Source organism: Agelaius phoeniceus, chromosome 6 (assembly GCF_051311805.1).
Source record: "Agelaius phoeniceus isolate bAgePho1 chromosome 6, bAgePho1.hap1, whole genome shotgun sequence".
In the NCBI taxonomy this organism is placed as follows: Eukaryota; Metazoa; Chordata; class Aves; order Passeriformes; family Icteridae; genus Agelaius; species Agelaius phoeniceus.
In genome coordinates, this window is record NC_135270.1 from 17,018,460 (window position 1) to 17,288,235 (window position 269,776).

The following is a 269,776-nucleotide window of genomic DNA, read 5'->3' on the forward strand; positions in this document are numbered from 1 at the left end:
CACTCACCATGGATTTACATGCCAGCAGAATGACAGAAAAGGATAAGTTGCTGGTCACTGCCAGAAATGCCACAATTTTGTCTACAGAGTGCAGCTTGTAGACATGAATAACCTCACAAGACCCCTGGAAGAGAAGCTGGGATTATGGGTTGCTGGCAAAACTGAGGAGGTGTAAGGGAGGATGGGATCATGGAAAGCTTCCAGGAATGCCTAGTGCATGTGTACGGCATGGTTAGGAACAGTTCCTGCCTGGAATTCGAGTGCAGGCTATTATTTATACTCTCAAGCTCTGCCAGTGCATGGTGCCTGCAACATTAGAGCTAGAACTCAAGCCCTGGGCAAGTTGGAGGCTTTCATTCACATCTGCAAGATGCAACAAGACTCCTTTGGAGTCTGAAGGCAAATGAGGCTGGGAAATAAAATAGCCCAAGTCCTTCAAAAGTTCCACCTTACAGTTTAGCGTCCTTCCCAACTTGGCCAGGTATCTTCAGGTTGGAAAAGGAACGACTGGGAGGTACATGAGAGAGGTTTCTGAGCTTGTGAGTGGCCTGGGAGCAGGGATGGGTCAAGCTTTGCTGTCCCTTCCTATACAAGAACAGGCAGCATTACAGGAAGTTGGTAGGAGTCAGGCTGAAAAACAAACAGAAGGAGATGGCTCTTCATGCAACAGGCAGTAGATCTGTGAATCTTCTTACCAAAGGATGTTGTGGATATGAGGAGCTTGCATGGTTTCAAGGAAAGTTCACAAAAGAGAAATCCTCTGAGAGTTACTAAATACATAGAAACTCTATCTGGCTCAGGAAGTTCCTGAGCTGAAAATAGTTGCAGTCTGGGACAACACTGAGGGGAAGTATTGTATATGCTTGCCCTTGTTCTTACTCTCCCTAGGCTTCCACTCACGGGCTTTGTTGGGGTCTGGATGTTAGGTTAGGCAGACCTTTAGTCTGACCCAGTGGAGCTGTTTTTATGTCCTTATGTAACTTCACATACAGACAAGATGGGTTCTTGCATGGTTCCTTCCCAAAGCTCAGCACCTTCCAGCACCCTCACCCACTGTTCACTGTGCACACCTTTTCCAGGCTGCATTTGACTGAGCAGCTGAAGATCCTGACTGCTGCCAGACAGATTTCTGGAACACCTTAAGGTTTGTATGTCTGAAATGTGCTCACTCTAGGGGTTTGATGATATCAAATGTTTGGCAATAATATCAATGTTGGTCATTGCTACCTCTCTCACCTCCATGATACCCTGTTTGTTCCCATCTCAAAGCAAAGAGTTTCAAAACTATTCTGAACTCAACTGTTTGTTTGCAGAGAATTATAATTCTGCTCTGGTCACCACTTGGTACCGAGTTTGGCTATGGAAATGGAGTCCTTATTGACATCTGTGTTAAAAAGCTGCCAAGACATGTAAATCTGCACATATCTCAGATGAACTGCTTTGGGACTTTATTCATCCTACTTGGGATATGTTTTAAAGGCTTTATTTGTAGCAATAACAGTCAGAGCCTTTCTCACCCCTCTCTTCACTGAAAAACAGTATTTGAAAGATGAGTCTTTGAATAACAACCAAGTGGCCTTGTTAGCCTTCCCTTCACCTCTTCTCAGCTGCTCTCCTGTCCTGGGTCTCTCACTATGGCTTTGAGAAACGGCTGTAAACTAAAAGCAAGAAGAACAGCAGTTAGCTCTGAAGGGGAATTAGGAAAAAAATGGTCTGGAAAAAAGAAAGAACACGAGAAAATATATATACCTGTAGCTTGCTGATCCTCTTCTCTCTCCCAGGCTGTTAGAGGGAGAAGCATGCATAGCTAGAGCAAGAACTGTCTTCTGAGATGAATACATGAAGATTTTTGGGATTTCATAGCAAGCCATCTGTTGTGGAAACAAAAGCCCTAGCTCTCTTGCAGTTCAAAACTTGCTGGGGTCGATGATGTCCAAGTATCAGCATGTTTGCAGCACTGCAGGGATTACTTGATGCAGAGTTACGGTCCTAACTTTGCCATCCTTTTTGTCACACCAACTGTGGATCCCCACTGAGGAAGTTTCAAAATTAGCCCAGCACTACTTGGAGATCTCCAAAAGTGGACTACTGTTGCAATGGGTGTAGTGGCACTCTTGCCTCAGGTGACAGTCACATTATTGATACTCTCATTACTTTTCGCTGCTGCTCCAATAATGGCAGAAGCTATTCGTAGCAGCTTGGACCCTAAAGTTTAAAAAAAAAAAAAACATACAAAAACCAACCGCTTTGTGAGCCATTTCCACAACAATGACTTGTAGCAGGGAGGAAAGAGAGTAGGCCAAAACATGTAGCCCTCTTCACCAAATAAGGACCCTTGTGAGGGCAGGCGCCAAGGACTGCAAGGCTTAGGAAGGACAGGGAGGGCTTTGGAGTGGAAGAGTGAATCAGCATGGCCATCAGGTCACACCCACATGAATAATACCCCTCACTTCCCTTGAATTGTACATTGTAATAAGGACCTAGCTGCCTTTTTTTGGTATTCCAGCATCTGCCTGAGAAGAGTCACTTGTGAAATTAGGTTTCCTGTACCTTAATAGATTAATTTAGTTTAAACTAAAAATGAGGGCACGTGTACTGTCGGGAGTCAAGAGGCCTCAAATGACATACGTCTCCCTTTTAATACTATTCTTTTTTTGGTGTGTGTGCTCTGTGAATCTAAACATTGAATAAAATGTGTTTTCTTGAAAATTCCTTGCAAATTTTAGAAGTTTACAACTACTAGGAATCTCACTTGTGCAAGTGCCATGTGCAAGCATCTGCAAAACCAAAAATGATCATGTTGCCAGTGCTCAGTGTCTTGGGGCCCTGTGGAGGCACTTCCATACCAATAGGGAAATATTAACTCCTTCTCTTGTTGTCCTTGAAGTTTTCTGTCTTAACAGCTGTGCTTGCCCATAACACATCAGCTCACCTGCCTTCCTTCTGAGCATCTGAAGGAGAATCCCTGGCTTGTTTTACTCTTCCAGTGTGCCTCAAGGCAGGAGAGATGCAGAGTCTGTATCTTAACTACTGTGGGATATTACAGCAGGGACAGGACTGGGCTGCCATTAGAGAATCACAAAAACCTCATGCTAAAATGTGATGTTTTCCTTCAGAGGCCCATAACAGGTTTCCCCTCTCACAGAGGGAACATCAATGGGAATTTCCCCGGTGACTGTGAGTACACCATCTTTATCTGAAAGTAACTCAAGATAAATTTTTCCATGGAAAAGTTTTCCCTGTGAACTAACAAAGGCTGTTAAGTGTCTTGGACAGTCCTGGCTGAACTTTCTTACACTTTTAAGTTCTGTGCTGCTAAAATAAGCATTTGCAGTTTTGCCACAAGATTAGCTCTGTCCCCTTAGTGTCAAAGACATATTACTGGCAGGAGACTGCTGTGCCCAGTTAGAAATGAATATATACTACTGCTCGCTTTGCTCAGAGAATACCAGCTTTTCAGACAAGATACAGTGAGAAAAGGATGGAAGAAAAGTTGTATAGATATTAGGGTTGCTGTGTGCAGAGTAAATAGACCATGTCAAAATCTTCTTCAGGTCCAGATGCCTTATTGCTCTCCCATCTTACAAGAAAGCAGTTTAAAAAAAAATTAAGTCAAAATTGGTGCCACCTCTGATTCATGGACAAAAGCCTCTGGCATGAGGCCTTTCTGGAGTTTCCATGCCTCTAAAGATCCAAGATAGTCTGATGGTACCCTCAAATACCAGAACGAATCAAAAGGCATGTCATAACCCATAACCCATTTTATGCCATCTTCTTTTTTCACCTGTAAATCCCTGCCACATCCAGCAACATCCCAGCATGATATGTTTGGGAGTGGACAGAAAGCTTGATTATCCCACCCACTCTCTATTTTGGGAGGTGGCACTGGCTAACTCACTGGGTTTATGGCACAGGTGTTTTTTTCTGCATTAGTTCTCCGGTTGCAGCCATAAAAACTGACATTAGGCCACTCTTTTTATAACCAGAGCCACTTGTCACCCAGTCCCCCTACTGAAGCCAACAGCAGAACACCAAGTGCAGGAGCATCCCAAGTCATCTCTCAGGGCCATGTCAGCTGGCTACACACCAGCAGTACTTCCTGAGATGGAGCAAACACAAACCCAATTTTTAATGAAGTGTGATTTCACCTTGTTAAGAAATGCACCTTCCCCAACACTGCCATGTTGTATCAATGTACTGCTTCACCCAGTGGTAATGACAGCTAAGAAGTGGCAGCTCTTGTGCTGCTTGTGGCTTTTGCTGGCCAGAGTTTGCTCCCATGGTTTCCTCGCCTCTGGCCAATATGTTTCTGCGGTCACCCACAGGCTCAGCTGCTGAGCCCACAGGGGCAAGGGCCCTCCACATCTGGAAGCCCTGACCAGACCAAGCTCTGGGGCCACAGCAGGAGCCACCACACTCTTTGCCACCACCTCCTCCTCCCAGCCAGCTGGAAGGAGACGAGAATTTCCATCTCTCTTGTCCTTCTTCCGTCTTAAAGTGGAATTTTAAGGAACTGTGTCAAGTCAACAGTCTGGGACAAAGACAAAAAAAAAAACACCAACAAAAAAAAGCACATCCAGGAACACCCTGGAATTTCCTAGTGATTGCTGATAGCAGATGAAAGCCGCTGAAGAACAGCATCGATGATTACAATGATTAATGTTTCTTTCCATGTGAATACTACCGAAAGAGGACAGATTGTGTGCCTTGAGAGAGCAGCATTCCTTTGTCTTGCTCATCTGCCCCTTGCAAAGACCTTTATCTGTTTTTCAAATCCAAAAATGGCTCATAAGAAAATAAGTCCTCCCAGCCTCACAGGTTGTGTCATTATTCTAAGTCTGTCCTCGGAAGGTTGGTCAAAATTAAACCGACAATACTTCAGGTCTTTCCCCTCCCATTTATTCCTCTCTCTGCTAAGGGGACCCCATTTTAATCATTATTTAGGAAAAGACAGCTGCTTCCTGTTTGTATCATTAATTTATTTTGTTTCCTGAAGGGAAGCTTCGGTGAAAAGAATCTTTGGATGGCTGGAACGTCTTACAAAATATCACTGGCTGCACGGGCCAAGGTTAAATACAATAGCTAGGTTTATTTTTAAATGATTATTATTTTTCTAAATCCATGCCAAAGCAGAGACTAAAATTCTAGCACACATAACTAAGCTTTTACAGTAAATTCTGCCTTTCCTACAAAACTCCCCAGAAGGGAGACAGACATTCTTAGTTACAACAAAAGCTAAAACACCAATTTCCCTCCAACTATTATGAAAACCAAGGCCGGAGGGAGATGAGGTGTGGTTCCCTTTCTCCAGTTTCTCAAAACCTCATGCTCTGGTGAATTTGATATGCTGAAATCATTCCTGGCCATCATGATAGCCTTCCACAATGAGATGAGTGGCTCGGTGTGCAGTAAATGTTATTTATGCCAATTTTAACAAGGTTTTCAACACTGTCTCCTATAACATCCTTACAGCAAACTGATGGAATATGGATGACATAAATGGATAGTGAGGTGGCTTGAAATCTGGCTGGAGTTACAGAAACAGAGCACACGGCTGTGGTGCCATTCAGAGGGACTTCAGGAGGCTGGAGGTATGGATCAACAGGAATCTCACAATGTTTAAAGGGGAATGGGATGTCCTGAATATGGAGAAGGATAACCTCAGACAGAAGTACGGGCTGGGAGATGATCAGCAAGCTGGAAAACAGCTCTGCAGAAAAAGACCTTAATGTCCTGGTGTACAACAAGCTGAATGTCAACCAGCAACATGGCCTCATGGCAAAGATGCCAAAAACATCCTAGGCTTCGTTATAATGAGCATTGCCAGCAGGTCCAGGAAGGTGCTCCAACCCTGGAGAGCTGTGTCCAGCTCTGGGAGTCTCAGTACAAAACATGGATGTGCTGGAACAAGCCCAGCAAAGAGCCCTAAAGATGATTAAGGGACTGCAACATCTTTTGTGGGGGAGGGACTGTGAGAGCTGTGTCTGCTGAGCCCAGAGAAGAGAAAGCTCGGGGGGATCTTATCACTGTGTATAAATATCTGATGGGGGAGGAAAGGTGGAGGCAGATTTTTCCCAGTGATGCCCAGTGGCAGGATAAGAGGTCATGGGCACAAGCTCTTCTAGACTGACAGTGAGACAGAAGTCATACCACCAACACCATCCTTGACTACGTGGGGAGCTGTGAGCTCTACTTTGCACCAAGTCAGGTCTGTTGCAGCATTTGTGGAGGCTGTTAACACTGTTCTAAGCCCTCCACCCAGCCCCATTCACCCTCTCACTGTTTTGGCCTCATCCCTTCCATTTGTTTTAGCTGAGAGGCGCCCACTGGCCCCGGAAGCCCCTCTGCTGTCCAGTCTTCCTGCTGGGAGGAATTATTTGGCACCAGCACTATAGATCTTTTCACAAGACCAAAGATTATGGGAGGTTTTATTTAATGCACATGAAGTAACCTCTTGCCCCCTGCCCTGTTTTTTCTGGTTTCCTTTCTTACGCTTGGTTCTCTCCTTCACTAGGAGCTTTCACATGCCAAGCTGCTTTGATGGAAACCACTACTTGAGAAAGAAAAAGTGCATAAGATTTTTTTTCTACTCCCTCTTTCTATATTGAGTGTAGCTTAAAATTGAATAATGAGCATTTGTTTTCTTAGAGGAGTATTTAACACTGCAAATCCAGCCATGAAAGGCAGAATATGATAAGATATACTCCAAAGAATGGTGTTGAAAACACTTAATAACAAACAGGAGAAGGTTTTGTATACAGGGGAAGCTACACTTTATTCCTTGCACATCAAGTGACTAAAATCACTGACGATTTACTGCACCCTTCCCTGGCTAAATAACTTCATCTTGAAGTGAACACTTAGTTTGGCAAAGTTAAAAGCTACTGAAAAGCAACCTTTTAGGAAAAGTACCAGATAACTTTTGGTGTAAGCTAGGATTGCTGACAGCAAGCCAGTGCAGGATTTCCAGCAGAAAGTGATTGCTGCACATGGGCTTGCGTAGAGGAAGAAAGGTGGAATGAGCAATGTGCTGGAGAAGGCACATCCTCCCACGCCACAGAAACGTGGCACCCTTGGGCTGCACATGACGAGCAGCATGAATGAATGAGTGCTGCAACCGCACACAGATTTAACTTCTGTCACATCACAGGATTTCTTCCCCCAGGAAAGAAATAATATTACAATGTGCATTAATGAGCATTCTGTGCAGGCAAGAACCAATGTTTACAATTGTGACTGAGTTTGAGATTCGTCCCCCCAGGACTAACTGCAACAACTTGTGATGGTTCCCAGCGTTGTCTGGACCCTGGTTAACACACACAATGCTGCTACAGCATTTCCCAACTGCGCCCATGTCCAAGGCTGGGCTCCCCACTCCACTGCTACAGCTGCCTGAGGCACAGCCCTGGAATTATAAAAGACTTGAGCTTTATTTTTTCTCCAGGAGATGGGTGGGAGACTTTTGATGGTACTATTTCCTGCTGGATGGACAGAATTTAGAAGAAAAATAAAACTTTAACCTCTTCACTCAACTATAGTGAGAAGACAATCTCACCATTGGGCAAGGTTTATTCTGCTGGGAAGCTCAGGCTATTCCCATGCTGGGTATAACACAAGGTCAACAGCAGCAGTCTCCAGGAATATTAATCTTTCACCCCTCAGACTGTGCCACGGGTAATTAATCACTTGATTGCATAACTTCTTGTAAGACAGGAAAAATAAGCTGCCTTTGCCAGCTTTTTGGACAAGCTATTTCACATACATTTGAACTTTCTTCCAGTACTTGTTGGGTTTTGATTGCAATGAATGAATTCCATCCAAAGCCTTTCCCAGCCGTGGAAGAGCCAGACAGCATGGAGGCGCACAGGGTCCCAGTGCAGCACTGGGGAGTGGGTCGCTGTGCTGTTTTCAGGGGACCTGTCTGGCCTCCCAATGGGTGGGGAAAGGCACAGCATCCAGCAGAGCAGCTCAGCCCAGGGGGAACAGCAGAGCACCAAGTTACCCTGCATTTTACATCTGTATGCAATTGAAAGCAGGATCTCGCCGAGTTGCTGCTGACCCCAGAGAGCTGCAACTTGTTTAAGAGCAAGGAAATCGTGGAGTTTAATCCTAGAAAGTGAAGTTGTGTTTTGCTACGATCACCTGGGACAAACCACTATGATAGGTCCAGCTGCAGGAGATCTTCAGGCCCTGGAAATCATGTAAGGCTGTGAGGGGTGTTGAGCCAAGTGCATTGCTGGAGTGGTTGAATATCAGCAAATCCCATCTCCCCAACATGCTGCAGGACTCTATCTGCCTTTCTACAGCTTTATTAAATGGCTGTGAGAAACCTAGGTTTTCTTTAAAAACATTTTATATGAGGTGGTAATGAAATGGGAAAGAGTGATCCAAGTCTCTCTCATGCCTCATGCTCACAAGGACCACCCCCATAAACCAGCCTGCTTCTAACCCTAAGCCTCTAATACTGGGTGAAGGTGAAGGCATTCCTGACTGCCTCAGTACTGGGGCACCCTTCAGCAGCTCTGAGCATTTCACCACCCCACTGCTGCCTCCCAAAGGGGATGGTGGCCATCCTTTGGCTCTTTGGATTGCCCCTGTTAAATATTTGGTGAAGCTTCCCACTTTAACCATCTGAGTAGCTCAGAAAGTTTTCTTCCTGTACTGCCTTGACTTAATGGTGATACATGGTGACATGGAAACAGTAATGAGTTAAGTGTTCTCCTAAGTCTTAAAGTGGAGGGTTCTCAGTCACACACTCAAAAAATATTTAGTGGCCACAAGAACCAGAACTAGATGAGACTGATGGATGCAAGCAGTATTCCTTAACAGGTCCTGGAAAAGCATTCAGGAAGCTTGGTTTGAAAGTGTTCCTGTAAAGATCACTTTGTCCTTTGGCTCTAGGCAGCCCTTTGGCACAACCTGAGAAAATTTTCCTGTATGAAGTGTTTTGAGATCCTTGCGGGAAAGATGCTAATAAAGTGGGTGCCTTAGATATGGCTATGCAAGGCTACTATTGCTCCAAGTGCTGCAGGTGACACATGGGGAACTGGCACAGTGAAATGCCATTTTCCAAAGCCACAATGGGAACAAGAGAGTAGAGCAGAAATCCCATGCCCATGCAGTCACACTGCAGATGCTGCCATAGAGGGTCATGCTTGCAGCTCCTCTGCTTAACCTAAGGCTCCCCAAAGGAGGAAGAGAGCAGCTCCTCACTTGATCAGGGTGCCAGAGACCTCCAAGAAACACCCTACAGCTCTTTAGCTGGTTGCTCTGCCTTGTGCTTCATGGAGCAAAACACTCTCTGAAGCAATCTGAGATGAGAGCTGTGATATATTCCCGGCCACGCACAGTAACTTTTGCTCCTCACTGTGCAATGTGTGGCCACCAGCAGGTCACGCTCCATCTGGCCACACTTAAAGGGCTATCAAGAATAGGTCACCCACATGAATTTCCTCCAGCTCTGATGTTGCACCAATGTAATGACATGACACTGCTGAATTACAGACAAATTAAAGCCAAGGCCAGGCGCAGCTATTCCCCAGGTACCTTTCACATGAATAAACAAGATAAAGTCTGGGAGGAAAAGCACAGGAAATGGTTCTATTTACAGCATGATCACACATCTTCCAAAAGCAACTGAGCCAGCTGGACAACTTACTATCTTGAACCACTCTCCTGCTGCAGGATGCTGCCCCTTCAGATCGGTTGGCAAGGAACTGAAAGCAGCTCAGAAAGCAACCGCCCAGGCAGTTCACACATCAAAAAGGATAATAACTTCCAAAAGGCAACGGTGAGATGCAGGTGAGGACAGAACAGAGGGGCTGATGCCTTCAGCCAAATGCTAAGTAACACAGCAGGCAACTAGATGATTTTGAGACAGCAGCAAAAGAACCAGTAGGAACAAGTTCACCCAAATATATCATGGCTCATGGACCATGAAGCATTCCAGTTTCCGTCTGTGGAAACCTTTCTGCCAGCTCAGTTTCCTGGAAGGAGAATCTGCTTTAACCAAGGTTTAGCTACTCTCATGACAAGCAATGCAGAACCAGCTTAGGGAAGAACTTAAGATGTTCAAAGTAACTGCAAAACCCCTCAAGAAATAATATTTCATATTCACTTGCTAAGTGCAAGAAAACCTTACCCATTGTCTTCCTCACTCTCTCCACTACTAACAGAGGAAAAGAGGAACAGCATCGTCTGATCAGCTGGAGAGGATCACCTTATCATGACCAGCGACAGAGGCTTTGGGATAATATGACATAGATGGGTACAGATAATTTTTAATTTACATTAAAAGTAATGGAGTACCCAAGCTGAGCAAACCAATAATTGTGTTTTCTTAAGCAAAATTCAAATAGACAGCTGAAAGTGAGGTCACTGGTCACTGCTGAGTGGCATACTTATATTGAGTCTTGACCAGTGGTGGACAAAGCTGCTTTTCAGCAAAGTGTCCACCAACACCAGGCCCCTCTGCCTCTTCTCCAAGAGGCTGAATATCAGAGTCCCATGATCTGGGTTTGAAGTAATTGCTACCATCAGGAGCAACTACTTTTCTGATAGCTGATTGCAAATCAAACACTCCATTCTGATAAAATAAAGGCTAAATCACCCTGGATTTTGCACATGTGTGCAACAGTGTTTGGATGTGTGAGTGTAGGCAGGAATTATTGAGGGCAGCAAGGAAAGCTTCAGGTTGTATAATATCTGTGTCTGTGAGTTAACATGAGACTGCTGCTGCCTCTTGCATTTCAAATTTTCCTGAGCAACTTTGTAAAGCGTTGGTGGGGTAGAGGAAGATTTTGCTTTTCTCATTTACAGGACAGCTCAGCCAACGAGGCAACTGAATCAGTGGCTTTGGTGGGGCACTTGCTGCCCATAGCAGTGTCCCAGAAACAAAAATATCTGTGGAGTCCTTTTTGGGTGCGAGAAGAGAGACCTGTGAGTGTAATGCTTGTGGCTAAAGTAGATGATGCAGTGCTGATTTTACTGATTTTTTTTTTTCTTCATTCACCTCTCCCCTCCAAGATGGTTGCAAAGAAATTCCAAACTCCTTGCTGAAAATGTTAAGGCCCATGGGGAGCAGGGAGGTGATCAAGACAGCCAGCGTGGCTTCTCCAAGGGGAACTCCTGCCTGACCAACAGAGTGGCCTTCTATGATGGAGGGACTGGACAAGAAAAGGGATACAGGTGTCATTTATCTGGGTTTCTGGTAAAGCCTTTGACACGGTCCCCCTCAACATCCTTCTCTTTACACTGGAGAGAGATGGATTTGATGAGTGGACTGTTAGATGGATAAGAAGATGATTCTATGGTCCCATCAATGGCTCAGGGTCCCAATGGATTCAGTGGCAAGTAATGTCCCTGAGGGGTCTCTATGGGGAGAAGGGTAATTTAAAATCTTCATTAATGACACAGGTGAAGGGATCGTGCTCTGGGATGCATGAAGAGAATCATGGCCAGAAGGGTGAGGCAGGTGATTTTTGCCCTCTGCTCTGGTGAGACCCCACCTGCAGTGCTGCATCCAGCTCTGGCATCCCCAGCACAGGAAAGAACTTGGACTTATTGGAACAAATCCAAAGGGAGGCCACCAAATTTATTAGAGGGATGGAGCATCTCTCTTATGAGGAAAGGCTGAGAAAATTTGGGTTGTTCAACCTGAAAAGGAGAAGGCTTCAGGTTGAATAATTTCAGCCTTCCAGTACCTGAAGGGAGCCTACAGGAAAGATGGAAAGGAACTTTCTAGAAGAGAATGTAGAGACAGGACAAGGGGCAATGGCTTCAAACTTAAAGAGAGTAGGTTTACATTAGATATTAGCAAAAAATTGTTTACTTGGGGATGGTGAAACACTGGAACAGGTTGCACAGAGAAGTTATGGAGAAGTTGTTGATGGGACTTCACTTCCAGCCCCATCTCTAGAGGTGTTTAGGGCCAGGTTGTATGGATTCCAACCACCCTGCTCCAGTGGAAGGAGTCCCTGTCCACAGCAGGGGGGTTTGGAATTAGATGATTTTTAAGGTCTCTTCCAAACAAAACCATACCACGATTCTATTATTCCCTAGGTTATTAATGTCTAAATACCTGCAAAACATTTTCATTGCTACCTGTTTACTAGGGAATGGAGAAGAAACATCTCAATACTGTTTCCAACTCAGACAAGATGACAGACAAGATGAAGATGGGTAACCCCTTTTCAGGACAGTGTTTCAGCTGGGTCTTCAGATGGTATTTGCCTTCTATGGTAATTTGTTTGCTTTGTTTGACCTTCTAACAGGTACTTTTTCCCACTCCTCCTGGAATTCTGGCATTTTTGTGAAAGATTTGACATACAAACTAAGGGGGATGTGAAGATTCCTCAGCTACTAGACTGCTGTAACTAGACCGCATGGCATTGTAAAAGTTTTTCTCTCCCATGGATTGCACTGAGTGGAGAAGTGTGTTATGTGGCTGGCCAGCAAAACCTTCAAAAGAGTGAATGTCCCCATCAAATAGACATGCAGATAATTTGAAAGAACTAAATAAATTGGTCCTTCAGCAAGACCTTCAGGGTGTTACTATACCAGCAAAAGGGTGTTCAGGTCATGATTGTCACTACTAGCTTCCTTTTTTAGGCAAAACTTACCACTAGCAGAGGTAATTCATGAAGGTAGAAGATTTCCACAAACAAATACATCTTTCCAGGGATGCAATAATTATTTTACTACCTACATATTCTAGACCAGACAGTTAAAAATAGTTAAAAAGAAACCCTCAAGGAACTTTGCTCAAAATGAGCCATTTGCTGTGAAGACATCAATATACTGGGCTGGATGGGTGAGCTGTGGACTTGGCTGCAGAAATTCAATAACCAAGAAGAAACAACATTTTGATTGGGAAATGTTGAAGTCACACGATTGGTTGGAGACACTATCCCTCACGTTTTTCTGCTAGGTACCATTAACCCTGTCACTCTTCACATCCTGATCCATGCCCATTTGAACTGGAGGCCCGGTCTGCAAGCTGAATGGAACATAGCTGTGCAGCAGCAGGAGGGATTGGCCAGGGTGCAGTGTCCTCTGTTAGCTTGGCCATGTGGTCCTAGTTTACACGTCTCAGGGTCTTTATGTGACTCCACTGGCTTTAGAAAAACATATTCCGAAAAAGAAAATGTATTTAGCCCACCAGTATGACCTTTACAGTGCAGCTGCTTCCAATCTCCACTGCTTGCTGCTCACTAAAGGGCTCTAGAATGAAAAGAAACCAACACCTGTTTCTTGCCCCAGAGCTTTGGATGTTTGTAAGACAAAGTTTGTCACAAAACTGTGATGGTGCCAATCAAGGGAGATCTAGTTGTAACCCTGGCATGTGTTCCCACTGTAATATCCCTCACCACACCAGGGTGTGGTGCCTTTGCTTTCAGCCATTCATGTGCCAGGAAAAATTGAGGTAAGAAGAGTAAAAATAAGCATTAAACATAGGACAATTGTTGTCATTGCATTTTAGCAACTTCACTCCCCTGCTGCTGTGGAGATGGCACATGGAGGAGACTTGGACTGTCCCACAGCCAGTTTTGGATCATTTTGTAGATGGATGTATTTTCTATAGATTGACACCCATGTTTTTTCAAGGAGAGAGTTTCTGTTTGCCAAAATGCTTCTGCAGCCTGTGCAGACCATCCCATCCACCCCAGTGCTCACATATGTGCTCACACTGCTACTCAAAGCACCTTGCAGACAGCACAGCTCCCGTAGCACCAGGGAGAGCTTGGTGTGACAGGCTCCCAAACATGAAAACCAATCTGAGCAGCCTGCCTGACAGAAATTGGTCTTTGGCACAAATGTCTATGGGTTGTCCTATTCAGTCAGCCATCCTACCATTCTCTGGCTATCAGAGCACAATCAGTGTATCTGTAGCCACTGCAAGAAAAAAGAAACTCTGAATTCTTTTTGGCAACTGCAAGGAGCTGGAGTGGCCAGCAAAAGACGAACTCTCCACTAGGTCAGCTGTATTTTTTTTTCTTTTTGTAAACCACGTGTTAAAAACGCTTTCCCGCCCAAGGAGACTTCATACGAGGGAAAAGTAAAGCTAAGTTACAACTTCTTAAAAATAGGACACGGCATTTTATATTTTCTTCACTCCCCCAGTACTGTGCAGAGCCATCCCACCCACATGAAACTGTTGTCTGATTCACTCTCATGTCTCACTTGGAGAGAGGCTTTCCACCAACGGGGGCACCTGGTCAAGAACATGACATTCAGGGTGGTGCTGCCTCCTTACACTTCAAATAGTTTCAATCAGCTTTATATCTATGACTAGAGAGACCTTTGCATACACATAAGCATTACCAAAGGGAGAGACATGTTGTCACATCCTTGCAGCAAGTAGAGAGATCAGATCTTCTGGAAAATTAGTCTTCTTGGGCCAAGCTGACTCAGCGGCTCAAACAATCAGACTTCTCTTCTGTATTGGTTCGTTTGCAGTGTGACGCTCCTCAGGCAGCAAGTTACCCTCTGCTATTCTGGGAACACACATTTGACCTCTGTTACAGGGGTTTATTGTCAACATATGTCCACTGGGAGCCTCAGCAACTTCTCCCATTGTCTATTGTCTTATGAACAGGCTTATAAAAGCGCTGCAGCAAAGTCAATAATGCACCAAAGTGGAAATTGCTGGTAACTCAAAAGCTTAACTTTCAACTTCTGTGTCTTGCAGTGCTAGGAGAGGCAAGCCAAGGGGAAGGAACGTGCAGCTTGCTTTTCTTGATGTCCCTTTGCCTTCACACTTGATTGTGTCATGATGCAGAGCTGCCATGCTGCTGCAGGGTTGCTTGGTGCATGGCAAGGAGGAGTTCACTGATACCAAAAGCATTGTGTGAAGTGAGGTTCTTGGTCTTCAATGGCTTCAAGGGGAAAAACTGGAAAAAGAAAAAGAGGAAAGCTGGTGGCAAAGAAGCTTTTCTGGCTGACTGTAAAGTGAAGTGTAATTTCTTCTTTACTAAAACTCCCAGTGTGTGGCTGAGCTATTGTAGTAAGTATTGTAGAAAAATTTGTATTTTTGCAGTTAACAACAGTGAAGTCACTCAATTTAATGCATGAGTGAAACAAACCCTTGGGAGCATGGTCACCCAAGGGAAGGCAATATCCCACGAGACAGTTTAGTCATTTGCAGTTTCATAATACTCAAACCCCAAACTTTGATATGCAAAGGCAAAATCCCCTCTGATTTTTGAGATGGCCCCACCACTTCCAATTTGCTGCTGTGGCCAAGCAAAAGACATGCACAGGCATTTTGGGAAACAGAACCAAATTCTTCCCCCACACCAAGCAGCATCTGAGCAAGACACAGCTTCCCTCTTTTCCTGGGCCACCAGCTCTGACAGAGAGAGCAGTAAAGGACAAAATGGAAAAACCAAAGACTTTCACATTAGTGTTGCTGCCAGAGGCATCCAACTGTTCACTCTGGTCACAGTGAAGGGGACACTACATCCCTCAAAAGCCAAAAGTTCTATGGCCATACACCAGCTGGTGGGACATGCTGTGCTGTTAATCACTAATGCTCAACCATGGGCAAAGGAAAGCTATCAGTACAACCAGGGCTACACAAGCATGAGAAGAGTAGAATAGTAATTAAAAAAAAAATTAAAATCACTTAACAAAGAGGAAAATAGAGCAGTAACATGAAAGAGACAGACAAGACATTGTGGACTCCATTGGACACCCCTGTTGCACCTCTTCCCACATGTCACTAAAGGTGGTGAGGTCAAGGAAGAGTTTTGAGTCTTTATATTTTTAATGCACTTTCACTGTGTCCTCTCCAGTGCCCCAGAGCTGTTTACTGCCCATGGTGATGCCTTTTTCACCAGGAAAGCAAAGGGTCCCATCCCAACCGAGAACATTTAAAAGTTGCTCAAGTGTCTGCAAAGGTTATGCTGTCCCATTTTCTGAAGGCAAAGCAGTTTTATCTGGAAAAGGAAGAAAAACATTTAACAGCAGCAACAGCAGCAACAAAAACTGAACAACCATGGTGTTTGTTTACAAGAGCACATTCATTGGTGTCTGGGGGTTGACTCAGTCCAAAATGAAAAGGGGTGGCACCAGGCAAGATCTGCTGACAAACAAGTCCACCTACCACCATGAGGTGGTCCAAGGGCTGGCTTTCCTCACCTTGCCAGGCAGCCCTAGCCTTCTCCCTCAAGGGACCTTCCCTTCCCTGAAACACTGTGGAAAGATGGCTTTGGGGTACTGATGGGTGAGCAGCTGCCACCCTTCACTGTGTAGTCCCTGCAAGGCAGAGAAAGGTCTTGGCATGAAAATCTGGGGTCCATGTCTGCTTGGGCAACCCTGCGGAGGAAATGGGAAGGTCTCACACCCACATCTGCTTTGTCCTGCAGGGCTGTGTCCCTCCTTGGGTCCTTGCATTCTTGACTACATGAAGGATACCTTAGCTTGTCTTGCTTGGCACAGGGGGGAGAGCAGAAACTCCCACAAGAACGCCAGATATCATCCCACTCAATCTGCAGCCATCTCACCAACCACAACTGTGTAGGCAAGACAGGAAGGTTGCGTTTGAGCTGCTCTGGTGCACAACACATCATCAGATCATGAAGCCTGATTCAGTGATCAAAAGGACACAGTAAAGCCATCAGGATATGTACTAAGATTGGTATAACATATGTAAAAGGAAGGCTAAAGTAAAGTAAAAGTCTCAGAAATAGCATCTGTGATTCACTGGCCATTCCAATTCAAGTTGTAAAGTACAACTCACCCAGCAGATGCACATCCAAAACACCTCCAAAAGATTAACAGTCATGCACTTTCTGAAGTGTCATTTTTAGCTGTGATTAATATCTGAATTTTGGAATTATTAATACTATATTGCTTCTCAACAGCAGAGTCAACTTCCTTAAATTAAGCAAATGTAGATTTGCTCTGAGCTCTGAAAAGAAATACTTTTAAAGGGGCAGAGCCTCATTGCTGAAAAAAAAAATCAAATAAAAGATTCAACTCTCTAGAGCCATCAGCATCTTCATACCTCATTGTACATACAAAGAGGAAGGAGTCCATTTCCTCCCTAAACTCAGGCAGTGGGAGCATACTTTGCTTATATGCTGTCCTTTAGAAAAATGTTTTCTCCACATCCAGCCCAAAAGAACCTGTGTCCATGTCATGATGCAGGTGAGGAGGAGGGCTTTTGGAGGGGAGATACTGCCTGGTTTCAGGACTACCTCCCTCTTCATGACCACCATATCACCTTCCAGTAAATGGGTATCCAGCTTTCGTTCTACAACTGCATTACTCAGCTCATCATCTTTCAGCTCTGATTTCACTTCTCCTTAAAAGTACTTTGCTATTAAGCATGGAAGTAAAGCAGCTGTTTGGACCCTAAAGCTTAAAAACCTCAGGAGTCACAAATCTTCCATTTATGCCTTTCTTATGTGGTCCAGACACATTTTTCAGGCTTGTAGCATCGTCTGAACCCTATTTTCCTTCATTTTGCCTCTGAAATTGGCACCGAAGTCTGTTTGCACTATGTAATCAAAAGGTATATTTGTTGCCGCAGCACTACATCTCACATGGAAAATGGTCTCTCTCATTTCTTCCCCCTGTAATTCTCAGAGTGGCTTGGCACTGTCAGGGACAGGTGCTTGGGAAATGCTGATATATGGCAATTTTATGTTATTGCATGAAGCTGAAACTTGTTTGCAATACTGATATAACAGAGGACTACTACCCTGCTTCACCTATATTTTGAATTTATTAACAGCATGTAGGCTGGGAACGTGAATAGCTGGCAAACCTGCATCCTCTAGCATCTGTAGAAAGACATGATGGATTGGAAACCCCTTATTCCATTAAGAAATGATTTCAGAAATCCAGAGCACAAGTGGCAAGTGCTGATTGGCTATCGGCGATGTCAGACACATGTCAATAACATTACTTAATGGGTTTTCCTTGTCTTTATTCATAAGTTCCATTTCATGCAGCCATTGCCCCAAAGGGTAATTATGACACTTTTTGGGTGGCTTTGCTCTTTTGGCCTTTGGCCTCATGCCTCAGAAAACCACCCAGGGTATCCAATCTCATAGAAAGTCTTTGTGGCCAGTTGTGCTTTCTGGAGTAAGTACTTTTTTCTTTTTTTTTCCCCTAACTTAAATAAGCCATGTAAATGCTTCAAAATATCCTTAGTTTCCATCAGTCCTATGACATCATTGCCCACCCCAAAGGAAGAGCTACGCCCCACACCTCTGGCCAGCTGAGGAAAACACCACTGGTAGGATGCTCATTTTTCTTGGAGTGGAATAACACATACAAGACCATGTTCTACGTGAAAGGACATTTTGGAGCAACTGTTTTACTTAACATTGTATATTTACACAGTTCTCATGTAAATATGTCTTCAAACATATGACGCAGTTGGGAGCCTCAGAGCTGATATTTACCTGTTTTAATATATCTTGGGATATATTTGGGCTTGGATATTTTTTGAAGATGAGTGACAAGACTCTTTACCCATGCACTTTCAGTTTGCTTCAAATTTGAAGTTGATTTTTATACCATATTATAACCATATTTATTTAAGTTTCCCACATTCTGTCAAAATCTGTTTACACAAAGAACATTTGTTTTCACTACTGCTTGTGAGGAATGAGTATAATAAGTGCCAAGGGATTTTAAGAAGTTGAGAGAATTAGTGTTTGGAAACAATACATTCAGCTATTTCTTAGGGGAAGATTCATGGAGCACAGACACATTCTCCACTAAATCTATCAGAATGAAGTAGTTCTCATGGAGACAAAGCATATCCAGTCTCCTCAAGTTTCAAACATATTATAAAATAGGGAGTTTCTGAAAAAAATTAACAGATATTTTTCTTTTTCTTTTTTTTCTTTCCAGAAAAGAAAAAAACAACATAAAGTAGGTTAAGGTAATTTTGCTTGTTGAAGTTGAAATCTGGAGTCTGGCACTGAAAGGTGGTGCCCATTGCTATCCAACAGCATCCTTTTCCACTTACATTTCTTCACCATAATGTGTACTGAAATAAGAGTTATGACCAAATTATTTGTCAGAGGTTGTTTGTCGTAGCTTTAATGCACCGCTGTAAATTTCAGCAGGTACTGGACTGGGTAATTCTGGTTTTAGGACTATAATAAAGAATATTTTAGCCTATCAAATGCAGCTTGCATGTAGGGATTTGCTTCAGCATTTCTGTATCTCAGAGGCTCATGTTGCAAAATATCAGGGATAATTCTGAAGCTTCGATTTGCAAATAAGGAAAGATAAAAATGAGGGATCCATCTATACCATATTTTGTAGTATTATTTAGAAAATGAACAGAGCAGCTGCTTATAAGGCAATCCTGGTCTCATTTGCTACTGAGATGCAGATTGAGTAATGGCCCCCCAAAAATCAGCATTAGCATTATCAGTTACAAATGCTGACACTTTATCAAAATTCATGTAATTTGATTTTAGACATTATACTACCCTTCATATTTCAAATATTCCTAGGAGATTTCCTCTGCTATCTGGAAAATAATGAAGTGTGTAATGAGTTATTCCCTTCTTGACTGTGTCCTAACAAGCTAGAAACATGGGGGTATTTTCATTGAGGCATTAAAAAAAAAAAAAGGGAAAAAAAAAAGAAAAAAAAAAAAGAAAAAGAAAACAAGACAAGCCCCTTTTACCAAGCCTTTGATTACAGATTTACTTGGATGCAAATACACAGCTGAACTGATGTATTTAAGGTATGCATGAATACCAGACAATACCCCATTTTCTGTACTCTCTGTGGAGGTCTTTAAACACAACTATAATATAGTTTGATTCATTTCCATGCCTTCTGTCGGAGACATCTCAGTTATTTTGTCTTTTAAAGTCCCTAAGCACCAACCACCCAAAAGCTGTTTCTGGAGGTTTGTTGTTAGAGGGTAAGCTGGAATATATTTATGATCCACTTAGTTTCCCTGTCGCCTTAAACCTGGCCGTCCATCATGAGCTGACAATGTTTTCCTGCAGAAAAAGCTTTGTGGCAATTCAAATTTTCTTTACTGCTCAATAGCAAATGGTTTATTTACTTACCAAAAGCCCTGCAGCCCTCTCCTGCTCTGCAGAACACTAATTCATACCACCCCACCAGTGCCGGGTTCTCCCACCAAAAAAGCTTTCACTGCACTGATCATGAAGCACAAGAACTTGCAGGAGACAGGCAGTGCCTCCCAAAGAAAGCGCCTGCAGAAAAGTAAATTGTTATCTTTTATCCCTGGCCTTTCTTGGTTAGAGAAGAGATGTGCCTTTCCTCCACCTTTTCCCAGAACAGCCTCCAAACACCAATTCTTGCTGTCAGTCTTAACCCCATGGAAAAATAGAAGTCGTTCCCACTAGGCAGCCTGCAGTTACACAGATATTACTAGGGAACTTCACAATGTAAGATAGCAACAAGAGTCCTCAGCTGTCCAGAGAAAGTGACCAGAGAGAGGGCCAAGTCCAAAGATCTTCCCATTTGAGATATCTTATGATGCTGGACATCATATTAAATACTCAGTGATCACTGCTGTTAATGGAGGACTGTTTCTCTCTGTGCTCAAGACTTGGCCTCTCTCCTAATCAACTTTCCTGAGGCAATAAATTGGCAACAGTGCATGTGTCTCATATTCTCTCATATTTTTCATAGAGAAGAGCATGGAAATTTGAAGGGTTCCTCCCTTGAGTTGCAGGGTAAGATGCCAAGTAGATCCTGCTAATGCCTTCACCAGGATGTCTAGGGAAGCTTGGCAATGAGCTTGCTTGTGCTGTCCTTATCCTGGCATTAGGTCTGCAGCTTATTTGCTTTTCCTTTCTGGAAACCATCTCCTAAGAGGCCTGGGCAGGTATCTTTGATGCTTTTTCCACCACATATTCAGCACAAGACCCATGAGGCAGGAAGCCTTTTGAGATTACAGATGGTGCACAGAAAAATAATGCAACTTGTGTGAAGTGTCAACTGAATTGGAACTTGCTGAGTCCCAAAAGCGACCACCAACCCGTGGAAAGCCAGTGGAGAGCCCCATCACTTAAGCCAAGTCACACAACATATTTGTCTCATGACTAGATTGACATGATCCAAATTCAGCGATGTTTTTTCCAGGCCGCAAGCTGGTGAAAAGCAAATATAATTGTTCTATGAACAGCCTCCTGCATTTGTTTAGGGTTTGTCATTTCCACGGGCCTCTAATTAATAAATGAGTACACAGGAATATTCACGTAACATTAATGGCCAGGGGGTATTTCACGGAAGATTTGAAGTGACTGGTCACAGGAAAATCATGTGAAGTCTTTCCATGGGTTAAGCAATGAGCCTGCTGGCTCCATGAGGTGACTCTGGTTTGTTTTGCTACCTTGGGCTTGAAACGAACAGCTGTGCTTAACCACAACAGCCGCAGGAATAAAGCTGGGCAGATGCTGCATCCCTGGCTCAGGGATCACACTGCATGAGGTAGCATTAGGGAAGGCTCCCACCACCCTCTCCAAACTCCACGCACACATCCCTGCCCTCCCTGATAGCCACAGCCCCCTCTCAGCTGCTGTTTATTTTTCCTAGATTTTATAGTGTAAAAGCTATAGAATAAATAGCTCATGTGGGGGGAAAGCAAAGCACCAAGCTAAAATAGGAAAAGTAGTCTCAACGAGGAGAGGAGAGAGGCAGATTCCTGCAGCTAATAATTCCCTGCATGGCCTAGAATAAGCTAAATCAGGACTGTTGGGAGGCGTCCCCAGGGATCTGTGCTGCCTGGCTCTCCAGATGAAGAGCTTGTCTGGCTGGGCAGATCCCATCCATCACTTCATTAAAGGACGAGACCCCACACTGCCAGGGATCCTGCATTCACAAAGGGAAAGAGATTTGGGAAATCCTCTGGTGATTGTTGAACCTTTTGGCACCTGTTTCACTGAAGACTTCGGGATCTTTGGCAACCTGAACCAGGGCAGCCGCAGCAGAAATGTAAATCTGTACATCTCCCGGACTCAGCATCCCCACCCCTACCTGCCACTTTTCATCAGCTGCAACCCTGCCCCCCAAGCCATCTGTTCCTGCAGGGCCAATCCTGGCTGTAATCCCTTGGGCTGCTCAGGTAGTAAGTGAAACAACAGTGCCGGAGGCAGCAAGGCGGATGCCAGGGGGAGAGCACGCTGTGATTGGGGCAGGTCACGACTCTGGTGTTCCTCGAAATTGGAGGCAGCCACACCTCTTCCCGCATGCGGCTGGACCCCGGGGCAGGCAGCGCACCGCTTCCTGTTATTAGAAAACCTCAGGATGCTCTCGCACGAGGAGAGCTCGTTAGCAAGTGAGTCAGGAGAAAAGGAAAGAGCACTGCCCCATGGAGCCCCAGCCGTGGGCAGCGCGCTGGAGCTGCCCAACTCACCCCCTTATGGGCTCATGCCCCAGGAGCAGAGAGGAAGAGTGAGCATGGGCACACAGCACTGGAACCACCACGGCTCAGTGTGGCAAGTATCTATCTTCATGCATCCATCTAAAATTCCCAAGAATAACAGGAAATACAGCCGATAATTTTCTGTTTCGCTTGCTTTGGGGCGAGCCCACATCCCACAAGGCCTGGAGCCAAGGAGCCCCACAGAGCCTTGGGGCGGGCGACATTCAGATGAGATAATCATCCACTCTTGAGTCGTGAGAGAAGAAAATAATAATGATAATTAAAAAAGCAAGCAGCCACCATGGCAAACAAAAGCAGGGAGGACAAGCACACTCTCGGCAGCCACAGGGAGGGACAACTGCAGGCCTGTCCCCGCTGGAAGGGACCGGGCAGGCAGGAAGCACCTCGGCTGCTGCCGTGCTCGTCGAGCGCTCGCTGTGCTCGCTTCTCCCCGCGGCCACGCATTATCATCATTTATTCATTCCATGACCTTGAAATCCCTCTCCCCAACCAGAAAAACAACGAATCCCTGTCAGAAAAGTGGGCTCTACAAAAAGGAGGGAAAAAGAAAAAAAAAAAAATAAAATCACGCAACCTCCCATGTTGCTTGTATTAGGTCAGATGGGAGAACTTATTTAATTAGTGACTTTTATAGGGCTTTATTTTTCGATGCCCAGTGGAATAGTTAAGATTGGTAATAAGAAAGAAGTCTGGTCCCGTGCCAGCCCTCCTAAGACAATGGTGCAGGGAGGAAAGAGCTGAGCAATATATTTGAATGTTTTCAATGCCTTGGGTATTTGGTGGTTTTTTTTAAACTTTATTTTTCAGTGCCATATTCTAAAACCATTTGAAGGGTGTACATGGAGGGGAGGGGAAGGAAATTGTTCAGGGCAGCCCGAGGGGAGGATAACAATGAATAATGGAACAAACCCAGGGAAACTGCTTCTTGCTCTGGTTTCTCCAGGGCAGGGGAATTTTCCCCTGAATGAGACCCACTCCAGCACAGAAAGACGATGGCTGGCAGGTGGCCAAGCACCAGATTTTTGTTGTATATGGAGATGGATGGGTCAGGTGCAAAATAATGATGGATAACTAGGAGAAAGGAGTGGAAGATGAGTGCAATTTGCTGCTCTGTTCATGCTACTGTCCCTACCCACAACCTGTTTCTACTGCTCATCCCCATCCCAAGAAAATACTGCGGGCTTTTTCCTCCCATGCTTGCCATTGAAGGAATAGGGAAGGAGGGTTCAGCTTTACAAATTTTCCATCAAAGGGCTATGCTTTTCTCAGCCTGTGGGAAAAGCTGACAATGCCAGGGAATGGGGCACCTTCTCCAACAGGCCTGGCCCATGCACCACACAACCCGAGCAGCTCAAGGCCACTCTCCGGGGTTGAATTGCAGCACATAGAGTATAAGCCAAAGCAGATGTTGTGTTACAGATTTCATGGTAGTAGTCTTTTGCTCTCTTTGGGCCCAGAAGCTGTGCCACCCACTCACCTCCCACTGATAGGGGAACTTCCAGAGGCTGACGGCAAAGCTCTTCAATGCCAAGCGTTTGAAGGACATTCATAGGCCACCATCTAAGACAGTAGCCTCACCAGTGGCCAAAAAGCCCCATGCAGCCTAGTTGCTCAGTAGCCAAACTTTGGGAGGGCAGTCAGCCTGTTTCCTGACAGCAAGAAGAATAATGTAAGAGCGTTCAATAAATTCCTAGCAAGCGCAACCAAAAAAAAGGCAAAAAAAAAGAAAAAAAAAATTAAAGCCCTGTTGAGCTTTGTCCTTTGCAAAATGAAAAATACGGTTGTTTTGCTCCATGGGAGGAACAGCGGAATCAGCTTTAAAATCGACAGCATATTTGGCCAGATTCCACAGCCCTTTTGGCTTCAGCTTCCTTCCAATAGTCATCTCCCTGCCAATTTGGAGTGCTCAGGACACAGCCACACACCTGATGATACGCTGAGTAATGGCCTTGGCTTGCAGCTATCTGGTCCATGCAGCAGGGAAGTGGGAGGGTGGGTAATCATCAGAGGCCTTCATCTGAGCAGCCGTGGCTTCTACATGTCTGCAGCTCCCTGGTGTGAGGGCCAGTGCTGCATCACACCACAAGGGATGTAACTGATGGTACCTGAAGGGTGTGTGGTGGTCCCCAGGGTTCAGCACGGGACTGGTGGCAGAGAAACAAGCTCAAATCATGTATGGCTCTACCAGCATTGTGCAACTTCAAAGTAAAGCAAAATAGACATTCTGGCACCTAAAATTTGGGTGAATTCTCACTGTAGAGATGGTGTTTGGAGGGCACTCCTGCTGAGTGCCAGCTGAAGCATCCAGGCTCCCAGCACCCAGCCTGCCTTTTGCTGGTGTTCTGCAAACCCTCATCTTCTCCTACCTATCTCTCCCTCCATCCTAACCCACAGCAGCACCATTGTGAAGCAGCACCGTCCATGCCATCTCCTGGTCCACAGGGAAAGGATTTTCTCAGGAGAAACATGGGAATGTCAGGAGCACTGCACTGCAGCAGCAGCTGAGAGGCCAGAAGGGCCCTTGCGCAATGGCAGAAACTTTAGGAGCACGTCCTGGTATCTATATGGTTATTTGTATCAGTGCTGACAAGAAGGAGTTTCAGCACTGCAGCTTGGGTGACAATATTTCTTTCCTCGCTGTTCCTGCTTTGACATCAGTGAGAGAGTAGGGGCTCCACAAGGGCATTGTAAGATAGAAAAGACAATTTTAAAAAGTTAGAAATGGGAAAGGACATGTCATAAAAGTCATTATTAAGCCTTCCCTTCAGTCCCTCAACATTTTTCACAGGGATAAATGTTCCCTCTGCAAAAAGAAATTTGGAAAATTTCCACCTATTCTACTGGCTGCATCCATGAGAGTATTTCTGCCTCTGGCAATAGATTCTGCTCAAGTCTCACTATGCCGATGAGACATACGGCTCCGACGTATGGCTCCAGTATATTTCTTGAGCGAGGAGGGCTGGTGTGAGCAATACAGCAGGAGGTGCTACAAATAGGCAGAAAGTTTTGCAAAAACATGGAGTGGGAAGAGTGTGCTCTTGCAGCTAAAACCTGTGCTTTCTACATCTAATGGAAACAGTCCTCTGCTTCCAAAATTGCACAAAGCCGGCAGCTAAAATAACTTCTTTTTGACCTTTTTATCTTCTCCGATCTCTCTGAGCCTTGCCATTCTCCTCTTGCTGTCCCCAGCCACCTGCCTTTGTCATTAGCAATAATCAGCAGCAATAAATAGGAGACATTTCATTGCTGAGGAAGCAGCCTGAGATATTTTGGGCCAAGCCATCCGGGCTTGAGCTCACAGACCCCACTAGCCAGCAGGAAAAGACACAGCTAGTCACCTTGCTTCCTATTGTGGAGTTACAAGTTCTGCTGTGAGCAATGTGCCCACACACAGCAGCTGAGAGGGCTGGGTCCCAGCTGGAAGTTGTCTGGGCTGGAGAGGAATTACCACCCGGCAGGGGTTTCTGCAAAAGCAAAGGAAAGAAGGCAGAAAAAACCTCCAGGGGCAGCACGGCTGGAAGCAAAACCCAAATACAATGCATCTCTGGTGGGACTAGTGAAGGAAAGAGAGGAGATCTCTGTTGTGGGATGGACTGAAAGGTCTGTGCAGGTCCATGCAGGACTTGCAGAAGAGGCTACCTCTTGTTGCTTGTCAGGGTCTGAAATGATGTGACTGAGAGGGGATAGGACCCCAGACTGGGGAGGATGGATCATCAGGGCAGGGGGATGGAGGTGCTCTTTCAGGTGCCCAGCTCTAAAGATCTATCTGCAGAGGCAGATACCTTTAAGGCTCTGGGTCTCACGTGCTTCAGTCACATTTTAAAAATAGGACAGGAGGCTTCCACATCACTTAGGTATTTTGGAAAATTTTACTCAGCCTTTCTACAGCTCCTGTCAATCCTTCTCAGTGTGGTGCCGAGATGCATTCATGGCACATATACAAATAGCACACTTTCCTGGCCCCTCTCAGCCATGGCTGGAGCCACCTTGAAGGAGCTAATAGTTGGATTTAATGATCTTTAAGGTCTTTCCAATCTTAATTGTTCTTTGATTCTGTGACTTCCCCTCCTCTCCTCACCTAGAAATGTTGGGGGGAGGAGATGCCTCTGGCTCTCCTGGCAGCAGTGCCCCCCTGTCCTTGTGGTGTCAAACAAGACACCAAAAAGCATAACACCACAGTAACCAGAACAAAGGCCATCTCAACAAGGAGATGCTTTTACCTCCAGGGCAGAAGTGATGTCCGGATTCAACTTCCTCCTTGTTTCCAGGGACTTTGCCACCATGGGAGAAGCTGACCCAACACAGAGCCTCTGAGGTCTCTGACGCAAGCCAGTGGAAAGATGACAGCACATGACATTTGCAGATCCCTTCACCTGCCCTGCAGTCACTGCTGGACAAAAATATTATCAATAGAGAAGCAGATCAGGGTAAGGACACTGCCTGGTATGCTGCCCATTATAGGAGCTAGCAGTGGGGAAGGATGTTTCCTATTTGGGCTCTTTCAGATTGGAAAACTCTACAAAGTTCATCTCAGACAGTCTGATGCTAGGGACTGTTTGTTCCCGGTTTTGGCAAGGTCGTGAATGATGCATGAGTAACAACATCCCCAAATTAGTGTATTATGCTGTACCAGGTTAGAAAGCATTCTCTAGCTCTGTTTTTCCTCTGCATGTGTGTGTATTTCTCTTTAAAGGAGAAAGGAAAGAACTGAAAACATTGCAGTTGTGTTTTTGTTGGTTGGGGCACTGATGAACCCTGTTCCGATTGGGCTCGTTATGAATCACTGGAGAGCCATATCCACACCAAACAGTGCTGCAGCCAACCTGATGTCTGCTTGGCAGTCGTACTGAGCAAAAGCTTCCTAATTATTGGGTTTTTGCTGTCTGAATCCTAGTGGAATAAAGAGAAATGAACAAACTACCTCTGAATTTAGGAGACTGGGTGCATAGGAGGGTGAGCATGTGTGCACCTCCATACGTGCACATGTACTAATGCACACATGGTTTGCTTTGACTCTTGGGATAAAGGCAAAACCTTTCTCCCTGATTTATTTGCCTTTGTCTATCTAACTCCCTTTCCTCCCTTCCCTGGCTGATTTTGTTTGGGGCATTTGCAACATGCCCACTTCATCCTGACCATCAGGAGTGGAGTTTTCCTTACTGTGTCCACAAAGGATATCACCCTTCCTCCTGTGGCACATCCCCCCAGGGCTGCTGTACCCAAGAGCTGCTCTGCCACTCCCCAGCCACCACCTCTGCCCATTCTTTGGGGAGGGAGTCTTCAACCACATGGCACCAGCACCTGTCCTCTGCCCCAAGCATTTCTCCCACTCCCACAGAAGCGCTGACACCCTCCCTGAAATCCTGGGTTTAGCCCCTTCTCCTCTGACTCATGCTCTTTCCAGAAAGGGATGCCTTGAAATCCCCCTCTGTTGCAGTGTGAAGCAACATCCTGTTTTAGCTATCCCAGTCTCCCAGGTGTGCCAACCTCTCCCTTCCCCTCCCCCTTGGCCCCTTGCCAACTGCTGTCCATCAATCCCAACATTCCAGCAAGGGCATCATCTGGTTGGTCAAGTTCCAAAGATGCTTCCCAGCCCTGTCATTGGTCATTGGCCAGTCTAGGTGTCATTGTCCCCTGAGACTGCCCCCCTCCCACCTGGTTGGTGGCACACCTACCCCTTCCCTGCCCCCTTTCCCCAGGCTTAAAAAGACACGTGACCATGGGGTCGGGATTCTGTTGGAGCTGTTACCAAGATTCAGAGATCTTGGACCATGGAATAAAACTCTGGATTAACCCTCTAGCAGAATCCGTCTCCTTTTCCTCTTCACCATTGCCTAAAGCCTTTCCAGTTGAGGTAAAAACTGAATTCCTGCTTGCCTGGACTTGTTCCAAATGCCAGCTGCAACATACAGCCAGCCAGGGGCGTCTCTGAGGTGAAAACACCACAGCTGCCACCTCTGGTCAAGCAGCAAGGGCCAGAAGAGCCCAGGCACGCTCCACCCGCTAATATTGGGATCATATTCCAATACCCCTCCTTTTCCCCCTTTCCTCCAGGGCTTGTGGGAGCCACCGGAAAGGTGCCACTGGAGGATGCTGAGCCTCAGCTCTGGCCAGCACCACCACTGCTCTTTCCCACAGGACCCTCTTGGCAAGGGGGAGGTCCCTGGCGTCAAAGGCCGCGGAGCAGAGCGACACCGGGATCTCGGACCGGTGTGGTAAGAGAGAGCTCTCTCCCACTGGGTAACCCGGCAGCAACTGCTATTTCAGTAAACATATCATTTTGTGCTCAGTAAACACACATTCCAGAGGAATGCTCTCATTGTTTTTTTGCTCTGTAATGCATTAATGAAGAAATAAAGTTTAGGTTGTGTAATGGTGACAGCTTGAAGTCATTTTGCCTAGTGTTATTTCTCAGCAAAGGCTCAGCTCTCCCTGGAATGGGAGAAAGAAAAGACAACCAGATTTCACTTCAAATTCACCAGCATGTGCAAAAAAACAATCAAAAAACAACAGCAATTAACTCACTTCCACATGCCCCAATAAAACTACCTCTCTCACTCACTCCGAGCTTTGTCATGTATGGGGTTGTTTATGGAGGAGACAATACAAAGTGGGTTTATACAAGGCTCTTGTTTTAATTTTTGTTTTATATCCACTGGAACCCTCAAGTAGTGAATTCATTTCCTGATATAGTAAACATTTCTGATGGCCAGGATTCCTTCTCTTTTCCCAAATGAACACAAACCCCTGGTCTAACTCACCAGCAGTGCAGTCTATACAAACAGACCCATCAGCTAAATTTTCAAAGAATGCATCTTAAGCACACAGCTAGGAAAATAAACAAACAGCAACACCTTCATGAGAGCCCAGCAGTCCCTGCTGCAAGTGGGAAGCTTTTCTTCCCCAAAATTGCTTGAGCCCTCAACTGCATCTGGAAAAACCATCAGATTTTTCCCATTACTACAGAAAACAACCTCATCCTTGTAGCTGCACACCAATGGGTGCTGGCTCAGTGCTACATGATCTCCACAGCCCCTCTGATTTGTGACCCTATTTGCACTATGCAAATGTCTTCTGACAGCTCTCTTTTCCTGTCATTAAAACAAACAATGGCCCCTGAAACCAAAAAGGAAATCAGTAACAGGCAAAACTCTTTTTCTCTCTTTTTCTTTGCTTTTTTTTTTTCTTTTTAATAATTTTTTCTGGGTCTGGGACTAACTGTTAGTAATTATCCTGAAATATTCACAAACCTTTTCTTCTTCCAAACTGTTTTACTCATCCCAGTGGCCAGCCCAGCATGTCTAATATAATTGCACTTCCAAAAGACCTAAAATGAAAAAACCCAAAACAATGATCAACCAGGTAGAAAAAACACCTCCTGTCTTTCTTTAGGTTTATGTATCTCTATATTCGTACACGCATGGAAAAAAATAATTATATTACTAATTTGAGAAGCATTAAAAATAGATCCTAGTGTATGAAGTAATGAGAAATAAGAAGGTATTTAGGACTGGGGGAGGAGGTTCTCAGGGAAGAAGACACACCTTTCTCTTTAGTCATCTCTCTATTTTCCAGAGTATCTATCCTGTCCTACACTCCACATCCAGCCCCAAAATGTTTATTGTTGATGGCCATGCCCTGCCAATAGCAGGTAGAGGACACCTGATTCCACTCCTCACAGATGTTCTGCTTTTGATTTCAGTGGGAAAAGCCTACATTCAGAGACTTCAGCATAGTTACATACTCCTGGGATTTGTTTCTTTGTCTTTTAAATAATACGATATACATAATCCTAAACTGGGCCAGTTTCCCACCCCATCACACAAGCTTTGTGCCTGTAGGGCTCAGCTGAAGTCAATGGTGTTAATGTTGACATAAAATCATAGTGACCAAGTGGGAAATTAGGCCCGTAATACTTGATTGTCTTTTGCAAAAATTTTCTAAATGGTCTTAATGGTTTTGTTTGTGGTATGTGTTGCTCACTCCTGATTGTACTTCTGCCAAGTTGTACTTTTAACTATAAACACTGGCCTCTCAGAAATTTTGAAGTAAAGCAAACCAGAAAAGATGTTCAAAATAATGTTACAACCTAATTTAGTTTATCCCTTGGTAATTTCATTTGTAGATAATGACCAATGCAAACAAAACAGAACCCAAGCCCTTCCAGCCTTGCAATTGCTTTCACATGTGGGCACACCAGTTACAGCCAGCATATGGTTAAGTCTCTGTCTGCATCAGAACAAGTGTTTGGAAGATGGGGGGCAATTTGAGGTGACACCAGCCTTGGATCTCTGCTTGTAGGTGCCACCTATTGAACATTAGCCAATCTGCCCACCTTGGTGAGCCCACCCGGTCAGATCTTCATTTTTTCTGCAATCCCCATCCTTAATTCTTCCAGTATCAATCAATCTACTCCACATGTCAATCCCAGAGGAAATATAGCTGGGTGACTGCTTGCCAAATTCAATTAACCATGCAATTGTAGTCCTGTCTCCTGGCCCTGTTCCAGTAAGATATTTGCATGCTCTCTTGATTTTAATCTCATGATCTGCTCCAAGTAAACCTTGTTGAGTTTAGGCCGCTGTTTGCAAAGGCTACAGGAACTTTACAGATGTGTTTGACATGCCATTATTACGTGAATGGTTTCTTTGGCCGTTTCTCAGTCTTTGGGCTGGTTGTAAACTATGCTGCCTGACTGCAGTTCAACTATTTGTTGTTGCCTTTTTTTTTTTTTTTTGCTAATTTTCATTTGTACTCTTCTTGATGAGTTTCTGCGTGTGTCCCTGTTTATCTCCGTCATGTGGCAGAGCTCCTCTGCTTTGATTCAAGGAGTCTGGAACCCACAAGCAGCAATCAAAACCAGTTATGCAAACCCCTCACTGCACAGATTTGCACAAGTGTTTGTCCCACAGCTCACATTTACACAAGTATCTCCAACATATCCCCGTCCTCTGAATATTTGAGCAAGTGTTGTTGTACCTGCCTGAGCGCTTGACAGAAGCAATCACTTGGAGAATCACTGCCGGTGCCAAAATAAACTCATGGTTTTTATTTGAGGGAGGACTTGTAAATAGTATTTTTCTAGCATTCACCCATTTCTAAGTGGAACTCCCTGCGTGATGAATGCTGTTTACAGCGCAGCTCTGTTGTGAAACAGGGAAAAAAAAAGCAGATTCTTGCACTTGCTGGCAGCACGCCAATGCAGTGGAGGAAGATACATCCCCTCCTGCTGTCACTCCATTTCTTGCCCCATTTCTTGCTCTGCTTCACACTCAAAGCCCACATGGATACACAGGATTTTCATGCTCTGGGAATGGCAAATTTTAAGAAAGATGAATGGGGAAGTCCTAATCTGGGTGGAGAAATTTTGACATTTTCTCTACAAGCCTGGCCCTGTTTTCACCACTCAAAGAGGCCTTAAAGGAAATACGTGGTACACCCTGCAAGGAATGATGAGCCAAGGCAAAGACAGGGAAAGCTCCTCCCTAAATAGGGGAAATGCAGGTATCAGATGAATTTCTGAAAAGCATCTCTTCCTAAGTCAGCAATGGAGCTGCAGTAACAGGAGGGGCTCAGGAGAGGGTCAGGACCTGGTGCAGCACAGGAGGAAAGCAGGCCAGAGAGCCAGAAGCCCCATCTCCCCCACTTTGTCTCTCCAGGTAATTGTGGATTCTTCTACACACCCCAAGAAACCCACACTTTGCAGTGATGAAATCACACATTTCTCCCACAAGTAAAAATTTTCCTCTCTGCTTTTTCCCATTTTTACTGTGTTTACAGTGAAAGGGAAGTCTCTTTGCAGATGGAGCGTAGGAATGGGAGAGTTGTATGTCTCTGCAAGAGCCACATAGTCCTTCTGAAATCCTGCACTTTCAACCATTCAAGACCTGCTGTTTTTCTCTCCATGCCATCCTCAGGGAGGAGGAAAAAAAAACATCTGGAAGGTACTGGTGGCTCCAGGGTGGCTTGGAAAGCTAAAAGATATGAAGGATTACACAGAAATGCAAGCTCAATTAAGGCCAACACTGAAATCGAGAGCAACTCTGGCAGTGTGAATGGCATTACTCCATGTTTCTGAGACTTGAAGCTGCTTTTGGTCCAAGGTCTGATCACTCCCCCCTGCTCCCTCCATCAGTTCTCATGTCTTAAATGAGAGCTGGGTGCAAGTGTCTTTTCCTCCATGGAGTCCACTGGTCCCCAGGCTGGAAAGTAGTTGCCAGCTTTAGAGACACTTTAACCCTCTTTTTCCATTTGAGGTATGTCCTCTCTTCACCCACACTTCTTTGCTTTGTTTTTGGTTTTCTTCATTCCCATTTTTAAAGCTGATTACTTCCCTTGCTGCATTAACTGTTCACCTGTTCCTCTGACTGAGGAATGGCTTAAACACTCTTTTGACATGGTCCCTTGAAAATGGGTTGCACGGCTGCGGTCAATGAACATAGCGTGGGAAAAACGCATTAATACTTTCACCAGTAACACTGAGGACGGCTATAAATAAACCCTTCATTACAGTATTTATATATTATTACATCATATAGCCACTTAAACCAGAGAGCAATTGCAAGTGTTGAATAATGTAAGGACAATGGCCTGTGCATTAGTTCCACTGTCATTGGCATTATGTGTTTCCTGGTGACATCGCCGCGCTCTTTGCTTCACCCAGCGTTGCGTGACATTGGTGGTGACGTTAGAGCATCAACGGGCCCTCTGCAAATGACAGACAGCACTTTGCACGACACATGTAGCCCGGTATTATATAATAAGGGTGCTTCACTGGAGAATTTTGGCAGCACATGCTCTTTTTCTGAGCGTTTCATTCAAACCAAGTGTCAGTTTCTCGAAGGTTTTCTTTAAAGCAATGGGTCCGTGCTGCAAGGGCCCAGAACCCTCCATGCATGAAGGAGGGAGATTTGCCTCACAGTGATCAACCATGCATCTTGGGAATCACCCCATGTTGTGCTGATGAGACCTGTTGGTTCCCAGGTGGGTCCTGCCTGCTCTGCTGCCTTCTCCAGCTAGAGCCAGAGGCATAGCCAAGAGAGATGGTGAGGGCAGGAAACTGGAGATGCTCAAGTCTGGCAAGAAGGAATTTCAGTGGTGATACTCACACTCATATCATCTGAATCCAGTTAGGGGGTATACAGAAGATTTCCTCCCAGAATGAATCAGATTACTTAGGTGTGTTTTCAAATCACACAGATGTATCATAATTCTTCTGAGATTTATTGTTGCTGTTGTTGCTGCTCTTCTTCATTTTTCTTCCTTTTGTTGCTGCTCTTCTTCCTTTTTCAAAACACTTTTTGGGGTGGGTGGACACATGGTTGGTGTGACTGTCCTTAGACCATGGCTGAGTAAGCTTTCTTGCTGAGTATGGATTTCAGTTTCCCCAGTTTTGATATGCTTCCCCTTAAGGAAGCCCAGCAAAACAAAACCCCTTTCTCTTGGCTTGAATGTCTCGCTGCTGGTTTTTGTGGCAGGGATGCTCATCTCAATTACACTGTGGTCAGCAGCATTCAGTGCCTCACTGATCCTCACTTGTCAAACAAGCTCCTGTGTGGCACAGAAGACTGTGCAGAGTCTGAAGGATCTCCACCACAGTACTTGGAAGGGGCTGCTTCCAGAAGAAGTCATTTCAGATGTTGAGAAATCTCATCTCCAAACCTTGTCCTCACATGACATATGACCAATTTCTGCACAAAGATCTGCAGTTGACTTTTATTACAGCTCTGATTTAGCTGCTTCTTTGATTTATCACAACAATGCACATTCAATATCTTTCTTCTGATGTGGAGGCCAGAAGTATAACTCTACTCATATGTTTGTATTCTCGGGACTTTGGATTTTGCAGATTCAGAAACTCATTCATAGAATCACAGGATTTAAGGCCAGAAGGAACCATGAGAACATCTGGTATGACTTCCTATATTTCAGAGCCATTTAGTTGCAGTCAATTAGCCTAGTACCGAGCCCAGTAGCTTTGCTGCATCTTCCAGAAAAACATCCAGCTTTGGACATACCAATATATGGGAATATGAACACATCAGAAGTTGGAGACTCATCAAATTACTTGATTTCGAAGCTCACATTAATTTAAAAATGTGCTTCGTTTCTAATCCGCTTTTGTTTGGCTTCACACGTAGACATCAGCTTTACACTTTTCTCTGCTTCATAACTGAGTGGCATTGCATGGCACCCTACATTCTTCAAAGCCTGGAGTTGGGTTTTTTTAATCCTGGCACCTGGACAAAAAGTTGATCTATTTGTGAGTCAACTTTACTGCAGTTTTAGCTATTTAAAAACTTTTTGCACTGTTGTTTGCATTATCATTTGTCCTTAACTAATACAGAAAAAATTCACTGGGGATATTAAGAAAATATTTTTCAAAATACTTTCATTTAGAGAAATGAAGAGAAATTGAACTTGCTGATGTAAAAACCAGACAGACATTTCTTGCTGAAACAAGGGCTCTGACCAGCCTTGCCAAAGAACTTCTGAGCACTTCACCCATGTCTCTGCACAGATGTGTTGTATATTACTACACTCTCCCCATCCCCTTTAGACATGGAGATGGAGATAGATCTGTGTTTCGCACCATCAAGGTATATTTTCCATCTTTGAAACTATTTTCGCAGCCTTATTCTACATCCTTTCTATTTTTCAGCAGCTATACCATTCACTGGAATTCCTGATCCTGAAGAGCTTGATCATGGCAGTAGCTTGTCCTTCTGGCTATTTATCAAGGACATACTTTTCTCACCATTGCAAATTTACACCAGAAGCTTTTAAGTTTTGCTTCCTTCCCCCTTCTGAGAGGTCAGAAATTTTAATGATATACAAATGGCCTTCTGATAGAGGCTCATTTCAATTTTCATTTTCTGAACTTTATGACTTTCTGCACTCCATTCAAGTGTCTTTGGTTTTCATTAGTTTTAGGGTACTCAATAAATAGCAGTGGAAGAACTGGGAAGCATCAGATACTTGTCTCACATGGATTTCTCCATCTTTTGCAGTACAAGAAATTCAAGAAAGCTGCTGTTTGGGCTGAGGAATGCAATAGCTGGACACTGGCAGAGAGAAATGCCAGTGGAATGTGGGTACCACCTATCCACTGTGTTGCTAATATTGTAGGTTTTACCTCTGGGCCTGAAGAGCCACGTCATCTGTGTGGCTGGAAGTCATGCTCTGAACTTGTTTTGGAGAGCTGGTGGGTGATTCTAGAGACTTACAGCTAAGGAATGTGGCTATGTCTCACACAGCACTGTTTCAAAGCATCCAGGCTGGAGTTGTTGGCCCCCCAGGAACCACAGAGTGTGGAAGGGGGAGAAAATCATTAATATTAATAGCACCAGCCTTGGAGGAGCACCCCAGGGCTCCATCAGTGAGGACAATGCCAGCATGCAAGGTGGACAGCAAAGTAGAACACTGTCCCTTTGCTCAAGGACAACCGTGAGACAGATGTACCTGAACACACAGTTACTGCACCTTTTGAGGGCTTCTGGAAATGAGCTATCACTTCTGTGGGGTCATTTTGGCAATGAGGATATCCAAAAGACTATGAAAAATGAGACTTTCTCTGAAACAACATTTTTACTGGTAGGAGGAGAGCATTTGGATGGAGGCACCCTGGTTGTTTGTAAAAACTAGAAGAATGTAAAGTCTGTCGCAAAGCCTGTCAATTCTGGAAGATTCTGACTTCCTTCTTTCTGGGTTTTCACACTGTTCCATCATTTATGAAATAGTTACACATCCCATGCTGCTGATATATGACCCCCCCCATGGATTTTGCCAGTTTTGCTGGGAAGGAGATGAAGTCCAAAAGAAAATTAGAGGAGCTGAAGGACTGAGCCACAGAGGAAGCCTCTGGTAAAGGCAGGAGTTATCCTGCTTTCCTTTAGCCACACTTACTCTCTCTTTGAGTCTTGCAACAGCCATGGTAGACAACAGCAAGCTGGCCAGAGTAGTGACCACACTCCTGTAGATCTCCAAATATCAAAAGCATTTTGGTGTGGGTGTGCAGGCTCAGCCTCTCCTTCACTAAAAAAAAAAAAAAAAAAAAAGAGCAAAAAAGGAAAAAGGTATAACACTGCTGTGAGGGAGCCAAAGGTGATTCTTCCTTTTTTTCTTGGCCCTCTTGCTATTTCTGTGGAAACCCAGCAGTATTGTTTCCAGAAGGCTTGGTCTCTGTCACCCAAGTGTTTGGCATGTTTGGGGACACCCTTACTACTTCCCTTTCCTCCCCTGCAGAAGAGTCCAACTCAGCTTTGACCACAAAGCCCAGGAGGCCTTGGAGTTTGTCTGAAACAAAAGAAAAAGATTGCGAAAGGCAGTGGTGTCAAATAATGGTTCCATTTAGTAGGAATTTTGCTCCCCTTGCATTCCCAGGCAGCACCTGCTGTGTGAGGCTCTTGGCCAGCTCCTCTGAGCCTCTGTGGTAAAACAAACAAAAACAGCAGGGAAAAAAATTCCTCTTTATAACGCCTGTTATCCTCAGGCTACCTTCCAACGCTGCCTTGCCTCCCCATGTTGATTGTACTCTCCAGGGAAACAGGCTACTATGGGGCCAGAAAGCCTTGTGCAAATGGGCAGTTGAGCAACGGAGGAAGAGACCCTGTCTTATTGAAAACAAGACTGTTTTCCTTCTTTTCCTTCATGTCTAAATGCAGAAGGGTCCTGATTGTTGTCCCTGCCAAGAGAAAAAAGAAAAAAAAAAAAGAAAAAAGGAAAACACCCTGACATGTTATTACTTCCATAGCAAAAGCAATTTGGAATTATCCTGTTATCCTGCATTAGTGGAAAATAGGGCTGGGAAGGGATGGGTATCCTGGCTGGAGGGGCAGGGGATCATATCTTTGTAGATGTTTATAGTCCCCTGTTCAGCCCTTTCTGTCCACTATTCCTTCTTACATGTCTTAGCATTCCAAGGCTCTTCAGAAGTTGCTTTCTGTTTCCAAGCATGGTGGAACTGGCTGTGCTGGAGTTTATCCATGTTTGTCTGGGGACTGGCACAAATGGCCCACCTGCCTTTTACCTGCTCAGCCTTCAGCTCTGCCACACCACCAGTGTTTCTGGTGGAGGCTTGTGCAACCTTCAGGAACCAGGTTAATCTCTCACAAGAGTTTGAGGACACCTTTCTCACCTCACACTTCCCCTGCAATCCCCGCTTGCTCTGCACATGCTCAATTGAGGAAGGAAAAAGACATTAACCTTAGTTTTGATCCTACCTTAAAGCAACGTCTCGCAGATAAGCTAAATAGCCCTGGGACAGAGTTTCACAGGCTGCTGTGATCCCCTGGCTGGACCCTAGGAGTTGTAGGCATCACTTCAATTTGTGTAGCAGAAAGCTTACATCTCTCATTAACACTGAAATTTCCATGAGTGCCACTGCTGAAGAAAGTCCCAAGCCACCTGCCACAGTCCAGTGCTCATGCTCACAGAGGCAAACATCCTATCCCTAGAGCGTGTCCCCAGCACTGGGGTCTTCACTAAACAGCCCTCTCCTGGTTGTGATTCCTTCTCCTGACCCCTTTCCTCCCTCTATACCCCTAAAGCCAAGCACAGCACATCGGCTTTTCCCAGTGACTTTGGGATTTCAGGCCAGAGTTAGCAGTGAACCGGCCAGAATGGTGCAAGGAGCCTGGATAATTACTGCTGGAATTGTGCTGCATAGGCCCCGTGTAACAAACTTGCCTCAAATAACCCAGCTTGAATGTCAGAGTCCGTGCCGCATTGTGTTTCACATTGTGGCTGTGGGAGCGCTTCCCCAGCAGGAATCAGGGTAACAAATCCCTTGCTCTCGCAGGAGGGCCCCATAAAATGAATGATTCTGGATCTCACGCTCCTGAGGAGGTCTTGGTTACTCCAGCAGTTGCCGCTCATAGCGGGAGCGACCACGGGGGACAGAATGAGGGAAGGGTGGTTTGGCAAGCTTTGCTGTATCATCAGCCCAGTGTCAGAGCAGGAAGGAGCACCAGGGCTCTGCTCTCCCCTCCAATCCATACTTTTGCATAGATGTTAAATTAAAAAGAAACTAAAAAAAAAAAAAAAAAAACAAAACAACAGAGAGAGGATAAACCCTGAGGCTTAGATTTAATCAAATGTATCTGCTTGAAATCCTGCACGGCTGCTGGTGCAGGAGGCTCCCAGTTTCTGTCAGCTCAGACTTACCTGCAAGCAGCACCAACGTCAGTACGTTTATGGGGTGGCAAAAAATGAGACATGCTTGCTCCATGAGCACCATGCCAAACCCCCCTGCTCCCTCTTGGAGCAGCTTATGGCATCCCCTCTGCCAAGTCCTGTGGCTCAACACCCAGCACAGTTGCCTCTCCATCCACATCAGAAACCTGAACTCCCCCACTTCTCCTTGGGAGAGGGAGTTCAGTTCCCTGAACTATCTCCAGTCTCTTCTTATCTTGCTTTCCTTGTCAGCCAGTGAACTGTGAAGTGACAGCAGAGAAAAAAATGAACTCTGACCTCATTTTTCCCCCCTACAATTAGCCAGAACTGTGCCTTTTATATTTTTTTTCCTCCCCATTTTTTAAATGATTAATAAGACAACTTGGTCCTTAGCTTCTGCAGTGAGGCGAGTGTGCTGACAAAGCACTGCGATGCCTCTTCCAGGTCACCCGGCAGCAGGCCATGCCTTTATGAAAACATAAAAATTGGAGGGACTATTTGAAGAATTTGGAGACTGAGACACAGGAATTTCACCCTTCAGACCCTGGCAACTGCATGTCTGTGGTGGTCTCTGAGCCCCAGCGACTGCCATGGAAAGGAGTAACTGCTTAACCACAACCTGCAAGCTGTGAAAAGCAGACTTTTTTCTTCTTATTATGTTTCCTTTAAACATGCAGCCACTGCCCTTTACCTGTTTCATGTGGTGATGGCCTCAGGCTGTGCAGCAAGATGGATGCAGTGGCAGAACGCAGATCTGTAAATACTATCAGTGGCAATGCACAGGGAGATCCTCACTCCTGCTCACTCTGCCCCTGAGCATCGCTCTTCCATGTGTGCTCATCTGTCTCTTGAGTTTCCAAAGCTCCTGTTGCAGTGGGGAGTAGGGAATTAAGGCCAGGTGGAGTTTATTCTTTTAGATCATCTTTCCTATTTTTGTGCCTTCTTCATGCCACCTGTTACATTTGGAGACAGAAAAAGCCTCTGTGCACTCCCAGGCACTGCCAGGGTAGGAAGAACTCATCCCAGAAGGATGCTTCAGAGGGGGCAGGCTGGCAGGGGAAGGACCTTCACCAGCACAGGCATAAATGGACAAAGCACTGGAGAGCAGCACGGGGGGGAGAACAATTCTGCACTGGCCTCTGGTTGATGGATTAACAACTGGATTGGCTTTCTCCCTTAACAGCAGGTAGTGCCTGCCCTCCAGTCCTGTCAACTGGAAAGCATCACTTAAGGAGCTGCTTTCCACACCACTCCCAGCAGACCTCTCTGTATCGCTGGGGCTTGAGAAAACCAATGACAGGCCAATACATGCAATACATTCAAGACATTTTAAAAGCAGACGAGCGTTCCAGTGGAGTCTGTCAAGCTGCAGGGCTACGGCCAAAGGGGTAGTGGGGTAAGAGGTTTTTTGAAGGCATCCTTGGCATGTTAGAGAAACAATTTGCTCTTAGCTATATCTGTGGAGTGGCATGTAGCACAAACGCTGTGATTGCTGTCCTATCATGATGTCCTTGTGTACCAGCTGTGGGTCACTCAGCGGGAAGAGAAGGCTGTGCTCTTGGCCGAGGGACAGCAGGGGAACTGCCAGGAGAACTCTGGGCAGAGTGGAAGGCAGTGGGTGACCATGGAGTCTCCTCAAGAGCCACAAATGCAATGGCAAGCCCTTCATTACACCTTTTGATACCATCCAGAGGGTAAAATGGATTTCAAAGCTGTAGCACATGCCTGAAAGAGATGCATTCTGGAATCAAGGCTCTTGTGGTTCCACCTAAAGATGATCTGCCCCATAGGCATTTGGTGGCCTTGGTTTTGTCTGTTCCATCCCTGGCTTCTGGGTGACAGGGCCTGCGTTAGCCCCCACAGCCTCTCTCCACCTTTCTGCCCTTGGTGCTAACCAGCTCCAAAGTGGAGTGTTTCCCTGCCCTTCCCAGGAGGCCTCCCTGGCTCTTTCAACCTTTCTCACAAGAGCTGTTATCTGTCCAGATGTGTGCAAGGGGGAGGACTCCAAGAGAAGCCTTCTTCATTACCTCCAACAAACATTCCCTTTTCTTTGGCAGATGCTTCCCACTCCTCCCACTGTGCAGCTGGGACAGGGAGAAGATGTCAATATTTATGGGGCTGGTAGATATGGTCTTCAGTGTGGCCATGGAAAATGAACAAAAACAGTTGCTGTCCCTGGACAAGCTCTCTGAACCGTCAGAGATGTTCTGCTAGTTCATGTATGCCCCTTAATAAGCAAAAACTCCCATACAATTGTTTAGCAAATGCTAGATTCTAGTCATCATTGTGAGCTTTTTTACTGTAGTACCTCCCAGAAGCGAGTCCGATTGGGCTCCTGTCACGCTATGCAATCTTCAAGCTGCCAGGGAGGCTGAATTCCTTTCTCTAGGAGTTGACAGTCCAAATAAACAAGGCAGACAAAGGAGAGGAGGGGAAACAGAAGCTCAGGGGAGGTGAAGTGAGTTGTCCAAGGTCATGCAGCAGGTCAGTGCCAAAGCTGGGAGCAGAACCCACGCTGCCAGCTCTTGCTCTCAGTCCTATCTCCCGGGGGAAGACTGGGCCAAAGTAATTTATGAGACAAAGAACTTCTATCGCATCCCTCCTGGCACCATGAAGTTCTTCAGCTTGTGCAAATAAAGCGCAGCCAGATAAAGAGGCAGCTGGGCACTAGTTATATTTTGGTTTGCTAGGTCTTTGTTTCTTCAAATGTTAGGAAAATTCTTTACCAGCTAAAATGATCATCTGGGTGGAAGTATCAGGGTCAAGGAGGAACATTGCTCTGGGGCACTGACCTGCAGATGTGGATGGTGGAGGTCAGGGTTGGATGGTATCTGCTGGAAGAGAAGTGCTGACCCCCACCTCCTAATCCAGCATGGCTCAGAGATGAGATGCCCTTCTGCTGCATACTGGCACTGACACTGCAGTGGAGGTGCCAACAAACAACCTGGGCAGGAGGGAGAAGGGGGAAAGATAAATCAGTTGAGATAAAGAAACAGCTGGGCTCCATCATCATTTTCCTATGGAGTGAGATGAGGTTTCTATGAGGTAACTTCTGTGAGGGCAACCAGGCAATGGACCTGGAAACTTATCTGGTTTCAGATCATGGTGGGGGTGATGTGACTGCTGCCTGCAGGGAGATGATAATCTTGGAACTCACCTCTCCCTGTCTCCTCTGAGAAGTAGGAAAAAAAAAACCAACAAGGAAGCAAAGCAGCCACCTTAAGGACTCACGTGTTCTTTGCCTGAGGCAGAGCTGTGGAATCTAGTGCTCTCTCAGTCCCACTGGAGGCATCACTACTTGCATGCCCCATAATTGATCTTTCATCTCCTCAGGAAACAGAGAGTCCTGCTGTACACAGCATCCATCCAGATGCATGTACTTCACCATCAAAATGGTATCAGCCAGCTCTGCCTTTAAGCAACAACTCTGGGTGGTTTGTCTTTATGCTGTTGTGGTAGGGAAGGAGGGCTGGAGGCTGGACTAGGACATCTGAAATGTGTATGGGGGGGCTGTCAAGCTCAGACTCAAGCCCTGAAGTCCCTGTGTCCCCTGTGCTATGAAGCAATAATCTGCTTGAAACTAAACTCCCTTTCATCCTGGCAGTGTCGTCCTACAGGGAGCTCAATTCTGAGAAGTGCTGAGGCACCATGGGTTTGGGAAGCTGAAGTAGTGACCATTCTTGCTTTTGCAGTTGGTTAAATGATCTTTCATTAACCGATGTTAAGCATCAGAATGTTCACTGCCACTTCCCTCTTGCCCCTCAATTACTTTTCTTGCAGTGCAAGGTGGGCCTTATCTCAGTGGCAGGGCTAGGCAGGTGGAAGCTGCTCAAGCCATCCTAACTGGCTGAAATGCCACTGGCTGATTTTTTTAACTGTCTGCAAAAGGTTCATTATCTCCTGCATAATGTTTTGTTGCTCAGATGCTTGAGTGATGTAAGGACAATGCAGCAGCCATGCACTGGGTGGTCCTGATGCCCTCATACCTCCCTCAGCCCATTCAAGGCTCAGTAAATTCTCAGGACAAGACAAGGACCACAGCAGCATCTGCAGGAGCATGTGGTAGTAGATCAGCACTGGAATAGGAAAGACAGTTCAAGAGAAAATATTGGATGTCTTTGCATGGAAGAGCACTCTTATCAGCCCATCTTCCCAGCATGCTGTTCTGTGAACCAGGCTGTCTGTCAGATAAAAGAACAAGAAGAAGGAAAAAGAAAAGAAAAAGAAAGCACAGAGCTATTTATGTAGCATGACAGTTTAGCAATGGACTCCTAGAAAGGCTCAGTATTGTCCCTGAGGTCAGGTTATTGAGTGCCACATCTGACAGAGGGGTGTCACAGCTGTCCAACATCACCTCACCTCCAGTAGAGCTCATCACAAAACCTCTGCGTGCTGCCAAATCCAGACAGAGAAAGCTGGCAGGATCTGCTCATTCCATCCTCCATCAGGCTCTGCAGTAGTGACGTCAGTGTGGTCATGCAATGAAAAATGCTGTCCCTTTGATGTCAGTGCCACCAAACCCAGCAGAGAGATTTCTGACTGAGCACTTGTGAATGAGAGCACTTGAAGCTGCTGGCCTGGATGTTTGTTTGAATCTTGCCCAAGTGGGTTTTTGGCCTGTAAATGAGCAGTTAACCAGGATCAGAAAGACTGGTTAATCAGCAGGGTCAGAAATTAATCTAAAACAACATTCCTAGGGGTATTTTGGTGCCTCTACCTCCAGTCAAATCCCTAAGAGGGCAGAGGAATGTGAAAGTTGAAAAAAAATGTTGAAACAACTTTTCAAACTCAACTGAAGAGTCAAGTTAAGTTTGGTTCAAGTCTGAGACAAAGGTTGGGTATGGGTCTTCATCTATCAGAGGAGGTTCATCCCTGGTTCAAACAGAATGTCGTGGCCACTGGGCAGGGGTTGGAAGTGAGGAAGTAAGAAATTAAGGTGGTAGATTTGGCTTAATCCTTATTGAACATCTGGTTGCAAGAGGAAAAATACGTGGTCTAGCAGATCTGCCCCTCTCCACAGTTTCAGTTTGGTGGGAGGCCAAGACATCAGTGAATGAGCAGGGGCATGAGTTACCTGCTATAGCCCCGTGGCCAGGGAAAGCCCCCATGACTCCAGCTGTGCCATGCATGGGCAGCCACAGGGCACCCAGAATCACAAGGCCAGCACAGCTTCAACCCCTCCCTGCAAGAAGGGCAAGAGTCCAAGGCCAAAGGGCTGCTGTGACATTTGAGGTGCTCTAGAAAGTTCATGGTCACCCACTTGTCATGCTGACAAATCATCAATCCTCTGTGCTGCCACCAGTTTCTTGTGTGACTTTGGACAAGTTAGTCAGATCTCATTCTTTTAAGAAGTCCTCAGGACACCATGGAGATAAATAAGCAGAAAACTGAAGCTCTCTGATACTGTGGAGATAAAGGAAAAATAACACCTAAGTACAAAGGATGGAAGCTAGGCACAATACGCATTCACCAATCTCAAGGCAAGGTTAAGAGCTCTGCTCATTCATGCATTTCTGAGTTCCAATAAATGTCCCTTAACAGGAAAGCAAGTGACACTTATAGGTAACCTGAGGTGCCATTTAATTGGGTGTCTTGTAAAATACAAGTAGGCCTTTGGTGTTGGTTTCCCTCCACGCTTCACTCTTCCTCCCACTTGAAAGAGTTTGAATTGGCCAGAAACAGCAAACAATGACACAGAGAGTGTTTAACCATTAATAAGGTTAATAGGTTAGGGACAATGGTTAGGGAAGTAGCTAAATACACTAGTTATAGCTAACCAGCTGTCTTCTTGTCTCTGTCTTATTGAGCTTGGGTTGGGTTTTTTTGTAAGCTGGCCCTGGTTAAAGTCTTTTCAGGAGTTAATGAGCCAGAGGAGAATCATCTTCCCCATGGGCATGTTTCAAGCCAATGGTTCTTGCAGGTTTTCTTGGCTATTGTATGCAGGAGCACGGCTGTGGTCAGGGTGGTAATGCTGGCTCTCTGCTGAAGGGCTGCACAGCTGGGCACAGCCCTGCCTCTTCTCTCAGCCTGGCCTCAAGCCCTGCCTTAGATCTTGGCCAAACTCACTGGTGCTTGGGCAAAGGAAACGTCTGGCCCAGTGCATCATCAGCTTCAGCTGTCAGCAGAAAGAGACATTTCAGGCTACTGTAATGCACATCCAGCTGCATGGCTGAACTCATCTGAGGGCTGCTGGGGACACAGGCACACTGCAGCCTCTCCTGCCATCCTTCTCCTCCACCTGGCTCAGTCCCTCCTGGGAGAAGGACTCCAAGTACTCACGGCTGATCCTTTGGCTGCCTGGCTGTGGCTGCAGGGGAAGGAGGACAGCCAGCAGAACTGCTCACAGCAGAACCATCCCTGGGACTTCCCTCATTTCTCAAAGAAACCAGCTCAGAAACATCCCAGGGTCCATACAGTAAAACTCAGCACTAAAGCCTGGAGCCTGGGTTTGCTCTTCAGCCATCTGTTTAGGAACGGCAGCCTATTAGTAAAAGGAAAATAAATAAGGTACTCTGAGGTGTTTCTGGATTGTATATGTGTTGATAGTTACATAACAACAAGAGAAGAGAGACTGTTGAATAAATTGATTAAAAAAAAAAGAAAAAGAGTTGCAATATCTACATTTGTCAAAGAGCAGGGGTAGGGACAGTGAAGAGGAGCTGAGCAACCTTTTTTGGGTTGGCACAAGAAATTAGCATTTGGGGAGGGGTCAAAGTCTGTGGTCCGAGAAGTGACTTTAACCAGCTGGAGTCTACTGCCTCCCTGCCCCTTGAGTAACAAGCAAGCAGCTTTGAAGACTGATAAAAACAAGTTTTCACTAAAGTCAGCACTCCCAAGCTCAGGCAAAGCTAAAAGAGGGAAGTTCAGGCCAGTTTTTGCTTCTCCCACCAGCCAGGCCACCAGCTGAATCCTGACCTCAGCATGTTTTTGGCAGGTGACAGTTTAAAACCAGGAAGGACAAGAACAGGAATATGAATGAACCAAATGCACCAAGAATCACCTAAATTCTCCTCTCCAATGTGAACTGAAACCCATAATCAACCATTTCAGAAATTCCAGCAGAGCTCAGAGCTCTGACATGGTCCATATAGTTTAGAAAATTAAATAAACATCCTGACTTCTGAATTGCATAGAAGAATGGAAGCTATCTCACTTCTTGCTCAGATACCGATGTGAGACTTGCAGTATTGCCAGGTAAGGGGGAAAAGCTACCTTGATTTAACCTAGAAGCAGTGTTCAACCTGGAAAAAGCAGGAATCATTCAAAGGAACTATATCTGGGAGGCAAAGTAGTTTTGATGAGGCCCCCTTTATGATTCTGACCTGCCATGAGGGATGCTTCAGGTACCAACCCAAACCAGTTGCTATGAGAACTGTTTTCCAAACTCTTGAAAATTTTGTTCTCAGCTTTTCTGTGAGCACCTCAGATCTGATCCTACTCTTGCCAGTGTTGCTGGACAGAGTTGTTTCCTAATGAAGTGATGGAATTTGGGAAGCTGTGCATAAAATGCAAAGGGGCTGCAAACTGGGCTGAGAAAGAAGAATGAGCAAGCCATGTTACACAGATGGACTGGTAGCTCTGTTTTCTCAGAGCTTCACATAAAACACTAAGATACCTTCAAAACCTAGAAAAGAACACAGATGATTTATTAATAGGGTCTCAGGGTCCTTTTACTCCATGTTCTCTATATTCATAATACTCTTACTGAACATAAAATATTTTTGGTGCAGGATTTCCCAGAGTTAAAACCACTGACAAGGGACTATTTGCATTAACTGACACTGAAATCTTTTTTTCTCCCCCCCCCCTGACAGTTTTATTTTGGACAAAGTGGTATTTTTCAAGTTAAAAACCTGAAACTCTTTCAAAGGAAAACTCCTGATAGCATTGAAGAATGAGCACGTAAAAGGACCCCGTAGCCTGCACACTGAATTAACCTGACCCTCTGGCATCCACTGGCTTCCTGGCAAGCCTTGGCAGGTGGCTCCCTCTCCCACACCAGTGGAAACTTTCACTTGCTCTCGCTGTACTTTGGGACGGAGAGAGGGAGCCGGGGAATGTGCTGGAATCCATCTTCCCCCAAACCACAATGTTTGCTGATGCCGTTTGGTTCTATCTGATAAAACACAAGCGGCGAGACCCGCTCCACTCTCTTCCTCCCTCTGACGGAGGAATGAGCTCAGCATGCCCCGGCGTCCCAGCCAAATCCCGCGGGGGTCATGTAATCGCATTCCTGCTCCGTCTGCCTCAGTTACCCCACTTGGACATGTTATGTCTCCGTGTTTCCTGTTGTGGCATCCTCGGCATTCCCCAGCACACTCCCAGGCGCATTGCTGCTCCGCGCGCGTCACGGGCCAGGACGCGCTGCTGGCACACACGCAGCTGGCAGAGGCAGCAGGGGCATTCCTGGGACAGACAGGTAAAAGCTCCTCCAGGCCTATTCTGAACCCAGGACTTTGCAGTCATGGCATATCTGGGCACACGAACGTGTTTGACTCTTGCCTTGGCACCATGCTGACAGAAGGAGACCATGGGGGAGTCGGGATTTAGTGCTGATTTTTGGGGATCAATGGGATCAGCCAAGAGGGCATTCATGCCCTCATGCAGTTTGCTATTGGAAGTTTAGGGAGTGTTTTAGAAAGAGCACAAAACTCATGAGTGCTGAAAGCTGTTGTAAAAACACCTCCTAATGAGCAAATTAACAGCAGATTCCCAGATCTCATCAACCAGGGTTCTGCATGAGACCCAAAATGATGGGAAAATCTATTTTAAGAATGTTTAGGGAACTTCTCAGGACGTGATAATTTAATTTTTTTTTTAGTGTGCTGAATATAATATTTTGTGCACTGCTCCAAGTACAGCCTCTGTTCAGTACCCAGTGCCTGTGCAGACACACGAGGTGGTGAAATATGGTGAGTAGGGGTCTCTGAGGAAGTGTGAGAGAGGAAACTCACTGTGGAAGCATCCACTTTCAGCCAATATCACTGTCTTGCTTCACAGGTGAAAATATATTAAATACAAACCCCTTGATTTTCAAGGTCCAACTGATCTGTATTCTTGTCCATTTAACTATGTGGCTGAATGAGTGAGCAATTCATGAGTGATTGGGGTAAGAGATGGGAAACAGTGAAAATAAGGACAGAGTACAAAGAATACCATCAATAATGTGATGTCATTGCCTGTCTTGCAGAAAAAGTCACATAGATAAAATCAGTTTTTACTGACTTGCAAAGTATCAAATATTATTTTCCATTAGAACTTAAAAATGTCCTCAGGTCTGTCTGCAAAATATTCATGAATTGTTGGCTTTTTACTTGCCTGGTTGCATCCTGTCCTGGGGTCACATCCTTCAGGCAGATATGGCTGTGTTTGTGCATGGGTTGGCTGTTTCCTCATCCCATCCCCACGTAGGGCTCTGGTCCTGTTTTTGTGCTCCTGGTCCTGTTTTGGTGCTGCACAGATGATGGGAGCTGTAGTGACTTTAGCCTGGAAACAGGCAGGAGTGTGTTGTGTTGCAGCTGCTGTGATGCCCCCTCTGTTGTCTTCCATCATGGAAAATCTGACAAATGAATTTAAAAAGGGGGAAAACAGTCAAATGGAGTGGATAGAGGAGGTCTGGCTTAAACAAGGAAGATGCAGCTCAACCCTACTTACCATGGACACGCCTGAGGGTAGCCAGGGACAGACACATGAAAATCACAATAAATATTGGACAGAAAGAAGACATCATTGTTTGGCTCCTTCCCTCCCATCCTGCTCCTGTTTGTACAGTCCCCATAATGACACATGTATCTTGGCCTGCTGGACCTTAGACTCGGGTGTATGTGTGTTTTGGGCACTGAGTTCAGAGCCCAAAATTAGAAAGAGGATTAAAAGAAAACACTTTTCCAACACCACTTAGCTGGAATGAAAGCATTTCTGCTACGTCTGGCTGGCAAGAGCACCCACTGGGTCCCAGCCCCACTGCACAGGCATACAGCCAGTCCCTCCTCACCCAGGACAGCAATAAATTATTGCTTGTGTGGCAGAGCAGGGACCCAGTCCCACCACGCACACTGGAAGAAGCAAACCCCAGCCCTACTACTGCCCATGCAGAGCAGCTGGAAGTATAAAAGCAAGCTAGAGGCAGGCAGAATTACCTGTTTCCAAAACCACTGTAAGATGCTCAGCCTCAGGAATGTGCAAGCTTTAACAGTCTCAGAGCTGGAAAGTGCTGGAGGAGAAAGGCTTACCTGGGCTGTGGGCTTGCCAGTCCCACAGCACTGCCCCAGCAAACCCTGCCATACAGTGAGAGCTGGCAACAGGGAACCTCACAGTGGGTGAGGAGGGTCTTTGGGAGGCTGGGGGACCTGGGAGAAGCTTCTGACTAGCTGCCAGGCATAAAGAGTAGCAGAAGTTATTGCTCAGAACTTAATTTGTACCTTGAAAGTGTTCTGGTGTCCAAGCTGATCATCAGTCAGTGAAAAGCTGTGCCAAAAGCTGAACCAGAAAGGGGGACTTTGGTAGGAAGGAAAAATCAAAAACAAATCTGTCCCTTCTCTCCTGAAGGTGCAGGTGAGAAGCTGCTAAAGGGCTCAAGTAGCAGTGTAGCTATTGCGGAGATCGACTGGACCCAGCAGTGTGATGAGGCAGGGACCATCTCCTGCCCCATCTCCTCAACCTGCACACTCCCAGCAGATGGCTGAGGCTGAGCACACATGCAGATGGAGAAGGCTGTGAGAACTACATGGATTTTGCTGACTTGGGCTCCAGCAGCTCTGGTTTTCCTCATCTGAAACCTTGAGAAAACAGATTGCCCCACAGTTGTATTGCATGAGTAGCACTGGAATAATCAGTGTGGAGTTTTGTGGAAGGGGAGGGAGACGTAGGCACAACATAATCTGATATTTGTTTGATATATTCCTTTGATATCGCCAGTGATTATAAATCTTGCAAGATACTGTAATGGCCTAATTAGCCTTACCACAGGAGTCTTTGAAAATAACACTGCAGGGGTGATGTCAGCTTTACTTTAAACTTAAATGTATACTGAATATCTGTGGCATGAACAGAAGCACCAGGACACCAAAAAGGCAATATCAAGCCCTCACAGGTTAGGGAGTTAGGGCTTTGAGATGTATGTTGCATGTCTCTCATTTCAAGTTGCCAAGTGCAAGACATGAGGGATTGGATGTGTGAAGGTTGTCGGCCTTTGGGACTGGACCTGGGGCCAGCCAGAGCCATGCTGAATATGCATAAAGAGCTACAAAAAAAGCTATTCAGGAAAACTGAAATATATATCGTTCTTGCTAGGTAACACAGGGAGTGGTTACACTTTGCTGATAATCCCTTGGTGCCTTATTTCCCTCACTCTGAAATTAGGATGATGGTTTGCTCTTATCTCACAGGTAAGCCACAAAGATACATTCATTAAAGTCTGCATAATATTTATAAAGGATGCAGACACCAGGATGAGACCCTCACAGAAAGACCCAGAAACTAAAGCCTAAGTTAAGACAATATTTTCTAAGTGGGAGACATCCATCTTGTGACAATGTTTAGTTACAGTGACTTTTATCTCTGCAATGCCAGTCAAGCACTAAATCATTGCATTTGATGGATGCTGGGGCAGCACGGCCGCAATTGCTCATTGTCAGGCTGATTCAAAGGTCACAGCTTTGCTAAGCTTTGGATCAAAATCCAAAACAGTCCCTATCACGTCCCTCAGGTTTGAAAGAACAATAAATTTACTAATTTAACTTTAGTGTTGGGTGGGAGCTGGTGCCACCTTTATCTGTTTCTCCTGAGAAAATAAACCCAGCATCACCATCCCCAAAGGATCACCATGATGCTGCAACATGCTGTTAACCTTCACAGCACAAGACAAAGGCTCTGGGGGGAGGTGAAGGAGGGCAGGATTTTGTGGGATGACTCAAAGTCTCTGCAACACCTCCCTTGATGAATGGCTTTGTGGAAGTGGCTGTGTGCCCCTGAGCTTTGTGAGGGTGATGGTGCTTGAGAATCAGACTCTGGATGCCCACTGGAGCCTGCCACAGCTGTGGCTCAGTGGCAAGGACACTGTTACTGAAATGACATAATAAAAAGGGATCACTCTTTTGGGGTGATCACTGTAGAGGGGAATCACCCACTATTGTGGCTCACTCTTAATCTTTTAAAAACAAGTATACATTGTCCAGCATTATAACTAGATGGTTTCAAAAAAGATGCAAGAAGTAGGCACAGATAAACCATCTCTGATTCTAGCTTTTAATACCGAAATACCTTTTTAAAAATTTACTTACCTAACAGGTGCTACTATGAGGTTGTTGGCACCACTGTTGCCTAAACACACACACCCCCCATTTCCTTTTAATCTGGATGCATTCTTGGAGGAGCCCAAGGGGATCACTGAACCACATAACACACCCAGATTGGAGATGGACAGAGGGGGTGAGAATGAAGCCAGAGGAGGAGTGGATAGGATGAGGGTGATGAGAGACTGATGCCTTTGAGAAGGTTCAATTCTGGCAGAAATGGAGGAAGCACTGTGGACTTTATTCTCTGTCTGCAGGAACATCAACATTGAAATCTCTGCTTGGATCTGGATTTGTTGACACAAAATCCACTGCCCAAATGTGGGGGGTTGGAAACAGTTTACCTGTTACATTGCCAGTGCTGTCTCAGGAACACAACTCCACGGGCTGGAGCAGTTGTAGTATATCTGTCTCTTATCTAGTGTGTAACCTCCTGGACTGAAGACATAATGTACTGTCTATCCTTTCTGTGATAAAAATAAAGCATATAAAACACACACATATACACACAGTCCTAGGCCAAAAATTCCCTTAGGGGAACATACTGTGACTAGATAAGAAGGTACTAGCTGGCACGTAGCTACCTCTTTGCTTCCTAGCTGGGACACTCAGGGAAGGGTGGAGTTGGTTTTGGTGTGGGGCCACAGGAGAAGGGGGAGAGAGATGTCATGGGATGGATAGGAAGATAAAGGAAGAGCCATGGAAAAAGCCAGCTCAAGGAAAAAGAAATCAAAAGCACACTGGACTTACTCCAGGTTTTCATAACCTCTCCAGCCAGCTGTAAAATCTGAGAATTTTTGGGCCATAGACAGCAAGCCCATGTCCTGAGGGACTGAACAGGAGGTCTTTGGGGCTCAGAGCATCAACTTTTATATGAGATAAAAACTGGCAAACCTCCTGGAGACTGGAAATGCTTCTGGAAAACTCCTGGAGAGTTGGCATGTGTATCATGCATGACACTGGATGTGGCTGGTGCTCTACACGCTGCACCCCCTGAAGGTCAGCTTGGGAGCAATCTGGTCTCTTCTGAGGGCTCATTTTTTCCATCTCTCCCCTGCTACTGGTTCTCTTCAGCAGATCTAGTAAATTTGAGGGCAATATCTTCTTCTAAATGACTGGCATCACCTCCTGGGCTCATGGGGAGGCTCTGCTGCCAGGTCCTGAGAGCTGTGTCCAGCCCATCAGAGGCTGGTGGGATTTGGGAAACACAGAAGAAAAGAGAGCTTTAAAGGAAAGGTGGAAGTGAAAGAGAAGGGAAACCAGAGGCTCAGCATGTTTATGAAACAAACCTTGCTGGAGATCCCAAGCCCAGCTCAGCATCCAAGGTCACCAAACTCAAACCCACTGCTCAGTTTTTCACTCACTCTGGGTTCTCTGTGAAGATCCATAGCAATATAATGGATGAAGGAGAATTACAGTCATAATCAATCCTTATCACCAGTGTTTACACAGTGCTTTAAAACTGTCAGAACCACACCAGTGCTTCCCTTCCTGTCAACAACTTCTGCTGGCTCCACAGCTTGGCAACCAGCAAGGCAGAGGCAGCTCCCACATCGTACTTTTCCCTTCCTCAACATCTCTTGTCCTCAAGCACCTTCAGGGAAAGCAATTTTTAGAAATCCAGCATCCGGATGAGATTTTTGGTTTATCTTTCTTTTGGACAAGGTGATAGCCTAGGCTGTAACCTTCTTCTGCCTTGACTCTCCCTGCATGGGAAGGGCAGTTGTGCTGGTACCCTGCCAAGGATGCATTTTACAGGTGTCTGCTGGCTGGAGGATGCCAGCAGCCCAAAAGATCACCAGTCGTGGGCAGGGCTCTTTGGAAACATTTTCACAACTAACTGGCTTAGATAGTGGAGTAAAACATGCATTTCCCAAAAGAGGGCATCTCATTTTCACTTTGATGGATGGGCTCAAGTGTTGAGTCAGAATGAAAAGATAATATTTGTGGAAAGCCCACATACTTCAGAAGAACTTAAGCCTTCTTTTTCCTTTGGTCTCTTTGTAGTATTTTTAAGAAAAAGTTAACTCAAATTTTAAGAACTGTGCTAGGATGGAATAAGAAAACATTTGGTTCTGAAAATGTCAATATTACATATTTGGACATTTTCTGTGTTTGTTTTCTTAAAACAAACAAAACAAAACATTGAAATTTATACTGGCTTTGCTAAAAATGTCAGTTCCATCAAAACGACATTTTGCAATGAGAAACTGGTTTATGCTTCCCCCCCTTTTTTGCTGACTGCTTGCACTTTCTTCAGAAAAAGTGTCCGTCTGGGTTTTACTGGGAACAAACACTTTGTGTGCATCCAGGGGCGTTTGCACGTGCAAAAACGCCTTTGGTTGTTGGTGCCTGCATGGCAATGCACACACCAGGAAAAGGGTCTGCTCATGGAGCCTTCACCTGCAACTTGCTTGGACTGAGTGAAGAATTGAGCTGTGGCTGGCTCATGAAATAAATTCAAGCATCCTCTGCCTCAGCTGTGTGGACCAGCCTTCCCGGGAGGGAGACACAGCCCTTTATTCCTGTGCTGCCAGGTCCAGCACTGGTGCCAGCCCGGCCCTGCTGCTGCCCTGCAGGAAAGCCACCTGGCCTGTACACCCCTGGGCAGGGCCAAGGCTGGCCCTGGGCACTGCAGCAGGAGGCTGTGAGAAAGGACAGCCCGGGAGCCATCACAAACACAGGTTGCACTGTGAGCACCAGTCAGTCTGCAGAGCGTTTGAGTCAGTGAGGCGTACTTCCCATGGGAACTCTTAGTCCTGGCTAACTTCAGGCAGGACCAATTAGAGCAGGGAGTAAATACACTTAGCATGCTCAGGAAAATACATCTAAAGCTGTTTATACACATTCCTTTGGACCAGTCAGCAACAAAAATGTCCTTACAGCTGTTTCCTCCTTCCTTTCTTCGCTCTCTCTCTCTCTCTCTGTGCCGCTTCAAAAATAAAGCTCGCTGGCCTCACCTAACCCTTGCTGGGTTTACTCCTATTCACTCCCAACTCTGTCAGGTCTTGTGTGCCACCAGCCCCTCCACTGGTGAGCTTCCAGCAGACTTCTAACTCTGCCATTTTTCTGGCCCCCCTCAAGGAGCCAAGAAGAAAATGCAATGCAATAGAAGCATTTGAGGAAAAAGGCTTGCATGTTTCCTTATAATCAAGGAGCTGATACCCAGCACCAAATCACCTTCATCACCTCGGGCCACCTTCGTCATCGGGCTGGGGCTTTGCGCACACGGTGCACTCGATCGGTCCTAATGGCACCCTGAGAGCCACTGCCAGAGCCATAACTGCTATCTAATGAGGATGATCTCAGGTGATGGGGCCATGGCCACAGGGACCACTTGCAGGGAACAGGGAACCCGGATCTCATGTCCGAGACCACTGCCCTACCCACAGGGTCGCTCTTTTTCCTCATTGCTATCATGCTTGACTCAATGTGCATGTTTTATGATCGGCCACATTAGATACATGGGGATTTTCCTGTTTTCCAGGTGAGGGACTCAGGCATTTGTTAGAGAACTCCAACTGAATGATTCAGATGTGCAGCATAAATAGGGTTTGATCCTAAAGAAAAATCTTCCCATTAAGTTTCACTGTGAACCAGTTTCACAAAAACTGGTTCACAGTGAAACTTAATAGGAAGATTTTTCTTCCCATTGTTTCACAAAAGAAGTGGGGTACTCTAATATGGATTCATTCTAGATGAGAAGGGTTTTCTTTTCAAAGCCAGGATAAAACATGAATACAACTAAATTCTCTATGATAAAAAAAAAAAACAACCTTTTTTTTTTTTTAATCTGGACAAGAGTAGTTGGACCTACTTTATATTCCATATAACCTATTACACCATTTTTTAAAAAGTTGTTTCAAAATTTTAAAAATAGCACTTTTCATACTAAAAATATTTCAAGATATTTTGAGTTTTGACAGAGCCACATTCTCCAAAGGAAAACCTGTGTTTGCCCTACCAGCTGTTTGGTGATTTTTTATGCCATACAACTGAGGTGTCGGGGTGTCAGCACCTCCAGAGCTGGGCAGGCAAGAGGGAGAGATTCATCTCCCCCGGCCAACAAGGATGGGCAAAGCTCTCTGGTTTCCAAAGCTTTCTCCTACCAATCCAGCTGGGGTTACATGGCCAGCCAGTATGTGCCAGACAAACTGGAGGCCAGCTCAGAGGAATCCACTGGGCATTGAAGTCACAAGTCCAAGTTTCTGGAAAGAGCTGTCTGCCAAGCTCAGGGAGGCTGAGCTTGAGAACATCTGGCTGAGAGACACATGTGCATGCACACACACACACACACATGCACACACAGCAATTCTCAGAGCTCAGCTAATACAGCATTTGCTCAGAGTACTTTAAAGCTTGATTCCAGTGATCACAGCGGCTTTGTGAGCACATCTCACTAATGCAGCAGTTCCAGGCTTTATCTGCTCAACCCTCTCCACCTTCCCTCATGCTTGTACAGCAGAGCAGAGCCTAATGAGCCGGATGTGATGCAGTGCCTCACTCTCTGGTCCATAAAGTAGGAAGCCCACAGCCTGGATAGAAACAAAGACAGGATCCCACATGTGTTTAGGTCTGGAAGGTTAACAGTAGGTAAATATCTGAGGGGAGGGGAAGGCAGGACCAGATGTGCTCAGATGAGCAAGAGAAGATCATGTAGTCATCAAAATGCAAGATACTGTGTGAACTGCTTGATTTTGTCACAGATTTCTACACATCTAAAGAATAAGTGAAGTGAAACCCCCTGTCCTGGGTCTGAATTGTCTAGGAGAGTTGCCCCTCCATTCAGACATAGTCTCCCAAACACATAGGAATGAAGAAGACTCTGGTCATAGCTCATATGACTACACCTAGTCCACACAGGAAGAAAGAAATGGTAACAAGATCAAGAACTTTGCCACACAAAGAAGAATGTAAGCCACACAACTACACCTGTCTTCCAAAGAAAAACCACTCCTTCTGAAACAATGCTTGAAAGCCATGCTTGATGATAAACCCTAGATGATCAATCAGCCAGCAGACTCCATCAAGAGAAAAAGACCATTTTTGCATGTGTCAAATCCGCCAGCAATGCAGGACAATAACGGGGGTGGTAAGAGGTAGCCAACACTGCCCAAAGAGCAGGTGGCAATGTGTGCTACAGAGAGCCTCAGCATCGTCCCTCAGGAGCACCTCTGTGATAGGAAAACCCTGCAATCACTGGTCAGCCTAAGCAAAGAGCAGTCTTGCTGCAAAGCTGAGACTCAGTGAAATCCATGTGCTAACAAGTGATTAGTGCCTTTCCTTGAAAATTTTCAATTATTTTTCTTTTATTGGAAATCTGAAAAGCCTTAAAGTGAAAGAACTTCAGCAGCTGAAAAAGTATCTTTAATTTTCCAACAGAACCTGTAAATTTCCATGGAATAAGTCAATGAAAACAAACATTTTGTCACTCGCATCAACATTTTCCAGGAAGGAGGGAGAGGATAAGGGGAAACATTATTTTTGACAAGGTCTGCTGATTGGCAGAGCTCTTTAATAAATAGATCAGGCCAGAGCATACGACTTCAGTCCACATGGCAGAACGGTTGGTCCTTGAAAGGCTGATAGAGATCTTGTTGGCTGAGTTTCCCCTGTGGTTGACAGAGCATTAGCTAAAGACAGGATACAGGCAACCAGTCCTGCTGAGAATGACTGGATGCCAAACCAGTGGCTGGCAAGATCTCTAAAAGCTTAATGATAGAACGCAAATGCTCACATAGAGATCTGACCAGCAGAGAATTTGCTAGCGGGGAAACTGCAGGCTACCACATACCGTAACAGGAGCTCACTCTCAAGGAGTGAGGAAAAAAATAACAAAAAAGAGAGAAGGTCGGCTCTCCAAGCATTTCCAAGGTGGTTATAACCTTTCTCCAAAGAGGCAAATCCAACATTAAACACCAGGAGAATAAATCAGCTGCAGGGACTGGCAAAAGGCTGAGCATCTAAATTACAGCAAGGTCAGTAGGAAGCAGGGGGCTGCTCAGAGGGAGCCGGAGTGAGAAATTCAGCACATCTGGTAGGTACAAAGCAATGCCCTTCGGGCAAACTCAGCCCCCAGCCCACCCCTATGCAGGGCCTAGAACTCAGCAGAGGGAACAACACACGCAGAGACAGCCACGGGGAGGCCCTGTCTGAGGGAAATCCGTCTGCAAGAGGGTGGAGGGGGAAAAAGAAAAAAAAGGCAGGTGAATAAATGAGAAGCAGCAGTGTTAAGGCTGTGCAGCTCGTGTGGCCGCCTGAACAGATGTGAGCTGCTGCCTCTGCTGGCTCAGGGGATGCTCTCCTGCACTGGAGACAGAGCTGGCTGCAGTGTTTGCTTTGGTGTGGTTGCATGCATGCCAACAGCAGGGCTGTGTGCATGCCAGCAGCAGGGCTGCATGTGTGCCAGCAGCAGGGCTGCACCACCCCTGGCACAAACGGCCCCACCACGGATCTCACAGGAGAGCTCCAGGGCAGCCCCTGCATCCCCACTGTAAGGTGAAGTGCTTTGCCAGCCCTCTGCTTCACACAGCTCATGGGACATAAAAATCAATGCAGGGAAGCCTTACAGCTCCCCTGAATGTCCATGGGGAGCAGGCAGGCCTGAGCACTGGCACAGCACAGGGGACAGTCCAAGCAGATCTCCGGAGAAGAAAATAAAAGAGTAGTGTGCAGCTGATTTTTCTGTTGATTTGGAGAGACTTGTCAATCAAACACCCTTTGAATGTGTAATGGGTGGGTTGCAGCCCAAACCCATATTTACAAGAAAACGTCAATAAAAGCTGTATAAGCCTTGAAGGTACATGCAGAGGCGTGGCATGGAAAGCCAAGCTGAAAACCAGGGCAAAGAGCAGGAAAAATAAGAATAGAAAATGTTTTGTTGGAGACAAAAGTAGGTCAGAGACGGATGGTGTTTTGGGGGATGTATCACAGAAACACAGAATATTCTGAGTGGGAAAGGATCCACATGGATCATTGAGTCCGGCTCCTGTATGGAGGAACAATTAGGTGGCATTGCAATGCTGAGCTTAATTGGGCTGTGGGACCAGCAGAGGTTTGGTGGCCAGGCTCCCCTGGAAGCATCAGCACTGCCTGCACATCAGTGGGGGAAGCTCTGCTCGGCTGGGTTCAGTCAGGTTCCCCCATGGGAATGCTTCCCAGTATGGCAGCACTTTGATTTGCTCTCAGTTCAGATGGTACCAGATCGATCCTCTGGCCTCTGTCTGGGTTTGGATTTGAGTTTGCCACAGTATAAAATAGATAAACTCAAACTTTCATCTCAAATATCACCAGGATTGTGAAGTGTTGTCAACACTTATGAGCATTCCATTAACATTTGAATACTTTACAGTGTAATTCCCTTTTAACAGTTCATAATTTCTTGCTTGCATTATTTTTTGCCGCTATTTATCACCATATCTAACAAGATTGCCCTTCGTAACTAATGCAAAAGAACATGAGGAGATAAATAGCCTGTGAAGGTGACATGGATGGCACAGAAAAGAAAAAAAAAGGACAATAATAGATATTCAAGCTGAATTAAATCTGGAGTTCTAGAACTTCTACCTGATGGTGGCAAGGAAAGTGCAGAAAACCTTGCAGATGGCAGCTCCTATGTGACCCACAGGAGTAATTATTTTCCAGTGTCCCAAGGAAGGAAACAGAGTTGTTGAGTGTCCCTCCCACTGCTCCCAAATGCAGGTGTTGGTACAGTGACAAGCTGCTGTCATCCATGGTGGTGTCACTCAGAAGAGAACACTGGAAATGGGTCCTTTGCCTCCAGCTCTTCAGCCTGACTTTGAACTAGTTCAAGGTATTGGAACACCAATGAGAAGATGAGAATAATATGGATATTTCAATATGTATAAACACATAGGGCTATCTATGTATTATTTGAATGTGAGCAGACATGTAAATTTACATTACCTTTTTGTTCAGCTGCCAACCTCTGCTTAGCCCAACCCACAGGGACCTGCTGAAACAGTGGCTCAGGTGACTGCTTTGCTCAAAGGCTTGGAGGAAGGGAAGAGCTGTGGCCAAGACCCCAGAGAAATTGCTGCATGGGGAAGGGAGAGCAAGGATGTGAGCTGAGGTGCTCAGTGTTGCCAGGACAAAGCCAGTTGGGGTCAGAGTACAGCCTGAAAGGCTTATAAAGAAGCATTTATAAGTTCTCCAGAGTGGATTTAAAACTGGTGGTCAATGTAGTGACTAAAGCTGCAATCCTCAAAGGTATTTAGGTATTTGATTCTCTGGTCAAACCAAGCCTTTGGGGATCTGGACTCCACTGCAAGGACTTTCCACCTAGGCAAGCATGAGTAATAGTTTGGGCAAAAGTTCCAGAAAAGGGCCACATGGCCCTCAGGTTCTAACAATGGCTTAGATCCTCAATAGGTGGGTCCAGTTCCTCAGAGCCTCTCTGAACTGCGTGGGTTTCACACACTGTCTTGATGTGTGGTACTCTCTGCCTTTGCCAGCACTGCCATCCCCTTGAGCTCCTGTTGCTGTGGCAAGGCTGAGGTTCTGCAGCACTGGTGAGGGAGCAGGGAGCCTTTCTGGGAAGATGGGGAGATAGGGGAAAATGAGGAGAGTAAGGAAAAACCAGCGCAGTTAAGGGACTCAGTCAAAAAGCTGCTATAGGGTAGGATGGTAGGTGCACCTTGTAGGGGGGAAGAGTCACTAAATTACACAATGGAGACATTCTAATTAGAGGTGGCTATCACCTCATCTAGTCAGATATACTATTTGGCTAAAGTTGACATATCCCTGTGGACCATTTCAGCTTCAATCAGTTTTAAAAGGAAGCTTTTCTTGGTGAAAAGGAGAGAAAGAGACTGACTGATGCTCTTTATCTAGTGTTTAGGACATTGGCCACACTTTAAATCCCTATTCTGCCTGATTCAGAATGATCTCAAAAACCTCTGCAAGTAGGAAAAAAAATGAGTCTGGGAGGTGATGGTTTAAAAACACTGCATTGGAATGTTTAAAATATGTCAAAAGTTCTTTTTTTTTCTCTTTTTTTTTTCTTTTTTTGAATGGGAAATTCATCAAACCTGACACTTCCCATGAAGAGTTCTGGCTCCAATGAATCGGTATATTTGGACACTCCCTGATTCCCCCCCACCTCCTTCACCACCATTTCAGCCAAATATTCTTGGCTGGTTCTAATTATACAGCCATATATTTTTATACACACACACACAGCCAGTGTGCACACATGAAGGCTCGGTAGTCACAGATCAGATGGGGAGGAAAGTGTTGATAAGACCTTAGCTGCTCCACAACATAAAAAATTGTCTGAGAAGCCTTTTCCCCCTCTTCACCTCACCCTCCCAGGAAAAGCTCAGCAGAAGAGGCAGTGGGCTCTGCAGATGGCAGCCACATGCACTGGCTGGCTGAGTCTTGGCATTTCTGCATTCCTCTAGTACCCTCCTCAGGTTTTGCAGAAGTTCACCTTCCTCTGGATGTGAGGTTCACCTTCCTCTAGATGTGAGACTGCATCTGGCCCTGCTGTTCCACTGCCAGGCATCCAGCACCCTTGAGGGAAGGTGAGAATTGGTGCTTTCCACACCCAGCAGGAGGCCAGGGAAATGGAGAAGTCCAGGGAATGCAATAACCTCAATTATGAAACTCAACATCAAGAACTTCCACACTTCAGGGTGTGCTTACAACACTGGAGAAAAGGGTCCCTGTCTTGAGTCCTGGCATTTCCACTGAGAGCCAAGGGCACTAAGCATCCAACAGACATCCAGCACCTCTCAGGATCAACCCATAGTTCAGGGATGCTCAAGGCAGCTGGTAGGAGGCATTACCTGAGGCCAAAGCTGCTGACAAGGTTTCAGTAGGGGCTCCTACATCACATGAGATTGACTCTCTTAAGGAAGGGGGCAGGGGAAAGGGTTTTCTCTGAAAAGGATGGAAGAGTTAAAGTTGAAAGCAAACAGGCCACCCAGCTCTCCCTTTAACCCTCCTACAGCGAAAGAGACCCGAGGGCCAGCCAAATCTACCAGTTCTAGGAAATTATTAAAAAAAAAAAGGACAAGCACACATTGGGGGGTGGGAAGACCAATCTATTTTCACAAGAATCTGTCCTTGATTAGAGCAGAAACATGGAAGTGGGGGAAAGAACCGATTATTCAGCAGAGAGCCCAGAAGAACAAATAAAAAAGGGGAAAAAAAAAACAAAACGGCATATTTGTTCAGGGTGTGATAGAGAGACTTCCAAAGCTCATGGAGACAATTGGAAATTAGGTCTATTGAAGCAGAGGCACTGGCGCTCAGGGTGAGGAATCAAAGGGCAAGTCCCGGGGAGGCGGCGGGCTGGGGTGGCCGCCCCCGGGTGGGCAGTGACAGGCAGGCTCGAGCGTGTGACCTCTCATAAAATCCTTCCAGGGGGCTTGCACATATTGTGTGGAGCGTAAGCTGATTTCCACACACAGAAATTCCTAATGAAGATGTCATTCAGGAGGGGAGGGGAGGGGAGGAGACGGAGTAATGAAACCAGCCTGTCCGCCAAGCCCCCACCGGAGGTGGCACGGCTGTATAACAGAATATGTAAAGGGATGGGAAAAAATGCTGTTGGCCTCAATGCCATGCAACAAAACCAAAAGAACTCCATGTGAATTAAATCCAAACTACCTGAGCGCTAGAGGCTTGAGGGAAGATCAAGAAACCCCTGGTTTCTTATTGCAGACCGGACCGGAGCAGCTTCAGAGAGTGCCTCTGGTTAAGAAGCAGTTATCATCTGCCTCAGACTGACCTGGCCAGAGTTTGAACTAGTCTGAACAGAGATTTATTAACCCTCACAGTCAGAGATCAATAAATAGCTTCCTCTCGAGCAGGCAAACAGCCCAGAATGCAAAAACATGCAGCGAGCCTGCCACCAATCTGCTCTCCCCACATCCAATAAAAAGATGCTCTAATTCCCCAAAAGGCTGCAATTTCTTATTTCTATAGTGTTTTGAAGCCAACTGTAATATTCACATCTAATTGCAGGGCCCTGGATCCCTGCCATGTAGAGTATGGTTGTTAGCAACATAATTTGTGCACTTCTCTGGGGTCATTTGGAAACTATCTGTACTTACACCCTCCTCATCTGCTCTGCTGAGTGTGTGCTGGTCACTCAGTCTTATCGTGCTGCAAAGGGCAAGGTGCACCACTGAGATTTATGTGCAGGAGAAGAAAGAGTAGATGATGTTCTTCAGGGTCAGAGCCACCCCAGTGCTTCATCTCTCCAATTAACTACTCTCCTAGGGAGAGAGATAAGGCTAAACATGGGGTGGAATAAAAGATTTAAATTGCAGTTTGACTTTTTATTTTTTAAATTGAAACTTCATTGGAAGAAAGGGTGAAGGCTTACTATACAAAAAAAAAAAGGTTTTTCAGGCAAAAGTAAAAGTCAAAAACACAGGACTGGCATGACTGTTGTAGAAATCAAACCATGGATAAATGAAATGTAGGGAAAAGAAAGATGCTCTAACAAAGTGCCACAGGATCTTTTCCATCGGCTCCAGTGAGTAGTTCCACTCAACTTTGAAAAAGTCACAATTATTAGCATTTTTCTGTATTCACAGTGTGTTTCAGATACCTTAGCCATGCCTTTAGACAAAGGGATGAAGCTCCTTGCTCAAGGAGCCCCTGAGCTGCAAACCTCTACAAGTTGGAGTCTCTACTGGTGATAATCTTCTGCTTCAAAGCTCTCCCATGCATTTTCTGTCAGTGATGGGTGATTGTTTGCTGTGTACCTTCACACTGAGTCATCCCTAACTTATTTCCCAATCCTTTCCTACATGTCATTATTCTTATTCATTGACTCCTGTCTCACATAATTCTGTTTACAAATCCTTCTGGCTGTCTCCAAGCATCTTAACACATCTCCATCTCCAAAACATGATATACTCTATTTTAGAAAAGTTTAAGAGCTCACGCAGGTGGAAACTGTCAGGAATAGCTCCCTGTTACTCACTCTTCAGAGGCTACACAGGGGTGTGACAACATAAGAAAACCCTTCCTGGTAAAATCAGATCACAGCTTTTGACAGTCAGTGTTTTCAGACATATCCAAGCTGTAGCTAGAGCTTGGCAGGGAAGACTTTCCCTTACTTATAAAAGTTTTCGAAACTTTAGTTGATGTTCCTCTCCACATCAGAAAGAAAACTGGAAGGAAATCTCGGAACTGTTCACAAACCATGAGGAAATAAAAAAACCAACAACAAAAAAAAACCCAAAACAAACAACAAAAAACAAAGCAAGGCAAAACAAAAATTGGTACAGTTAAAAATAATTTTAAAATATTGGATTTTGACTTTTCCTTCCTATTTAATGTCTTTTTTCTACTAGAAATTAAATTTTAAAATGAAATGCTATTTCAAGGTGCAAAACCTTTAAATTTCTAATCATTAAAAAAAGAAAAAAATTGGTTTAGAATACTTGTAACAGTTTTGTAAGCTGGAAAACTTGTTAAAACCATCCCATTTACCACAAACAATTACAGTTTGAATAGTTTTGTCTTTTGTGACAGAAAAAAAAAAAAGTGAAATAAAATTTCCAACCCTTTCTAGCAGTGACTTCATGTTTTTGTAACACTTTTCAAGGTGAGAGATGCACCAAAATAAAATTCTGACTTTGCCCAGTCCCTGTAACTGCTTGGAGCCGACGACGTTGTCAAAGAAACTGGGGGATCCAAGATTGTTGATGGAGGAAAGAGAGAGGGTCTGAACTGAACAAAAACACTTGTGCCAGTGAGTGAGGTTTGTGTGGTTTGCCCCTTCTTTCCTGGCTGATCATGCTGCAGAACACACCCATCAAGGGCTGAGGCACAGAGCCAGGAGCCAAAAGTGGCCAGGTGACCTTGAACAAGCATCAAATTCAGCAGGGGCTCAAAGGACTGCAAGGGAGCCAGGAGAGGTGCTGCTTGACCTGATGCTGGCCATGGGGGATAAATAATGCTGCTTTCCAGCAACCCCCCACCTGTTTTTCCAGTAGCTTTTCATCCCTGTTCAGTTCTCAGCTGTACATCTGACTCTTCGTAAATTCTAAAAATTGATCCATTCAGGGCATAAGGGTTGAGGAAAAGAAAAGGGTCAGCAGATAGCAGGCAAGCCAGCTGCTGTGTTTATGTGGGGGTGAGGTTGCCAAATAGCTGCTGAGGGATGGGACAGTGGTGTGGCAGTCATTTTTCCTTCAGCAGAACTGGCACACGGAGACAGAACATATCCAGACTTGCACTTGAGAGCTTCCAGGATTCATTGGCCCTGACATCTTCTGCCAGAAATAGAGAGAGATTCTGGAAACCACATCCCTGTCAAAAGGCCATTACTGTACCACCTTGGCTCTGCAATGTGGCTCTGCTCCTTTCTACTGCCCTCTCCCGTGCCAGACACCTATCCCATCTCCTGGCAACTGCTCAGGAGGCATCCGTGTGCCTTCCCACCCACAACCAAAAGTGACTGGGATCAAAGCAACAATTAGGGTAAGACTTTTTCAGGCTGGTTTTAAGGTTCAGGTTCTGTGATGGTAGCAGCTCCTTGGGCCATTAAAGATAATCAGGATTCCAGAATCTGACATGCTTTGCTTGCAAAATTCCTATTTACACTACAGGGAAAAGTAGTTCTTTGTTGAACACACAATATATACCTAGTAAAAAACCTTCTGGAGGAGTGGTAGAGAACTCAGTCAACTGCCAGCCCTGCTGGAGGTAGGACTGCATGGAAAAGAAAATGTCTGAGAGACACTGACATCAAATTTTCTGGGGTTGTTTTGCATGCTACCTGCTCAGCAGAGATCACAATGAAAAACAGGGAAGTGCCCAGTTCTCATAAGAACATGAATGCCACATTACATAAGCCCAAATGTCCAAGCAGTGCAGTATTTTGGATGTGACAGTAACTGGTAACAGGTATTCAGGGACGAATATGAAGAACAGGGAACAGACAGATAGTCAGTCTCCAGGGAACAGCAGTATAGAGACCAAACAAAATGGGTGTCCGTGTTCCTTAGAGATACCAGGGCACATGAGGGAACCTCCTTCCATTCTGGGGAAAAAAAAAAAATCACCGGGGAAATGAGCCCAGTGGAAGCGAAGAAAACATTATAAATGACTTGGAGTCTGCCTCCCACTAACCACGGGGCAAGACATTTCATCTAGCCTGTGCCTTGGTTCCCACCATGACATAGAGATGTTGCATCACTGCAGGATGGAGCAAATGAAAGTATGTCATGACTGACAAATCCTGAGGTGTGAGGGATGAGGACCAGATGGGACCACTCCAGATGGGTAGGCTGTATGGGTGTCCCCTTTCAGCCACTTTCCCTTTGGCGTCTGGATTTTAGTCCCAGTGTCGTGGAAGCATTGCAAAGACATTGTTCATTACACAAATAACTCCTGACTGCAATTCATTGTACATTATTTCCTTTCCCTTACTCATTATTTCTTCTTTTTAAGAAAGATAAAAACAGTTGCCCTTGTGCAGGCAAGAGAATACCAGACTTTCAGCATCCAGTCAAAAGAGTGAATCATGCTGGGACTCAAGTTGCTATTAATCTGGGGCTGAAACTTGTCTGGAGGAATGATTCAACTGAGTGTTGCACAGGAGTAAATTCAAGAAGTTCCTCAAAGCACCTGAGCACGTAGAGGGAAAAGACATCTAATAAATGCCCCCCCATAAACATTTCCCATAAACATTTCACTGGGCTGTAAGATCAGACGTGATTAAATGGCACAAGAACCTGAGCTCTCTCTACCGAGCTCTCCCTTACAGGGTAACAAGAGTGTGGTGTGCTGCAGATGAGAAAAGAGGATTTTTCTTCCTCCCAGCTCAGTAAAACCAGGGTTTATATATACAACATACTAGACTTGAGCATCTTACACTTAAATGTAACACCCAGAGCATATGGAACGAGACACAGGCTCTGCCCAAATTGCTTATAAGCTGAATAAGTAAGACAGGCAAAGAGAGAAGTGTTGCTAAGTGAGGAGCTGAAGCATACATGGAGCTTCAGTGCTTTCAGCAAGGTCCAAGGGTGATTTGGGTGTCCCACACCCAGTCCCTCATTGCCATGATGGGAGTACTGGCCACCCTACCAGCACAAGGTCCTCTGCAGCCAAATACCTACAGCATCTCTGCAGATGCTGCTGGATCTGTAGACCCCTGCTAGCCCTTTCCCTCTGTGAGAAAACATCCTGACTAAATAAATGTATTTATTTGCTCTTGATGTTGGAAGCTGAGATGTTAGCACCTTGCTGATGATGGGAGGGACCGTAAGGCCTGAAGAGCCAAACTGTTTTCTAAATTGTAACCTGTTTGCGTCACGGCTAGACCCCTTTTACCCCAAAAGGAAAAGGGGCACTAGATTAAATTCATCCAGGTATTAGAGGAATCCCAGCTCTGCTATAGATAATACCAAGCATCACTTTCCTGTTTTAGGTGGACTATTCTAAGCACTCCCAAAGCAGCGTGCCTCAACACCCCAAAATGCATCGTCTTGGCTGAGTATGCCAAGGTTAGCCAGCCAACCTTGTGGTGGCTGTGCAGGGGAGGACCCAGGCCAAGGCCCCCAGACAATGTGTTCTCTGTCTGAAACTACTCCAGCACTCAAGACCTGCCTTTGTTGAAGATGTTGTGGACAATGTCAGTACATTTGGCTCAATACTGAGGAATTAAAAGGAGTCTGAAAGTTGTTATAGATAAGGTCAGATGTTCCAGGGAGGTCCTCCTGACTTTAAAGTCTATGAACTTAAAGGAAGTGGCTGTGAAGAAATTTAGGAGAACCCTCTGCTACCTGTTCCATTTCTCATGATGGGATTTGACAAAGACAATATTAATCTGTACTGGATGCTTTCATGTGCCTTGTTTCTTGAATTTTCCCTGAGATTTGGTCTGTACAAGCAAATATAGCAGCAATTCTCAAAGAGGGAAGAGTTAAGATTATTTTGACAGTGTACCAATATTTTCTACTTTTCAGAAGTTTAAATTTGCATTACTTTTTCACATTGTGCTGAGGATTAATCCTCTATGCATTCTGGAACAATACAAGACACCATTAGGCAATGTTAACTTTGTGCTGAAGTTTTTTGGCATAAGGTGCTGTATGCTTTAATCTATTTGCAAATCAAAAGCCAACGCTTTGCACACTTCAGTGAAAAGCCAGAGGCAGTCTGCCCCACTGGAAAGGTCACCAGATTACGACTCAAGGGAACTCTTCGAAGTTTTGCCACTGATTTACTGTTCAATCTTAGCCAAGTAATCTCTTTCCTTTGTTCTTCTAGTTTTCCTCCCATTCTTTGTGTTTTCTATTCAGGCTGCAGTTCTTTAGAGAAGGAGCAGCCTCCTTGTTTCGTGCTGGTCCTGTGTCTCAGAGCAGGCCCCCCTCTCCTAGCTGAAGAATTCCTACTAGATCCTACCACAACACAAAGAGTTCAGAGCCTAAACAGTTCAAAAGACTTCGGCTTTCATTGACAGGATCTTCAGTCTCTCTCACTTGCTTCCTTAACACAAAGCTTTTCAGAAGAGGTACCAGCCACCTACTGAGTGAGTAAATTCCCAGTCAAAGGGTTAAAATAACAAACTTCATTGAATAAAGAAGAGAAAGGTGTTTAAGAGGAACTCAGATCATACGGTAAACTAGGTATTAGTTAATCAATAGTACTCAGAGGTGAAGGCCATATGGAGGAGCCAGAAATCATTGCACAAGTTAAGCAAAGTTTAGCAAGCCTGATTAAGCAAAGCGTTAACTATTTTCTGTGAAAAGTTCCACCTTTCCTCTAACCTGGCTCTGGTAATGTATGCCAATCTTCTCTGGGACTGACTCATGCATTAAAGGCTCCAGTGGAAGTTTTGAGACCAATCCATGGACAATACTTCTTTATTGTCCAGACAGTTCATATACTGCATGTTACATATAATTCTCCTATTCACTGGACCCTTGATCCAAACTCTTCTGGTAAAAGGACTTGTGGGCAGTTTACTTTCTGTCCAATTACTTCATTGCAAAGGATTTTTCTTCTCTGTTGAGCTTGCCATGTGCAAGCTTTCCTTCCTCTTGTTTCCCTCCTCTTGTTTCCCAGTTTCTGGAAATAATTTGTGGTTTGGAAATGGAAATGCCCTTGTAGGCTTCAAACTGCTTAAAGCCTGCCATACCAGATGAGTTCATTGGATCCATCTAATCTGCTCTCCTCTTGCCATCCATGACCAATACATCCATGTCCTCTGTTGCTTCAGAGAACAACATGACTGCACAGTAGCTACAGGACACTTCAGCTTTACACAGAGTCCTTTCTCTGCGAGGAGCTGACAAAGCATCCTTCCCACTTCCACCCTGATCTGCCCCAGGTTTTCTGAGAGGGTTTCTCAAGGCATCATCTAAAGGACAGAGACCCCCCACAAGGATAAAGAGACTTAAGGGGGACAAAGTACATTGGCACATGTCAAAAAAGGGCTTCCCAAAACGTAGCACAACAAACACAGATCAACCCCTTCCAGGACTGCCTTGGCTCGCTTCCCTTGTTCAAAGAAATTGGCAAGCAAATCTTTATTGTAAGAGACAGAACAGAAGCTGGAGGGGAGGTACTGAAATCTGGGGATAATTCACAAAATCCTGGCCTGTGGTGTAGAAGGAAGCTAGTATTATGTATCTATCATTTGTATTTCTTTTGTTACTCCTGCTAGATTTAAGCAGATATAAGCAACCTAAAAATGATCACATCTCATTTTCAGCTAACATGTTTCCTGGCTGCTTTTAAACTAATGAGAAGCAGGTATAAGCTAGGACAGACATTTTTCGGCTTGCTCATTCATGTCAAGGTCGTCTTGTGCTTCAGAGATATCTTACATAGTGCAGCAGGATTACTTTTTCAATAAGGTACAATTTAGTAAGACAAAGATACCAGATTTGGTCTCTTAAAAGTCTGCCATTTTGCCCAAAGAGCATGACCATAGTTCTCCAAGCCTGGTGACTCCACAGGCTCATGTCTTGTCTTTTCCCATGGCCAACAAGTAGTGTCAAAGCCACAGAGCTGGACTTGGCTCTCTGTCCCTGAAGACATGGCAGAGAACCATCAGGAAGACCACCTGTGCTCACCTCAATCCGAGCTGGGCTTGCCTTCATGCCCGCAATGGGTGCACAGAACCAAGGGCACCACTCTTGGGATGAGGGAAGCGCCAACCAGGCGTCACGTGCCAGCGGAAATGGTGGGATGCGTGGTGTTACATTGCCACCTTGTGGAGAGCTCCCACTGGAGACCAGTGGAGAAAGATGGCTGACTAATGAGCTGTGGGCTGCCAAAACATCCCTCCACCGCTGCGTGCCCATGACTGGCTGAGCACTTGTGCCCTTGCTGTGACTGAATGGGCCACTACATGTTGCAGTTATTTCTTCTCCAAGGGGTGAAGCCCAGGAGCACCATGCAAGGCCTGGAGGTCCTATGCTTGGGCAACATCATCCCATTGCTGCAGTGCCTGGACTTGCAGGCTTGGTATTAATGTTTTTTATAGGTGTTGCCAACAGGAACCAAGAGTCTGGTCCTAGCTCAGCCTGCAAGAGTCTTATGACAGTTGCCAGTAACTCTTGCAGTGCTGCTGCCCACAAAAGAAGAGTATAGCTGTGCCCTGTGAGTCCAAGCCCCCACAAGGTCAAGGAGAGAATGAAGGAAAATGTATTTCCTTTCATTAAGTGCAGAAGCAGCCTCTGGTGGCAATGCTTTTTATATTAGTGGTGTCCCCAGAGAGGTTCAAATACATAAACCCACAACATGCTCCTCCTGTCTATGTGATGGAGTACTGTGTTGACAGACTGAAGAGAATTACTGACAAATGCTACCATGTGGACTCTCACAGTGATGCCATGTATTGATTTCCATCTGGTGATGATGTGCACTTTTGCGATTGCATTGACACTATTCTCCCTTTTAAGAATCTGCAGACTGAGTTCTGAGTGAAAAGAATTAGCATTGTTTATTATTTACTCAGTACTAGAGGAGGTCTGCAACTTTATGGGCCCTTACAATTACAATGAGAATAAAAATAATCACAGGTCCCTGTCCCAAAGCCCTTAGCAAGAAGAATTAAACATGACAGAGAGAGGCAGGCAAACCCTGGGAAGGTGGGCTCCAAGAGCAACAACATCTGACAAATGACGCATAGATAACTCCTTATTGCCTGTACATCAATTTGAAGAACGGTAATGGCTCTACATGAGGTAAAATACATCCAGCACCGATTAGTGGGAGCAAGCTGCCCTCCCAGGTTGTCCTCTGCCAACACATCCTCCACTGAGTGTCTGGAAGTAAATAAGAAAATCCCTCAGCTTTGGGAATTGTGGTAGATCACACAAGTATCTGAAGCGTGGGCTGAACTTTTCAAGACCTTGAGAGAGGAACAGTCTTTGATTTCAAGGAAATATGATACCTCCTCAAAGAAAGGGTCACATTCTTTGAAATGCAAGATATGGACAACTGAGGAGATGTTGGCCAACAACAACAGGACATGAATGCCAACGTGTCCTGAGGGAATAAAGGCAGTAAATTTAAGTTCCAGAGGTTTGCCATGGGACTTTTGCTAAACCCCATTTGCCAGCAAATTCAATGTCTCTTAGAAACAGACCTACAGAGCTGTGAAAATGCGCTGGTACTCATGAGAAACACAGACTGTCACCTTTCTCTGAACAAAGGTTTATCTTGGTAAACGCAATGTCAATAGCAGGGAACATTTGTTTTGCTCCAAGGCGTGTAATTTGATATCTCATGAGACCTTAGTTAAGACACAAATACTCTGCAGCGTATGGAAATAGTAAGGCATGTACTAGACCTACCAACATGTGTTTCAGTGACAGCTTTCAACATATTGTTATTAACTGGCAAGCATTATTGTAAATAGTACCATTATTAGCAAGATTATTTCAAAAATTGGTTATTAGTCCAATTAGGTTTAGCATTTTCAGTAATAATCTAGATGACACAAAATGTCTGATAGTGGGATTTGCAGGTAGCATACAAATTACTGAGATAGTAAAGAAGAAAGAGAACAGGCCGGACTGGGGAGAGGGGTACAAGAAGTACCTGCTTAAAATTATCACAATGCAATATGTGCATTTTACTAGAGGCAAATGAAACTTATCACACCTGGCAATAAAAGCTGAGATTCAACTCCGCCCATCTCCTGCCCCCAAAAGCATTTTAAGTAAGACCATAAGCTTCCTCTATGGTCAATGAAGAAAAGAAGGCACCTCCAGCAGGAAAATCTGACTGAAGTTTGAAGGGTTGAAGCCAAGGCCCTGTGTTTAGGGTCAAAAATCTGTCTTGCAAATCTGTGCATAAAGAACATCAAAATTAACCACCTCAGCATGAGATCTCAGTACAGTGTTTGGTGACTAATATGATACTCAGGTGTAAAACAAAAGGCTTTACCAAGTAGAAACAGAGAAGTGGTTTTGTCCCTGAGCTGGCCACTTTAAACTCATGAGAAGAATTGTACCTTTAGTCTTAGCATCCCCAGTTTAGGAAGGATATGGACACCTCAGTGTTCAAGGAAAGTCACAAAAATGACCTTGCAAGAGAAAACAAGTCTTGCAATGCTATGAGTATAAGCCTTTAATCTGCTGCAGTTAGTCTAAATGTGGCTTGATATTTTTATAACTAGGTACTTTTGCATGGAAAAGACACCTTACAGACTTTTCAAGTCTTTCACCAATAGACACAAAAAGACAGAGAGAGAATTCAGGCTAATGTTAAACAAATGCATCTGTGAAGCAGGATACGATTTCCTCACTGTGCGGGTAGTTAATACTAGACATGTAATGAAATCACAAAACATTTGGAGTTTGTCAAATACAAACTGACATTTTAGCACTTTGGCACACATGATTACATGGGAGTGCTTAGGTTTAAAAGCATGTGCTTGGACAGTTACTGCAGAGCAGCTGATGCATGGTAACTCATCAGCTAAAGTTAACCTGTTCTTGGATCAATATATTTCATAAAACATTCACTCCACAGCAGCTCCTATTAAAACATTTTGCAATATAACTATACCCGAGAGGAAAAATACAGAGATTCACCACAGTCTGTTCTCACCTAGGGATCACAGAAAAATAAGCCTACACTAGAAGTAATGGGATATAAAGAAGAGGAGAAAAATCAAGCTGCACATCTTTATGTCAAAGCAGTAAAAGTCACATATGGAGGATGAGGGTGGACAGCTCCATTACTCTAAGCTCAGTCTTCTGCACCACAGAAGCTCTACATTCTTCTGAAAACCTCAAACTTCATTTTGTGATTTAGATATCCTCATAAACACTAAAATAATGTCAGCCTGAAAAAGCAGCTCTGATGGATGGAATCTCTCCTTTGTTTGAGCCAGTGGTCTAGCAAAACCTAAAGGCATTTATTTCAATTGCAGTTGGTGCATCCTTACAATTACCCCAGCAACAAACGCCAGTATTACATGCTTCCCTCTGTTCTTGGGCTGCTTCTTAGGCCCCCCCAAGCCTTACAAACTCTTCCTATTCTCTCCTTCCATGGCTGAGCCTCCAGCTTTATTTTGGATAATCTCAACAAAACAGTTTCACATTCAGTACACATAAATCTGTGCAAGTTGATCATGCAGGGACAACATAAAATAAATGGAATTGAATACCAAGATGACACAGAGGAGATTATACTTGACTGTATTATTCATTTCCATATTTAATTCATTATGTTTCTTCTTCTTTTTTTTTTTTTTTCCCTCCCCCCCCCCCCCCCTTTCAATTTATACAGAGCTGCAACACATTTTCCAGCCTGCTGTGCTGGAATGCTGCAGTGTCAAGGGACTTTGCAGTTAAATGTAAGACCTTGTTGTTGTATTGTGCACTGGGCCTTCGTCCTCAGGAAACCGACAGCTCCAAGTTAGATAACAACTGGTAAATCATCCTCTTTGCTAAGTGTTTGCAAAGGCAGGTAGGAGGGCAGGAAGGCAGCTTCCTTTAGAATAGGAAAAGAAAGAAACATCTCTCTTAAGGGATTAAGAACTTCTCTGACCATCCATCTTTTAAGTCACCTCCTAAATCTTTGTTTTTCCTGATACCAGTATTTCTTGACCTTTATTTTTGAGTTGGGAGAAGACATCTGTCTGAGGGCTCTCAGCAGGGTGGGAAGGGCAGAGGAGATGTGAATCAGAAAGAGGAAAGGATACCTTTCCAGGGGAGTGAGGGGGAAGAAATCCAGAAGAGAATTTTCTTTTGTACTTCAGCAATGATCATTCATTATTCTCTAAGGGTTAACCTTGCCTGGAAAGCCCATGGGAGGAAGTGTACACTGGTTGGTTGCAGGGACCGGATAGAATGACTTAATAGAACATGTTTTCTTTTCTAGCCCTGATTCCCATGATTTTGTAATAAGCCAACCTTGAATCAGCTAGCGAAATTTCCCTTCCGTATTCTCTAACACTTCTCTAAACTCACCCCCGTGCTTCTGGAATGACCTGAAATTTCACATTCTCCCCCAACATGCAGAGAAAGCTGCTGACTTCACTCCCCTGCCTAGGAGCCAATGCTGTGCTTCTCACACCTCTGTTTCAGCCCTGAGCAGTTTCTACCTCAACCCAGCTGATGTTCCATATAAGCACTGGTAACTCTTTTTTCTTACTTTTGTTCATCTGTGTATGAAGTAATACAGTCCCATGGTGGCATGTTGATGCATGTAAAAGAGAAAAACAAAATACTTAATCCTAGCCAGATGAAAGGAAGGGAAAAAGCAAAACAATAATCATGAGTTCCTCCACACTCCTGCTTGGTAAATTTTCCTTCTGAAGCCAGCTGTTTGACAGATGGCTTTAAAAGTGAAGTTGTGTTCACTTCTCTTAGATAGGCTGATAGTCTCATTCTGTTTGTTCATTTTTTGGTTTGGAAAACTGCAGAGACAACTGGATGGAAGTCACTGTTCTTCAGGTTAACAACTTCATTGTACAGCAAAAAACCCACTGCAGTGACATAGGGTGTACTGAGGATAGAACTGGTTAGATCTGAAAGCAAATTAGGATGGAGAGGAGAGGCAAGTCTGGACAGGGCTTTTTCAATTGCCTTTTCTGCTCTTGCAATGTCCACAAGCTTAACTTTTGTATGGTAGGAGTTCAGTGAGAACAAAGATTTCTGTCACCCTCAAAAATGATGTTATTCTGTGAGATCAGTAGGTTGTGGGTTTTCTCCAGTATCTCTGATTTCTCTTCACACCCCCTCCAACCCCTACCCACTCCTTCCCCCTTCCCCCCTTCCTGCCATGTAGAAAAGAGAATTTCTAAATCTCGAAACATTTTTCAAGCCAGAAAATCTAGTTATATCAGTTACTATACTTTATTTCAATAATTCCAGGATGTTCTGCTTTGGTCTTGGCACTTAAACTCAGCAGGGTCCCAGACAGTGTGAGTCTCTGTTCTCTGCCCCTTCCATTACTTCCATAGAGCTGGTGAGGCTCCTTACCCTCTTCATGGCCTCCTAACAGCTCTATTTCTTATGGAAACTCTGAAAACTATCTTTCTCCACACCTTCCCTTGACCTCCTCCTCCTCCCACGATTCCAGTTGAAGGGACAGTTAACCCTGCCCATCCATAACACCACCAACAGCTGCCTGCTCTTTTCTGCTCTTGAAGGCTGCTCTGCTCCCCAACACCACTGTATGTGGTTCACCTGAGGAGATCACCAGCTACTCAAGGTAGGAATATCAGCTTCATATGTCTGCTCAACACACCATGAAGGTGCAAGAATCCTTTTGATTCATATTTCTACTGACCACGGTAAGGTGAACCATCACTTGGGTAACAGTAAGAGAAGGTGACCACATCACTGGGTTGGGCTTCTCTCTTCAACCTGACATTGTTGAACATGCACCTTTCTGAAGCTGATGCATCTTCTCCAGCTGTCTAATCTTTTCAGGGCAAGGACAATTATTTTCTGTTTGCATGTCATCTGTGCTACCCAAAAGGCAGGTCTGAGTCAGTTAACATCATTATAGGACTAGCACTCATTATGGAGACAGGAGGGAGAGGAGAGTAGAAGAGGGGGAAAAATGGCAGAAAAAGTGAGTGTCTGTGGGATTAAGAACAGCCGAGGGTGGAGAATAATAGAAAAGACATGGTGGAAAACTCTGTCAGCACAGCCTGAATGGGTCTGTTTGCACAATTTCATATAGGGACAGATAAGAGCTGCTGTATGGCAAGCCAACAGCATTCACTGTCCTCCAAGGAAAGACAACACCTGGTATGATGGAAGACTACAGATCTGACACCTCTCTGGCTTTCACTGCACACAGAATTTTTTAAACTGCAATATATTTCTAATTTATTGGCCACTGGAATCAAGAAGACACTGAAGTGAGCCACTCCACACCCACATATTTTCATTACATTTCCATAATCTAGTTCCAAAAGCCTCTCAATATCATAGGGAAAGAAACTGCAAATCTCTTCAAGAATATTATATGACAGTGAAACAGTTATGACACATGTTTCTAGATGGCACTTTTAAACTCATCCTCAGTACTAATAAACAACCTATTTTCTTGTTTGTGTGCTCTGACAGAGCAAACACAGAGCAACCCTGATCAGTGAATTCTGGTTTTCCTCCAGCTGATCCACATACAGTTTAGTGGATGAATGTCTATTGCAAAGTAATGCAAAAGTTACATGGGATCAGCTGTGCTTAAAAGCTTTGTGAAAGAAGTGTATTTTCCAGGAAATGCCTGAGATTAGCTGGGTTGGTGAGAGCATGGTGTTAGTAATGCCAAGGTTGTAGGTTCGATCCCCATATGGGCCATTCACTTAAGAGTTGGACTCAATGATCCTTGTGGGTTCCTTCCAACTCAGAATGTTCTGTGATTCTGAAAGGTGAGACAAAGGTTCTTTAGTGTGCAAAGGATTTGCTCCAAAGCCCACTGAAGCTGCTGCAAGGACTTAGGTTGATTCCAATGGTCTTTGGATCAGAACCAAGGGGGAAGTACTGGCGCCAGGCATAGAGGGTAACATAAAAGAAGGCACAGAAAGTAAAATTCAAATGTATATACAGCAGGAGAAATCCTAGCCATACTGCAAATTGCTAAAAGATACTGTTAAGGATCTGTTGCATACATGGTATACAGTGGTGAAATGTCCCAGATCCAAACCTTGTCCATCACACCATGATCCATACAGTGATACCACAAGTCATAGCACCAGTTCCTCAACCAGGAGATAAGAAACTATGCCTTATAAGAGGGAAAATCATCTTCTGTGTCTATGAGATGGTGCCTCTGCTGAGATAGCCAGTGTACACCAGCTGTTATGTTTTTCATCTGTTGTACTACGCTGACATACTCATTTATTTCAGACCACTGCCATCGGATGCCAACAGCTGCAGCTCATCGGCCTACGGTTGTTTCTGATGAAGTGCCTTTCAGATCAGAACATGCCAATCCGTCAAACCCAAGACTTCTGGGTTTGGGGCAAGAGAGTTCAACCAACTCCCTCCAGTTTTAAATTCCACTTTTGTTTTTAAAATTAAACCACTGGTAATAAAAGAACAAAACACAAAGCAGAAGTCAATATTGAAATCAAATGTTTCAGCTGATGTTAGAGGAAAAGGATTCAGAACTTGGGTTTTCATTTTGCAAAAATTTTTCAAATTCTGGCTGTTGGCCCAATTTTTAAACCCAGGTTCGGTTAAAAAAAAAATCCTGAAAATGTTCACAGGATAGGAAAGCCATTTCCTGCCAACTCTATATTGGCTTACAGTTCTGACGCATGCAAGCTGGATTTGAATTAGCAGATTAGGCCCAGATCCAAAAAGGGACCTAGGTACTTAAAGTGGGACTGAGGTATGTGAGGCCCAGACAAAGGTCCTCCTCAGTCCCTGGAAACCACTGAGTTTTCAAAATTAGTAATTCTGCTTTGGAGAATGCCTGAAAGCACCTCAGCTTTAACATGCACCTCCATGCCCATATCCCTTCTTCACCTTCATCCATACCTCCCCAGGATCTCCTGGAGCATGGCCACCAAAGCCAGGCCCTTCAAACATGCAACGGCAACTCCACTTTCTTCCAAAACACAAACAGAGGAAGAGGTGGTACCACCTTATCATACAATAGCTCAGTGCTTGGAGCACACACCCAGGCAGAGCTGGTTTCCCTCAGCTTGTGAGGACTCAGCCCTGCACTGCAGAGGGTGCCCTGGCCAGAGCTCTCCCTCTTCTTCCCCCTGCACTTCAGCTGCAGGCAAAAAAAAAAAAAAAAAAAGATCTTGGCCCTGGTTTCCTCTGTCAAGTTTTGTATAAATACCTGATTTTGCTATTTTCAATGTGTGAATATATAAAACGCTGTCTGAGGAAAACATGCCTAAAAGCCATATGCTTTCTCTTCAAGAGAGTCTTCTGGATTTAAGGCATTCCCTTGTCCTCAGCATTGCTTTTGCCTATCTTGGGCATCTCCACAATCAGCACTGGCCTGTTTCCTCTTTCCCCACATTTTGTGGGTCAGGATGAGGCTCTGTGGGTCTCAGCCCTTGCACTCCCTGGCACACACAGGGTCGGTTCAGCTCTATCACTTGGTGGGAGGACACAGCCTGCTCTCAGGCCCCAGAGGAGTGCAGCCCCACTGTGCTGTTATTCCTGCCTGTGCATTACAGAGCAGGGAATTAGGCTTTCTTGTTTACATTTTCTCTTTTCTCTTTCACCCCCTCCTTTTTTCCCCCCTTCTTAATAAAGAATGTTTTTAAAAACAAGTGCCTGCATTTGAGCTCCTGCGAACTCTAGTTTCCTTGGAGAAATGTTTGTGCTCTTTAACTTAAAGAATTTCTGAAACATATAGGAAAGGAATTTCATAAACTGCTCATTGAAAAACATTCCATACATTCCCCTCTCATCCAGAGACACCCGTGTGTGGTCTCCGACAAGGTCAGGTTTGGGGCTACGTAACGGGGACAAAGATTCCAGCGCTCAGAAAACAACAGATACCACAGACCATGGGACGGGGGGAAAGGACCTCGTGACTCCCATTGCTGGAGGCCGGGAGACCACCGGAAAGCCAACAGACAGTAAACACTGTGCGTTATCCCAGCGAGGAAAATCCCAGCGCGAACCTCCCACATCTCTGTTGAGAGAGTGACATCAGGCGCTGCTAAGGAATGGAGAAGGGAAAGGGGGGGGAAAAAAGAAAATAAAAGAGGACAAAAAGAGAAAAACAGTGTTTGCCACTTACTATTTAATCTAAGAAAGGTGAGGACAATGAAGGAGGTCCTTGAGAGGCAGACTGGATGGCTATTGCAAATGGTGGGCAGTCAGATTGGGAGATGATTACGGATGCATGGAGTGGTGGGAAGAGCACCCTTGGTTTAGATTGCCTCCCCTCCGTTTTGAAATCAGGGCAGCATGTTTGCCAGCCCTGCCATCCCTTGGGGCACTCTGAAGCTCTAGGAATGAGCTCTCTGCACATCTTCAGTTTACACTGTTTGCAGAAACCATAACGTTATTTCCAAACCGAGTACTTTGAAACATGCCAAAGGCACCATTCCTAATCCACTAAGATGGACATGACTCACGGCAGGTCTTAAAACAAAATTACCCAAAGTGAGGGAAAAGAAGGCATCAGGGAAATAGTCTCTTGGAGAAAGTTCTTCTCCAGTACCTGATGAAATGTCACAAGATGGATTTTATTACAAAATTTTCCACTGAAGTCTACATGCTAGAATTGATTTCTGAGTTTAGATCAACTGGAAACATGTCAGTTCACAGGAGATCTTTTGAAACCTTTGAGAAAGTCCCCTACATAAATAAGTTCGGACTACATAAAAAAGTCTGAACTGGAAACCTTCTTTTTGTGGTAATTGGAAAGCAAGGCCCACCTGGACCATCATTCATGTTGCCCTGCTTATCTTGTATCACCATTCACACTAGCATGGATTGTACACCACCACTGGCACTATAAAGTGCAATTGCTTCAATTTTGTGAGGTATTGCTGGTTTTTAGAGCTCACTGTTAGTGACAACATCCATTCAATGAAATCAGGATCCAAAGCTTTTTATCTGCTCCTTGTGTCACTCCTGCATTTAAGCATATCCATCCTCAGCAGTTTACCAGTACATTAGAAAGATTTGAACCTAGGCTGTTCTTGCTCAGACTTGGCTCCATTCACGAGCAGGGGGAAAAAATAAGCTTCGACTGAAGATGTTAGACCTTTAGTCACCTTTACAAAAGTTTCAAATTGCATTAAACTGACCACAAACAACAGCCTGTCTAGATTTCTGTAGCAAACCACAAAGAATGAAAAATGGCTGACAACAAATACAAGGCTCTTGACATTATAGTTGCTTAACTCCTTAAATCTGGGATCCTGAGTCAGGAAAAAAAAAAGTACAAGGCATAATTACAAGTATCCAACTTCATCTTGTGCATCATCCTGACTGGATGAAATGGCTGCCACAAATAAAGCTCTGCTAGCAAAGCACAACAGATTTTCTTCATTGCTGCTGCTCCTGAAGGTTGTCTCTGCTCTCCTGTTTGTTCTCTCCTAGCTCTTTATAAATTCAGTCCAGATATTAACAATATCCATTAGCTTCTCCAGAAGATTATCTCAGCTTTAGTGACTGGAATGCAGGGATTAGAAAAAAAAAACCATTTGGTTTTGTTTTTAATAAAAGTATATGTTGATTTAAAGTGATGGCTTTTAACATCTGTTGTGCAAGTCTTTGTGGTAATAACCCTCAGAGATTGTTGGAGAGAGAGATCATTTAGTAGGTAATAAACATCAGTGATTTCATTAATGAAATATTCTAGCGTAGACATTACAAATGGGAAGAAGCAAGGCTTCCACCTGCTTAATGATTTCATTGCTGAGGCTAAAACTGGCTGCTGCTGGCAGGGCAGGAGATGCCCTGGTACCTCTTTCCCCAGCTGTGGGCACATGCAGTGGAAGAAGAGGTGCCTTGGAGGCCTATCAGGAAGCTTTTAACTATCAACATATGAGGCACAGATTTCGAAATGCCTTAACCAACAAGGGGTTGTCCTTAGTTCCTGACATTGCTGTAACCCAGCTGACAACTCTTTCTTGGAGCACTGGGTGCCTGTTAGCTGGAAAATGGTGATACAGATTGCACTGGGTGCCTGTTTGCTGGAAAATGGTGACACAGATTGCACTGGGTGCTTGTTAGCTGGAAAATGGTGACGCAGATTGAGCCAGGAGTGCGGGAAGTTGAACTACAGTTCCTGGCAGAAGAGGTGAAAACCTTCTGTAGGAATCTTTTCATCTTCCTCCGCAGGGAGAAGTTTTGAATGCAATTTCCAGCCAAACTCAAATTTCTTCTGGAAGTCTTTATTGATCGTGTGTGTGAATGTGGAGGGGAGATCCTTCAGAGACCAATTTTACAAACAACAACAACAACAAAGCTGAAATCTTCAAAGACAAAAAGATCATGGGGTGGAAGAGAGAAGTTCTTTCCTATCTTGCAGACTTTCAGAGAGCCAGTAACAAATTGAATGATGGGGAAATGCCCCTGCCCACATGAGGGTCCAGGGCCCCCACGCACCCAGAACATATTCTAGTGCCTGTTCACAGCAGTTATCTTTTCCCTGCACAGCTAAGATCAGGGCATGAGGGAAAAAAATGTGCCTTTGTATATTAGCTCATCATGTGGCCCTAAGCACAAAGAGGAACAGTAAGTTTTCTCCCTCCTCTCCCCTTTATCAGCTAGTCAGCAGCTCCTGTCCTACCTGAGATACTTGCCATACCACAAGCCGTCCAAGGAAGTGTTCAGTCCCATTTCTGAGCCCTGCTCCCTCCTCAGTGAGGAGAAAGGTACCCCAAAGCCTCCTTCCTCCAGCCTTGATGCTACCACAGAGGCCAGTCCTGGCAGGGTAGGCTCTACACACTGCAGGGAAGCTCAGTGCTCCTCTGGAAAAAGCACATGTAGGGAGTGGGATTTGCACCACAGCGTGCTGAATCAAAAGCATCTGAAGAGTTGTCCTCCCCTGTGGCTTTGCGGTGAGCTTAGGAAATCCCTTCTGAGCAGTGCTGAGGGATCTCTTTGAGGCTTCTTGGCTTCCTGCAGCCTTTTCCTCCCTTGTCAGACTGCAAAGAGGAAACTGCTGATGCTGGCTCCCCACAAGACATCAACTGCTTTCTATTATTTGGGGGCACAGGTTTTCCCACTTCTTGGTGACCAGGGCCTAACCCAGGGTTCTCTACAAACCTCCTGCGGTGCAGAGGAAAGAGCTGGTTGTGTCTGCAGGGAGAAGGATCACCCATATGCCTGCTGGCATCGGTGGTCTCCAGCCAGAAGGACAATGGACACTGATCTTTACTGCGAATAAAGAGCATCAGCTAAGATTAATGAAAACAAAATACTTGGTGGTTGAGACCAAGTAAATGCCTTGGAAAGACAAGATGGTTTACACATTTTCAGATGAGCTAGCAGGCCAGCCCAAAGACATCATTTTCTTGATCTGGAAAATGAAGCAAAAAATACAATTCCTTCTGAGGGATTACAGCTTTAGTTCTGTTTCACCTGCTACTTAGCACCCCATATTCTGCCAGCGAAGACAAAGCCAGCTTTTGTTATCAAGGCTACAGTAAAGGAAGGGATGAGAAAGAAAAGAAGGATTGTTAATTTTCTTTGCTTAATAAGATCTGACAAACTGACAGTTGTCCCAGCCATTAAGGAAACTGTTACCCAATGTGTTTCATGCAGTGGATATATTACCTTTTTGTCACACAGTAAGAACAGAAAGAACAGACTGTCCTGGACTCAGAGATGGGTGTTTTAGGGCCATATCTAAACTGCATGGCAGACTCATGCCATGCTGTCGCTTGAGGTCATTGCCACGAGAGACTTCCAGGAGAGAGGATATGATGGAAGACTAACTCATGTGCACATGTTTCCTTCCATGACCACTAGGACACGTGCAGGAGAAGATGGTTTGTGCCCCGAAGAAAAGTCAGGGAGCTGAGGCAGAGTCAGACACCTTCTAGTTAAGAGAGATTCATCTGGATGCATCATTTACATGCAGGAGTTTCTTGAGGACCACTGATGACCTTACCCCCCTGTCCTAGTCAAGTTCTGGACATCCCAGATGGTCCCACAGAGACACCATGGCCCTACTGTGATGTTTCCCACTTTTTATGAAAATGCACTTTTAGCTCACATAAACAAACAGAAATATTCTTTATCCATCAATGCCAGATCCATTTGAGGATAGAGTTGGTGTTATCCATAAAGCTGTCAAGAAATTTTCACAGGTTTTATCAGGTTTTCTGAACTGAACAAATCAGTCCTGAATGTTTTTGGAAATCCTCATTTTTCTGCCTGGCTATGGGGAGTTTTCACATTTCAAGATGTGGGGGAAAACTGCCACTACCTTCAACAGCAAAAATCAATGTTTGTTAAAAGATGCAATTTTGTTTTTTTGTAAAACTCTTTTGATTCTCTCTAGAAGACTTTACCATTATTTAGGCATCTAGATAATAAATAAAATATTGGTAAATATAAAAAAGATTACTTGCAATTACTTCTGCCAGGAGCTAACAGCAAGGGCAGTTTTGCCATAGATGCTGTTGCCACTCAAGCCTTTGTTGATCCTGTACTTGGTGCCATGGGAAAAAGCAGCGGTACACAATTTAAAGAGATCTGCCAATTTAATAAACCATTGAGAGGGGATACTGGAATGCAATATTTCATCACCCAAATCCCCAAGCTGCAACCAAGCTACTGATTTTCTTTCTTGATATCCATCTCTTAGTAATTGTTGCTTTGTTCCTGTCCTCAGAGGAATGACCCTGACCAAGGGACAGCTGTAGACACTCCATCCAAGCAAAGGATGCTGCAAGACACAATGCCCATTGCCTCAGCTGCCCAAAGCTTTGGCCTTCATGCTTTGCAGCAAGGAATCCACATCCAGCACAAACTGCAGAGAGAAGGAAGGGACCAGGATGAGGAGGTGAAATAGTGAAAAAGCTGTTCGTCCCTAAGAGAGGCACAAAAAGAAGAATCTTTCACTCTTCCTTGGGGACTGTCTAAAGCACTTTGATCCAATCATGGCTTTAATGAGAAGGATGCCTCAGCTGCCCCTAAGCACACACCACCACTGGTCCTGGTGGACTGAGATACCCAGGGACCCAGACCACAAAAGAGAGAAGTAACCTCAGCAAACAGAAATTGAGGAGGACATTGAGTTTTGCTGCTTCTTTTATCTCTTCTTAGCAGCCTAATTGGAGTGTAATGAATTTAGGGTTGGTGCTCACTGCCAGATTCACTTCTTTGATGTGTTTTTGGCCTCTGTGCTACAAAAATGCAATGGGAACCAAAACCAAGATGTTACACCTCCATAAAGTGTCTCTGGGTTTACCATGAGATTCCAATGCCTGTGCCAAGTGACCAAAGCCACTAACAGGCCGCTGCTCGCCAAGATGCTTGGGTAATGAATAAGAAGCAGAGAGAGATGCCACTGTGAATCAGAGTGAGGAATGCACGCTAATGGCAGCAGAGGTGGACCCCGGGCTGTAATGTGGAACAGAAGAGTGCTGTGGTCATGCTCCTCTGTGGCTGCAGCTTACAGGAGCAGCTGGTGGTGCCTGAAGGCCTGTGGCAGGCGAGGAGGATTTTAGGAGGTAGGTAGAGTACTGCTGTACAGGGACACAATGACACAGCACCACCAGCTGCTCATGCTCCAGCAACCAGGTCACTCTCAGGCCAAGGGTCCCAAGGGTCTTTTCCCACCCCATTTTAACCATCCCTGCCTTAGCTCCTGCAGAGACATCTCTTTCCCACATGAGCCTACCATGCTTTGCTTGGCTCTCAGCAGGGCATCCCCAAGGGCAAAGAGTAGCCACTCCCATGGCATGTGAGTGCTCAACACACAGTGCATGCTCAAGAGGCCATCACCCCCCACTGCCCACCACATGCCCTGTCAGGGTCAGCATCCCAACACTGGGGACAGCAGAGTCAGCAGGCTGTGCATGCAAGCAGCAGGCAAAGCTTGGAAAGGCCTCCTTGGGGGATATCCAACTCCAGAGAAGAGATAGGGATCCCCACCACCTCACTTAGATCCTCCAGGTGAATGATAACCTGCCCTTGAGCACACATGAACAACCTGGCGATGCCTACCAATTAAAATGTCCAAGGGTCCCACGTAAATTTTCCTCCCAGAGACAAACAGATAAATTATGGGAGTTTGGTTCTGAAGAGGCTTCATTAAGTATGGATGTTTTCTGTTTCTATACAAGCACCAACTAAGCAAGCCCATATTAGATGAACCAATGCATCTATTCCAAAAATCACAGCCCAAAGGAAAATCCAACTGTTTATCTGTTTCCCTGTCTGCAATGATCTTGCTCACGATAAAAAACGATGTGCCTCCTTGGAAAAATCGTGGCCAATGACAGTTCATGTACTGGCAGAGTATTCAGGGCTAAATTCCCACTCTATTTAAATCAATACAGCTATATCCATTTTAGGGAAGCTATCCCCAATTGACAGATCCTGGGAACCTGGCCCTGAATCTCTCTCTGACTCAAACAGCCTTTACCCTGTGACTACATATTTGAGACATGGGCTGCTGATAAGATATGCTTCTAGTTAAATGCAGCCCTCCTTCAGCTATGATTCACATTCAAGAGCAGTTAAGTGGTCCAGCTGTTCTGGACACAAGCCTTCCCTCTGCAAGAAAAGCGCTTTCTGGAAGAGCAATACTCACACAGCTTTGCTGGTAAGCAGGTTGTATACCCAAATCCCAGAACTGTGCTCCAAAGCCTGACACTAGAGGCAGGGACAAACCCTCTTCCTGCCTTGCAGCAGCCACTGTCACCTTAGCTCCATCAGATGTGAGTGGAGAGCTACTTTACACCTTGCTCATTACTCAGGAGAGAAATTATGGAGTCTGACTGAGCCTCTCTGTGTTCTGGAAGACTCAGGCATCCACACCAGCCACATGTAGGTAACATTTAATGGGCCAGTAGTAAATTAGTGTCCCATGGGACCCGGAAGGCAGTCCCTGAGACCAAGAGTGTGCAGCTCCTGTGACCAGAAAGCAGCCTGATCTTCCCAGTGGAATACATCTGTCAAAGCAAAATGTGACTCTACCTGAGGACATTAACCCTGTGGTTTCCCTGTGTTCCACAGGGAGCTCAGTGCTCCATTTGCTGCTCCTGGGGACCATTGCTTGGCCATTGCCATGAGCACATCCGACCATACACGTGCAAGGAGACATTCTCAGCTGAAGGGTTGGAACAGCTCCTTCTATTGAACATCTGGACTTACACATATAAACTACTCAACACTCTCTTCCAGAATTACAGAGTCTTTCATATCTTATCGCTCAAAAACCACTTATCAGCCCATGGCTTTCAGACTTCAGTCTCTCCCGTCTGCCAGAGTGGAACCCAGCCATGTACAAACACGAATAACAGCAGCCCCTCTCTCCTCTCCCACGCTGATGGCTGCAGCTCCTCTGATGGGGGCTTGAACTTTGGGGGCAGCAGGAACAGCTCCATCCACCCTTCTGCTGGGGATGGGCAGAGGAAGTTCAGCAGAGTTTAACCCCAGGACAATAGATCACTGGAGCATGAATGCATCCTCCCATCCCAAGCTGAGGAAGGTAGCAAGTTAAATGTACACATTTATTCTCTTAATTATGATGACAGACAATAAGGAAACATTTGTAAGCTTGCATTGCTGCTGCATGGGCTTTGGGCATGGCCTAGAACCTCCACATCAAACATGCACAATGAAAGACAGGTTTGTGCACATAAATTAATACTAATAATTGGAAATAGTCTGGACTTGCCAAATAAAGGCTTCTTTCTGACTAAATAACCCTTTTTTAAATGCCAACAAAATGCTCAGAGAAAATTTCATTTATGATATTTCAAAAGTGCTGTTCAGAAGGGGAGAGAAACTCTTTTATTGTCCTCCTCTGTTTTTCCTCTCCCTTTTTCTTTTAAAGAAAAGAAAGGTGCAGAAGAGGAAGTGCAAGACGGGCTTTAGAGCTTGTGAGCCATGAAAACACTTCAAGTTTCAGATTCATTGGGCATCAAAATTTCCACACACCCCCCTTCCAAACTTTTCAAATCCTTCCATAAAAATTCTGAAATGAAATGGAAATTCCTTCCTCTGAGCCATAAGAGATGACATCATTAGACTTCAGCATGGTGATAAAAACATGAATGTGTGCTGCAGCACCAGATACCAGTCTAGACACCTCAGCAACCAGAACAAGAGCAGACCAAGGGGGCTTTCAGCAAGCTGCTGGGGCTGGTGCTGCATCAAGCAGCATGGAGATGGGGCTGGCAGGAGGAAGGCAGTGATGTTACAGCAGAGGAAAGCTTAACATAAAACAGGACCATCACTAGCTCTGGACTAGCTTAGCTAACATATTTCTCAGTTGTATGGACCGCACATGGGTCGTACATGTTTTTGTTCAGTCCAAGAGAGGTCTGTCGCAAGAACAACTGTCTCTGCTTTTGTTACGAAACTGAAGTTCAGGCACAAATCTCGCCTGATGGGTCTCATTCCAGCAGCCAATGATACAATCCAGAGAATAAACATGATCATCAGGTACCAGTTGGGAAATGGTGGGAACTAGATCTGCAGTAGCAGTGGCAGGAAGAGAGGGTACAGGTGCCTTCCTTTTGCTTCCCCAAGTGTCCCCCCAACCCACATGCACTTTGGCCCCCATCAGCCAGTCCTCTCTGGCAAAAAAACATGCTTTCAGATGCTGCTGCCAAACCTCAGAAATGTATATTGCTGTTCTGGCTATGTTCAGGAGGAAGGGGAAGGGAAAGCAGTGTGCAATTTTCAACAGTTTCTCCTTGGAGAGGGGCCCCCTAATTTTCTGAAAGGGGCCATCGAGGAGGGGGGAGAAAAAGCAAGAGGCTCTGTCCCATTTTAATCCCTTTTCCCAAATTAGTTATACACAGGGAATTCATGATGGAGTTCCCTCTTTGGGCTCTGAGCCTCAAAACATTTCATAACATGCAGAGCCCTTCTAAAACCTTTTGATCACATCCCTTCTGAGACCGCTGTGTTTATGTGCAGAGCTGTGCGCATGGGCAGATGCTGAAGGGAAAGACAGGGAACAAAAGTATCCTGTGCTTGTGGCACTGCAGGTAGGGCTTGCAGGACAACCCCAGCAAGGGGGAAAACCCAACAAGAAACCACAATACACAGAACAAAACAACGGAGGGACAAAGACCACTAGTGCTGCTGTGAGAGCTTAGCAACATCAGCCACAAATCTCTTCCATGCCGCTGTCAGGACAACCTACCTGGAAACTTGAAGCTGGCTCTTTGCCGTGTTGAAAGCTAGTACAGAGACTGCTGAGTGCTCTTTATTCAATGGGAAATTACCCAGTCTGCACAGAAACAACCCAAAATAAAGATACTCACCCAACCTTATGCCTTGACCAAACAGGTTTGACATAAAGCAAGGACCACTAAGTGCCAAGCCTGGAGATGATTTCCACAAGCCCATGAGAGGCTGGAAACCTTGGGATTACAGTGCATCTCCCTGTCCTTTGTGTTTTGATTACAGTCCTTCATAGCCTCAAAGCCTTAAAGATAGAATAAACTGCTACTGCACTTAAGTAATTTAGGATCCTGCAGTCCAGTCACAGTATTTCAGCTGACCAAGAAGGGCAGAAACCTCTCCTCAGGTTACCCAGCATGAGGTCTGCAAGTCAAGATCCTCAGAGGCATTAGATCCTCTTAGAAATCAGGGGTGCTTGGGCATTTTAGTAAATATATTCAAGGAACTAGACTGAAATACCAATGTCCACCCTCCCTAAAAAATGATGTTACGCATCTGAAAAAGTTTACAAAGGTGACTGTGAGACTGATGCATTTCTGGAAGTCTAAGAAGGGGTACTGGTATTTTTGCTAAATTTTACTCAATACTTATTAAAAAAGAGCTCAACTGGTTTAATTAAAAGTCATGGTAAATAGATTTCCTTTTGCCAGTGCCAGTGCTTTGTATGGACACATTCAAAGGCATTCACTTCCATTTGGTTAAATTTTATAACTGACTCTTCTAAATGTTTCCACATGGTGGCTTGAATTATTTTTTTCTTTTTCCTTTTGCTTTTTAACTAAATCAATTTTAAACCAATTTTCATTACATTGGTGGTTTTGCATGTCCACAAGGCCTGTGGGCCTCTTGGATTTTAAAACTTGGCGTGAAATCCAGCCCAAAATGCCAAGTGCTGAAACCCAGTGAAAATGAAACCATTACAATCTATAGGGGAAGCTGCCTGCCACTCAGCCCTGCCCACGCTGCTGGCTGGACTGAGAGCACCTTCCCTGAGGCACCAGTCTTACACCAAACTGTGTGCTAGGAATGGCTAAAACTCGCCTCTGGACACTGCCACTGCTCCATCCTGAGCGAGTTTGGGATTTGGCAGCAGTGAGCTCAAATCCTGGCTGGTGGAAATTGCTGGAAGCACAGCCTGTGAGAAGATCAAAATCCTGATCAGGAACCTCTTTAAAACTGTGGCTTCAAAGCTGACTGGAAACCTGGCCCTGGGCTTCCCTGCAATTCAGCTTGGGTTTGCAAACTTGGCTGGTGTTAGGTTTATTGCACCTAGTTTGGGGCTTTATTGTGAATATTTTGTGGAGATTCAGCTCTTGAAATGAAATGGGCTCTGTTGTTCAGAGTCTGGACCAGTGTCCCTAACATCCATAAGCTCCATACCAATCTATTTATCTTCATGTAAAAGTAATTGAGGGTCTGATGCTTTATTTTCAAGGTAGAGGTCATTGCTGTGTATTATCAAGTCAGTAAAATTGGGTGGGTGGATGGATGGATGGATGGAGACTACTGACTGCTGCATATTGGAGAACCTTGACTTATAGAGCAACTTTTTAAACTGGTGATGAGCCAGGTTTGTTATGGTCCCATTCTCTACCACTGAGTCTAATAAGCAAACCAAAAAGCAAAAAGATGTCTTGTAGAAGCACCTAGCAGCTGGGATGCTTCAAAGCAAAGACAGCAGCCTTAGAAGAAACACCAGCAGAGGTGAAGGTTTTCTGCCTCCCAGAGAGTTTGGGGCAATGAAGAAAGCCAATAATACTGCTGGTTTCCAACACTACTGATTTTAATACCTCTAGAAGTAGAAAAGAATGGGTTTACTTACTGTCCAACTCCCTTTCCCCCACAAAAACCCTCAAAAATGGTGACCATTCAAAGCAGAACAAAGATGGTTCTTGGCAAAGGCTCAGCATGGCTCCTATTACTGAGGAGAATGTGGTCATGTTGCTAAGATAGGAGCCTAGGAGTCAGGCCACTCTTCATGGCTATCCCACCACCCCACCGTGTAACCTTGGAAAGTCACGTTTCCCCTCCATGGTTCCACATTCCTTGCCATCCTGCGCCTCTTGGCTATTCATGCTGCCAGCTTTATGGTCCAAGTCTGTCTCCTACTGTTCTAGCTACCACCGTAATTATGAGAATTTGATACATGCTGCATTCCAGCACCCCTTCCCACAGACCTCTGTCAGACACCATGCCAGCTTCTACCACCCCTTCCTGGGACATGCATGCACTGTGAAGGACAATCTGCCCCCGTCACCCACCAGAAGCACCCCAACACCCAGCCCCAAAGGGACTACAACCCAGGGAGTCACTGTTTAGCAGTGACAACGCAAAGGTATTGCACAAGAAATACGAGGGGTTTGCCCTGAGGTGCACCTCTGCCCCAGCATGCATTTGTCATGACTGCTTGAGTAAGGCAAGGGTTTATCCCTGACCTCAGAGGGCTGCTGAGCTCTCTGGCAATGCCTGGACTTCGCAGCCTGGCATGCAAGCACCATTTTGCATGCAGTCACAAGGTCCTTTATGACCAGCGCAGCCCAAAGCACCAAAAGAATGTCTGGGTGTGACACTAGCACCTTTTTTCTTTACAGGGGCTAAACCTCTCTTGTGCCGGAGGCAGGACTTTCACAAACAAAGCATGAGACTTTTGTCTTCCCTGTTTTGCTCTAAGGATCCTTAACTCCAGGAGCCACCACACCACTAGAGTACAGGTCCTGCTTCAGCTCCAAATTCTCATTGAAGGCTGATCCTCAAACGCCTTCAGGCAGCAGCTTGTTCAGTAGCTGCTAAATTATCTTTGAGTAAGGCCTCCCATGCTGGGCACTGGGCACACACATGAGGAAGGACAGTCCCTGCATGAAGACTTCTCAGCCTCAACAGGGAAGTGACACAAAGGGGAGGAGATTAAACAGTGCTAGTGAGATCATCGTGTAGAGAACTGGTGAAGGTGGGATGAAAACTCAGAGAGCACCAATTATCTGCCCTGCACACCGGGGCACTTAGTGCCTTCACTCCTTGCATGGCATTTCCACGTGTGTACATGGACACACACACACATGTGTGTGTGTGTGTTTATATCTGTGTAAAGGTGGATGTGGACACACAAGCTACATTGACAAAGACTGAATGTGCACATCACAGCTGCAATCACGTTGTGATTTGCCCTGTGCTACCTGTCAGGAGCTCACAGCCCCTCATGGAGATCCCTCCTGACCCGACCCAGCAGGAACTGAACCGCACTCTGACTTCTCCAGGTTGAGCCAGCACAAGAAGCTGGGATTTCCAAAGGTGCAGGCAGGACAGGCAGATGATTTCACTGAGATACTGTCTCAGCTCCTCCTCAGAGTTTGGTGCTGTGTGTTTTATCAACAAATAACATGTCTTTACTACTGCCAGCCCTGCTGAACCACTGAAGCTGCAGACAAGCAAGCTGTGTTTGCTTCTCTTTCATTTGTCATCAACACAATGGCCAGCCAAGTTCTCATTCCAGCATCTTACTTGTTGGTAACAACAAAAACAGGCAAAAAGGGAAAAGCTGATTTTTGGCAGGCTGTGGGCATTTAGAAACATAGGCTTGGATAGGTAAAGTGAAAAAGGCGCAGTATGAAAATCACTGGGGATATAGAAACATTAGGAAGCAAGAGTTTAAAACCAAAAAAGTAGACTGGTTGGGTTTTCAGATTCCCCTATTTCTGCTCTCTGGTATGGTGTTGTGTATTAATCCTCTCCCTTCACCAGCACAGGGGGGCCTCACGTTAAGTGACAACTTGGTCAGAAGGAGACCAAGAAATTTTCTGCAAGCATTTCACTTCCTAAGGGCTGCACACAGGGATCATTCCAGGTCTGGATCACAGTCCTGCTGTTTACAGGATGCAGAGCTCAGGGAAGGGAAAATGCAAAGAACAGTGACAAACACCGCTGAGGGAATATCTCTGGAGTATGTTAGTAGGTTGCTGAAAGGGAGAAACAGTTTTGAAACATGAGCACAGAGATAAAAATCTATTCCAAGGTGAGGATGAGCTAAATACATCAAAGGCCTTTCAGCACAATCTGGGCACATGTGAACCATCTAAATAGTAAACAACGCATTTACTACTAATAGCCTCCTAATTTATTTATGGAGCCCCATCACACCGCAAATCTCTGTCATCTCCTTCACACACCAGTCACCTGGCACCGGAGGAGCTCTGCTCTGCCCAGCCTTTGCTACCTGTTTTTAGAGATAAGCACTAAATAACAGAGCCCTGCAAAACATGATAAGGCCCACGCTTCAAGATGGTTGACTGAAAATACTCATTTCCCAACTTGGGGACATTTCACAAGCTGTCTTAGTGCCTTGGAGCACCTCAAGCAGCGGAAGGAAGAGGAAATACAAGCACAGAAGCCAACACAATCAGCCCCAGGGTTGGGGAATCCCTCCTCGCATGTATATATGTGCATATGGATATATATCCACATTTGTCACTGCTATGGCAACTAAGACAACAAAGATATCCTTTTAAAGGCCCTGCAGTAAGGAGGAAAAATATTTTGCTATATATATCACTGCCTATTGACGTCAAAAAATAACTTAAAATAAACTAACCTGTAAGTTTGGATCACGCTGGTCCTTTTTCCTCCTCTGTGGATATTGGAATAACCTTCACGTCACAATGACCATCTGTTGCCTTTCATGGAAAAAGTAACCAAAGAGAGCTGAGCTAGAAAGTTTTCTATCAAACCCTCTCACACACCCTCACTGAAGCAACATAAAAAGCCCCCTCTCCTAAAACCTATGGAGTGCTGTAATCCTGAGGGTCTCATTTAGTCCTTCCACAGGCAAAACCCATACTGACACCAGAGGGAAATTGCCAATTGTGGTAATTAGTAAAAACTAAGAACCTGTGGTAAGCTGTGATAATTAATTCAGCTGAGCAGCTAAAGAATTCACTGGGAAAAAAAGCAAGCTGGCAGAAGGAAGTCTGGGCTGAATTGTAAAAATGAAACATAAAGTATAAAAGTGATTTTAGGAAGTTTGTTTCCACAGCCAAGCTCTTGTAGATCAGGCTATCCTAACTCTTGTGCATGTATCTGTAGCAACATGCACAGTAGGACTGAATGACTTATGCCACTAATGCTACCACTGAAATTACTTTGTTGACACCACTAAGTTGCTGCTACACATCCAATAAATACAGGCAAATGGATTTATGAGGCAGAGAGGAAGGTAGGGAATTTAGGACCTTAGTTTGCACTAGCTGTAACCAATACAACCCTACTAAAGCCAAAGTCCTAGGCAATCAAGCACAAGCAATGCAGCAGGAAGCCCCGCAGGAGAACAGGCTGGATGCTGGTGATGGTTCACTCATGCAAGGCATGGGGGCATCTTTGGCATGGGACTGCTCTACAGCTCCTTGCCCAGTGCCCAGAATCAACAAATGCAGCATCTCCTATTGCTTGGCCAGCAGGAGGAGATGAGAAATACACCTCAACCAAGTATCATCTATTTTGCTCACCTCAGGAAGATTGCGGGGAACCCACTCAAGTCCCTTCTGGCTCAATGTATGTTTTAATCTGGCTTGAAGGAGGCTGAACTGCCTGCATGTCCTACCAGAGCCCCACAGAGTGGGTTGAGGTGTTCTCAGAGGATGAGATATGCCATCATACTCTTGAAAGCACCACGGATATTTCAAAGCACAGAATTTATTAGAGATTTTTTTGAAGGCAGATCTCTCTAACTCAGAATGGTGAGCTTGAACAGATATAGCAAATGCAATGAGTCACTGGAGCATTGTGGGCCGTTATACACTATTAAGTCATCTGCAAGCCCAGGGTGAACCCATTTGCAATGTGGTATTACACGGCCACTTGATGTGTTGTGGATTTGGGTCTGTTCCTCTTCTCCTTAGGGTTTGTTTTTCTTCCCTTTTTTTTCTGTAAGGCAAGCTGCAGACTACAAATAACAAGAGCTAACACCATTCCAGCAGGTTTGAATCAGACTTATGAAGGAAAATCAGCAATCACATAGGTTTTTAGAGGTTCAGAAATTTGCCTTCTCTCAAATTCTCCTTGGTCACCTGGTTTTCAAAACAGCTGGAATTGCTGCAATTCTCACCCCTTCTGCCCATATGTTCAAAGTTTCCCTCTAAGCACAGGAAATCAGAGAGTTTGATTTGCCCCTGGGCTGCAGAGGAGCACTGACAGCCCTCATCCAGCAGTGTGGTGCTTCAGCATCCTGTGTTACTGAACTTCCTATTGGTGTGCATTCAGATACACATCTGACTTTTCTCACATCTCTGTTATCTCCCAAATTAGTCTGCCATCTCTTGTGCCATCAGTCACTTCACCTCTTCCCTACAACAATTTCCTGAAGTACTTTGCCTAGAGATTGCCTTCAGTGGCTCAGGCTGCAGGGCCTTCACCTTGTGGACTTGCATAAAAGACATAATGGAAGAGCCCCTCCTTATTTTTAATTCTTTATAACATCCAGCCTCCCTGTATATTTTCTCTTATGATAGAGGAAAACAGACAGGCATCTTTTGGAGATCTCCTCCCTACCTTTCCTCACCTGCCTATATGAATTTAGGAAGACAATACCCTAATATTTCTACTGACTGTAGTCTTCTTCAGCCCTGATTTCTGGAAGCTTTTAGAGAAACACCTCTGACACAGCACCACTCCTCATCCTTCTCCCACCTTTGATTTCTTCCTCTACCTCATATCTATCTAACACCCTCCTTCATAGGAAATCACACAGGCATCCAAAAGCCCTGCTGAGTGCCTCTTTCACCTTTTATTAATGCCAAGTGCCACTCCTTCTCACCACCCTAAACAGGTCCAGATGGGATGTACCAGGCTCTCAAAGGGCCCCTGCACCTCTCTTTTCAAAGAGGGAGCTGCCTTTGCAAGGTCTGTTGCTTTATTTTGGAGGAGATATGGCTGAGACACGTTTATCCAAAGACCACAAAAGTGTTAGGTGGTTGCTGAACACCAGAATAAGGAAAAAAAAAAGCTATAGCTGGTGGCTGCACAAAGTAGTTGTATGTTTTACACAAAGTAGTTGTATGTTTTACCAAGGCTGAAATACTAAAAATATGGAAAGTTTTATAGTACTCTGTGCTGCACCTAGAAAACTACAGGATGACTGTGGGACAAGTCAGACTGGCTGATATAAGATTTATGTCTGACATAAGTTATGTCTGACAGCTGCTAGTCCTGAGGTGCTTGGCAGGGAGAAATCCAGCTCTGATACCACAGGCCAGAAATCAGAAGAATGTCTTTTTCTCTACCCACAAAGAAGAAACACATAAGCACTATGCTCTAAAGCAGAGATTGCATTTAAAAAAGGCTGGCCACAGAATAACTTACAACTGATCTCAAGCTGAATATGGAAACAGGTTGCTTTGAAGATGTCTGTCAAAGACCCTGGTTAAAACCCCAATAGTGGCTAAGATCCAAGAGAAAGAGAAACAGAGAGGGGATATGGGGAAGCCTAGATTGAACAGTCATTTGTCAAGAGAATTGAAGTAGAAAAATAATGTGGAGTTCCAAGTCAGTGTCCAGCAAAAAACTAAAAAAAGGTATTTAGGGCTACAAGCATAGTTGAAACAAGCCAGACTTGATGAGAAAATGCTACAGCACAACCCCTGGCGTGCATGGCCACTGTGAACAGCACCTCCCTCACCCCACCGAGCTTCTCCTCAGACGCAGAGGAGGCACCTTGATGGAGCTGGGAAGCACCAGGGGGGACAGGCAGGCTTAGGTGGGATGGTGATGAGAAGTCAACCCTGCACACACATGCTTTGACACTCTCAATTGTGGGGAAACCCAAAATGGGTGGGTTTGTTCTCCTCTTTGAATACACCTCCCCAGATCTGCCAATTTGGGATATTTACCCTCTTTAAGATGAACCTAGGCTTGGCTGTGGACATTTCTGAGGAGCAGCATGCTGTGGCTTTCTCAGCCCACCAGTGGTACTTCTTATCTTTTAATTCCCAACTTTACAGCAACTTTTCCTGCCTTGCTCTTCTAAAAGCAAACGCAGTTTGTGCTACCTGAAATTGGCCACACTATTTGCTTAGACACCTGTGTCCAGAAAACAAAGAAAGGGTCATGCTGGTAAGGGTATTTCTTTGAAAGCTGTTACAGACTACATGTATATGTGCATTGGGATGAGCCCTAAGGCATCACAAACAGCACACTTAGAAAAGCTCCCCTTGGCCGAAAGACACAAAGGATGGGAACTGGATAGGTTCAGTCTGTGGACCAAAAGGGGATAGGAAGGACTAACTGGCTTCTCATAAAAGACAAAAAGATGGAGCCTTCTCTTTCTGCATGCTGAAGTACCAAATACATTAGAGGAGGGTTATCCAGAAACCAGCATATGCTGGTTCTTTTTTTATGCTGAATGTGTCAGCAAGGTCTTGGCAGACTGTGGGGAAAAAACAGAGTATCTATAAGATTTCAAGGTTGTCACAGATCAGTAACCTCAGACGAGGCCTGTTATAGTCATTCTGCAATGACCCCATCTCTTCTTTCATCTTAGGATTCCACTAGTTTCATCCACTTGCTTGCTTTTCTTCCTTTTTTTTTTTTTTTCTGTTCATCCTTCATAACCAAAGTACCTCTGCCATGTTCCTTTGCTGGAGTTTCACCAAGACTAGACCCTCCCAGCAGGGCTTTGCCAGATATGTCACAAAGCCGCACAATGCATTGCCATGGAGGAAATGTCATGTATATAAATATATAATTTCATGGAGGAAACGTCAGGTCAGCTGAGGACCTGACAGAAAGGTGAGTCATTTCAGGCAGGTTGGTTTAGAAGATGAGGGTAAAGCTCTGCAAAAGCAAGTCCTCCTGGGTGGGTATCACCCAAGTTGGCCAGGTCCTCAGTGGATACAAATTGCCCTAGTTCCATGCAAATCATCTGGAAAATGATACCCTGGTTGGCAAGCTGCTAAGGTAACAAGTATACCCCAGGGCAGTGCCAACTAATGCTGGCTGTGGAGCTGCCCATTAGCTGAACTGGTAGTATCAGCTTATGTGAACATATTTGTGGCTCTGGTAAACCTGGAAAAAATGACATTTCCATGGGTTTGATGAGAAGTGAAACATTTGATGCTTTGGTCTCAGATTTTCTGCTGTCTTCCACAAGAAACAAAGGGCAAGGCTTCACGAATGGCCTTCTCTTTTTTCCCCCATTTGGTGCAAATGTAGGAAAAAGTGTTATCTATGTAATTTCAGAACTCGTTCTTTAACGCAAAACACCAAAACCACCAGAAATAACTTTCTCCTGGAAAATGTAAGATTTAGCTTTGCCCTAAGCCAAAATTGCATACTGATTGCTATTCATCATTCTACTCCCCTCCTATGTACTCTATACGTCTCCAAAAGCTTACCACGGCAATCAAAGTTCAAGGGGTAGCTGGATGAAGCCACTCTTTCCAAAACAGGTATTCCCCACATCTCTGCTCAGAAATGTCCTTCTCCAGAAGAGACTGGACAGCTGTTCTTTGTTGATATCCAGTCTCCCAGGACCTTCAGCAAACACATTCAGGAACCTGGTTACAGTCTAGGATAATATTTCCTTCCAGACTCGTCAGGATATGACAGGTTTTTTCCAAGTTACCAGAGCGTGCACACAACCTGAACTCCAAAGGACAACTCCACAGTTGTTTGTGCTGTTTGTTGATCCTGCAGCCCACCTCATCTATCCAGCTGCAGGCGAACCCACCCAAGGATGATGTGAAAGCCTCTCCAGATCTTGGGGAAATCCAGAAGGTTATCAGCTGCTTCTCATCCTGGCAGTAGGAAACTTCAAAAGATGGGTGTGGAGTATGGATTTCTCCCCCAGCTTCCACCAGATGGGCTTTTTTTAGTCCATCTCTCCTTCTTCAACATTTATAAAACGGGAGCAGGAATATCTGCCTCCCTTAAGAACATCAGGTTCATTAGGGCTCTCTTCCCACGCCTTAGGTTTTACTCACCCCTCTGTGAAAGGATTCCTACAGCTGTCACTATAGTTTGAGCATCAGGGAAGGGCCATGCACAGCTGTATAGGGGTATCCTGTAGCATCACGGTGTACCCTGGGGAGGTCTGGAAGTGGTCCTTGCTCCAGGCCTGGCTGCAGGAAACTCTCTGGGTCTGTGTGCTTTGCATATCAGGCCACCACAAAGGGCTGCCAAGGTGCAGCTGGCTCAGAGTACACTGCCTCAGCACAGCCCTGTCACACTGTGCCTCTGTCCCCTGAGCCCCACCACACTCACAGGGCATTAGAGAAAACCTGCGCTGCACTGGGCTCACTTGCCCTCTCAGTGTTCAGCACCAGCTGAGGACAGATCTATGCTTCACTTTGCTTTGCTCTTCCTGTGTTTATTCCTAAGACAACCAAAACACTCTTTGAGCTGCAGAGCAAGTCACCTATGACACAGGACCCTTATTTTTGAGCTAGGGGTGAACTGAAGACATGAGTCTACCACATCATCTGTGGAACACGCTGGTGGCAGATGGTATATAAACATTTGTTTTCTTATTACTCAAGAAGGGAAAACAGTTGGGAAAGCAAAAGTTTCTTCTTTTTTTTTTTTTTCAAAAATTTAAGTTAATGAATGGAAAAAATCAACAAACTTCTGAAATTTTTTCTGATAAACAGGATTTTGTCTAAAAAAAAAAGAGGGACTTGGCAGGGTTGAAGTCGGCTATTTTTCATTAGGACAAGATGATGGTATGGCAGGAATGCAGGACAGAGTGGCGCAGATGTGTGAAAGCATTTAGGAAAAGGCACCCAGGGATTAGAGAAGTGCCTGTTCCCAAAATGGGTTGATCTGAGGTAAAGGAAACCTTTGGGATAGGAAGATAGTAAACCCCTCCCCCGCCCCTTTTATAGTGGATATAAACAGTTTTACGGTATTTCCACCAAACAGAAGAAGGGGGTAAGGAAAAAAGAATAAAAAAAGCAAGAGAGATTTCTGCAACACACACATGTTCCCCATTAATTAGGGCTGCTGTTAACAACACGTTGCGCCAGAGCTGCCAAGAACTGTCAGACGAAGGACAGGGAAGCCCGCAGCGGAGGCTGCGCTGCCCCCCGGGGTCCGCCCGCCCGGCCAGAGCCCCGTCCCGGCTCCGCGCTGGGCCAGCCCCGCCGCAGGGCCGGGGTACGGCCGGCAGCTGGGCTGGGGCAAGCAGAAATGCCCAGCTGCACAGGCAGCCCCTGTTTGAATGTGAATTCCTCCCCCCCCCCCACGCTACACTTCAGCTACAGACATTTTCCACAGAAATTCTGGCTATGTTCGCTTTTGGTTGAGACTTCGGGACTATTTTTGGCTTTTTTAAAACATACTTAGGGGAGGCGCCTTCTAGTTTTATTCACATAAAGGATCCTTATTTTTATGTATTAAGGGACGTGGAAAGAGGAGGGGAGGCAGGGTGAGGGGAGAGCTGATTTATGCTTTCATTCAGCTGTACGACAACAACAACAAAAATCTACATGCAAGCTGCCTTTCCTCCTTAGCAGGCTCCAGACATGCTCTTTGCTGTAGCAGAGACCAGTTTTCTCAAGCCATCACTGGGACAGAGAACTGACCACTGGATTGTAAGCATCTCTCACCTTCGCACCTCCTTGCAGGCACTCCAAGGGCTGGGAGCAGCATTATCCTCCTCCTATCAGATCCTCTCTTCTCAGCTCCCTCCTGAACTACTCCCCTCTTTCCAGCTCCCTGAGTGCTGGTCTGGATTCACCAGTCGATGTGACCGAGGTTGCACACTGGACTGACTCATGTTAGGGTTAAAGCAGGGTCCTGAACTATCTTTTCCTCTTTGAACAAATGTAGGAAATAGTGTTGCAACAGTGCAGCAAAGTTCACTGCAGGATCTTGAAGGAGGGGGAAATGATTGCATTTTAAAGTAAAAATGATTTCCCCACACTTGTATACTCACCGCGTCCAAGCAGCCAGGCCATCAGCAGGCATCAAGATGTGTGTTCCAAGTGCCCGGTCCAGGATCCCTTGCGAGGACACGAAGCAGGAGAGACACCAGCTATCCACCAGCAAGTCTCCTTGACTCCTTGGAGGTTGGTGATGATTTGCTTGTTTTGGATCTTCCTTTTTGTAGTGTTTAGGAGCAGACAGGGATCAGCCTCTCCACCCTGTCCCACCTCAGTGAGTCATCCAAATGTACTCACTGTCCTTGGGCTCTCGATCAGGGCATCCTGGGAAGTTGCACTAGATATGTTGAGTGGCTAATCGAGGAGGTTTTTGCAGCTCTTCTGCTGCTGCCTCCACACCAGGCACCTGCTTCAGCCTCACTCAGACCAAGGAATACCTCAGCTACAGGTCTCCACAGTAGGAGCAGCCAGAAAGGGGAGAGCTGAAGATTGCTGTCTTTTCCAACAGGTACCTTGCAAATGCCCATGAGCTGGAGGCATTTCTGTACAAACTCCAGCCCTCTGACTGCTGGGATGCAGGACTCCATGGCTATGTACCTATATCTCACAAGTTGGGCCAAGCAAAACATCTAAAGCACAAGACCTATCTGTGGTAAAAATTTAGGGATACTAGGATGCAATGCGATTCTCATTCTTCCTTTCAAATCCCTAAAATGCTGCTGTTGGAACTTCAGCCCTGCAGTTTTGTGAGGCTTTATAGCTACAGTGATGCACATGGTCTTATGCCAAAAAAAAATTAACTACATACATTTAACTACATATATTCAATGGCATATATTCAACTATATATATTCAACATCATCTCTACAAATATCATCCAAGGAACTCCTCATAACTGCTGTCGAAAGCACTGGTGACTTGTCCTTCAAAGAAAAGTCCTTTCAGACAGGCAAGAAAACATCCTGGTCTAGATTTTCAAGAGGAGGTAGCGGTTTGAGTGGGTTCCCTATTACCTATGCAAAGGGGATAATTATTTTCAGATTATGTGGGGTGCCTTCCTGCTAACAGCTTTCCTCCTAGGCACCTTGAACCAAGAATGGAAAAAGCCACCAGAACCACAAGGATTTCTGAACTACTGGAGCAGACTGGACATGTTTCTAGGTTGTAATTTAACAGGAACCATTTGACAATGTGAATAAAGAACCACTGAATCTCAGTGCACTTTGGGAGAGCTCCTCAGATTGCCTGTTCAGATGCATGAGAGATAAGGGGAATGTTCAGACTGAATTTCAAAAGGGCACCACAGTGCTGTTTTGTAGAACATATGCTAAGGCTTTTGATTAAAATAGTTTAGTTTGGGATTTAAAAATAGAAATAATTTCTGTAGAAAGTTAACAATTTTTTTCTCTTATATACAACTAATCAAATTATTTAAAAACTTTTTTTTTTCTTTTTAAGAAAAGAGCAACCTCTGTGAAAATTTTCAAATATCACTTCAAATACCCCTTCTAATGACATTTGAAAATCTAGTTTCCCCTTTGGGGCACATTGCAAGAATCAACAATAGTAACAGTTTGATGTCTGCCTTGTTTCAATCCAGCGGGGTGGGGGGGAGGGAGGTTTGGCAGAAAGTATTATTGTCATGTGGGAGTCTCAGAAATGAGTTGTCTCCTGGCTAATATTCTTCCACTGCAATGGTAAGTCAAATAGGCTAGTAGCCACGGCAACAGCACAGAATTCTTAACTATTGCTATGGTTATTTCACATCACTTTGGGGCTACCCCAGTTCATGCCGTTATCACTCAAGACATTATTTCATAGTGATTTCATTAATTGAGTGCAATTTGATATATGAATAACACCCACATTCAGTTTAACAGAGGTCATGTTAACTGCACTTCTGCCTGAAAGTGAAGACAAGTCAAGCAAAAACAATGCTACAGTTTTAAAATAAATACAGAGACTGACTAGAGTTCATAGGTGCAGACCAGCTGTGTGACATCTCTCCTTTATCTCACCTATAGTACATATCTTCCTTAGGAGGATTTTGGGAAAAAGGTGGGGGCAACAGCATTCCCAACCCCACACCTCTCATGAAGCCTGCAAGGAGGGCTGGACTGGGGGAGGGCATGACATGTGAGCAGTCAGTGAGAATAATACCTGACAAAATTAGGAGCAACAGCCCAACTACCATCTGTAAAAGTCCATCAGCTTCCTAAGTGTCCTAATTTGATGTGCATAACTTGAAGAAGTTAAAAAACATTGCCAGCCCTCAACAAACAGTTTAGGAACACTTCCTGGTCAGATAATCCAAAGAAAGGACAGAGGTAACCACGCCCATAGCTGATGGAGTAACTGGACCGTGGACAGAGAAAAAAACAGAAGCAAAATGGCAAAAAGAGCCCAAGTTTCCAGGACACCATATTGCACAGCCTCACCATTGATTTACCGGAGCATGATCTCCTGTGTGGTATCAGCAAGACAGCAAATCCACGGCACTTCTTGAAGATGTTTCCAATAAAAGTTTTCCTGTCCAATGGCACTCTTGCCCAAGAAAGAGCCACAACACCCCTGAGCTGGTGTTCTGTGCCAGTGCTGCACAGCTGATCAAACAACAGGAGATCCCTGGATTATCTCCTATGTTCATTTGTATTGTCATTCGTTACTCTTTAAAAATGCACACCAGGTTTCCCAAAGCAAACCTTTGGAGGGCCATGTGTCCCCCTCCAGTGTCAAGTTATGTAATCTGACTGTAATATCTGGAAAGCAAAAAAACCCAACCAGCCAACCAAAAAAAACCAATAACAAACAACAGCAAATTCAAAAGGGTTCAAAAGACCCATTTTTCAGAAAATTGAATAATGATGTATTCTGCAAAGACAAACCCTTTAAAGTGCTTCTGGTTTCAGAAATATTTAAAAACCCCAGTGTTCCTATTGCTTTCCAGAGTTATCTGAATTCCTTCAAAAGCCCACTCAAGGTTAAAGAAGAAAAACAATGTTATTCTAATGGAACAAAGCTTTTTCTTTTTTTTTTTTTTATTACAAGATTTGAAATACAGTTGCAAAAGAAGAGCTAGAAAACCAGAAAGATTCACTTTATCTTGTGTTAATTTTTTTGCTCTTTTGTCCCCTGGGTTTTTTTCTGAGGTGCTCCTCCTCCAGAGAGCTGCTTCAAAGAAGCTCTCAACCCCCCCCCCCATTTTTTCTCCACTACTCTTTTATTCTGCAGCCTTGTTTTAGCAGCTTGAGAATATGCAGGGCAGGGATTTTTCTACCTAAGCCCATAATTTTGTTTAGGAAGCCACAGAAACTGCAGCTAGCAGCTCATCACTTTATAAACATCCTAACAGTATGCTCTAGAGATCATTTCTGTGTACAAACAGTTTCAGTCCGGTTTCAGCTACTGCAATTTCTCTGATAACAACTTGCCATGTTTACATCCATCTGAAACATTAAAACCCCCTGGGGAACAGTGTGGGTCCTTGATTATTTATCTGTTTGATCGACCTGAACAACCTACTCGCAGTATTTTCGAAAGGCTGGCTTGTGGGCAGCTGCAACACCAGGGGGGTTGGTGTTACTTGTCCTTCTGTCCTCGGCTGCCTAATCTCCCTGCCTGCTCCTTAGTGAAGATGTTAATTCAGAGCAGAGCTGGCAGCGGTCTCCCTGCTGCCCCAGGGGGTTCCTCCTAGCAGTATGCAGGCAGTCATTAGTCTCTGACTATCGTCTGTCAGGCAGTCCAAGCCACTGGGCCCCGTTCAAGCCAAGCAGGGATGTCACATCGTGCGAAGTCATGCCATGAAATTACAGTAGAAATAACTTACGTTTTAAATCCCTGAGGGCAGCTACCCCATCAGGCTGGCAACAGTAGAACACAACAACCAATGCCAAAGCACAACAAATGGTGCTGGGGTCTCCTGCTTGCAAGGGAGGGAAATGGCTTGACACCAAACAACAGAGGAACAAAGAAGGGCTTGAGCCAGGTTCAGCCTAAACCATTTTTATGCACCTAACTGATCTGCCTAATTGAAAGCCTCTCCTAAGCAGGAGGCTAACACACCTCAGCTGTCAGGAGGTGGGACAGGTACAGCCAAGGGTCACCTGGATCCCAGAGGGGGATGAACCCACTTTGTAACAGTGACTCTCTCTTTTCAGTGACTACAAGGATCTTGGGGATTTTGTGGTACGGAGGGTGCTAATCCGAGTACTCTAGGCATTCTAATATTTTAGAAAAATAGCTTGCATATACCACAAGGACATGCCCATAACGTTCACCGTGCTAGTGCTGTGAGGAGGGTCACACAGAAAGACATACCCTTTGAGAAGGGAATACATGACAGTAAGAGGAAAACAGGAAAAAAAATGTAACTTGGAACAAGCGTAAAAAAAATTTCCAATAAAATAGCATTTTCCCCTCAAAATGAATTTTTCCACAGTCTATAGGGTTTCAAAAGAAAACTGGACACTCTTGAAAAGGGATTTTCTGGTAGCAAACCGTTTCTGTAAAAATGTGGACATAGCTCTCCCAGGGATCAGGATGATTCAGTGCTGCTGGAAATATTTAGTAGTTATCTGTAGTGAGATGGCAATATTTTGGTTATTTAGACTTCTGACGAGCATGGATCATTACAAATAGCTTATTATGAAGCATATAAAATGAGGTGGTAACTGGATAACTTGACAACAAATTATTTTCCCTATATATAAGTGCATGACAGTCTATATTGGAAAATGATAAATTACACCATTCATGTGCCCTGAATTCACTGTAATCTCTCAAGGGGGGAAAAATATCTAGGTTAAATAATGGGCAACTAAACAGAGACATATGTTCAATGTGCACCACAGATCAGAAAGGCAACAAGACATTGGAAATCCTGCAACAATAGCTTTCCTCAAGCTGGAGCTGCTAGCTGAAACTGAGACTTGCCTACACTTCTTTTTGCCTGATAAATCCTCTAAAATATCCATCTCTCCTTCCACTCCAACGAGGCATGAAGTTGGTAGCACCGCACAGCACCGCAGAAAGCGTTGCTTTGATTTGCACGCTGCCATGCATGGCACTCATCCCTGTGCTGCACAACCCCTGCTGTGACTCCTGCCCTTCATCTGAGGCTGCTCTGCAAACTGCCAGGCACTCATGGGTGGGAATGCAGGTGTGTGATCACCTCTGATGAAACCATCCATATCACCCATGTGCACTACTCGTGTTTGGGAGGAAAGGGTATGGAGCTGACCCCTGGAGAAGGAGGGGTTTTGCTGCCCTTGGAGGCAGCACTGTAGGATGATGCTAGAGGCAGATGCCATCCAGATTGTCGGGGAGGCATTGGGAGAGGTGGCTCCTCCAAAAAAATCCCAAGCTGATGGAACACCTAATGGAACACCTAATGGAACACCTCACAATTTTCCCTCTCCGTGCCTCCCTGCCCAGGTGCACCTCTGGGGTGTCCATGCAGGCAGAGGGTGGGCTCCAAACGGGAGAGGCACGGGCAGAGGAGCTGCCCGAGGGGCCGGCTGGGCAGTGGGAGGACGGGGTGAGCCGGCCCTGAGATGCATGCGTGGCTCTGGCCCGGCATTTCGTCTGTGCAGGAGGGGGGCTGGCGGCGGCAGGCGAGCCAAGTCAGAGCATAGCCAAGCGAGAATGTTCTGGCAGCCCTTCCTGGCAGCCTAAGCAAAGTTATTTATCACTTTGTGCATTTTCCTTCTCATCTGTGTACAGCCGGCTCCAATGGCTCAGCTTGCATTTTGCCTTCCAGAGCCAAGCCAGTCCCTTGGCTCTGCTCGGTCTTGGCTGTCCATTCACACCTTCTGTCTCCTCCAGCTCTTCCTGGAGTAGCGCAGGATTGCAAATTAGGAGTAGGTGTCTATAGCCAGGGAAGAGATCGAAGCATCAGCAACCCACACCGATGGCAAAGAGCACATCTCTCCCAGGGAGGGAGAACACCAAGCTGCTGTTTACTGGGGCTGAGGAGTTGTGCACAGTTTGTGCTGCTCCCAGGCAGCCTCTGCTGGGGAGCTCCAGTGCCTGCCGGCAGCTATGAGACATTTTCTTTTATTTATTTTAAGGATTGTGCCTTTGCGCTGACTTTTTCCAAATTGGTGGATGTAACAACAGAGAATTCACAGCAAAATTTTCCAGTCCTATGGACTCTTTTCCATACTGCTCATGAATTTTGCCAAAATGTCTAGCAAGGGTACCTAAATTGGGATTGAAAATAATACCAGCTGCATTCAGATATTTATGAGGCTCACATTTGCTCTTGATAAGGGCACACCACACTCTTCTAAACACTGAGCATTGCAAAAGCTGATCAATAGTAACTCTATTACACCTTGCATCATCAAAAGCTTGGACAATAGCTTCAGGACTTTGCCTAAAGGAAGAACCTCTGAATTTAGCTGTCATTTCTCTCCTCCTCCCTGAGCTGCCCCTGCAGTTTTGTCTGGGGCTGCTAAATTCAGTGCCAGAGTAACAGCAGGACTGCATTTGACCTTGCTGAGTTTCAGGCAGTGAAAAGATTTACGTTTTTCTGCTGGATGTCACACTCTAGAAGATGCTAGATAATTCCCTGTCTTTGCAAGACCAGATCTTGACTACCTTCTAGCCATCCTGGCCCCAGCAGGGCAAAACCTCCTACTGTTCTGATCAGACACATTTTTGTTTTTAAATCATTCTGATCGGGTGGTGGAAGGATATAAAACAAGGCAAAGTGAGGGTGAAGGGGGCACCTGGTCTGCAGCTGATTCCGAGAAGCACTCATGACAACAATGTGTATTGAACAGCAACTTCCCATCATGAGCCCCTGATTTTCACATCCTGAGAACTTTCCAAAATTGGACTGCAATTTCTCAGATTTGGTCTCTGCCTGAAGGTAGAAGAGGAAGTTGAGTAAAATCCCTTTAGACCTTCTGAAATGAGGAGAGAATGAAAAATTGCATTTTCTTATTGTAATAAAAATTCTAACCATTTTTTTCTCTGTAAAAGGCCACATCAAGCTGCTTGGAATTTGAAACTTGGTGTGGGTATAGCTCTCATTACAAGCCAGATTCAAAGCAAGCTGAGGTCAATAACTGTCTCTGCCTTGATTTTGCCTGCCTCTGAAGAAGACCCTACAGCTAGGTAAACAAATTGTAGAGAAAATCGTTCAGAACAGTTGTGCCTATTTTCTACTTGGGAGTTGCCTGGGAACAAGCTCAGTTTATTTGCAATGTGTCTAGGGTTTAGATGTATTCACCAAAGCCCAGCTTTGCTCCATCCTCCTCAATTTTTATTTTAGAACCTTGCTCCATGAATAATCTCCTCGAAGAACATATCCACCAGCAGATGAAAGGACATCTTTAGGTAAAGAACTTGTAACTAAATCATTTCTACACCTTTTTTTTTATAGATGGGTCACAAGCGGATGATTTGTCAGTATTATGCATCCCTCGTGCACACCCCAGCGTATCTGAGGTCCTGGAAGCTGCTCACATTTCAGTGTGCTGCAAGGTGGAGAGCAGAGAAGCCCTTGGTGGATTGGGAACTGACCTCCACATCTCCCTGCTGCTCCAGCTTCGGGACCATCCTTTCTCTTGGCATTGGAGCTCAGAGGTCTTTCTTTGTTAAATTCTACTTCAATTGGTTTAATTCTGTTTTCTTGCTGGAAGAGGATTTAGTAAAACAAACAAAACATCTTACCAATGTGAATATTCACAATTAATGACAAAACTCTGAAACAGGAAGGTCATTTCTTGGGGAGGGAGACTGGTATTATTTTGAATGAAGGGAAGAGTGCAAAGATCTTGCAATATTTGCTGTAAATGGGTTGTTATGGTGAACATTCCTGTCAGCAAGTTCATTAGCTCAGAGATCCACGAGTGAACAGAGACCAAAAAATATGTTTAAAAATTCAAGAACAGATTAGTGGACAATATTTTGCAATCTTTGTCTAGCTCTGCTTCTCACTGAGAATTAGTAACTTTACTCCAGGCCAGATTCAAATAATCTTACTCATGCAGAGCAGCACTGTGTTTTATGAGTAACCCCAGTGACATTTAGGGCTGTATTTTGGAATAAGATTGGAATCAGAGAAAGACAGTGGGAGGCATGGCTGAATCACCTTGATTAATAAGTGTAAAATTCTTAGTTTTTTATGTGCCTGTATAAATAAACATAACAAGAATAAGGAGGGATGTCTGGATTGACAGGCATGTGAAGGAATTTATAAACATCTTTTTGCAATATACAGCAGACTCCTCTTTTAACAGAAAAGGACAACACCCAGAAGTTACTTAATATCAGGAAAAGAGGAATTCACACCTTCAGAAACAATAGAAGATCAAGCCATTTTGTGGGTTTTACTCTCAACAGTTCTGGCTGTTGCCTGTGATATTACATAAGGTCTACACTACTCTCCATAGAAGTGATGGATGAAGTTTTCAGAGCTGCCCAAATGTCTTGAAAGCATGTGGTCCATTTTCCAAAATAATAGGGTCCTTGGGATTCTAAATCCCATTGAATTTCAGCACTTCTGGGAATGGTTTCATTCACTTCTAAATCAGTATGCATTTTCCAGTTTGTTGTGCTCCCCATTTCATTTTATCTTGGGACTCCAGCCATCACCATACATCAATAACAAGATCGTCAGAGGGCAGGATTAAAAAGGAAAGCACGGCTGTGCCCAACTGCTCTGTCAAAATGCCTCCAAGAGCCATCACAGGCTCCTGACATTACCAGTGAGCGAGGAAGGAGCCAATTCAAAGCTCGCTGATGTAAAGGAAAAGTCCACTCATTTCTATGGATTTCAGTGAGGCTTGGATCAGGCCCTGGAAGAATAAGGATGACATAAAAATAACATGACGTCTGCCAGATTCACCAATATGCTCTGATGTTTTGCCCGGCTCAGTGATGCAAAGCAGATGGGAAGCACTGACAATCCTGGCCCTCTTCAATCAGTTACTCCGTCTCTTGGATTAGTTTTCATCAGGCGTTTTATTCACGACATAAATACATTTATCTCATCAGTGCTTCTGCAAGAGTATTTCAGAAGAAAAATCACCACATTTTAACTTTATCAGAGAAAAGGTTTCCGTATTTTATCACTTGGTGACTACCAATTTTCAACAAGGTTTCTAAGAAGTTTATTATGGAGCCTGTGAATTTTGCTGAACTTACACAGGGCTTGTAATTACTTGAGTTTAGCTGTTTTTTTCTTCCATGTCACTTTGGCCCAAGCAGCATGCACAACTGTGCCATTTGACTCTTGCGCCATCAAACGGGGCATTGGAACAAATATTCTGCAAAATGCAAAGCTTACCTTTAAGTTCAAGCCCATGCTTAAATCCCATCAAAGCTATCATAAATAAATACATGTACAGTTCACCGAATCGGTGCCAGAAAATGCATTTAAAAGAATGTAGCTTCCTTTGAAAATTACCCTAGTGTCTCTACCTTCTCCTACCCTATTGCTACACAAAAAGGAGTTAAATCCGTTGGGAAATACTTATACATGAGGAGTTTGTGCACTCAGTGCTTCAAAGAAAAAAGAAAAGGCATTGCCCCGTCTAACATTATATGCCCAGAACAAGCAATAAAGATGTAATTCAGGCTGAGCTTTCAGTATGCGTGATTATAATAAATATAGGCATTAATAGACATTAAAAGTTGCTGAATGACTGAGAAGCTGAGTAGATTGGATGACGTCCCTCAAAATGAAATAATCTATATTTGGCTGGTAATTCATTTCTTCCGAGATGCTTTCTGCTTGACTCTGCATATATTCCTCATTGCAGAAATAACTCGGGCAATTGCAGTCTGGCTCCAGCCTCAAGCCAGCCAGCCCGGGAGCGAGCATTATGCTGAAAGACAAGATCCGAGTTCCATACTCCCACCAGACCCTTCTCCATGAAAATGTCCCAAACTATTCAGAAAACAGCTGCTGTGCTGCTCAGAGCCTGCTGCCTGGCATAAGGACCTGACCACAGTCACACCACAGAAGGGTCAAATTGGCCCCAAGTGTGAGAGCCATCCTGCACTTCTGCACCTGTATTTCCCAGGCTTTCCCAGAGCATGACCTGTTCCTCAGAGCTGAGGGTGGCTTAGGGTGTCTCTGCCCTGGAGTGACAATCTGCTGCCAGCTGTAGCACATCCACCAGTTTTGCCTGCAGTGCCATAGTGCTTGAGCACACAAAGGGAAGAGAGACAGTACAGAAATAGAAATGCATGAGATCAGGCACAAGCCAGGCTCAAGCCTGGGTTACCTTGTTCTAGGTAACTTTAACTATACAATGATCACTCACATCTCAGAGGTGAAGACCAGACTGCAGAAGGATGGGTGAGGCACTGAGACAAACCTGCCACACACACTTGGGCCAAACAACTTACAGTGAAACTCTATTCCTGGCTGCAGCTAAGATCCTGCTGACTTACAAAGGAGAACAATTAACTCTCTGCCTAAATTCTTCCTCTGAAAAGGAAGGATTGCTTGTCATATATCACTTGTCATCCCTCTGGATTGTAAATGATTCAAGGCAGGAACTGTCTCTGTATGAGCACAGTATTGTCAAGTCCCAGCCACAGGTGAAGTGTTACACTCTTCTTCCTTCAGACTGAACTGCAATTTTGCCATGTCTAATTTTGTCTTATTGCTCCTAACATTATAGTGCTTTACCACTATTCTTCTCTCTTCCATTTTGTTTATTTGTAGAAAGGAAGAAATGTCACAGAATAAGGGGTTTATGCTGCTACATAAAGGTTAAGCCAGAGTCAAGATATTACTGGAACAAATGCACAAATTATTAGTGAGACAGAGACAAAATGTTTATTTTGCTGTTGGGCATAGTGATGATGAGATCATGTCCTATCACAGTGCATTTCTACTCTGCTACACCAGTACCACACCTAGACCAAATCAACCAGTGGCAGTTCTGCTCCCTAGTCTTTTGGGCAGATTTGAAAGTTCTAGACTTGGATATTTCATACAAGATGCAAAGCAGGTGAAAAAAAAAGGTTTGAAATACAATGGAGCTGCCCTTAATAAGCCACCAGAGTGTCCCTTTACTGCATGAAAGCAGACAATTGGCAAGGGCCCAGGATGGAGCAGCTCTGTGTAAGTTAACAGCGTTGTTACCAACTCTAGGAACTCACCAGTCCTGAGGGCATCCAGTGATTTCCCATCTGATCTACAGAAGTGTCCCTTGTGGGAGATCTTCCACCGTGACTGGTCCCACTCCTGGGCACTATGGAGAAACAAGAAAAGCTTCAGAAAAACATCTCTATGTGACCACTACGCTGTGATCTCTGCTCAATTTGAAAGCAAGTCCTCAGCCCCAGAGGCCTCATTTACTCCTGCTTCATCCCCTAGCCCAGCCACTTGTATCTATCTTGTCTATTTTTGGAGGCAGAATATATTTTACATGTCTTGAGTGACCTTTGGTGAAACAGTCTTCCTCCAAGGTTTCTCCATCCAGACAGGACTATAAAACAACTGCCCTGTTTTCCACAATGACTCTGCCCAACAGCAAGTAATGCACAATCAGGAGATTATTCAAAAAGTCTCAGAAACAGTCACTGGAGTAGATTTCACAGGCAGCAATGTCAGGACTGTAAAACATGTTTGATGGAGCATTTTACACTGCTTTAAATTTGGAATTCTTTTGAGAGTGTCTGAGGGTTTTTCAAGAAACAAACACAACCTTCGTCCGCCATGCACATACACGTACACACAAAAAGCTCCTTCATGGAAGAAGCTGGCATCCTGGGGCTCTGACCTCAGCTCACTCCTCAACTTTATCAATCACATTATATAATCAGTGCAGACTGAACAGCATTTGGAAAATGAGTTGGACTGGGTTTTTCTTTTTCCCCTCTGCCCTCCATCTAGTGTACCCACAAAAGAGAGCTTGTAGCTCAGACATGGCCTGGGAAGGATCTAATGAGAGTTCTTACCTCGCTAAAGTAAGGTGCTGTGGTGGTATCTTAATAGGAGGTTTGGAGAGTTCTTTCCCCCAAGGTAGATTCTCAGAATATTTTGAGGTTGTCTCTTTGGAACTGAAAAAGAAAGGTAGTTTTGCTGCTTCACAGATTCTTTGCATCCTTTCCTCTCAGTAATCAAGTGAGAGGTAAAACCAGCAAGCAGGAGAAAACCCTAAAGGGACAGTCCCAGGTGGAATAGCACAACCTGGCAAGAGTGTCAGTGCATCAGGGTAGTGCCTTGGAAAGCACTGTCCCCCCAGATCCTGCAGCTGGACAAACCAGCCCCAGCAGTCCCACTTTCACCTCTGGCTTCCTGGAGTTACCAAACCCAAACCACCACACTTCCTTGCTGGAGAATCCAGCAGCCAAATGTCCTTTCTCTATCTCCATGACATTTTCTCAGGAAAACCAAAATAAATTGGCTGCAGACAAGAGATGTTTGAGAGTAATTTTCACAGCTCACCCTCACTTCATCCTTCCGCTGCACATCCATCCGCAGCCACTTTGAAGCCTTCCTAAACCTCATCACTCAACTTCCTTGGCTTTCCACACTCATGGCTTGGTACAACATTTCCCACACACTCTCCCCTCACTCCAAAAACACGCTCTACTTGAAGTTCAGTGCTCAAGCCTTGTCAATGGCAAGGAGACTAATCACATCACTGCATTCAATGCTTCATTAGCAGCTTTCCCAAACCAGGGATCCCCTTCACTGGGAGCAAAAATGCTCACGGTTTTGATCTGGTGACAGCTGCCTCAAATTATGTACTGCTGTATTAAAACTGACTGCAGGTTGATTTCTCTGCTTAACTCAACTCACCACACATTAACACACAAGTTGACAACCAATACTTAAAATGTGCCTTGTCTGCAAAGCCACCACTGTTACTGTCAGTGTGGGCAGCTGGAGTGTTGCTTGCTGCAGAGCAACACAGACCTCTAGCAATCCTGCTTAGATCTTGTAGTTTATCATACAGTTAGAGATATGTGATTGCAGCAGACAAAACAAAATCATAGCCAAAACTTCACTTAAAATCTCCAAAAATCCAGACCTTTATTATATGCGTCAAAGAAGTTTGTCTAATTCCATTGATTTTAAACACATTCTTTGTTACTTCCTCTCAGCTGGAAGCAGACATGCAGAGGGAAAACCCCTTCTGATATACTCACAGCCTGACCCAAGTTGTTCTTACAAGATTTCCAATTTCTGTTCTGCATCAAAGACATGTATTATCCATGAGCCATTGGCAGGGAGAGAACCCAAGACTTCGAGCAATAAAAACCACAGAGCTGGGGTTTTTTTGCTGTTGAAGTTAAAGGGCTCCACACTGGGGTAAATCCTTACAGCTTCCTCTAGGTGCTGGAAGTGAAAACCTGAACCACTAATGATACTTTTGACTAGAGGGGAGCCTGATGTATTTAACGAATACATCAGTAAGTTCAGTCGCTATATCACAGCAGTCATCCTTTGCACTCAGCTCCCCAGGAGCAGTCCAAGGTCACGCACACGTATCAAACTGGAGCCTTAAACCACACACGGTCCCTGTGAGGTTGCACTACCGTCATCATTCTGTAAGTAAGAAAAGGTAAGTACACAACTGCAATGGCAGTTTTGGATACATTTCTCTAGACCAAGGTGAAATTTCCGGCCTTTCAAGCGAGTTTATTGCCAGAAATCCCCAACAAAGTGGCCTTTTTGCTTGATGTTTTTGAATTCTTTCCATCTTTGCATACTCTGTGGCTTTCCAGAAGTACCCCCTTCACTCCCAGCACAGCACCCATTTCTGGCAGCTGCTCTATCTGCATCACCAGGCCACCAAGTGCCCTGCTGCCAGCAGAGAGCCACTGAGCAGTCACCCAGCTGAGAACCTGCTCAGAGCCAGGGGGAACTAAGCCCAATTCCCAGGTCTGCCATTTCCCTCTCCCTCTCTTCCAATTGGACATCTGTTCTTCAGCTGTATGGACCAGACAGACCTTAATTTCTCCTGATTTTTACAGTGGCCATGGAGGTGACAAACTCTTCTATTCCCCACTGTTGTACAGCAGAGGATGAAATGGAATTTTAATGTCAGCTGGAGCCCCTTGGCGCTATTAATAAAAACAACGATAATAACAAGGGAGGTTTGCAAATTAGCAACCCTTGCTACAAACAGTGATACACCCAATTTAGCACAAATCATTGCAGGCTCTTGCCTGCTTAGTGGCTATTTTAATCACTGGTGACTAATGCCTGTGAGGGCTATTCCAGGGTTTGACGTGTCTTAAACACAAGAAAATAGGGAAATCTTGGAGAGAGAGGGAGAAAAGAGAGGAGAGGAAGAGGGCAAGAAAAGGAATTGGCCAAAGCCAAAGGTTCATCACCAAAAAGCGTTCAGGCCATACCACCCATTTTGCTGCTGTGGCTACTGCATTTGCTGGGGTCACTGACCAATTCCTCCTCTGAATAACAGCATCATTTCTCTTCTTTTGGTGCAAATCTAAGAAAAACAGTCATGCTCTGGAACACAAACAAAGGCTACCTGTCCCTTCCTTGGTTATGGAAATGGGGGTCAGCCTTTTTATTTTCAAAGGGGGCAGAGCTGGAATGCTCCCTGGCACACCACCAAAAAGGAAATATCTGCTTAAATATTTGACAGGAAGAGAAAAAAAAGAGAAGAGAGGAAACAATGCAAAGGGGGATGGGGAGAGGGAATTCTTATTTTGTGCAGAGGAAAAGGGCTGCATGGCAAATGAAGCCACAGCTCACCTCTGCTGGGCTGTACTGAGTTTCACCTTCATGAAGTGAGCACCTTTTCCTTACACCACTCCACTTATTTTTCTCCATCCTAGCTTTCTAAGGACTAAAGGGCTTTTCCTAGTTGTGGAAAACTGAATAAAAAGCCACCAAGCACCACGTCCCTCAGCTAGACGTGTGTTTACCCAAGACACACTTATCTTTTTTCCTGTGGTAGGTCAAGGCTCACAAGCACTTGAACCCACCTGACAACATCCAGATCACATTAAGCAGCACTCCAGAGAAAAAAAATAAAACAAAACAAAACAGAAAAAACAACTTTCTGAAAATGTTTTGGAAAAAAAAATTGAATTTAGAAAAAAATAAAATTGCAGGGAACAAAAAAGACATTCTTCAGAGCTAAAGGGTAAGACAATGTTTGATAACACAAGTGATCAAAATAGGATTTGGCGAACAGCATCCAACCATAATTATTTATGTGAAGGCCATAAAAATCATGGAGCTGTTTGGAATAGGGAGCTTAAATATCATTTAGTTCCAAACCCTCTGCCACAAACAAGGACACCTTCCACTAAGCCAGGTTGCTGTAAGTCTTGTCCAGCTTGGCCTTCAACACTTCCAGGGATGGGGCATCCACAGCTTCTCTGGGCAACCTGTTCCTGTGCCTCACCACCCTCATTGTAAAGAAGTTCTTCCTAATATCTGATTTAAATCTACCCTCTTTCAGTTTAAAACCTTTACTCCTCATAATGTTCCTCACAGAGAGTTCCCCATCTTTCCTGTAGATCTCCTTTTGGTATTGGAAGGTTGCTATCAAATTTCCCCAGAGGCTTATCTTTCCTTCTCCAGGCTAAATAACCCCAACTCCCTCAACCTGTCATCAGAGGAGAGGGGCTACAGCACTCTGGTCATCTTCATTGCCTCCTCTGGACTCACTCCAGCAGGTCCATCCATGTCTGCCTCACACTGGGGACCCGAGAGCTGAACACAATACCTGGGTGGTAACTCAGAGAGCAGAGTAGAGAGGGCAATAACCTCCCCTGACTTGCTGGCCACAATTCTTTTAATGTAGCCCAGGATGCTTTCTTGGCTGGAAGTGCACATGGCCAGCTCATGGCCAGTTTGTCATCCACCAGCACCTCCAAGTCCTTCTCTGCAGGGCTGCTCACAATCCACTCATTGCCCTGGCCAGGCATTGTCTGGGATTGGTTGGTCCAGATGCAGAATCCCACACTTGGCCTTGCTGAACTTCATGAGGTTCATGTCTCTAATCATGAGGCCATGTCTCTAATCTCTCAAGGTGCCTCTGGAGAGCATCCCTTACCTCTAAAGTATCAGTAGATGATAGCTTGGTGTCATCAAGAATGACAAGAATGGGAGTCCAAGTCTTCTGCTTTCCCTAGTGTACTCCATCTGACAGACCAGCACCATAAAATCCTTTTACTCAGGTCATGCCTGAATAGAAAGCCACCCCTGAGTACCCAACACCATGTCCTTCAGTCTCTGCTGATTTCATGGCAGCCAAGGAACTCCATGACTTCTCCAGGGCTCAGGGGGTAGAGATACAGCAAAGTAAAAAGCCTGGAAGACAAGTATTGCAAAGAGTGGGACAAGAGTTCAAAAAATGCAGCATTTTGTTCCTGTTCTTTGAGAGCTAATGTGCACTTTAACTTTTAAACAGAAGATGTGGGGAGACTGGCTCAAATCCTCCAGCTTGGCTTCTCCTCTCTATTACACCACTGCAAACATGCATATACTTTGTGGCCCCATAAAATCTTTACATTCACTCAGGTCACTGCAGGTTTAGTTTTACAGTGTTGGAGGCTCCAAACAGGACTGATCATAAACAGCTGCTTCTGTTTTTAACTAAGAGGGGAATCTTTTTGGTTTATTGCTCTGTGGCCACTGAGTACTAGCTCTGGAAAGCTAGTCATCCAAGTTGCCTTGGACCTATTTCTCAAAATATGTTGGGTTGGGTTTTTTTTTTTAGTACATGTTTGTTTACCAGTGTGGCTCCAGATTGTTGGCTAAGATCTGTAGACCCCTGGTGTAGCTACAGGAAATATTTCTGAAGTGTTCCTTTTCTGAGAAGTCTGCAGCTTAAATAACCAATCTCTTTCCATGAGGCTTCTGCACCAGCTAGTTGGCTTCTCTCTTCTTTCACTTCTCCCCACCTCTCTGTCCTCTTAAGCCATAATTTGGTGATAAAGAAGGTATCACCTCTGTAGGTGTTGGTAGCAAGGAGAATGTCATGTGGTGCACAGTGCAAGCCAAACTTTCGCCCTTGCAGTTCTTGAGCTGTTTCACTTGGATTTCTATTTGTTACTTCCTGTATATTTTTTCTTCAAGCAGTAGATGTGACAGGCTGTCTGCCTGTGCTTGTACTTCACAGATCAGACAGGAACCTCCTAATTGACAAGAGGAAGAACTGGAAATTCTGGGGGTGGCCACAGTTGGCAAAGTTCACACATTCACTGATAAGCTCTCCAGGAAAATGTACCCTACAGCTTGTTCTGGCCTGAAACTTGCCAGGTACTCCTGAGTACATAGTCTTCTGCATCCCTGCATCCTTGACCAGATTTTCAGGAGAACTCAGTGCACTGAGATGCAACATTTGTGGTTTCATAAAAGGATCCTTTGGAAACCTGGCATGTATTTTGTTTCAAAGATGGACTCTCTTGAAAATCCGGTCTTAACAATCGTGAAAAACTCTGGAAAAATTACTTCTGCTTCTTTTGACACAAAGTATAGCTTTTGCAGGTCCTGCAAGCTCTAGTGCAGCTCTTTCACTGAGGCCTGTGCTCTGCAAGGTGATGACAAAAACTCAAAATATTCTTTCTTTTGTCATCCAGAGATGTAGGGGTTCCATGTACAGAAATGTATCAAAACCAAGAGGTTCCAGTCCTAACTCAGCTGAACTTTCAAAGCTGCTTGGAAACCTAATTCACATAAAACTTTATGGGAACTGGACATCCAAATTCCCTAGGTGGCTTTGCAAAACACAGCTGTAACTAATTGCTCTGCAGAAAGGTTTGGGGGGAAGATTTTGATTTAGAAAAGGAGAGAGAGATTTCAATGCCAAAAAAGCTTTTGCAATAGATTCTCACATGGAATCCACACAGCCAGTTCTGGGTTATCTTGTCAATGAAGTAAATGGAGCCATTTTGTAATACCTAATCCTCTCTCTGTAACTCTTCATGCACCTGCAGAGGTTATAAACTAAGGGGGAGAAAGAATTTCTTTTGCTGAGTTTCTAGTAATCCCTACCGCTGCAAACTCTGGGGCTGAAAGGTTGAATAAATCAAAACGACTGATGAACAATTCATGCCCAACTCATTCCCATTGAAGAAATTGTCACATTCCATCAGTGAGGCTGGTAAAATCTGTGACCATCTCAACCCTTATCAAGCCTTAATTTCTTCTTCCTGTTTTGGCAATAATTTAACGTTAAAGGTCACAGAGTGAAATGCTCAGTCAGGAAGCTGAGGAGTTCTGATTTAATAACAACATTATTTAGCCCCACGAAGCCCCACTTGGTATTTTCACCTCCTTTGTTCCTTTTCAAGACCATGATCCATCTTCCACTGAAGACAATGGGAGCATTTCCACTGAATTTAATGAGACTTGGATCAGGCCTAAATGTCAGTATTACTCTATTAATATTTATGCTGTTGGAAGTATGTCAGAAAATATACAGGATGTGCAGAGTGGCTGAGTGAGCGATGAGAATCATAAATTTTCCTGACAGTCACTTCTTCACAAATCCTTAACATTTCTAATCTAACCACGGCAGTAATAAACTAGCAGGATTCTAACCTTCTCCTCTTACTGTACAAACCTTTCTCCCACTGTAATCTGTCTGAGTTGGCTCCAGAGTCAAAAAACCATCTGCGTTGCAACTCCCTATCTAGCTCATGTCTAGTCTCTTTTTCTCTCTCACACACATACATAAGAAATTGAAACTGTTATTTTAGAAGTTGCACATTAAGTGGTCAAAATTAAAAGCTTCTCAAAACGGACAAGCTGCATGGTTTACTGTGTTTAAAGATCCTCAGCTTAGCAATCCTCACAGCCTTCGAAGCAGAGGAGCTGAGCACCCAAACCTGTTACTGCAAGGCTCCCACAAACATGACAAGTGGCAACTGCTCTGAGAAGGTTTCTCCAGGCTGTTTTCCCTGGTGTTTCCTCTCAGCGTGAGGAAAGGGCCAAGTAGTGTGGCAACAAGCGGAGCCTGCTGGCTTGCCACGGGAATGCCTGTCACTGCAGGGTGTGTGGCAACCACAGTGGTCAGACCCTCTTCACACAGCTACTCCAACCTCCCTGTTGCTGGAGAAGTGATGGGCAAAACAGCCCCAGAGGCCTGAAATTTCTGTTTCCTTTGAATCAAAGTCTCCAGACGGTCGGATTCCTCCCTGCCTCACCGCCCCTTCCCAGCGAGCTGAGCTTGCCTGAGTGGGTGGAGGAATGCGGGCAAGCTCGCAGCATAATAGTCAACTGACCACCAGAGCTGTAGAGTAAGGTCACTGGGGAAAAACAGCCATTGAAGAATGTGGCTGAGCTATGCCCCAGCTATGCAGGAGGAGGCTTTGTCTCCTTTGGCATGCTGAGCCTGACCAGGGCCGCAGACAGGATGGCACTGAGAAGCAGGCAGGAGCTGCTCCAAAGGCATGACCTGGAAGGGGTGGCTGCCAGATATGTTTGCAGGACATCACCTCCTAACTCTGCTTAGCTGCCTGGTCTAGAACCAAAGTGTAGCATGAGAAATCATGGAAATGACATACAAATTAGGTAGGCAGAACATAAAAAGGTTAATAAAAGGTAGTTTTGTGGTACTCTTGGAGATACACTGCTTCCAGTAGGCAGATTAACTCACTGCAGATTAAGAAATACACTCCATGCTAAGGGGCTAAATCAAGCATGGTTGAGGTGGAGAGGGACCTTTTGAGGGCATCAATCTGCCCTGCTCAAGCAGACTCACCTAGAGCAGGTTGTCCAGACCAATACAGTGAACTTCAAGAGACAGCTATTCAAAGTGAGAAGCTTCTTTGGTAGCTGAGTGGTGATCTGTTCCTAGGGACAGCATCCTCTGCTTCCATCAAGCCAGCAGTCCAACTTCTCAGCTTGAGCCTATCAATCCAAAACCTCAAATCTGAAGGATCCGTTCCTTGAGGGACATTTTTGTCAGTGCAAACATGATCATTCTGACCATTTCTCATGTTGCTAAACAGCACTGTATGCAAAATCAAAATCTAAGTATTGAGGCTGGAATTTTCATCAAATCATAAAAGATTTCAGACACCAAAAGTCCTGACACGCTGGGCAGCTCGCACCAGTATGGTCCCTTTGAACTTCCCACAGAACCAGCTTTTGCAATGTTACTTTTAATTTCTGAAAATATAACAGAGCAATCCATTCCACAGTGCCTTTGGACTGGTATTTTATCACTCTGGTGATGGGTGAAAGGGCAGGAAGCAGAGGGACAGGATGGAATTTTGAGCACGACCCAAGTCCTGCCAGGACACAGGGGAGGAACGCTTTTCGAAAAAAGAGAAGCTTTGCCATGGGGGAAGTGGACTGCCTTGCCTCCATATCCTGTGGATCCAAACTTCCCCCTGAGCGTAACATCTCTTATGAAAATATGCATGCAGACTTCTCCAAACTGCTTCCCGCTCCACTCTGGCAGAAGGGCCAGCTCTTGACAGTCCGAGATTTTAACAAAAAATAGGTTTAGCCCTGCCACTCAAACCGTGTTAGTGCTGTGGAAATGAGGGAAGAATCATGCCTAATATTACATTTTGGCTGGAGATTTCCTGTGGAAATCTTTGACACAAAGAAAATAAAGTGTTTGATGAGATGTGTCACAGAAAGTATCAGCTATCCTGACTGCTTGAAACTGAAGATTCAAATAATGGCAAAAAAACCCACAATGGTTCATATCATCCAGGCATGAAGTTTTTCCTTCGTTCCTCCGCAGAGCCAGCATATCCTTTAGGAAAAGGATCTCAGACTAGTATTCCTCACTGTATGTCTCTTAAAATATACTGGTGCTTCACAAAAGCAGGTTTTGGTCTTTTTCCTCTCTTTTTTTCCTTCAAAATTGCCGTTTTATGGATCTCACTTCGGAGCATCTTGCAAGGGCTTGACTCAGAAAGCATAAAAAGCACTTCAGCAGTCTTGGCTAAAACTAATTCAAATTTTGACATGTGCTTATGTGACTGCGGCTAGTATTTCAGGTACTAGAAAATTTTATCATTTAGGAACCCACAAAGTCCTTGTCAGGCCTGAAATTGTAGCAAAACTTCAAATTCAAGGAATTTTGGCCCAGTTTTCAAACTTGCATTGAGACAAACTCAACATTTACAATCACTCTGGGCCACCAGTAGCTCTTTCGCTCTTTCAGACACTTTTTTTTTTTTTTTGTTAGGAAACATAACATGCTAGGAATTTAAACAAAGGTGGTGTATCAGCAAACGACTCTCACACAGTGTGATCTCATCTCCAAGCCATGTAACATTTGGGAACAGGAGTGAAGTTTCTTGTCCTTTAGCAACAGACCAACATAGTAGACAATAGCTAAAATACCCATACAGTTTAAAACACAAATATATCTTCTCAAACCTGCCACCTCCCTTCCTTTCCCACCCACAAATGATAAAAGTGGACTATTTATCATCTAATAAAAGTTATGTGAAGCAGAAGGAGGTACTTGGGTAATCATTTTTGATTTAGACATGCAGGCAAATACTCAGCACATAATTTTTCAAACATTAACTTGATGAGAGTATCACCAGGATCATCATAAGCTCAATTACAACCTGGACAAGATTTTGAGGAGTTCTTAGAAGGGCAGCTAGAACCACATGGCCCCAAGGACTCTTATCAGGAAGAGCAAGCAAATTCAAGCCTGGATGCACACCAGGAGTGTGAGCCAGTGATCCGGTTTCACTCCTCAGCCTGCATTTGATGTTTTAAACCTTTCAAACCAAGGATTATCTCTTACTGCGTATGAGATGCAAAGCACCCAAGAACAAGGGGAACCTGATCTCTGGGCATTTTAAAATCTATGGAAATACTGGTCCAAAAAAAAAAAAAGGGTTCCAGTTTTCCCTGCTTTTTCTGAGACTCCGCTTCGATTTGAGACTTGACCTGGGAGAAGTAGAGGTTCAGGGAAATAACATCAATAAGAAAAAAAAGCAGATCTAATGAAACATAGCATCCTTGGTATGTTTGCTGTGTCCAGGTGGCTTTTCCCATGAGTTTTTTCCTAACATCTTCTCTCTATGATTTTTCATGTCTGAGTAAGTTCTGAGATTAGCGCCCATTAGAGGGAAATGTCTCCTCACCAGCTCTAAATTTCATTATATCTGCAGAAATTGGATTATCTTTGAAATCTCTACTCCCTTCACAAATTAGGATGGAACCAGCTAAAGAGTCTTTAGAGAAGAGCAAGCAGGATCACAAGGTCATGCACAATACACATTCACATTAGACTTATTTCCTTAGAAAACTGGCAGCAAAAACATGCAAAATACTTTCTCGGGTCTTGGATGCTGGAATTAGATCTTCTCTGCTTGCCTGCATCCACCACCCAAAGTGACAGGGTTATGAACATGCCCACTAATGCACGTTGCTGTGAGTTGTGCCTGGTTATCTCTTTCAGAAAGGGGATCAGGCCCTTGATCAAAAAGCTGAGGTAGATATAGAAGATAAATAGTGGCCTTACTGAGCCAGACTGAAAGTTCATCTAACTGAGTATCTTGTTTCTAGAAGTGGTCATAAAAGGAGGAATGAAGTTCAGCAGACATAACTGGTACTTTTCTCCAGTGTTCACTTCCAACAATTTTTACTCAGCAACTTCTTAAGAATGACATCACTGCACATACAGCAATCTCTACAGATATCTCTTCAATGAGCTTATGTTAACTTGTAATTCAGAGAAGTTTGCTGTGATGTGAAGTTTTGCTGTGTTTCCTGAAGACATGGGCCATGTCTCCTGCAATGTACCACAGGAGAAAAATCTCAGAGGTAGCACAGAGCAAAGCAGCTTTAACAACCCTCAAAAACTGGACTGGGCTAGAAAGCATTAAGCCTACACAGTTTTTCAGACACTTGACAATTTATGAAGATGTGAATAGGTGCTGCCTTTTTGTATTTAAATTCTCTCTCTGGATTAGACAACCTAAAGCAGCTAAAGGATTCTCATCCCAGTGTAGCCTGCACCTACAAAGGGTTTTCCTGGCACAACCAAGCTGGTCGAAGCTGCGACTCCCTGCTGTACTGCAACGCACAAAACCAAGCGCGTAAACCCCTGGAGTGGAGACCTGGCTGTGATTCAGCCACAAAGCAGACACGAGCTCTGAGCACCTACATTTGCTTTTTGCTTGTTTTCCACAAGCTTCTCCCCAGACAGGGCTCTGACCCAGTTCTCACTGAAGCCCACAAAGGCAGCCGCCCGGCTCTGGGAGCTGGATGGCACCCAGCGCCTGCCGGAGTGAAATGCTATCCCCTGTCTCACAGCTCCAGGCCTCCTGCCCCTGCAGCTCCAAGCCACCCTGACTCCTGCATTCCCCCCCAGCTTAGCGGGATGACCAGTGCCAGCCCTGGCACAAACAAAGCTGCTCAAATCCAATGTAACCACTCACGCAGGGCATGACTGCCGCCATCCCCTGGCACCCTGACCTCCCCCTCCCAGCCAGCCGCAAGAGCATGCCACATCTTGTGCCCACATTTTCTTTCCTAAGGAAGCCCTCAGGGGCTTCTTTGGCGCAGTCCACACTGGTAGTGAACAGCTCCCTTTGGCTTCCATGTTTACATCCTTGTGGTTGTTAATTTGAGAGAAGCCTTTTATTTTAGACACACACACACACACCCCAACTCCCTCTGCAGGGGGGGGAAAATGTGACCTTTAAGATTGTTTATACCAATCAACAAGAAGCCCTCATGCTGCCGGATTCCAAGAAACACGAGACTGTCTTGGAGCTTGGAAGAGGGAGGGGAGCACGGGCAGGAGAGGGAGCAATCAAGGTCAGGAGTTCACAGACAGGATAAAGCAGAAGGCAGGATGAGCAGGAGAAGTGGCAGGGCATGCCCTCTCCATTCAGAGAGGCAAGGCAAGCGCTGGCAGCTCCATCCACCATGTGCGGCACACCGGCATCCCGGGGCAGGGAGCCGACATCCCAAGGCAGGAATGAGCTGGTTGGGGCAGCCTTGCAGAATGAGGGTGGCCATTTCTTCCTCAGAAAAGCCTCACGGGTCTTCTGCCAGCCTTGCAGCATTTCACTGAGGACCAAGAGAGATCCAGGATGAGGAGAAATTATTGCAGTCCAGTTTTGTACTCTGGTGCCTGCTGTGATGAATAAAGTGTTTTTGACAAGACAGGGAGAAAGATTAAAATATTTTCCCACTGCTGAACACAAAAGTAAATAAATAAGTAAACAGTCAAGCATTCAAATCCAGGAATTTCCTTTCATTGCCAGCATCAGCCTTTAAGGGAGTAGCACCACAAATTTTTTCCTACCATTATACTGAGACAAATGAGCAAAGGTTGCGGTTTCAGGGATCCAAACTTCAAGTGCCCTTACAGGCAGAGGAAGCACCAGACTGGCATGAAACCCACGGGTGGCTTCTGCTCAAAATGCCTGAACTGACAGAAAGGAGGACTTGCTTCAACTTCAAAGGCGGTAGCACCACCATCTTAGTAGGTTCAAGACTGAATCATTGGAGGGAGAAAGAAAAAGGGCAAAGCATCAATAAAAACCATGGAAGCACAAATGCAGTGGGATAGACTGAGATGCTGTGATACAGCACACCACTTCTGGGCAGCTGGCCCAGCTCAAGGCAGGGGTTTTTGGGACAGAGGTACATTTCTTCTTTTGAGTCCTCTCCCTAAACAACACATCACAGTGGTTGTCAAATTCAGCCCCAAGGTTTCTGGCATGAAGTCAGGATTTTGACAATTTCAATGACTTTTCTGTGGTCAGAGCTCTCTATGATTCTATATAATTATAATTACAGGGCTGTGTCTTGTTCTCATTTACACGTATCTTCTCCATTGGGTTACACAATATAACCAGAGGTGGTATTTGGCCTATACATTTTATTTTGTATGTTTTATGCCCAGATTAATTATTTATGACCCATTAGATACATTTGTTTCTCAATTAATAAACCTCAGAAAATATTTTTAATGAAAGACTGTGGTTTTTTTAACAATCATGTCGCTGCTCCTCTAGTAGCACTCGAGGATTAAATAAGACTGTGAGTAGTTGTTAACTAGCAATTGGTTACTGAAACACATGAGGTTTTTGTCTTCCCATTACTGAGGCTAAAGAAACGATGCTTCTACAACCACATTGATATTGCCCATCTGAGTTCTCATTTCAAGGCACATGCTGAATTTGAAACCACCACATGGATTTCTCACCCATACCTTCAGCTGCATTAAGCATGCTGTGAAGGAGAAAAGCAGACGGATGTCACAGCTGGCCATGCAGACATCAAAAGTAATTATCTTTTTTAAAGACAATTAGTTAGTTTTTCTTGGTTTTTTTCTTTTTTTCCCCCCCCTTCCCCTTCTGTTTTCTTAAGCAGTGCTACCACAGTTTTTCAGTCGGTTAACACAGGGCTTTGACAGCATCTGGGATTTGCGTGCTAGGACAATTACCCCGTGCAAACCCTGCACAGCTGCACTGCTGGTGGAGTGACAAATGTACTCACTTTCCTTGCTAGAACAAACTACCAGCAGTTTGTTTGTGAATACGAGCTTGGAGGTAACATTTGTAGGCTAAGGCCGGTCATGTAATCTCTGATACTTCTGTCCACTCCTCTGCCAACATGCTGTCTGCAACCTGAAAGATGCTTCTGTTCTATTCCGACATTGTCTCATCAATGAAGGAGATTTGCAGGAGGGAGAGAGCTGGCCTATGAAGCCAGCAGTTTCTTGCTCTTCCCTGGGTCCTGTTTTCAATAGAAGTGCTTGGTTTAGGTTATTGTTCCTCCTTTTTCCTCTTCATTCATTCTGGCATTCTGTCCTGCCATGCAATTGGAGCTATTCAACTCAAAGATACAAAGGATTCATGAAAATGCTTAAAGGGCAAGCCGGGCTGCTCATCGACACGGACTGTGTGTCTTGTTTTACACAACTTAGAGAATAGTAGCTCCTCTGAGAAATCATTCTCTGTTCAGATCCTCAGGAAATGTGTCCCAATGGGATACAAATGAAATGCAGATGATTCCTTTTTGGGTACAGATCCAAGGAGGTCCATGCCACATGGATATCTTTGGTCAGATACCATCTGGTTTCTTCTAGCTCAACATTACTCCTACCTGCCCAGGTCGGTAAGCATCACCTGTGCTTCCTCTGACCGCTGCACTACCAAGGGAAACCTGGCATCTCTTCCTGGGTTTTGAGATCCAATTTTCAAAAACCTTTGAAAGTCACAGTAGTTCTAGTAGTCAGCTCATCCTCACAAATGAAAATGCAGATTCAGCCTGCCTAAATATTACCAAACTCCATGTAAGCAGAGTTTCCCATTTGCTGGCAACAGCTCTTCGGAAGTGTCTGTGAAGTAAGAAATACCAGGCACAGAGACTCAGCTGGAAACCAGTGGAAATCTCGTGAATTGTCACTTCTGCTTCCCTTGCTATTTTGACTTCTCTCATAGCATTGGAAAATCAAAAGGAAACAACGTCAAGGAAAGAGCACTCAAATAAACACAGACGTTGACACAGCAAAAATCAGGTTCCTCCTTGTTCCCAAGACACTGAGATACCAAACCCAGAAGCATAATCTTGCTATTCTGACAGAAACATTTAAAGGAAAATTTTTCTCCATTTCATGATACTTGTCCATCTTATCATGAGACAGCATGTACCCCTATCAGAGAAAGGTTGGGACAGAAAGGTCAAACACTATCTTCCCTTTTACTTTTTACCCCATCCTGGTGCTCCCTTTAATTCAAGCATTAGGAGGAGACACCAGAAAAACTTTGTTATTGAATGAATATTTTGTTGCAAGAACAAGGATGTCTTGCTCACATTCCCTCCTCTATCACAAAAATTACAATCCTAAAGACACCTCCTGAAAGAATCCTGTCTAAACAGAATATAAGTACAAAAAAAAAAAAAAAAAAAAAAGGAGTCAGCATACATTTTCTCAAAAACAGAGTTTAAAATCCCCCAAAAGCAGAACCAGACCAGGGTCTTCAGTGCAGAGTTCAGCCCACTGTTGAGGCTGAAAGTTTTTCACACAATGTAAAGATGGATAGTAAAGTCAAACTAATGTAAAGGCAGATAGATCAGCAGTCTGGTCATGGCCAAAATCTGGTTTTCTGGTTTAAACCCTGGAAACCCAAACCCACAAAGGACTAAAGCAAAAAATCAAATGATAAATCAAAGCTACCTGATACCTCCCAAGCTCCCTAGCTCGACAATCTTTACAGCCAGTGAAGGGGCTCAGAGCTGTACTTTCTTTGTGGCCATATTCTTAAATGGCCAGTCTAGGTAAAAGTTTATTATTCCCAGGCTATGACAAATATCCTAGCTGCAACCACAGCTGTAAAGACACAGTCAGGATTATTTTGGGCATCCATCACCCACCTGACTTGAGCCTTGTGTCTCATCACCCAAGTAGGGGTTGCAAATCTCATTATAACCACCAGAGTGAGTCATGTGCTACAACTTTTGTGCATGTCCATTACATTCAAGAATAACCTCCCAGCTCCTCCCGAGGGAATGGCAGAGATGGATGGACACCTCTCTTTGATCTGGGGAGTTCTTCCTCTACCTCCAGCTTGTCTCCAGTTGCCTCCAAGGTCATACTGTCGGGCCAGGGATGGCAAACCCTTCCCACCCTTGCATATGAATCTCATCTCCTACCCTCAAAAAACCACAGGCTACACATGTTTGCTGTTACTTCCAGATGCGTCCACAACTTGAAAGCAGCGATTTCAGAAGGGGGAAAAATCCTTTAGAGCTAGTGCAGCTAAGTTCCCCTTCTCCTCCTTTTCCTTCAGCATCAGTCCAGGTCATCAGCACAGGCAACAGCCAGCAGTTCCAGGGGACTCAATAGCTCCCCATGGAAGCATCTGCACGTGGATGGATTAGAGACACAATGCAACTCCTCCCCATTGCACTTAAAGCCTCAGTCTCAGCTTACTGTCTCAGAATTTGCTCCTAGAGATCCTTGGCTAAAGCCCTGCTAATGGATGTCTAACAAGAAGTCATTTTGGTGTCCTTCCCCCTGCTGGAATGAAAGAGAACAATAGAAGCAGTGGCACCGAGGAGCCCTTGATTGCCTGGTCAGAGGCAGCAGCACGTACACCACTCATGTGTCTCACTCCAGTGTCCTCACCATGCAGCCCTGGCACAGGGCTCTGTCCTGCACACATCTCCAGCCCCGGGCTCTTCTGCAGTAGCCAGACTGAGGGTGCCTTTTCAGTGGCCAGTCATGGGGATTGTGGTGGGTAAGCACACAATGCCACTTCTGTGTGGTGTTTAATTTTCCCTTGGAGAGGACAAAAGGAGGAGGGAGAAAGGAGACAGCCTGACTCACACCAACACCTGGAGCACTGACTCCAGAGCCAATACTAGAGTGCTGCTGACACAAGAAGGGTTTGTCCTGACTTTTGGGAGTCCTTTTCAGAGTGGCTCTCTTCCCCATCAGCTGGTGACAGCCCACTCCCTCCACATCCTGTGCTGTGGGAGGTTAATTTAGAAGCCAACTTTGCCATCTGTGGACTACCCCATGCTGGGAAAACCCTCAGCTGGGGAGATCTGTTGTCTTTGTGGAGTGGCACAAAGAAATTAGAGCGTGGGAGAGAACAGGAACCTAAGAATCCTTGTAAGTCCTTAGCATATTTCTCCATGCATCCCCCCCAGACTCCACCTCTTCCACTCCAAGTACCTAAATGTGTCCTATAGTGATGTCTGCTGTTGACATCAGAGAAGGCTCAGAGCAGCACTCCTGCTGCTGCCCTCAGCTGAGTCACGACTCATGAACAAAGGGGATTTTGACCATTGTTATTTTATTATTTTCATTATTTCATTCATCATCCTAATTTCCTTCTCTCACTCCTGGCCAAAAGAGGAAGAAAGACATACACACACAAAAGAAAAGGAAAAAAAAAAAAAAACCAACAAACTCTAACATGGTCCACATCTGGAAACTGATTTCCCAACCTCAGAACAAAGAGCTCTGAAATTGTGGCTCCAAATCTCCTGTTTGTGTTCTCCCATTATGTAAAAAGTCCTACAATAAAATCTAATGGAGAAAAAGCCCAAAAGCCAGCAAGAATTATTTGGAATTTATTAGCGAACAAGATCCATTTGGAAGTCCTTGTAGAAGTGTATACTGAACTTCCAAAGTTATTAAGCTCAAGAAAAATCTGTAGGAGCATTTTGGTTCCAGAAATGTTCTCCCTATAGATCAGGCTTGGCTTAAATCACTTCTTTAATCGCAGCTGAACTACTGTGCCATTTCTTTTACTTTCCATGTTCAGAAAAATCACCCTTTTCTCATCCCTGTATAGTTTAGTGCTATACAGGGACACTAAAGGGAGAAAAAAGAAAATAAACAATTCCAGAAATCATAATTTTTCCGCAAGAAAAATAGTGACAAACAATTCTTAAGGGAGTTTAGGATATTAGTAATTTTTGACAGCAGAAAGTTTCTTAGAATGGGTTAAAAATCCACTCTGACACTTTTAACAGAAAAGAATTTTGCAAGTCAAAGAAATGTTTGTGTGGGAAAAAATATTCAAACACATTCAGTTTTTAATTTGAAAACTGTAACATCAACCATAGCATTTCAATGGAAACAAAATGCATGCATTGTTGAGAAATGGTGCAGTGCACCCCACAGGGACAGAAAGAAAAGGATTGTTAATTAAGAATTGTTGAGGAGAGGATGATTATTTGAGGGGTTCAAAAGCTCAAGATGCTTCTCTAACCTGGTTTCTCATATAGAGAGACACCCAAGAGTAGTTTGGCTTCCATTTCCACCTCGGCTCTCCCGAATGGAAACCCAACACGCTGGCACTACACTGAAAGCCAGGGCCATGTAGGCCATGGATTTGTCCTTTAGCTCCAAGCCAAAGGGACCTAGGAAGAGGCATCACAGCTGGATGCACATGAAGGGGTCTACATTGTTCAGCAGCCTTCTGGTTATAAACTCTTTCCTCGCTCCTCTCTTTTCTTTGATGTTACTGTGCTTATGTTCAGCGTTGAATCATTGGACTCCCTTTCATCAGGACCCTTGGGATGCATTATAGGCATGGAAAGAGAAAGGCACCACTTAATAACACTTTCCAAGTACAAGGGAGAGGAAATTCCTGGAAAATCAGGTTAACACTGTCCAAAAAACTTCTTCGAAGAAACATGGCAAACTGTGTATAGCTATTTATGGTGGAGATGGAAGTTAGACTAGCCTTGAAGGCAAGCGGCTGCTGTCCAGACAGAGCTTTTAATCATCATTCCAGTTAGGCACTGAAAACTAAACACATCATAAGTAGCTGGGGAATAAGGGCTATTCCAAATAAATAGCCTCATTATTCTGCAGGAACTGCTCTAGCTCATATATGTTTACCTACATTTGTATTTTAAAAGAACCAAGGATCCTACGCTCGAATTCTGAATTGCAGAATTTGAATTCTGAAACCAATCTTCTTTCTCCATGCATGGAATTACTGAAATAACAACTGAATTGTTCAAAACATTTTTAAAAAATGAACAGTGGTTTTTCTTCAAAAGAAAATAAATTTATGAGCATTTTCTCTTATCCTTCCTCAAATTTTTCTAATTTTTAAGTAAAAATCCCACAAATGCAAGAAACTTCTCCAGCTTTGTTTTTCTTCATTCTTCCTCTGTTGCCTCACTTTCCATGGCAGAACAGAATAAAAGATGACGAGAAGGTGTGGAGGAAAAATAAAGAATATTTTAACCAAATATTTTCATTTGTGTCTTTTAAAAATGGAAGCTACCAGAGCTGTTTTCAACTGCTTTTCTGAGATGGTTTTCATTTTTTGCCTTGCCTGCCTTTTACTGTCAAATGAGAAAACTGAAGCTTTTTTTTTTTTTTTTTTGAGCTGGGCTCAGAAGCAGGAAACAGTATTAGATGAGCTTAAGACAAACACACACACACAAACACAATCCATGCAAGAAATTCTTGCTACCTGCAGATATGGTCAGCTCTCAGTCCCAGCCCAGGTGTGGTCCAAGCCCTCAGCTCACTGAATACCACATGCTATCTGTTTTTCTGTGAAACATTTTAATGCTGAATCTCAGGGGAGCCATCAGCCTCTATAGCACATGGCCTCAACCTCCTGTTACCAGCCCTACCTCTGTCGTAGTCACCCTGCTCAGAGCAATGCAGCTTCAGCAGAGGTTATGCTCAGCCTCAGGTCTCCACGGTCTTCAGTCTCCTTCTCTCTAAAGTCATAATTTCTCTATTTATCAGCAGCTGAAACACATATTCAGCCCCCTGGTTTCCATCCCAAAGGACCAAGTTAACCGGGTGAAGACAAGGTCATGCACCTCTCCATCACTTCCCTGCACTACTGGTGTCCCACTCAGGATGCCAGCTCACCTCAGGATACAGCAGCCCTCCCTGCTTTACCCCAACTGTTTCAAGAGCCAATCCATTTCTCACACTCCAGGTCTTGAAATTGGGGGAAATGTACAATTTTTGTTAATAAAAACCATTTTCTAGCCTTCGTGCACGCTAAGGGAAACTCAGAGATAACATCTGCATGCAGTTATAGGCTCCCAAAGCAGACAGCAGCTGTGAAGAAGCAGGTACATATTTCAGTCTCGTGATTGTTTTCATTCAGCATCACTGTTTCTCAAGACTTGACTCATGCTGCCAAGGCTGGCATTACTGACCGTGAGCTCTGAGAAGTTTTGAGGATTTACTACACAAAAAGTGGGGATTTAAGCTTGTGATGTTGAGCCTTTCGGTGCTGTGAGCAGGTCAGGTCTGTTGTGTGTCTCAGCAGAGCCCTGTCCCACGGACATGGCATGCACAAACCCCGTCCCACCCGCTCTTGTCCAAGCCAGCCCTCTCCCTCCAGGACTCATGTGGGGCACAGCAATCCTCCACGGGTGCAAAAGCAAGGCTCAGTCCTGCTCCTCAAAGGAATCCACGAGAATTTTTGCCTCTGGCATATTCATGGAGACAGGGTCTTGCCCAAAACACATACCAAGAGAATAAATAGTCCAGAAACATGAATTCTCTTTGCTTCATACCAAAACATTCATAGTAAGCCCAGGCGGGCACTCCACAGCAAAACATTGGCAAGAGGAAATGCTAATAAAATACTAAGACATTAAAAAACACCAAGAAAAACTTCCCAGAAGAAACAAACATTAGAAGAATATGTTGCCCATTCAGTCAAAAAAATGCTAACAAACTAATGCTGTCTCATGATGAAATTGAAATATTTACAGGAAGAGAGCACAGAATTTTGGCTGACGAACACAAAAACTATCTTCTAGCACAACTTTTTTTTCTTCAGAATAAAAGGGAAAGGAAACCGAGGAGGGAAAGTGGAAGAGCGAGGGCAGGGTGCAAGAAAGGGGACAAAAAGCAGGAGAGGAATATGGATTAGGAAACTGATGTCAAAAGAAAACAAAAGCAAAGAAGCAAGAGGGAAGAGAGAGAGCTCACACTAGGAAGACTTGCTGCCCCATAGTTACCTGCCAGTAGCCAGATTCATTGACATCTTCATCTCCCTTAGGCAAGGAACAGACTCCTTCACCTCCCCCACAAAAGAAGCGGAGACCTAACAGAGCCTGCCAGCAACACACACGAAACATTAGGCTGCCCAACTGGGGCCAAGTGAGTGGAAAGAACATGCCATTTATTAATTAATTTGTTCTATATTCATGTCATTAGAGATAATTACACGAGTTGGTCCCACAGGCTGAGCCACTGAACCTCATGATTCATAATGGACAGTTGCACAACACGGCTGTCAATGACTTCATCATGTTGCACGGAAAATCCTCTCTAGATGCGCGTGTGTGCAGTGACTCACTTTGACACCTTGGGCTGACATTTGCAACCTGGGCCCAAGTCCATCAATAAGACAAAGGCACTTCTTGTGAGGATTCCAAGCCACTAGGTTGGGTATCAAACAGTGGAGCACACAGGAGAAGGCAAGAAAAGGTGGCCCTCAAACGTTCAGCTCATGTGTGCAACAGCTGAGGGCACTGGCACAAGAAAATACTCGAGGCAACAGCTCTTCTCTGGCAACAGCCAAAAACAGGACTGCAGGGAGCAAGGCCTCTGCACAGCACTTAAAGTCCACAAGTAGGAACACCCCAGGAAGCTCTCAAGAACCAAGACAGGCCTTTCTATTTAGAGAGAAGATATTTCATAACTGAGAGTCAGCAGGAACAGCTAAGTGCTGCACAACAGCCTGAATGAGAAGAGGAAACATTATGTAAAGGAGTACTCAGATGTCACTTGGGAAGAATAAGCAAGATCTACCATAAATCCAGGCACATGGGATACAGGAACCTCCACCCAGGACTAGACACCAGAGCAGCCCTCTCAATCCATCTCCACCCTGGAGACAACACAAGAAATGGGAACTGTAAACAGAAAATTAAATAGATGGTTTCTCCTCTCCACAGGAGAAACTGGAACTGTGAAGATTTCTCCCAACTCCTTTAGCAGTCCTTTGTAAAATCTTTCAGAAAAATCAAAATTAAAAGAAGGATCTTGGAAGGAAAAGCATGAGCCCAGTGTTGCATCCTGCACAAAGAAAGCATGATGAACATAGAGATACTCAGAGGGAACACAAAGAGAAATATTTCAGGGAAATATTTTCACTGACCAAAGGTTTTAAACAGTGGATCAACACAACTACCTTAGTAATTCTGGTGACTTGGTTCATTCTGGAAGAAAATAAACATAAGTGAGTAAAAATCAAGCCATTCTGTTTTGTTTAAGAAAAGCTGATTTTTTCCATTTGAAATGAGATTTAATCTTGCTATACACTTTTCTTTTTGTTTGTGTTAAGTCTAGAGCCTTGAATACTTCTGCATGGAAAAAAAATAAAAAATAAGTCCTCAAAGTTTTCAGTTCAGCAAGGAAGCCAGAAAAAAGTTGCTTGATTCCTCCCATCTTCCCTGCCATTTCAGTCATCCACCCAACTCCCAGTCATCCACCCTACTCCCAGTCATCTCAAAAGCAGATGCACCTGCATCCAGGCATCCTGGAACTGAGGATGCACAAGAGAATGCACAAGAGCCTCTCAACCACTAGACAAAAGAAACCTTCTGGGAAACACGTAAGAGGTTACAGGTAGCAAAATGGGTTAATGCTGGGAAATGAGGCACAAGCAAAGCCTGTGGTAGCTGCCAGGATTTGCTGCTGCCCTGGTTGTACCATCACAGATTCTCTGCCAGCAGTGCAGGGCAGACAGCCTGATGGAGACAACCTGATGGAGGGCACACATGTCCTAAGAGAGGGTGGCCAAGCACCCTGCTGCTCCTCCACAAGCCTGCTGTTGGTAGGGCTGCACTTGCACTTGTTCTCACCCCACTGTGCCATCATAGCCATGGGGAAATGCCTTTTTCCATCTGACTTCAAATCCCTCAACCTGGCCTTGACACCATGGGGAGAGAAATCACAGCTGTTGATCACTGCACCTATTTGTCCAGTTTTTCCAAGCTAATAGTGAGCCATGGGCAAAATGTGGTCAGTCAGGGAGAATTACAAAGCACTTTAAGGCTTTCACACCTTTGCAAGGGCACACCAGAAGGCATGGCAGTGCCAGATCTCCCCATTTTTCCCCAGGCAAGAATTCTGTACTCACCACAGCCACACCCATTTCTTTCTGCATCCCTCTGGCCCTGCTGCAATAAGTGACACCCATTCACGTGCCAGGCAAGCCACGCTGCTGCTCCCCTCACTAGAGCTACTTGTTACCCTAGATCAACACTAAAAAAGAAAAAAAATAAAATAGCCCTGCCTTGGGTATCATGCAGTGCATTCCAGTTCCTCCCTAGTCAGTGTTTGTGCAGTGGTTTAAATACGTGAAGAGTTACATAAATGCTAACTATTATTATAATGTTCCCCTCCTTCCAGTCAACTCCCCCCACAGACTCACAGAAACATTCCCCACCTCCCATTTTAGCACGTTCATGGCATCAGAAATTACCCAGTTTTCATTTACCCTGCCCTTTGCCATATGATCCTGGCCCTCAGAAGCTTTAAATAGTCTGCATTATTATGAAGGCTTGTTAGGACTTGTCCCTAATCACTCCAGGAATAATCCTTGATGCCTTGTTTCAGACTGTGTGTATGAATGTTTGTACAACCACAGGGCTCTGGCTTGCTTAGGTCACTCCTAGAAGGGGAATTAAAGATTTATCTTCGGTACAGGAGTGGCACATACTGGGAACCTGTGTGGCAGTGAACCCATTGTTGTGTCTGCATACTCTGAAGCTCCCTTTAGAGAAGATCTGAAATAAAAATGTACATTTCAGCAAAGAACAGGCTGACCAGATTACGTGTTGATAGATGCCAAGCTGCAGAAATCAACCTGCCCTTTAAATGCCGAGCAGCAGAAATCAACCTGCCCTTTAAATGCAGGGACACTAAAAATGGTGCAGTCAATGCTTCCCAGAATTGTGCTCATTACAGCTGGTCCCAGAGCTTGCACTGTTTGTCTGGTGCACAGGAATTCCAGCATTAGATACTGAAATATAAGCTCTCTGCTGGGGTTACAACCCCTGTTGTCTACCTTATGATCGTGATACAAATTGAGAAAAGAGATAGCAAAATATGGTGCTTAATAAATCTATTTTTCAAAGGCTGGCAATTGTGAATTCAATGTCATCTACAAGAGAAAATACAAAGAAGAGATAAATGGGCTTTTCTGTGTTGGTTTCCAGCTGCAAACTTGAAGGAAAACAAATCACACAGTAGCATGGCAACACCAAGACTCGTGCCACGTAGACTGAACGTGTATCAGGCAGGGCAAACAGATTGCTAGACCTCTGTTTACCAGGGGTCTCATTGGTCCACTGAGATAAAATTTCTGGTGTTTGGAGATTTTGCAGTCACACTATGCATTGACAACATTATCCCACCCATTACATTCTCATGACACCACAGGTACCAAAATGGTAAGTGAAAGGCAGCTGAGGAACACCTGCTAAAATAATGCCATCCCAAAATGCCTTTGCACCATAGATCAGCATCCAGTCTCCCCAGCCATGTGGCCTTCATGTTTTTGGATAATCTTTGACCATTTTACAGAATCTCCAGAACACTAGAAGAGGTATCTGAAGGAACTAAGTTCAAAAGAGAAGGTTTTGGTACTTGTCTTTTCATCTCTCGAACTCTTCAAAAGTAGCAAAGACAAAGACTATACAAAGTCTTTTGGAATCAGGAGATTCTAATGTGATCATCAGCAGGATGGTTTAGGGATTTCATATGAGATTAATGTCCTTAGATTAGTGCTTGGTCTAACAGCCCCCCTCCCAGAAAAAAAAAAATCCCCCAAAGGCAAGTTATTTGCAGCACTTCTATTTATTCTGCAGGCTACCAAGATGAAATCAGTGTTTAAGGAAAAGGGAAGAAGAGAAGCCACCTAAATGCCTGGGGGGGAAAGGACAGCAAATGGAAGGAAGTGCTACAAGAAACCAGGCAGACTTGAACTGACATGGGAGTGAAGCCTTGAGACCTGGGTGCCCATACTGGAGGACAATTAAGGCTGCCAAACAAAGACATTTGTAAAATAAGAAGGTGTCCATTCTCTTCATGGGGAGTTAGCTCACTCACAGGAATGTTCACCTTCTAATATGGACTAGCAGGCAAAGCTATGAAATCATATTAAGAAAACTCTTTAAAGGGGAAATCCTTGCATTGCTGTAATCCATAGAGGATTTTGCAAAGGAAATGTCATTGTTTTGCACTGCAGCCACACAAAGACAGGCAGGGGTGAATTTCTTACCTAAGAGCACCCAGCAAAACCAGAGACAAGTATGGAGGAGCTTTGATATTCTGATCTTGGAACAAAATGTGGCCCTTTAGTCTCCTGGCATCCTAGGCCACAAATCTGGGGTCATAAAAGTGGGAACACTCAGACTCTTTAGGAATGTGAATTTGTAACACAAAGTCAGGCTCAAACCAAGTCACTGCAGAAGATGGACTTGGCTTCCTCATGGGCAGAACCTTCCGAGGGCCAGCACTGTCTGCCCTCCCTAAACAAAGGTGTTGGCAAGCAGAGAGGGAATTCAAGCACACCTGGCACTAAAGCAGGAGACATTCCTTCAAAAAAAGTCAAACTTTGCACAAGGGTAAACCTGGAGCAGAGACCCACGGAGACCCTGGCTCCTGACAATGCTGCAATGAGCAGGCAGTTACAGAAATTAAAGCAGTGACTCACTCAAGCAAAAAATGTTCTTCACCATATGCAAGGAGAACCAAGTCTGAAGAGGAGACAGAAAAGAGCTACCCCTTAAATAAACAGACACAAATACAAATAAACAGATCTGTGAAAGCAGGTCCTACTTCAAAGTTGGACCTTGAGGTGAAAAATACATTAACAAGCAGCCATTCCTAGAGAAGCTGCCCTCAGAGAGGAGCCTGAGGCCACTGGGAGCACAGCCTTATTCTAATGGATGTTCAAGTAAACACGCAGGGGGGTCCTGACACTATTTCACCATGTGGACCGCACTGAGATAGCCAAATTAGAAACTGAGACTCCCTGCAAACTCCAGAGAGAGGGGCAGTCATTTTTTGAACATGATTCAGAGCCCAGAGGGTAGGAACCTAGCTCCTGTTCTACTTATGTGGTCCAAACCACCCCCAGAGGTGCCTTCCCCTCTTCTTAGTCCACACTCAGTGTTTAGGCAGCTGGACATAGGTTCCCTGCACTAAATGGTGACTATTACACAATGACAGCAAATTCCTGAAATCTTCTCTATGTGGTAAGCATGGTATGAGCCCAGAGGGAAATAACAGAATCTGAGATGGGGAACCTGATGCTGCCTCATAGACTGGAATGGCAAAGCTGTAATGAACACTGCTTTTCTTTATTTTTTAAAAAAAATTATTTTAGAACTTGGATGAAGTCTAGCACACGTTAAAGATGGAAGAGGGAGAATCTACTTCTAGATTCTACATCACTAAACATGCACATAAAACAGTCCTGTTTTCAAAAGGAGAGGGAGTAAAAGCTCAGCTAGTCCAGATGATAAAATCAGATCCTCTGTAGAGGTGCGATGGAGAGATCATACAATAACTACAGACAAGAAACAGAAGATTTTACTGAGCTCAGAAGGACTAAAAAGTGTTGACTAAACCCTTGACTACAAACAGTTGTGGTGGACATGGTTGAATCTATATTTTAAAAAAGAGCAGTTTCAGTTCTGGATGCATTGAGCATCAGTTACTACTACCACACAGCACTTTAATTATTTTGCTATAGTTAACCATTGTATTCTTTACAGGTTATCTGCCACGAAAGCCACATTCTCTTGCAGTGAGAAAAAAATACATATATACAGGAAAAGAGAAGGTAAAACTGCAGAACAGGATTTTGTCCATTGGACATTGTAACATCTTATCAGGCCCCAGACGAATGAGATCAGAAATGCCAGCTGGAACCCACAGGGCTTATCTGGGCACTCAGAAGCATAGGAAGAACGAGAGCCAGAGGGGTTTTATTCTATATGAATCCCTGAATGCTGCTGCTACAGATAAGGAGCAAAGTCCCAGGTTCCACAAAGTCAATGACAAATCTCAGTTTGACTTCATTTGGGCTGGGATTTCCTGCCCAGCATCCAAGGGTAAAAACTACAGTAAGCACAGGAAAAAGGCAGCTGAAACTACTGAACTTGTGCATGGCTCATGATTGCAATTGTTTTGCAGCCAGCATAAGCATACCTGCAGTAGATGGGAAAGGTGGCTGATGGGTGGTTTGGGTTTTTTCCTTTTTGGTGGGTTTTTTGTTTCGTTTGTTTGGTTTTTTTTGGTTGCTTTGGTTTTTGGGGTTTTTTTGGTTTGGTTTTTTTTTTTTTTTTTGCTCAGCTAATAGCCCACCTTGTTTTCTGAGGTTTAGAGCCAGACTTTTGGGGATTTAGGGATCATTTTTGGTACATGAGAGTGTTACCCTATGCACAAAGCAACATAGTTTAACAACTCGCCTGCTGTTGGAGAAGGTTCTCATGGGGCAGGACCCCCATGTCATGTGAGCGGGGGGCAACAGCAAACCCCAGCAACACACCAAGAGGAAAGAGCTGTTGGACAGTGAACAAACTGTAAAATTTTAAAAGCAAGCAGCAATCTGCCAAAGCAATAGTCTGGCATCTCACACAAGGACTGGCTTGCTGGAAGGAAGAACAGGACTCACAGCAGAATTCTGCCGGGCTCAGCTCCTTCAGGTGGAGGCTCACAGGCCTCACTGGCTTGAGGCTTGGCCACCCAGCTCCCAACAGGGACAATCCTCTGTCCAGGAGGAAACAGAGAAGGTGTTCACATACAAAAGAGAACAAACTCCCTATCCTTCTGAAGCATCCAAAATGTTTCAGGTCACACCTCCCAGAGTTAAGATGAAGACCTCAAAGATAACAGCAGAAACAACACAGATGCCATACTCCAAGTATTTGAGTAAAGACCCCACCTCTCATTCAAGGCTAATATGCTCTGTGCTTGGGGGCCCTACTTATTGCCACATGAGACAGCACACAACAAACTTTGACTTGCTGTTGGCATTGGGACTGCTTCCAGAAATGGCCCAAATTTCAAGGGGGAAAGAGAAGCAAGTGCTTTTTCAGTTTCTTCTAACTGTTTCTCATGGAACCTTGACTCTCCTATTACGGCTGTGACAGCAGAAGGAGCAGCACCAGCACCCACACCACAAGGGAACCTCTCCCACCTCCTCCCAGCCACCCGCGGCCTCCCAGCGCAGGCAGGAGCTCTCCCTCAGCCGCCTCACAGAACCTCTCCCACCTCCTCCCAGCCACCCGCGGCCTCCCAGCGCACCGCTCCCAACGCTCCGCAGGCAGGAGCTCTCCCTCAGCCACATCACAGCTGCACAGAGCGCCGGCAGCAGAGACAGCAGGGGCTTGTTTTCACCTTTCGGCGGTGCCTGCTCTCCCCTGTGCGGGGTGTGTGGGCTTTTCACGGTGCCAATTAAGTGCCCGCCGGGGCCGGGCAGAGGCGCGGCGCGCCGAGCCCCCGTCTCGCTGCCTCCGCGCTGTCACCTTCCATTAAGCAGCTGGCGGCCGGGAGAAGGGGAGGGAAAAGCCAGCGGCATGTTTGGTTTGCTGTTTTTGTGGGCACTTTACGACTTCAAAGGCTTCCCTCTGGTTCACAGGGGGCAAGGGGCAGAGGTCAGTAGGCACGGTTTGACCTCCCTTTCACCTCCTCCCCGAAAGGGAGAGACGCACACACACAGAGGAAGGAGAAAAGGAAGAGGGGATCCTGGCAAACACTTTTATCCTCTAATCTTTCTTCGCCTTAGTGCTGTAGAGGCTTTGTCCGGCAGACAAAGTGCCCCTCGAAGTCTGACACTTCCATGCTGGACTCTTCCTCCTCTTGTCCAAGGAGAAAATTAAAGTGAAACAGCAGCAGCACAACAAAATGGGGGGGGGGGGGGGGGGGGGGTATATTAAAAAAAAAGGAAAATGCCGCTCATAGGGGCTGGGGTTTCTCATTTTTTATTTTGGGGGGAGGGGAATTTGGGGGGTTTTTTTGGTTGCCTTTTTTTCCCCTAGCTATGTAGCTGTCCATCTATATATAAGCCCACTGATTCCAAATGAGGGAGGGAGAAAAGAAGCATGATTGTTCAAGATCCAGCCCGATATGTAAAACATGCATTTTCTTGTCTTTAAATACAGCATTGTTGTATTTATTTATTTATTTTTAATGGCGAGGTCGCTCGCCTGGGGCACTGAGGAATAAGTTCGAGTTTCAGAAAGCTCTCCACAGCTGGTGATTATATCCCTTGCAGTGCGTACAAAGACATTGAGAAAGCAGTGGAGAAAGTAAACAGTATCACTTCTGGGGATGGAGGGGGAGAGGAGGAGGGGGGCACAGAGGAGGAGGAGGAGAAGAGAGGCAGATGAAATTTAAACTGGCGGTCAGCCCAGGCACCAACTTAAAACAATGCAGTGAGAGGAAGCCAAAAAGGAAAAAAGAGCCCAGAGGGGTGTGTATGGAGACACACGGCGTGTCTGTGCATGTGCGCACGCGTGCGTCAAAGTGCGCGAAGCAAACCTGCGGCAAGGAAAGGAAGGGATGAGGTTGCAAGCCCAGGGTTTCAGGAGCCATCCCTCAGGGTCCATCACAGAGCAGAACAGCTTGAAAGGGGAGGTTTTGGGGGCAAAGTCATCATCCCAGTGTAAATACATCTACAAGCATTTCTGATCAGCTGGCAAAGCGTAGCTGTTCACCTCTCTGAAAAGTGAGGGAAGGAAAACCACAGGGTCTAGAAGCAGCACTTCTAGCCTTGCCATGTCCTGCATCCTCAAAACCAAAAGGGACAAGAAAGTGGCAGGCAAGGCCTGACTAAAATCTAGTGACTGATGCTCTCCCAGCACAACAGACTTGGGCTAGGCTTATCTGTCAGCTGGCTTTAGGAATCATGCTCCTACTTGGCTTAAGGCAGTTCAGCATTAAACCAGTGCCTTTCTCCAGCATTTTGGTTTGACAATATGGGAGAAAACAGTCATGGCTGGGTGGTACTTTGGAGGGCCAAATGTTTTGTGTGTCACAGCTCAGGGCACAAACTGCATGCAGTCTGGTCCAGGCCCATAGAAGCCCCTCTCACACAGATGGGCTCTGGGTGCTGGCTGAGGCTTACCTACACCAGAATAGTTCTGGCTCCGTTACATCTTCTCTGGTCACACTGACCGTGATTTCACTGGAATAAGGTTAGTCATCTAAGTGTGGGGGAAGGGAGAGGCAAGCTTTTTGGAATATCCATCTGCCTGGGAAGAGCTAACAAGCCTTCCTTTACAGATGTCTACACATGTACCTCAGCAGAAATGCAGTTGGAAAGCTTCTAGAGAGATAATGTACCTTACAAGGATCAGACCAGCCTGTTCTTTGGGCTGCCCATCAAGTTTTCCACTACCTTTCAGACCCGGAGAAGTCAGGCATCATGTAGGTTGATGTGTTCTCTAAAGTGTTCCAGCAATTGCCCTCTCCTCCAAGAAACAACACAAATCTTGAGGCCACTGCTGCAAGCCCTGGCAAACCATGGCTCTCACCTCATATGGGAGTGCAGTGATGCAGCCACACTTCTGGCTGAGCTTCAGCACCCTTGGAGTGCTTGACAGGACAGGTTGGGCTAGAGACAGGAACTACAAGTGCTTACTACTCACTGTGTTGCTCCCTTGAAATAAAGGCCTCCCCAGACAAGCACTCCTGCTCACCTCACTGTCCTCCTGTGCTACAAGACCAGCTGGCACCATCCTTCTCAGTCCCTTTGCTGCCTGTCACCAGTTAGGGGAAAGAAAATGCATCATAACAGGGGCCCATTTGTGCTACACTTTGCAATTTCTACATACAGCCTGGACCAGAACCAGAAAAAGCAGACATCATGGAAAAATACAGCAAACAGCACTGCACTCTACAAAGGATCTCTCAATTCCCCCCACCCCAAGGCTTTGTGAAATTTGGTATGGATTCAACTGATGCAGCAGCTTCTCCCAGGGCTTCTTGCCCTGTCTCCTTGACACATTTATAGTCTGCCACCACAAATATTTTCAACTGCTACAAATGATGCCTCAAGGTACAGGGTGATGATAAATTAGATCCTTAGCCTCCCATTAAGAAGAGCCAATCATTCAACTTTACTTTTAAACTTAAGTGACTACAGTACTGAAATGAGATGTCATTTCATTTACATCAGACACTCTAAAATTTATGCACTGGTTATTCAAAGGTAGTTTTCTGCTTGAACAATGCAAGTTGCAATGGCAGAAAATCTAGCTAGATTTTAGGAAAAAAGATTCACATTTACGGCCAGTCAAGCACTGGAACAGGTTTTTCAGAGATGTTGTGGGATCTCCATCCTTAAGAGAAACTCAAAACTGGACTGGGCAAGAAGGCCCTGAGCAACCTGCTCTAATTTTGCCCTGTTCTGCAAGGGCTTGAACTGATGACCTCTGGAGGTCCTTTCCAACCTATATTAGTCTGTGGCCAAGAAGGCCACATCAGAACCTGCCCAAGATACATACAGCACCTCAGGTCTGAGTACAAACATCAGCATGAGGCACCCGTGTTGAGGTGCTTCCAATACAAACATTGCCATGGTTACCTTTTGATTAAAACAAACTCAGTCCTACTTGTCTGCTTCCCAAGGGTAGCTATGCAGGCAAGCCAAAGTAAGAGATTCTGAATGCATTAAATCTCCAGGTGTTGTGTGTGAACCTACAACCCCTGTATGCACCTAGCTGCAAGCAGACCCTGCAAAGGGGCAGCCCAGATGGCTGAACTCAGCAGACCAGCACCAGCACACTTCAGATGACTCTGATACTCCCAATGGGCAGAGCCTGATTTGGTGATCTGCTCCCATCCTTCGTCTGCAGTCTCCTCTCCATTCAAACATTGACCAAAAGCAATTTCACTTTCCATTCTTACAGTAAGAGCAAATTGTTTTGGTTTCAGCCAAATGGGTCCACGTTCACTTTCCTTGTAGGAAATGCACTGAGGTCTTTTTGTGGTGAAAAAAAAATAATAAAAAAAGAGATTTTCTATAAAAAGTAGTGTCTTCGCCTACCTAGGCACGTGGCTAACAAATATAAAGATCACCATCTAGTGGCTTACAGGGAAGATACCATCTGTCATAGATCTTCAAGCTTGATGACCAATAAATTTGTTGCAACAACATATTACAAATTATTCTTGCATTCAGCTCTTAAGCAAGTTAGGCACCAACACAACCACAGCCATGGACAAGTTTCTGACTCACAGAAAACTGAGGTTCATCCCCCTTTTCTCCATCTCCAAACCTATGCAGGATTTGGGCACATGATGAGGGATCTGTGATTTACTTTAAGGCCCAGAAATTAGGTGCCTATTGTAAACCAGGCAAATTTCTATTGCAGTTAATATAAGGAGACAGATACAGCTAGAGGTTGATGCATCCCATCATTTTGCATGGAGGAGGAAGACAGGTAGGATGAACCTATTTGTGAGATCCCACAGCCTGGAAAACCAATTACCCAGCAAGCATGAAAGCCCCTGGAAAGCTTGGTCAGTAAGCACCCCTTGGGATAGCCTATGTCAATCCTTTTCCATTTGCCTCACTGGAAATCATTCAGGTTGAAATATTCCTGAAATAATCCTCAGTGGAAAGACAGGTCTGCAATTTCTGACAAAACCTCTGTTTGCTGAAATATTTCTGATGAGCTCTACATCCTGTTCTTCAAGAAAAGATGGGGAGAGACATCAACATGGGTACCTCTGGAAAGTTCTGCTCATCCCAGGGAGAGTCTTCCACTAACATGGATGTGGTGCTCCTTGACCACAATCGAGCCCAAGCACTTCTTCAAATCTTCGTGCTGAGCCACATAGGCCAGTCCTAAAATATCACATGCAACCACACACTTCAGAGACACGTAAATAGATGAAGCACTACCAGTGCATGGCACTGAATGCCACCAGGCAAGGCCAGATTTGAAGCAAACAGAGGACACAGTTTAACTCTAGACTGCATTCTCCAGGTACTTGAGAAGCAGATCTCCACATTTTAACCAAGCCATTATGATGGCTTAGTACCAGAACCAAATCATATATCTAAAGTGTGATTTTCGCACATCTTCATGCCACGTTCCAAATTTTCCAGGCTGTCGCTGCTTTGTTCTGGGGAGAAGAGAAATTCTCTACACAATCTCAAGCACAAAATACAGACTCATCCACACTTCTGTACACAAACTCAGTTACATTGCATATTTCTGATGGCCTCCTTTAAAGCTTACACATAAATATCAACTTCTTCCCCCATGCAACAAATGATAGGATGAGAGGAAACAAACTTGGGTTGCACCAGGAGAGGCTTTAGTTGAATTGTGGGAAAAATTTCTTCATCAAAAGAGTCATCAAGCACAGGCTGACCAGGGAAGAGGTGGAGTCACTATCCCTAGAGGTATTTAAAAGCCACGAAGGTGTGGCACTTAGGTTTAGTTGTGGACTTGGCAGTATTAGGTTAATGGTTGGACTCAATGACCTTATGGGTCTTTTCTAACCCAAGTGATTCCACTCTTTGATTTCTTTGCATCATCCAAGATGAAAATCCAGCCATCTGTTACACATCTGTGGTTATCTGGAGATAAAGAAACTGGAGTTTTAAACTCCACGTTCCTCTATTCTGAAGATACAAGATAAGGAGACCTGTGATCACTAAACCACAAGAGAAACCACTTACAGAAGCCACCAAATTTGTATGGCATTCATCACATCTATCTCTAGGTGGCAAACATATGTATTTATGGTAGTCTCCTATTACAGGCTCTGGAGAAATGAAGTCCAACAGAAGGAAATTGCCTTAGATGCTTTCTGTAAATTGGGACAAACCGACCTCTGGGGGTGCTCATCACCTTCTCCTCAGAAGGCAGAGAGCCCAGATAACCAACTTCAAAAGTTGAGGCTAGAACAGAACTCCATGCTTGGAACTTGGAAGGGATATGGTATCTCTTTTTGGTCTTGGGATCTGAACAGCAATCGTGAACAAGAAATCCATTTAGCACTCCTAGTGGTTACATTGTCCTCCAGGGGACTTTGCATCCGGCTCAAGAGATGGACAATTTTCCATAATCTCAGCAATAGCTTTTGTGGGGCACACAGGCAGGACCCCTGCAGACCAGAAGTAAGATTCAACTCAGTGGGCCTAGAAACCACTGCATGCCTTTAGCTAAATTTGGCTGCTGAAGGGCAGCTCTAGTGGGGTGAGGCAAAGAAGTGCTATTTTCCCTCAGGAAAGCTAGCTTTATTTTCTAAAGGTTAATGAGAAATAGAAGAAAATTAGGCTAGCCAAAAGAATGAAAATAAATGTTTTTTTTCTTCTTCTTTCCCCCTCATTTTTCAGAAAAATGCATGGCTTTGGTTTTTCTGCAGGCAGTTGCTTCATATCAGTGTACCATGTGGTGACTCAGACATGTTGTTATTATAATCCAAGCCAAACGGGAGATATATTTTATGAGATCTATGACTCCCCCTTGTCTTTCCATACTCTATGCTTTCTTGAGAGAAGAAAAAAGCACAGTCCAAGCTTTGAGGACTGTTCATATTGTCTCTTGGCAGGTCATAATCTGCCAAGCTTCCAGCGAGTAAAGCTGAGAGAAACTTAAGTTTGCAGTAAGCTCTCACGTAGCATCAAGGGCAGAATTTGGTTCTAAGTGCCATAAAGCAGCGTGGGGGAGGGCAGATAGACCCATAAAGATTTAGAGCTTCTAACACAAACCTAAAGGGAACTCTGAGGAAAGGGGCTTTGGTGAGAGCTGAGTTAGTGCGTATAGCCTCACCCTGGGGGCTCAGTTACCTTTGCTCAGCTGACAAGCAATAAAGCATTCAGATGCAATAACTCCAATGCACTCAAAATTCATGTCTAGAAGAGCCAAAACCACCTGTAAATCAGATTTCTTCTCCTGTATTTCCCTCTCCCTGGCAAAACTTGACTCTCTCAGTTGCACACCCAGATAAGAACATCAAAAAACAGTTATATATCCTGAAAACACTCCATGAAGGGCTGCAAAAAGCTCTCAGCAATTTGAGTGCAATGGCTAATAACTTGTCCCAGATCCAAACCTATTGTGTAAATCGACAGTGACTACTGTGCAAAACTCATCTCTAGGGCAGGGGAAAAATCTGGCCTCCAGCTGACAAGTTTTTTTCCTAGACACAGGTCTGCCTTTTGAACTCCAAAACCTTTGCCCATTGTGAAGCTACCAGGCCTCAGGGTCACATGAACTAAAAATAAATAAAAGACTCAAGGTGCATCTGGTTGAGCCAGAGGTTTCAGAGAGAGGTTACAGGGTTTTGACTGTCCATAAGTGCTGCACAAAGACAAAAGGGTTAAACTCCCACCCTTCCCATACAGGTGGAATACGACAGCTTTTAAAGTTTAAAACAATCATTGGATCAGAGGAGATATCAAATGGCTCCAAGTGACAAAGATATTCTTTTGAGTCAAATTATGGGACGTATTTCCTAAAGGAATGCCATATGAAATGTCTGATCTAGTAGATGTTTGTGGCACTCACCACATATTTTATGTTCCTTCCCAGAGATGATGTTTCTCTGGCACAGAACATTGTCATTCACAGACTGCTCTGACAGGCCAGATGCATGCAAATGAAAAGAAAATTCAATAAAAAGCTACCTCTCAGACTTAGATGCCCGAGTTCTTTGAGGAGAGAGAGAATGAATTCCCATTGCATTTCAGGAGGGTTGGGCATCCCAGCACACAACAGCACAGGCCAAAGATTTCGGATAAAGAGCAAAGGAAAAGTTTTGAATTATTCCAGAACTCCTTCCACTACCTCACTTCCAGACAGATATGAAGTGACAACATCCTGAAACAAAGCAATATAACCGAGGAGAACATTATCAGATTATTCAGAACAATTCCCATTGTTAGTGACCCAGAATTCGTCACTTAGAACAACCTAGAATTGGGATCTCAGCGAGTGCTCAAAACCACTTAACCCTTTCAGTGGTGTCCCCCACATCACCACCACCACGGAATGACTTTTTCAAGCAGGAGCATAAAAGAAAAACATCTCTTATCACATCTGGAGACAAACTAAAAGGAGGGAGTACTTGACTTTCTCTAGACATAGCACATTCTCCAAGCAACATCACTATAATCCAAGAGTGAGGAAAAGCCAGCGATTACAGGCCTGCCAAATTATTTGGAATTGAATAGGATACCATATCGTGACAATGAGTGATAGTATAAAGCTCAAAGACACAGAAAGAAATATCATGTAACTGGCAGGAACACATTCCACACTTCAGTGTTTTGGCAGGAGAATACAGGTTTGTTCTGAGACTATGCATTCGAACTCCTCATTGATTTAAAGATAAAAAGTATTGCTAATGCAACCTTAACATGAGGAGGACAGTTAGCAAATCTATCAATAATGCTATTTTTTTGCCATCTTTTGCCATCTTTTTGCATATGCACACATATGTTTTCTTCCAGTTAAACTTTCAGTGTAACTTTTAGCTAGAATTCAATCAAAGGGGAAGAGGAACACTGAGGGACTCTTTTTTTTTTAAGGCCAAGGATTAATGTGACAGTCTGTGAAGCACTAAGGTGAAGGCCAGCAAAATTGCAAGCAGTGTTATTCAAAGCTAAAGGAGAAGAGCACGGAAGAGAACTGCAGCAAAAGCAGCCTGTAGTGCCCCAGGAGAATGCTTTAAATAATAGACTTCTGGCTACAGCCTTCTCTTTGCTCAAGACAGGGATCAAAACTGTGCTTCTGTGCTGCTGACCTGTCGGGGAACAGCAGCCTTTGAATTCCAGTCAGGACACCCAGACTCCAGCACCGTGGTACACGTTACAAACTAGACTGGCTGACACAAATAGGGTACATTACCTCACCTCTTCCAAGGCGAGCAGCACAAAAATCTGTGTTCCTGGGAGACCTCAACTCAGCAGATGTATTCATGACCTACTTCTAGGGCACACAGTCACAGCTGTTAGCTGAACACGCTCAGAGAGTGGCAAGTTCTCTACTGCACCTATTTGTTACTGGGAAACTTTGGTGGTACTTAAAGCCTGTTCCTTCCAATTTAGAGCCCAAAGCACATGCCTGAACAGCCTCCTCACTCCAAGTTAGACTAGAAATCCACAAGGTACAGCAGGCACGTTTCACACCGGCCATTCTCCCCATCAGTGATCGACTTGGATACAGCTGGATACTTGGCACATGCTCCCTGTTCACCTTCTAAATGGTTTCTAGTAAAAAAGAAGCTGGACCAGGAAACACCAAGCAAGATCTCCCCTGATGAGTCATTGCAGCTATGTAATAATGCTACAAAACAATTGCAAGAGGTGCAATACTATGAGTTGAGCCCAGGAAAACTCCAAAACTATAGATTCTCCCAAGAAATTACTCCCCATTCTCGTAATTCTTTACCAGATGTCAAAGTGCAGTTTGACTCTCACTTCAGTATGCAGAAAACACCTACACAATGGATGTGGGTGCACAAGTCAGAGGAACAATCACTTGACCCAAGCCATGGCAGCCACCAGCAGCAGCTGCCAGGAGCAGAGCAGTTCCCTGTGGCAGATGTATCTGTCACACTCCCCTGCTGACAGTTCATGAGAAATGAAGATTTTCATGGAGAGCAGCCAGAGTCGCTCTGTGTAGGACTGACGCTGGGTCATGTATTTTATTAAAGCAGTTCCTTGAGGAACCAGAAAACAGAGCAGAGAAGAATAGAAACCTCTTAAGAAAGATTAGTGCAAGAAGTTAAAATGCAAACACAGCACAAATACGCTGCAAACTTCTGCTCCTCTGTTGGCACATGCTGCACTCACATGAGTTAGATCTTTCTTCACCCAAAATAAGTTGATGTGTGAATAAACAATGACAACAGGGACCACAAGACCGAACAGTGACTGGCTAACAGCTTCCTCTAGCATTCTGCCATCTCACATTTTGTGCATCATTGTCACATTAAAGGCCTTCCTCAAAAAAATCCAGAAGATGCCACTTTGCAGACATTCATGGGAGACAACTCATCACCATTCCTCACAGGAGGCCTGCCTAGACTACTCTCCTAAACCTCCTCCCAAAGGGAAAGCCCCACTGTGGTGAGGAGAGTGGGAACAAACTGCTCTCTGTAAAAGAAGTGCCTTCATCTTTGTATAGTCTGCCTGACTTCAAACAGCCACATCGTGTCTGGGGCACCTGCAGCCATTTCAGATGTGGGGTACTGAGTCACACAGCAAACACAGACCAAAAGGGGATCAAGAAAAAAATTTCTGTGCTGATAGAGTAGAGCTGAGGGCCCCATCTATTAATAAAATGGCTGCTAGCCAGGGAGACTTCTGAGTCTTGAGCATTGCCTTGCTGCCTGCGGCTGGGGAATGATTGCAGCAGGCAATGCTCAGCCAGGACCCCCCAACAGATTTTATTTATGCATGTCTGCTTTCATCTCCCCCTTGTACACAATAGCCTAAACATTGTCTCCATCCTGAACCATACAACTTGCATATTTGCAAACATCTCTTCATCTTAAGACCACAGACAGACAGATTGGTCTTGGGTCATTAAATTCTGTCTTTTGTATGAAGTCTATTGTATGAACCAACTACCATATAATCCTCCCTGATTTTTATTTTCTTCAAAGAACAAATGAAAAACTGATTTTGGTGTCAACAAACAATTCCAGAATCTGATTTCTTGACTGTTTAGGAAACTCATGCATATCCTTTTGTCTTGGGCAAATATTCTTCATAGGTAACCAGCACATACTTTTTCCTCTTCTGTTAATTTAAGCACAGAAACCCTTGCTTGGCTGGCCCCCTGCCCTTTCCTGATGCACAGATTCCCAATAGCTGCAGCAGCCTGTACTTAGAGAACTCCTTCACATCTGAGTAGCTGATCCCCTTAACCCAGCTGAGCATGTTAACCTCTCTGAGAAGTTCATCCTTTTGAAATCAATGAACTGAGCTGCAAGGATAGTTTTATTTACTCTTACATTTGATTTAAAAAATTAATCAACTAATGGTCCATTCTACAACTTTCTATTTCTGCTCCAAAGAGAAGCAGTACCAAAGCTGACTGAAGGCAGAAGAACAATCTGAATAAATAATTCATCAGCCATTACTGCTAACAGTTTATTATAATTTTTCAATCTATACCTGAGAAATCAAAGCCACCACAACCTCAGTGCTGGAAACTCATAGCCAAAACTATTTTACCAACACGTGTCCTGTTTTAACTTGTGCTATCCCCTTACCAGATTCTTCACCAAAATATAGCAATATTTCTGCATACATGGACATGATTGTATTCCATCTCTGCCTTTCCTGAGTAAGCAATCACATTCAACAGTATTTATGTTTCACCTTTCTCTCTTTTACCCCAAGATGCTCACTTTTTCAACTAGTATGTTTAATTCAAGCTCCTACATTTCTTTACAGACTCACAGCATTTTACATAGATATATTTCAGCTGTCTCTAGCTGATCCAACTCCATATGCCAAACAGATCAGGCACTGTTTTACTACATTTCACCCATGCAAATAAGCATCAGTCCTTTCTTTCTCTCCTCTACCTGCTGACAGATACCCATTTGCTAATTTACCTGATTTTCTTTCCTGAAACTATAGATATTCTGCTCTGTCTCCAGTACCCCAGTTTCTCTGTGTTTGTGTTCCTTCTTTAGCACCATTCTTCAGCACTCATTGTGGGTTACACCTCTCTTCTCATGGGGGCTGGTTGCTCCTTTCTACTGACATCTCTTTTGTTTCCATTTCTTTCACTTCTTCAGCAAAACCAGCTTTTATTTTTAGGTCTCCTCCACCAGCAATCTCTTTCCCCCATAATCACACGAGTCCTTCACCCAAGGTGCACACCGACCCTTTGTAGTCTCCTACTTCTTTGGAGAAATCCATCACACTGGCAGCCTCATTGCCTCTCTAAAATATCAGCTGAAGACAATTGTGTCCCAGCTGCAGCTCCAGCCTACAAATCATCTCTCCCATGCACTCCAGCTGTTCCAGGTCTACATGGCCTCTGCCTCAGTAGGATAATATCCATCCCCAGGACCTTCCTCCAGTTACACCCCTGTGCTTCACCAGCCTTTCAATTGTCCCAGTAACCATTACCTTCCTCTCTTGAAAACAGAGGTACAGACACATCATCCTCTTCCTCAACTACTACTCCCACAGCCACAAGCCCTCAATGACCCCTGGTGAGTCAGTGGTGAAAGATGCTGGCGTGGGTCAGCTCCACCACTTAAATAAGCTCATTTCAGGAGCAAAAGCAGTCCCTCACTAGTAAGGCTCCCTCTCCAAAGTCTTGGCAGACAGACTGTGACAATCCTGTCTAACCCCCTAAACTAGGATGGTCTCCTTGTTCCCAAGAGCAAACACCACACAGCCCCCTTCCCAAGCATTACAGCACTTCCTGACCTGCTCATTGGCTCCCATGGGCTGGAGACCTTCCTACCTCCAGCTGCCACAGAAAAGGCAAGCAAAGCTGAAGTCTGCTGGGATGATATTTGGGACCTTTCAGTCCTTTCTCACAAGGAAGTATCTCTGTTTCATGAGGTGCTCCACAGGCCCTTTGGGCTTGGGGCAGGGAGTGAAGGGTTCAGAGAGGTGGCAGCACCCTCTGTGACCAGGGACACCTCTTCCCTGAGCAAACAGGCACGAGCTTGTGCACACCATGTTTCCACATGGCCTTCAGAGCTGCCCCTGTGAATGAATGAGGACAAGTGACACCAGCTCTCCTTCCACTACCAGCTGCTGTCTGCAGGCCACAGAACACCATCATCCACCATGATCACCACCTCAGACCCACTCCATTGTCCAGAAGTTCAGAATTAGACTGATTTTCTTGTTTACAGAGATGAAGGAAAATGACTGTTTCCAGCTCTATGGTGTTCTTGACTCATATTCAGAATTCCATACTCTCATCACAGTCAGTACTTACTGTTTTAGCATCTCCAGATAGAAAAGGAGAAAGTGATACCCTGGCTCCAGGTTCCTGGCATGGCCCTCCACTGTCAACAGCCTCTTCTCAAGATTTGGTTGAGAGTGGATAGGCACTTAGCCCCAGTGAAAAAATAACTACTGAGTTTATTGCTGAATAAAGACCCAGGAAGAAATCAGAGGGGGAAAATGATAGGATTAGAAAAATTCTGCAGTACAAAGATTTATGTGTTGGTCCATTCTATAGAAATATTTCACTTCAATTAATTCCAGAATCTTGCATTTCTAAATGCTGTAAAAGAATGAAAGAGGTACTTGAGAAGCAGGGGGGGGAAATTAAGAAGAGACAACACAAGCGAAGTACTGAATGAATGGCACAAGTGAAAGAAAGAACCAGAAATTAATAAAAGATCTCAAAAGAGACCAGCCTCTCAGTGCATCACAAAAAATAGACTTTTTTTTAAAGGATAGCAGATCAGAATGAATGTAAGAGCTAACAAAAGCAGGCAGATTTTAGGAGGAAGTTCACTACACTCTTACTATCAATTAGGTGCACAAAAAGTCAGCTTCTCCACTGATTTTTCTCAATTGACTCTTGTGAAACTACTAATTTGCACTGCACTGAGATTACACCTGACCCTATATCAACCTACTCTTCCTTATGGCAGAGGACTCAAAACAAAGCTCTGTTGAAGTCACTGGATATCTGCAGCTATGCATTTACACAGGTGTCCAGCCCAAGGCTTTCCCCCTGTATCTGGAAAGCTTTAGAAAATATGCCACTGTTGATGGTGAAAGGGTAATGTCAGGAAATTTCCCCTTTTCTGAAATGGCTGGGCTTTGCCTCTTCTCTGCATCTGGGTAATTGCATTTCAAGTGAAGGCTTTCTAGCCAGCAAAAAGAGGCCCTGCAAAATGAGTTAAAGGAAACCACAAGTTTGGCATCAGAGCCGGCATCATTCTCTGAATCCTCATGCCGAGTCTGGCTGTCTGAAAAGCTCCGCTTGAAAAGGAGCACAAGATTTTTTTGCACGTGTGTGACAACAGCTGTAAATATTTCCCTTTGGTATATCGCATGCACACAAATCCATCTCCACTGACCCCCAGATATGTGAAAATATAAGCCATGATAATAGATTCAACAAACACCTAGAACACTGAACAAAGTGTGCAAGTCACAGTAGCTCCTTGTGAGGACATGCACCCATTTTACACACAAAGCTTTCACCTCGGACACAACTGCAGCATCTGTGGACATCAGGCTGGATCCAGTCCCTGTGAACTCTGTTGCAGCATAACTCGTGCTGCCCAGGTGGAGCTTTCATCCTTCTGAATGCCAGAGGGGTTCACAAATAAGGCAGCTGCTACTGCCATAGGAAAAGACTTCAGCTTCCAGCTCTAACAATGCAGTCTTGTCCTTTCAGATCCATAGGCTCCAGGTTCAGTTCCCACAGATGATCCACCCAGAGTGGTTGTCAGAGCAACCTTGGCCTTAGAGGTAAAGACTTACTGGAAATGACTTTGTAATAATTTGAGCTCACTCAGGAGAGCAGCCCAAAGTCATGCATACACAACCCTCTCCAGAGCGGAGTCAAACGATCTGAAATCCCACCTGGCCACCCATCTATACAAGCCTTTACACAGAGCAGACACACAACCAAATTGTGTGTGGTGTAGCAGGAAATCTTTCCTTGGCACCTTCTGCATCCTTCCTCCCTGCTTTCTTTACTTCTGAGGGAACACCATGGTGGTGGAGCCTGCCAGCCCAGCAACATTGACATGTTGCATTCATCCACACCCAGGGGAGCTGACATGCGTGATCCTCTTCTACCAACATCCAACCTGTCCGAGTGGGGAGAATCTCCAGGAAAAACTGGCCACTCAACAACCACAAAAATAATGGAAGGAACTTCATGAGACAAACCAGGCCAACTCAGGAAACAAAGGTCAACAAAACCAAAGAGACTGGGGTTAAAAATCACTTCAAAACCTTGTTTGTGCAAAGCACACTGTGTATTTACAGTGTATTTTAATCACGTAACTGATCAGTGTAACATACACCACATGTTAAGAGAGATTCAGCAGATATAAACCCAATCTGATTTCATACAGTAAAAATGCATACATGCAAGCAGAAATATATTAAATGCATTTCATACAAAGCATTTATTCTTATTATTTTAAATACATATCTCAATTATTTTGCCCAGTTTGGAGCCCACTTGAATATTCTAGGATTGTCCCAAATCCCATAAGGGTCAAGAGCTCACTGACTTCAGTGGGTGTTGGGCCAAATCCTATGAGATCAAAATTCCTTTAAGGACTGGTGTTTCAGTGTGCTGGGTTTGCATTCCATACAGAATACACCATCCTTACAGCACAGCTACAACATAATGTTACAGCTGAACTGCCACAAGCATGGACTGAGAAATTCAGCAGCGTGAATGATGAGCAAGTCCAAAATACTGTATATCCACTGTCCACCTCTGCCAAGGCTCCTGTGAAGCATCACCAGCAAATATTCAGTGAGTGTGTTTTGGCCCCTTCTTACCCACTTGAGTCATTAATCATTCATCTTAATATCTTGGTGTTATTTTGTGTTCCTCCCCCACCCACAGCGCCTGTGTGTTTGTGGTATCCATCTGTTGTTCCTAACCGTACACTTGGACTGCAGGATCTCTGAGGAAAGGGCCATTTACTCATGACATGTGCACAACACCTCACACACTTTAGCCTCAGCCACCAGCTGAGACCTCACATTATGCCTGGCCACAAACCAGAGTAAGTCATGATCATTTTGAGATACACCAGGCCTGCCCAGAAACACACACACACAGACATAAACCTGCATGTGTGCAAGTCCACTGGGGGCAGGCACACAGGTGCCACCCGAGATCAGGGGAAGGAGGAAAGAGAGGGGCAAGATGAAAAGCTTGTGAGTGTGAAATTTTAGCTGGAACTATCTTCTGCCTGCTCACCCCCTCTAGCTGCAGCCCACAGCCTCGCAGCACCACACAGTGCAGGAGCCTCTCGCCACACTTGCAGCACAGGTACCCAGGGCATGAAAACACCTCTCTTGAATTCGACCACACTGCATTGTGCACAATGTAGAGAAACATCTGGGGTGCTCTGGGGTCTGGTGCCAAACACACTGACACTTGCATAGACTTCCACAGGAGCAGGCCTAAGGAAATGTATGCTTTTGCAAAGCTCACCACGTGCACTGGTGCATGGAAGGAAACAGCAATGTCAGTGAGACTGAATAAGTCTTCCCTGGTTTTAAGCTACTTCTCATTTCATAGCTTCCCTTTTTTTTTTTTTTTTTTTTTTTGTGGATATTGTAAGAAATGGCTTGAAATGTTACTGAAGTGTTTTTTCATGGAATCTGTACCTGAAATGGAACATTTAGCTGAACCTGGTCTGGAATGCATGATTAGACAAAACTAAGTTGTCCTTTCCAGAGCTAGTTGTCCTCCACTGATCCCATTTTCTTTTACAATTTGCTAGCCAAGATTCACTTCTTCAGATTTCCCATATTCACTGATACATAAATATCAAAGCAGGCAAAGAAAAAGTGATCTTTTTCCTTTTTTGTACTGCAGATCAAATTAAAGCTCACCCATATGTCCTCTGCCAGGTCCCAAGACTTAAGCCTGGTCTCATATTTCAAGCAAAGACAAGCAGAGTTTAGGAGAAAAAGAGCACCAACAAGGTTTAAGCCCTTTTGCAAACCCACGTGCACTGAAGAGAAGACATCCTCAGAGCTAGGGCTAGGTGTGCCAGCTCTCTCCAAAATCCTGTGCTCTAACACCAGCCTTATCTGCAATGTGCTTGCTCAGAGCTGGTGAGAGAGGCTGTGATTCTGCAATTCAGCAAGCTTCCAGCTCAGCCTGATGGGTCTTCTCCCAGGAAAGGACGTTGAGACATTCTCCATCACTTGTGGCACCATCTCCCATGATGAAAGAGATGACTGGAGGGTCAGTTGGAAGGGACAAGGAATTGGTTGTTCCATGAATTTACTCCCTGCATGTTTTGGGAACAAACAGAAGACTTTACTTGGAAGAGCTGTCATTCTTCTGCCAACACTGAAGATGGACCCAGGGACTTAGGGGGGAAAAAAAAGGCCAGGACAAAGCCTATACAATGGGTATGTCTGGTACACTGCTAATGACTATCATCTGGGTGAAACAACGGTAGGATGAGAAACTATTTCTTAGTGTACACAGAGCAAAGAAAGCCCCTTAAGCAAGCATACCAGTAGAACAATTAGGTGGTTAATCACAACGTTGGCCACGAGAGGTTTTCTCCCATTTTTTCACTTCAAAGGAGCTGTGATTAATAAACAGTGTTAATCTTCTGGAGAGATGAGTCAGCCCCTTGCCCACGCCGGGGTTATCCTCACAGTGCTGCTGCTGTTCAGAGCATGAGAGTGCTCCCTGGGGAGAAGAAATGCTTCATTTAGTTCACAGGGCTCCACACCAGATCACACAGCACTGCACTCCATGGCCTTCCTTCTAGCATTCCTTGGGGAGGCATCATGCATGTGGATGGGGAGGCAGCTCTGACTCCTCCTACACACAGAGAGTATTCTCCAATTCCAGGTGAAGATAACAGAGGAAAAGCCCCTGGATGGATCAGAGGCACTATGGTAAAATGCAGAGATTTTGGAATCAGCTTTAATGCAGGGTAGGAGTAGGTTGAAAGGCATTAGCAGTCACCATTGAGTCCATGGGATGAATCTACCACCTCCTGCTTCTTATCCAGGCCAGTTAAGGATGTATGTGTGTTGGGTGACCAGAGCAGGCCAGGAAATGGCGACAATCCCACCTTTGTTCATTACTAGCCCCAGAGAAATGTTCCCAGACCCAGGAGGAAGCAAGCTCGAGCAGCTGTGCATGAAGGGCACTTTGCACAAGTCCTGCCTAACTCCAGAGAGGGAAAGGTCTAATCACAGATGTGCTGTGATCACAAAAGAGGTCCTATTCTTCTTTCCACCATGAGGAACACATGCTGGTCCATGGTCAGTATCAATCTCTACCTTTCTCTCAAGAAAAGGGAGATGTATCTGTGGGGAGGATGACACCAGAAGTTCAGGCAACAGCAGCAGCAAACAGTGTTGCTGTTGCCTGTCTCAGGACACACACCAAAGAGCTGAGGAGAAGAGCAGCTGAGAAAAGAAAAGGGAAGCCCAAGAAGACCAACAAGTCAGTGAGTGTTTCTCTGCCAATTTAACAACAAACAACAAGTAGGCATCCTACAAGGTGAGCTCTTCCCCCCCCCCGCCCATACAGCCTTTGCTTCATGCTCTCACACAAGCAATAGTTACAGCACTCCTGCTTGGGTTTGCTGAGCTACATCACTGTTGTGCACCTTTGCAGTGCCTTTGTAAAGCTACTTCTACACGCACCATCCACTGTGCCAAAGGCACTGCCACCAAGGTGACACACCCTTCTCAGTTCTGACCCTGCACTGTCTGTCCTCAGGTGGTCCCACCTGCTCTGAGCTGTTCTACAGGGCGCTGCCAACAAACCAGGTCATCCTGCAGGCTGTCCCACCATGGAACTGTCACCACCAGGGGAGAAGCACCAGCTCACACCAGCTGCAATACTCGCCCGAGGTCCTAATGCACTCTGACCCTCTTGCCACCCACAATAACTGTGAGATAAACATTAGGCCTGCTACAAATCTCCTCCCTGCCTCTGCTGCGAGGGCCCTCGGCTCCTTGGGGCATCACTGCCTGCAGTGCACTTGCTGAGCAGTGCACTCCAGAGGACATTGCACTGCTATGGCACTTGTTCCCTTCAGCTGTTCTCATTCTCTTCCCAGGGCTTTTCTTTCTCTGCTGGATCTCCAGGAGGGAAGGAGCAGCCACAGAAGGGCTGGCTCTGCTCAGCAGGGCCTCTGCTCATTTCCTTTTGACACGTTCCGTTTGTGACCAAGCTTGGGCTGGGATCCCAGCTGATATTTTAACTTCAGCCACTGTAAATAATTCCCTGACATGCACTCTGCCTGAATTTTGGCACTTCTGCTTGTGTACAGTATTTTTAAATTTTTTTAAAAGTTTCTTAGCATTCTCTGTGTCAGCTGTAAAGAAGAATATGGCATATTGGTGAAACTGCCTGATCCTTGGTGAAGCCTAGAGACACCAGATTGGTTTGACAATTCCATGCATGAAAACAATCACATTCTCTACTTAACAAGAGACAGATAAAGTGTTGTGCCATGTTCTTAGAGATGTTTACAGGACAGAGAATACTGGAACAACCACATGGCTTCAAACCAGGGAGAGATCAACATGAGGAACCTTGTTTCAGCAGTCATCAAGACCAGAAACTAAGCAGTCTGTAAACAAAAAGGGACGTAAAAATCCTCCCTCTGTTGTGGGAGTCAATAAGAAATTTTTCCCTCTCAGGCTGCTTATTTCTAAGTCTTCTCAGAGTTGACTTATGCCTTAATACATCAGAATTCCTCACTGAGCCTTGCAAAGCACTTAATAAGCATTTATTTAGCCTATGCTTATTTTTACATATGCAGCCAGCTGCAATGGGAAAATTAGTGTGTTAAAAGTTTATCAATTCATTGCTAAGAAATCATCCAGTCTGGATTCTGTTTAACAAGTGAGAGAGATCTTGCACTTTTCTCTGTGTTTTTATGTTTCTACCATGCCTGTGATAGATGAGAATGAATCCTCTCATACAAATGGACACAGACCACCTGGTCTCAGCCTTTAGGTTCCACCACAGTGAAGATGACAACACTGGGGAACACAGCACTGAAGAGGTTAACAGGCATTAGCCTTCCCCTCACAATCACCTTTCCTGGCCATCACAAGGAGGATTAGATTCTCTGGAAACAAGGATTTCACAGGAAAAAGCAATCAGAAGTGCTGCACATGCCTTTCATTGGGTATCATCCATCCCACTGCCTTAACCTTTCATCAGGGGTCCTTTCACAGCATATAAGGGTTGTGCAGACATCTGAGGCCTCCTTCCAGGCTCTCCCTTCTCCTGGGGCTTGATCTGAGGGCAAAGAGTGGAAATTCAAAACAAACAGTAAACAAAACCAAGTTCTCCTAAGTGTAAGCCACACATTTGTTTGGGAGATTCTTGGCTAATTTTACTCACTGTTTCCTGCTCACTCTGGAATCTCTTTTTCCTTTTTTTTTCCCTTCCCTGACTTGGTTTCAAGAAAAACAAAGGGGAGTGGGGGAACCCAGAAAAACATTAAAGGGAAAAAATATATATATACTCCCTCAAGAATCTCTTGTCCTATGTCAGGGGCCTACCCAGCTCTGTAACTGTAGAGTTAATGGGCACAGAGTAGTATTTTCTCCTCCTGCTTGTCCATCAGGTGGCAAACCCCTTCAAACAATGCTGCTTCTTCCAGATTGAGTAGGTAGATCTGTTTATGTATGGCCCAAGCCTAAGCCCCAAACATCTGTAGGACTTGGCTCCAAGTCAAGGTCTGATCTGAGCTATCCTAGAAACTCCAGTTTTGTCTAGCCCCAAAGTTGTTGGCCATCTGCTGAGTGGAAATATGAGTGGAAACCTGTCATCACAAGATGGGGGGAATTGGAGTGAATTGTAGGCAGGCTACTTGAAGCTCTTCAGGATGGTTCCCAACTGGCAGAAAACTAGCTTAGCTGCAAGAATCAGTAAAACCACATTGGGTTCACATCACCAAAGATTCTAGCCTGCTTCAGAAAAATTCATAGCATTCCAGGGTCTAAAGGACAGCTGAGAGAAAACTTGCTATTCATTAAACTTCAGCAGTTTTATGCTTTCAGGTTAGAGTGGGAGGATATTCCTGGTACCCACCAGAGAGCTCCAAGAAGGCCTCCAAAAAGCTCAAATTCCTGACATCTGCACCAGGCACATCATGGGTGACCCTGCTGTGCTCCCTGTGTCTCCAGCAGAGAGCAAATAGAGTCTCTTCCCAGGAAACTGAAAAACCCAATTTACAGGACATTTCTTTGTACATCATAAAGAAGCAAAGAAATACAGAACCCTCTCCTCTTGTATCAGCGGCATGACTTGAGGAGCTGTCAAACAGTCCCTGCCCATGATACTGAACCATTTCCTTAAGGGGATTGTAGAGGAGAAAAGAAGGCTTTTGAGGCAGCTATTTTTAAGCCAGGTCAGTGCCAATCACATTGTGTTACTTCCAGTTTCAGGCAAAGGTCAAAGCATTTTGGTGTCACCTTTTTCATATCTCCTACAGCTTGTACTGTCCCAGGTGAAGCTGTCACAACCTTCATGTCTCCTAACCCACCTTTTTCCATGATGGGAAGGATTGTTTGAATGAGGAGTCTCTGACACTAAAGAAAATATCTAAGGTCTGACTTCCTTAAAATAAGTAAACAACAAACAATCAAGAAACTAACTATACAAAGTGACTCCCCATTAATGCCATAGTTGTTTGCACAGTTAAGACATAATTAATGTACAGAGTCAGGAAGAAAGGTGCCTGTCATTGAGCTGTCATTGAAGTGAAAGCACAGACAGAGGCAGCAGTGTTGAAAATTAAAGGGAATAGAGTGTGCAATGATTTTTTTCCAGGGGTGAAGGGCAAGCCAGCAACATATCAATGCCACTCTCACAGGCCTTCCTGGATGTCCTTTACTACATATTTCTGTGTCAATAGCTTCTTTCAAAGTTTGGTCACCAACAAAGAGGAGCAACTGTTAGGTCTGCCTTGGCATTCTATTGCTCATGGGTTCTGGAGGAGAGTCCTAACTGAGATCTTTAAAGTACCTAAGCCTTGCAGAAGTTATCACAAGCTGTTTTCCATTATCCCTGATTCATCAGCAGGGAAACTGAGGCAGCAGGAGGTAATACATAACACAGTGGTAGATGGGAAGAGAATGTCTTGCCCCAGACTTCCAGCCGTTTGGCTTTGCCTACCAGACAATGTTGGATCCTGGGTAAATAATGGAGCTGTCACACCCAAATGTTATTTTTAAACTGCGGGTATTGGGTTTGGCACAAACTCCAGCAAAGCACAGCATGACCAAGGGAGTCCTGAGGAACAAGTGCCCTGCACAGATGGAGCTGCTTTGGGGAAACCTTGTTGTTGTGCTACCTTTATGCAATCAGGCCCCAACCTGTCAGCAGCAGCAGAGCACAGGGAGAGCCCAGAGGGGAAGGACATGGCAGGACAGAGCAGTTGGCTCCACCAGCCACCATCTCCTCCACCCTGGTGCCCTGGCCCAGGCCGCGCCAGTCAAATCCATAGGGGGGCAGCAAACCCTTTGCAGTCATGGGACTACATTCCCAAAATGATCCTCTTCCACGCTCGGTCCCTGTGCAGCTGGAGAGCCCCACACACACGGCACCCTTTGGAAGGCCAGCATGGACTCTGCAAGCTCGGGGGAAGGAAGATGGGCCTCCAAAGTCTCTTTGAAGTGGACATGGGTGGCCAGCTCTGCTCAGCAACCCAGCTTGGGGGCATGACTCGTGCCTGAGCCCATCAGTAGGGCTGGCAGGGCTCTGGAGAAGCAGACAACACACAGCTGATTTCAGGTTTTGATGGGAAAACCTACACTTCCATCTAAGGCCGCCAGAACCCTTTTGTGGGCCAATGGATGCAGACTCACTTTAGAGATTTGGGGCATGGAGGGTCCGAGGTGCTTGCAGCTTTTACAATTGCACTGGTATGTAACAGCACAGGGACAGCCACACTGGCTCAGCACAGAGGTCCCTCTAGCTACAGATCCAGCTTCCATGGTGGTCAACAACAGGAATGGAGGAAAGACCATAAGGAAAAAAGCACACATGGAATTACTCCACCCCCAGGATGCTCCTTGTCTCCAGAGTCAAATTTATGGTACCCCATGTCCTCATGCTCCCCTCTCACAGCTGCAGCTTTAGCACAAAGCAAACCTGAGTTTAAGAAAGGGGCCAGAACTTATATTTAGTCTGTTTGTGTAGACAGAGCTCAGATGCAGAAGTAGGTGAAATTGTACCCCAATGAGCACGAATTAGTTAATTATAACTAATTAGCCCTTTAGTGACCTTGAATCTCAAGGCACTAACTTTGCTTTGAAATCCACACTAGCTCTGTGCCCCCCCCCCCCCTCAGATTTCTGGTCAAGAATCTCTAAAAACTTACATTAAAGCTATATTCAGTCACCCCAAAAAATCTGAGAGACTGATTTGCTCTCGGGACAGGTCAGGGAGAACAGACTAGAAAGGCACACAGGTGACTTACCCAATATCCCACAGGCAGCCAGTGGTGAAGCTGGGATTAGCTCAAGCATTTTCCACTTCTCCCCTCCCAAGCTCCAGCCCTTTCCTGCTTGATTTTGCATTCTCCACCCAGCTGCCTTTACTGAACAGTGCCTTTTAGGCAGCTGTCAGGTTTGGATGAGTGTCTCCACTCCATCAAATGGGCTGTCCCCCTTTGTGCTGTTAACCCTGATTTCCCACTGGAATGAACAAAGTAAAACAGGACAGATACCTCCATGGTAGCTGGATAGGAGTTCACCTCTCCCTGTCCCTACTGGAGACAGTTTTCTCCTCATTTTTCCCTCTCCATTAACAGCTTTCCTAGAGACCCTTTTATGTTCAGCTCCCTCCAGAAAAACAAAAAATCCTTGTTTTCCTTCTATCTATCTAAAAAAAGAGTTGGGACTTGCAGGTCCTAATCCCTCCAACAACCCTAGACAGTGATGGACAGGTGACAAACAGGTCAGCCCTTGTTTCTACTTTCCTCCTTAGAGAGAAAAAATAAACTTTAAAAATCAGTTTTACCCATTCCTTTAAGCTGCTCCATCTTAACAGAGACATTTCCCCTTCCTCAGCCCCTGAGCACCCTTCTCTGCTTGCCTCCACTAATAATATCCCAGACTAAACAACTCCATCCCTCTTTCAGTGGCTCACCTGCCTGCCCTGGCTACTGCCTGCCTGAACTCAGGGAAGAGACACCAGTTGATAAGCTCTACACAGCTCCTAGAGGGGAGAGGAAAAAAAAAAAGAATCTTGGGAAGTGAAAAGAAAGGAAAAGGGAGAGGATTTGGCAGCAGTTTAAGAAATGGACATGCAGGTGCAGGGAGATGCAGCCCTAACAGAAGGGGGGCTTATAAAAAGACCTCAACCATGCTGGCTTTTAGCAGGGGGGTGCCTGCCATCCCCAGATTTATCTCGAGATCTCTGCAGCAGTTACTATCCAGCCACACCTTCTTCTCCTTTTTACCTTACAACAGCACAGCATCCTTCCCTCAGGATCCCAAACAGTGAGAGCCTTCTGTCAGGCCCAGCTGTCAAATGCCCAGGACAAATGTAGAAACAGAGGGGAGACTGCCTGATCCCAGCACAAACCTCTGTGATCAGTGCTGCAGTGTGTCAGACTAAATGATGAGACTTTGTGATCACTTCTGGCCACGAGGATGATCACTGAGGGAGATGATGGGAATCCATGCAGGAAGTTTGCAAAGCATTTGCCTGAAGATACCTGACTTGCAATTCTGCAAAACTTCACAAGCAGAAAACTGCCCTGAGAAATGCTAAAACAACAAACTGAGCTCTGAAGTTCAAATAGGAAAGGTAGGGCTAGATAAAATTTTCCTTGGTGTTACTCCCTGAGGTGGAGAATGAGGCTAGCTACCTGGTGGATGGAGGAGAAAACAGCCTCCAGAACTCAACTGTGACAAAACCTTGGGCTGGATCCAAGAGGAGGGCTGTACAGAGTCCTCTGCAGGAAAAGAAGTTTTATCAAGGTCTGTTCTGTCTGCTTGGAAGCTGGTTTCTATTAAAGAAAGAATCGCCACCAGTTCCCTTGCCTTAGCCCAGTAACACATAACATACCATCCCTGTTTCCTCCCCTGCCAGTTTGCTCTAATAAAAAGCAGAATTGTGCCTGAAAAGCATGCTGCTCAAAGATGGCCCCACCAGGCAGTCCAAGAGATGCACTCAGCAGCAGCCAGCCAGACACACGCACACCCAAATCCCTCGCTCGCCTGTAAACAAGACAGATCGCTCCCTCAGCTGCTCTGTGGGCATTTCAGGCTGCTGGAGGAGAAACCTCTCCCCTCCTGGGCTTTACTGCTGTGTGCAAGGTGATCAGGGAGGGCAGCATAGCTGTCTTTGTAAATCTGAGGTCGTGATACCTCCTGGTCTGTGAAAGCTCTCTATGAAGGCCAGTGTTTTAATTTCAGATGCTAGCATTTGAATTATCCTCCCCTGAATGACCATGCAAGTGAGCATCAAGCAGATGCCACCTCAGTGGCATTTATGTGACATCTGGCAGTGTCAGCCTAGTATTAGAACAACACCACAAATGATGCAGCAAGACCTTGCCATCATATGAAGCAGGCTTAGTTAAGTGAAGCACTTAAAATGTCATGCTTCTCAGACACCAGCTATTTAACACATTTATTATACCAAGAATTACAAAGGGGCTGAAAGGAAAGTGAGGGATGGTTTCCTCCAGGGCTCTCCTGAGTAACTACCAGCAGAAAATCTTTGACAGAGTCAGATAGAGTAAAAGCCTTGACAACAGCCATTTCCACCATGCTACAAGTTTACAGCCCTGGGTTTAACATTTGAAAACCATTCAGCAGCATCTGCCAGGGAGAAAAGAAGAACGAATTGTGCTGAATCCAGACCTGATGACACTGTAATGCATGACAGCAAATCAACGAGGCGGAGAACAGCCTCTGAATTATTTGTAGTGATATGGGACACAAACATGAAGCAAGACAACCAAGTGGCACAAGACCTCCCTGGTGAGGTACACCTGCACAGACAGTGGCAAGCAGCAGGAAAACTTGGCAGGACAATGAGTGCTCCCACCCCAGGCAGGCAGAAGGACAGGAGAAGACTGTGAGCCGTGCATGCTCCCAAGCACTGCTGCCAGCCAGAGCAGTCTGCTCTTTCCAGTCACCAGTGGGGATAGAGCCCCTACAGCAATGCAGAAGAGATGCTCTAGGTGCATGTGCCAGCTGCACAGCACACAGACAGACTCACAGAACCTGCATCCTTTCACTCAGGGCCAGCAGCTCCTTGTCCCTCAAAGGCCACCAGCAGAGAGGTAGCTGCCCATCACCTGGAGGTGGGGACAATAGCTAGGAGGGGCAGAGGCCTGTGTGCAGCATGGTGGCAGTGCTAGGCAACACGAAAACCAGCATAAAATAAAGAATCAGACTATTTGCTCTGACCTATACTTCTGCCCTGGACCTCAGACCCATGGCAGGCACAGCCCAGCCATGGCCAGCTGAAGGCTAAAGGAGGAAAGGTCTGGGCAGCCCAACTGCAGAGGCTGTGTGGGAGCCAAAGCAACCCTGAGAAATTGTCACATCTTTCCTTTCCCTCCAATCCTTTCCAGCTTCTCTCCCCCTCCTCATCAGGAAGCACATTTCAGTGCTCAGGAACAGATCAAAGCCCTCCATCCAGCAAGCCAGCTCTCCCCCCGTGGGACAAGCCCCAAGGACCACTGCAAAGGGCTGTCACACCCTCTGCAGTGAACACCCTCTGCTGAAAGCAGGCAAAAACAGTGTCTCTTCCCACTCTTTCATCTCCCTGTTTGATTTTCCTTGCTCTGGTTCTCAGAGCTTGAAGTCAGTGGATGGTTTGCTAAAAGAGAGGGAAAACAAGCCATCCCAATGCTCGAATGGCTTTACAGCGAGACTCCCACATGGAAAGCATGACTGAACATATGAGAGGTTTTTTAATCTAGCTTTGAAACACAGGTGAGGGTTACACCCTGGGTTTTATTATACTTGCCTATAGCAAGGCATGTTCTAGGGAGCAATCTAGGTATTTTATAGGTGCCTGGGCAGCATTGCAAGTTCCACCCATCCAAATGTCGCAAGACACGTTCAAAACACAGAGACCAGCTTTAAATAATCACAAGCCCTTTATTATTTAAAACCCCAAAAGACAGACCTTCCTTTCTTTGCCATCTGTTTTTCTGAGGTTTTAAGATTTATGCCATCAAACTCTGCGTGTATAAAGGCGCGGTTTGGTTGCTTTTTTTTCTGAACTCAAACGTACAGATCTCATATAAATCCTTTGACCCCAGGAACTTAGTCTTTGGAGAAGAAAAAACATCAAACACAGGAAGATTGCCCCAGAATTGACAACCCTTGTTGCTAGTTTCCTTCCCAATAAATTTTTTTACATCTTTCTGACAGCAGGTCACAGGTTGCCCTAATCATACAGCCACAGCTATCTAGGAGGGGAAGGCATTTGGGACAAGGTTTTGAAGAGGAATACTTATGGACATACATCAGAACAATGAAGTTGACATGTTCACCCAAAGGGTATCTCTCCTTCTGCTATTCCAAGACACATCATGCATGATAAGATTATGCACACTGCATACATCCTCTTAGTATTTTTGGGTGTGCCTTATTTCCTCTCAACATTGCAATGGCACCACAGATAACAGGAGAAATCAAGATGGACTCTGCTCTCACTGCTACTCCTGTCCTACCAGAGAGCTCCACAAATTCTCCAGCCTTATACTGGTACAATGAGCATAAAATCCACTCTGCCCTGGATAACATTGCTAACCCTGGCCACAAACAGGACACCCATGTGCCTTAAACAGGATTAGGCCCTGCCTAAACTTTGCAGTCCATTTTCAGAAATTTAGAGACAAGTGTTTCAAAAAATTAGAGACAAGACAGCACAAAGCACATAATGCTGTCTTACTCCATAGGTCAAGGATCCTCCCAAAAAATAGAAACCAACAAGGCATAGAGTCACTGTGATACCTAAACTTGGTTCAGCCCCAGAAAAGAAAAGAAGCTGTGGCTGAACTGTTTTTCTATTTCTCTTTGATCTGTGTCTGACTCTCCAGGAGTCACCAGTAACCAGGAGTAATTTATAATAAGCTTTAGGCTGCTCTGATTTATTCTGAGAACTGAAGCCAGGTGCAAGGAAGTTCAATAGCTAGCATTTCTTGGCTTTCTTTGGGGGGAGCAAAACACTAAACACTAAAAATCCCCAGTGTGGAATACTTTGGTCTTCAATACAAAGGGCAAAGACAGCATATTCAGAAAGCATGTAAAAACAAATCAGACTTTTTGCAAGTAGGATGCACTAATTGCTTTTTGAGAGCCCTTTTCTAGCTGCAAATCCTGACCCTGGAACGGCACTCAAATAATGCTGTGGCATTCGCAACAGAAAAGTAAAAAACACTGACAAAATTAAGGGTGGAAAACAATAACCTCTATGACTTTCAAAAGGAAGTGAATGAGGTGGATGCTCCCCATCTATTTTCAACTTCCTGACATGACATGCAAAAAAAAAAAATGGGCAACCCAATGTTTGATTCAGAGAGCAGAACTGCAGAAGTTATTATCAGCAGGACTTATGGGAAATTCAGCCACTGGCTGGGCTTTTTCTTACACTTCCAGATTGTGAACAAACAGATCCTAATTCTGCCCAACTAAATCTACAAATTCAACAAAACTATATCCCTGCAGGTTAGGAAGTCCACAACTATAATGGGTCAGCATCACCTAACTCCCTTTGACTTCTTTGCATAACCCAGCCTTCACCAGCCCATTGAACAAACCCAGCTGCTCTCTTGGAGCTACTCACATGCCTTTTTCACTTGGATTTTTTACTTTTTGCTATTCAGGGCATGTGACTGCTCACCTGCACTACATGGTTTGATTCTACAGCACAAATGGATGACTAAAGACTTTTAATAGAAGAGAATAAACAAGGCTGAATGATGAAGAAGTCACAGTTCACATTGTTTTGGACAAAAAAAGCTTTTGTGCTAGAGTTTGCAAAGCCTTTTAGATTCATAAACATTTTCCCCACTGCCCAAAGGTCATCTGCATGCTCATAAATAACCAATAATATAACTCTTTGGAGACCAGCAAAGCCAAGTCAAATTGAGATTTTGCCAACATGTCCACAATACTTTTTACTCCATTAGTGCACCAGACCCTGCAATTGAGCACTTGACTCTGTCCCTTCCAAATTAAATGAAAGAAATGTAAAAAAAAAAGCAGCAAAGAGAAACCAAAATCCATCTGAATGAGTCAGAGCACCATGTGATAGCTGTCCCCTTGCAGACCGCTCCGCAGCATGTGCTTCCACCAGACTGTATATGAGATGTCAAACCATTCAGTCTATAAACCCACTTTATAATAAATACCAGCATCCCCTCCCAGTGGATTTGAGGTTGATTTTCTTTTTAACTTTTAATTCAAGCCTAGCTCCATCAAAACAGCAATGCTACAATATTTCAGAAGCAAGTGGGTTTGATTTCAAGCACACCAAAAGGCAGAGGGAGGGAGATTGTAAAGGGGAACAGCTAAATCTTTTTTGGTTTCTCTCCTTAGCACCATTGCGAAATCTTTCTCTGAAACATAAGAATGAAGTCAAGTTTCCATGTTTTAAACAAACCATGGTGTGTTATTGTACTACACTTCTGCAACAGGGAATATAGGTCAAGAACTTTTGGACCTTTCAGATTTTAAGGTATACAAACTCTGGCAGCACTGCTATCTGTACTTTTCCTTTTCCTTTCTCACCCCCACCTTTTTGCTCTCCACCCCTGCTCTTTTCCCTCTACTCTGTTCCTTTTACCCTCGCCCTCTTGCTTTCCCTTCCCTCTTTCCTCTCCCTATCTTACCCTAACACTGGAAAGCAGCTACAAGATGCAGCTACAAATCAAAGGCCCTGAAGAGCTCCCTTATGTTTATCAACACATTTTCCACTCTCGGATTTTCATCCGGTGAGATACAAGTATCCAAAAAATGCATATGTGTGTGCAGATGAGCAGGCATAAATGTCTGCATGCGCAGATAGTGTGTGAAAACACATGAAAAGCGTGTTTGCGTGCATGTCCTTATGCTTGCAGGTTATTTTTATTTTTTTTTTCCCCCTTCTGCAGCCTTGGGGAGATTTGCAGGCTGGATGCCGCAGGCTGGCTCTGTGCGTTGCAGAGCGTGTCAGGATGAATAATGGGGGCAAGCGGCTCTGCCAGCGGGTCAGGGAACAGCAAGTGCGTAAGAAGGCGGGATTGTCCAGGAAGCACACGCAATATCGGCCGGGGCTCAAAACGCGCGGCCAGGCAGACACCAAGACCGAGCCACAGGCTCCCAGGCCAGGAGAAGCACGCTGCCCATTCCTGCTGACCCCTTGCAAGGGTGTGAATTACAGATTGCCACCCAGGAATACCAGTAACTTTTTCCCAGCAGCTCAAAGTACAAAAGCACTTCAGCAGATGTTTAAAATCAAGCTGTACCTTGGACCTTGTTACAGGCTGCACTTGGTCTCATTGAGCTGGATGATCAGGGGCAGGTCTTCTGCTCTTAAAAACCCCTTGATTTTAACCATTTGCTTGATAATCATCGAGATGAAGATACAGGCACAATGCTGACACCCAACACAGGGCTATCAGCTGGAAAGGAATGACTGTGCCTAGCAAAGAGGTGACAGGCTCTTCCTGAGACTTTCAAGGGTATTTTTCCTGGAAATCATTTTCATACATACCTTTACTCCAGTTAGTGAAAGATGAGCATGCTTCAGTCAATATTTCACACCATTTGAACAGCATATGTTTGAGAGTTCAGCATAAACCTTCTTGGGCTCAAAGTTTGCTCTGAAAGGCTAGAAAAAGCAGTAGAGAAAAACAACAAGGAAAGGTTAGCACAAGAAATAGAGCAGAGAGAAAAATCCAGATTAAAAGATATATATTCAGTCTATACTGTTCTATATCCACAAAGAGCATTATATCCCAAGAGCTAGAAGCCCCATAAGTGCCAAAATCCAGGCTATTCACATAGCAGTAACTGGTTCCCCTGAACATGGTTGTGACACAGCCAGTGTTTTCTACAGGACACCCCCAATCATTCTTCCCTGGTGCCCATTCAGGGTCGAATTTTTCTGCCTATCTGCCACAGCCTTTGTCCTCCTTATTCTGTGCAGTTGCCTCCACAACTTAATTTCTCATCCTCTAGGACTTGGTCTCTCTTGAATTTTGAACTTCTGCTTACCATCCTGAACTTCCTTGCCCCATCAATGGCCTCAGTTGCCTTCCCTTCTCACATGTGCAATTCCTATCTCACTTTCCATCTGTACAGTTCCTTTCCTGGTATCAGTCTCCTCTTCCCTTCTCACTTTCAGTAGCATTTCAAGTCCCAGGCCTCCTGCTGGTCCTCACTTCCCCCCTTGTCTTCCCTTGCCACACTTGCTGTGTCCAGCTGCTCCCTTTGCTGCCTTCCCCCCCACACTCAGCTCCCAGCAGTCCCTCTGCATTTGAAGTTTGATTGCACACCTCCTCCCTGCCTCCTGGGCACCACCAGAAATGAAGCCACCAAGACTGCAGGAAAGACAGATAGCTTTTTCACCACCTCCCTAGAATCATGATGCCATGAGAGTCATTAGGAAGGGTCAGGGATGAAATGCACTCTCTTGCTTTTGGGATAAGTGCCACAGCAATGTACTATTCAAGTGGACTCATCAAAGCATTTACCAGACTCTCACCACCACGAGCAGACTAAGATATATTTTTGGTTTTCTCTTCTCCAAAACATATAACACAGCTGAAAACAATCAGCTTTTCATAGGAAAAACAGCAGGCTCTTCCTCAGTCTCAGAGGGTTGAACTCATCTGTCTAAAAATGAGGAGTCTGTTTTAATCAATTTTTCTAAACTACCTCTGTCATGAACCCCAGGATGCAATTCATTTCACTACTATTAGGTACCTATTTTCACATTGGCTGATTGAACACCCTCATCTTTCTCCACAGAGGATGGAGAAAGCTTAGTTCAGACAAATTAGGTGGAATGAATGCCTAATAAACAGCCAGCACTAAAAAAGAGGTGAGTTCTACCTCCTAGTGATTCCTCAACGACACCACAGACTCATTTAGAAAGAAGAAATCAGCTGCCTCGGTGAAGTAACAAAAAAAAGAAAAAAATCTTGCATTTTGTCTTTCTTCAAACACAAAAGGAAAAATAATGGAATTTTCTCCTCATCTTGTTCCTGGAAATGAGCGAACTATTTCAGATTACACCATCCCAAGAAAAATCTATCCTGAGTCACATGTGTGGCACTGTAAGCGACAGTGAGAACAGTTTGAGATTGGCAAAATCATGAGTAAATGAGTACAGGGTCTTATGATAAGTGTGGAACAACCTTCCAAGATATATCAGTCCCATTTGCACCTCAGGTAGGACACAAGGAGACAACTCTCCCTTGCTTTGATTTACAATTCTTCTTCAATGTCACCTCCGTTTCCCTTCAGAGAGAAGATGGTGTGAAGATGGTTGTATCTTCCTTTAAATGTCCCTTTTGAGAGGGGGATGAGGAAGAGAAAGGGGAGGCAGAGTTGCTAAAAAACTTGGAATTCAGTTACAGGAAAAAATGTGCCTGAAAAGCGATTTTCCAAAGCCAAGAGCTTCACAGCATTCAACAGTTCTTCCAGAGCTATAGGATATACAGATACATATCACTCACAGTAACATTCTGCAGGCTCCAGACTCCACCAAATTATCAGGCAGTCTTTCCAACAATTAATGAGGGGGTTGTCAAATATTTAAAACAGAGCACAGTGATTCCTTCCAACACAGCCTGCAGAGGTGCACAGCACATCTGCATATTTCAGCATAGGGGAAAGAGTGAATTTTGTTTCTTATATAAAACTAAAAGATTACTATCTTTTAGGACCAAGGAAACAACATTCCTCCTTACTCCCTTTCTGAGCTAGGTCAGTACAGTAAGTAAGAAAATGCAACACTGCAGGCCCACCCCTGCCTTCAGCTTCACCAGGAGAGGAGTTCTAGCCTTAACCTCTGTTTTTTGTTGGCAATGGCTTTGCCAGATACTTGGCCTTCCTCTGCAGCACTGTGGCCCACTGGCAACATGAGCATTAGCCAGGAGAAGCTATGGGAAACCTAAGCCTAGAATCAATTCAAAAGAGACAAAGAGCAAGAAAGAGCCCTCTTTGCTGCCTTTCTGTGCATTGAGATAGCACCAGGTATAAACCCAGAAAAACACCCAGCCACGGTGGTGAGTCTTCACTGGGTACCCATTCCTTGTTACCAGTGGGAAATGGAAAGTGCACAACATGCTGATTCTGGATGTCACCAGACAATATTAGACAGCTTTACACATGCCTTGCCAAGGCAGGACAGCCCTGACCTTCAACAGCAGCTGCCTACAAGCTGCTCTGGCAGCCAAGACTCAGCTGCCAGCCTTCTTTAGCCCTTCTTAGACCCACTATTGGTCCCCTTCAGTAGGAAGGGCTCCTCTATAAGAAGGGACACCCAACAACATTACAGGGGAAGGTAGAGAGCCGGGAAATCCATAGAAGCTGGCTCATGGCAGGTTTGAAACACTTCTGCTTCACAATAACAGAGCAAGACAACAGGTGTGTGGGTAGAAGTCCAGAGAGCTGTGCTGGGAGAAAGCAGGAGATGCCAGGGAGAGGGGAACCCCTGCCAACGTGACAATCTTGCACTAGTGAAAAAGCTTTGGATATAACCCTTGCCAAGAAATCCCTTTTGGAGGAATAGACCTACTCTTTTAGCAGCCTTCCCCTAGCAACCTTGGCTATACACTCTGTAGCTGGTCCAAAGCATTTGTCTTGGAAGATGTGGCCTTTGACAATCAAATTACCAGATACTTCAGGTTTTATTGCAAGCCCTCCTGTCTTGGAAAGAGCTAATGAAGATCCCACTGTGTTTCTGGGCCTGTGAGCTCCAATACCTCATGCTTGTGGCTTGGTGGAATGTAGGTCTGCTTATAGCAGCCACGCTTTTCAGCCTCACCCCACCCTCCCTGTAATCCCGCAGCCTCGGGAGAAACCCTCTTTCTGACTCACAGCAGACACTTCTTTCTCTCTTCTCTCTCCTTCTTTTCCCCTGCATAGTTTGCTGACTAACATTCAGAAAAGGACTTTTACCTCCCAGAAGACAGGCAGGGTATTTCCCAAGGGCTGCCAGCTGCAAGCATGGGATAACTTCCCTTCCTGTCTCAACAACCGGTGACAAGGTGTGGGTGTGTGGGCATAGGGTGGGAATCACCGGAGTGCCACAGCTGTTCTTCAGACTGTGCAGCAAGCTTTCACAGGCTGTGCCTGGGAGGCACGTGCAGGCACACATGGTGGGACCTGACCAGCACCCCACAGAGCCACCAAGAGGTTGTCCCCAGATCATAGCTTTTATGGTACCCTCAAGGGCAGCACTGTCCATCCTCTTCCCAGCTCTGCTGGCCAATTTTCTCCCTGGATTTGGGAGAGATGCAGAAAGGCTAGATCATCACTTGCTTTGCTCAAAGGCACTGCTCCCTCACCTAAAGCTAAGCCCAGATAACCCTTCACCATGCTCTTAGAATTGTCTAGAAGCAAAAGAGCCACATGCTGTGTCTATGCCCTACTTTTTGACACCTTCAAGCCTTCCCCTCCCAGATCTGCTCTGGTTATTGTGTTCTTCTACACTTCCTTGAAAGGAATTGTCATTATGCAGGACAAAGGGGCTGTGGGAAAAGCCAACACACTCATTTTAAAAGGGAAGAGCAACATCTTTAAGGTGTTGGGTTTTTTGGTAATCACTCCAAACTCCCCTTCATATGAACTCTGGGTCAGAGCCTCCCTACTTCACATTGCTGAAGTCAGGGACCCTCTTCATCCTCCAGAAACTGTGCAGCTTGCTCCCCACACCTGTTGGGAAACTTGCCCAGTTGAGTGGATAAAAACACAGCAAGGGTAGAACTGTCACAAAGCAGGGGATCTCACACAGTTTTGTAGCCAAGCTCCACCATGACTGTCAGAGGGGAGGTCACTGTCCTCGAGGTCACCCCCTGATTCTGTTCTATCCTGAGCACAGAATGCACTGGAGGCAGGAAGGAGGTCTCTACCCATTCCTGCAGGGGCTTAATCCCAATCCCTGCACTACCCTTCTAGAGGAGCACAGGCTGCAAACAAGAGGCTGTCGGGAGAGGACTCCCCAGCCACACAGTGCGGGCATCTGTACCACAGGGAGGCTGTTCCTCCTCAACAACAACCACCAAAAAAAAAAAAAAAAAAAAAAAAAAAAAAAAAAAAAAAAAAAAAAAAAAAAGTCATTTTTCTTCTCCCCCCGCTCCTCCCTCCTTCCAGAAAGTCTTGGTTTCATCCCACTGTGGAACAAAAACAAATGCTCTAAACCGCAACATTTTTCACAAACCGGAATTTCTTGCAGTCTGGCCAGCCTTGGTGGATCAATACCAGGCATTTCTTTCCTCCTGTGCTCTGGCCTTTCCCTTCCAGCCTCCTCCCCCCCACCCCACTCACCGAAGGGAATAAGGGAGCCAGAGGTGTCAAACAGAGGAGTCAGGAACACTCCGGCTTGGTTTTAAAAGGGACAGAAAAAACACTGGCGTCAGCCAGAGCACCAGGGCAGGCGCTGAGACCTTGTTTTGGATTTTGCAGAGACTATCCCTGGGGAGAGCTGTCTTTTTTTTCTTTTTTCTTTTTTTTTTTTAAATACATGGTTTTGTTTGTAAGTTAAAAGTCTCGGGATTTGCAGTCTTTGAAGCATGGTCAGCCTGCCAGATGGAATTAGTCAGTGCCTTTCTGTCGGAAATCCCAGGCAGATGAAGCGGGATGGAAGGACAGCGTTTTTCTCATTTATCAGGAAACCCCCTGCATTGACACCCACAAATTCAGCCAGAGAGCTCTGCAGGACCCAAAAAGCAGGCAGGTCTGAAGGCAGGAAGGCAAGCAGAAGCCCAAAGCTTTCATGTGCATAGATCAGCGTGCACCACTGAAGGCAGTGGCCCCCAAGCAGATTTACACTGCTCAAGATCCAGCCCAGATGTTTTTGCTGGTCCTTGCCTGAAGCTATAAGATGTCAGCGGAGTTTCCTCTACTTAAAAGTGGTGCTGAATTTGGCTGTCCCTTCCTCTGACTCACACCATCTTTCCATTTCTTCCCACCATGGCCTGTTTCAAATCTTCCTATTTGTGCACTCCTCACAGTGAGTGCTCACTCCCAGGTGAGCAGTCTCCTTCTGCCATATTCCACAGTGAGCTTTTGCCTTCCTTCACACACACCCTCAATCTCCATATTCTACACTGAGCTTTTGCCTTCCTTCACACACACCCTCAATCTCACATCTAAGATCAAGAACCCAAGCATCATCTTTGGCATTTTACCAATCTCTTTTCTCCTCTCCTATTTGTCTCTTTCCTGAGCCCACCATTTGAGTGGGGCTCAACTATTCAACCACTGAGTCTCTTTCCTGAGGTCCCTATGTCTCTGCTAAAAACTTCAGGTCATTCCTCAGGCAGACTGCTGACAAAATTACACTTGGAGAACATGCACTTATTTCCATGTCACCTAAAACACCACCCAAGAGCAGAGTTAGTACTGCTTGTTCCTAACATGAAATGTATGGATGACAGCCCATCACAAAAACATCAATGGATGTGGGAAGAGTTCATGAGTGCTAGACTGGAACTGACAGTCTCCTTGCAAGAGAGACCAGAGCTAATCACTCACCAGCTGGGACCTCAGCTTCATTTCTCACAAGGTCTGCAAGGGGCAGAGAGGCTTGCTGTGGTGTTGGTGCACAGCAGAGCTGTCAAAGCAACCATGCAGACAAATGCATAGGGACTGCACATTTCACCTTTGAACTCTCCAAATCTCCCAGCAGCACGATGGTTACACCATCAGGATGGTCCAAGAAGCTCATCACCTAAGTGACCACAGTGCTCCAATACTTGAGGAATGGATGGATCTCTGTGACTGAGGAATGGGTTTCAGGGATGGGTCTCTGAGCAAGGTCTTCTTTAACGAGAGGCAAAGTATCTCAAAAGTAACAATCATGAGGCAACTAGCATATGTAATTTATTACTGGTTTTATAATAACTAAACAACCAAAATCAAGGCCAGTTTTTGAAACTGTTTTCAAAAGCTTGCAACTCCTCTACCATCACACTAGCAGCAGCCAGTCTGTGGGATAAAAGCTGGCTATCTGCAATGACAAACATCTGCCTTCCAGCTCCTACCACCCCCTGTACCAGGCCCTCTGAAACCCACAGTATATCCACAGAGTAACACTGCCCTGTGGTGATTAAACACAGCTCCAGTCACCTGAACATCCACATCCCAAAGTCACCTGCATGACAGGTCCAACCTCTCTGCTCAACCAGGGTCAGCCCAGAGCACATGGCACAGGATTGTGTTCAGATGGGTCTTGGGTATCTCCAGGGAGGAAGACTCCTCAACCTCTCTGGGCAATCTGTTCCAGTGCTCAGTCACCTGCACAGTAAAGAAGTACTTCCTCATATTCAGGTGGAACTTCCAATGCATCAGTTTCTGCCCATTGCTTGGCACCACTGAGAAGAGCCTGGTTCCATTCTCTTAACACCCTCCCTTCAGATATTTACAGACATTGATGAAATCCCCACTCAGTCATCTCTTCTCAAGAGTGATCTGGCCCAGCTCCCTCATCCATTCCTCATAGGAGAGATGCTCCAGACCCTTACCATCTTTGCACTCCTCCACTGGACCCACTCCAAGAGCTCCATGTCTCTCTTGTACTGGGGAGCCCAGAGTTCAGCCCAGTATCCTAGGGGAGCCTTCACCAGGGCTGAGCAGAGGGACAGGATCCCCTTCCTGACCTGCTGGCAATGCTTTTCCTAATGCCCCCCAGGATACCATTGCCCTTCTTGGCCACAGGGACACCCTGATGCCTCATGGACAGCTTGTTGTCCAAGCAGGACTCCCAGGTCCCTGCAGTGGAGAAAGCCACACCCAGGCAGGGGCTGCCCTTACCAGCCTGCAGAAGGGCCCACATGGGCTTTGTTTCATTGCTGCAAACAGAAGGGGACACAGACAACAGGAGTGATTTCATTTACTGGAGGTCTGGCTCCATTATGTACTACTTTGTGCATATTTAAGGGATGCTATGAAGCTGCCAACATGGCCCACAGCTGGGCAGAACATGAGTAACCCTAGTTTAGAGGAAGAGGTAACAAAAGAAGCTAAGAGAGGTCTGAAACCAGGAAAACAGGCTTGTTTATGAAGCCAAAAAGAGAGTGCAGCATATTCCAAGACCAAGGGAATTTTTCTCGCAACATTACTTTGCCTTGGCTACCTGGCCACTCTCACATAAACAATGGAGACACACCAAGAAAGCAAGGAGACTTCACAGAGGTTATAAAAATATCACTTGTGTAATTAGACTGAATCAAAACTCATGACTTTCTGGTTGGAAGGAATGCATGTGTTTCCCCTCTCGTTTCTTTTTCTCCTCTTTTCAGTTTTTTTTCCTCATAAAAATCTAGATAAACAAAAGCCCTAGGATATTGGATGGTTCCCTGCATATTGTTTTAAAAGCAGAAACAACAACAACAGCAACCACGGTGGTGAGGAGGAGAGTCTGCGACCGACGCTGTGCAGCCCCTGTTTTCCTCCCTTTGCAGGAACTCTTCTCACCCTTGCTCTGCCCCACACAATGCCCATCCATGTGCCCTGTCCCAGGACAGGATGAGGCACCTTCCATTGCTATGTGCCCTTCCCTCTCTTCCCTCAGCCACAGCAGCACTGTCAAGGGTCACATATATAACCAAGTGTGGCAAATTGGATTTACATTCCTCCCTCTCTCCTCGCCTTCACGGGCAGCTCACTGACTGCCTCCTTACAGACAGATAACTGTAAACAGAAGAGGGGAAAAACACCCCTCTAGACACCCTTCCTACCATGACTGGTTCATGAACTCTGCAAGGCAGGGACTTCCCACTGCCATGCACAAGGAGCCCACGGGGCTGCGAGACAGCGCCTGGAAGGTCACCCCCACACATTCTCATTCACAATAGCCACCAACATTCACCCACTTTCTAAAATGCTTTGGATGAAAAACACAAGTGTTGCCAGCTTTTAGCTTCAAAAATGTCGTGTGTGGCCCTAGAACAGAACGATATAGGCTTCAAAATAATAAGACTTCACCAACCCAAAAGTATTTGGAGTATTTTTCATCTGTTTTCTTATTTGGACCCTTGAGGCTTCATATTTTCAAGTGAAGTTGTTTTCTTCCAGGATCAAGAGAGCTGGAAATGCTAGTCTGAAAAAATAAAAATAAATAGAAAGCTGAGAATCTCATTCAGCCTCTTGATTCCAAGAGCTCAAATAAAGACCACAAGTCTCAAATAAAATCCACAAACACCATAAGCTTCATGATGATATTCAACAAGGGATGCCAATGTTTAGAAGCATGAAATGATAATTCCCACCTCATTGGATCTGGTTCTATTTTCTTTTTCTCACCTCAAATTCAATGACTGTTTTTCTGTTCCTGTAGGGACTCTATTTCTAGACAAACAAATCAATTTCTTCCCATACATCAGAGGGTGTAATACAATTTATCTATCTGCTAACTGCTTTTGAAATTCTTCAGTCCCTGATGCTTCATGAAAACAAACAATTCAACAGAAGAAAAAACCTAAGTAATGGTCTAAATGAGAAGCTGCATCAAGAGTTCTGTGTTTATCTTTTCTGTTAGTTTACTACTGTTCAATCAGCTCTTCTGTGCCCCTAGGCTGTTCTCTCCTGAGCCAACAGAAGATGGATATAAGGTCAGGGGACTGGAGGGCAAGCTCCTAGGAAACAGAATGGGAGAAACCCCAAACTCTTCTGAGCCTCCCAAGCTTTGGGGGGTCAGAACAGGACAGTGGTTTTAGCAGGAAGCTTCATGGTTCCCAGCACTGCCCAAAAGATTTATTTTTTCTTTTCCATTTTTTTTTTTGCCCAAGTATCATTGATAAGGAGAAAAAAAACCCCCACAAAACTATTTAGAACAAGAAACTTCCTTTTTTTCCCCTCCTGTCATCAGAGTAGCCAAAGTTCCCTCTTAGAAAAGGGTTTAGAAAAATGGTGATCCCTGCCTCCTTCATACATTTGCTGTAAACACACTCTAAAATCATGCTGTGTTCCTCTGGGGCACATTTGGCAGTATACAGATAAAGGACCTCCACTGAGGGGGACATAGAGGCACACACTTCAGTTGGGTGGCTGTATGTAGACACATCATCACTGCCTTCTAGAGGTGAAACCAAGAAGAGATAGCAGTGTGACACACTGTCGCCAACTATGCAAATTCAAGCAGCTTCAACTGCTCTCAAAAGGTGTTGATCCAAAGAAAACATGAAATAGAAGTCAATGGATCTGAGTGGAAAATATTATAGCAGTCAAACAGGCTGCTCCAATAACACCACCTCTACCCACAGGTATGTTTGAAGGGGATGGGGAGAGAAGGGGAAAAGAGAGAAGGTTCTGTACTGAAGATCTGAGAAGTTTGGGCTTGTTTGGGGATGAGGTTTTTTCCTGCAGAAATCCCTACCACTACTAGGGAGCTGTGCAAGTCCCAGAATGCCAGAGACTGAGATGGAAATACACTCATGAACTGCTGCAAGCAGCCACAGGGCCTTCCATAAATCACTGCAAGCTCAAACTGGGCTCATTAACGTGTAAGGAAGTCATGGCCCCATCATTACTGAATGCTCACAGCAGAGCTGTGATGAGTAAAGTCATGCAGCATCACACTGGTTATCTATGCCCACCAATCCCCAGTATCCTGCCAAGGGGCAGCCCTCTGGATAAAACAATCATGTGCAAAAACTTGTTCCACAAACAAATCAGAACAAATATTAGGGCTAAAAAACTTCGTTTACAGACTCTCTCACTCCAGGGAGCAACAAAATCAGTTTTGCAACCAGTAGAAGTCACCCTCTTGCTAATATCGTCACACACATGCACAGAGATATCCGCACCAAGCCAGACACCCCCCAGCACACGCCATGTGTTTGCATTAAGACCTCCAGAGAACAGCTCTGCCACAATCTCTGGGATCCATGGGCCAGCAGAGATGGCTGAGACACTCTGCAAGAGGAAAAGTTCTGCTCGTGCAGCAAGGAAGCACAGCTGCTGTGGCAATGGCATCTCAGCAGGGCAGATCCGAGTCTGGAAAGCAACATTCCATCTTGACTCATCCCTGCCTGGAGGGTGAGCAGCTCACAAGAGGCCTGGTAGCACGGGGCTGCAATAGTTGTGCAGCACATCTGCTCTGTTATCTCAACACATGGACAGCTCCCACTAGTGTGATCCACCCCTTATTTTTACATCCACCAAAATATATTGAATTCCTTCCTTCCCCCTCAGAAATCCAGTGCTGGCCTAGCTCACCACCTTCTTGTTGGACAGCTCAGTCACTCGAAATTCATCTGGCCAATGCTGGTGAGAGATGAAACCAGATCCTGGGGCTCCAGAGCCGAAAGCTGGTCCCCCTCCAGGTCCCTGAGAAATCCTTTGCGGTCGCAGGGACGTCACTGCTGAGGTGGGATCTACCTCAGACTGAGGAGGCTGCCTCTGGTTGTTATTAGCTGTACTGAGGATTTGAAGGACACGGAGGCATCAAGCCAGCTTCTACTCCAAAATGCAGAGATCCTACATTTGCAGAACATGCATCTGGCCTTCATTAATGCTTAAATGGTCCAACGTGGAATCAGAGTGGGGGGCAGGGAGGGAGCTAACACACTCCACACTGAACAAGGGACATTCAGGCAACAGGATGTTTGGCTATGAAGATGTTTCTGATCGGGGAGTGTCTTATCCAACAAGCTCATGCTGCAGCATCAGCAGGACCATGCATGGCCCTGGGTTTTGTGTGGGACAGATAGCCTCCAGCAAGGGCTTGGCCTCAAAGTTTATCATGGTGGTCATCACACACCTTAGGATGGTAGCCAGGAGGGCAAGGCCAAGCAAGGAGATTGGAAATTCAGCCATGAAAAGGTGATGAGGTGGTCTTTTACCCTGACAAAAGGAGGAGCTGGACTCAAACATATTGCCAACCCTTGAAGAGCAGATCTCAGAGCATGGGCAGGCTAGAGAAATGAGGTGTCAACATTAATCCTTTCCCTCCACATGGCTGAAGGCACAACCATCTTTTCCCTAAGGACCTGAGCATAAACAGATAATTAAACAAACACACTACAAAGATCTATGTTTCATCCAAGAGGGAAGAGCATCCCCTGTCTGGAAGACACAGGGGTGGCAGATTGAAGGAGAGTTTCAGTCTGGCTCACAAGAATCAGAGTCCATCTGTGAGCGTGGCTATGAGTGTACAAGAAGAGTGATTCAGCACTTATGAATATCTAGATAGGTGGGTCGCTGAGCACGCAGCTGAGCATGCCTGTGTGGGCAGCACAGCACATGGCAGAATATCAGCACACAAGCAGCATGTGGGTAAACAAGTGTGTCAGAAGTGAAAGGACACAGCAGAGCAGGGGACATGTTTGGAGGAAGGAGTCAAGAACTGTGCCAACTTCTATCTTCCATTAAATCTGGAACATTCCCTCACTTAGCTGTGGCACAGCAGCCTATAGGGAGAAGCAGCCAATATCTCTGTATCTCGTTGGTGACATCAGATAGTAACACTTTCACTGATTTGGTGCTCAGAAATGGGGCAGACCTTGGGCTGACCTGACCTCTAAACGAGCAGAACAGGAACTGCGGGAAACGACAGTGTAAACAGGAAGGGATGAGATAAATAAGAGATGGGGAGGGAAGACATCCATTTAAACTGGCAGCTACTTTTTAGCTTCATTTCACCTCTTCTGCTCAGCTAGGAATCAAGGCTCCCACCCTTTTCTGCTCACCTGTCAGAGCAGCATACACTTACTACTTACAGCTCTTTCCTAGCTGATGCAAAGCTTGCTTCACATCCCTGCTAACACCACAGCTGAGGTTGTCCGGGAAACTGGGGAGAACATGTCTACATGCTCCAACAACTTGAAGGAGAAGACTGGGTGCAAGATTTCCAGCTAGCTCCTGTCCTGGGAGAGCCAGAGCTGTTATATGCAACCCAACAATGCCCAGTGATCTCCTCTCCTCCTCCAGCTGAGGTTGTGGTAGATGCTGGACAATCATCTCATCTAAGATGAGGCCTCCTCCTAAGCATTTAGGGCAGTTAGAGGGAACAAAATACACCAGGGAGGACTGATCAACTCCAAGTGATGTAGTGTAATGAAACAGAGGGAAGAAGTGGGAATAAGTTCTCTTCTAGCTCCATCCAGGGTTAGGTGTCTCTAGGAACTGAACCTTGCTCAGCATCAGTCCAACCTCAACTTCTGCAAGCTGCAATCTGTGCCTTTTAGGGACAGTACCCTGCCCTGGTGGTCTTAGAAGGGTGATCAGCATTTAGTTTCAGCAGCCTGATGCAGCTCCAGTTTTAAGCCACTTTTAACATAGCAAATCTGCATTTAGATATTAGACATTCAGAGTTCTGTGCTCCCACTCCCAGGTCACAACACACTTTTCCCATTCTGATGGCCTAACAACCAGAAGAAAAGGATGGGGAACCTTCTGGTCAGACTAAGCATTTTTGTTTTCTCTTCAGAACTGCATGTTCCTTGCCTAGAATGAGATTTTAGTCCTGCAATTTCTGATCACTCCTGCTGGCAACCTCCTTTGCATTTGCTCAGCTCTGCCCTTATCCCTTGTATTAGGGAAGTGGCAGAAGGCTGTGCCCTACATTTCCAGGGCAAAATACAGAACTGTCACAGGACAGTGTAGAAGGAATCAGCCCCATTTATCTGTAAAGGAAAAAAAAAAAAAAGCCAAACCCAACCAACTGAGCCCTGTTACAGAAACCCAGTTAAGTACACAAGCTAAACAAAACACAATTAGGTTTCCTTTGGCCAGCCTGGAACATATGGTATTCGTCAGCCAGTCGTGTTCCTCTCTCAATTCTGGCAGGAGATAGCTAACTTGTTCCAAGCACTGAGAAAGCTCCTGGAAAGTCAGCATGCTGAGCAAACTTTTGGAGGGGGGCTAGCTGGGGATATAACAGCTCACACAGACACAGATTTGACAGCGTTTCTTCCACATTGTTCAGTGCAGCTCTAGGTTACAATGCCTCTGGCTTTAGTACATTCCTGGTTCACATTGTTCCCAGTGGTATTGCATCTCTACACCCTCATTTGCTAAGCACACACACACACACAGTTTTGGGGTTGAGGGATCCTATCAAGTAGGAAGACAAAGGTGTGGAAGGAAGAGAGGTTCCTGTGGATTTGGGCTCATAAAGAAACCCTAAAAGGACAAATTGCTTCCACGAACAGCACAGCAAGACCTTTTTTATACTACCTTTCCAATGCAGGCTGAAAATGGCTGCTGCCATCCCAGAATGGATTGATGAGCAGTTTCCCAGCAAGAAAATGATAATAAATACTGTGGTGTCACAGAGATTGGTGGCTGCAGAAAGGAATCGCCTCTGAATTTGGTCATCAACCAGAAAACTGCTTCAAGAGTCTGGCTCTGTGCTAGGCATAGTCTGCTCTGCTGCAGTTTACAAAGCAGTTAGTGAAGAGCTGGTTCACAGAGAAATGAGCCCATGTTCTAATACAAGGAACTGGAAAGTGTGCTGCAGTACAGTAAAGTCTGCAAAACCACTGCCACAGCAAAACCAGTTATGTCTACGGGAAAAAGAAGCTGATAAAGGACCATTGATTTATTCCAGTTTCAGACTGGAAGTGAGCAGAGTGCTTCCCAATGCACAGTCTAGGCCTGCATGAGAGTTTCAGCTGGTTCTGTGTCCTCATAGTTTAGCCTCATCATTGCCAGGGCTGGTCCAATACCTCTTGCATATCTTTGCTTGGTCTGCTGGAGGCCTTTTGTCAGCAAGGAAGCCAATTTATTCCCTGCAGTGCAGTTACAAGCCAGCACTGCCTCCAAGTTTCTGTACTACCTTTTATCTTGCCATACACACTTGGCCTTACTGCATATCTGTTCCTCCCCCATCCCTGTTGATGGACAGCCTGGTTGGCTCAGGCCAGTACAGACTCAGCCTAGTTTTCTTCAGGTAGTAAAAAAGTGGGAAATGTGGTTGTAAAGTAGAGCAAGAGGATTTCTTCTGATGATTTCTGTGCTCTTTGGTCCACCTGTTTGCTGCCAGAGTGTGGCTTCCTTCCTCATTTACCTGCTAGGCACAGCCATTCTTCTTCCTTCATTGCAGAAGACCAGAGTACTTCAACTCCCCAATACACAGCTTTTCAGTGACATTCTTGCCACATCAGTAGCACTTCAGAGTTGCGTGGGTCTTTTTTACATGCTCCTTGTAACCCTATATTCTTTGTAGCAGGAGGTATTCCCTTACTTCCATTTCCAGCTTTTTGCCATCTAAGATCTGGCTTAGGCAATAAGCTTCTGTATGTCTTCACTGCATTCACCACTCATCAAGTTTACTGGAAATAAATGCATTGGGAAAGGATATTCCACTCCTTTGGTCTGCTTTTACAAACGAGCCACACTTGCCATGCTCACCACTTATATGCTGGGGTACCTCAAGGACTGAAGGGCCTGCAGAAAACTTTTACATCTGTTTCTCTTAGAGGACTGCTTAGCCCCACCACACTCAGAAATTTTGGTGGTACCCACAGCTCCAGTGTGGCATTTCATTAGGATTATGCACGTGCCCTCGGTCAGCTCACCTCTGGCCTGACAGACACGTTGCTCTTGCTCTACATTAATAACAGGAGTGCTTCTCCACTGAGGTTAATGGCACAGCACACTGCCCCCAATCATTTCTGGCACAAGCTTCACCAATGCAGCCAGACAAGCCACCTGCCCTTTGCAGGAGGGGACCAGCTGAATTTTGGTCTCAGGAGCTGAAGAATCTACTGCAGCTTCATCCTTCAAGAACATCAACTATCACCCCTTTAGGAGCTCTGTGGAGTGAAGCAACAGTGCATCACCATCCCCTCCCCACAGCAAGGACAAGTGTGGCTGGCTTTTGTTCTTCACATCACAGACTTCAGTGGGGCCTGGTCACTGAGGGCCATTCATCTCTTTTGCTCTCAGGTCCTGCTCAGCAATACCCTACTGGGCTTTCCCCATCCATCATTACTGGCAATTTCATCTCTGTCCCTTGCTGGGCACTTCCTCCCCTGGCCTTTGAATCAGAGGGTTTTCTCCCCTTCCTCAGAGGAGCTTGTAACATTTACTGCATGGTGTTGGAATCTTTGGACTGAACCGAGTCACAGTTCAGCAAAATTAGACTGGTTTCAGCTTCCTCACAGTAGGAAACTGGTCATACTGCAGCTGCCTCTGTTTTCCTGTTTAAACCATCCCATCTTCCTAAGACTCTGTCCTCAGTGGCAGAGGAGCTGCGTGGCTTCTGAAACAGGAGATGGCAGTTGCCAAAGGTCATTTGCAAAGCCATTAAAAGCAAGAGGGTGCTTCACGATGTTTCCATCAGTGAGCAGAGTTACAGCATTTGGCTCCTTCCTGCAGTCTCCCAGTATCTCTCATTAACACCAGTTCACTACTGCTCCTCTGGGAGCCCGGTGAAATTTCTCTGGCTTGCAGGATGGGGCTTCCTAACGCAAACCTGGTGCAATGTCCCTGCGTGCCCTGTTCCAGGCTGTGTGACTCCACCAGCGCCACAGCAGACCGCAGCACCCCCTCGCTGGGCTGCTTTCAGCACCATAGGACTCCTTGTGTTATTTAGGTTATCTCACATGTTGGAAAGTATCACACAGTATTTTACAGGTCTTCAAAACTGTCCAACAGCCAAACAATGAAACCACACATACACAGAGATCTCAAAGGGCACCGTTATGTTGCCTAAGCCTCTGCTGACAGCTTTCAACCTGCCATGCATCCAGAATTCCTCCCCTTCCCTGTGAGTTCATTGAAGCCACACAATTTTACATGAAAGAGCATGGTGCCAAATATTCAGGGCTGCCCAGCACAGGTTACTCATTGGCACGGTCCAGATAGGGCACAGCAGACAAGCTGCTCTTTCATGCAGCAGTGAGGGGAGCTCTCAAAAATGGACATGTGCAAACATATGCCACGTTTGTTTTCTTGTACTGGCATTACTCAGTAGTACCTGCTATGGGGGAAGCACTTCTGTGCTGTGAAAACACCTAAGCATGAACATTACTTTTATGAACATGAACAGAAGAATTTGAGAGCCTGTGTTAGCCACTTGTAAATGAGTGTGCCCACCTCACTTGAAAAGCTGGCGCAGCATGCAAGTAAATGTAAGCATAATAAAAAATAATAGGAAACAGACAGGCAATAGAATTAAGAGCAGCAGCCAGCTGGGATCTTCTAACCAGTGACATCAAGGGATTGCTGAGGTAATACACTGATGGGTTTTAAATTAACTGTAACCACTCAGGAAAAAGATCTAGGCGTCACTGCGGACAGCTCAATGAAAACATCTGCTCTGTGCACAGAGGCCATCAGGAAAAAAAAGAGGCAAAAAATGTTAGGTTGAATAGGATAAAGAACAATACCAAAAACGTTATAAATGCCACCACATAAATCAATGACACATTCACACTTTGAGAATGAGCTGAAGCCTGCGCACCCATTTCAGAGCAGGGATAACAGGAACAGAGGCCAGAGAAGGATGCCAAAAAATCGTTAGAGACACGGAAAGGTTTCCAAGGTTGTTAGGAGGAAAGATCAAGGTCCAAATCATTCAATAGCTTGCACCAGAAGTGTATAAAATGATGAGTGAGACAGGTCAAATGGGAATAAATGGTGGCCACCTAAAAACACTCCAAAAATATCATTGCAACAGGAAAAAGAAAGCCCATCAATATTTTGCAGATTGCCCAGTTAACACGTGGAGCTTGATGCCACAAGATGTCAGAGTTCAGCTCTCACCACACTGCCATCACAAAACAGTGAATGAAATGTAAAGGATACACACGTGCATCCTGGCTGCAGGACCTGGGCAGGCACTGAACTCCTGGGCTAGGAAGAGACAGTGATACCAATGGCAGTGAAGAAAGCCAGGGAGGAACTTGATACTAGCAGGAATGCAAGGAGAAGGTTAAGGAGAAAAAGGTGAATGGGAGATAAAGTTCATGTAATAATCAGGGAAAAGGTAAAGGGAGGTGTTTTGTGGGATTTCATCTTTCCATGTCCAAGTGATAGAGGGGAAATTTTTGTAAGATACTCGTAGGCTGTGTCAGAGCACATGCTCCAGTCCTCTGATGAAAGGAAAAATGGAAGATGCTGATCACAGGTGAATGTTCACAGCTGCAGCCAGCTGGGCTGCAGACAGAGCAGCCAAGCCATGAGAGCTGTCCCATTCAAGCCTATGCTTCAAACACCAACATCCTGGTCCATCCCCAAGTACTGCATTCCCCTTGCAACCCAGTTCACCATTCAAACTTCAAAAATAAACATCTGAATATCCTGCAGATAGGGAAATTTCAGGCAGCATTGAGTGTGTTCAGTCTATGGTTTGATTTAGGCTGGCACAGAGAGACCAGCTGCAGTGGTGCACATTTTGAGCAGTAGGAGGAAAGAATGTTTTTTCCTATGTTATCCACTGTGCCTCCAGCTCAACCATCCTGGAGCCTGAGAGTCTAAATGTATCTAGTATGTATAGAGCTGGGGGTTTTTCCACCACACAGGGACTTGTGACAGCACAAAGCCTCATCAGGTGCCTGCAATTCAGCAAATGCACATCACTGAGCACAATCTGAGCAGGTATTTAATACCAGGGCTAACAAACCTCTTCAGACAGTATGTTTGTTATGAGGGTCACCCTGATCTGCACATGGCTCTTATTTCCTATTCAAGAGCAAGCAGATGGACAAGGACAGCAGCAATGGACCCTTATGGCCACTGAAACAGAGCAATTTTTCCTTCATGTTCAGGGATTTCACTCAAGTTCTCCTCAGCTGCAGTGACAAGAGCAGTTGGGTGGTAACATGAACACATGGGAAGCATTAAAGCACAGCATCACACAGAACTTGGGCCCATCCAGACTACTCATGTGTTACAGGGCACAAGGTTGCCCGCTCCTCTGTCCATCAGTGTGCCCACAGGATGCCCACTGCAGGGCTTTCCTCTGCTTATGCAGGCCTGGCACTGGGTTTTTTTTTGCCCCACTGTGCATGACTAGTGGTGTGGATGCCTAGCCAGGTATGGGCCTAAACTGGAAATGTGACACCAGGCAAGCAATCACACAGATTTATGGCAGTGGATGTACCAGCACATACACATCAAGCAGCAGTCATAGTCCTGGAATGAGACCATCCATCCCCAAAGGCACTGCTCTTGCCACTCCAGCATTGGAAACAGCAGATGGGTAAGAATTTGCCCTATAGTCCTGGGGTAGTTGGACATTTTTCCACCTTTCCCAAGTATTCCCCTCCACCTACCCTTCTCCCAGGAAGCACAGAGTATCACAACCAGAAATAAAATCAACAATGATGCAAAACACACAAATAGTGCCATGGTTACTTGCACAAGCTTTGACATCAGCTGCCTGTTCCTGGCTTCCCTTTCCAGCATGGGAAGCAGGAGCCCCAGCACAGCAACCCCAGCACACATCACCCATTGCTCCAGCTGCTTTTCTCCACACCTCCTATTCCCAATCCCACCCACCCTCCTTCCCCACCCCATGGGGAACCCCACCACCAACATACCGCGCACACAACATAATAAAGCAACAGAGTCCAGTGTTAAGCAAGGCTTTCATGTGCAGCCAACATTTCAAAAGGCACAGTACATGCTGTATGCTCAGTGCCGTCAGACTGGATTCTCCAGTGTTTTAGGAAAAAGGTAAGGCAGGAGGAGAGGGTGAGGTGGAGAACAGACCAAGCTTTGTGGAATTCTTTTTAAGAGTGTATGCATGACTGTATAAAAGGGCATTTTTTTCCTGACCTCAAAGAGACAATATTATTTCACACAGACCTGTTTCCAAGAGCTGCCAAGCTATTTCTACATGAACCAGTACCTGGTTGAGGCAGTGACTGTGAAGGGGAAACCCTCTCTCCAAGTACGACATGGAAATTCCTTGACCTCAGCTGCGAAGCCAATCAACACGTGTGCAATGGGCCAATGAAAAAGAAATTAAAATACCAGAGTGGCCAACACAGATGAGGGCAGGTGTGTAAGGGAGAAGGCACAGCCTGCTTTTTCCAGTCAAAAGGCCTGACAAAAAAAAAAAACATGGACATGCCAGGCTGGGAAGAGGAGGAAAGCAGGGCAAAACCAAGAGCACTGAGACATTGGTTAGAAAAGCAAAGATGTAAAATGCCAGGCAAACAGGTTCTGAATCATATTCTAAAGCCCAGAGGTAGAAAGGCAGGGCAAACAGGCATGGAAGGCAGAAATAAATATTTATTTTAGGCCATTCTATGATTTGCTGTGCTTCACCGAAAAGTTTGGGTGTTTCACGATGAGCCCAGACAGAGACAATTAAGTTCATCATCAGTCTAGACCTGGTCACACCAAGTAGTGGCTACACCACAGACCTGCACCCTACTCTAAAGCTGTGTTTGCTTCCTCCAGGCCATTGGAGAAAACACCTCCAGAGTGAAACTATTTTTCCTGACTGACGTTAAGGACACACCAACATACTGTCTCCAGAACAAGTCCCACAAACAAGTCACCACTGGATAAAGAGCTGAACAGCAACAACTGACCCATGGCAGCTTCCCAGTCAAGGGAGACAGAGACCTTTAGTTTCTTTCTTGGAGAGCAGGATAGCTAGAATTAAAGCATCAGAAGCCTAGAAAACACTTTTTGTGATCAGGGCTGAACCCTTTAGGATAGGCAAAGCAGCATTCCCCCCATAGCAGCAAACCAATGTGTACCCCAACCCCTCCGTGGCTCCGCAATTGGATTAATAATGCTCCACAGTCAGGTGTGAACGTGAGCTCACAGCACTCCTGTGCCACACCAGATGCACAGCCTGCTCTCTCCATGGGATAGATGTCAGTCAGAAGGGATCTCCCACTGCCAGAATAATTTGTCTTTTTCATGGCCCGCTCCCAGGTTAACAGCAGGAAAGATGACTGCAAGGTCTGGGCCACAGACCTTCCAAGCAACCTGCACGAAGCAGAGCAGCAAACACCAGAAGTACTGGTGGCATCCATGGGTCAGTTTAAGTGTGCACACACAAGGATGGGGATGCACAGCTTTGTCAGGGCCGTGAGCCTCCTCTAAGATCAGCCATGGATATGAGCCACAGCTACAAGCCTTATTACAACAGTGTCTGTATTTAGGGAAGTAAAGGTAGTCCATATACTTTCATCCTTTTCAGACTCCCAAAAACCTCCACTTAACAAAAAACATTCACTCCTTACAGCAAGGGTGACATGCACGGAAGGCAACAATTTTGCTGGTGCTTAGATACTCTCTATTAAAGATACAAGCACTCAGACCCAAGTGAGACCTGTGCTCCAAGACCTAAAACTGGGTCATAACCCACTCCATCCTCAATTAGTTCTCAGAGACCCCAAGCTGCTGTAGTTTCAGTACCTGCTGGGTTTTCCCAGTCAAAAATAAGCATTTGAAAAACAAGAGTGACATCCAAGGAACTTGATTCTTATTGAATCCCCAACATGGGTTTCTTTGCACACAACACCAGATTGGGATATATGTCCTTTCCTATTAGACATCTAGAGGAATCGTGGGTGCCAATCCAGTCTCTCCTCTTCTCCCCTGGTCACCTGCCCCTCTCCTGCTAACGTCAAACTTTCCAAGGTCCCCCAGCGCTCGTGGTCTAGGACAGAAATGTATTTATTAGGCCAAAATGAACATAGTGTGCATGGATTAGAAATGACTCCTGTCTGTTCAACTAGGGTTGGGCAAGCTTGTTTTGCCTGATTTAGAGGCCATTCAAACATTGTGGGTTTGAACATTACTGCATTAGTATTTCACTTAGGAAAAACTGTGAAAAAAAAAAAAAAGAAACATGAAGAGAAGGAAGAGAAGGGGGAAAAAATCCAGTGGAAACACAAATAGTGTATAACGTATATGGGGTCCCCACTTGTGCCAGCACAGATCTTCTAAGCCCTAATACATTGCACAGGCTTCCCGTCAGCTAGAAGTTCCTTTGGTGTACACAAAAAAAAAAATAAAAATTCCTGAATCACCATAAAGAGATGGAACAGGTCAAAAGAAATGGATATATATGCCCACTACAGCTGGTCCTAAACTCTGACCTGTCTTCATTTAGACTTTGAAATCAAGACCACGTAGATCAAGAAAAGAGAACTAATTTACAAAGCTCCAAGCCACTCAGACCACCTTGGGAGAATCACAACAGCCTTCTGCATCAACAGGACGTGCTGCAAACTCCCCACAGCTCCTGCAGTTGGTTCATTAGCTTCCTCCCTCCCTCAGCTGCACCTGGCTGCGTGTAGGACTCCCAACAGCTCCGCTTTCTAGAGATAATTAGCAGTGGTCATTTTACATCCCTCTGTGGACAGGACCCCCTGACAGGTGACATGATATTAGGGCTCATCAACTAAAGAACAAGTCCTTCAGGTTCAAGAGCTAACCCTGAGAGGACAGCTGGTCTCTTCCCAAACTTCACCTCAACGGCAGCAGAGGGGAAAGGTGTGAGACATCCTTAGTACAGGGAGTAAAAGCAAGCAGAGGACACATGATGAAAGAGAAAATTGGGCACCAGGGAAGAAATTTAAGGTACTGAATGAACAAGGCAGCAAGGCTCTCCTTGCCTATCTGACCACTTTAAACCACCTCCTCTATCACCTGTCTCCATTTCAAAAGCAAAAAGCCCACAAGGAATCAAGTGGAAGCCAAACTGAGAAGAGCCTACCTCCAGAGGCATTGTCTCCTAATCCTGAAGGTTGATTTAGGTAAGAACAGAGACAAGAAACAAAGAGATGGTATGCTGACAATGGACATTGCTTACCTGCATGCAAGCAAGATCCAACAGCAGAGAGCATGGCCTGACTGAGCAGTACTCCCAGCACCCTGCAGCCCTCATCCTGAGATCTGCCAGCCCAGAGAACTCACTCAGGTGATTAACTCCACTTAAAACACCATTCCTTCCTCCTACCCCTTCTCCATCAAGCACTTTAAAGCCCCACACCTGTGTGAGTTCATCCTCTGCTCCCATTTACACCTGGGCTACACTCCTCCTTGCTAGTAGGTCCCATAAGCTGCCCTAATGAGCAAAAGGTTGTGTTTGTGTCAAGAAACTACACAAAAGGTACCACCATCATGTTGGGCCATCTTTTCACCCTGCCTCTGAGCCCCTTGTGCCCAGAAAATACTCTCAAGACAAGCACAGTTGCACAGATGTCAACAGGACTGCCCCAGCCCTGCCCTTGCCTGCAGTGCAGAGGAAGATGCTGTGAGCCCTGTATGGCAATGACCCCACACAGGAGGAATCCCTTTTCTTCTCCATAACATCTCTGACTTCCCCCCCACCTAATCTATATTTTTTTTCCGGCCCATGTATACTTTCCAGCTCGTTTCCTCTTGCGGTTCTCATTTCCCGCTCCTAGGAGGTGAGCTCATGCGTTTCTCAATTACCAGCCAAAGAAAGAGAGAGGGAGAAAGCAATCTTATGGAAACAGATGAAGTCACGCCTGTATAAGGCCACATTACAGCTTGTGCTCACAGAGCCATGATGCAGACACTGCTGCCCCCCAAGCCTGGCAGGGCAGCCCAGCTTCCCCATCCACAGCAGTCCCTTGTGCCGAGGGAAGATGCTCCACCAACACGCAGGGAGCGCGGTGCATGTTTGTCTCACTGGCTTTTCCCCCTCGTCCCCCCTCCAGCCCTGCTTTCGATCCTACCGCCCTTTTGTCCACCCCCAGCGATCCCCATGGATCTTTGACTCACTCACAGCACGCCACTGAGTCAATAGCGAGCCCACAGACCATGTGCAAGGCTCCCAGCACTGCCTGCTCTGCCTACGGCTATGCGGACGCCGGAGAAGTTACACCAGGGAAATCTAAAGGCAATTAAAAGCATAATACAAGTGGTTGTTTAGAAAAGGTGGTGGGGAGGAGAGAATAAAATTAAAATAAATAAAGGAATGTTTTAATGAGTGCAGCAGTGAAAGCGGGATTAGAGGTGCCTGAATGGCATCTCTATATTTCCCGTATGGAAGGGAGGGCCGCCCAGCGCAACCAGAGCTGACAAAAAAAATTAGCTGGGCCTCAGGCTCAGAGAAACATTTGGCTAGAAAGGAAAGAAGGTAATTGCTGCAAATGTAGACTAATTCAGGAAGCAGCCAGCCCTACACGGGGCCGGGTATTATGCTGTTAGAGTGCTACGGACACTTTGTGAGTGCTGGCTTGAGGGGTGGAAAAAAGCACAGGGAAGTAGTAGGAAAAAACAAACCAAAACAAGACCGAAAACAACAAATTTCTCCTTTCCACAGTTCACGCGTGCTTAGTGTTTTTCTTCCCTCGTCTCTCGCTCTCCAAGGACACTTAGGACCTGCTGGGGGTCCTACCCAGCCTTGCCTTCACCAGTCCATCCGATGGCCATGGAGGGAGCAACCTCAGTGGCTCCCAAAGCGGGGACCGTATCCCTCCCTTCCCCCTGCCCCAGGAGAGGAGCGGGCTGGAAGGTGAGGCGCAGGGCACGGAGGATGTGTTTACTCTCATAACACCCCTGTGAGGTGGGGAAGTCATAGCCTCATCTGACAGATGAGGAACAGAGGCAAAGTGAGATTAAAGGATTAGCCCAAGGTCACACAGGAAAAGTTTGTAGCAGAAGTGGAAATTAAACCCAGGTCTCTCGGTCCAAAATCAGTGCCTTAAGCACAAGACCAGACTTTCCTAGAGTTGGTCAACCTTTTATATTTGATAGTTTAATTTCAAACAGAAAAACAGTTTATTTTCTAAATACATATTTTCATAGAAAAGAGAGATGGAGGAGCTCATTTCCTGGAGGCAGGAGCTGCTTAAGATCTTATTTATTTCTGTTTAACTTAATTTCTTTTAGGCTTTAGCATTTCTGATGGTAAAAAAAATTGCTGCAGAAATTTCAAAGCACAGGAACACATTTCTCTTTGTTAATAATTCATCATGGGAAATATTTTCCACTTTCCAGCCAGTTCTGCCCTGCCTCTCTTTGCCTTACCAGAGTTTTAATACCTTTTTATTATTATTTTTTCATAGCATCAACTAGCTTAGAAAGCCCACATCTAAACAGGGGCCTTTGTTGGACAACACTATGATCACTAGAACCCTGTGGCTCGGAGAGGTACTTTACAAAGGAATACAGGCAACAAGTCCATGCCTGGACATATGTAAGCTGCAGGACAAATCTTGAGTTAGACCCCAGCTGCTGCTGATGCTGCTCACCCAGTCCCTGCCCAGACCATGCCTCCCTCACTTCTGGCTCTGAAACTCCCTATTTTCTTCCTTTTTATTGTGCTGCCAAGCCCAGTCCTTCCAAAACACATCTTCCTCTTGGCTCTGAAAGCCCCTTGGCCGGGGAAGGAAGTCCCACACCTCCTCACACATGGGCCAGCTGAGGTCCATGGAGGAGCAGCTACTTGTCCACAATCAACTAGGAGACCATCAGCAGAGCTGGGGAAAGTAGATGGGTTTCATTAATACAGAGCCTCTCTCCATTTAGACATGAGAAATCCAGCCCTCACAGAGGCCCCTAGGAATTTACCATCTGTATCCAAAAGGGGAGGATTTTCACCCTGAGACACTAAACAGCAAGAAAGCTACATGAAGCAAACATGACCTGAGGCTGGCATATTTAAAGGTGACTTAAGGACCCAGACACTCAATTCCCATGAAAACAAATGAGAATCACTTGGCAGAAAAGGGCTGTCTTATATTCATGCCAACCAAACGGTTAAAATTAGTTACAATTGGTAAAGCATTCTGAAGAAAATGTGGAACACTTATATAAAAGCTGAGTGTTGCTCAGAAACAAAGATCTCTTTTCCTGTAATTGTGTTTAATGATCTCTGAAGAACAAGCAGACAATCCACAAGGATGACTACCACCATCACATATGTTCCTGTGACAATGAGGGAATTAGGCTGAAACAAAGACTAATATGCTATCCTTACAAGGCAGTTTTCACTTCTAGTCTCGCTCCCTCTTTACTTAAATACTTATTTACACAAGCAGGCAAACTCTGTGCATCAATGATGAAGTATTCCACCAGCAGGAAAGAAAATGTATTATGACTGGTATCAGTCCAGTTTGCCCTGAAGGTATCTAAACACTCACCTACCACACAAAAAGATTTCAGTCTCCTCTCTCACTCCCAGCTGGGTTGTGTCTGGTCCACAGTATCCACCACTCTCCTCTGGGCTGGGGAAGGCCAACCTAAGAGCAGAGCTTCAGCAGCATTGTGAGGGCAGCTCCTGGATCATTTAACTGACCTTCATGCACTGAAAACTGAGCTCTGAGCTCCTTTTTGACTTGTTTCAGTCCCAAGGAAGGATTGTTTGTCCCCTCTGGGACAAGCTCTTTGAGGCTAGCTGACTTCTGCCACAGTCCAGAGCACTCTGCACTGCCAAATGAAGAGCTCACTCACATTTTGACTCACCTGTGTTGGTACAGATAACCAGAGCAGCATAGACCAGTGTGTGCTATCCAAAAGATGTTCAAGACCACCTGGATATTTTTGCATCTGGGCTGTGACTGCACCCTCTTTTTTTTTTTTTTCACTGCTTCCCCCCATTATCACCTTAGTTAACAGTGGGTAAGAAACTAAATTTACCTGTAGGTCCGTGTGCTCACACACAGGCAGCACAAGGGCAGGGTTCTTCGGCAGCCCAGTTGATTTGTTGTGGCTTGTTCCGTATGGCCAATGTTTGTCAGCTTCCTGAGGATATGCCCACAGGGAAGAGGTGCAGAGAGGCCTGAACACACCCACAGGGCTGCCTGGAAGCTTTGGGTGCAACTGGTCCAGGCAGGTGCTAATGAGCTGGTCTTCATCCTATTTTACAGGTCAGCTCTGAATCCAGGACAGAAATACCCAGAGGAAAACTCCTCTAGACTGGAGCTAACATTATACAGGCAGAATGTGGTTTTCGCTTCTTTGTCGCAAGTTCTGGGTAAGGTGAAACAAATTCCTGGAAACTGAAGGGTTTGGCCACTGGAGTTGAAGACTTGGAAAAATACTACTTCTGGCTATGATGATTTATTTATAGTTGCAATTAAAGACAAAAAGCCTCTTCAGAGAGGGAGGATGAAGTGGAAACAAGGCCAGGCCTAGAAACCTAAGACTACAGGGATTCCCAGAGCAAAATTAATCAGGGAACTGAGTTGTTTTCTATTTTTTTTTTCCTAAATGGTTATCTCTTTATTTTGCTTATCTGGCCCTCAGCTTTGCAACAACCACATTTCTGGACCTTCCCCACGAGCTTTGGAAACAGGCCAAACACTAGAATTGAGCCTGGGGATGGGTCTGAAACTCCCAAGAAAGAATTGTAGGCCTTCAGCCACAAAGGCCATCCTACACCTTACCCCTGGAGCTGTTCTCTGCCCAGCCACAGCAAAGGTAGTGACAGCTTTGGGATGTGGCAGTGGAGGCAAAGAGGAGAGCCCAAAATCGCCAGCTGCATAGAAGAGCAAGGAAGAAGGCAAGAAAGAGGCCAAAAGTTCTTACATCTACAAAAAGAAATGTGTGTGGTAGGATTTTCTTTGTGCTGGCCTTTGATTTACAGCCTGACAGGGTATATATTATTCCAGCTCTTAAAAGAGTGGGTGTGGTGCAAACCCCCAGACAACCTTTTGAGAAGGAGCTCTGTAGATGTCTCTTCATTCCTTTTAGATCCAGTTTTTGGCCCTTTTATTCATCCCCTGATGAATAAAAGATCTGGCTCCAGCCATCATGACTTGGATAACAAATGAGGTGGGGAACTGCTGATCAATTCAAACAAGCAAGACAAGTCAAAGGAGGTGCTTCTTTGCTGTCCCAGTGCTCTCCCACTCCTTCTGACCAGGGGCTCCAATCAAGACTTCCAGGCTAGACAGAACCTCTGATCACTGCAGCAATCAGAGAAGTGCCCAGGCAGACCAAAACTAGGGACAGTCTCTCACACAGAAAAGCCAGGGCTGCTTTGCTGTAAGAGACATTGAAGTCAGCTCTGTCTGTTCACCCCCAAGTCTGCACTCTCAGGCCTCAACTTCCCTCTCCAGACTGGAGCAAGAGCCCTAGACAGCCTCCCATGCCATTACCATGTGTAAGCACCTCCAACTAAAAGGCTGCTACAGGTTTTCCCTCCAGCCTGCATTGCCCCATTTACTTACTGCATTCCAGCCTGGAAGAAGAGGCTGCAACTCCCTGTTTACATACACTTTGCTCCAAGAGAGGTTTTTCAGTCTCTTGGAGCTGCCTGACATCCACACTGTGACAAGGAGCTGCACTGCACCCCCCTTCATGGAACTTTTCATGCAACTTTCCCCCACTCTGCATCCACTGAAACATGCATGGTCTACTAGCAGCAGTTACCTTCAGACAGGTACAAGAAGCACAGCTAAAACCCATGGCAGAGAGGTAGTACCTTTCCCTAAAATGGGGAAGAAGCAAGAGTGGATGAACTTTAACTCACAGGATTTATAGGACTGGCTGAAACAATTAGCAATCACCTATTTGTTTCTTATCAAGGATGTCTGGGGTGCATGACAGAGAGAGCAAAGCAAACTTTATGCCTAAAATTAAATAAGCTTGTGGATTGCAAAGGGAAGAGAAGTCAGGTTAGCTACAGTTCCCAGGAGAAAAAGTCTGAAATATAAATAAATAATGAATAAATACCACAAAGTATTCATAAGCACAGAAGATAACAAAGCAAAGTCTTTGGCTAATATGGATTTAATCAGAACTAATTTGGATCCAGCTAAGCTAATTTCCCTCTATGACAGACCGCATGGATAGCAGAGAGACCATTACATGTCTTGACTTATAAAGCTTCAGATGCATAACATCCTCCTAAGAGATGAAATAAATGGTCTCAAATAAACTTTCACAGAGCAGATGCAAAAGTGACTAGAAATATGATACTTGGATGCTAACTATCGATGGGTCACTGTCAAAATGGAGGGATTAACCCAGCAGAGCTGTACTGTGTTTGTTGTGAGTCCAGATTTCTTCAAAGTTTTCTCTAACAACTTGAGCCATTAGATAGATTGCACGCTTGTAAAATACACAGCTGCTATGTAGCTGGGAAGAGCTGCCTGAAGACAGGCTTGAATTCTGATCTTGACAGCGGGGAAAATGTCTGAAAAAAATTGGACCCCATTCAGTACAGATAAGGATAGGGAAAACCTGTCCACAATTCCTCAGAACATTATGGAGAGCTTTGAGATGGACTGCAAGCTCCATAGGGGTCAGCCATGTCTCATGACTATAGACAAAAGACAAATGTTGTCCTGGGTAGTACAAACAGCCTGACTCCAGCCTGTAAAACATGTGCCCTTCTGTTCTGCTCCACCTGGCAAGGCCCCAGCCAGAGTGTTCATCTAGTCTCAGGACAGTGAACTCCAAAAAGATGTACATTGACAGGAAATAATCTGGAGGAAAGCAACACAATCAAAGATTTAGGACAACCTCACCTGTGTGGAGAGCTTTGAACAAAGTGGGGTTGTCCATCACAAAAGAGAAACCCATAAAGAGATCATATACAGCAAGAGTTTTCAGATTCCTGGAAGTCTCACCTGCCTTTCTAAGCCCAGGCAGTGGACACCCTCCACTTCAGAAACACGGAGCAGGTAATCAATACCCACTCCAGGAAAACATGGCATGGGATGGAGGGTGGTCCAGTGAAGACCACAGTGTGAGCAAGAACTTTTGGCCCACAAAGAGCAGGAGCTACTGAATAGCCTTTGCCTCCAACAGCCCACCCAAAAGGCATCACAGTGGAAGGCAGTTTCTGCATCCTGCAAGAGCAGCTGAGCCAGAGTGCGTGTGAGACCTTGATTAAAAACAGGCTGCTGTTCACATTTCAGCTCTGCTTCTGGCAATCTGTGAGAACTTCCTCATTCCTAGAGGGTCTCCTCATCCCAGATGAGGGAGCTGGTGTCTGGGGAAGACCTTTAGTATTCATTACAAAAATGTTTCAACCCTCTTGTCGGTCTCTCCTCACTTCACCAAAGCATGCAGACATTCCTATTTTGCAGAAGCACCCACCAGCTCTCCCTTGACAGGCTCTGCTGCTCGAATGCCTGACTCACCCTACTGCTGTCAAAGGAAAACACTTCCATCCATGTAGAGCACTCCACAGGTTTCAGTGGAACCTGTACAGGACCCCAAAGCAGTGGTACTGAAACGTGAGGAACACACAGCTTCCACAAGTGACTCATGAAACTGAAGAGGAGGGAGATCCCTGAAATACAAGTGGAAGAGCATTACGCTGGACCAGAATCCTGCAGAAGGCACAGCAAGAGCAAGCCACAGAGCTTTTAGTTTTGGGAGTGATGTCCCCTGCCCAGGCACACCAAAATGCAGAGGCAGCATGGCTGCTCTCCTGGGGAAAGGATGAAATGCCAGTCCCTGGTAGAGCTGCAGGGTCCCATCCCCAGTCAAAGTGGGTGAAACATGCCATGCTCCCAGCTAGAGGGAGAGGAGCATCCCCAAACACCAAGGGAGGGGCATCTCCAGTGCCTAAAAAGCCTAGAGGAAGGTCCAGACAACAAGAACAGCAAACACCAACCAAAGCTCTGTGGAATATGAAAGGAAGAAATAAGTAAAAGCAGATGGAGTTGTGCCACAGAGGGCTTTTCCCTTGCATCTCTGGCATGCCACAAACAGTCACCTCCCCTGCCCAGATGGTCTCTGTCCTCACTGAACTGGGCAACTCTGCTCTTAGCTCTGTCTGGCAGCCCTTGTCCATGGGGAATGCTAAACCTCAGAGTCCCAACACACACATTGCAGACAAATTTTTAACTGCTTTCCTCGCTCCAAAGCAAAGCCAACTGCACTGGAGTCCCAGCACAATGAAAGCATAATATAGGTACAAAGCTGAACAGGCCAAAAACCTTTGAAATTTGATGTGGTTTTTTGTCCCCCTTGTTTTTCCAGGTAGGTTCAAACATGGTCACATGTATTATGATCTAACCATTAATTCAAATACCACTTAATGCAGAAGTTCACATGTACTTCAGGGCAAAGACTGATCTGAGCAGGGTCTGCAGGGTCCATTTGACCTGAACCATTTCCTGATTCATCCACAGAGTGTTACTCACGGGTCTAACTGAGTTCTTAAATAATAACTTCCACTTAACAGATGAAAGTTTTTGTATAGGTCAATTCTAACCAGTGCCTGGTCTGGAGTGGAAAGGTCTCTGCATGCTGCATACCCTGCTGTAGATGTGTCTCCAGTATGAAGATGGCATCCCAAGCACACACAGACCATGCTTTACTCTCAGTGAAATACTGGTGTTACTGCATCATGGAAACAGGTTATATTGCTTTAAAGGCAGCAGCACAGAGCAGTATAAATTTTTGCACAACTCTCAGATCTTTCCCTGAAAGCAGCGGACAGCAATTATTCCTGAACCAAAACAACCATGCAACAGTGGCAGTAAATTATTTTATTTGTTTTTTGGAAAATGCTGTGTGCAAGCCACACCAATAAAAGTGATCCAGTATCCAAGGCATTTTTGCCACTTGTTAAAAATGCCGAATTGTCCTTCCAGCTAATTTACTAGCATAAAATCCAGTACATTTTAATTGCTGAATAAATTGCAGAGATCTTACTGGGCCTGTTTCTAAGGTCTGCTCTGAAGAAAGAAACTAACAAAAGTGTCTGGGAAAGACCAACATGGCCTGCAGCCATCAGGGAAACACCTCACCAGCATGAGAAGTTTGGCTGTATCTTGTTGGCAGCTGATGGAAGTCCATGAAGAAGTAAGTGCCTTCATAAATGTAACTCCACACAAGTCATTTCCCAGTTGAAGGTGAGGAAACTGCTGTACATTGCAGAGCTGAGAGCCTTCTTCAAAGAATAGACACAAACCATTCCCAGGCTGAGTATTTTATATGCACACGCAGCATTGCAAAGTTATTATAATTTGGTTTTAGTAAAAACAATGGCTTCTGAGGGATATAGATGTGGGCTCAACAAAAAACACTAAACACTCCCACTTGGCTATTAATCATTTTTAGTAGATTTTAGGTGACAGCAGCTATGACTTTTCTGATCATGACTTAACACACCCCTTTTACCAAAAGATGACTAGACAAATGTCTGGCTAGAACCAATTGCTGTCATTCCACTGCCTTTGTTGCTAACCATCTACACAGGACAATGTTTTTGTGCAGCTGCTCTCTATTTAAACAAAGTTTACAAAATGGGCATAGAGAGAAATTTCAGGTATGACTTATGGTGATGACAAGGGTGAAGGTAAGTGACATTCCTGATGTTGCTCACTGCTATGCCAGTGTGGAAGAGATGAGTCCAGATGCATTAAGCCTAGCATATGTATGTGTCTGGAAGACAAAGCCAAGAAATAAACAGCTCAGGAGAATCACCTACCACCTTCTGGCCACCAGGGATTCACATGCTCAGCTCACAGGAGCAGCAATTCCTCACTGAGATTCCCTGAGCTGACTCCAGACAAGCTGGGACATCCATCTGCAGTGGCAGAGGCCTGTGTGGAGAGACCAGATTACTCTGAAGAGCAAGAAGAGCCACATCCACATGGCCCAGAGCCCAGCCCAGCCAGCATCCTGAGCCACTTGGCTCAGCTCTGGTGTCACACTGACACAGCCACAGCTCTCCAAGGGCTGGAGCCACGCTGGCACCACGCTGCAGTGGGCAGAGGTGCTCACAGGGATCACATCTAACAGAAAAAGGCTGGGAAAGGGAACAGGGACTTGGAGTCACTTACCTGGGGTGACAGAGCTGGTCAGCCACTTGGACAGGTACTGCACCCAACCCCAGCCTGCTGTCCAATTGCCCATGCTGTCAGAAACTGTTCAAAGGACAGTTTCAGCTGCTCACACACATATGGTCACTGACACGTGGCTCAGGGGGAGGAAGATAATAACAGATCATCTGAGGATAACATACTGTATGTCAGATCATGCTGAAAGGGGCCCAAGCCAAGCAAGCTTTTTTCCCCTCTTCAATGGAATTTCCTCGTGTATGCATGTTTTATTCTGAAGATGACATTTGTTTCCCTAGAAGAGAAGATTATTCTGCAGACTGTTTTCTTTAAAGAAAAAAAAAAAAATTAAGAGTCTTTCAGGTCACTAGAAAACTTTACAAGTTTTTCTTTTTAAAGGAGAGAACAAATGCAAGAAAGGCACAGAGTAAGCATGAAATCAATTAAGAGAAATAATGGGAATAAATGAATCCTTTAGGTTTGCAGATTAACCCTGCATTTTCTCAGCCATGCTTAATTCATGTATATCTTGATATCTTGGTCCTCTTCTGCATCTAAGTCCACTTGGCACTGCCAGGGAAGTTCCTTCCACACTTCCCCTGAACAGAGAAACACAGGTGAGCAGTTTTCATGGGTTTTATATTTTCAGCCAAGAGCACACCTTTTACTCTTTCGTCTCTATTCCCTGTCCCCATAGTCAGATCACAAACTCATCAGGGACAGGCATGTGCATGGGAAAAAGAAAGGACATAAGAACAGCCTCCCCCACAGCACTTTACCAAGGTCATTTGGGCTGCATCTTCACTGTATCTCAGCCTGAAGAGTCCTACTCGATGTTTCAGTCCTTTTTCACTGCTAAAGGTTCTTCCAGTAGACACATCTTCTGCAAAAGGAAATTCACAGACAATATATTTACTTTTTTTAATCAATCTTTCACCCCTAAACTGTAGGCTTTTCAAACACAAGTCAAAAACTGCTTATCTATTTTCTTTCCCTCACATCCTTCCAGTGCTCACGCTTGTCAACCAATCTGAATCTGGTACAACTTTGCAATTAAGGACTATTTGTGGTCTCAGCAGATTCATCCTCTACACCCCAAAAAGTGGTACATCTTAGTATCAGAGACCATGCCAAGTCACAAATGACCTCTTGAAATTGTCCAGTCCTATATCCTGTTTGAAACAGGGCCAGCTGAGAAGTGTTTGTGCTAGACCTTGCCCATTCAGGTTCAGAATATCCCCAAGGATATCAATCCCACATTGTCTGTGGGCTCCTACTCTTGTGTTCCACAATCCTTGAAGTGGCAGGCATGTTTTTCCTAATATCTAACAGAAATTGCTATTTTTGGAACTTGTGCCTGCTGCCAACCGTATCACTGTCCATCTCTGAATCAAACAGCGTGGGTTTCCAGGCTCCTTTTGGGTACTTATAATGAGTATAAAGCTCACACAGCAATTTCAGTCTCAAATTTGGACTTGAACTAGGAAATTAGAGCAGTTCTTTCCACAGCAGCAAAGGAAAGCTGAATGGCAGAAGGACAATGCAATCAAAGTTAGTGGAGTATCTGGGAGTCCTCCCATCAGAGTCAATAAGCCTGGAGTTAAATCCAGGAGGTGGACAGATAGCACAGTGAGAGAAGGTTTGGAGATACATTTTCTTAATGGCTTAAGGCAAACTGGTTTTAACATTTGTCCTTGTATGCACGGATTGCATATTAGATCCCTTTTTAATTCCTACTGCAAAAGCAAGAAATAAAAAAAAATCTTACAAAATTCTCATTTGGTACTCAAAGAATGCTTGGCATAAGTTGGAGAGGATATGGTATAATTTTTCATGAGTAATGAATGTTTAAGTCATGCTTGAAGCACAAAATTCAATTCAACTTTAATTAGAGAGGCGTCACTAAAGCTCTTATTATGATTTTATAGGCCACAGAGGAGATCAGATCAAATTCTCCAGTTACGCTGAACAGGGCAGGAAAGGCAGAGAAGAGATCACGTGCAGGACGACTCAGCTCATCCACTCTCTGCTATTTGTGTGTTACTGTTAAAACCCACCTGATCCAGGGATGACTGGTTTTTAAGGATCCCTAGCACAAGCTGCAATGCTACTACACATTAGGGCCTCAAAAGTATTGTTCCCTAGCCCACACCATGCCATGGACTGAACATTTGGGAGGAGCTGGGGCACATTGAGCAAGCTCTGCTAGACTATTAACCAAGTATGATCAGATACCTTTCCAGCTGCAGCAGCAGCAGCTTTGCCAAACTCTAAGGCTGTTGGTATGTGTCTCTATTTTATTTTTTTCCCACTCTCCTCAAAATAAAAAGGACAGACCTGCAGAGCAAAACCAAAAACAATCGAGGTGGTCCTCCAAAGTGCAGAGTCAGAACCCCAGCAAATGCTGGCAAGGGAAAGATATAGAAAATTTATCACAATTCACTATCTGGCTTGTTTGCTGAGACTGGGACATAATATTTCCATTAAAAATTAAAATCTGGGACCACAGGGACACAGCTGCAGGTATGACATCTCTCTTGACCTCCAGAACTCAGGTGTTAGAGGGAGATATGGTTCCATCATTTTTTTCTTCTGCCACTTAAGACAATAATTAATCTGTTAACACTGGCTGAAGACACATGATTTTATAGGAAACACAAATCAAAACACTGGAGTTTCAAAGGCGGACAGGATTTTTTTTTAATATTAAATATTTTTATTTTGAAAATATTTGCAGCAAAATAGCCATGTAGCCACATCAAGTCCTGCAATAATTTTTGCTCACTTTTTTGCATGCGTTGCAAGAATAGCTGGAGTATAGGAAGAAAAAAGAAAAAGAAAGCAGAGAAATGTACAGTAAACCATAGAAAACAGCAAAAAAATTGATGGTACAGAAAATATACCAGCAGGTGTAACTGTGATCCAGACAGGCCAGATATTTTAAAAACAGACAGGTTCCTGTTGCACAGCCTATTCTGCAATTCTTGAGAAGTCAAGCAACAAATTGGGCTCTCCCTGGCTCCTGGGCTCCAACAACATGTAATAGGACAGCTGAAACAAAATAAAGATTGAAGGAAGGGAAGACTGGATTAAAAAAAAAAAGAAAAAAGAAAAAAAGAGAGAAAACCCACACACTCTTTGCTATTAGTGCCTTACAAGACACTACATAAAGAGGTGGAATTGTCCACAGGTAAAATCAGGGAATCACAGATCAAAATCCTTCCCTTCATGATGAGGGCAGACTCGTAGGGGCACTACCACAGCCATGGAGTCTAGAGAGCAAGGTGTGGGAGGAGATACAAATAACTTATTTTGCATATAGGTCCCACCTGCATGCTTATCTTTACTTGAAGAGGCCATACACAAGGAGAAGACACTGAAGAGCATTACCATACCAGGAGGGATGTTTCCTTTCAGCCATTCCTCTTTCTCATCACACGCCTTCGCAGTCAGTGTTTGCTCAGCGGCACAATCCCTACCAAGCAAGTATTGACAGCAGTGTAGATCAGGAAGGTTATTCCCACAAAGATTTTCCTTGGAAGAAGCTGGCCCCCATGCTGGAGCTGCCTTGTCCCATTCCATACACATATGTGTGTTCAGCACTTTTCCTTGGCAAACGAAGATCTGCAAATTTTGCTATCAAAACAGGTAATAAAGGCACCAGAGGTTATCAAGCACCAGAGCCAGAAGGATAACTCAGTGCTTTGATCCATCTCAGCCATCTAGATCCCACTGCAACTTCCCACGCTTCATGGTGCCTTCCTTCTCCCTCCACACATCCCGTTTTTCTCTTGGTTAAATGCTGTGCTCCTACATCCCCTTTCTGTTGCTTAGATGAGAATCAATTAACCAATTAACCCCACTGAAGCAATTAGGCACCTTTCTCACCTAATCCAGGAGAGCTCACTAGTAAAAGAGGACTACTGAAAACTTTGCAGACAGATATGTAAGAAAGATCAGTGTTTCTTACCCAATCTTTCTCCTGGGATCAGAGTACAGTTGTGAAATATATCAGAATTCTGTTTTCTTCTTCCCTTTCCTAAGTTTGTGTCTGAGGGCTTAATTTTTATTGGGATGGTGTTGCAAACAAGTCAGCCAGGGGCTTCAGAAAATGTCTCTATCCCTGATCCTTCACAAGCAAGTCCAAACATTCTTCAGATGGTCTTTGGAAATTATCTGAAGCAAAGGGGCTCTAACTCTGATGTGGACATGGTTAAAAGCTGCAAGAAGCTCCCTGGGCTGGAATGGCACCTACAGGCTTAACGTATTTACATTAATCAAGATTCAATCAAAGGCTTATTGGCACTCTCAGTCTGTGTGCCTGCATTACAAATAGCAATACAGATTTCTGGGAAGGTTTAGTCAAGGCCTTAGCATAAATTGCAGCTACAGTACAAAAATACATAAACCATATAAGGTTACACAGTTCATTAAATGTTAGCAATATGCTTAAAACTAAAACTAAGGCATGCACTTTATATACAATTTTGATTGTCTATAATCCGTGTCAACACAGCTGTGCTACAGACCTCCTAAGTCACTGTTAGAAAGTCCATCTGCTTCACTAAACTGTGTCTACTTTTCAAATAATGGCAATTTCTTTAACATTTTATGATTCCTGACTGTGAAAACTGCCTCTTGCGTGAGCCTGTGTCAAAATCTGACTAATGTTGCAAACTGTGTGGTGCAATGAGATTTTGTTGGCAGTTAGAGAAACATAAAAATGTTAAGACACTTTGCAAAAGTTTCACAAAGGAGTCACTGAATAAATCTTTTAATCTCAAGTAGCACGTACTTCATTACATCAGCATTTTTCAAGGAATGTTCCTATTGTCAATGAAAATTAGCTCCAAGAATCTGAAAGCAGGAGGACTTAACAAGGGAACCAGAATCCCAGAATTATGGCTTGTGTGTCAAGCATTCTGTAAAAAAACAGACTTCTGAAAAGCTGGCTCTTCCGCTTTACAAACACAGGCCTTTACTACCCCAGTAAGACCAAAGCAGATAATCTTTACTGGAAGGTTTTGGATAGTTCTCAGTTAGAGAAATGTCATCATTCCCATCTGTTTTGCTGTGTACTATATCCACGGAAACTTCCCATCACTGGTGACAGGACTAGTTCTGGGACCTTAACTCCCAGGCTAGATTCCCTACATGTTCTGTAAGAGTGAGTGAGGGGTTTATAATGGTGCACAGATTTTTGTATTCTCCTCAACAGTAGTCACTATACAAGTTAATGAGGAGATTTAACGACGCAAAAACTTTGAGGAGCTGGTGATAAGTTGCTTCTGAGTAGAATGAACACAAATATCAGATGCCTAAATCCAAATAATTTTTCATAACTTAGTGACTGAAGAGCTATTTTCTTCCCTCCTCTGACTTCATTCAAGTACTGTCATTTGCCTTCAGAATGGTCTGGCAAGTCTAAAATAAAGCCTGGTTTTCCCAAGGATAGAGAAAAGGTGTAACAGGACACTGCATAGAAGCAGGTTGTAACCTACCTTACAGAAAAGTCAGCATTTCCCCCAACGACAAAGTCTTTAATTCAGTCACATAAAACATGGGACCACGTAGCTGCCACCTCTTAAAAGTACCCTTTATGTGGCAAACGAAACAACAAATCCAACCTATTTGCAGACTCAGCAATGGCTGTGGACATTTGTTCTGCCTGAAGTATGGGCCCTAGTCAGTGCTTAGGCGTGCTCTTAGACAGTCTGTTGCACATTTACCTTGTGCCTTTCGGACTTCATCTGTTCCTTATAAGAAGCCTAGACATTTATACCTTCAGCAGACATCTCAAATAAAATGAATAATATCTGGCCAGCTCACTGCTGAAATGAGAGAACCAAGAAAAGTGATGTGAGTGAGTCAGCAGCTACAGATATTGCTCATATGTGGATACCGAGTCTATGCCTGAGCCCAGGGCAATGCACGCATGGAGGGAGGTCTGTCTCTCTGTGCCATGTGCATGGTGGGCTGATCATTACTAAAAAGGCCTTTTTCCTTGCCAGGAACTGACTTGCAGGGTGACAAAAGTTGTCTTGGTGTCAAGGCCACACGATGCTGCAAGAGCTTCTCAGCTTGGCAGGAGACACCATCAAGCACAGAGCAACTCTGGGGGAGAGGGTCTTTCAGTCATCCCTTCATGCTCACCCCATTTCCTTGTTCTCAAGAGAAAGACTCCATTGCTTCACCCTTTCATGCAAAAAAACTCCCCCCACCTGGCCCTCTACTTTTCTCCTTGGGAAGACAGCAGCAGAGCAGAGGACATCTTCTCTCCTGCACCCACCTGACTCACAGCCAGGAGACACCCTGTCCTTCCAGCTGTGCTGTGACGAGCCCTGTGCTCAGAGCAGGAGAGCAGAGGTAGCTGCTGTCCAGCTGGCACTGCTGTCAGATCTGCCAACACAGCCCTTCACTACATTAGCTTCGTTGCACCCTCATTTCTTCCCTGAGTGCACACAAAGACAAGCTGGACCGTTAAAAAGGGATCATTCAGGGAACAAATTACTTAAATGTCCACCTCTCTTGTGCTCCTCTACTTTCTCTGCCCTTCTCCCATGGGAATAAATCTATCTATAACTTCCCTTACCCTGACACTTTGGACACTCAAGGCAAACATCTCCTGGGAGATCCCAGCATGACTGGGTGCTGGGAAAGCATCAAGCACCCAACTCCGTCACAAACCATAAAATCACCTCACCAAAAGGCTCTTGCAGTTCTCAGAAAGGGGATGTGCTTGGAGTAACTGGAAAGACCTTGACCTGGATGCTATGGCCCAGTGGTACTGCTCAGGCTGGGATCAGAGAGAGGCAGAGGCAGCACTCCAAGAGGACAGTGCTGTGAGCCAAGATACACACTGAGACTTGGGACCTGTTTTAATTATTGTTTCATTTCTTTCACTGCTCAGGAACATGTAACAAGCTGAAATGTGCATTGTGCCTGTAAACATTTACTTTCTTTTGGTCTTGTGCAATGCTGTGTCTCATTCTCTTGGATGGTGCCTGGAATGCAGGAATAGCCATAACAGATCAGCTGAATGACTGTTAACTCAACTGTCCATCTCTGACAGTGACCAGCACAAGCTGCTTTGAAGGAAGTTGCTAGAAACCCCACATCAGGCAGCTGAGGATTAAGTTGCCTCCAAGGGAAGTTTCTCCTTTCTACCATGCGATTTGTGTTTGACTCACACTCTAAAATAATCAGGGAAGCCTGCCTGCCCATCCAATAACTATTTTTTTTCCCCCATGCCAATTCACACACTGGGGGTGCTGTGCATGGTGCTCCTGTTGGTGGAACACAACACAGGGCTGTGCAGGTTGATCACACCCCATAGAACCATGGTCACACACGTGGGGCTGCAGTTGCTGTAAGCCTGATGGCTCCCAGACCCAGAGGTGTGAGTCAGTGCTGGCACACTCTCTGCAGATGCACTCTGGCCCTTTGTACTCACAGCCTGGGAGCACGAGGCGTTTGGGGATCCTGCCCCTCTTGCTTGCAGGAACAGTTGTTTTTGAACGGCACAAGAGAAGGGGCATGCACGCCCTCAACTGCTTGTGATCTTCCCCAGGCCTTTGGCAGAGAAATTATCCTGCAATTTGGCAAAGCTCACCAGATGCACAAGAGGCTGGCTGGGGCTACAGCAAAGAGTGGGCCAGTCCAGGAGCACCAGCCTCCCCCAGCCCTCTGGCTGCCGCGCACTGAAAAAGGAAAAGAACCTTTGCCCCTTCTTCTGGGTCCGAAGGAGCATCTGCAGGACTGAAACCAATCAAAGCCAGCTGTGAAAAATGAAGGGGAGAAGGCAGGGAAACACTGATTATTATGACTAGGAAAAACGCTATTAAAAAAAAATAAAGAAAAGGGAAAAACTGATCCCATATGGGAGGCAAATGAAATACAAATTCAAAACAGGCCATTACACAGTGTCTCTCATAAGGCTGCCACACTGGGGGCTGCGTTCACGTGTGGAGATGCGGTGCCCCTGGGACCTCTGGAGACACCCCTCTGCTCTGCAGCAGGATTAGTGTTACCTCGGAGCATCCTGGGCTGAGACTGGCACAGGACTGTTGATTAGACAGCCCCTGCAGACTGAGCAAGGAGTTATTTGACTCCCCTGCAGACACACGTAGAGTAACCTCAGGTCTGATCATTGCACCAAGCCTTTTCTGCCTCAGACTCATATTCCAGGCAATTCTGCTGCTGGTTCCTTGCTCCTTTTGAGATGAGTTCTTCCCCTCCTCCACTTTTACAGGGTCAACCACATGGCTGCCCTTTTGTCACTCCCCTTCTCATTCACACTTCTCCTTCTCCAGCAGATCATCTCCATCACCCGCCCCATCTGCCCACCCAACACGTGCCCTTCAAGCTGTTCCTGAGCTACAGCCAAGCCCCTGAAGCTGGGCTCTCAAGGGCAAAATGTCTTCACCAACAAGGGGGCTTTTGGGGTGCAGTCCAAGCTCAATCCCCTTGTACACTTCCAGGAGGAAAAGAAATCCCCACCCTGTACCAGCCATACTGTGAGGCTCATTCACAATGTTACTGGACCAAAGGGGCCAAAAACCAGCTCTCTTTTTATTCTCAGGTGTTTCTTCCACTGCTCTTGAAGCACAAGAAGATTCAGCACAATGGGGGCTCATTTCTTTTGGTAGTGCTGACAATCATTCAACAACAGAAGAAAAACTGGAGGACAACAACATGACTTTCCATGTCTGTGGGCTGTGCTCCTCACAGATAACACTCTCCAGATCTTGAGGGACAGATGGTTAAAGGGTGCATTGCTCAGTCTGCCCTGTGATTCTGCTCCTGTGATTCTGTCAAAGATACAAAATATTTGGTACTTACTTCTTTTTCTTTTTATTTTCAAGAGGCCCCTGCTCATAAGTGAGTCTCAGTGTCTATTTAAAAGACAAAGTAATTTCTTGCATACTGTAATGGAGAGAAAACATACAAAAAATGTGAACTTCAGAGTTCAAACCACGGAAAGAGAAATTAATCCCTTTAACAAAATTCATAGGAAACCCTCCTGTTATAAGTCAGTCTCACATTTTTGGAGTCCAGCTCAGATGGAGTAAAATCCCCATGTCTGCTAATATGAGAATAGGATGCACTTCAGCTATTCAGAGCTCTACAGACCTCCCCCAGCCTGGGCTTCTTTGCCCACCCCGTGCCAGGGCCTGGGCAGCATGAGCCTGCTTTTTGAGAGCCATTTCTCTGGTGTCTGGATCTTGGGGAGAAGCAGGAAGAGAGGGGGCCCTGAAGGCACTCTATTTCTCAGTACTAGAGTGATCCACAACATACCCAGGGCCACAGCCAAATGCATTAGACCACAGCACTCCCAGATCCTACTCAAGAGTCTTCATGATTCCTCTTCTCAAGCCAAGAAAAACAGCAAGCAGAAAACAAATAACAGTGGGCAAGCAGGAGTATTTGTCCCTTACTACAATGGCCTTAAGCAATCAGAGAGGTAGGGCTGATGAACCTTTAATTACTTGTGCAATAATGACCTCTGTTTCCAGCATTCCTTGGCAGGCAGGAAGTGGCTGGAGCAGTCAGGGACCTGTTATGCTCTCTTCTCCACAGGCTTGAAATTGATATGAAGGCCTCTCACCCAGCTGGTCAAAAGTTTCAAGATATGCTCCACACAGAGGTTGTTTATAGCTATTAAAAGCAGTGAAAAGAAAATACAATAAAAACAAACCAGCTCTTTTACTGAGAAGTTAATGCTGAACAGCACAGCCCTACAGCTAAGGTGTTCAAAGTTCCTCTGGTACTTTTTCCAGATAGCTAAAAGAGTGACTTTTTAAAAAAAGCAAATTATGAAACCAGCTTTTGACCTCAGTACATCAATATTTTGTGTAGTGTGTCATACTCTACCAAAGAAGGAAAGGAGGGGCCCTTTTCACTAAGGACACCTAGATCTTAGCCAGAAAGACAAGAGGGGTCCAGAGGAGAGTGATCACCACTAGATAATTTCTATGACACAAAATGAAGGCAGAAAGATGTTATGGAATTGACCCAAGCTCAGCTGAACCCAATTTGGGAGTTCACTCTCTCGATTCCCAGGCCACAGAAACAAGTTTCTTTTTGGGGGCAGGGGGAAATCATGACATTCACAACTGGCAGCTGAAGAATGCAGAAGGGTGCTCTACCTCCCCACAGGGTCTACCACATAACTGGATGTACTGTAGCTGAGACAGCTGCCAAGCCTGATGTCTTTCCCAAGCTCCATCTCGGCTGGGATTCTGCAACACAACAGAGGCTGATCCAAAGGTCAGAAAAAGAAACCCTGCAAGAGGCAGCTCACAGACTATTTCACTTCCGAAATAAGAAAGTCTCTTCCTATCCCCATCTCCATCTGCTGGAGTCAGCTTGTGCCTTGACGCATGTGGCACCGACAACTTCCCAAAACTCTTGTTCTTTTAATATTACCATTAGCTCTCTGATATCTTGGTTATCCACAGAAACAGTCAGTGTGTCCACATCCAGCAAAGTTCTTGGCCCTGATATTTTGTGGCAAAGAATTGCACAACACTAATCTAACCCACTGTTGAGTGAAAACATTTTATGTCAGTTTCTATCTTGTCTTCTTTTTTGTTTCTGACAGTCCCCATTCCCATATATCATAAAGGGACTTCTGCATAGTCCATCTCTAATTATAATTTCTTCTCATTTCTCCCTCTTCTAGAATTAGTATTTTACAGGCTTTTCAGTGTCTTTTCACAAGGGGTCTTTCTACAATCACAGCTTCTTCATTCCCCCTTCTCTTGGAGACAAAGTGGCCAAAGCAACATGGTGTGTCCCAGTATTTAAGGGAATGTTTGCAACAGAGAAAGATGTCCTGGGATTGCTGAGCAGCTTTCCCATCAATTAAAGCAGGGAACATGGAGATAAAAGGAGTCACCTCCTTCTGTTGATTGAAACCTCTGCTCTGGGACACATTAGGGCAAATAGAACTGACTTGGGTCAGAAAACAGCTGCTCTGAACACAAGACTGAGGCTATAGGCAGACTCGTCAGCTCCTGTCCTCTTTCACCAGTCAAAAAGGATAAGAAAAATTCCAAATGGCAGAACACCACTTGGCTCTAAAGCCTGCTCCAGTGGAATTATCCATTGCTTTCATTAGCCATTCCCTTGCCCTGCATCACACAGAACTCTGCTGGCCACAAGCCACTGCTCTCAGTGCCCAGAACCTAGAAGAATGTACTTGCAAAAAATATGGGATGTGCCCATCTGTTAATCTAAAGGCATTCATCCTGCTTGTGCAGCTTCCTTAGTTTCTTTTCTAGTTGTTTCAGCATTGTAAGATATGAAGAAGATCCAGCCAGACAAAGCAGCCTCATCCACTGAGATGTTAGCAAGCAAAAGCAACACAGATCTCCACTATCCCTCCTCTGTTGGATCTCCAGTCAGGTCACAATCACTATTAAGCCCATCTGGAGAAACTGAAGCATTCAGAAATTCACTGAGTCATAAAAAGCAACAAAGAGCAGCAGCAGCAGCAGCAGGCTGCCACACAGCTCTGGAAAAGTCCCCTTCAAAACACTAAATCCCTGGAATGAAGGGCTGCCTTGCTTCATCCATGACATTATTTTAATGGCACGTTCATGAATTCATCCCAAACTTCATCCAGAAGAGTCAACAGGGAGGTGCTGGGAGAGAGGAGCATCGTCTCCAGTTTGAAAGCAACCAACCAGGAGAGATCCTATGGGCAGAGTGGGAGCACCACAGTGTTAGAGCAACTCAGAGATTCAACATCAAGTCTTGAAGCATCTTAGGCGTCCTCACACAGACCCTGTAGAGATTTGCCTGATCAGCCCTTAACAACAGGACCCAGCTACATCTGCACAAGCAGTAGCAGCATCAGGCCCAACATACATTGGGCAAAGAAGCAAAAGAAACAGCCCACCTCTGTTTCAAAAGGCTTGAAAGTTCCTGCCCTTCTCTTCTTCTAGCCCCTTCCATAAAAACTTTGCATGCAGAGCAGTGTCTCTTGGGTCCCTCATTCTCTTGAGCAAAGTAAACAGACCTCCAGTGCAGTGACAAATGAACAACAAACAGAGGGAGAAGAAGAAAAAAAATATTGCTGCCAACTCGAAGATTTTTCCTTGGCATGTTTAATTAAAAAAAAAAAATAAAATGTGCAAGCTATGCCCCAAGGGTGACCCTGCATAAAGCATTCTGGCAGCTCCAATGTCTGCTATTTCCCCCTCACATCACCACAGACACCCCATTTCTTCCTGTGCTCTTTCCCTGATGCACACGCACACATACAGAGCCCTGAGAATCCTGGCACCCAGACGGCTTCTTCTTTCTCAAGCATGCCAAAACAAGCTCAGCTCCTCAATCCCTTTTAGAATTTGGGCTTGTGTGGAAATGTGTTTGCCTCCATCCTATGTTTATTTTCTTTTGTTTTCAGGTTTGTTAGCCCAAGGGCAAATGTTGTTCCTAGCACCGGTCTTGGGGTTGGGTTTTGTTTTGTTGTTGATTTTTTTTTTTTTTTTTTTTTTTTTTTTTTTTTTTTTTTTTTGGTATTTATCTTTCAATCAAGTGTTCCTCCTTGCAAGGATAAACAGGATGTTTAGAGACTCTGGGTATGACGACCAGTCTTTGACAGCTGTTGTGAGACACCACACACTGGGTTTACCATGTGTGCAAGCACTGGCACGGCTCAATCTGCAGCAGGCTCTTTTCATGACCTAAGAAACCTTCAACAGCTCTGTGTTTTCAGTGCAGGCTCACGAGAAATGCACCACACAGACATGATCCAGAACAACTCCCTGGCTTCTCCCTCCATTTAGGAGGATAACACCTGCCCACATCACAGCCATTCCCTTTCTAGGCTGCTCATTTCACTTTTTTAGCTACACTAAACTATGCTCTGCCTCTGAGAAATTTTTCTTTTCCAGGTGCATACAGACAGGCAAGAGTCAAAGTACTTCTAAATCACAAATCAACACAGGGAGTTTCCCAAGACTTTTTTTTTTTTGAATGGAAGTTTTCCAAGCCTTGAATCACTGACATTGGTCTGACTCCTAAAACAAGAATGGGAAGATGAAACACAGATAGCACTAAGGGCCAGACCCCAAGCAAGACCTACCTGTCTAAAACACTGTGTGTGACCTCTCCAATATCCCAGTCACCACAGAATAAAATGCACTGCTTAATCCTCCACAGCATAAATTCTCCAAAATCTTAATCACTTTTTATTTGCAGCATTTTCTAATAGCGGAAGTCAGGAAAGGTTAAGAGACTGATAATTAGTCCTGTTTTGTAATTAGAAACAATGAGTTTTGGACTAGGCCCTAATTACTATGTTTTCAAGCCACAGAATAAGTGACTGTGATATATTTCCCAAATTCTGAAAGCTGGGTGTGTCTGCAACAGCAGCACACACTTTGATAAGCCATACTATACACAAAGAGCTAAATGCTGTCTAAACAGTCATAAATCACTTCAGAAGAAATGGCTCAACCACTATGTCATCTTATCTAGTCTGAAACCTTTTGCATTTAAAGAAAATAATATTTACAGAAATTACTTCCCTTCTCTACAAACACATGATTCCTGAGCAGCAACGCTCAATTTTCCCTATTACCACCACTCTGCGTAATTCACAGGACAAATGACAACATGTTGGTGACTTTCATGCTGTTTGGGCCCAGCTTATTCAAGGAAAATTACTTGGTCCTGCAATGCTGGTCAAGTTCAAACCTTGAAATCTATTCCAGGTAACATTCAACCACAAGCTTCTGGCCTATGCACAGAAAGGACAGCATGAAATTTTATGGTGTGTGTCATTCAGGAGGTCGAAAGGGATTATCACAATGTTCCTTTTAAGCCGTGGCACCTATGAGCCTTGGCATATAAGCCACCCTGGAAAGCCATTCTCAGCAACTGCTTTAAATTGGACTCTGAGCAGTCCTTGAATTCTACTTCAGCAGAAAGCAGCATTGTCAAGATAATGGTTTTACAAGCTTTCCATCCTCCCAGGAAAAATAGTGTTTGCTTTGTGTCCCCTGCCCTGTTGCACACACTGAGCAGACATCCTCTCTCCAACCCTCACCACTCTCTGCAAACCATTCCACAAACACAACGGAGCTGAAGAAGCAATAGCCTGTCATACAGCCTGAAAGTTCCAATAAGTAAAATAGTTCTGAAATGAAAACCCCAGCTTTGATGTCATTGGGATAACCTGGAAGGAGCAGGAATTCCCCAGCCATGAAGATATTTTCCACAGCAAATCCACCCTGGATAAAGCAAGCCAAATTTTCCCACTGCTTCATTCACTCAGCATTGCTAGAGTAGATCAAACCATTGAACACATTTTTTTGTCACCCAATGCGTAATTTGGGGGTCCCAGTTGGGCTCCCAACTAATTTGGGAGCTGAGTGATGCATTGACATGCCTTAGGGATGGGATGCCATTCAGAGGGATCTGGACAAGATCAAGAAGTGGGAATCTTGTGAGATTCAGCAAGGCCAAGTGCAAGGCCCTGCTCCTAAATTGGGGCATGAAGAGATTAGAGGGATGGAACACCTCTCCTGCGAGGAAAGAGGTGTTGGGGTTGTTCAGCCTGGAGTGGACTCTGTGAAGACCTCACTGCAGTCTTTCAGTACTGAAAGGGGGCCCATAAGAAAGAGGGGAATAGATTATTTAGCAAGGTCTGTTGCTATAGGACCAGGGATAATGGTTTGAAACTAAAAGAGGGTCAATACAGATTAGATATAAGGAAGAAAATATTTACCATGTGGATGGTGTAACACTGGAACAGGTTTCCTAGAGGAAAATCTGTGGTGGATGTCCCGTTCTTAGAAACATTCAAGTACATGTTGGACTGTGCTCTGAAGAACCTGATCTAGTTGAAGACTAGAATCCCTGCTCATTGCAAGATTGATGGACTAGATGGCTTTTAAAGGTCCCTTCCAATCCAAACCATTCTATGATTCTATAGTCTGGGTAACACACAAGATAAAGCTGCCACAGCTTTCTATCTAACCACTTACAGCTGTCCTGAACCTTTTGCGGTCACATAGCAAGGCTCAGGTGATAACAAATGGTTACAAGACTCAGTAACCTTGTTATCTGCAGGAACCTATCCCTAGTGCCTACCCGAGCACCACCTACAATACAAAACTATTTCTAAGGTGTAATGTTAAGGGAGTCACTTAAGATAGCACTGTCTCTGCAATTTGTTTCAGAAAAACCAGAAGCAATTGCATGTTCCCTCTGAAGTGTCCTGGTACTGCTGGGATAGCTGGATGGTACTGCTGGGATAGCACCCACTCAGCATGGCCAGATGCCTTTCTCCACCAGACCAGCCAGCACAGCCAACAGCACATCCGCCGGCTGTTCCAGCACTTTACTCTCTCTCGGGGGTTGCACACGTTCAGAGAGGAAAGAAACTGCGTTCAGCATCTCCCTTGCACGTCAGAGAAAGCAGCAGCTGCAGAGCTGTGCACGCCAAGGGCAGGACCTGGCTTCTCCTGCACCACAGTGAACATCAGTCTCTTCAACCAAGGCATTACTCTGGCCCTCAGAGAAGTTGTTCATGTGTATATGCACATCCTTGGCCCACAGGTATGGCCACTGACACAGCCAAGGGCAGCTCAACACCTCTGACAGCAGGAGTAGATGTGACTTCAGGAGCTGCTCACCCTTTACATCACCCAAAACAAACATCAGGATGTGCTGGAAGGAGCACAACACATTGAACAAAACTCAGAAAAAACTCAGAGACCCTGTCCTGGTTTCAGCACTGGTTTGCTGTACTTCTCTCTGGTACACCTGATATAATCTGTGCTTTTGTATTAAAGTATCCTCTCTGTTATCTTTTAGCCCACCTGTACAGCTTGGGGGATGGGATTTGTGAAGCACTGAAGCACCAGATCATATCTACCACTACCACTTCCTCAGAAACACTGCTCAACTGGGAAAGACTCAAGAGCTTTTTAATCCCACTTCCATAGCAATGGGGAGCATTACAGCAAAATAATGTTGGCTCTTTTTTTTTTTTTTAATCTTACCTTAACTTCACAGGAATGTTTTAGAGGTAGCTGGTAACATTGAGGAATGAGTCCCTGCCCAGGTAACAGTGGCTTGGAACTTAGTGATCTTTTAGGCCCCTTCCAAGTCAAAAATATGATTACATGCAGCTTGAGTATCTGGCAGAATTTGGTTACAGCAACTTCATACAGATATGGGTGTATTTGCATCTCTTCCCTTTCGTGCTACTCTAAACAGAAACCTGCCTTGAACATGAGCTAGAAATTAATTGCCCATGTTGAAATCACAAAGTAGCAAAACATGGTAGACCTGCACAGGGGCTTTTGATACTCACAGAGCCTAGAGCACATTTGGGACTGCAAATAAATTTCACTCACCTTGGGTCCTCAACACCAGTACAGAAGCTGGCAAGTCCAACACCTCCTGACCATTAATAGGGAAGGCAGAGGATGATGGTTAAATCTATCTTTGCTGTTTCACCTAATGCAGCCTCATTTATCCAGAACTAATATACCTGACTGTCTGCTTGCTCAAAGCTGACCAACCACTTAGGAAGCAGTAGATGAGCCCTTTCTATCTTCACTATGGTGAAAAAGATCAAGTTACTCACATTGGAAATAACCACAAAGGACAGTGAAGAACAAATAGCAAATTCCATAATACTATATTGAAGGAGCATAGCCTCAGTTGCAATGTAGGTCACCACCATACTGATCTGGGAGTTTGAGAAACAGCTCCTTTAAAAAATGTATTAAACAAAGGTGGGGGGAGGAGGAGACTGTGTACAGCAGAGACCCTTGCACCCAGACAAATTCAGTCACCCTACTTTAAATCTGCAGGCCAGCTCCTGATTTAACCTGGAGTTTCACATGTCACTACAAAACTCTGGTAATGTTGCCTTTGCAGATATGCCAAACACATGAACTGTTTTCAGTGAAGTCAGTATTTTTCCATATCTGCTATTGTAACTCTGCTGGCAGGCTGGGAGTAGCAAATCCTCCCTTATCTCCCTCCTCTCTAAGAGCATCTCTCTGTTTAAGTACCAGCTAACTTAGATCATACACAATCCCCCTTGGAAAGTGGACAAAGAGGGGGGTGTAAGCAGCAAACCACAGAAGGAGGTGGACTGTCATGCACAAGGAAAGTAGCAGGGATAAAGAGGTGACTAATGAACAGAAGGGGGTGCGTAAAATCCTACTTGGATTGACTCTCTGGAGAACAGCTGTTTCCTTGTAAACATCTTGCTAGCTGTCCAAACAAGAAGTTGAGACACAGAACAATAAAGGAGAGCACCCGGGTAGAAGCGTTGAAGGCATGGGCTCACTCACTACCCTGCCAATTGCTCCAAGTGGCAGAATTCAAAAGCCAGGGGAACATTAGCTATACATTTAACCCTGCACGTGCTGTGTTGCAGCAAACAGCCTGCAGAGATACCCTTCTCCATCTGTGAATTCCTTCCTAGCCCTCCTTTTCCCCCACTATTTTTGACACAACAGCAGAGCACATTACTTGACAAAGAAAAAGAGGAAATATCCTCATCAGAGCGAGGAGAAACAGCCACAGAGCCAAAAAATGAAAACACTGAATGTGGCAGTTCTACCACTATGCTGGCATCAGTAACTTGGAAGCAGAGGGAGTTACACCAGAAAAAGTAAAAAGAGTCTTTTTATTAGTCCTCATCACAACACAGGCTACACTGGCAGAAGCATTTCCATGCCAATACAACTGTGTCCACACAGGACACTTGCCAGTACTGCAAGGTAGCTGTGGAGTGGGGAAGGAAACCAGCACAACTATGCCAGTAAACATTCCTAAGGCAGGCTGGTCACAGAGGACAGCTACCTGCACTGCACAACAGCAAGCAGAGACGTGCACCACCTTTGTCTGCTTCTCGATGCTTAAGGGGATCAAACACATATGTGCACAGTCACAAACCTGTCCTATAAACCCTGTCCCCAAAGTGCCACACAAGTGTTACAGGAGTACATTAAGATCACATGCATCTCTGTAGGACAGGAGGGGTCACTGCAAGGAAGGCAATAAGATAGTAGGACCCAGTAAGTGACAATAAGGGAACCCTACATCCTGAGCCTATAGTCCAGTTTTCTACACTTCCATGTCCACTTCTGACTAACCTATCTTGACTTTTAGACATTCTAGTCAATACAAACTGCCCATATCCTAGTAAATTAAATAGCCTATTTCCACTCAAAACAACCTACAGCAGCACGAAAAAGGTAAGCACAATGACACTCTCATAGTCAGAAATGACAATAAGGAATTCCACATTCTAGAAACAGTCCACAAGCTCACACAAAAGACCTGGTGCAGTCAGATTTATTTTACCTTTTTATTTCTTCAAGGGAATTTTGCTGTAGTCATGTACAAACAGCCAGAAAAAAAGACATGCTAGCAAGGGCTGCTCAAGAATAAACATTCAGTCATTACAAGAAGAGAAGAGAAGAGTGCAAGTTGTGCTAATCAAAATCCCTCTGAGCCTAAAGGAAGGCAGCTGGCTTGTTACATCAAAGTCCAAACCAATCAGGGACTCCGCCTCGTCTGGGGTCACCCTCCTCCTTCTGCTTCTCTTTCTCCATATATTTATCCCTGTAGTCATCGAAAGAGCGAGTTTCTGTGTCTTGTTCTTTCTCTGGAAATAGGTTGGGAAACTGAAAGGTTTGTCCTTGGCCCTAAAGAGAAAACAAATCGTCAGAGAGACATTCCAGCCCTTCTGCAGTAGCTATGATCTTAGGGTGTAACACCACCCTGAATTTTCAGCTAGCGCAGAATTGTACCTTGTGACCTCCCAAAATCTCTTTCCACCCACATCCCCAAGATATATGTACGTCCCTTCTCCTTAAAAGCTAACTTTCAGCCTCTCCTCCTGTGTGCTACTTAAGATACTGACATCTTGGGTTTTTTTAACAGATGAATGATCAGGAGATGGACATCTCTTCAAAGACTTTGAATCAACTCAGAGATGTTGTGTGAGTCATACAGTAAAAGCAAGATGAGCAAAACAGTGATTTTGTTCAAGTACCACCAGCAGGGAAATACACAGTGGAGCAGGCATTCATTATGTTAACACTCAGGATATGAGTAGTGGTTGTAGTTGTTTAGATCTCAGCTAAGGATAAGAGAGAGCAGTACTAGCAGCTGTTATTGGAGGGTGTAATGTGGGAATACAGAATAACAGATATCAGAGGTCTCTTATCAACAGACATAAAAAGACTATGGTGTAAAACAATTACAGTGGGAACAATCTGTCTAATATATCACTAATGAGATTAAAGTGATTACATCTGCATCAGTCATTCTGCCTAACAGACAAGTCATTTTAGTGAAACATCATCATCAGATCTATGTCTCCCACTTGAAAAATAAACATTTGCTTGGTCTCTGGTTTTTATCTAACAGCAGGAAACCATTTTTCTGTGGAAATGTACTATCCCATTAACATTACCTACTTATTTTTAGTGGTGTTTGCTCTAAGCACAACTTCATTAAACTCAACAATATCAGCCCTTCCATTCTGTATGGGACTTTGCATAATAACACTTTTAACTGACCACCCATAACCCTGAAATTACTCTCCAAAACACTTACAAACATTACAATACATTAACTTCTTTGGCAGCATTCTGCATACAGAAATCTCAAGAAAAGCATTAACTGCTTCAGATGAAAACAGGTGGGTTTGACTTTTTTTCAGATCAGCCAGTCTTTAAATTTATGCAGTAAATACATCCAAACAAGAGGCTCAGTTATGAAATGGTTCCATAAAGGACATGAAAGGAGCATTCCCCAGCATACCTACTCTTCATTCTGGGATCAGAAATATGACATAAATAAATTCAACAGAACCATCACCATGTCCCTGACCCAGCTGAATGTCTGCTATGTTTTATTTAATCATAAACACTCGACCTGGCAAATAACAGGTGTGAAAAAATCTAAACCTCATATGCTTTGGAAAGAAAAAACCATGTGTTATCCCAGATGAGATTATCCAGACTGGAATCTACAAAATACCAACTCTACCCAGCAATGCTCCGGTTGTTTTTGTAGTGCATACTTCTTGGGGGTTTCCTAAGAGCCTGACCATACTACAAAAACAACAAGGGAGCTGCTGTGTACATTGCTTTTTCCTTGATTTTAGCCTGGATAAGCTCAACTGGAACATATCAAGGTTTTCCTTTCCACTGGTGTACACTCTGGGGTTTCAGCTCTTTTGTACCTTTAAATTACCAACAGGTATCCTCATAATAGCTGTTCTTTGACAGCTAAAGCACAGTCCCATTTCATGGCACAGAAACTGGCCTTACCAGGGTCCTTGAGCAAGCCCAAAGCTGCAGCCTACTCAACCTCTTCCTGTACTAGGATCAGCAACAAGCACCCTTGAGGCCAAGCACTGCCCAGGATTTTAGCACACTGAAACATTTGGAAAGGAATTTGCTAATATTACAAAAAATGTCTGTGTTTTAACTGTGCTGTGGGCAGGTCACTCAGCCCTGCAGGGCCTACAGAACAGACAGGGCCCATACTACACACCTGTCTGCCCTGGAGAGGAAGCCATTTTAGTTAAACAAGTCAGAAAACAACTCGGGCTGACATGGTAGGCACACCACCTCCACTGAAAATCTGAGAACTATTTATATTGGTAACAGTGTAGTAAGGGACTGTTCTTGTTATGCAGCTCTTTCCTTCCTGGTATGCTTCCAGGACCAATGCATTTCCCTTATTGGAGAATGCAGGAAAGCTGTCCCTAAAGCATACTAACAACATCCACAGTAATTCACTAAGCATTGCAAAACTGTTATTATTTTAAAAAGAGGAAAGAAAACAAGATACACACAGAGGCTGTAGCAAAACCAGAAAAAAAAGACACACACAGAGGCTGTAGCAAAACCAGACAAACCTTTAAGCTGTTTATCAAAGTGCTCACAGTTCCCATTTCAAGGCCGGTGGAAGTCAAATATTGAGCTGAAAATGTCAATCTGTATCTGGAGTCTTTTAATAAATCAAAATCAGCACAGACTAGTTGGCTCTTTCCAGCTCTTGTTTTGTGAAGAAATTCTGATTTTGGCTGGCAGCCAAACACGATTTGAAACAGCCAAGACATTACACCCTGAGAACTGAAGGTTGATAAATCTTAAGTAACAATACTCTGCAGTAATACTGCACTGTAAGGCTCTGGAGTGATGAAAGCTGTATGAAAAATAGCTGTTGTGCATGCTCAGTAGCTAGTTTTCAGAAGAACCCTGTATCTTGGGTATTTCAAAATTTCAAAAATACCAAAAGGCATCAACTTACATAAAGGATTGTGAGTCTGTCCAGGCATATTTACACTCAATGCATCTTCCACATAATGCCAGAGGCTACTGAGGTTCAAGCTCATATGCCACCTCCTTAAAAAAAAGCCTACCAAAGGGACAGAGGGATTGTCACTCCTTTACACAGTGTTGCTTTTCCTTAAACTTCTTCTTTGCAAAAGCTTTTCCTTCTATACAGCAACCATCTGACAACCATATGATAAATGCATCCTCAATGAAATCCTCGCTGGAATAAAGCAAGCAATTGTTACCAAGTTCATCAGGGTTTATCTGGTTTACAAATTGCTAGAACATGGAGTGCTGGCATTTCCAACCGGAAAGGAAGATTCTGCCTTACTTGAAAATCTTGCATTTGTCCATAGTTTTACCTTTTGTATGCTATTTATCCCTTTAATTGCTGAATTACTGAAATTATCATAAGCTGAAGTAACCTTTAAAAAGGCTAGAACTTGCTTCTGCTTTAGAACTTCTGCCAGCATGATCACCTTAGCTAGAAGCACAGAGAAAAGGGGAGAAGATAACATCACCTTTCTACTCAACACAGCTGTGCTAAAAGAAAATCCTGTGAAAAAGACAGACACTGGAAAAAAAGTAATTTTGCATAGAACTGAGTGGTGCACTGACAGCAAAAGATCTTTTTCACCAATGTGAAGTGATCCCCTGATACTCTGGAATTTGTCAGGGTAAGCTCTACCACCATGTGTTCACCTCACTCTCAAGTGAAGCCTTACGATACTGTTAAAAAAGGAACAAAAAGCCCCAAACAAAGCAGGTCAGAGGTGGCAATGAACACCTAAAAAAGTAAAGGCAACATGATGATTTTATACATTGTTGTTCTCAGTTTGGGGTTTTCCCAGAGATTTTCCTTTTTCCTACAAATTCTGAGGTTATGCACAAGTGAGATGTGTGGTCTCACAAGTGAGAGTGTTCAGATAACAGAAATGGGACCCATTAAGCTGCTACTCCTCTAATCCTCAATTCAGCATTACCCAAAAGTAAAAGTGAATTATATACAAGGCCTTAGAAGGATTCATTTGTTAAATGCTAGTAACATCCTTCACGATAAAAAGTGACCTAAGCATCAAACATGTATTTTCCCTTTAGATTTCAAACCTTTGTCCTAAGAAAGGGTGAAAACACACCTTGTTCTTGGAGTCTGTCTAAGGAGTTATCACAGGAGTGGTACAGATTGCCTCCATTCATTTTAATGAGAGGTTAAGTGACCATAATTAAGCCTCTGAAGTCAAGTGCTGGCCTTTCCACTGCCGAGCCTCACGTCAGAAAACTGCTGGAAGGATTACCCAGCACAAATTCACTTATACTTCTCTGACCTTTGAGTCCCCTGAAAAGTTTAGAAATGGAAGATCAGCACAGATATTACTGTGCAGCAATGATGCAGCAAACACTGATCATGTAAACAACTGTGAGATCTTCTGGTTATTTGGATAATTGAAGCACTTACTACTGTCCTTCAGAATTAACAGAAAAGTGATGTTTATTGTATCATTAACTACAAAAATGTTGGACTCCCAAAAGCACGGGATGCAGTCCAGCAGTAGCAGCAAATGCAGTTAAGTTTAATAATCCAGGGCATTTGAACAATTCTCCTACTACTGCAGTGGTAACATCTGATGCAAAAACGTATGGCAAAACAGCACAGAAAGCAACTTCCAAAATCCACTCAGGAACAACACTGCATATGATCATCCAAGTTTCCTCTGAATTCAAAAGAAAACTGCTGTCACATCTGATGTGCAAATAGGTTAACTACTGTGAGTGTACAGGATACTCTAAACGGGGGTTGAGGAGAAAGTATTTGCAAAAATGTTCCCACCGGTGCCATCATTCAAGCAGCTAAATAGGTGTTAGTCCTAACGCTGACAAGGTCAGACTCCTTTTTACAGCCATCTCCACTCCATTTCTCAAAACAGGTTTAATTAAAAATAGGTCTGGATTCCAGAGGCTTGTCTACAGTTGTGCTCCCACGGGTACTAACACCTGTTAAGCTAAACCAGTGAGAACACTGAAGGAGGAGAAGGAGGGGATGTTGTTGTTTTTTTTTAATTTCCCTGATGTTAAGGCAACTGCAAAGTTTCCCACTGGCTTTCTTTTCTTCTTTTTTTTTTTTTTTTAATTTTCATTATAATAATTATAGCTGTATTGGAGTAAGTAGAAAAGCTGCTGTATTACACATATTTTTATCTAGTTTGCAAAGATATAAAACTTGGATTTAGTTTAAAGAATAGAACAGTGTAGAAAAGTAGCATTTGATACACAGGGCCATAAGTCTCTAACTTAAACCTTTCTCACCACATTCCAAAAGGGGAAAAAAGGCAAGCAGGCTCTGGAATGGCAAGATATTGTTGATCCACAGCCTTCTATGATTTGAGGTATTTTTTTAGTGTGAAAATATTATGCTTGGACAGATCACTTATTTGTCCAGTTACCGCCTGAGAATAAAGTAAACAGCTCTGAATCTCCAAGAAATAGTATTTGGAAAAGAAAGGACAACAATGCTTACATGTGGAACAGCTGGGGCACTAGTCTGACACCTAAGGGCATGTTGACTGTGACTTCATACACCTTCCACCTTTGAGACACTCACAGTAAGTCAAAGGATGTGTGTGTTGCACTGGGACACATAAGGTGATGGTTTATGGAGCAGAGAAACATAACTGCTCATGAGAATGAACTCAATTTCATTCAGGTAAACTGCACCACAGCTGCAAAGTCACACTGGAAAGAGCAATACTTCCACCTAGTGGGCAACAGAAAGATCAACCCAAGAGCTTCCAAAAACACATTCGTATTTTTCCAGTCATAAGCAGTTTTAACTTGAAACTGGATTAATGAGAGAAAACACAGCTGGTAAAAATGGTGGGAAAGCCCAGCTACTCTGACTCATGGCAGATGCAAATTAATTCTCATGAAAATAAGGATTTTACAGTGGTTACCAAAGACTTTCCTAAATTAGGCAGATAGTAACAATGGACTGCATGGGGCCTGTAATGGCCTGATCACACCATGAATGAGAACGAAGGCAAACCCTTCAGATTCAGAAATGACACTGGGTTTCTGGCTTCATCCACTGTTTCAAGCTGGTGCGAACACAGAGCTGGGAGCTCATTGTCTGAGACATCAGAGCTAGTGATGAAAAGCAACAAACAAAAGTAAAAAGAGAAAGGGGGAGGAATAAAGAAACGTAAATGTTGATAAAATTAACAGACCACAACAACAATAGGAAATAAAACAGACCAAAGAGACCAGGAATGAGGTGAGGAAAAAACACAGACATCAAGCTTCAAAGGCAAGAGTTTAGTGAACGGTCACAATTCCCTCCCTTGACATGAAAAACACCACCAAAAAGTGTCCCCTGACCCTGCTCATGGAAGAGATGGAAAACATGGCATTCCTTAAGAATTTATTATGGTAACTACAGTGTAAGGCAATAAGGGACTCTTGCTGTCCCATGTACTATGAGAGCTCAGCCACAGTGCAGCAGGGCTCTGTGCATTGCCCAGAAGACAAAATGGAAGGCTGGAGAACAACCAAACTACTCCTGTGCACCGGCCTCCAATACCAAGCTCATTTAGGTAAATCTCCACACCTGGGCTGACCAACCCTTAAGGTTATGGCAATTATTCTAGGTTGAGAGGCTGAATGTGAAATAAACACACAAAGGCACTGCCTTAAACCTCTTAGTCCAACAGAGAAGCAGGATTCTGTTTCCCACTCCTTCCCCCTGAGTATCTATGGGTTGCACACTATCTCCTTCTCACCTCAGCAGACACAGGACACAAGACTGCATTACAGTGAAACAGAATTTGAACTACAGTTCACTAGAGACCCATGTCTGCCTCAGTCTTGGGAAACAAGTTTCTAAAAGCAAGGAAGTCACTAGCAGGAGGCTGTGGCAATGGAAAGTACCTGCAAGTACCTACTAAAAGGAACAACACTCAGAGAAAGCAACTTGTGAGATACAACATCATCAATTCAAGCATTCACTTGCTAATCATGCAGTCCTGCTCTCCAGCAAACAAAAACCTAGCACAGACAATCCAGGAGGGAGAATCTGCTCACCAAAGCAAACAATTCCTTGAAAAAAATGAATGTGTGTTTTAGAAATCATGATGTAAAGTCCTCAGAGATGAGGTTGCCTTTAACTTCAGCAGAGTAAATCAAAGTTACTCCTCATCTAAATATAACTGTTACTTTTTAGTAACATTGCACTTTACACTATTCTCTTAAATTAGGTAAGGGCTGTCTAGAAGAACACTCATCCTCACTTTTCTTTCTATTCCCCTTCTGGGAAGGGGCTTAGAAAAAAAACTTCTAAGCATATTTAAATGTTGAAATATTAAAAATCAGATTTCCCATTGTTTGTGCCTCTTGAGTTTGACCTCAAGTCCATATGAAATCTTGGCCAGTCTTTACAGTCAGAGAGTGCTCCTCCAACACTGAATCCTTGTCCCAAGACAGAGTTAACAGTGACGTTATGTTGCCAACTGCAATTTTGAGCTTATGGTTTTACAACCATAAATACCATCCCTTTAATGTCATTTTGGTATGTGAAGAGGTTTTCTGTCACTGGTTGCACTGCTTTTTTTGCATAAAGACAGGTAAGCCTGACAGAAGTTTAAACTATAAATTGGTCCTGTTATGAAAGAAATTTACAAGAACATGAAGCTCCTTTTCCACTGGGCAACCAATGTATGTTTCAGAGTCCGTTTCAGCCACAAAGCAAGCTTGTTTAGACATGACTAAGGGCTCTCCAAGGAATAAGCCTTAGTCTTCTCTGAAATTCAAAGACCTTTAATAAGAAGTTCCCTATCCTCACAATATATTCTTTCACTTACTGGACATTTCAGCAATCAACCACACAAGTTGTGAACCTTCCAGCACACAGAGTACAGGGTCAGCATGAAACTCTCTGGCAAAGCAGAACCCTATGACATCAGTCCACAACCTACAGACAGACCTCAAACCAACACGGGACTTATTTTGTTTGAATTTGATCTTTAGAGCAAGCAATTTAAATCTCTTTACATTCTGGAATGTGTTAAAAGAAACTTTCACTGTTAGAGGATTGGCAGAAATATTCAGCCAACCAGGACAACTCACTGGCCATTACTTTCAGCTGGCTGATTAACAGTGCCCTCCTCTTTCCTCACAAGTGTCCATGTTAACTCAACTCACCAGCTGTACATAGGCAACCTTGTAATCTGGCTTCTTCACTCTCTGATTCCTGTGATTCCTCTTGTTGTTTGCACCTGCAGGAACGAAGAGAATCCCACCTTTTACTTCCCAGGACTTCTGAACATTCCAAAGCAAGGCCAAGCTGAAGGAGGGACTTGGCTATCTCTGACTTGTTGTTAAGAGAATACTCTTCCTTCACTACCAGCACAGTCCCACAATTATTAAAGTGTACTGAAACTGGTGGTGTACTGAAACTCATTTACAGGCAGGGAAACAAGGCAACACCAGCCTGCTGCCACTGTGCCTTCACACACAAAGTCTGCAAAGAAGCAAGGAGAAAAGTCTCCCAAGTAGGGGCCAGGGGTGATAAACTGCTCTCCCAACATCCACAGCTTCAGGAAGACAAGGAGAAAATTACCACTAAGTAGCCTTAAACCTGACAATTTTTACTATTCAGCTGATGAGCTGGATCTACTGTTTATGCTCCAGGATATTATATTCCACATCCAAACAAACTAAAGCACCTCAACCTCCTCCAACCATGCTGGTCACAACTGAAGTGAGAAGTACAACTCACCCCTTCATGTTAGGCAGACATTTAAGATCTCAGATTATAAAGAGTTCTAACCCTCTTTAATCCCTGACCATATACCATCACCTAAAATTAGCAGAGGGGGACAAAATGGTTATAAGGACAAGCATGACTATTTTTCAGTGCTGTTTGGAACTACATGTGTTTGGTATTTATGACTTTATTTAATTCTGGTTTTCACACAAGCATATTACAGATGATACTTCCAGGGTTTTTCCTTCCTTTGTAAGTTAAGAGTTTTACAACCTTATTTTGAAGCTTTTTCTTTTATCCTCCATTTTTCACCACTACAGGTCTTTTTTCCTATTCCTTTTAAAATCATCCTTTATCTTACCATCATAAACAGACAATTCCTTTCATAGAGTCACTACATGAAAAATGAAAAACCCAGCTATCAAAGATGTCCTAACCAACAAGTCACTCTCCATCCAATAATTACACTGCTGGTAATCAAAAATGTAAATTAACATTAAAAAAAAGAAAAATATTTTTGACTGCATCCAAACTGCAGCCAGAGAAGCTCTGGGGAAGGAAGCATTCATTGCCATCACCTAAATTTATCTTATTTCAGTTAGAGATGAGTCCCTCTGCCTCCAAGTCAGAATTCAGCATGGGTTAAACTAGGAACGTTTTTTCTTTTTCTCTTGGGTTGTTTTTTTTGTTGAGTTTTTGGTGGACATTTGGGTGGTTTTTTGTTGTTGTTGCTGTTTCTACGTGTTGGACAGGAGAGAAATACCACAAGTGGAAACATTCCAGTCTGTAGCAGAAATTTGGTAACAACAGGTGATAAAAACCTTTAAGTTTGTCAAGATGTTTTTCTGACATTATCTACTGGTTCAACAGAGCATTTTTCTTTGCTCTACAAACTTTGCCTTTTGTTAGACCATAGCACCTCCTGTGTGTGCATGCAAGCTAATCTCAGCTCATTTTTTAAATGAAGGCTACAGATGAATTTAAGTTTAATTACTACTTGCATTAAAACACATGAAGCAGTTCCTTCTGAAGGGAGACACCCACTGGTCTTCAAAGAGAAACAGTACCACCTACTAAAGCACAAGCTAGGTAACTGTCAGCATGATCAGCCTTTTTAAAGTCAGATTTTTCTTTTTAGAGTGAAACTTACATCATCATTTAATCACAGCATTCAAATATGAAGTGATGCATGTTTATTTGAAGGGATGAAGAAACAACTATGCTACAAGACATCACCAGCTAAGCACCTGGAACCACTGCAACCAAAGTCTGCTGAAATCTAACAGACCTTTTGAAAGGAAAAAGTCTACTCTAGCTGCACAGGGATGCTGTAATCATCCCTCTGCATTACTCAACTGCACTTACCATACTGTATCCTGGTCCTCACAGCAGCTACTGGCACATTGTATATTCTTTCAAGGTAATTCCTGATATCCAATTTTGTCATTCTAGGCAATGAAAAAACATTATGGGGAAAGAAAGAAAAAAAAAGTGTAAATATTGAAACAAAATAAACTAGAGACTGGTTGATACTGAGGAATAAATATGTCTTCTTGCTTTAACCAAGACAGATTTATGACATGAAAGTGTAAACTCAACCTAGACCACACACTGCTACAGCGATTTATGATCCATAAACTGTAACAACTGTCAAATATTTATCCTCTGTAGCCTCAACATTCAAACTGCCAGGTATATTCTGTGTCCAGCAGGCTTTCTCACTGCCCAACCTGAGACATCTTTCTTTATTCTGAGTAGGAGCTGCTGATCTTACCAGAACCTGCCACAGTCTAATGGGCTCTAATGTGTGCCAGCAAACTGGTCAGGCTGAAAGAGTCCTGACAAATAACTGGATACTACCTTGCTTACCCTGGATCAAATTCTAGGCACTTCCTTCTTCCCAAGCCCGTCCCTGGGAAGGCTGAGCCTCACTCACACTGGGGGAGAGGAGCCACGCAAAGCTCCTCATTAACTCAGTGCCCTCGCCGCCCTCCGCAAGGTCTGCCCGCTGCAGGAGCCCTTTCCTTCCCTGCCGCGGCACTCGGCCCCCCAGCGCTCAGCCCTCAGGCAGCTGCCGTGCCCGCACTCACTCCATGGAGACGCGGAACTGCACGGTGTCCTCGGGCTGGGGCACGCCGGGCCGCACGGCCACCATGAAGAAGTTGGGACGGAAGATCCGCAGCTGCGGGCCGCCCCTCTGGAACAGCGGGTACCTGCGGGAACACGCCGCCGCTCACTGACCGGCCGGCCCCCCCACCCCGCTGCCCCGACTGAGGCACCCCCGCCCCATCGCCGCCCGGCCCGTCCCGTCCCGTCCCGTCCCGTCCCGTCCGCCCCGCTCGGCTCACACGGCCCTCCTGGCGCTCGCCGCCATGGCCGAGCCCCGCGCAAGCAGCGGCGCCAGAGCGGCTCCGGCGGGGCGGTGGCGCCCCCTGGTGGCGCGGAGGAGCGCGGCAGGGCCTCAGCCGGGCCGGGGGCGCGGGGCCCTGTGGAGGGGCCCAGCCCGGCACAGCCCAGCGCGGAAGATGAGGAGGGGTCTGAGGCATCTCTCTCAAGAGGAGAGACTGCGGGAGCTGGGGCTGTTTAGTCTGGAGAAAAGAAGACTCGGAGGGGATGTCATTATCGCGTACAAATATCTCAAAGGCGGGTGCCTGGAGGACGGTGCCAGACTTTCCAGCGCTGCCCAGCGACAGCACAAGGAGCAGTGGCCGTAAACTGAAACACGAGAAGTGCCACCTCAACGCGAGGAAGAATATCTTAACACTGAGAGTAGCAGAGCCCTGGAAGAGCTGACCAGGGGAGAATGTAGGATCTCATTGCCTGGAGATACTGAAGCCCACCCGGACACATTGCTGTGCCACCTGCTCTGGGTGACACTGCCTTAGAAGGGGGCTGGAGTGAACAATCTCCAGAGGTCCCTTCCAACCCCAACAGTTCGGTGATTATGTGAAAATCTTGTTTTTCTGGGACACGGCAGTGCTGTTTGCCTTTGCTGGGGTCCTGTTCTGGCTCTCCTGCTGTCCTCCACGCTCGTGAGACCCCAGCACAACACACACAGGGCTGCTGGATCAGGTCCAGAGGAGGTCACAGGGATGCTGGAAGGGCTGGGACACCTCCCTTGTGAGGTGGGGTTGTGCAGCCAGGAAAGGGAAAGGCTCCATGGAGAGCTGATTGTGACCTTTCAGTATGTAGGGGGGTTTTATAAGAAAGACAGACTTTATCCCATGACAGGACAAGCAGCAACTGTTTTAAACTGAGAGAGGCCAGGTTTAGATTAGATGTTGGGATGAAATTCTTTACCAGGAGGGTGGTGAGGCAGTGGAACAAGCTGCCCAGAGAAGCTGTGAATGCTCCATCCCTGGTAGGGCAGTGTTCAAGTCCAGGTTGGATGGGGTTATGAGGAACCTGGTCTAATGAGAGGTGTTCCTACCCATGGCAGGGGAGTTGGAACTATATGATCTTTCCTAAACCACTCATGACTCCATGACAACTCAGCACATGCCAACAGAATGCCAGAGTAGGCACACAGCCACCAGAAACAGAAATTTGGAAACACAGGAGAGACTCTGATGGGCTTTCCTTCCACCAGGGCAGTTCAAGGGCTGGCAAAGACAAGAGGCCCTACAGAACAGCTTGCACCTCAAATTTAGTAACAGCTACTTGTGTTTTGACAGCTACATGGAATTAACCAAGTAATTCACCCTTCAGTATTGGACTTTAATATTCTATGCAGGCTAACAGCCTCAATAAATATTTTAATGTAATATTTGAATGAATCATTCTCTATTGCACTTGTTATTGCATTTAATAAAACTATGTGCTAAAACCTACCACTTCTCTAGATTTGTTCCTTTATTCCCTATTCTTTGATTCACTTCATCACTCAAACTTTGAAGTCAATTTCAACTACATTTGGCAGCCAGATTATGAACTCCCTGAGAACAGTCAGCTCTTGGTACCTGCCTGTACAATGGCTTAAAACAGGCCCCCAGTCCTGAGTCTTTGCTCATGACACTGAGCCTGTTCCCCCTTGCAGAGACAGATCAAATGATATTAAATAAGGCTTTGGACCAACTCCCAAATCCTTGGAAAATGGGAAGATGTTAAATAAAATACAACACACCATTCCAGAGGTCTGTTATTGGAGTAGGTACTGGTTGTGCTTTATTTACAAAATCCAGAGTTTTGTACATAGCGATCTACAGGACAGCATAGGGCTGGTATCAGGAGGATAAGGGACATGCTCAGCAGGAATTGAAGATGCCAGCAAGGAGTCATCCCAGTTCCACAGGGAACCTGCTTCCCCTTGCCTGAGGAAGCCACCAGACCCCTCCAGGAAGAAAAGCAGCAGCAATAGCCAATCCAGGCTGATGTGATTTTTGTTATCATTAAGGCATGAGAACACAAGTGATCAGAGAAGGAGGAAAGAGGAGACCAGCAGGGGTTCAGCACACCATTAAAGGCCATCCTGCCTGGTTCTTTACTTCCAGCGCCCACCAACCTTGCCCTTGGCTCCTGCCTTCTTGCTGCTACAATGCAAAAGGAAAGAAAAACATGTCAGCATGATGGAAGCAGTGGGGCTCTATGGTCACTTTGCATTTCTGACTCTTAGATTGGGTTTTAGCTGCTTTCACTTCTCACATGCTGGGCACACCTGCCATTGACCACATCCTGAGAAAAATATTGTTGATATTGTGGAAAACTATTCCTCCTGAGGTTCTTAGTGTGAAAGGTAGGATGTGTATGCCTGAAAGAGATGGACCCTTCCAGACTCCTGGATTATCAGGGTAGAAATCTAGGTGGTCTCCAAACTAAGCAACAGGTCTATGCAGGCACAGACTTGATATTTTCTGAATACAAATCTGCTATGCTCTGGATTTTAGGGTTTAGAGCTCTATCTAGAAAAATTTGCTTCGTATGAAAGAGCTCTGATGGAATTCCCCAGATGCTCCATTCAGTAGTGGAGGCAAAAAGCTGAAACTAATTTAAATACAACTAAGTGCTTTGCTCTAACAAAGTCAGTGGCTATTTATATTGTGAGAGACAGACCCCTCCAAAAGAGTACAAACAACTTTTTAGGCCTGCTGTCATGTCAGTATCCCTGTCTTGTTCATGGTGTGTGGGAACAGTCCAGCTACACCCCCACTAAAGCACCTGAGGCAAACTCTCTCCAAGGGTTCTTGCACACAGAAGGGCAATCCTACATGCAAGCCACTTACCTTCTGCCTGAGAAGCCTGAACTCAGAATGGGGCTAGGCAGGAAGTTAGTGGAGTTAGATTCTGCACTAGTTCCCATGAGCAGCATCTTGGTTTGTGGGGCTCAGCACACCCCCAAACCCTTCCAACTCACACACACAACGATGAGGCTGCTTCTTGAACCAGAGCACATGCAGTGTGGGGTTGGGGACCAAGCACAAGGTGGTGGGGCCTTGCTGCCAACAGAAGTCTTTCTTCAGAACCACTGGTTCCTCCAGGGAGAAGAGAAACATGGGGACATCACACCTGGGGAGACTTTTCTTGTGCTGCCCCATGGATTGGTTCAAGAGCACCAGCCATATTTACAGAAGGATGTAGCACAGCGACAGAGACAGACACAGAGTGGATACTTTACCTTTGACCAAGACAGGCTTAGTATATTTGAAAAAATTTATGGCTTACATAAAAGAGTGTATGAACTTTCTGCTTATCTTAAATTAAGCTTCATGTCCCTTTTGCCAGCCTTTCTGAAGGTTCAAAACCCAGTGTAGGAACTGCATAGCTCCTCAAACAAAGACAGAGTCCTTTAATGTCCACAAGCACCTGTGATGTTTGATGTTACACCTAACCTTTAGAGTGTGCTTAAGGAGATTTAATAAAGTCTGAAGCGAGATACTTATTTGATCCTTGTATAACCCACTGGCAGGCATTGCTTTGGAATGATAGTGTCTAGCATGGATAGAAATTTAAGCACACAGAAATCTCATTAGCTCTGGGCATCCCAGTGCAACCTTTTCAAATGATGTCCTGGGAGAGTACCATGTCTTTGGGGGCAACAAGCAGGCAGTGGCCTGTTATGGGTGGGGTGGTAGCACCCTACAAGAGCAGAAACACCCAGATAAATCCTGGCATCCTTCTGCAGCTGCACATTCTGCTGAGGTTTATCAGCCTACAGCTTTGTACAGAAAATACCATGGGAAGGTCAAGCCTTATGTTTGGGATTACAATCAAACCCACAGTGTTACATTCATTTGATAAGCCAGGGTGTCTTGGGGAAGTGGGAAGGCAGTAACTGGTCACTCCTGTCATCCCAAAGATATCACCAAAGACCACTGCTTCATTCCTGGCATGACTTAGGTAGAAAGAAACAGATGCACAGAGAATAGCAAACCCACCACTGGAGAGCTCTCCTCCCTTTCTGCCCTGCAGTTACTTCTCTATGAGTGTTAGTTTTCTGCATGCTCTAACCCTCAAGCTGTGTCTACCCCTGGTATCTCATAAATCCATTAAAAATGCCTAGAATAAAGATATTAGACTCAAAGTAATGAAATAGTCTTGTGGTGAAGGAAAGTGGGAGAGAGATGATGAGTGAAAAGAACTCACAACAGTAATCCCATTACGTTAGTCTTGTTACACACCATTCTTCGTAATCTTAGCAACCACTTGTTTATCCTTCATAAACAAGGGCTGTATTCCCTCAAGTATTCAAAGCACCTCAGTCAGGTGTTTGAAAAACCCAACAATAAGCAGAGGAAATTTTTGAAGGTATGGTGTGAAGAAACATGATTTGTTCTTGTTAGGTGTTACATTCACTTCAGCTGCCCCTTCATTTTCTTAATGTGAGGCAGGATGGGAGTAGCCCTTCCATCTCTAGCCCCATTTCATTGCAACAAGAAAATGGCAGTGTTGAGGCTGAAGTGACACATTTGAACACTGAGTAGATATCCCCAGCCAGGAGCTAGGAAGGGGATATAAATACTTACTGCTTCTGGGCCTGATCGATCCGGTTTCTGAGGGTGACAATCTGCAAACAACATACATGACCAGGGTTTTTAGAGACAAAGAAACCTTGTTCCCTCAAGGAGAGGAGCATTTTACCTGCTGAAGTGCTCAAAACAGGCGCCTGTAGGAGGAATTAGTACTTTCTTGGAAATAAAAGTTCACCCATGGTTGAAGGACAGAAACGTTACGTCTTAGCAATAAATCTGCAACCACCTTCACATGTCAAGGGACAGAAGAGCTAGAATTTTATAACCCTTACTAGAAGTGTTTCTACATATTGAAATTAATCTCCTATGAACTCACATGTCAAACTGCAGGCAGGTGAACTGGAATGAATGTCACCTTGGCCAACTGGAAAGCTCTCAGATGGCACCATCACCTTCATGTTTCAATGTCACCTTCTCACTCTTCCCTTAGTCCTATACATCAGGTGTTTGTGTAAACCCAAAGATCTTCAGTGGTCTTTGGATGGGGACATCAGGAATGGAAGATGGGTATCACATTCTGCTGGAATACCTTTTGCTGGCTGGCAGAGCAGGAGGTGAGGAGCTTGCAGCATTCACCACTTTCCCAGCCACTCATTTAATAAGAGAAGATGACCTGATGCACAGGAGAGGAAACACCTACCTTGCACAGGATAAACACATTATAGCCTGACTTAGTAACTCAGTTTGGTCTGTAGGCCTGGACTCATTACTGAAATCCTGGGACTCATGTACTGGAAAAGCCTACAAAACACTAGGAAATGATAGAGACTTTTGCCCCTTCATCTTCTTATTTGTAACTGAGGCAGTGTTCAACTCAGTTTTCCTGGACTGAAGAAATGCCCTTGCCATGAGGTATGCTTTGCTTTTGGTGCAATTCAAAATTCTGCACTGGCTCTGCCAGTCTAAGAACTTTGACCCAAATCTTGAATATTTAAAGTCGCACTTGACATTCCCAGCGTGCAAAAAAAAAGAAAAACAAAAGTCATACATTCCGGTTGTCTCAAGAACTGGTATTCCTGGCTCACGTCTTTCCATGGCAAACAGAAAAAACATAAGAGACTGAAATATTACCGGAAACAGGACAACACAAGCAAGGAAAGATCGACAGATCACTTGCTTTTGTACTTACTTGTGGAAGTTTTAGTATTTGTCACAGCAGTTTAAATTGCTATTTTCCAACCAAGTATCTTCCCCAAGTGTTGAGGAGAACCAGTTGTCTTCAGTTTGACCCAAGCACTTAATACTTACCTTCAGTCATAACCTTATGATCGTGACTATGACACTCACTCTCCAATGAAGCACCAAAGAGCAACAGACACTGGAGCTAAAGAATGGCTCTACTTCTGTGTCCCACTTCCTTCCTTTTTCTCTCCCTTGCATCCTTGCTTGTGTCTCCTTCATTCTCTCCAATTTTCACTTACCTTTCTCCTCATTTTTTTCCTACTGTCATCCTCCCTTTATTCTTCCACATCTAGCTGTGCATTTTCCTTTTTTCCTTTGCTCATTCTTTGTACTTTGTCTCCTTGCCTTTCATCAGCAGGTACCCACCTCTTTGTTTATGCAGAGGTCTCATTACCATAGCATGTACCCCTCCCCTGGCACTGCCTTATTTCCTGTTTTTCCACACCCACTTGGCTGGTAATCATTAAGCTAGCCCTCTGCAGTGTTCTGGATCTAGATAACCATGTGCCACAAGGTGGAGAAGCTTTCCAAACCCCATAGAATTCTCTATACTCTGTAGTCCAAGCTATTACATGTGTACCCCTGTTTCTGCTTGTACCCTAGGTGCATCAGGGTGATACTCCCATGCATGCAATACCTGATTTTGGATAGGGAATTATTTTAAGGTGTTCTCAATAGAGTGCGTGCTTAGTTCTTTAACCAAATCCCTGTTGGACTCTTGACTCTTTTCCTAAATTACCACTTTACATCTTTTCAAAGAATGGAAAGGGAGAGAAAAAGGAAGTGAATGGAGAGACACAAGACCCATTTTTCTCTTTTCTCTCTGCACTTGGAGCCAAGTGCCAGAGCTCCCGTCTGGCGCCTGGCTCTGACCATGCGGCAGGCTCATGCATTTGCTAGCCTTTGCTGCTGCTGTGACACAGGCAAGTTCATTGTACTTACAACTTGGAAAGCTCCTGCAGCCTGCAACGCATTGTTAAAATCTAAGAGAGATTGAGATAGTTACATTGGTGTTGCTCACTGCCTGTCAGCATGTGTCTGTGTGATTGGGAGTTAAAAGGAGAGCGAGACAGAGAGACATCCAGTAGGATTTCTCAGCCACTGAAACCCAATGCGGGTGAGTGCCGCCCTATCCAGTGACCGTGTGAAGGAAACATATCCACTTTCTGTTACCATATGGCACTTCAGTCAGATGCTTCTGTCTGGAGACAGTTTTCAGTGACTCCAGAGAGCCCAGGCCACAGGTAATCTGTCTGGAATGGAATAAAACTTACAACGTTCAAGTTTGAAATCAAAGATGGATCTAAAAATATTACTTTGCAATGGAGGTGTGTGAACTGAGAGTTACTGAATTTTCAGGCCACAGTTACCTATAGATAAACAAGAATGAACAATGTTTCAGGAGAGGGCAAGGTGTCCATTTTCCATTGGGATTGCCTTTCCATGGGGCACTGAAAACCTTAAAAGTGACCTATTCAATTTTAGCCTAAAATGTGAAAGTCCGCTCAAGTATGTATGTTAGGGGAATGCAGTTCCAAGCATTTTGCTGCATAAATATTGCAAAGGGTCATTGGAGACCCAAATGATATCACAACATGACTTTTGCCAGATGAATCAGAGAGATTTTTACATTTTGGACCCAGCGCCATTAGCAAAATAGCCTCTCAACTCACCTCATATTTTTTCCTCTTGATCTGCTCTGTAAAGTCATACTTTTCAGTCTCCAGCTGATATAGCCAGTCCCACAGCTCCTTAGCTTTGTCCCTGTGTGTTTATGTGGGAAGACAGAAGAAACACATGACATCAAATATTTTCCATTGTTTTCACATCATTAATAATGAATTTTATTTAATCCCATTCACACATCTTCCTGTAAACCCTCTCTGTTCTCTTAAAGCTACTCATCTTTTTCAAGGTCACATTTTTCTCACCTTCAAATCTTTTAGACTTGCAGTCTTGTATGCATCACACATTAACATAATTCCTCTAATTTTCCCCCTAACTCTTAATGAAAGATAAGACTGCAGTGGAATCAGACAAGAAGGAGGGAGGACTCTGAAGGTCACCCAGATAAGCAGAGCAGTTGCCATTATGCAATCTCATCTGTGTCAGGGCTGAGGTGAGCCACCTTCATCTTTCAGTCATGTGTAAGCTCCAACATGTGCAGTCCAGACTATCATCTGATGACAGCCCTGCACCAGAGCACTTAGCTTCCAAACCTCCAGCCCTCATGGAGATCCTGTTCATACCTTAGCAGCATTAACTCACCCCGGGACTGCTACAGATACCAGTCTGCAGGCTTGTTCAGCTAATCCCAGAGCTAGTCCTGTAAGCAACTAATCCTAATTAGCAGGAGAGGCTAACAGAGCTAGAGGGCTACCAAACCATTTCAACACTTCCCTACGTTCCCATTTCTCCTCTATTCTCCAGGTTAAGCAAGGGCACAACTTAAGTGTGTCCCATGATGAATTTCAAGGAAGGTCCCTTCCTCTACCTCATTTTATCACCAGAGAAGACTCCAGGACATAAACCCAAATATCAGTATCATTCCATAAATTAGGATAAATATGTTACCTCAGCTTGTCTTCATTAAGGTGGTCAATGTTCAGGGGCTTGCGCCTCTCAGCCAGGACCTTCTTCTTCGTCTCTCTAGCTGTTTGCTTCTTTCCTCTCTTCTGGTCAGCCTATTTTCAGAACATCAATTAATGTCAGCATTCAGAAATTAAGCCTGAATGAAACAATTTCAACATTGGACCATTTTCTCAACTTCTAATGAAGACTATTCCCAGTCAACTTAATGGTTTAATGTTTTCATATTTCTTTCATCAATCCATGATTTTTACCTTAGCCAGATAACTGCTGTATGTTGCACCCATGGAGGACAGAGCCTTCTTCTTCTTCAGGTCATCCTCAGCTTTTCTCTTGGCATCTTCCTCCTCTCTGCGTGCCTTTTCCTCCTGTGGAGTCAACACACAAAACAAGTTAATCCAGGGCAGACTCCCAGCTTCCCCAGCAGCCAGTGTCAGTGCGGGGAACGTGATCAGAGGAGTTCATTGATGAGAATTAGCAGCTCCTGTTTTCTGCCCTTGCTTTAGAGAGTGGTCATTTCACCTCTGGACTGAGGCAGGCAGAACCTGTAGTTTTTTGTCTCTGGAGATCTCCCCACTTGGATGCAGGGACAAGGACAGGGAAGCAGAGACACTTACCGCGAGCCTTGCCTGACGCTCCTTCTCCTTCTCAGCCCGGATTCTCTGCTGCTCTGCTCTCTCAGCTCTGCGCTTCTCCTGCAGGGAGCAGTGGCAGTGCATCACCACCTTGGCTTTACCCACCTCCACTGCTACACCCCACTACCAAGAGCTTTCCTTCATTGAGTGAGCCACCTTCTCTCTTTCTAGAGCATGCAGAAGGGTCTCTTGTACAATTCTCAGATACAAAACAAGGGGCTAAGAGAGGGGACAGATGAGGGGAGAGGCCATTTGATGATGACTTGAGCAGTCACTGTACATGACAGCACAGCTTTCTGTCAAAGCAGTTTCAGCTTCTCATCTACAGATGATCTCTCAGTCTAGTACAGGGAAATGCAGTACAAGGACTCACAATTCTCTCCTTGAGGGCAACCAGCTCTTCCTCTTCCTTTCTTCTGGCTTCAAAGTGGCTGTCAATCAAGGCTTGCAGTTCAATCAGGTCTTTGTTCTGCCTTTTCTTTTGGATGTCCTAAAAAGGCAGGAAAACTCATTAAGTCCATATTGCTCTAGTATTATGTCCTGGACATTCCCAGCACCCTGCAATATACAGAGAAACAAAAGCAGAAATTGTCTGTAGATTTCCATGGAAATCTATGGATTAATTTATATGGCTGTAGGTGCAATCAGACACTCATTCATGCAACAATCAGGAGTCCAGAAGTGTAAAGGATCCAAATCTCCCATTTCCCTCCACCATATTTTATCCTTGGCTTTGCTTACACACCTATCTTTGCATATACTCAGGTGCCTCCTCTTGGCTTTGCAATACAAATCATACCTAGAAAATATTCCTGCATTTTGGGCAAAGCAAATATTTCTGTGGAAGTTTTCAACACCAGAATTTCTTCATTTTTCTAGCAACTTTCTAGGAAACTGTTTGGATCTCTACTTATTATTGAAATTTTAGCTAGTGTTTCTCAGCAACAGATGAGGGCCTGCAACTTTCAAGCCATTTGCAACAGTGAGACGGAGGATCTGAGATCCCTAAAACACTTACTTTCTCCTCCTATAATGGCTTCAAAGATGCAAGGAGATAACCAAAAAAAGAAATACTTAAGACTTTAGCTTAGTCACATTATCAGTGAATGCATTCAGACAATTTCAGGGAGCAGAGAGTAGCCTTTTGCTGAAATCAAATGGCAAATCAACCATACTTTTGTCTTTGCCTTTACCCCTCAGTAATATCCAGTACAGGAGTTATGTGGGTTTGCACTCATGTCTATTACCAGGGACAAAGGACAAACAGCCAGTCTCAGGAATACTTACATCAAAATCTACTTTCTCACCCTCTGGTATTTTAGGAGCAGTTAGTCTGCAGAGAGTCAAAAACAAAACAAAAAGAAAAGAAAAATAAAGGATTTTCATCTTAAAGAATATGCAGCTTTTTAAATAGCCTGTCCTGCCCTGCCCCCAGGAACCATGCTGACAAGGAGGAATGTTGGTGGAGATAGAGAGGGGTGAAAGAGCACATCAGTGGAAAAGTGCTCCAGAAAAGTCCTAAAGACCACAGTCCTTCCTGGAAGGTCATACAGAGCAGGGAGTTATCCCTAAAATCTCTCTTTATTCCCAAAGCCTGTGGTCATTCCCTATCCCATGGGAAGATGTTGGTCTGTGAGTCTGCCTGTGCAGGGCTGTACACTCCATCCTGGGCAGCTGGCAGAGTGGGAGGGGAAGGTGCTAGGGCCCAGAGCCAGAAGGTCCATGGGGAACCTTAGTGAAGCTCAACTCAGCTTAGCCCAACATTTGCCACCCTTCCCATTATCAGAGATCCTGGATGGAGAGCGCAGTTTCCCAGCCATGGCCTCTCACAGAGGATTTACTGTGGAGCTGCCTGTATTTTGGTGTATTGTGAGCCCTCTGCATCTCAGACAGTCCATGAATCCTCTGACTCTACCAGGAGCAGGTCATAAAGCCCAGGCCAGTAACTGCTGCTAAGGCATCCTCTGAAGGAAGCAGACATCCTGGAAAGGCATGCAGGAACAGATGGATGTTCTGTGAGCCAGAGTTGGATAAAGGCTTCTGGTGGCCATTTGCCTAAGAGAGAATCTAAGGGCTTCTGCTAGATCAGGAAAATGATCCCAGGGTTTTGAAACCATACTTACTTTATTCTGGGCTTCTCCTCTGTATTTGGAAGGATGTAGCAAAACAGGAAGGGGAAAAAAGAGGAAGAAAGTTAAAACAACAACAGAGATCACGCCAGCTGCTAAAGTAAAAGGAGGGAAAGGAAATTTAATCTTAGGGGAAACATACAGAGAAACTGGTTAAATCTCAAGCGCTTCCAAAACAAATACACACACTCACACACCCCTTTTGCTAGGAGTGAATCTGTTTTTACCCTCGAAACAGAATTTGGCAGAAAAGAATCAAGAGACTGTATAAAAGTCCCAAACATAGCATCTGGAAAGCAGTGGTTTTACGTAAATGCAAAATTATTTTTCTCAAACCATCCTGACCAAAGCTCTAAGGAGGCCAGCTGGGCTGGAGGGTAGAAGAAAATTATGCCTTTTTCAATCAGCACTTTTTTTGTTAAAGTTAACTCGAATTCACAATACCATATCTCAGTGATAACCAGGCTTCACCAGTTTTGTTCAAATGCCTCACGTGGAGGCCAGGAGGGGAAAACCTTTATGACACACATTTTCTTAAGGTCCACTGGCTTCCAAGACATCTTAGGACACATGTCACTGAGATACCTTGGTGCCATGGGCGTGATCCTTATTCCTCTGCACTGTGTGGCACTCCTCAAACCCAGCTTGGAAAGGCCATCCTCTCTTAGCAAGCTGAGGTACATGCAAAATTCCCATGGGCATTAATGGGAATGCTCTTTCCATCTCCAGGAGAGGGATAATGCCCTGATAGGCAGGCCAAACCATCACAGAGACTGCCAGCCTGGGCCCTCTGGCAGTGAGAATTGTTGCCCTGCAACAAGTGACCTTTCCCTGGCTCTCAGACATGTGCTGGTCTTATGAGTTAATCCCTTAACATTTGTGCTTGTGGTCAACTCCCCTCCCTGCTATTCTTTTGAAACTTTCATTGTTAACTCCAGTGCAATGCCAGCAAGTTCAGTGCTGTTACTCTCACAAACAGAAATAAATTAAACCTATGTGTTTATTCTGGCCCATTCTCTCCGAGACCCAGGTTGACTTTCATAACCACACACTACATTTGAACTTTCAGGGATGCTGACGGATTCTGCAGTACAAGACTCTCCCTGTGTTGGCTCAGTGGGAGGAACTGAGGTAAAAAAGCTCACAGCCTACTGAATCTGGTAAAAAAAAAAATAAAATTGTAAAGTAAAAGTAAAAATAACCACTTCAGTAGCAGGTGCATGAGCCCTGTTATCAATATCATAATTCAGAAAGATATTAAATTTTTTTAAATGCTTATTTTTACCCAGCAGTTTGGGGACTGATAGTGGAAATTTGGAATAGCAAATAGAAAAAAAAAATAAGAAAAAGAAAATGAAATATTATAAGAGGGGAAAATAGCAAAAAATTTACACTGCAAAAAATTTATTGAGGCAATCAGTTGTAAGGGTGTTGGATAAGAAGAAATTGAGAGAGTGGTTGGAAATGGGTTATTGAGATAATCAAGAAAAAAGATGTGAGAGATGTGTAAAAGAAATCAGAAACCAACATTTCCTTTTTTTCACTCTTTCCCATACAAATTTCATTAATGCCATTTTAGGGGGTAGACTTTTCTCATTTACTGCAAGAACACTGCCTGCCAAAACATATCTCAGTTGAGGCCTCCAGATGCCAAAGCAATGCTAAGAAAATAAACAGCATGTAATTACAAATGTGCTTTAGACTGCTCCACTATAAAGGAAGTCCCAAATCACTCCTGAAGAAAAATACCATTAGCCAACAGCGTGCTTGTGTATTCCTCCACTTATTTTTTTTTATTTGTTTTGCTTTTCAAATAGCCAGTAAGCTTTTTAACACGTTAGCTAAATTGCCTTTTACCTGGAGAGAGGAAATGTAATTATAATTAACCAGTCTATCGGGTATGTTATTTACACAGGATTCCCTTCCTTCATGACATACCCAGATGATTTTCATAGACATTCCTGTTTGGCTTAAAGCTGCCAGTTAGTAACACTTCAAAGAGAGGAGGGGGAAAAAGGAGTAGACAGGAAATAACTGGTTTTGTTTGTTGATCGTGGTTGCCAGGATCGACACCTGTCTGTCAATAACTGTGTGAATTTGGTTTCAGCTCCCACCAAATCAGCACTCCAACAAACAATTGTAAAAATGAAAAAATAAGGTTAGTTCTTGAAATAAGAAATTGTAGTTAGAATTCTTAAAGGTACCTCCAGAAAACCAGAAAAAGAGGTATTTTATTAAAAATTAAACAGTAAAAAAATCTATCCTCTGCAATGCATGACCCAGCCTTTGTCCATACTGTATGAACCAAAAGCAGTCCAAGGATGGGATTTATTTTGAAATGCCCCTTCTTTCAAGACACCGAGTCAAGGAACTGGGCCAAAATTTGTTGACAAGCAGGAATTGCCACAGCAAATTCCTGTTCCTGTGGTGGATTTTGACTGACATTCCGGTCATTCTGACTGTGAGCCATGGGGCTGAGACAAAATCCCCACATAGAACCCTGCCAAAAGAAGGCAAGAGACACTGCAAATCCAAATTCACTGCCCTGGTGATTAGAGAGCCTTTGAGTTTCTGGTTTCCGAAAGGCTTCGTGCAGGGAGAGGATGTCCCCCCAAAACAGCACCACCCTGCTTGCTCCTGCCCAGTCTTTAGATATTCACACGGTGCTCTCCTTCTCTGGGAATCCATCTGAACTGCCTTTATTTTGCTCAGAAATCCCTAAACACCCTCCCTTAATCCCCCTTCTCAGAAGCAACATATCTAACTCACACTGTGTCCTTGGGAAAAAAAGGAAATCAATATGCCATTAAAAATAAAATAAAAGAATGAGAAAAAGAAAGAGAGGGGCTCAGGAAGGTCCTCAGGGTACTTCCCTAAATTAAAAAAGAAGCCTGAAAAGTGAGCAAGAAAATTAAAACAAAAGAACAACAACAACCACAAAAAATCTACAAAAGCAAAATCAAACAAAACAAGGAAACACAGAAAATGCAGGGTGTTTTCAAGTGACCTTGGGCTTTGTCTTTTGAAGCAGCTGCCTGGGTGTTCTAGGGGCTGGGGCAGTCAGGAAGAACCCAGCTACTTCAACAACCTCTAAAACTCCATGAGAACTTTCTATATGCTTAAACTGGCCAGGGAGAGGCTAAGTTATCTTCCACAAGAGCAACACTGGCCCTGCACACATTTAGGTTTGGTCCTTTCACATGAGTCTTGTCCTACCTCTGTGCTCCAGCACCCAAGTATTACAGCCAGGCTATATTTAGCTCCCCCATCTGAATAGATGTTTAATGTTCATAGATGTTTAACACAAGTGTAAGTGCATGGCTGAGCAGAAGTTTACATTTCTGTACATTCAGGCCTGGAGGCCTTGACCACCTAAGGCTGTGTGAGGGATGCATGTCTGTGCAGGGCTCAGCTCCATTTTCAAATATGCCACTATGATTTAAGAGATTCTTTCCTGATTTTTTGGAGATAGAGACATTTTGCTTATAAAAGCTAGGACACAACAGATTCTGGCTAAAAGACAAGTCCAGAGCAAGCTTCTGGAGCTTGATTTTCACCATCTACTATCGTAATGAGGATGTAGAGCCTTCTCAACACACTAATGACTCCCCAAGGGTGATTGGATATGCACAGTGAGCGATTCTTTGCAGCAGAGATGTTTTGGCCCAGTTCCTGAATTTAAAATAAAGTGAGGAACAAAACCAGACACATAAAAGAGAGTGAGATGTTAGAAAGATGACTTTGTTGTCCTAAGACAACACTGAGCTACCATCATTGTATTCGCCTTCTTCATTGGCTGTAGGTTGGAGGACAAAAGAAAAAGAGAAGAAGCACAGCAGTCAATCCACAACCAGCACTGTTCTAAGAGCACTGTCCCCACTCCCTCCCTGTTATCCTGGGAACCTTGGACTCTCCAGAGATGGAAAAAGAAGAAAAAACACCTTTTTGGTGATTTGACTTGGCTAACAAGCGTCCCTTTCTCCATGTTCATTGAAATCCATCTAGAGAGAACATTTCCCTCCCATACTCTCTTTTCTCTTGAACAATGCCAGTGTTTTTGACACTGTTTCCCCAGCACTGAAAGAGAAAAAGGATGAGGGTCTGTAGGCACAACACATACCTTCCTCATGAGCTTCCTCTGCTGTTGTTGTGGTGCAAGCAGTGATGGAATGACAGGAAATAGAAAAAAAGAAAACAGAACAGTTATTTAAAGCTCTTGGAATCCTGAAAAAGAGACCAGGGGAAAAAAAAATAAAGGAATTAGTGAACTAGTGCAGGCATAAAACTGGAGAGAATGTCAGGACTTGAAAATGCTGTAATGTTAAAGCAGCAGTAAGCACAGAGGTTAAAGGAGGAGACAGCTGCAAATGATAACTGTGGTTAATGTTTGTTTCTCTTGTTTTCTTCTCTTCTACCAGCCCAGGACTCCTGTCCTCTCCCTCTCTCACACACATACACACTTTGGTGTTGCACCTAGGCGGAGTAAACCAGAAGTCGTGTCACATACCTGGCTCATGAACTTCAGGTGTGAAGTGTCATGGAACAAGTTGCGATAGACAACAAGAGAATGAGAACAAGAAATCTGTTATTTCACACACCAAAAGAGCTTCTGAGCCAATGGGGAGAAGGGGCAGAGAGAAAAAGGGGAGCCAAGAATGAAGTTAAGAGGTAAACAGGTAAAATATTTGCATTTGAAATAACACATAAAGAGAAGTCACAGAATAGGAAAGGTAAAAGAGGCAGATTTATGATAATAGTGCAGTGCTTAAAAAACACTTATCATCATATGGCATAAAGTACAACCTGACAGCACGGTGTACCAAGGTTTACCTTGATTGGAAATATGCACATGAACATAGCCAGCACTCTCAAAGCACTCTTGGACCCATCCTTTACTACAGCAGTATTTCAGCCATTTGAAATAAACACAGTGTGGTTCAGAAACCTGCTGAAATACCTGCTATAACTCATCATCAACGTTCAGCTAACTTCCAAAGAAGCTCAGTTCCCTTCTAGATCTATGGCTTAGGCCATTTTCTTCCTTGAAGACAACATTGATGTTTATATAAATGTACTGCTGCTCTTCAAATCCATTTGCAATGTAAAATTACAAATGGATTACTTCATAGGAAGAAAATGTTCATTAGAAGTCTGTGCAGGTCTACATATCATTCTTCTGGGTTTTGGCAAAGCAGGAATAGATCAGCAATGTGAATTTGCAGAGCAGGTTTTGCTTTTCAGCCACACACACCCACACACACACACCCACACCCCACACAAAATATTTTGCAAAACAGGCATTAAAAAACCACAAACTCTCACAGTGTTTATATTCCCCATGTACAGTCAATGGGTCAAATTCTGCCCTGAGATTTTAAATAAACCCTCCCCTATAGGAAGAAATATTCATTCTCATATCACAGGGCAGAATTTAATGCATTCCACAAGGAGACTTTTTGCTGAGCTACCCTTTCACAATAGCATATGTGTGTTCCCCCAGTTTCTAGTGAAATTTTCATGCAATGAGTAGGTTTCCTCCTCCTTACTGCTGATTACACTTTACTGAGAAAAAATATTAAACTAAAATCGAACTACCCCAAAGGCATGCAAGTTATAATCTGTCCTTAACTGATCAGTTGTTATCCCCTGTCACCTTGTATTCAGTTCTCACACACACCATCCCAGCAGACAGCCACCAGGGAGTTTAGAAGTTAAATCACATACCTGGAGGGGGGGCTTCATTTAGTAGGATGTGTCAGGGGAAAAACACAGGAAAGGAAGATAAAATAATTAGAAATAAGTTATGCAGGAAGGGACCACCTCAAACTTTGGTAAGACTGGGTTGGAGAAGTATAATTTGCAGACCAAGTTATAGGGATAGACTGTTAATAAGAGAGGAAAAGTAGTGTAATTACAGTGGGGTATGAAGTAGATAAGAAGGAGATGCCATAGAAATAAAAGATAAAGGGAATTTGAATGTTGATGATTTGCAACAGTTGAAACCATGTGAATTTATAAACCATGGGCAAGTGTAGTAACACTGGTGATCCTTAAATTTGAAAGAAAACATACCCAAGAAGAGAGATTTACAGGCATTTAGTGTTACCTAGGTTTCAGCTGCCTTTTTAGCTACCAAAGCTGGCACGAGGATGTGAGTTACTGAAGGAGGTTCTGCTTTGGATGTATCCCTATGCCTGCATCTGAAGTTCCACCATCTAAGAATCTCTGCTAGCAGATTCCAGGCTTAGCTCTGCAGAACTGGCAATGTTTGTGTCTGCACAGAGCTTGTCTTTGCTGCAAAGGACTAGAACTGCTTGAGTTTGTGTGCCAGAATCCTGCTGCAATCCACTCTCCGCAAGTGTAAGCGGCTTGGGTTTCTGCAGCTCAGGTACCCCCATAGCTCAGGGGCTATGAGGGAATCACAGCCCTGAAAGTTTTCAGCAACACTAAAAAAGCTTGTTCTAAACTTCTTAGATGGTGATCCTTCAGTTACAAACAATATTTATACTTTCCTATAGGGAAAATAAGTTTTAGGGAGTTTCAAGAACGGATTGATTCTTCATTATTCTGGTATTCTTCAACATCTTCAAATTCCTATGTACAGAAATGCTTCAGATTAATACATAGGAATTTAGTTGTCACAAACATGAGCTTGGTTAGGTGGAAGGAGTCAAGAAGGAAAAATGAAAGAATTACAGCAAGAATTCCACAACAGCAACAACTGTGACTTGCGCAGGCAAAAGCTGTGACATAGAAGATGTGGTAGGCAAAGACAGCATTAATAACAGAGAAACTAATAATCATGCAATTACATGAAAAGCTAGGACAGTCTCCTTCTGGCATAAAAGTTTTTTGTTAAGCTTGTTATATTTACATTGTCTTTTGGTTTTATTGTGCTTTATGTTACAGAGGGAAAAGAAAGTATGGGGAGGCTGTGGTTATGGCTTTATTTTTTATCATATTATGTTAATACCTTGTGTTTGGCACAAATTTCAAGCTCATACACATTTGTCAATGCTAGAGAACCAGCTCTCAAGTAGTGAGTAGCAGTTCAATAAATATCATGGAAGAGAGGTACAGAGGCAGGCAGAGCAGCTCTGATTAAGGCAATGACCTTTATTTAGCTCGTGCAAATCAAAGTCAGAAAAACCTTAGGTGCAGATTAAGAGACAAAAATGAATATGATTAAAAAGAGAAAGAAGGATGTGAAACAAGAAGCGATGAGAACAGGAGAGACATGAGAAGCAGTGAAGAGATGAATGTTGAAGTATTAAGTAATGTAAAAATCAATCAGCTTTCGCCTCAACCCAGCCTTGGCAAGACGACCAGTCTGCTCTGAACTAAGAGGCTGGTCTCCCTCTGTGGACAGCAGAGGGAAATAGCTGGGCTGGGAGGCTGCTGAGATGTGACTACTTTAATAAAGCTACTCCAAATGGCACAGAATAATTTCCACAGACTGTTTAGAGGACACTGCAAGTTCAGTTTCTGTTTTCCCAGGTAACGACCATTATAACATTCCCATACGCACTGTGAGGATGCTCCAAGTCCGGTAAGCACCTGTTATTACAGCTCATACTTTGAGATGTTTGTCTGCAAAAATGTTACTACATTTCTCATGCAGCAGTTAGCTTTATCCTCATTATTATGCATCACAGAGTGATGAGGAAATTATGACTGGTCAAAGGTGTGAGGAAGCTGCAAGTTACAGTTTATCGTTAATATTTGATTTTTATGTTTACTTCCACCTTTGAATTCCTGAGTATAATACTAGAGTTACTGTTAAAATTTTCCAACATAAATCAGAGTTCCAATTAAATTTCAATATTTCAGAACACACATAGCTGAGATTTTAGTTTAAAAAAAAATAGAAACATTTCACAGCCATAAAGGCTGCAGAGATATTAACATCTCTGGAACAAAACTTTTCCACTTTTTGCCTTGTGGCAACTTCTTATTCCAGATTTGTTCTTGCATTACACTATATATACCCCACATTATCCATAAAGGCAATGCTTCAGAAGCATCTAAAATAGAATTTTTATTTCAAAATCTGGAAATCTTCCATAAAGAAGAAAGGGGAAAAATTTGGAACAAAATGTTTTAACTAAATAAAAACCATAATTTTCAAAAGCTGTCAACAAAGTGATCTTCTTTTTTTTTTTTGGTTGGTTGAAAAGTTTCCATTTTGTCCCAATTCAGCACATGACCCAATTGTGAAACTGCCAAGTGGAATTGAATTTCCAGCACACAATAACCCTTCAGATTGACGCAGAGGAATTCAGAAGTCACATACCTGGTTCAGGGACTTCTTTAAAAGGGAAGTAGCAGGGAAGGAGATGCAAAGAGAGATAAGAGAATTAGAGCAAGAAACAGAGGATAATTAAAAACCCTTACACTTTCCTTTGCCAAGGTGGTGGAGGCAGGGTTAAAGGGATAAAAACCATTAATAAGATTAAGTGAGAAATAGAGGCCACATGTGAATGTCAATTAGAATTGTGGAGAGGAAGGGTTATTTGAATATAAAAATGCAGATGCCTAACATATATATTCATAATGTTATAAATCAAATGCCACTGTAGCCTTTGGCAGACAAAAACATGACTTGTATTTTAATTAAGTCCATTACCCATAAGTTTGAATGTGCAAAAAGGGTATAGACAACCTGCTCTTATTCATGTGCATAGAAATCCCAGCCACTGTGGAAATCAATGGGCTCTGAGGAGCTGGTATTGATTTTCTTAGTGCCCAGGATTTCACCACTGGTGCATAGGGCTGCACACCAGTGTGGGAGGGTGAGTATGAGCATGTTACTGCTCTCCAACTTGCTGGATGAAATATCCCATGGAAGCCTGGCTGGGCAAGCAGAGAGGGGCAGGCAGAAGGGCAATTGAAAGGTAAATGGGTTTGGGCTGCCAGGCTGATGCTTTAAGAAGCATGACCTTCTATTTTGCCAATCACAGAGATTGTCTTACCAGATATGGACCTTAATTCCGGTTACAAAATCAAGTAAAAATACAACCCTGCCACCCCCGTTTTTGCATAATGCACATTAACCCAGAAACACCCCAATAGTTCTGGAAAAAGCACACACTACATCTTTTCTCAAATATGCTCCAACCAAAATGATGGCACCCAATCCAATCCTTACCCCAACAGTAAAAACTAGGTATGACACCGTGTCACTTTTTGAAATGCTCATGACTTTGAGTGCCAGTGTCCCCACACCTCCATACCCTGCTGCAAAAGGGAGCTCTGTCTCTGTGCAGTGGCAGGGAGACTGGGGAAGAGGTGCACCCAACTGAGGGACACAGCATTGCCTCAGGACACAGCTGCCCCACCTCTAACCCTGGTGTGTGGCACGGAGGAAATGGTTTGAGGAGCACTATCCCTGTACCAACTGGTGTCCATTTGAGTAGCCTGGTTAGAAACATCAGGTGCTGCTGGGGAACACATAAGCAGTGCCCAGCCTGTGCCTCAGGCATTGTTTTCAAACAGCAGTTAGTAGTCATTACTCATCCCACCATGTATCCTATGAGAGCAAAGCAACCGTGCAGAGGATATTTTTTGCATCGGCTCATCTTCAACCACCTCCAGAATTCCTGCGCGAGTTACTGCTCCAGACAGAAACAGAGGAATTCACAAGTCATGGCATATACACCTTCCTCATGAGCTTTAGCGTGTGGGAAGAGTCACAGAGCAAAATGCAAAGGAGATGAGAGTGTTAGGAGCATCAGAACGACTTCTCACTTGGGCAAAATGGAGGGGGAGGGAAAGACTAAGAATACGTTGCAAGGAAATAAAATGAGTATGGATACTAAAAGCAGTACTGGAAGTGAAGGTGCAAATGATCTGAGATATTAAAAACATAAAGCTGATTTAAGCAGCCATATCAGATTACATTTGTCTTATACAACCATTTCTGCAGTCCTGCCCAAAGCCAGGAGCAGCACACTGTTTCATAACCCTGATGCTTGCCCAAGTGGATTTACAACCTGAGGCCAGCAGGTTTTGGGTAGCTGCAAGTACTGCCGTGAAACAGTGGCCTAGAAAGTCCATTATATGAACAAGAATACCATCTTTAAACATTTGCAAAGCTAAAGCATCAAATTTATCACCATTTATACCACAGGGTTTAAGCTGAAAAAAAAAGATGTGTGGAAAGGCTATTGTAAGAATATCAGCCAATCATGAGCATTTCTATATACAGTCTGCAGGCCAAATCTACCCCACACGGTCCAAAATAAGCCTGCCAAGGAGACCCAACCAATCTCAGAGTAGAGACTTTTCAACATTCATCCTTTTAAGAGGTTTACATTTCCCAGCACTTTTCAGGCTTTTATTTCGTGCAACATTTACCACGTACATTGACAGCGCATTCAATGGCAAGACAGAATGTGACAACAGACAGGACAAAAAACAAAATGGTGGCAAGTTTTATCTATATTAATATGCCTATTTGTAACTCCTGCTTCCTTTTGCCATCTTATGGTTTGCTGGCTAAGCCAAAGCTTACTCTTAAAGGCAAGAATTCAGGAGTCATGTCACATACCTTCCTCCTGAGCTTCTTTAGGTGTGAACAGCCACGGGACAGGATGAAAAGGAACATTGGGAGAAATACATTATTACATGAGCTGAAATAGGCTGAAAACCTTTCATTGGCTGAAAATTCTGCTCAGGGGGAAAAGTTTTATCCCAGTAAAGAGCCTGCTAATGGCCAGGAGGGGAAAGGAATTTGAGGCACCTGCGGCTGGGAGACAGCTTCCCTTCATGTGAAGGGAAGAAGCAAAAATATATCAGACTGGGGGAAATCTCCACATGCTGGAATTTCTCTCTGGTTCCAGTTTTAGTGGACAGCTCCTGTCCTTGCTCAGATGGGCTTTATAGTGAGCCTTGCATGGGGCAGGGGTGGCAGAGAGGCCGGGTTAGCACTGAGCTGACTCTGCCAGACCCCGCACTGAGATTATTCCTGGGTGTTCCAGCGGCAGAGCCCGTCACAGAGGACACGTGGGAAGCAAAGACAGCAGAGGCAAAAAGGCAAAGTAACTGGTACTGCTCCTCTTGCACCACCCTTGAGGCCCCACCACCACCACCACGGAGACAGCAGGGAGCAGTTTGGGAGGTGATGGCACGTACCTGCTGGAGGAGCTTCGTCAGGTGGGATGTGGCAGGAAGCAAAAGCAATGAGATGGAAAACGAGAACAGTTAGACTAAAGAGTGTGTGAATGCAACAGAGGGTTTGGGGAAAAAAAAAAAAGCACAGGATGTATGAAATAAGGAAACAGAGGAGGAGATGAAATGGAGACAGGTGACCAGAGCACACACAGATACAAGAAATGTAAAACCATCTGGACCTGGATGCTGTAAAAACTCTGCAAACTGCTCAGAGTGGGTCTGTTGTGGCACTACAGACAGGTTTACCCCTGTTTAAATATGCCCATAGCATAAAGCTTTGCAAATATGGAACCAACACACCCTTTGGCTCCTTGCACCTGGAGCACCACATCCCAAGCCTCTTGAGTGCAAAGGGTGAGTTTCTGTTCCAGCCCCTCTTCCACCCTGTCTGTCCCAACTTGCCAATTTGGGGAGCCAGCTGGGGTTATTTACCAGCATCTACATGGTTATAATTATTTTATGTATAATATGTATATTATATATCATATTATATATTATAGCTTATAAACATATAATATATATGATATATTTTATACATAATGTGACAGTATAGCATATGTACTATATAACATAAGGCTAAGCACATATATTTACCACAGATGGATTTTTACTTCAAAATCCATCTGATCATGATCTGCCAAGCTATGTAGGAGAAACCAGTTGACACCTGACACAAACCTTCCTAGCCAGACCCCAGATACTCCATGGCACACAAATACCCAGGGCTAAAAAATCAGAGCATGTTGTGTCCTGGATAAAGGGATGGTATTCATATTTTCTGTGCTGCTTCCTCCCCAGAACTGGAGCAGAGGTGTCTGCACAGATAACTCAGCGATGTGGGGTACCCTCAGTGAAATTTGTGCAGGGGACAAGAAAATCCCTCAGCCTTCAGATAGTTTGTCCCAGCATCTTTCTCTTGTCTCTTGCTTTCTTCTATCACCTTGCAAAACCGAGGTGCACATCATCCTGCTGGTGCAGGAGCCAGCAGGGCTGAGATGCTGCTTCACCTACCTTCCTCCTGAGCCTCTTCTGTGGGTGGGAAACATCATACAGCAAAAGAAATAGGAGAAAAATTAAAACAGGAAATATGCTATTGGAACATTCCTGAGGTTTGCCAAGCTCCCAGGCCATTATGGGTAAGAGTACACAATGATGGAATTACAGGGTGAGAGAGAATTAAAAATAACATTTTTATGGGCACATTATGGGGTTATAAATGTTACTGAAATATGGAATATGACCACAAGTGAAAACCACATAAAAAGGCACCCAATATGTTATTCTTTATTAGAGCTGGCTAAAATACCCTAAATGCAACTTCTGGTGAATTTTTAACCAAAAATAAAATGGTTGCATTTCTTTTGCTTTACTTTTTTTCCTCATATGGTTAACATTTTTCACCAAGATTTATCAATTTTTTGAAATTTCAAATAAATTAATTCCTGAATTTTACCAGATGAATATAAACTTTGCAGGGTGTCTCCCTCCCTTTAAAATACTCATTTTGACACCATTGTGCCAAAAATAAGCCAAACAGTTCAGTATAAAAGGTGTAATAAAACAAATATATATATGCTTGTTTCCATACACATATATGCATATACACACACATATATTTATGTGTGTATATTATATACATTCTTATATGTATATATCAATGCATTTTAATTCTTTTATATATATAAATGCTTTAGTTTGATTGTTTTTAATAAATAAAAATAATTTTTTTTAAATAAAACAGGCCAAATTTCCTACCAGCTCAATAAACAGCATCAATGTCCACTATTGCATTGATGTCTGTGGCTCAAGACAGAGTCCTGACACTGAGTGTGAAATATTTGATCTGGATTTCTTTACACACATTCTCCCTCCGCACTGAGAGAGAAAGAAAGCAGAAGCCATGTCACATACCTTCTTCCTGAGCTTCAGGTGGCAAGTGTCATGGAACAAGAAGCAACAGCAAGCAGGAAAATGAAAACAGAAAACTGTTAGAAACTGGTGCTGGGGTGAGCTAAGGCCTGGAGAAAAAAGGTGGTTAGAAAGTGATGGAGAAAAGTTATATGGAAAAGTAATGGATGACATCAGAAAGAGACACAAAGGTCAAGCAAAAGTATGGAGCAAAGAGAAGATACACCTCAGAAGAGCCAGTCATGCAGATTAAAAAGAAATTCACCTGCCTATTAATGTCATATCAGTCATTAAATTCTTGAAAACAAAAAGTAGATGGTTAGGGAAGAAAGAAGACAGGAAAAAATGCTTTTCCTTTAAGGAAGGCTTGTCTGTAGGAGCAACACCCTTCGCTTGCTCTTTTGGCATTTGACAAGACGTAAAGGATGGAGCATGAAAAATGCCTTCAACTTTCCTGGCTCTGCCACTCCATGCAGGACCAGAGAGACAGATGATGACTGAAGGCAGCTCTACAACCTATTTAGTGTCTCTATTTTCTTTTTCTTGAGCCCTTGGTCACTTCAGAAGCAATGCCAGGGGAAATAGTTACTTAAGGCTAATGTACCTTATAGCAATAGCAGAAACTAGTCTCACCGTGGCCTTGGCTTCACCTCTGTTCTCTGTTCCCACCACCACTGATGGGAATTTGCCTGTTGCAGCAACTTGGGGGAATCCAAGACAAAAAAAAAAAAAAAAGGTCTGCTGTGTGTAAATCCAAAATGGACATTTCTACAGGGACAACTCTCTGTCTCTGAGCTGGTCTCATACCCTCCATGTGCAAATATTCCACCTCCAGTAAAGGGTTTTGACCCCTTAGAAGATGCTTTAGGCACTAAGGGCAGATCCTGGGAGAGATTCCAAGAGTTTGGCCCTTGTTCCAGACATCTTGGGAAAATGAAGGATGACAACTGGCATCTACACTTGCCTGAACTGAAGCCAGTGTGTCAAAAGTGCCCAGCAAAGACAGTGATACATCTCCAAATTATCTTCTCCCTGCTGCCTACAAAAGGTGAAACAACTTGGGTGAGAAGGGTTTTTCATGCTCCATCTTTCCAGATCAGCACTCTGTCTCTCACAGCTTGTCAAATCACATTTTGCCAGCTAAAGGCATGGTAAGAAACTTCATCTTTGCCAGTTGGTTCTCTGCCTTGCCTTTTCCATCCTCAGCAGTGCCCTGTCAGCTGCCCCTCAGGAGCTGGACAACCTGCTCCCCTTTTCAATTTCAAAATTTAAATGCAATCTGTGGACACTGCCAAAATGAGAATGGTAGGATTTCAGCAATGATATGTTATGGGGGCTCTGCACCAGTCCCTGCTCTGAAAAGCTCCAAGTTTATGGACAGATGAGCCCCAGCTTGCTCACCATCCCCTCGTACAAATACTCTGTTTCACTGTAACATGAAGGCTCTGCACATGGCAGCCCCAAAGATCTTGATTGTTTTTTTGTTTTCCAACTGGTTTACTGATCAAGTGTTTCAGATTGCCTTTAGCAGCAAGCACCAAAGAGAAGGGTGAAATTTAGACAAGAGAAAAGCAGGACCAAGAATCAAAGAAAGATAAATTACGTTCCGGTTTTTTTTGTTACCTTCTTCTTCGTACTCCTCTGCATTGAAATGGGAGAGGGGGGGAAAAAAGCAGACAAATCAACCATCAGCCTTGACAACATCAGTAGGACCTTACCCATGGCAGAGCCCTCTGTGCTCACAGGGATGCCAGGCAAGATGGTTTTGAGAGGCTACTTGCAAACCAGCAAGTCAAATAACAGATTAAATGACTTTGAGAATAAAAAAGAGTAGCTCTAAAAAGGGGAAGATAATAAAGTATTGGATTTTTCCTTGGGCAATGGAAACTCAAGGTTAGACATGCATTAGAAGGGAAAAGGTAGCAGAGAGGACCTCTGAATATAAGAAAAGTGTCTAGGTATGTTGCTTATAAACATTGTGGGGATTTATGTTCTAAAACGAGAATATATTCCACATACAGAAGCTTCAAAATAAATTGCCAGCAGATGGCAGTGCCCTTACAAAAACTAGCAGCGTCCCCTCCCACCAGGGCATCAATTTGGAGCCACGGGCTGCCCGCAGCACGGACACGGCCAGGGTGCTACAGGTACTGTAAAAGCCCCAGAAGCTGGTGACAGCCAGACAGACAGAAGAACAAAAAAGAAGCTTCAGATTTGTCTAACCATACCAGCTGACACAGCCAGCAAATGTTGCAGGCTTGCACAGAAGCAATTACAGGCAGATTTAAGACTTACCCTCTCCTTGTTCCCTGTGAGAGAGGAAAAAAGGACATTGAAACGAGGTATTTCTCCTGCTCTGTACTGATGTCAAGCTTTAAACCATACACTGAAGCAACCCAATTCAATGGTGCTTAAATTCTGTTGTCTGCAGGTCTGTCCATGATTCCCCTGATCCCATGACTGCCCTACATCTCCCCTCTGTACTACTGATGCCAAAATGTCAAATGATCCCATTGGGTTGGGTCATTCTACTCTGGATTTGTTAAACCAAGGCAGAAACCCCTGCATGTGGGTTTTAGTCCCCCTCCTCCAGGTGCAGTGCCACAGCCCCAGAGGGCAGGCTGAGCTGGGTGGAGGTGTTTGGGGGATGCCCTGTGTTGGACAGGGAGGGGTCTTGGATGCTCTAAGTCAAGATGTTCCTTCCCCACAGCCTCGGGGGGCTTCAGGCTGAGCACAGAGCAGCACCGTGCAGGGAAGCCCTGGCTCTGCTGTGTGGGGCCAAGCTGAGCAGACAAACACACAGACAACTTTCTCTCTACTTACACTTCCTCGGTATCAGACATGTTGGCAATTAGTTTCTAGACAAAAGAGAAGAAAAGGAAAACAAACAAACAAGAAAAAGAAGAAAAACGTTGTTATTAGTGAGTGCACCTCATAAAAAACACCGAGGCAGAAGCAGATGGATTGACATTTGAGGACAAAAAAAGCCAAGCACCTGCTTTCCCACACACCAACCAGCTCCCCACCAACACTGACATTTTGGGAGAAGCACAAACTTTTGCCACCCATGTCAGAGGACAAAGGGAGGGGGAGAGAAAAAGATCAGCTGGAAAGATATATCTATCAATTCAGCTGCTTCCCACAGGCAGACCCAGAGGCTGCCTTGTCCCAGCTCTGAATTACAAAATCCCCAGAGCTCAGGGAAACAGGCAAGGCCAGGGTGTTCTCCTGCACCCATCTGACATTTCCATTGCTCTAGCAAGATCAGAGGAGTTTTTCCTTCTTTTGTGCTCCCACAGGTGGGAAGGTGCCAGCTCCAAAGCCTCAGTCAGTTATAAAAATAACTGAAACTACCAATAAACCTAGAGATAAGTACTTATTTGTCAGCACCCAAAAGTGTGTTTGGTTTATACAACTGATGAGCGAGTGAAGAATAATTTGATGATTAGTTTAAGATGAAAACCAGCCACATGCCTAGTTAGGCAGTTTACATTGATATAACCATTTCTATATAATGCAACACTGGCTTTCCTAACAGCATCAGCTGCCCTGAGGCCAGGGGAGATGATGAGGAAAGGCCCCCAAAACTTTCTTCAAATCCACAGCAGATCTTAAATTAGAAAGCCAGGCTTCTCCTTGCTGGCCCAAACCCCAACTTTCATGACTTCATTATTCAGCTGATATATGAGAGATGTCTTGAAGGAGCAGGTGGGCTGACTTAGGTTCAAAAGGAACAACTGCAGCTCAGCAGCTTTCTATTTCAGAGGAAGGCAGTAATCCCACAGGCTCCAACCCTGCCCTATAAGGGATTCTCTCCATTCCCCAGCAATGACCTTGGGCACCATACGTTAACATCAACAGGATTTAAAACCCTCATGTTGCAAGGAGAGATAAACAGCCAAGATTTTTTTCTTCTGGCTCCTCACTTGTTCTCTTTCAGAAATTCAGCATTGCCCTGGAAGTAGTGCTAGCAGGGTTTGTGGTGTGACCTGACCTGAGGTGCTGGATGGGAGGGGTAATCTACTGGCAGGTCACATGAGATTTGGGCTCAGTGGTCTCTTGGTCCCAGGCTGCTTTTAACTTCATAGCTGTGGTTGCCCACTCCTTGGTTGCAACAGCCACCTCAAGGATGACTCTAGGGACTCTAGTTCTACCAGGTAGAGGGAACAGGGGGATTTTTGTGTTTGGGAGGAATTTCAGCTTTTAAAAGTCTTTTCTGCCCAATTTACACTGCTGTTAATTACTTGAATGCTACAACACTGCTGGTCTCTCTCCCCTGGTCTTTTGAGTCTAGATTTCATAAAATCTTCAGGATGAAGACTTGCACTTGCTATCTCCTCAGCGGCTAGCATGTTAGCAGTCTCATTTCAGCCTTCAAGAATTATTCAAGCTATTAGTAATAATGCTTGACAGCATGTTGGTTTAAGCAACAGGACAGCAGAGCTTCTCCAGGCAAAAGCCTGCAGAGGGAACCTGCCTAATGCCCAGCTGTTGGCTTCCTCCAAAAGACATGTTCTGTAAAGACTCAGGCAATGGCCAATCCTCACATGGATTAAGCCTTTATAAATGCAGCTTTCCGTCTTCCCAAGGTGGATGATTAAAAAAAAAAAAAATAAGAGGACTTTTAAAAGGCTATGGGCTGAAGTCATCTCTCATTCTAGTAAGAAGAGTAATACCACTAAATGGTGAAGAAATCAGCTGGAGAACCCTCTGTGTGCAGACAGAGAGTGTCTCCTCAGTGCAGGGCAGGCACGTAGCACAGTGCACGCTGTTCTTTCCAAGGCAATTGAAGTCCATGGGAGCCTTTGCAATCAGGCTTTCCATTAGCAGTTATTGGAATGAGCTCATCTCATCTCCAATTTAGCTCTAAGGACATCTTGCTGAGAGTTGTCACACTGGCTGTTCCCCTGCCCCCTTCCATATTTGTTAATCCAAGCGCTGCAAATGCGAATGGGATTTTGCATGGCATCTGTCTGTGTGCTATAAAAGCAGAGGGAGAATGCCAGCATCCCTAACACCATAAGACCCCAACCCTGAGGGGATTTCTTGGCCCCAGATAAAATGAATTAATAACAAGTGCATTGGCAGACTCTGTACAAAGATGAGCCAGATACAGGAACCCCATAGGCGAGGCCAGAGGGGACAAAAAAATCCAGGTGAAGATCACTGATTTCAGCCTTGCAAGGGCCAAACATTGAACCAGGTTTGGTCCCTCTGTCAAGAGAAGCCAGCATTTAAGGCAGTACCTGACTGCCACTGCCCTGGCTGGAAAGATAAAAAGGTTTAGCTTCAAGAAGAGCAAGCTGTCTGTCCACTCCATGGCATTCAAAAGCCATCTGGTCCCTTAAAGCCAGGGGCAAAATGCAGACTGGCATAGCTACAGCCACCAAAGACTAGAAAGGCTCTTTGGTGCCCAGCACTATCCACATAGTCATCAAAGCAGCCAGGAAAATTGGACTATATTTACATCCAAGAGGCAATAAAGAAAGCAATCTGTTAAGAGCGGCAGTTTTTGCAGTTAGGATTAAGTTTGCCCGAAGGCAATGGAAAGTCTCCAGCTGGCTCAGGATTAGCCTTTGGTGGAAATTACTTTACACACAGCAAACGCAGCCCAGGATTAAGGCTGTTAGCACCTTCAGGCAATAATTGGGCTTTGTTTGTATAGTGGCAGAAAAATGGATTCTGGTCTTGACTGAGGTTTAAGGATGTAATAAAATCAATTAGTTAATGCTGCCCACCCTTTGGAGGGAAATCAAAACACATGGGAAAGTTTCACCAGACAGAAAACTTCCTGCCTGCTCCAACCCCTTAAAGGGGAAAGGAAAGGTTATTCTGCATTTTGCCCAAGCCAAGCAGGTCACTGGAAGGACAAATACACCAATCCTAGGCCCCAGGTGGGCAGGAATACCATGTCCCTTTTGGCCCCAAATGCTCCTGGCCTCAGCTGAAAGAGCAGAGCCAGCACATCCCAAGAAGCCTCTTAGCAGCTGAGAATGCACCCGGGAGGGGGAATCGGCTGCCTTGCACCTCCAGGCCATCCCTGGAAATAACCCACCCATCAATCATCCCCTCCCAAGCCAGGCCATACAAGGTAGGCAAGGTAGCAAGAGCCACATGGAAAGGGGGCAGCACAGAAGTGGCCATGCATGGGCAATGGGACCTGGCAGGGACAGCTCTGGGGCAAGGACTGGGCTGTGATCCACCAAGCACCACACAGCCACTCTTCCCAGCAGGAGCCACTGCAAACCCACTGCAGGGATTTCTTAATATACCTACAGATATTATATATAGTACCTATCTCTTTTGATATGATATCTAATAAGTATATAAACATATGCATATGCTTCTCTCTAATGCTGAAACTGAGTAGCAGGACTCCAGCACTGCTGCAGGGTCACAGCAAAATCCCAAATTCCCTGTCCCAAAATGTACCCTTTATCCTGATCTGCAGGGTAGTATGAGCTGTCTGATCCCTGCAAGGGGGTTTCTAGGGATAACAAAACCAAGACAGAGAACAAAAAGGCAATGACTGTGCTCAGCTCACATCCCCTGCCTTTTCTTGGTCTTAGAATCACCAGGCTAGGAACAGACCAACAAGATCTTCCAGCCTAACCATCCACCAGGCACTCCCACTGTAACCCCTAAAGCACTCAGCCTGGTGCCTCTGGAACATCTCCTGGGGACCCCACCACCTCCCTGAGCCTTGTCCCCCTGAGGGGTGGCTGCCTGCCCTGGCAGTCACCGACAGCCTCACTAGAGCTCCCCCCCATCAGGCACAGCTCCCACCCTAATTTCTGGCCCTGGAGTCACCTGTGCTGGTGTCCCTCCAGCCCCCATAGGATACCCACCACCTGACAGCAAGAAGCTGATCCAAGAAATATAAATGTGGCCGTGGAAAACTTTCCACTCTCACAGGAAATGAGAAAATTGCAAGAGAAATTCCTTGTGTGTGCAGAGGGGCAGGAGGAAAGGGTTAAATTCAGAGTGTGATGGGATACTCTCCATGTTCATGACTTCAAACTCTTTCACTTTGCTAGCCTGACCATGCAAAACTCAATTTTCTCAATTCCTGTGGGAGGGGACAGTTTTCCATGGCCACATTTTTTCCCCAGATCTCCCTCTAGACCTACAGCCCTCTTCATCCACCAGAATCTCCCTAGTGGTCTGCCCTTCATACCTCCTGCCTCAGCCATCCATTTCTCCAGGTGACAGAGCAGGGAAGGTCAGCACTTTCTTCCTGCTGCTTGAGGGAACTTGCCCTGATTGCCCCAAGAGATAACAATTTCCAGCCCCAAATCTTGGTTTGGAAAAATCCATTCTCCCACCACTAATCCTTGAGACTTCAAAGCACCCAAACCTCTGTGGTTGACATGAGACTTGTGAGATGCCCAACTAAATCTACAAGTGCCTTTTCCTTAGGGTCCTGAGTCAGATCCCAGATCCTGTGGAACCCAACCCTCCCCTGGTGCTCCTCCATTCAAACCAAGGCTCATCCCCGCTGCTGTGGTGCTGCCCCCCTTGCCAGGGACCCCACTTACCTGGGAGGAGTGGAGAGAAGCACCAAGCTCCTGTCGGAGGGGACGGGCAGGCTGGGGTCTGCGAGCGTCCCAAGGTGATGCAGCTCGCAACTTATAGTGACATTTGATCGTCTGGGAGAGCTGATTGGCCCCAGGCTCCCTGTGCTGGGCAGGGAAGGCAGCAGGGATGGGCGGGGAAGGGGTGAGATGGAGGGGGAAGCAGGGGAAGGGGGGAAAAAAAGGTCATACCATGTATAGGAGCAGCTGGAGGAATTGCACAGATGATGCTAAGATGGGAGGGACATGTTTGGAGAAAAAAATCTCCAGGGCTTATGTTTCTATATTTACAGCCAGGCAGGCAGGGCTCAAAGAGGGGTATCTGAGGCAAAGGCACCTCAGAAACAAATTGGGGTACTCCCATAGCTCCATGGTACATGATCACTGCTAAAAACCTGGCTGTGGCAGCCTGGATCTCACAGCCTCAACACACAGCAGCAACCTCCATTCTCCCCCCTGGGCAGGGACTCTTCCCAGCTGCCCTTCCACGTGCAAAGGGGTTTGGCTGTGCTGCAGGGTGAGAGCTTTGGGAAGGCCTATGGATCTTCCACTTCCAAGGCTCTTGGAAAGCAGCAGTCACAGGCACACAAGAAGGCAGAGGCACTTGGCACACGTGTTGCCTTAAGTGCATCTGTGTGAGAGCTCTGTGTGGCTCACACCCACCTCTCACTGAGACTGCTGGGGCTCTGCCACACACCAGGGCTGGAGGGGACCTGCAACAAACAGCAAGAGAGCAGGAATGCAGCAAAAGAGCTTGTAAGCCTTTCTTAGCATGGCATGAAAGCATTAATTAAATAAGGACTTAGGGAGGGCAACCCCAGGTGGCTGGAGCTGGGGTGCCTGGAGCGGCTTTGCTGCCAGAGCACTCTCCCCAGTTGCCTGACTATTCCAGCAGAGGATTGCAGTGCCTCACACAACCCTCTGGTTCAGGGTTTCCATTTCACTAAATATCCCAGGCTTCAGCTTCCCGTCCCCTCCCTCCTGCCCCTGTCCCTTGGCAGGGCTCCCCAGCAACAGAGCCTGTGCCCTGCTGTGTGCCTGGCAGCTCCAGCACCCCCTTCCTCCCGCCTCTAGGAGCAGAGAAGAGCTTCAGAAGCTGTGGGGCAGGCAATATTTTTGGCTCAGGTCACAGATTGATTCCTGCCCACTCTTTCCCTGCTGCTTGCAAGAAAGGGTCCCCATCTGAGGATGTAGAGACAAGCTTTCAAAGCCGTGGAGTGGGAGCACAGTGCTGCAGCCTCCCAGTCACCAGGTAACGTGCACGAGCTAAAATCTCCTGCCCAGCTTGCCTTTTCCAGCTGTCCTGCAGCTTATCCCCTCGCCTCCCTCCTGCAAGCCACCTCCAGCCAATGCTTTTGTTATTTCTCAGGTGGTGGGGGGACAGTGCATCCATCCTCAGCGCCCCAGCTCCATGTGGGAGTTTGCTGGGTGGGCACCCTGTGCTGCTGAGGAGAGCAGCAGCTGCATGGGAACACATGGCCAGACCTGGTATCATCACCTCCACACCCCCTGCAGCTCTGCCCAAAGCACTAACACAGCAAAGCGGCTTTCACGCTGTGCTTTCGGAACCACCGAGCAGTTTTGCTGCCTTCCACTGGCTCCTTTCCCCCAAGCTCCCCACCAGCTGGGCATGCCTCCAAGAAATACCATATTTGCCCAGACTAGCAGCAGAGTGGGGATGCATGGGAGGAGAGGCTCCCAGCTGTTTCTCTTTTCATGCTTGTGGTGGGCCCAGTTTGGCAGTGGCCTTCACCAGCTCCCTGTGCCCACCATAGACTGTCCCTGCTGCCAATGGATGCTGCAACTCAGGCCTGCCACACCAAGGACTGGTCAATCAGCTCAAAAGAAAGCATGTGTGTGTGTGTGTGTGTGTCCAAGTGCATGCAGAGCCTGGGCTGACAGCAGGGTGCTTCCCAGCAGATGTGCACTGAGCACTCCCCTGGGCCCGTGTGCTGCCTGGCATTTGGCAGGAGCAGAGTGAACATCCTGCAGGGCTGCACAGCCTGCACCAGAGCATTGCTGCTGTGGGCAGGGGAGTGCTCACATCACTCAGGTTTCACTCTAAGCATCCTGACAAACCTGTAGCTGGTACAAGCAATGGGAAAGGCAGGCAATCAGACCTCTCTGCTGCAGCTCCATTTGCAAATAGATGAGAAGCAAACATTGCTGCCTGCAGGATCCACTCAGTTCCTGTCAAGCAACAGCTCCAGACAACATCCATCTTTAGATCACATGTCATGTCCATGCTCTGTCCTCTCCATCACCATACCCTGGGAGCATGGCCTTTCTGCTCAGTATTGTCCCAAAAGACAGCTGTGCATCCCATGGGCTGCCTCTGTCAGAACTCATGTCCATGTCATGCATCTCATTTACAGTCCCAGCATGATCTGGATCCCTCCTCCCATGGGACAGAGGGTACCTTCTCCATCCCTTGGTAAAGAGGGCTTGTCTGATGCACAACTCTGAAGTTTGCTCTGCTGACACCTGGTTCACAACCAAGGCTCGTTCCCCACAGCCCAATTTGTGTTTGTCCTTTCTTCCTTTTGTGGGTCTCTCTGTTCAGTTTAGCATGTAATTACAGGCCTCTCCAACATTTTTTCCATAGCTTAGCCACATACCCTGCTTTTCACACATTCTCTGTCACGTCCCAATTTCACCCCTTGATTCCACCACGCAGCAGTTTCGTTCACAACCTGCCACATTTTCCTCATCAGATTTGTCTCTAGTTACTTCAGATGCACCTGCTCTAGGATATATAATTTTTGCTGTCTTGACATCATCTGTTCTCCCTGCACCAGCAGCAAGGTGTCTGGGGCTCTCCTCTGAGCTCCACAGCACAGCCTAGAGAGAGAGCAAGCACCACCAAGTGCCTCACACTCCCTGCTAATCACAGAGACCAGATGAGGGGGAGATGATCCCAGCTGTGCCTGCCCAGCTGCCAAAAGCTACCCAGCTTCATTAGGGGAGGGTGCAGCAAGCACCTCTCATGGGAGAAGCCCCTCTCTCCCACCAGCACCAAGGCTAAAGAGCACACGTGAGGTCACAGGCATGGACCAGGGTCTCAAACCACAAAGAGTCCCTCTGCCAGCTGACCTCAAGCCAGAGCCTGGCATGCTTTTACTGTGACAGCATACAGCAAACCAGTGTCCCTCCTTGAACAGGAACTGCAGGCTGGGGCAGAGATCTAGACAAGTTTCCATAGGTAGCCTGGCCCAATGTCACATTTTTTCTTGGTAAGTAGGAATACCCAGAATGGCTACTTGAGATGGGCCACAGGAATTTATTGTGCTGCTGGGCCACTTGCAGGGAAGCTGTAATCAACTCTTCTCATCTTTTCTGGCTTTTGATTGACCTATTGCAGCAGCCAGTGCACTCAGGGGAGATGATTTTACATACAGTATGCACACACATTAGCCCAGATAATTTTATAAACTGCATAAAGATGTGCACCTTGGTCAAAGGCTGGTGTGTGTGTGTTTTGTTTAGGTTTTTTTTAAATATCCTTTCCCTGTGCTCATTGCACACCAGTCAGCATTTTCATGGATCATTGCCTCCATGGCTGGCTAATACACAGCCAGCAAGCTGAAATAGCACTGGAAACGTTCATCTGAAAACCTCTACAGCCCTGCAAGTCTGAAATTCTACGTGTCCATTAAAGACTACAGAGTCTGTAAATAAAATCAGCTACATCCTTCCCATAAAACTCCCCAGGAGAGATCCAATTTCTGAGATAAAGCAATTCCTATCTACCCATTACCCTCCAACACAGAACAAGCAGATCTACTTCCAAAGCAGACTTTGCTTTGGCCCTGTAGTTGGGCAAGAGGAGATCCTGAGGTCCTTCCTCACCCAGACTTGCCCATGACTGCACTTACACCTTAATGGTAGAGCTACAGAGGAACTTTCACTGACACCTTCTGTCATTCTAAAATGGTTAAGTTCTCCAAAGTGAATTAATTATGAGGAAAATGCGTTTTACTTGAGTTCGCAGTCTGAATGATTCCTTATACTCCCTTCTCTCCAAAGTCATGTTTGAATGCTTTCAAAACAATATCTTTTACTCTTTTGCATGATATAGATATTTTGGGTTTGGTATGTTTGTCTGCTTCTACAAATAATAGCCTTGAAATAATTGAAGGTATCCAGAAAAATGTATTAAGCTGACTGGGAAAGTGTGGGGATGCGTTTTCCTGTTCTGTGACATTCAGTTATAAACCTTTTACCATGATTCAGGGCAGAGGGGAAATGGGAATCACAAAAGCCATTTAAGAAGGCAAAGTAAATTTTATACAGCTCCCCTGTGCCCTTTCTTCTCTTCTTCCCACCCCAGAGAAAGGGATTCTGCAGGGGGGTTTATTCAGCAGTTCGAGGTTAGAGTAGATGCTCTAAGTTCATTGAACACTCTTTCCAAGTTAATTGAAGTAGCTGTCAATAAAAAGGCAGATCAGATAGGTGGCTAAGTAAGTACATTCAGAGGAAGGACAGAATATAAATACATATATATATAATTATTTTCTGTTCCTGGGCAAAATCCAATGACCTGTTTTATGCTGCCAGTCAAGAAGAGATCAGAATAGCCTTAAACTTTATAACCAGCTCCACTGAGCTATCAGCAGACCACTATCATTTTACTGGTGATAATGGGATCCTGGGGAATATGAAACAGCTCAAAGGGGCTGAGCAAAGACCATCTTTTCTCCTGGTTCCTCTAATACCATCCTCGTGGCACTTGGGCTCAGGATCACTGCCCTTGGGTGCCTCTCCTTTCCCCAGAAGTGCCCTGGTGCAGGGTTTGCCATGAACAGGGATGCACCTCTTGCAGCAGTCATTCAGATAACAAGGAGAATAAACAGTTGCCAAGCTCTGGGTTCACCTACCTGAATCTTGGAAGGTGGCTGGGGAACATCAACGTGCCAACACCTTTTCCTGGTTGCGGCTTCACGGAATTGCAGAAGCTCAGAGGCGTGAAAAGGAGAATAAAAGGCAACAAACTAGCATTCTCTTATTGGTGACCACATGACCTACATACACCTCCATTTAGCTTCCTAGCACTGCTGTTCTCCTCCTTGCATCTGGTGGGAGGGAGTCAACCAACATTTCCATGGCGGTCTCTAGCGTGTCATCCCTTCTGTGAAACTTGGTTGGTAGAAATATCTGCCTGTCTTATCCCCTCCAAGCCTGTAAGAACAGGAACTCTATGTCTTTGTTAAGAAATAGGAAGGGATCTGATCCCTACTTCAGCATGTGCAAACACAAGCCAGCCCTTTGCATCATTCATACAGTGAGTGCTGCAAATGCATGCATTAGGCTGGTGTGGCTTCAGTGATGACAGTGGCAGAGCAGGGTACAATGTGTCCTTGGGCATTTCTGAAGTCTGTTAAAATATTCAGAATATGGAGTTTCTTACGTTTCCAGTTGGGTTGTCATTGCCTAGGTTTATTTTTCCCCCCAGCAACATCTTCAGTGTTGGGGACACACAAAGTCACTAGCACTCCTAAAAGACAAGGGCATTTTTAAGACATTGAAGTTGTCAGTCAAAGAGGGATTAATTGCATAAGGGTGTTTGTATGAAGGACCAAGCACCTACCCCAAGTCCTTCTGGAGGTCTGCACTGCAATAAGGAGCAGTGTGTCCTGCAGAGCCAGGCAGGACCTCACCAGTCAGCAGGGAGGCAGAGGGGAACAAGGCAAATAGAGAGCTCACCTCTGCTACCCACTCCAAAGCACCAGCACATGCCCTCCTTCCCACAAGGACCAGCCTCATCTGATGGATGAAGGAAGAGCTTTGCTGCCTTGATCCATGATGGAGTAACTCAGATTAGAGAGGAGTCAGTGGGCAACAAAGCTTAACAAGGAGAAGCAGAAGGAATTTGCCTTCAGAGCTGGCTTTGTGGTGTAGCTCACCAGCCTCTCAAATGCCATATGAAACAGCACAAGCTTAACCTGGGCATAAAGCTGTTTGTAGACTTGCAGGAAACTGCTCTCACATGCCCCCATCTTCCTGGGAACATGTTTAAACCCCCAGCTGCCATGGCATTCACATTTAAAGGCTCCTGAAAGGCTGAGAAAAAGCAGAACCTGAGAAGTCAGCTGGAAAACGGGATTAAATGCCTCCAAGGCCAAGAGGCAGTGAGCACCTGCATGGTGTTGGGGCAGCTCACAGGCTGCCCAGGACAAAGGCAGGCACTGATGCCATCCTCTCCAGCTCACTTCAGCAGTCTTAGCTGAGAACTTGGAGACAAACTGCACATAAACTCCTAAACCAAAATTCACCAAAATAATCAACTCCAAACCCTCCCTGCTCCCAGTGCAGCATTTCCTACACTTGCATCCTCTGCATATAGCATGTCCCTCACTAGGAACAAGTAAGGACAGAGCCAGAGTTTGCTTTCTTCCTCTCTTGGGAAGGTAACAATCAAAGCACAGCTCCAAATTTGCATTTTGCAACCCTGACTTTTGCAAAACAGTAAATCTTATCGGCCAACTTGAAATGCCTCCAACTGGTTTCATCGCCTGGAGCTACTCTGCTAGAATAGCTGTCCTGGCAACACCACCATCCTCTGCCCTTCACCTCTCCAGTTCTTCAGATGCTGAACTTTGCAGAGCCAAAGTTGGGAGCACGCAATGGTGTCACTTGATAGCCCCTCTTCAGGCTAATTTTAGGTGGTGGAACTTTTCATGCTTTTAAAAAGTCCCTTTATTTATTTTTGAGAAACCTCTTTTACTTAGTGGCTACCATAAACACTGTTCTATCTGATGTTTTGAACTTACCTACAGGGCTCTAGAAGTCACAACCAACCAGCACCTGGCATGATCTCAAAGGAACAATCACCTGTTAATTTTGTAAACTGGACTGAGTAGCATGATGCTCCCAACATGCAAATGATTTCAGATGGAAACAAATTACACATCAGTAAGTAACGCATTTCTTTTTGGTTTTGGATTTTTTTTTCAGTTAATATTGATTTCTGATTTTTGTGGTAGACTGTTCCTCCACCACTCATTTGTTTGCCCTGGGACACGTGCTTGCTGCATCTGCTTTAGACAACTAAGGCACAATCCCTGTAGGATTCAGGAGATCCTGCTTGGACACCCTAGATCCAGGCTAAGCATCTCTCCAAAGACAACAAATCATGTTTGGCCATTCAAGATAGGGGCTGTGTCCCATCCTCACACTACTTACACCTAAATGGATGAGACAGGCTGACAGTGAGGATGGTGGCTGAGCAGCAGGATGGCAGTCAGGACCAATGCCTGGAGCTGCTGTTTTGTGACCCCAGGGGAGGTGAGCAAGGCAGGAGACCAGTCAAGGAGCTCACAGCTGCTCCACAACCTTGGGGACGACCCACCTACCCAACCAAGCATCTCATTGGATAATCACACTTGCATTTTGCTGCTCTCATGCCTTAAAGGGCTCACTTGTATAAATCCCAATGGGATATCCCCCTCACTTTTACTCAACCTTTCCCCATTCTTCCCATCATTCTCACAAGTCCCAAGTCCATGACACCTTTTTGTATTCATTTGATGCCTGACTTTGGCATTGCTAAGCCACTATTTCTGAGAGTTATCAGGAAGAGATGAAGCACCTTTCTGAAAATTTGTGATCTAAATCAAATCACT

At 44.8% G+C, this 269,776-nt stretch overlaps 2 protein-coding genes and 4 long non-coding RNA genes across 7 annotated transcripts; all 6 read right to left on the reverse strand.

Annotated features, from left to right (window-relative positions):
- Positions 1-20,310: 20,310 nt before the first annotated feature.
- On the reverse strand, positions 20,311-203,393 carry LOC143694340 (uncharacterized). The gene is made up of 3 exons (XR_013182732.1): positions 203,140-203,393; positions 201,090-201,787; positions 20,311-20,320 (listed from the first exon to the last, which is right to left on the reverse strand). It is a non-coding gene; the product is annotated as an uncharacterized LOC143694340 (long non-coding RNA).
- On the reverse strand, positions 26,470-38,399 carry LOC143694215 (uncharacterized). The gene is made up of 3 exons (XR_013182567.1): positions 36,308-38,399; positions 29,653-29,729; positions 26,470-26,792 (listed from the first exon to the last, which is right to left on the reverse strand). It is a non-coding gene; the product is annotated as an uncharacterized LOC143694215 (long non-coding RNA).
- Positions 38,550-43,107, reverse strand: LOC143694216 (uncharacterized). Its single transcript, XR_013182568.1, has 3 exons — positions 42,935-43,107; positions 41,368-41,519; positions 38,550-39,440 (listed from the first exon to the last, which is right to left on the reverse strand). It is a non-coding gene; the product is annotated as an uncharacterized LOC143694216 (long non-coding RNA).
- Positions 47,646-200,994, reverse strand: LOC143694339 (uncharacterized). Of its 2 annotated transcripts, none has more exons than XR_013182730.1 (7): positions 200,908-200,994; positions 200,553-200,667; positions 177,252-177,362; positions 168,804-168,920; positions 110,945-111,046; positions 110,144-110,235; positions 47,646-48,134 (listed from the first exon to the last, which is right to left on the reverse strand). It is a non-coding gene; the product is annotated as an uncharacterized LOC143694339 (long non-coding RNA). The 2 variants fall into 2 exon arrangements; XR_013182731.1 differs by lacking the exon at positions 47,646-48,134 and adding an exon at positions 107,596-107,823.
- Positions 203,394-219,232: 15,839 nt separating the features above from the next.
- MRPL23 (mitochondrial ribosomal protein L23) lies at positions 219,233-230,449 on the reverse strand. The gene is made up of 5 exons (XM_054634972.2): positions 230,349-230,449; positions 230,091-230,213; positions 229,366-229,448; positions 227,436-227,509; positions 219,233-219,596 (listed from the first exon to the last, which is right to left on the reverse strand). The coding sequence occupies exons 1-5, from the start codon at positions 230,372-230,374 to the stop codon at positions 219,432-219,434; spliced, it is 471 nt and encodes a 156-aa protein (XP_054490947.2). The 5' UTR covers positions 230,375-230,449; the 3' UTR covers positions 219,233-219,431.
- A 1,713-nt stretch (positions 230,450-232,162) lies between these two features.
- On the reverse strand, positions 232,163-257,423 carry TNNT3 (troponin T3, fast skeletal type). Its single transcript, XM_077180545.1, has 12 exons — positions 257,404-257,423; positions 256,876-256,889; positions 256,204-256,221; positions 241,495-241,513; positions 240,659-240,704; positions 239,745-239,861; positions 239,354-239,431; positions 238,991-239,104; positions 238,722-238,831; positions 237,821-237,911; positions 234,960-235,000; positions 232,163-232,529 (listed from the first exon to the last, which is right to left on the reverse strand). The coding sequence occupies exons 1-12, from the start codon at positions 257,421-257,423 to the stop codon at positions 232,481-232,483; spliced, it is 717 nt and encodes a 238-aa protein (XP_077036660.1). The 3' UTR covers positions 232,163-232,480.
- Positions 257,424-269,776: the final 12,353 nt, after the last annotated feature.

Bases quoted from the DNA above. Each gene is read 5' to 3' on its own strand.
- MRPL23 (XM_054634972.2), bottom strand. From the start codon at position 230,374: ATGGCGGCGAGCGCCAGGAGGGCCGT. The intron at 230,214-230,348 runs GTGAGCCGAGCG...GTGTTCCCGCAG, and splicing joins GCGAGCGCCAGGAGGGCCGT to GTACCCGCTGTTCCAGAGGG. The intron at 219,597-227,435 runs GTGAGTTGAGTT...TTTTCTCTTTAG, and splicing joins AGGTTGCCTATGTACAGCTG to GGCCAAGGACAAACCTTTCA.
- TNNT3 (XM_077180545.1), bottom strand. From the start codon at position 257,423: ATGTCTGATACCGAGGAAGT. The intron at 239,432-239,744 runs GTGAGTCCTTGT...TGCTCCCTGCAG, and splicing joins TTGCCCTCAAGGAGAGAATT to GAGAAGCGCAGAGCTGAGAG. The intron at 235,001-237,820 runs GTGAGTTGAGAG...TGTTGTTTGCAG, and splicing joins TCAAGAGGAAAAAATATGAG to ATTGTCACCCTCAGAAACCG.